The sequence below is a fragment of the Bicyclus anynana genome, chromosome 2 (assembly GCF_947172395.1).
Source record: "Bicyclus anynana chromosome 2, ilBicAnyn1.1, whole genome shotgun sequence".
Lineage (NCBI taxonomy): Eukaryota > Metazoa > Arthropoda > Insecta > Lepidoptera > Nymphalidae > Bicyclus > Bicyclus anynana.
This window is the reverse complement of record NC_069084.1, coordinates 11646976-11860447: the sequence shown is the minus strand read 5'-3', so window position 1 is coordinate 11860447 and position 213472 is coordinate 11646976. Positions and strand designations below refer to the sequence as shown.

Genomic DNA, 213472 nt, shown 5'->3' with positions numbered 1-213472 from the left:
AAAGCCTATATGTTGCCATGAACTTTGCTTAATCTATTTGTGAAATCCGCGTCAAAATCCGTTCAGCAGAACCAGAGAATAGCACGAACATACAGACAGAAGGACAGACAGACAGGCAGATAGACAGACAGACAGGCAAAAAAATAAAAAAATATATTTTTGTATTCTATTGCTCATTTCTAATCGCCCTAACTATATTTTAGTTAAATTTGGTCAAAGTACAGACACTCGATTTCTACTCTTTTATTATAGTATAGATAGATAGATAGATAGATATATGCTGTCGCGACATTTTTTGTAGAAAATGATGTGTGCTGCGAGTGAATGACGCTGCTGTATTTGCAACCCCTTGGCCTTTTGAATAGCAATGACAATGCTTGAGGGAATTAGCAGACTGTTGGGAAGGCGCCATGTACACCTTGGGTTACATTATTGGAGTTTTAGGAAGGATCCCTAATTTTTTTTTAAATAAAATATAGCCTATAGCCTTCCTCGATAAATGGGCTATCTATCACTGAAAGTATTTTTCAAATCGGACCAGTAGATCCTGAGATTAGCGCGTTCAATCAAACAAACAAACAAACAAACAAACAAACTCTTCCACTTTATAATATTAGTATAGATGTATACTGGAGGTGAATGCCCCGGACCGGAGTCGAACCCAAAACCTCCGAATTCGGAGGCAGACGTCATATCCACTGGGCTATCACGGCTGCTTCTAATACTAAAATATGAAACACTGCATATATTCTTTAAAAATTGGTCTAAATTCATCATCATTCATCATTATCAGACGATGGACGTTCACTGCTGGACATAAACCTCTTGCATGGACTTCTAAGCACGCTTGATATTGTCGGTCCACCTAGTGGGAGGGTCGACCAACACTGCGCTTTCCGGAGCGGGGTCGCCGTTCCAGCACCTTGGGATCCCAACGTCCATCGGCTCTTCGAACTATGTGGCCTGTCCATTACCACTTCAGCCTCGCGACTCGCTGAGCTATGTCAGTGACTTTGGTTCGTCTGGTGTTCTCCTCATTTTTGATTCGATCACGCAGATAAATATGGTATAGTATGGTCTAAATTAAACGAGTATATTCCATTAAAATAGAACCCTAAACTGGGTAAATAGCTGTTGTTGACCAAAATTCGTTGTTGACACAATCTATGAATACCTACTAACAATGAAACACTGTAAATATTAACATTATTAATTGCAAAGCGTGTATAAATATATACGAGTAGATAGATATTGACAAATGTCCAAATTACTTAGTAATTCGGACAGTCGAGTGATTCAATTAACTCTGCTAACAGTGGGCGAACAAGCCGATTTATTTCTCATTTGGGGTTATTCTTATAATGGTTTTGAAATTCGAGCCATAGTAATATACCTAAAAACCATATTACAAGGATTTAGTCAATATAACTTCAAGCAATGACATTTTATATTATCAGACATGTTACGTGCATACAAAATCATAGCAAAAAGTGAGTCGAATTTAGCTACTCCTCTTAGCGCATATACCTACATGCACAATTTGTGTTTAATTCCATTATATTATGTCTAAGTATACAGTTTTTAAAATTTCTAAACACACAACTCGATATTGTATTGGTATTATTTGTTTAAATAACTTTCGTTGTTTTCTATGCGACTCAATGAAATTAAGACAATTAGCCGCTTTTATTCGCCTCAGTTTTGATGCGCTCTAGTGACATATCTCTATTATAAAAATTTTGGCTCGAGGGTTATAGTTTTACTTTTTAGTATGGGTTACTTCAGACCACGATATTAGTTATAGTTTCAAGCCTAAATAGTCCACGGTTATGTTGGACTATCTAACGACATTGTCTGGAGGGCTTAGGTGACGTAATAGTCATGTTAAAATAATGGCTAAAAATGAATCTCTATATCCCTTTATTTTCTTTTTTTAGGTTTCTTGGGAATAATTAAACCCATTTCATTTAACTTTTTTACTTTTTGGTTTTAGGGGATACACATTAAAAAAAAAATCACAGAAAAAGAAAAAAACATAACAAAATTATGATGGCTGTTTGTTACATAAATGGGGTGGGACGGAATTTAGATCACAAAGATTTTATGTTGGGTTTTTTTCTAACTAAAGAACAGCCACAATAGGTACCTCGAAAAAATTGGACCTGTCGTTTTGGAAGTTGATAGTATTGCCTCAAAATTCTGCGCCATAAATATCGTTATAAAATTATAAGAAATAAAAAGACGATTAAATACAGTAAGCGAGGCATTTTTAAATTACGTATTCAAACGAAAATAATTAAATACTTTATTCGAACTCTCTTTACACTGCCAATAAATCATTTTAGCGCTATGGGTTGTGATTTAATATAATAATTATTGTACGCGTTGTCGCTACTTTAAGTTAAGTAGTTACTCTAATAACAAGTAGAGTATAAAAATAACACATCCAAGATCAATTATGCCGAAAATATACTACAATATATTCTTACTTTAAATGCCACTAGGAGTGTGGGCGTAACGTATCAATCTACTATGGAAAAATAAAATATTATTTCATCATATTTTATGCGTTAAAGTAACATTTATTTTGATGATGATTTAAAGCTATTTTGAGTTTGTGAACACTGAGGTCTCTGAATATTTATAATTTAGTATTACAAACGTCGTAACAGGTCAAAAGACAATGAAAATTACCATTCTTACGAGGCGAATCAATCGTCAGGTCTTTCGAATTAGTTCATTAACTATATCTATGACGCTTATCTTCACCTTCCCTCTACCAACAATACTTATACATATGTTTTCTGTGCCAACAACTCTCGCTTTGTAGACACATTTTCTAAATTCCTTTCACAACTATAATTATTAATTACTCCTATATTTATACACTCTTCATAATACTACGTCCTTCTACTGCATCATATACACTACTTTGAAATAACTACTTCCCAATTTATACTTGATTGAATCCTTGACACAGCGTACTGTCTGTACTGCGCTGTGCGGTTAAGTGGCAGACAAATCACTTGCCTGAGTGCAGATGATTTCTATACGGGCTTTCACATCGGCATTTTATGTGCTGGGGTATGAGGGAAAGGAACCAGGCGTATGGTAGATTGAATTTTAATATACCATAAAATTGACACCTGTTTTATTATCAGATTGAGATTTTGCTTTCATCTTCGAATTTTGTCTTTGTCGTCGAGCTGAGCCAATATAGAAAATATAAAGTCCTCAACTGTGCTAAGAATCGTGCTGGAAATCGAAGCCAAAAAAATTAAAATTTATAGTCTAAGAAAACTCAATAAACATTTACAATATTACAGCTTGACCAGAAAAATATAAAACATAGATTGGGCGCAAAGGCTGTGCTTAATCTTCAGAAAATGTAAGTTCCTTTTCTTACCGAGACATGGCGAGGTTAGCAATTTTTATGGGCAGATTAAATCTAATTAATATTAAATAGGTGAGATTGTAGTCAAGGGCTAACTTGTAAAGATTAAAAAAAAAATAATAAAAAAAAATCTACATAGAGGCAAGTACTTATACAATTATATATAGCAAAACATTTAGTAATGTACTCCCAAGTGTATAAATCGTTTTGATCATCCTCTACAATAAAAAAATGTGTAGATATTGTTCTTGTTTAATTATTTTACCTAAATGTTTTTAATAATTTTATTTACTATTGATTTTTATCTTTGGAGTGTATCCCGTAACCTTAACGTAAGCGTAAATGGTTATTTATTCGCATTCATCATCGCATCGAGTCATTTGAGCTTTATTATCTTCCATTATCATTATTTGATATTGTAGAGCATTGCCTTTCGTTATGAATTGGATCGTTATTGACTCTTGCTTAGCTGAACATTGGATATGATTTTTATATTGCTTCACTTTATTTGTTTCAAGTCACTTCTATAATAAAAAAGCAGCAGAATACGTAATTACAGAATTGGAATTCTATATTGTTCGACCTACTCGTAACAGCAATTTTTTTTACAAGTTTTGGATAGAAGCAGTTGTGTGATGGATAGATGCGGTTGTTCGTCATGAACACGGAAAGATCCATTTCATTATCTTTCATTCATTTCCCAACTCCAGGCTGCTATTAAGATTTTTCATACAAGAACAACCTTAATATCACGTGTCTCAAACGGTGAAGGAAAAACATCGTGAGGAAACCTGCATACCAGAGAATTTTCTTAATTCTCTGCGTGTGTGAAGTCTGCCAATCCGCGTTGGGCCAGCATAGTAGACTATTGGCCTAAATCCTCTCATACTGACAGTAGCCTCAGCTCAGCAGTGAGCCGTATGTTTTGATAATGATGACTCTAGCATCTAAACGTTACATAAAAGAGTCTCTCTCATCATCCGTGAACGCATTTGCTGGCTTTGAGGAATTTTATAACACTTAAAACCTTTTTTATTCCCTCAGCGATAAAAACCGTCAGGCCAACGAAAAACTGGTTTACGCTTTAACAAGGCGCGACCTCGCCGTTTATTGTTTTGTAAATTACATGATTGTTATCGGAATGAAAAATGGCGGCATTACTGAAACATGAAAGCATACAATGTATAGTTTGGTACTGAATTCATATTACACTTTCACACAAGTACGCACGGTGACGCATGTTTGTGAGACCGGGTAATTTTTAAAATTGGGATGATGACTAGGTTTGAATTTCGGGTAAATAAGTTCAATGTTAACTAATAAATACATAAAAAGCAAAGATTGACTGGATATTTGCAAAATAAATAAGATTACAAGATTTCAAGATCTATTAATTTTTTTTTATCGTAATTAGATGAAAATTCTTAATGTTTTAGCTTCCTTACATTAAAAGTGTCATGTTTTAATAAATGAACTATAAACATAAACGCACAAATAATGAAGATATTGGTAATTTTGTCTGACCGCCCACACAAATCTAACGATCATTATAGTACCTACGACGTCATTAGTTCGTACTACGTTTGGATCCCTGAAAAACGCCCCATATAAAATGTTGTATGGGGCGTTTTTCAAGGATCAGCGACAGCGCCGCAAATCTGACCCTTTAAATCCCTGTAGCTCCTAAAGTAATGATCGCAGATACCCTGTTACTTTTACAAAATTGCTTTACTATTAGCATACTCTCAATTTATATATTTACAATTAAAAATCTGTCATCATCCCTAATCGAATAACGATTTTTGGTGTGATTTCCCGTAGCTGCCGCATTACCATTCCACTATTATACAAGATTTCTTTCTCAAGTTAAAAAAAATCCCCCATAGTTCTACCTGCAAATTTGAGCCGGTCTGTGAGACCGGAATCACCGTTTACGTAAGTAAACTTTTCATAGTTGAAGTATCAAAATTTATGATTTTTTTTGTAAGTAGGATGTTACTATTTGTTTGTTTCATGTTTTTCGTTAATCTAAAAAATTAATTAGAAATATATTAATTATTGTGTGATTTAGATTTTTCAAAATGTTATTTGTAAAATCTTAATAATTTTACAGGTTTCAAGCGAAAATTTCAATAAACGAGCTGTGATTCATTAAATATCTTTGTTTGGTAGTTAAATCACTGAAACTAGATAAAAGTTGTCTATTAAATACTAAAACTTTACACACCAAAACGAACACTTGCACTTAAGAAAAACTAAGACTATCTAATTTCAACTTATACACAAGCCTTCTTTCTCATATAGCAGAGGTCTTGCAGCTTAGATCCACTATGCTGCTCTAATGTGGGGTGGCGGGCTTAGGATGATAATGTTCTCTCTATGACGATCGCTTATGACCGGACCCAAGGGCGTAAAGTGCACTTTGAGACACGGAAGTGTTATTATGCCGACAACCAACATCACCCAACATCGGAATGCTAGAAATTATTAGATGAAAGACAAAAATATAGGACCAGCGACTTGAACCCAGGACCTCGAGATCCGTAACCTGAAACTGAACTGGACTAAACAGACTAAAGAAGCCTCAATAGCTGAGCGGTAAAGGGGCTCATTACCGAGAGGCCGTGGTTCGATGCCCCCCACCGCAAGTCGTGCGTTAAAACTATGCTAATTAGCAAACCTGAGCTCAGTCGCCGCACTGTCATCGTCCCGTTGATAACGCCGCTGAAATAACTTTTGTTTGTTTGTTCTAAACATTGAATTTGGTTTATGTAACCTATCTAGGCTCTTTATTGTCAAACCACACATAACACAAAATATGGCCATATATTTAAAAATTCTTTATTTTTTTTAAAAGAGGCTTATTATATATAGGTGTGTTAGAAAAGGAAGGCATTTCGTCATCAGGGAATAATTTCGCAATCTATAGAAACCTTCGATCCACTTTATAATGTACTCCCAATTTGCAAGATTATCGAGGCACGGAGAAGATTAAACGACTAGGTATAAGTTTATGCAAAGCCTTTGATTGTGTTACAATTTCCATACTTTACCGCTCTTAATAGATTTCTGCGGTTTAACAAGGTGTTTACAAAATTAATGTTCCTATTATTTATTTTATATACAAGCAATTTCATTTAACATAAAATGACTCGAACCAATGATACTACATACAGGTAAAGTATAAAGTTGGTCAAAAACTCTAAATTTAAAATTTAGAATGCTTCTATTACATAGGCTTAGTTTACAAGCACTTTAAAAACGTCAAGGTTGACTATTTGTAAATACTTTACCACCAGTTCGGAAGGCAGGTTCTGCTGAGAAGAGCCGACAAGAAACTCAATAGTTTCTCTTTAAAAAAATGGAGTATTTAATTTAATTTTAATTTATTATAACATCGTTACAAATTTGTAATAGATAAAACAAGCAAAGATGCAAATTAATTTTCAGAAAGTGTATTGAAAGTGTGTTTCCAGGTCGTATGACATACGTGGGCTTTGATAATTACAGCCTCAGCTTCCTTGCTAGCCTTCTCTACTGCTCTACTCTTTTTCGCCTAAGTCTCGGGCTAGCAATATCGCCTCGGCTGTAATTTGAAATTTACTGCAGTAAAATCATAATGAACTATTACGACACTAACTTAATGTAATATTAATTTAGATCACTCACCATCCTAGTATCTAAATCTAAACCCGAAAAATTCTCCAAGACCCGAGCGAAACATTGTTAACTAAAGCTTGATTACAACTTAATAATACTAAATAGTTCAATACAAAAGTCTGTACCTATCGAATGTAATGAATAAAACATAGTATTTGGAGGCCCAAGCAAATAAGATTAGCATACAAAAAGACTATGTTAGCAGGGCCAACTTTGAAAGTTGAATAGGAACGAGTGCTTGATGCTATTTATTTGCATTTTCGCCTTAACGAATTTCCATAGTTTAAAAGTTCGTCTTTTTTAAGTAGGTACACAAAAGGATTTACCTATTATTTTCTACAGTGAAAAGAAAAGAAAGAATGAAATGTTATTTTTAGGTAGTGCCACATATTACAATATTAACCATTCGCTGCCCGCGAGTATTTTATCGAAAAGCCCGTCTGCGTTTAAGAAGCCGACAGTCAGGGAATGCGGTTTTAATCTACCGTTGTGAGCCATTTAAAAAATCTTTATATTCCTCTATCGCGCGGAGCATGATACTGTGCTCACCTATTGCCCTTAGTTTACTTTATATTTTTTTACATGTCACGTAACGGATACGACGGCGACCGGTCGTCCATTTAGTAGTCAAATGTCAAAATTCTTAATATATAGCTTATAGCCAGAGCAATAAAAGAAGAACGCCCTGCAACATGTGGCATAACCTAGAAAAAGGCCCCAAAACAGCATTATGCCACATACTTCCTATACAAAAAAAAAGTATGCAGCACTAATTTTCAGTTAGGACCCAGTTCAGGTGCCGCCACGTACACAGTGCACGGATGATGGTTGCTCAAGTTAGGACCATTCTATGTAGGTAGTTGTTATAATGTGTCCTAGCCACTCACTATAAGGTAAGCCTGCAGCGCTAATGGCTTGACGTCATGCACATCGCGATCAAGCCGTGAGTAGCTAGCATACGTTACCTAGGACCGCTGTGCTCTGCTCTCTCGGACATAATAGAATGTTTATGAAGGGAAAGGTTCGATGTCGAGCAGAAAAGTAAATAACTGCTTCGTTGGTTCGTTGGATAGCTTATGTGGCTTCTGGGTTCGCATCCTGCGTCGGGCTATGAAATAATGAGCTTTGGTAGAGCAAAACTCTTTATTTTTATTGAAGAAATGTCGTGGAACCGCATTGGAGACTGCGTGGTGGTTCTAAGCTTCATATCTCCTATCCTATTAGGTGAGCAAACTGACCCTGTAAGTTGGTCGTTGAAATAGACATTGATACTTTATATTTTTGCTTTTTTCTTGGAGTAATTTGGTCTTGTGTTTAACGTTTTGACAACTAATCAAGGTTCTATTAATGAGTGTTCTAGTCGGTAGAGCTAGGAGATGTACTAAGAAAAAGCTTTTAGTGTTAGTTAATTTCAATCTATGTCTGCAACCATTAGGCACATTGTGACATTACATTTGAGCTAGAGAAGTTGGAACCAAAAGTTAATAGTTCTGTTTATCTCACATTAGGCTCCACTCACACTGGCACAGAGTCAAAACGTCGCAAGCCTCATTAGTGCGTTGCGTTGTGACGACGCATCTCGACGCTTCAACGCTGCGTCCAGTGGTGTAACTACAGTATAGCATTGTTGACAAAATTTCACACTCCCATTACGGTAAGCTCAAAAGTATCTATAAAAAAAAAAACTTCTTTTAGCCCTTTCACCGTCAATTCGCCTCACCTGATTACAGTTTTCGTGAAGCATTTACTAGATTCCTGTCCAAATCAAGTGTGCGTAATGAAGTCTTACTTGAAAAGGTATAAATCCTGTCACAGCCCTCAATTACGAAACGCTAAGGCGGTTTTATAATGATTTATTTACTTTGCTATTATCCGCGAAAAGCCGACGAACCCATGCGACAACGTCACCCAGGTCCGACAAAATATTCTCTAAGTACGTAGAGTATTTTGTCGGACCTGGGTGACGATATCGCATGAAGCAGAAATTGAATTCCTGAATTCCTAGAATTGTAGAAGCAGGCGTTAATTTGCGGAAATTCATCATGATTATTTATAATGATTTATTTATTTTGCTATTCACCGCGAAAAACCGACAAACCCATGCGACAACGTCACCCAGGTCCGACAAAACACTCTATCCAATAGCTATGGTAGTTAACGCTGTTTGGGTATGTGTGAGTTGACCCTAATACTTAATTACGAGTTCCCGAGAGAAGGTTATTTTATCTCCAAGTATGGTAAAGTACACAAGACCGTAGTAATCTTACATGAAAAACAACATGTTTAAATACACGCCGCTTTAAAGGATTTTCTCGTATCTAACCGTGTGCCAGGGAGGGACAAAGGATTTACGGATTTCCATGTTTTTGTGTCGCATAAACCTGTTAAACACTCTAAGCTCTGAAGCTTATATTAGTTATTTGAAAGCTTTTTGATCCGAACTTACAGTACTGATCATACTGAAACTACACGTATAAATCAATTATTTAGTGAGCGTCGAGTAGGATGTTTTTAGAAAACTCAGCCTGTAAGTAATCTGATGATGATGATTAAAATTAGCTGAAAAAATCATTTTTTGCCAGTGCCAGTGAAAAATTCGGGATTGTCAAAAGCGGGACCTAGTAAAAAAACATATACCTATAATTCAAAAGTTTTTAAATATTTATCTTCTAATTTGAGTTCATTACGTTTACATGACAATAGATAGTAAAAATATCCGTAGAAAATGCTTTTTAATAAAAATATTATATAAAAAATCAAATCAAATAATGTCAGAAGTAATTTTACAAGTGGCATCTTTTAAAGTATCCTTTTTTTCATCAATAAACATGAAGAACTCATCATAGGATAGCTGTAGATTAAACTGGATGAATAATTTTGTTTCCATTCCGCGCTTTCTCAGTACGCTGCACGCACGGTTATTCCAGAGTTAGTCCCGAAAAATGGGGCATTCATTTTTTATTTTTATATTTTATTTAAAAATCGGGACGTCCGCCACAATCGGGACGTCTTGCAACGCTGATTAAAGTACAACAATTCACTATCCGGCATCATATAGTTAGAATATTTGTTTTATTATCTCACCTATTAGGGACGCTGCGGTCTATGATGGCAGCGGGCTCACTTGGATGAGTTAAAGGTTTATTCTTTCCATATCTCTGACGGTTTCTACGTGCCATTATACCCGACTGGTTAATCGCTTGGCGGTACATTTTAGTTTTTTTTTTTTTTTTTTTATTCTTTACAAGTTAGCCCTTGACTACAATCTCACCTGATGGTAAGTGATGATGCAGTCTAAGATGGAAGCGGGCTAACTTGTTAGGAAGAGGATGAAAATCCACACCCCTTTCGGTTTCTACACGGCATCGTATCGGAACGCTAAATCGCTTGGCGGTACGTCTTTGCCAGTAGGGTGGTAACTAGCCACGGCCGAAGCCTCCCACCAGCCAGACCTGGACAAATTAAGAAAATCTCAATCTGCCCAGCCGGGGATCGAACCCAGGACCTCCGTTTTGTAAATCCACCGCGCATACCACTGCGCCACGGAGGCCGTCAAAACAGACTAGACCAGAGCTAAGCCAATTTAGATAATGCTAAATTAAAATTTAAAAAAAATCGTTTATTTCAATTTCTAAAACTACATAAATACATGGGAGTTTGGAACCTTTTTTTAGGAGTAGTAAAAACTACCTCTGGATTAGAAGGCTCCATTTAAATAGACCACATCTGGAAATCAAAACCAGGGCCTCTCTGCGGCCGAAGGTCGTCGGATAGACGAAAATATCTCCCTTCTCACGTAGTCGGGTACTAAATTGTGGGTAGACCTTATCTTCTTCTAACCTTCTTCACGGTGTTAGGTGGATGATAAAGAACGTTCATTTAACTTTACAGACCAACCTGCTGTCGGTTTAATACACCTTACCACTAAATTCATACCAAACAGACTTGCAAAATTAGATGAACTATCTATATACTAAATCCATAATTAAAAAAAATACTAATATTACAATGAAGAAAGATTTGATTGTTTGTTTGCATTGACTCTAAAACTACTCTGTTACTACACTACCCCTGGCTATATTTTATCCCCGTATTCCTCCGGGAACGGGAACTACGCGGGAGGGGCGTGGCGAACCTCGTGGCGTCTGCTAGTACTAAAATAATTTCAGCGTGTCTTTCCAACCATGTATAAAGCAGTAAAGTAAAGATGCCCTTTTACCTTTACACTTGAACTCCCACTATTTGAAAACGCAATCTCTCATTTCGATAACGAGCACGTAATTTACGAAACAATAAACCGCGAGGTCACGGCCTGTGTAAGCCGTTCCACAGTGAGCAGAGGGCGCTTTTGAATGGGGAATAAAAATGGTTTTAAGGGCAATAAAGTTCCTCCAAGCTGGTAAATGGGAATCGATGTAGATGAAACGAATTGCTCTTTTACAGAGTTTTTATGTGGTACCGCTGATGGTGCTACGTGCTTCACGTCACTGTTAATGCTAAATGAATTAGAGCTTCTAAACATTTTACTTTACTACGGTACATACGTTGATGTAGATACAGAGCCGTAGCGAGGGTTTTCAACGCCCGCGACTGTCTGGATATTCGATGTTCACCTTTTTATTTTAGGTACTCTAAAATAAAAAGCGTGAGGATAAAAAAGCTTGAAGCCACACATGGGAAGAAATCTCGTATGAAACAATCGGAAGAAATGGTCAGCTGAGCGACCCCAACACTGTACTTACAGGCATTGAAAAGGCATATTTTTGTGCTACAATGTGCAGCTGTTTGATTGATGATTGATTTTCAGTTACCTACACGTTTATGAGGATGTATCTAATACAGTGGTGTAACGAGGGTTTGAACACCCGCGACTGTCTGGATATTCGACGTTCCTCTTTTTAATTTTTACATCGTTCAACTTATTGAAAATCAAAACAACCTTGAAGCCACACATGGGAAGAAATAGTCAGCTAAACGACCCCAACACTATACTTGCAGGCATTGAAAAGGCATATTTTTGTGCTACAATTTCAGCTGTTTAATTGATCACGATTTTTTCAGCTATCTACTCGTTTTATGAGGCACATGCATCTTTCAATATTTTTAATATTATGAATATCGTGGCGCCTTCTGCCGCCCCTTTTCATATGTGACCCGGGGCCATGGCATTGGATCGTGGTGTTTATGGTCGCACTCCTTCGAAACTGCTCGACCGGTCTTAAATCAATCGAGAAGTCGAGGAAACTCTTAAATAAAAAATGTCTATTAATCTTTCGTATGTAACATTAGCATGATTATCCAAAACATACATTGTAATGTACGCCTTGAAAAAGTTATTTAGATACTATGCATTTTTAAGAGTGCATTTCTCTTTTCATTAATAACTGCGTCTGTATTTCCGGGCTTTGTCCTACATTGTAGTGTCTTTATCTCCTCTAGTGGAGATGTATAGAGCTGTTGATACTTTTATTTAACTGTTTTTATTCATCGACTCGTTGCCTTTCATTCTCGTACATTGATGCATAAAATAAATTCAACCGGGCTTGTTTGTTATTATTAGTACGTTTTTAATTGCAACATAATTGATACAAAAATATATCATAGGGAATAGGGAACATAAGTATTTTGCTGTGCTTTTAACTAAGATAGTTTGGAAAGATGTAAGATTCTCTTATTCCAATTACTATAATAAATTTAATTATACTACAATCACAGTACACCGGTCATTATCTGTTTTATCGACTACAGTAAGGCTTTCGACTCCGTTGACTGGAACTCACTGTAGAGAGTGTCGGAAGAACTTGTCATGACAACCCATATTACGGCTCTGATTCAAATTCTATACTGCAATAGTCAAGGTGTAGTCGGAATTGAGAAAATGATGTCTTCCTCTTTCAAATTGGCAAAGGAGTGCATCAGGGCTGCATCCTTTATCCCATTTTATTTAAAGCTTATGGATAATAAATTATGATGCTAACCTGCGATCAAAGAGAGAGGCGCACGCATCGGTGGAAAGAAAATAAGCAACCTCCGCTATGCTGATGATACTACGCTTCTGGCTGCAGATGAAGCTGTAATGTGGACACTACCTATTGGAGAGAATGGAGCGAATCAGCAAAATTATGGTAATAGATAGAACAAATTCACTTTAGCTCACTGACCAACGCATCTATTCTTACCCAACTCAGAGCCCAAACTAGGCTCTCTACCATCTGTCTCAAGCGAATTCAGACATATTGCCAGGAAAGATGGAGATAATCTCAAGAAACTGATGGTCACTTGCAAAGTGGAAGTTAAGAGTCCGCGGGGCTGCAGACCGAAGCGTTGGTCTGATCAGACCACACTAGACTCGGTCTACAATGCTCTCTGGGGACCGAAGATAGAACACGATGGAGTGATACAATGGAACTGAAATTCAAGGGTGGAGGTGGTCACGACCCTGAGGAACACGGCTGAGGCTGCAAATTAGACTAACAAAGAATAATAGAATAGTCTAATAAAACCAACAAAAATAGCTACAGCTCTATATCAATATTTTATTATATGAAAAATTTTAGCCACATTTGCAGACGAAATAAAGTGTATCTAAATTACTTTATTTAAAATATTTTGTTACATTATTTGCGGTATTTTGCATAATACGAGTATTTTGCAGAATGTTTTTATAATTTATAGTTTTACTACGCTATTATTTGGATTTAAGTAAAATATAGTCAACTAATAACTAATATATAAAAATTAAAATTTTTAGTTGAGTAATATTTCACAAGGCATGCAACGCACACTTCCTACAAAGTGCTGTACTCTGTGTCCCTGAGCCGTACTCTATGTACCTGAGGCGTAGGCTTAAACCTCATGTGCCTATAGGAAACTAGTGAATGCCCGCGATTTCGTCCGCCCTTAGAGCTCTTTAATCCACCCCTATCGCAAAATCCGTTCTTAGTGGATACCTACTAACTATAAACTACCTCTCTGTCAAATTTCAGGTTTGTACATCAAGCGGCTTTCGAGATTTAGTGATTAATGTCCTTTCGCATTTATACATTAAGATTACGCCGACAGTCATGCCCTTCCCGTATGAAAATAATAAACCATACAAGTTCCATACAAAACATCATTATGTAGGTATACTATTGAGAACTAAAATAAAAAAAAAACACCAGCAGTCTTGCACAAAATGTTAAGCCAATTAAAATAAATACAAGTCTTAGAATTTCTTAAGCCGAGGATTATTTTTTTCAGTAAAATACTGAAAGTTACTTTTCGCAGAACTTATAGACTCTAAGCTAAACGTGGATTCAAAACAAGTTTTGCTAAGAAACTGCAGTAATCAAAGAGAAACTTCAACTTAATAGGTTTCTTAGCTCAACGCAATATCACCACACAACTTTAGACTGAAAATTAAACCGCTTAGTGGTATGCCTAGACCTAACTAGCTTTTTAGTACCTAAATTGAATAGCTTGATGAATTAGTACCTAACCCCAATAAATTACTAACTGTTTGTTTCTTTTTTTAAGAGTTCCGCAGTATACTAATATTATAAAGCTGAAGAGTTTGTTTGGTTGAACGCGGTAATCTCAGGAACTACTGGCATCAGTGAAGAATGCTTACAAAATCGGGGGATTTTGTAAGCATTCTTCACTGATTTTCTTATTGAGAGCTTACGCTGGTGGGAGGCTTCAGCCGTGGCTAGTAAAGACGTACCGCCAAGCGATTTAGCGTTCCGGTACGATGTCGTGTAGAAACCGATAGGAGCGTGGATTTTCATCCTCCTCCTAACAAGTTAGCCCACTTCCATCTTAGATTACATCATCATTTACCATCAGGCGAGATTGTAGTCAAGGGCTAACTTATAAACTAACTATATTCTAACTATAAACGGTTAAAGTTTCGCAAAATCATGTGTGTCAAAATTGTTCCCCTTTAAAAGGTCAAAAAAGTCCGCGACATTTCCCGCAGGATTTATAAAAAAAAGAAAACCACGCGGACGAAGTCGCAGGCGTCCGCTAGTTATTTATAGTTTCGCTATGTCGATATGTCAAAGTTGAAACAACTGTTCAAAAATATAAGTATTATAAAATCAACGCTGTGCTGAAAAACTACTTGTTTTTCAGCACATGGTATGGTTATACGGTATCGTATGAACGTAGGAATTTTTGTATTTTGTACAAAAATTAATATGACCTAAAATTTGTAAAATTTTGGCTAACATAATATATTGCGTTATTTAAGTAGGTCTATTTATCACCCTGTTGTTTAAAATAATTTAATAGCTTCCAAACAACGAACTACGAGTATTTGATTGGAAATAGAGAGAACAAGTTGTAACACTAAGCTACGAGTATCCACTGTAAGATCTTTGGATACTGTCAATCAAAATAGCGCCAGGAAGTGTTAGTTAACCCAAATTGCTGCTATCATGGATGATTGTTCACTTGAGGATGTTCGAATGACCAAGTAAACTCGTACGAGATAGTGTTGTAGGTAGTAACTCAAAGATCGTCACTGTCAGCCGTTTTTAACGACCCACTTCACAAAACAGAGGATCCACTATAGGACAGGGGATATGTAGTTTGGATCCACCACGCAGCTTCAATGCGAGTTGGTGGGTTTAAGGTAATGGTATAAGTTAGTAAGTAAGTAGGATTATTTAAACGCAAGCCTAGCCATACAAAAGCCAGCCAGCATTATCAACCTATGAAAACGACCCACAACAGAGTTAGGCATCACTCCTTATAGTAGATAGGATATGGAATGGAACTCAGGCCCACTACGCTCAGCGGCGTGCATAAGTTTATTTATCAGGGTATGCACTAGTAAGACAATTTAACCAAACCGGGAAAATATGCATTGTTTAAGTGTTAACAAAATATTTGTTAGGGTATGCAGTGCTTTAATGTTTGTATGAAGTGCACGTCACTGACCACGCTGTACCAATGCGGGTTGACAAGCTTAGTTTGATAATACTAAATTCATTAAAGAACACTCTTAGCTGTCAATGCCATTCATCGGAAACGACACCTTAACGTCTCTCCGAGGCACGGGTGTAACACCACCAACTTCCCAACTCCAAGCTGAGAATTTCAACTGAAACTTCTTAGAAGAAAGAAAATGTCAGTATATTCGCCCCAGGATTCAAACCCGAAACCAGTAGACCACTGGAGTAGTGGTAGCTGTGCGGCAGTTATTGTCAACTAAGGCATATGTAAGAGGAAGAAAGGTAATAATTTATTAACACTGCGAAAATAAGCTGGTTATGGATGACGTTCTTATTTGTGAACTAGCGGACGCCCGCGACTTCGTCCGCGTGGAATTCAGTTTTCACAAATCCTGCGGGAACCATGGATTTTTTCGAGATGAAAAGTAGCCTATGTGTTAATCCAGAGTAAAATCTATTTCCATTCCAAATTTCAGCCAATTCGCTTCACTAGCCGCAGCGTAAAAGAGGAACAAACATACTTACACACTTACACACAAACTTTCGCCTTTATAATATTAGTGTGATGTGATTAATGATAGTCTACGTAACGTACACTGCGTAATCAATTATGAATAACATGATTATTTCTGTAAGTATATGGTAGAATACTTCCTTTGAGTCTACATATCATTTTTTTGTTTTTATTCTTTACACGTTAGCCCTTGACTACAATCTCATCTACTGGTAAGTGATGATGCAATCTAAAATGGAAGCGGAAACTTATAAGTAGGAGGATGAAAATCACACCCCTTTCGGTTTTTACACAACATCGTACAGGAGCGCTAAATCGCTTGGCTATACGTCTTTTTCGGTAGGGTGGTAACTAGCCACGGCCGGAGCCTCCCACCAGCCAGACCTGGACCAATTAAGAAAACTTCATTCATTTCAGCCAGGGGTCGAATCTAGGACCTTCGTCTCGTAAATCCACCGCGCATACCACTGCGCCACGGAGGCCTTCAAATCAAGAACATGGACAAAATATTTATTAATTTCTTTTACATTTACTTCATTTGTGAAGATGGAAGCTGATCCAATGGGCTTCAAGCATCTCTATCATTAAGGAATTCATAAATTTTGTAGTAGCCTCGCATTAGTGCGAGGCTAAGTAGACTTTTTCACGGTGAAGTCTTTTCGGTTGCAAACAAAAATAACAACGCCTCATGGGGGATGGACACACACACGGTAACTCCAGAGGGATAAGTAAATGCATTTACCAGTTAGACCAACTCTAGATTATAAACTGCCGGTATAAGATGTAATTTATGCAAAATCTTTTCTAAGCATTAAAAATATTATAAAACGTCTAAGTTATAACAAACATTAAAATGTAATTTAGTTAGGTATAAATATGCCACTGGACAGGTGACTAAAATATACAGCCGGTTTTGAGTGTATTTTTGTATTAGTGTGAATAATGCATATTTTATGTAAACTTAGTTTTAGTATTTGTCAGTTATACCAAACTAAACGTACTTGCACCTTGGGTTTTGATTATTATAAAATCCCAGAGGATGTCACAGACTAACTATTAATTACCCTCCAGCTGTGTTGTGTTCATTTTCTAATATTAACAAATAAATGGATATTTAATTTCCTAAAATGCACACAACTGAAAAGGAAACCTGCATACCAGAGAATTTTCTTAATTCTCTTCGTGTGTGAAGTCTGCCAATTCTCGTTGGGCTAGTGTGGTGGACTATGGGCCTAACCCCTCTCATTCTAAGAGGACTCGTGCTCAGCCGTGAGCCAATTATGGGTGATGATGGCTGCTTTTCACTTGACATTAATCAGCTGGGCACTAACCGATTCTTCAAGCGTAATAACTCCGCACGAAGCGTACATTTGAATTCAGTCTTAAACTCGCATCGCCACACTATTGGCTCAAACAAGTTTGCAATCAGCTTCCAGTTTGACGTCTGTTTATATATAATCAACTCGCAATAATCGGCTTACATTTACAATAATTACCGCTCCTTATTATCACTGACTTTCAGCATCTCATTCACCATTAATTTACCGAGTAAATTCCATAACAAATATCATACCATTATCACGATTAAGTGACATTTAAAATTGTGCTCTGTATTGTTAATGATAAATTTCATATTCCAATAACAGTGGGTTCGTTTGTTTGTTAAAGTGCAAGTATATACTCGTAAGACGGTGTTAGAACGACAGTGTAGTGTGTTGTTTCTTTATATGATCTGTCTGCTGTAGCAATGGTGTTTACAATTACTAAAAACGTGAACATTACAGACGAAGATCGTGGTTGTGTTCTAAAACAGTATGCGTTATCTTTTATTGGTACGTTTTCTTTTTGTTTTTATTTTTCTTTTATTGTGATCAAAATGTGTTTTGTACATTACTATGACCTAAGTTAGACCTTAAGCCTTCTAATAAGGCCCACAGTTAGCTCACTAACTATTTGTATAGTGAACGTTGTTTTTATTTGTAGTTGATTTGCGTGCTTCCTGTGATTTGTTTCTCTATGACATTGAACTTGTAATTACGTTCGTACGTATTTCCAATCGAGTTGTAATAAAACTTTTTTCTTTTAATAAGGAAATTGAACTAATTTTGATTAGTAAAATTGTTGGTAATTTTTATACAATTTTCGATATATTTTTTATTAAACTTGCAAAATATATTAAGAAATATGTAGTTACATTATTTTCGATGACTTTTGTTGCCATGTCTAATGTCTATGACCATTATTATAAGGATATTTAAAAGGCTATGCAGTTTACGAAATATATTTGTTAATTTTTTTAAACCATCGTGATCATATTAATTTATATTGAAAAACGGCTAAAACTCACGTAATGCTAGTCAAAGTGTGCCCGACTAGTTTCGAACCCATCCGGGGCCCGTAGTCATGAGCTGGTTTTTAGTGCAACGCGGGGCGATCCAAACTGATAAATTGATATATTTATTAAGCTAACCTATACGGTTATAGAAGATAATAGGGATGATGACATTTTTTTAAATGGTATATAAATTAAGAGTAATGCAATTTTGTAAAAGTAACAGGAAATCTGCGATCATTACTTTCGGAGTTACAGAGATTTAAAGGGTTAGATTTGCGGCGCTGCCGCGGAACCCTGAAAAAAGGCTCCATACAAAATGGTACGATTTAATGACGTCGTAGGTACATAATGATCGTTATATTTGTATGGGCGTTCAAACAAAATTACTAATATCTTTGTTATTTGTGTGTTTATGTTTATAATACACACATTGAAAATGTCACATTTAATGTAAGGAAGCTAAAACTGTATGAATTTTCATCTAATTACGATAAAAGATTCTGAAATTTTATAATCTTACTAGCAGGTGCCCGCGACTTCGTCCGCGTGAAAATCTATGTACATTTTCGACGCCGTCGCCCCTTCTATTTATATTTTCGTATGTTTTATATATAAAAATTATAAAATCACAGCCCCGGCTGAAGGCCGGTGTACAATAATGTGCGCGTTTTTTGTGCTTGGGTAAAATGCAAAGTCGTAGCCATCGTCGGAGGCCCTATCCAGCCCCCGGCCTACGGCCGGCGTGCAATTAATTGTGTCTGCGTTAAGTGCCCAGCCGTAGCCACGGTCGAAGACCCTATCACAAACTCCCGGACGAAAGAGGGTGCACAACAAAGTACGTACTTTTTTGTGTCTGGGTAAAATGCCCAGCCGTAGCCACGGTCGGAGGCTGCATCACAAACTCCCGGCCGAAGGCCGGGCCACAATACAGTGCGCGGCCGAAGACCGCGCGTCCCGTATTTTGTGCTTGGGCAAAATGCCCAGCCGAAGTCACGATCGGAGGCTGTATTACAAACTCCCGGCCGAAGGCTGGGTTACAATACAGTGCGCGGCCGAAGGCTACGCGTTCCGTTTTTCGTGCTTGGGTCTACGCGTTCCGTTTTTCGTGCTTGGGTAAAATGCCCAGCCGTAGTCACGGTCGAAGGCTATATCATTAACTCCCGGCCGAAGGCCGGGCCACAATTCAGTGCGCGGCAGAAGGCTACGCGTTCCGTTTTTCGTGCTTAGGTAAAATGCCCAGCCGTAGTCACGGTCGAAGGCTGTATCATAAACTCCCGTTTTCTGTGCATCGGAAAAATGCCCAGCCGTAGCCACGATCAGAGGCCATATTACAAACCCCGGCCGAAGGCCGCGCTTTTTTTTTGCTTGGGTAAAATACCCAGCCGTAGTCAAGGTCGAAGGCTGTATCATACACTCCCGGCCGAAGGCCACGCGTTCCATTTTTTGTATTTGGCTAAAATGCCCAGCCGTAGTTACGGTCGAAAGCTGTATCACAAACTCCCGGCCGAAGGCCGGGCTACAACACGGTGAGCGGCCGAAGGCCGCGCGTTCCGTTTTCTGTGCATCGGAAAAATGCCCAGCCGTAGCCACGATCAGAGGCCATATTACTAACCCCGGCCGAAGGCCGCGCTTTTTTTTTGCTTGGGTAAAATACCCAGCCGTAGTCAAGGTCGAAGGCTGTATTATACACTCCCGGCCGAAGGCCACGCGTTCCATTTTTTGTGTTTGGGTAAAATGCCCAGCCGTAGTTACGGTCGAAGGCTGTATCACAAACTTCCGGCCAATATACAATACGGTGCGCGGCCGAAGGCCACGCGTTCCGTTTTTTGTGCATCGGAAAAATGCCCAGCCGTAGCCACGATCAGAGGCCATATTACAACCCCCCGACCGAAGGCCGCGCTTTTTTTTGTTTGGGTAAAATACCCAGCCGTAGTCACGGTCAAAGACCCTATCACAAACTCCCGGCCAAATGCCGGTCTATAATAAAGTTTACGTACAAACTTTCAACCCCGATTTCACCCCCTTCTGATTTTATTTTCGCTATAAAAAGTATTCTATAACCTGCCCCGTATTATGTTCTCAAACCGTGCTAAGTTTCATTTGAATTCATTCAGTAGTTTCAGTGTGATGCCCGGCCAGCAAAAAATAGGGACAGACAGACAAATAATCGAAAAAAAATGTTTTTGAATTCAGTATCGATTGTATAATGCCCTATGATAATTTTTTTTTTTTAATTTAATCAAAAAGTTCTGTAATTTGACCTGTTACAGTTTTATTATAAGTATATAGATAAGTATTTAATAGCTATTGCGCCAAATTCGTGCTCTTTTTATAGTAATAAATCTTGCATAACATTATACGATAAAAAAGTAGACAATGTGACTATTTAAACACAAAAAGGATTATTCAGTTTGAACCTGAACTTTTAAGTAGTTCCTGAGATTAGTTTCGCGCGTTCAACCAAATAAACAAACAAATTGGTCAGTTGAGTATAGAATATGTGCCTCAATATCGATATTACACAGTTTTAGTGGAAATCTCGTTTCTCCAAATAACGCCTGCAAATCAATTTGAGCAATCCGGTTTTTTCAAGATAACTTTTTTCTATCTGTCCGATTTTAATGAAACAAAGCCTATATGTTGCCCTGAACTTTGCTTAATCTATTTGTGAAATCCGCGTCAAAATCCGTTCAGCAGAACCAGAGAATAGCACGAACATACAGACAGAAGGACAGACAGACAGACAGATAGACAGACAGACAGGCAAAAAAATAAAAAAATATATTTTTGTATTCTATTGCTCATTTCTAATCGCCCTAACTTGATTTTAGTTAAATTTGGTCAAAGTACAGACACTCGATTTCTACTCTTTTATTATAGTATAGATAGATAGATTGATAGATATATGCTGTCGCGACATTTTTTGTAGAAAATGATGTGTGCTGCGAGTGAATGACGCTGCTGTATTTGCAACCCCTTGGCCTTTTGAATAGCAATGACAATGCTTGAGGGAATTTGCAGACTGTTGGGAAGGCGCCATGTACACCTTGGGTTACATTATTGGAGTTTTAGGAAGGATCCCTAATTTTTTTTAAATAAAATATAGCCTATAGCCTTCCTCGATAAATGGGCTATCTATCACTGAAAGTATTTTTCAAATCGGACCAGTAGATCCTGAGATTAGCGCGTTCAATCAAACAAACAAACAAACAAACAAACTCTTCCGCTTTATAATATTAGTATAGATTTATTTTGCAAATATTCAGAAAAAAAAATCTTATATTTTTTCATTGCAGTGAGTTTACCCTTCTTTACCCATGGCGTTGAAAGCATTAATCTCACTATCACGAGTCACTCGGGCCACTTCACATCGCCCGAAGTTATACCTTGGACGACTTTGGGACTACTGCTTGGATCTATCATCAGTGTACTTATGTATAGCTATGCTATTGACACTTGGGGAAGAAAGTTTGGGATTTTCATGATTGTTCTATTACAAGGGGTAAGTTATATACATACCTATAACCTACCAAACATATTTTTTAGATGTACATGGTTTTTTTGTCAGAGGATCTTGAGTTACTTTGGCCATATAGCCCGTCGCCTTCCCGATAACCTGGATAAAGTAATAGTGGTGGGCAAGGTGGAAGGGAAACGACCACGCGGCCGATCATCTACCCGCTGGTATGACCAGGTTAAGTCACTCACTGGACTCCCTGTAACAACAGCCATTAGAAAAGCTGAGGACCGGACTGTGTGGAGGGGAATCGTTAACAACGCATCGAAGCGACTGCAGTGCGGACACGACCTTGAGCAATGAAGAATGCGACCAAGAAGAGAGTTTTTTATTTTTATTCTTTACATGTTAGCCCTTGACTACAATCTCACCTGATAGTAAGTGATGACGCAATCTAAGATGGATGCGGGCTAACTTGTTGTTGAGGAGGATGAAAATCCACACCCCTTTCGGTTTCTACACGACATCGTACCGGTACGCTAAATCGCTTGTCGGTACTTCTTTGTCGGTAGGGTAGCCGAAGCTTCACACTAGCCAAACCTGGACCTTTTAAGGAAAACTCAATTGGCCCAGCCTAGGAACAAACGCAGGACCTCCGTAAATGGCCGTCAAAATATAAATAAATATATACTTGATAGATGATTAATACTATAGCTGACAGACTAATACTAAAGCGTTAGGTAGCACAATTAGGTATAACGTTATATGATCTGTGAGCTGTCCCGACATTCATTGTTCTGCCATATAAATTTCTTTCATACTATAAAAAACTAAAATCGCGAAAGAAATGAGTTGTAGGTACCTATTAAATAAACAAAAAAAACCATTTAAATCAATCCTTTGACAAATACACGAGATATTTTTTGATTTTTAATGTGATATAAACTCGCTAATATCAGGAATCAAATCTTTATCATCAATATGTAGTTAAACTATTAAGTACGAATAGGTACCTAGGTTTTTTTTAAACGAATTTTCTAAAAATAAACATGACACAGTTTCTAATGGAGATAAGAAAACATAGTACGTTGTTTGATTAAGAATAAGATGGGTTCCGCTCCAATTTAAAGGACCACATTATATGGGTTGAGTGAGTAAAATTATTATATTTAACAATTGAAAATAATGAGTAAGGTATGCAAAAATACATGCCCTAAAAAATCTAAGAATAGACTAAACTTTTTATCTTAGAATAAAATATAGGCTTTGTAAATAATATCATTAAAAGCATTCTAATTATTTTATTTAAATTTAACACAAAATTAATAACATTATGTTAAAACTAGTATTATTTAATTAAATAATCCATCGCCAATTAACATAAAATGACTTTCCAGCTGGCTTATTCATTATTTTGGTCTTTATTGTCAACCTATTAAAATAAACATCAGATCAATTGACAAAATGTCATCTTCATACATCATATCCACCAGTAAGCACCGGATGACATTGATCACATCGTATATGTCAACTACTATAAATAAATACGTCAAAGATAGTGAATTAGCCTGCAGTACAGATGGAATGACAATATACATAGTTTCCCTTAGTAAGAAATTATTTAATTTAATTTTAATTATATTTCACTCATTAATTAAGAAATGACTTTTAGAAGTTTTAACTTTATGGAAGGGAAATGGGAGAGGGAACTTCGTCTTAGACATAAGAAAGCTTGGGTATATTGGGTAGGTATCAAATCAGCTAATGACGTGGGAACCTGCTAGTAAATTATGTGTAGGTACAGTTTTCCATTTCGAGTTAAGGAACTCTAAAAAGATTAACAATAGAATAGTTACCGAAGATAACAAAACAAATATTACACATAATTTGGAAGAGCCTCGGGATGGTGATTCAGTCACGTATGAGATTACTAAATTATGCAAATATTTTTTTATTACAACTATGAGATAGGATAGATGAGGTACTATTATCCACTACCGTTTTGTTACTAATAAAACAATATTGTTTTACGGCCTTGTTTACATAGTTCTTTTATTTGTGACTCGGTAAGTGAGGTCAGTGCTCGTAACTCGTAAGTTTCCTCGATATCATTATCAACCCATATTTAGCTCACTGCTAAACTCGAGTCTCCTCTCAGAATGAGAGGGGTTAGGCCAATAGTCCACCACGCTGGCCCAATACGGATTGGCAGACTTCACACTCGTAGAGAATTAAGAAAATTATCTGATGTTTTCCTCACGATGTTTTCCTTCACCATTTGTGACACGTGATCTTTAATTTCTTAAAATGCACACAACTAAAAAGGTGAAGGTGCATGCCCCGGACCGGATTCGAACCTACGCCCTCTGGAATTGGAGGGAGAGGTCATATCCACTGGGCTAAAACGTCACGATTTTTAAATATATTCTAACGCAGCGGATGTACACAAGGGAGGATACCTTGCATTTTGTTGAGTACCTCCACCAAACTTAAGATCTAAATTAGTGGGTACCTTTAGGGCAAAAAACCGATTTCAAAAAAATTTGATAATAGCTAAAAAATGTATATTTCAAATGTCTGAGGATTTGCGGGTAACCATAATAAATGGCGAGCGATACCTAATTGCAATATAAAACCCTTGCATTTCTGTTCTCTGAAATAACTAAAAATATTTTCGGACGATGTAGGCATGTCAAAGACATGCCATCACATCATGACATCATCATTATCAACCGATTTTAATGTTCTGTAGTATGCCAAGCCTCCCTCCTTATAGGAGAGGAGATATGGAACTTAGACCCACCACGCTGCTCCAATGCGGCTTTGCGAGATTAGAGTTATTAAACATCACACATACAACCACTACCGGATGTTGAATAATGACCGGACCGACGAAGCCGATGTAAAGAAACCTACTTCTTCTCGGACCAAGGCGCGTTTGGAACCCTCGTAACTTTAATTTTAAGTTTTCGAGTGTTATTACCACCATTAGATTAAATTAAATTATGACATAATCCTGACTTTTCAAAAGTGTTTGTAAACTAAGCCCAATTGAAATAAATGAAATTCGTTTTTTTTTTTAATTTTTACATATCTATACTAAAATTATAAAGCTGGAGAGTTTGAATGTTTGTTTGTTTGATTGAACGCGCTAATCTCTGGAACTACTGGTCCGATTAGAAAAATTCTTTCAGTGTTAGATAGCCCATTTATCGATGAAGGCTATAGGCTATATATAATTCCTGTATTCCTACGGGAACGAGGACCACGCGGGTGAAACCGCACGGCGTCAGCTAGTTGAAAATAAATGTCTTTAGTTAATATTTTAACTTACTCAATCATTTATTATTTTTATTACAGGTGTCATGCATACCCCTTCTAATACAACCGAACGATGCAACCCTTATTGCTTTGCACGTCTTATCAGGTGTATCAACAACTGGCCTTTTCATATGCATACCAGTTTACATACGAGAAATATGCGATGAAAAGTTTCGAGCAGCAACTATGTCTTTCATGGTGATAATGACTTCGGCAGGCTATTTAATGAGACTGGCTCTTGATGCTGATAATAGGCTATATTTGGTGGCTGGGCTGGTTTTGGTGCAAATCGTCTCCTTGATATTGACTGTGGAGTCTCCTGCTTATTTGGTGAAAGTTGGGAAGTTTGAGGTAAGCTAATGATCTTTTTGACTTAATATTATACTGAGGAATTCCGAATTCGATTGTTAAACGCAAAAAATTAAACGATAAAAATCTAAAGTGATAATTATTTAGACGATAAAAGCTTGGTATTGAATTGTTTACTTACTCTTAGTTCTGGATGAATTTGTACAATGGTGATAAATAAAAAAATAAACCCTGGCTGAACTTGTTGTGGGCTCTTCTCAGACCAAGGCGCGATTGGAATCCTTCCGTAACTTTGATTTTAAGTTTTCGACCAATTATTATCACCATTATCTAATAATATTGTATTATATTACCTGACGTTTCGAAAGTTTTTGTAAACTAAGCCTTATTAAAATAAATGAACTTTAACTTTATTGAGAATAATACATACATACATGGGGGAAGAGCCGTGATAGTCCAGTGGATATTACCTTTGCTTTTTATTCAGAAGGCGTAGGTTCGAATCCGGCCCGAGGCATCCACCTCCAACTTTTCAGTTATCATGTACATTCATCACGAAGAAACTAAATTCACGTGTTTAAACGGTGACGGAAATAGCGTCGTAAGGTAACCTGAGAATTTTCCAAATTATCTAGGTGTGTGAAGTCTTCCAACCCGCACTGGGCCAGCGTGATAGACTAATTGCTCTAACCCCCTCAATCTGAGAAGAGATTCGTGCTCAACAGTGAGCTGAATATTGGAAGTTAATGATGAATACAAAACGAGACGTGTACCGTTGCTTAGCAACCACACACAGATGATAATAATTTAGAGAAAATAATATTTTGCAGTAAATGAAAAATTAAATAGAACTATATAAATGAATGAAATTGTTACTATTTTTATTATTAAAATAAAAAAAACATATAAATTCATTCGACCGTGACAGGACTCGAACCTGCAATCTTCGGATCCGAAGTCCGACGCCTTATCCATTAGGCCACACGGTCACATGGCTTTTGTGGCGAATTTACCAAATGGCTGACTTTGATAATTTTCCTTAGCTGCAACAGAGATTTTAGTGACTGAAAAAGATTTCCATCTTTGTGAAGTAATGAAAATTCACTAAGGACCCGCTTTGATTTTTTTAAATTGTTTAATTAGTGACGTTGCTTATCTGTTTCTGTATAGTTTTCCAAAAAATTGTTTACACATAAAAATAGTACACAAACAAATCCACTGTTGACCAATTTTATATTAAAATTACAATAGTAGTTATCAACCCATATTCGGCTCACTATTGAGCTCGAGTCTCCTCTCAGAATGAGAGGGGTTAGTGAAAATTCTCTGATGTGCAGGTTTCCTCACGATGTTTTCCTTCACCGTTTGTGACACGTGATATTTAATTTCTTAAAATGCACACAACTAAAACGTTGGAGGTAACGCGATCGTCACAGTATGAAATTGCCACTAGGCCCTCAGTTGTTTAACAGCGAGATTCGTCTGCGTATTTTATAACTCTATGACCTCTATCATGGTTTTCAGGCAGCAAAATCGTGTATGGGCAAGTTAAAATGCCTCTCTGTGAACGATACTCATGTCGTCAACCAAATCTCACTACTAAAAGAAGAGAGCGAGCGTGCCAAGCCAAACGGAACCCTGCGCTGGTATCAGATATGTAAGTGCGATTTTTGGTATTACGCTAAATCTCCGAGCATGATTTATTCATGGATAGGCTTTTAAAAGCTCCTTTGAGTCGGTGTCAGTCGCTTTGAGTAAAAACCAAGTCAATTTTACTTGAGGAAAACATTTTGGTAATCGTATGTTTACGTTTGGCTTAGTTTTCGGGGTTCATTAAACTAATTATGATTTTTTTTTCATAATTTTTAATCAGCTTCTCTGAAAGTCCGTAGGTGAAAAATAAGCTTCCTTAATATGACTTTTCTTTTGATGAAACGGCAAACGATATAATTTTTTTTCCTTAACGGTTAGTTTAGAATGTTTTATATGAATAACAATAAAGCTAACAGCGAAATAATCGACCAAAATGCTTAACAATGTTACGAGTATAAACAATTGGGATGATGACTAGGTTTGAATATATTGATTTTTAATAAATTATGGTAAATAAGGTCAATGTCAACTAATTTATACATAAAAAATCGGTTGTCTGTAAAGTTGGTTTACTGACGATAGTCAATTGTGACAACGTCATAAGAAAATACTGATGGTATGTCTGCATTAAAAAAAAAAAATGTTCGTTTTTCTAACATACTGTTTAATAATCTTCATAGACCAGAATATACTTTATTTCTTGTAAAAAAAGTTGGCAGCCCTAGAGCGAGATATACTTTATTTCTTGTAAAAAAAGTTGGCAGCCCTAGAGCGAGATATACTTTATTTCTTGTAAAAAAAGTTGGCAATCCTACAGCGAGGGAACGACGCATGACGTCATCTTTTTTCGAGTTTGCATCTGACTTCATCGAATTATAAGACGTTGTCACGTCAAAAGCAAAGATTGACTACATATTTGCAAAATAAATAAGATTATAAAATTTCAAAATCTATTCAAAATCTTTTATCATAATTATATGAAAATTCATATAGTTTTGGCATCCTTATACATGAACTATAAACATAAACGTACAAATAACAAAGATATTAGTAATTTTGTTTTAACGCCCGTACAAATTTAACGATCATTATGTACCTACAACGTCATTAATTCGTTCCATGTTATATGGGGCGTATTTCAGGGATCCGTGGCAGCGCCGCAAATCTGACCCTTTAAATCCCTGTAGCTCCGAAAGTAATGATCGCAGATACCCTGTTATTTTTACAAAATTGCTTAACTATGAGCATACTCTTAATTTATATACAATTTAAAAAACTGTCATCATTCCTATTCAAGTTTATAGGTGCTTAAAGAAAAGTTGCTTAAATTTAATTTATTCGGAATCTACTACTTAAACACGACTACACAAACCCGGAATTTTCTCAATTTAACTATGTTTTTGTGTCACAAAATTCAATAAACGCTAAATTTTCGACGTTGTTTGTCTGAATATCGCTTCAACGTCAGGTGTTTACTTCTTGCATACGAAATGATGTGGCGATAATAAAATTTTCCTGCGAGGAAAATTTCGTTAAAAATTTATGTACCTACATTTTGTAGTGGGATACAAAATTTACGTTCGAAAACTGAACCAGTTTTCATACATAACATACCTACTCTTTCGTACCTACATTTTCACTGATAACGAATAAAGAAAGTGTTTTATAAAAGTAGTTATACCAACGTTAATAAGTACTGTATTTCACAAGCCCTACTTACCTACAAAAATGCGGCTGTATAGATTATTGTGCATTTTCCGTGAACTGCAACGAATCATCAATAGAACTTTTGATATGAATCTGTGAACTGAACCAAACTGGTTGTGAAGTAGGTAGGTACCTAACCTATACTTATAGTGGTATCAGAAAATAATCGTTGTAAACACAAATTAAAGATCATACATAGTAAGTCTTTACAAGCAGCGTGGTGAAGGCGGTGAAACCCATAATAAAAACAAACGTCACGCGTCTCCTTGACATCCGCTTAAAGGTACAAACTTTTTTCATAATATGTATTTCAAAATTTAACTCTAACAACAATTACGTAAATTAATGAAATAAACAATAATTACCAATAAAAAAAACTCCATCTTATTTCATTAGTTTTTGTGAACAGGTTTTAAAATATTTTAAAACATAATACGTAATTTTTCTTGATATTGAAAGTTACTGATGCGACGCTTCGTATCGTACTGACTCGAGAATGTATTCGTTTTTGAATTTTGTATTTGGTACGGTTACGACACCGTCATGTTCCGTGCGCTCCATCGGCCTATTAATTTCACTTCTGAACAGAACTTCACTGACCCCGTTTTACTATAAAGTGGCTTTGGATTCAATTCTCTGCTCTGATTGATAAATTATTTTTTCTATCTTCTATACTATTATTATAACTCAAAAACTACTGGACCGATTTCAAAAACTGTTTCACTAATAGAAAGCCACATTTTATTCACGTAGTCCTACGGGAATGGCCACTACGTGGGTGAAATCGCGTGGTTATGCCAGTATTTAATAAATTGACTCAGAATTGGTTTGTTGATAACTAAAATCCTACTAATATTATAAACGTGAAAGTTTGTTTGTTTGAATTACCACTTTTCATACTGGAAACATACATGGTTCTCGTGGGAATTGTGGAAAACTGTGTTCCCCAATTCCCACGGGAACCATGTATGCGGACGAAGTCGTGGGCTAGTAACTAATAGGAGGCTACTTAAGGATACTAACCACCCTATAGCAAATCAGACGTAACGACAAGCAATGTAGCGTTTCGGTATTGATATTGCGAAGAAACCAGATTAATGGGTAAAAATATTTGTACCTATTCGTTTCACATAGTTTGAATAATCATCAAACATCAACAAGAGAAACAGACTCAATCAGATTAGTGCTTGGCCTAGAAGCTAGGAATAAGCAAATAATAATAATAAGCTTACATTTTCCTGAACTAGGCTCTTACAGAAAAGCTCTACAACGTACTACTTAAACTTTTCTGTAGCGTCTTTGACATAATAAACGCATTAAAGAATATAAAAAAAAATATTATTTTTGTTTAGATTAAATCAGCACTTGCTCGACCTAGAAATAAATAAGCCAGTATTGTTTTCCTGGAATATGATTGTACATAAAAGCTTTAATACGAAGTACGCGTTTATACAGGAAGATTTAGTACGGATATTTTTATTTTTGTAAACAAAATTTAATGATCACGTATTTTTTATTTTTTTATTCATAAATAACGAAGATATTGTTAGCTAAAGTTATTTACATTTAAACAGAATTTGAGATTCACCCTATCGCTATACTAGGTAATAGCACAGTGGTAATAGGTAACAACAAAATCAGCTGCTAGGTTAGCGAGCAAGGGCCGTTGACCTTTGTGAATTTTTTTTATGATCGTTCGATACCTATATACCTATCTATTATTTTTTATAATTAAAGGACGTCAGGAAGTGCCGCCAGTAGTTGCGTAGTTTGCTTGGTAATATGTGTGTCCATTATTTTGTTATTTTTGAGTCATAAATTTAGAAAAAAATATTACATAAAATGTACCGAATTGTTTGTAGATTTATGTTCTATTAATGATTTAGGACCACAAAAAAAATATGCGCACTAAAGACCGAATCACCCTGTATATCAAAGACGCATATAAAATTGTTTTGAACAAGGTATTCGCGTAGAATAAATGGCGCACTACCCGCTTGCTTAAGTTTTGTTTTTTTTTTTATTCTTTACAAGTTAGCCCTTGACTACAATCTCACCTGATGGTAAGTGATGATGCAGTCTAAGATGGAAGCGGGCTAACTTGTTAGGAGGAGGATGAAAATCCACACCCCTTTCGGTTTCTACACGGCATCGTACCGGAACGCTAAATCGCTTGGCGATACGTCTTTGCCGGTAGGGTGGTAACTAGCCACGGCCGAAGCCTCCCACCAGCCAAAAGTAGTTATTGTAAGGCGTTATAACAATCTTTTGTTCCAGTTAAGAATCAAATATGGCGGGACGAGATAAAAATAGGTTTAATGCTTTACACTACAATAACTCTCAGTGGATGCATCTTATTCCTTGACCAAGAGAAGATTTTGATACAGTTGAACACCTCTACGGACCCTGAGAAGATAATGGTGCCAATATGTTTGTTTGTTGGTGGGGTATTCTGCGTCATTCTAATAAGGATATTCGAAAGAAAAGTAAGTAAGTATTTTAATCCAAGAAACAACTTTCAAATATCTGTTTATTTAATGAAAAGAGTTGATACGAAACACTTTTTATCTAATAAAGATGTTAAATATTGTCTATACTAATATTATAAAGAAGAGTTTGTTTTTTTGTATGTTTGATTGAATGCGCTCAGGAACTAGGTACTAGTCCCATTAGAAAAATATTTTTGTGTAACATAGACTATTTTTTGAGGAAGGCTATATTATCCCCGTAGGAATACGGGAACGGGAACCACGCGAGGGAAACCGCGCAGCGTTAGCTACTTTTAAAATATTTTAACAGATGTACTCGTAGTTCAATATAGTACCAGCTATATAGAAGGTTTTTAGCAATATAAGGTCCTAAAATAATATCCTTATCTGGGGAAATAATGTCTTTGAAATACAAAGGATCAAAAGAGAAGTAATAATTCACTCTCATTTCATACCCTATTTCTACTATTTTGACTTGCTCTATGATCTTTCCAAGGTATAGTAGCAGCTATATAGAAGGTTTTTAGCAATATAAGGTCCTAAAATAATATCCTTATCTGGGAAAATAATGTCTTTGAAATACAAAGGATCAAAAGAGAAGTAATAATTCACTCTAATTTTCATACCTTATTTCAATTATTTTACTTGCTCTATGACGGTCCGCTGAATCCAAAACTTATTACTTCAGCACTTAGGAGTCAAAACAAATAATCAAGAAGAGTTCGTCATTAATTATAATATTAGTAAGAAATAAGAATACACTAAAGAGGTAAAGTTTGTGAGTTTGTAAGGTTGTAGGGGAGATCTACAGAACATACTTTGAAAATTCTTTTACCAACAGAAAATCACGTTATTTGAGTCTGGCATAGGCTATATACAGGTGTACCGTAAATATTACGCCATACTTTACAGGGTGATATCTGACATCAAGGCATACTAAAATAACGCAATATACTATACTAGCTGATGCCGCGCGGTTTCACCCGCGTAGTTCCCGTTCCCGTAGGAATACGGGGATAATATATAGCCTATAGCCTTCCTCGACAAATGGGCTATCTAACACTGAAATAATTTTTCAAATCGGACCAGTAGTTCCTGAGATTAGCGCGTTCAATCAATCAAACAAACAAACAAACTCTTCCGCTTTATAATATTAAGTATAGATTAGTCGAAATGTTTCGGTTTTTAATTAGTATTAATTAATTATTAGTAGGCTATCACCGGGTAAAGTAAGTCGCAATATTTACTGGACACCTGTATAATCTCCATATTCTTACGGAAACAGAAACTACGCACGTGGAACCTGGGCATTGGCTAGCATCTTAAATAGGAGTAAAGATTTCATATCTTTTTGGATAAACTTAGTCAAATTGCTTAGCAAACAACGGGGTTTTTATCGCTTTAATAATATTATGTATCTAGTCGACCAAATCCTTTCACAGAGGGTTGTCTGTAAAAGATTGCTTATAGATAATAAAATCACCCCCGCAAGCTTTTGTGAAGCTCCTTTCTTTTAGGCGTGTATTGTTTTCTTTCATTTTATGTTCATTATTGTGCAAATTAAGTAAAAATAGATATAAAGAGCTAATAATAGGTAGGCTTTATAACCTTGAGATTTTTGAGTCTAATTTTTAAGAAGTTTTTTTATTACTCATCAACGGATCTAAGAATGTAGCCGCTTTATTAACTACTTTATCAAAATAAACCATTGACCATTGTATTGGGTTATTTGTCTGCAATGCTGAAGTCCTTTGACATTCATAGCGATAACACGGTAGGTAGGTACTTACACTTTGTTATATAGTGCGATGATTCATTATCATTTTGGGTTATGAAGTCCTGGGTTCGAATATCGAGTTGGGCAATAAAATATATCTTCCTTTCATGATCTTTCATCGTTTTATGAAATATTCTTAGCAGGACTTTTTTTTATTATCTACAAGTTAGCCATAGACTACAATCTCACCTGAAGGTAAGTGATGATGCAGACTAAGATGAAAGCGGGCTAACTTGTTAGGAGGCTTCAGCCATGGCTAGTTACCATCCTACCGGCATAGAAGTACCGCCAAGAATTTAGCGTTCCGGTACGATGTCGTGTAGAAACCGAAAGAGGTGTGGATTTTCAACTTCCTCCGAACAAGTTAGCCCGGTTTCATCTTAGATTGCATCATCAGTTACAATCAGGTGAGATTGTAGTCAAGGGCTATTTTTTTAAGAAAACAGAGTAGGATGATCAACAATTGTTGTTGTTTGTGGTCACCAACGTAGGTACTTCAGAGAGGCAGTTTAAGCATTCGTGTCTGTCTCATTAACATTACGATAATCATTCATTAACGTTACGATAGTAGTCATTACATAGTCAAATATTATCGCCCTGGGCGGTCCTCAGTGGCGTGCATAAGGTTGTCGATCAAGGTAGTAAGAAAAATTAACCAATTTGGGCAAATCTTCACTTTATAAGCATTAAGAAGAACATCTCTTAGTGTATGCAGTACTTTAATGCATGTATGACGTGCACGCCACTGGCAGTCCTATAATAGGGATGATCGATATTAGAAAAACGTCGATGTTGAATCGACGTCACAAGTATCGATGTACGATAAACATCGATCGAAAGACATCGATATTTCTATAACATCGATGTTTTTGGAAACAAATAAAACATTATATTTATGAAAAGTTTTAATTATTAGATAAATGCACTCTTACTGAGTCACCTAGAAATCACAAAAATAATAAAAAAAAATTAGCATTTCCAGTATTTTTAGGGACACTTTGTAAAAAAAACTTTATATTTTGTAGAAACTAGTACACCTACCGCACGCTAGACCGCGCCCAAAAGAATAATTGTAAATTGACGTTTCGATATTTTATTCAGGTAACATCGATGTTTCGATGATATCGAAGTCAACCCATTGATGTCTAAACATCGATGTTTTATAGTTAAACATCGATGTTTATTCATGATGTGCATCGATGAATATCGATCATCCCTATCACACAAGGAGAGAGTCCCAATCTACCAGCGGGCTGATAATAATACATGGGCTGATATATGTAACTTTGTTTCAGTACCTTCTAACATTCGCCTTCTCAGTAATGGTTTTATCCATGGGTACACTAGCAGTGTTTACGCAGGCTGATCTGACAGTGACGTCATCAAGATGGCTGCCCGTGGCTGCGCTTGGAGTGCTCGTTTTTGGTTATGGTGTCGCGTGGGGTGTACCCACTATTATTATGGTGGAGATGCTGAATTTAGAGGTAAATAATTCAATGATTACGTTAATTCTTTAATTCATTGCAAGGAGCTATTACGGCCTTATTTATAATCATGGATCAGGATTGCAACCACAAATTTCTTCAATGTTAAGTGAACTTTAAACAGTAGTGATCAGGTCCATAGTACTTTGAAGACAATTGAGGTTTAAATCTCAATCTGTATTTATGAATATGGAGGTTAGAGATTTAGCTCGAATTAAGCAGATTTGTAAGTGATATTAACTTACTTCTATATTAAGTGTCAAACAGTTACTTGACAATTACACATTGCACATTACAGGTGCAATGATGTTTGACATGGAAGGTTGTAGAGGATCTCTGGATTTACTGAACCAATTTTGAAAATTATTTTACTAATAGAAAGCCACGTTATTTGTAATTGTCGTATGCTACATTTTATCTCCGTATTCCTACAGGAACAGATACTACTATAATTTCAGGATCTACTGGTCCGATTTGAAAAATTCTTTCAGTGTTAGATAGCCCATTTATTGAGGAAGGCTATAGGCTATATATTATCCCCGTATTCCTACAGGAATGGGAAACACGCGGGTGAAACCGCGCGGCGGTCAGCTAGTCATCAGATATACATCCTTGTAGATTATTGACATCTTACAATAAAACGAGTGAAATGTTCAACATTATCACAAAGTCAGAGATTAAAGTACTAAACGTCATTGTGGGCTTCTCACTTAGTTCCATTTCATTAATTTCCTCGTAATAACCTTAATAACCACAAGGCTTGATATTACGGGCACCGCACAAACCACATCGTCCAATTATTACGCCCAAACAGCCATTTCCCGAAACGACCTCGTTAGAAAGCTATCTTCCGTTAAACGTCTGCGTTCACGAACCTACATTAGTTCCTACGCCTACGGAATTGTCTTCGCAGACGTTCACTTCCTTCTCCTTGCGTCGTATTCCTTATTATTGAGTATCAACACCTAGTACAGTAGAACCCGTTTAATACGATTTCGCAGGAATCCAACTAAAAACGCGTCTTAGACGGGAAAGCTAATACGGGATATATGGGGGATAGTGAAAAATATACCTAACGTTAAGCGTTGTAAACATACATAGTTATAAAAATTAATGTAAAGACTACCTAATTATGCTAATTACAGTAATCGCTTATTCTGGTATGACAAAGATTTTGATATTGGATAGAAGCAGGCGTTACTTTGCGGAAGTTCATCACGATTATATAATGATTTATTTATTTTGCTATCATCCGCATTTATTGTTGACTCTACAACTGCAAATTGCAAATTGCAAATACAACTGCAAATTGTACAATTGCAAAGTTTTTGCAATTGCACGTTGTAGAGTCAACATCTCCTGAGGATGCTCCGGTTTCGGGGTGAAACGTACGTAGAGAGTATTTTGTCGGACCTGGGTGACGTTGTCGCATGGGTTTGCCGAATTTTCGCGGATGATAGCAAAATAAATAAATCATTATATGTATAAAGATTTTGATGTATTAGCAATTACGAAATTTTCAATTAAATTTTACTTCTGCAGTGCGTCTTCAAATTTAGTTCAGAATCGCATGTCTAGGGTAGTTTGCTGTCAGAGTCTTTCAGTTCTTTAAGATATCATGTATTAGTCTTGTCCTGAAACCTTCTTTAAGACCTTTTATGATGTCCTGATCTATCTGTTGTAATTTATTGGTTGCATTTGGAATTACACGCGTGTGACACGTAGGCGCATTAAACGGGATGATGAATCCTATTAAGCGTTAGGAAATGTATGAAAACGTATCTTAAGTTGTAGGGACTGGCATAAAATGACGTATTATGCGTGATCGTCTTAAGCGGGTTCTGCTGTACTAACAATTACTTGGTTTGAATGGTGTCGCGTGTTTTGACTCGGCTTCTAGTCTCGTCTCGTGAAACGGATTTGGTGTTATCAACGGACGCATCGGCCCATGTTTTCTTTTCTTCCACTTTGTCAGTGATCAGTAATTTTTATACGACTTCAAAGAAAGAAAGAGGTTCTCAATGCAACGCGTAATGTCCTTTTTTCATTTGTTCTTCAATTACTTTTGTAGTTGCAGTAATTTCTTTGATCTTGGCTATCGAGCTATGTAATTAAATATTTGTCATAGTTGCAACTCTAATCTGTAACCCCCTAAAATGATTTTTTTATTATTTTTAAGGACTATTAAGATTTTACTTTAATGGATTTTTGGACCTATCTCCTCTCATTGTGAGAGGAGACTCGTGTTCAGCAGTGTGCCGAAGATGGGTATTAATAAAATTAATATACATTGTTATAGATTATTTTTTTATTTACAGATCCGGACCACAGTTTTGGGAATTGTTTACACATATTCCCAAATATTAAGGCTTGCCCATGTTTCCACATTTAAATACATAGAAGACTACATGGGAATTTACACACTCCTATACATTTTTGCCTGCATCAACCTATTTGGTGCAGTGTACACAATTTCAAATGTGCCGTACATAAAGAACCAGAATGTTAGACAAATAGAAAAGCAATTGAAAAAGGTCCCTATTATAAAATAAATATATTATTAATTAACGGTTAATTTAAGTTGTTTTATTTTTTTTCGTAGTTATAAAAAATAGCCAAGATGATCAGCTGGTACCAATACTAATATAATAAATTAAATAATGCATCAAAAAATTATCTCCTTATATCATAAAATTTTTAGTTTAAATATTATGCGTGATCTAACACCATAGGTTATCCCCAATGAAAACGATATATCACTAAATAGTATAAAACGAAGTCGTATACATATAGGATATAGGAAAAAGGGATATAGGAACACCTATATCCCTTTGTATGCTTAAATCTTTAAAATTACGCAACGGATTTTGATGCGTTTTTTTAATAGATAGAATGGTTAAAGAGGAAGATTTATATGTATAACTAGCGACCCGCCCCGGCTTCGCTCGGGTGCAATGCTGATACTAAATACACCACAAAAAAATTGTGAACGTTGTGTATAAAAACATAGCCACTCGCTCCGGCTTCGCACGGGTATCACACTAATATTTTAAAGGCGAAAGTTTGTGTGTGTGTGTGTATGTATGTTTGTTACTCATTTACGCTGCGTCTACTGAATTTGGAAATAGATTTCACTCTGGATTAACACATAGGAGACTTTTCATCCCTGAAAAATCCATGGTTCCCATGGGAGTTGTGAAAAACTGAATTTCTCGTGGATGAAGTCGCGGGCGTCCGCTAGTATACTATATTACAAGAAGCTGATAAAATAATATTAATCAATGCCATTAATAGGTATACAATTTTTATTAAGGTTCATTTTCATTAAAGTACCAACCTAGAAATAAAGTAAATAGAAATTGTATTTTGTAAATAAGATGTAGATATCTTTGAAGTTAACGAACAGAACAAATACCTTAAGCTTGTTTTCCTACTAGTATACGACTTATAATATTACCTATTCGTTACGTAAGCCTACCCAAGAACATTGTATACTAAAGAAAACTGAAATAATATCCGTTCTGTTCAAGTAGGATTAAAAGTATCTAACGGCATCGTTTTCATTAATTAGACACTACGAGTCATGAGTTGGATTCGAGTCCTCGGTCGAGATTAAAGTGCTTTTAGCTACTACTGCGGAACAGTTTAAAGTTGGAAAATTGGTGGTGTAATACACCCCTGTGCTACACCATCCATCCATAGTAAATTACAGAGTCAAACATTAAGCTCACAAACCCACATTTGAGCGGCGTGGTGAGTCATAACTCCAAACAACCTCTCCTGAGAGAGGCGTGGCCCAGCAATATTAAAATAGAGCGCGTCCACTGTTGGACATAAACCTTTTGTAGGAATTTTCAAACATCACGATCCTGGGTCTATAGCCATGTGGCACGTGGATTCTCTTTCTACAATCGCAAACGCTTCGAAAATTTAAAAATGTTTGGGAATTACATTTGTTAATAGATCACGTGATCAAGTTATCGATAGCATAGCTCGTTCCATCGCCCGCTGTGTGACTCTGAACCTTCTAATGAGGCTAATAGGTACCGTACCTATTAAAAAAAATATTACATGTAAATAAATTACGTTGTGTAAATCTACTAAATTATTCATTACATCTCAAATTGCAGCGCTTTGCTTTATTTGCAATGTCGATGTCAAACATTTGCTTCCGAAGTCTGTACAAAGTTTGGCACAGAATAGAATAAACATGACTCTTCACTTAAGTGTTGTTCACGTAAATATTTTCATATTTTGTACATTATTTCGTAACTTTTTTTTATATAGATGTCCTGTAATAAATATTAATATCATTATTAATAGTTATAAGCAATTTAAATATATCTTGTTTAAATTGCTAGTGTAATATTTTGTTGAAGATAGAGCATTTATCAGTAAACTAGACATTTTTATTACACTACACTAGCTGACGCTGCGCAGCTTCACCCGCGAGGTTCCCGTTCCAGTAGGAATACAGGGATAAAATATATCCTTCCTCGATAAATGGGCTATATAACACTGTAAGAATTTTTCAAATCGGACCAGTAGTTCCTGAGATTAGTGTTCAACCAAACAAACAAACTCTTCAGCTTTATAATATTAGTATTATAATATTAGTATATTATATGTTAATTGTATGTAGATAAGCTTTATTTTTAAAATTTGATAGAATATTTTTATGATGAGCAAACGAAAAGGCACAGAACCCGGGGTATATTTCAAAGGTATGATGTTATATTACACATTTCATTGTATGATTAATATCGAAATTTTCGAAGAAAATCCAAAGGTCAAGATAAGGAAAATTTGCTAAATCGTTACTAATTCTCGATCATTTGGTACGTTTATGCGAATGTATCACGAAGGTGCTTTTGGTATACCAGTATCCGTACATAAACGAGTATTATATATGCAAAAGTGAGCTTGTGTGTTCATTTGTTAATCTTTCATGGCTAATTAACTAAAATTATTTTAAATTTAAATTTAAATATTTAAATTTAATATGTACTACTTGTCATTCATCAACATTCATTATTAACCCATATTCGGCTCACTGCTGAGCTGGAGTATGCGTTCAGAATGAGAGGCGTTAGGCTAATAGTCCACCATGCTGGCCCAATGCGGATTGGCAGACTTCACTCACGCAGATATTTAAGAAAATTCTCTGGTATAGCAGGTTTCCTCATGATCGGAGGCAGAGTTCATATACACTGGGTTATCATAAAACTACTAGTAACTAGTACGCAGGTAAAACTACAAGCTGTCCACTAGTATAGTATTATAATGTTACTAAATTTACTACACAAATTACTATTACAATTACAATCATGGTACAGCATGGTACAGTATAGACTCACCACCAATGCAGACAGAGAATGGTGGATTTTAGGGTTTCACGACTCACTTGATAACGCGCAAAAAATCGCGTTTCCTAACTTTTGAAGTAGGTAGGTAACTAGAGACAGCTCCCGTGTATTATCTGGTATTATAGACACGATTTCTATCAAAGGCCGTCATGGGTTTTTTAGGCACGATTTACGAGATTGCTGTTTCAGATTCCGTCCTTGGAATTTGCCGTATTATGCAGGATATCTTTTAGCATATTGAATTCTTGATGCGAGTGTGTGGGAGATTAACGTGAAAGTTTCACGTAGAATTCAAATTAGATTTAGGCGTGAAAGCTTGACAAAGTTGTACAGTAAACTAATTAAATAACGTCGGTTGGCAAACTTTGCATTGCCATCCCGGGACTCGGGTGAGACTTTAGCGAAATGCCTACTTTTAATTAACATTGGTTTGGTTAATGCTGATTTTTATATGTGCGAAAACGTGCGACTTTGGTCGTCAGCATTCGCACGAGAGTTTTTTAACAGACGTTAAAAAATCGTTCTAAAACAACAAATGCATTCTCAAGTATATGGTTACACGACGCCTTTTTTTCAATTTTGGGCGTTGGAAATAGACCTTCATATAACTTCATACTATATTTGAACGCTTTTTTATTTAACGTGTCTGTTAAAAACTCTCGTGCAAATGAGGGCTTATTTGTGGGAAAACATACGACTTTGGTCGACTAAGGCCTTATTCGCACGAGAGTTAAAAAAGCGATGCGTTAAATCCAGCGCCGGCGGGCGTAGCGTATTATATAAAATTGAATGAAGGTCTATTTCCAGCGACCAAAATTGAAAATGCAACAAACGCAGTCGTGTGAACATATACTTGAGAATGCATTTGTTGTATTTGATCCCTTTTTTAACGTACTTAATGACGTTACGTAACGACTTAATGTTACGTTGACTTACGCAAATGTGCTGATGCGGCCAGTCTAACGCATTCGAAAAAGTGTGTTCGAGTATTCTTGCTTAGCTTGCTTGCTACCTACCTATTGTGTTATACGATAGAAATAGGGTGTTTAAGTTAAAATTTTATTAAAAGTTACTAATAGTAATTCAATTTAGAGACATTAATAAACCACTTGGAAAAGCTATGCTAGATAATTTCGGATATGATTTTTATTAAATGCTAAATTAATCGTTCACCGATAAGATTATTAATTTATAACGTTTTTTTATTAATGCACTAGTGTATAGGTACTACAAATAAATTGCTTTAATCTGATTTGGTGAGTTACCTCTTTACAAAACTTTGTAACTCATTCAGACCTTAGAATATATGGCATTATGCTATATTGGAATAATTTATCAAAACGATGTAACAAGAAAATAAAACGCATTTATATGACTGTACGAAATTGTAGGCATCAACGTTTGGGAAGAAAGAACGTGACTGGAAATTCAAACTGATACAAATGTGACGAAATGTAGCAAAGTTTTCGTATAAATCGGCCATAAATATAGCGAAATTGCCGCATACACCCACGTTATTGTATACAAGCGTGTCATATCACATCGAAACAGATGGTAGATACAATATAAAGAGATCAGGAAGTCATTCAACGCAATCCTTATTAAGTTATCCTATGTATTGGTAATTTGTCGTGATGGCAAATGAAAATCGTTAGCTTTTAGCGTTGTCTGTTCTGCGGGCAAATGGCTCAACTACACAAATGACCATTATTAGTGTACCTTTAGACTAGTTTAAAGCATTTACAGCCTGTTCGTGTTATTGAAGATTGTAGTTGTATCTTACGAGTATCTTAATAGCAATAGCGATAGCTTCATGTCTAGCCAGCAGATAAGTCGTCCTACGATTTGTGATGAACTTACTGAAATTCTAAATAGTGTATAATGACGACATCTTATTAGCCGATGGACGTCCACTTCACAGGACATGTGTTTTTTATAGGGACTTCCTAACAACTGAGCCGCTTGCATCCAGCGAATCACTGCGTTTTCTAGTACGTTATCCCAGCACTTTGGGACCTCAACGTCAATCGGCTTTTCGAACTTACTCGTATGTGCTATATGTGCTTCTTAGCACATAATATGATTAGCAGTTTTTTGGCTGGTGGGCGGCTTCGGCCGTGGTTAGTTACCACCCTACCGACAAAAGACGTATTGCCAAGCGGTTTAGCTTTCCGGTACGATGTCGTGTAGAAACCGACAGGAGTGTGGATTTCATCCTACACCTAAAAAGTTAGCCTGCTTCTATCTTAGATTGCAACATCACTAACCATCAGGTGAGATTGTAGTCAAGGGCTAACCATGTAGAGATTAAAGAAAAAATAGCTCGTAGAGCTAGTCGCTGACTTTGGTATTTATTGACGTAACGGCCAAATATAAATTACTTTTTTTAGTTAATTAGATTGGTTCTCAATTTAATTAATTCCGTTTAAACTTCGATGTTAATTCGATCAGAATAATTTAAGCGGTAAAGAAAGTCAAAGAGAATTCAATTGTACGGTATTGGCCGGTTGAGAAGGGCATCTGTAACCCTTTAATTTATTCAGATTACCCTTTTGTTATTAGACCTTTATCTTAGAGATATCCTTTGTTACAGCATTATTGCATTATAATGACAAAGACACACATTTAAAATGAAAAGTTGGACTAATTTTGAAAAAAAAAATGTTTTACTCTGAAATTCAGATTTAAAACACCGAATGTTATTTTATATATTGATGGTATTCTAAAATATAATTCCTGAAAGTATGTCCAAAGTTCTGGTTTATTTTTGTCAACTTTTGCTGTAAGCAAGTAAACAGTTACTATAACATTAAACTCTTCATATATTTTATTGTGGGCTGTATTATGGGCTAATTAATCGAATTTTTATTTTTTATACTCTACAAGTCAGCCCTTGATTACAATATTACCTGATGGTAACTGATGATGCAATCTAAGATGGAAGCGGGCTAACTTGTTAGGAGGAGGATGAAAATTCACACCCCTATCGGTTTCTACACGACATCGTACCGGAACGCTAAATAGCTTGGCGGTACGTTTTTGTCGGTAGGGTGGTAACTAGCCACGGCCGAAGCCTCCCACCAGCCAGACCTGGACCAATTAAGAAAACCCCAATCGGCCCAACCGGGGATCGAATCCAGGACCTCCGTCTTGTAAATCCACCGGGCATGCCACTACGCAACGGAGGCCGTCGAATAAATTAAATACAAAACTCAAAATTTTATTGACAAATAACTCTTAAAATTGTTTGTTTTCATTAAACGCAAGACTCAAAAGGCCATTTTATGTAAAAGTACATTTCGTTGCCGCGAATATCCGCTTTACGATGTATCCACAAATACTTCCTCGTAAAAGTAGGTTAATGTTATTAGCAATAAACTGTTTATTTGAGTGCGACATGCCTTAGTGTCCTGAGATGTCATACGTATGCTATGTAATGGTGGTAAATGGTATTATAAAGTGGTAAAGTTATGAAAATAAAAATGAAAATTCCTTTGCCACTAGAAAGCCGACTGAGTGTCATAATCTATATTTTATCCCAAAATTCTTACGGAAACGAGAACTATGCGGGAGAAACCGTGGTGCGTCGGCTAGTACAAAATATAGCTTTGAAATATATCCTAAAATACATATATGAAGTTGAGGTAAAATTAATAAACTTAAAAACTGAAAATGCATGAGAGTGTGGTCAATAGTACTAGAGACTAACGCGAAAAGACGAATAAACAGTATAATCATATAAAAATATTTTGTTTTATATGTTATGTTTTTTACTCTCGTTGTAGGTATAACTCTATCGCAGTAGACAATAATGTTTATTTAAATAAAGATTTATATTTATATTTTATATTAGCCGGTGCCCTGCGTTTTCACACACGTAGTTACCGGGATAATACGGAAATAAAACTACACCTATGACACTTACAAATAATGTCGTCTTCCATTGTCAAAATAATTAACAAAATCGGTTCAGTACATCCGGAGATTACCCCCTACAATACCACAAACTTTACCTCTTAATCTATACTATTATTATAAAGCTGAAGAGTTTGTTTGTTTGATTGAACGCGATAATCTCAGGAACTACCGGTCCGATTTGAAAAATTCTTTCAGTGTTAGATAGCTCATTTATTGAGGAAGCCTATAGGCTATATACTATCCTCGTATTCCAATGGGAACGGGACCCACGCGGGTAAAACCGCGCGGCGTCAGCAAGTATTAGTATAGATTAAGGTCGTAGTATTTCGACCATTCGACGATCACAAGTTCCATAGTTAATACATATCATTATTACTTGCCCCCTAAATAATATGATTTCGCCTACGCATCAAGCTATGCAGTAAATTATTCTGGGCAGCGTCAGATAATCCAAAGCACATTATGTGCCGGCGTGCATCCCACTCGGGCTATTCAAGGTATATCCCTACATTCAACTCGGATGCGACTTTCCGGATAATAAATAGGGATCTCTGAGAACAGTGTCCGTTTACCATACAATAAATAACATCCTACAACGTAACCACAAGCTTAGAGCAGGGGGATTACATAATGAATAGAAGCAGGCGTTACTTTGTGGAAATACATAAAAGTCCGCTACGCACATTTCACCCTAGATCACCCAAACCGGGACATTCTCAAGAGATGATAACTCAACGACGTATATCGTGATAACTCGACGACATTACGAAACGAAGTCTTCGTTTTGACTGTCTAGTGCCTAGGTGACGTTGTCGCTTGGATTTTTCGGTTTTTTCGTCATCAACCCATATTCGGCTCACTGCTGAGCTCGAGTCTCCTCTCAGAGTGAGAGGGGTTAGGCCAATAGTCCACCACGCTGGCCCAATGGATTGGCAGACTTCACACACGCAGAGAATTAAGATAATTCTCTGGTATGCAGGTTTCCTCACGATGTTTTCCTTCACCGATTAAGACACGTGATGTTTAATTTCTTAAAATGCACACAACCGAAAAGTTGGAGGTGCATGCCCCGGACCGGATTCGAACCCACATCCTCCGGAATCGGAGGCAGAGGTCATATCCACAGGGCCATCACAGCTCGGTTTTTTACGGGTTAATAAGTACATAATAAAACCTACCTACTTATAATAAAATTGAATTCTGTACATTGAAGATATTTTGAAAATATTTATTGGAGAGCATGATTCAATCGGTACTGAAGCCAAAAATATTTCTTTTCGTTTTTTTGTTTTTTGTCTTTCTGTCTGTATTATTTTGACCGGGCATAACGAAAATAATTCAAATGAAACCAAGCATGAATTGAGGCCATAATACTACATAATCTTTCAGTCTTATTTATTTAAACGGTAAATAATTAAAACCCAATTACATGAAAACCTGATTCTAATATTATCATAATAATTAACGTAGATTTTGCTAACCGTTCAAAAAACTCACTCACTGAAAAGCTTAAGCACTGTAGATGTAGAAACGCAATGTTAAACATAACCCAAAAAGAAGTTTTTTATTGGATTTTCCCAGTAAAAATGGCGGGATTAAAACTTTTTTTAGCAATTGACAAAGGTAAAGTTAGTTACCATTACGTGAGCCCGTTGTTGAACATGTTAAATAGTAACTAAATCATAATACAAAGATTTTCTGTCGTTTCTCATTTAATATCTCTATTTTCCAAGCTGACTCGACGTTGTCTGGATGCAAATTCTTTATAAAGCATTCCACTTATTCTATTCATATTGAACCATCATTTTAAATATGCTGCATATTCAATAACAGAACCTTTTGAAATATCTGCTTTAAAGAAAGATGAAATATTTATTACTAAGTTATTTTTTTGTCTCGCTGGTTCTGTAGTGAGCCTGTGGACTTCCCTCCAGTTAGGTACTGAGAGGTTTAAGAGCTAGGCAAAACCATATTTTCCAGGGCTCAAACTATCGCCCTGGAAAAAACCTCGCTTAAACCCTATCAGTTCAGTCGATTCAGAACATTCAGAAGAGCCTGGGTGACGAAGGATTGTCATCCACTGTCTCATACATGACTCGAGAAAAGAGCATTGTCTTGCATCGACCTTGTTTGTACAACCGCATGACCTCCATGAGCCATGAATGAGGCAATTTTTTCTGTTTCGTCGATCAATATTATCATTCTGCTTAATTACTAGATTTTGGATGATATTGCTGTAATTTAAATGTAACTTGGAAGTAAATGGACATTCATGTGATCAGTATTAAGATCACTTCTGTATGAAAACTTACTCGTAAAGTTGACACGATTTAAGAAGTATTTAATAAAAGATGACGTTACAAGTTCATATAAAGTAAGAAACACGATTGCCCTAAATAAAAAAAATAAAAAAAATATTTATTATAATTACTACAATGCTAGCGTGGAATTTAGTTTTTCACAAATCCCTCGGCAATCATAGATTTTTCTGGGATAAAAAGTAGCCTATGTGTTAATCCAGGCTATAATATATCTTAATACCAAATTTCAGATAATTCGCTTCAGTAGTAGCGACGTCAAAGAGTAACAAACATCCAAACATACATCCAAACATCCATACAAACTTTCGCGTTTATAATATTAAGTAGGAATAGAATGAGGTGTTCCTTACTTTAATTTATTCATAGACTACATTCTCTATCTCCAGTGTATATAAAATGTGCAGATATTTGAGGGTACCCTTATCACACGTCAGATTGTTCGAGATTACCCGGAGTTTTGAGAACAATGTATATTATTCGTTTTTATTGAATTACATTTTAACGACTTTTACATTAGGTACCATTTCATTACCAGCCGAGCGAGGAAGATTAAGGGGTTAGGCTAATAGTCCTCCACGCTGGTACAATGCGGATTGGCTGACTTCAAAACCGTGGAGAATTAAGAAAATTCTCAGCTAATTAATTTAATTGCTATATTGCTCTCTTCACTTAGATTCTTAACAATTTGTTTAGTTGATGAATTACTCTTTGATTTCTGTTACAAGTTATTAAATTAAATTATTTATTTTATAATTATTCCGTTAATTACATAAATCATATTTTAATGTGTCGTCGTTATCAACCCATATTTGGCTCACTGCTGAGCTCGAGTATCCTCTCAAAATGAGAGGGGTTAGGCCAATAGTCCGCCATGCTGACCCAATGCGGGTTGGCAGACTTCACAAACGAAGAGAATTAAGAAAATGCTCCGGTATGCAGGTTTCCTTACGATGTTTTCCTTCACCGTTTGAGACACGTGATATTTAATTTCATATTAATGCACAGAACTGAAAATTTGGAGGTGCATGCCCGGCATGCATACCTACCTACATCTCCGGAATCGGAGGCAGAGGTCATATCCCAGTGGATATGACCTCTGCCTCCGATTCCGGCTATTACGGTTATATTTTTTTAATATGTTACAATTTCATAATTGTATTACGACAAAACAAAGATTACGTTAGAAATAACCTGTTATCATTTTGGTTATTACATGCCTTACTTTCATGCCGACTGTAATTTCGGCATAGGCATAATAACGGTAAAGGTTTACAGAAGTCTTTCAAATGTTAATGTTATACCGTACATTACCTAGAAAGCCTTCAATAAAACAAAAGGTTGGAGTGACAACAATATTAGATTTTTCACATAAACACTTCCAAAAGGTCACAAGGTTTCGTACACAGAGCTCATATTTTATTAAAATAAACCTTTGAAAATGAACGCCCATAGAAGGTACAGTAGCGGATATTTAGATGTTTGTATCAGTCAATGATAGATATGACCTCTGCCTTCGATTCGGACGGAGGGCGTAGGTTCGAATCCGGTCCGGGGCATGCAAATCCAACTTTTCAGTTGTGTGCATTTTAGAAAATTAAATATCATGTGTCTGTCATTATAGGAAATTAAATTATACGGTGAAGGAAAACATCGTGAGGAAACCTGCATACCTGAGAATTTTCATAATTGTCTTGGTGTGTAAAGTCTGCCAATCCGCATTGGGCCAGTATGGTGTGCTAGGACCACGCCTAACCCCTCTCATCTTGTGAGGAGACTCGCGCTCAGCAGTGAGCCGAATATTGGCTATCAAGGCTCTTTAAAGGAGGGAGGTTATAATAGAGGTTACAATAGATGTTAACGACGTTTGACGAACTATTCGAGGCATAGCTGGCTTATCATCGGTATGTAGATGACACTTTGTCAATTATTGATTTGATGTTTATTATACGTTGATACTAAAGGCCAAAATACGGGTCTTCATTATCTACGTATAATAAACATCAAATCAATTGACAAAGTGTCATCTACCTACTGGAGATCGATTCTTGTTCTTTATACTCGTCGATGTAATATTGGCCTACAAGTTTTAATACAATTTGAACTTTATTTTTATGGGATGCCAAAAATAAAATGTCAATAACAACGACGTTGCCATGGAAACGAGCGATGTCCCATCGCTGTAACTGTACAGAATGCAGGGGTTGATGATATCCGCTAGTAAGCAAGGAATGACATTTGTTACATAGAATCGCTGGATGCAGGCGGCTCAGTATCGTGATTTTTGGAAGTCCCTACAAAAGGCCTATGTCCTGCAGTGGACGTCCATCGGCTGATATGATGATGATGACGATGATGATGATGACATAGAATCTCCATTTCGTATATGTCAACTAGCATACGTCAAAAAAAGAGAATTAGCCTGCAGGAAACAAATACTTCCTAACTCCGGGTACTCTATACCGTCACCTCATATTACAAACGACTTCCTGTCTTTCCTTTGATGTCACATAACCATACCAGCATATTAGTGTGACACTAAAGAATATTTTTAACGTGACTGATGTCATCAGAGGCCATAATATATCTCGTAAAACGGGAGTTGTGTCTCGTAAACCTACTCGTATCGTAAACTGCCATCTTGTTATAGCGCTTACGATGTCTTCAGTGACAGACTAAATTCAGATGTAGTGCCCTTTATCTAGGAAACTTATTATATTAACTACTAAGAATACGGGGATAATATATAGAAAGTATTTTTTCAATCGAACCGGTTGTTCCTGAGATTAGCGCGTTCAATCAAACAAACTCTTCAGCTTTATAATATTATATTTAAATATTTAATTTTCTACTAGTACCCGTCCTTTGGTTTGACCCGCGTAGTTCCCGTTCCTGTAGGAATACGAGGATATTAATATAGCTTACTAGCCATCACCCGTGACAACTCCTCTCAGACCTCCTTAATCTGGTTCTCAGTGTAGTAACTATAAACTACCTCCCTGATAAAGGAGAAACCCATTCTCTATACCAGGGTTTCCCAAACTTTCGGCTCCACGGACCCCTGTTAAAATTTCCAAGAGACAGCGAACCCCTTACTAACTAATGAACCGCCCCCCAAATATACATTTGACTGTTGAAGAAAATAAAAAGGTAACACATAAAGTACCAAAAGAAATCTCTTTGTAATATTAATGGGATGGGTGTGATTATTTATTGTCGCAAATGGATTCAATGTTAGGAGTAATTTTGGATATTTTTAACCTTAATTCGGACTTGGTATCAGTTACGTAAAGCTTCTCGTGAACCCCTTGCCGTCAAATGGCGAACCCCTAACCCCCTAACCCCCTGGCGGGTTTGCGTACCCCACTTTGAGAAACCATGCTCTATAAAAACGCGGGCCCAAATTATACAAGTTTTCCACCAGCCAGCTGTTGAAGGTATTTTATTTAAATTTTAACTTGTATTTTAAAAAGAACCTAATGACTTTCGGTGGTATTAATAAACTAGCTGACGCCGCGCGGTTTCACCCGCGTGGTTTCCGTTCCCGTAGGAGTACGGGGATAATATATAGCCTATAAACTTCCTCGATAAATGGGCTATCTGTTACTGAAAGTATTTTTCAAATCGGACCTGTTTTTCTTGAGATTAGCGCGTTCAAACAAACAAACTTTATAATATTACTATAGATTATACAGTTCCGATAATATAATATGCATGTATATTGTAGAGACTCTCAAACGTTCGAGTTCAAAAGGACACAATATATTCATCGAACTCATGTATTATTAAAACTCTTCTCTGAAATTCAACGGCAGTGTTAAGCCGAGGCGGAAATCGGAAAGCATGTAAATACAGTACAAATGATGTAATTCTTCGAACTTGTTATTGCAAAGCGAACTTAATGGTCTGATATAGCTGTGAACTAATATTCTTTATGCATAAAAACACATTAATTTAATAAAGAACGAAAAGCAAGAAAAAGTAACAAAATTAAAAACAAAAAATTAAATTCAGTGACGTTAGGATGACATTTGAGAATAAAATACGTATTTGTTTTACTCGTATTGCAATATTTTTTACTTTATCTTAATAGTATATTATAGACTAGCGGACGCCCGCGACTTCGTCCGCCCTTAGACCTCATTAATCCAGCCATTACACTATTATCAAAAATGGAGTAACTCTCGCGTTTTCCCAACATTTCCCTTCACTGCTCTGCTCCTATTGATCGTAGCGTGATAAAAAGTACCTAAGTACTACCTGCCCAGGAGTATGAAGAATAATTGTACCAAGTTTGGTTAAAACCGTCGAGTAGTTTTGTTTCTGTAACGAACATACAGACAGACAGACAGACAGACGTTCTTTTTACAGAAATTTTACAGATTGCATTTTTGGTATTAGTATCGATCACTAATCACCCCCTGATAGTTATTTTGGAAATATATTTCATGTACATAATTGACCTCTCTACACATTTTTCATAAGTACCTATCGTCGTCATCAACCCATTTTCGGCTCACTGCTGAGCTCGAGCCTCCTCTCAGAATGAGAGGGATTAGGCCAATAGTCCACCACGCTGGCCCAATGCGGATTGGCAGACTTCACACACGCAGAGAATTAAGATAATTCTCTGGTATGCAGGTTTCCTCACGATGTTTTCCTTCACCGATTGAGACACGTGATATTTAATTTCTTAAAATGCACACAACTGAAAAGTTGGAGGTGCATGCCCCGGACCGGATTCAAACCCACACCCTCCGGAATCGGAGGCAGAGGTCATATCCACTGGGCTATCACAGCTCATTAAGTACCTATAGATAAATAATAATATGTGTACTATAGACTAATAGGTAGATCTTCTTAAATAGATACAATAACACATTGTCATAGTATTTCTCCAAAGTTTCAAAAGCAATTGTGACACCAAAGTTGCGGTCTCATGAGTGTCACTTATCAGAGAAGTTTAGCTGACACCTCAGACCAATTATTGTATAGGACCTGCCTCGCTAGACGTTACTTTTCTGTCAAAGTATATGATCAACGATCTAATGCGATTATAGAAACTGTCTCTATAGTATCGATGTTAAATAGTTGTAATCGTGTTCGTCGGTTAAAGAGCTCCGTAAAAATACCTTTTTGTGTAATTGAATTGTGTAAAAAACAAGCAAATACTTCTAGTTTAGTATAAGATATATACCAAATCTAAGCTCGTTTTCTTCAGAAAATGACAGACAATTTTGTTCGTGACTATGAGTGCGATACAGGTCCTTCTATAATTGGTCTGAGGCTGACACACTCCCTTTAACTTTAGCAGGCGTCAGTCAAACAACTTTTTTCGGCTTAAAGTTGACTTAAACATATCAAACTGGAAGAAAACAGTTTGTCAATTGTAACCCGAGGCACAGTATCTAAACTAAGGTCTCGAAGTCAGCTAAACAAAGAAAGTTATTTTTTTTTATTTTTAACCAAGGAGGAAGTAATCATTTCGATGTGTATGTATTTTTATATTATTTTGTTATTTCATAACTTTGTAATTTATAACCAACTGTATTTTATTTTTTTGTTTGAATAGGAAATCGATTCAGTAGTTTGGTTTTAAAATCAAAATAACAGAAATAAGCAAACGAAATTGCGAATTCAATTTTTTACAAATACCGCGGGAACTTTGAAATTTTTCAGATTAAAAAGTAGTATTTATGATGGTCCCATTAAAATCGGTCCAGTCGTTCAAAAGATTAGCCCGGACAAACAGACAGATAAAAATATATACAAACCTTGATTGTGTTTTCGTAAAATTATTTATATGTATTGATGTTTATTGGACCTCCTTAAATAAGGTTAAATAACATTACATGAATTTTTGAAGTAATATTAATGCCGACGGTTTCAAATTTATTATTATTTTATACTATACTAGCGGATGCCCGCGACTTCGTCCGCGTGAAACTCGATGTAAACTTTCAACTACCCCTACCCTACCCTACCCCTACCCTACCCCTACCCTACCCCTACCCTACCTCTACCCTACTCCTACCCTACCCCTACCCTACCCCTACTCTACCCCTACCCTACCCCTATCCTACCCCTACCCTACCCCTACCCTACCCCTACCCTACCCCTACCCTACCCCTACCCTACCCCTACCCTACTCCTACCCCGTTTTCTAATTATTATTAATATGAACTTTATACAATAACAACAAAGCTCAAATTGACTACGTTTTAGTTACAAATCATTTGTATGGGAAAAAGAAAAGGGCTATTTTCTAATTTTTCTCGCCGTAAAAACCATCCTTGAACTTCAACGAACATTTTAAAAAAAGATTTGGCCAAATTGGTCCAGGCGTTGTTGAGTTATGCGCTTACCAACACATTTTGCGATTCATTTTTATATTATAGATGAAAATCAAAAGTACGAGTATTTGGAAGCTTACCGTGGAAAGGTAAAATGATGGCTATTGACCGCAATTTTCACGAAATTGCCACCGCTATGAACGTAAGCCTACGATCACAGTGGAGACTTTTTGTCTAAAACTTTAGTAAAATTCAACTTTTATTTTGTTACACCTGATGGTAAGCGCTGATGCAAAGAAAGTTTGAAAATAATTTTTTTAATTTAATTTTTTTTATTTCATTCTTTACAAATTAGCCCTTGACTACAATCTCACCTGATGGTAAGTGATAATGCAGTCTAAAATGGAAGCGAGCTAATTTTTTAGGAGGAGGATGAAAATCCACACCACTTAAGGTTTCTACACGACATCATACCGGAACGCTAAATCGCTTGGCGGTATGTCTTTGTCGGTAAAGTGGTAACTAGCCACGGCCGAAGCCTGCCAGCCAAAAGCCTGTAGTCATGTTGCACGTCGATTCGAAAACTAAAAACTGTTATGAGAGAATGACAGATCGAATTGATAACTTGATTGACCTGTCGATAACGAATGTCATTCCCATACTTTTTTTTATTTTAGAAACGTTTGCGATTGTAGAAAAAGAATCGACTTGCCACATTTACAGGCCGAAACCCAGAAACTCGTGATCCGAAATCATATTGGCTAACAACAGGACCAACGAGGCAGATAAGATAATCATTAATTAAAGTAATTTAAATCAACAAATAACACATTAGCACAACATTGATCATCATCATTATCAGCCGATGGACGTCCACTGTTGGACATAGGCCTCTGGTAAGGATTTACCAGAGGCCTAATTCCATAACACCACTGCGCCGCAAGCATTCAGCGGCTTCATGGAGTCTGCCTAATGATGGTCCTAGTTAGGGGTCGACCTAATCTATACTAATATTATAAAGAGGTTAAGTTTGTAAAATTTTAGGGGTAAACTCTCGATCTTATAAGCCGAAATTGAAAATTCTTAAATAATTAGAAAGAAAGAAGAAAGAGAAACATTTTTATTTGGTCATTAAAAAAAAGATTTTATAAGAAAAAAAAGAAAAGCGGACTGACCAAATAGAGGACCCCCCACTCAGCGCTGATTTTCAGTGGAAGCCTTTAAAAAGGGTGACATAACGGAATTATGAACTCACGCTAGTTGTGTGTGTTGTAAGCTATATTATATTTTATGCCTGCATTCTCACGGGGTAAAACCGCGAGAGAGAGAGCAATAAAAGGAAGAAACACAAAATAATATCGGCAGTGTCTTTTAAGCACGACGTACATTCAGCTTACCTTTTTATAAGGAAAAACACTAATGTCCGCACACACGTACAACTTTTTCTTACGTGACGTGTCCCTAGTGTGATCTTAAGCCAATACCACACTACACTAATACTATAAATTGTACCTTTACGAGAATATTCGGGTCCGTAGATAGTATATATCTTCATTTGAACTAAAATGAGGATCTTACAAGCTCCTCTGTCAACATTGAATGACCTCAGCGGAAATTATACGGAAATTTATTTCCCGTGAGCCAGGGTCAGGTTGATGGTGCGAAAATTAGCAGGTGCTCAGAGAAAACTGTTTTATTAAAACTGTTTTCTACAATAGACTATCCTTGAATCTGGACTTACTCCTGGAATAAAAAAACTAAATTTAGAGGAAACTCTAGGCTAACTTTAGAATTTGAGATCATCATTATCAATAGCACCCTTTTTATTTATTTATTCAGGAAAATAAATTTTAATAGATAACTACATAAAGGAACATGGAACCTATATCCACCACGGTATACTTAGCGATAAAGCTGCCTTTTGTATCCTACTGCCTTCATTTTTATTTAATTATTTATACTTAAAAAAAAATTGCTTTTTCTTCCAGGCCACCTTGGGTTTAGGAAAATATATGGTCATATTATGTTTATTGTTTTTTTATTGTGATGTAACCACAGAATAGAGAATGAAATAAATAGCATAACCAAAGGTTTCAAATTAAGAATAGCGTTGTAACAATAACCCAAATTGTAATCAATATATCATGATTTATTTATTTTGCTATCATCCGCGAAAAGCGACGAATCCATGCGACAACGTCACCCGTCCGACAAAATACTCTCTATGTACGTTTCACCCCGAAACCGGAGCATCCTCAGGAGATGTTGACTCTACAACGTGCAATTGCAAAGTTGAACTTAAAAGTAACGCCTGCTTCTATCCAATATTTAAATCTTCTCATAATCGAAATTAATTCATAAAATTTTCACTTCAATTTAAAATATTGCTTTCTAGTTTGAGGTGTAATTTTTTGTGACCGAAAATATAACCGTGATCGTAAACATTATCATACTCGTAATTTCAGCGTGATCGTAAACATCATATACAGCTGCTTTATCCGAAATTTATAATGTAAAAACTCTTTTCGCTGGAGGGAGGCTTCGGCCGTGGCTAGTTATCACCCTACGTAAAAAGACGTAAAGCGATTTAGCGTTCCGGTACGATGTCGTGTAAAAACCGATCCTCCTCCTTCAAGTTAGCCCGCTTCCATTTTAGACTGCATCATCACTTGCTATCAGGTGAGATTGTAGTCAAGGGCTAACTTGTAAAAAAAAACTCTGCTGACATTTTATTCTATGGTTTCAAACCAAAGTAGGTACTAGCATTTTGTTCTCTTTTACTGCACAACATAATTTGTATGAAATTCATATTCAAAGCTCCCTCTACTTACTTAAAAAGTTTTCATACTGACTACAACACTCCCATTTTAATGTAATCAAGGAATTATGTAACTAAAGTTAACCTTACGTTTGTTATTTAAAATCTTCCTTGTTACCAAAACCTCACCCAGCCCATTTTTGCCGGTTTATTTCGGAAATGAATTGGTTTTAAGGTTCTATTTTACGATCTGAGTACGAAATACTAATGAAAAAAGCTGGAAAATCTTGAAAGTTAACGTTAATTGTACACTCATCAAGTTAAAGTACCTAACAATTTCTTAATAACAAAGGTTTCCCTAGAAAGTTTTACGCAATAATCATATTCTTAACATATTTAACCGACCTTAAAAAAAGGAGGATGTTTGTTGTTGTTACCTCAGAACATCGTCATTTCTTTACCAATTTTGATTTTTTTTTGTTTGAAAGTGTACACTTCTAAAGTGGTTCTATTGTCACCATATCAGGATCTGATGATGGGATCCTGGAGAAATCGATGGAATCTTTCAAAAATTGTAAGGACAACTATAGCGTTTTATATTTTTTCCATTAACCTTTTTATAGCACTACAATTTTATGAAGGTCTGGAGTCTATCTGATGATGAAGTCGAAACACACACGAGGGAACTCTTTAACGGATTACAACAGTTACCTTCTTTTCATTTTCGAAATATTCTTTTTCTGTACGCTTTACGAATATCTATATTTAATATTATAAAGCTGAAGAGTTTGTTTGATTGAACGCGCTAATCTCAGGAACTACTAGTCCGATTTCAAAAATTGTTTCAGTATTAGATAGCCCATTTATCGAGGAAGGCTATAGGCTATATATTATCTCCGCATTCCTACGGGAACAGGAACCACGCGGGTGAAACCGCGCGGCGTCAGCTAGTACATTATAATAGAGCATGATTAAAATTTCAGTACCTTCTACTCTTTAGATATGTAAATGACTTACCTTCTAATCCAAGCTTTGGGTAAGAACTAATTTATGTTGTTTGGTTAGTAGGTACATGTCTAAATTAAACAACGCCTTTCACTTACAATAATAGAGATATAGCTCGTGTTATTTTAAGCCAAAAGTAAAATATCCTTTGCATAAGCAAGCTTTGCACCTCTCTAGGACTTCGCTCTATGAAATTATTACGGAATAGCTTTTGCTAAGCCAAAGCTTTGCCGGCGTAAATTTCGAGGATTTCAGGCAAGCGCCTTTTAAGATAAGATTTTATATCTTACTGGCTGACACCGCGCGGCTTCACCCACGTGGTTCCCGTTCCCGTAGGAATACGGAATAATATATAGCCTATAGCTTTCCTCGATAGATGGGCTATCTAACACTGAAATATTTTTTCAAATAGGACTTAGTTCCTGAGATTAGCTGATTTATAATATTAGTATAGATATCCTTTCTTTAGTTCTAAGAAACTAATTAATTATCCATACAAATATTATGAATGTAAAAGTAAGTCGGGCTGGTACCATTACTTTTATTTTATTCAATGACAGGTCAGAATTTAAACTGTCGTGAGTGTTATTACCATATTAATCTTATATATATAAAAATGAATTACTGTTCGTTAGTCTCACTAAAACTCGAGAACGGCTGAACGGATTTATCTTATCTTGGTCTTGAAATGGTCGTGGAGGTATAGGGGAGGTTTAAAAGGTGAGAAAAATTAGAATAATTGCCGGGAAAACCATAAAAACAACCCTTTTCTATTTCCCATACAAACGTTTAAGAGTCAAGGGGTAGGGGTAGGGAAGAAGTGCGCATAAGTCAAAGCGAAGCTTGACTGGTTCCACTAGTTTATTATAAAACACGGCCAAATCTCACGGGTTACAACGTCGGAGTATGCCCGACTAGTTTCGGCGACGATCCAAATTTGGATCGTGCTGCGTTGCAAGAACGAGCATATGACTAAGAGGTCCGTATGGGTTCGAAACTAGTCAGGCATACTCCGATGTTTTATCACGTGAGTTTTAGCCGTGTTTTATAATAAATTAATGACAGGTTAACCCTTGACTGTGTTCTCACCAGATGTTAAGTGACGATACTGTCTAGAATAGAAGCGGGCGGACTTGGAAGAGATGTAAGGTTATTCTACCTATACCTCTGAAGGATACTACGCGGCATAGTAACGAAAGGCTTAATCGCTTGGAGTACAGTCAGTCGATGGACGTCCATTGCTGGATATATGACTCTAACATGGACTTCCAAACAAAGCGGTCTCGAGCCGCCAGGACATCAAGCGGGTTCAGAGAACCGCTGGCGGTTCTCTGAACCCGCTTGATGTCCTCGATCCACCTAGTGGAGGGTTGACCAACACTGCCGCGGTTTCCGGTGGGGGTCGCAATTCCAGCACCTTGGGACCCCAACGTCCATAGGCTCTTCGAACTTTGTGACCTGTAAATATAGATACTGTATTTTAATTAATAATTATTATTTATTTGAGTAGTTGCTGGAGGTCACACATTGGAGATGTGTGACCTCCTTGTGTCACTTAAATCATTTAACAACACGTTTGTCTGTCAGTACTACGTTCAAAGCAAAACGTCTTCCGAAAATAGAATATCTTTAGCTGAGAGTCTGCACAATGCTAATGCGATTATAATTTGCAATGTGCTTAAGTCGCGTAGTTTCAAATTGAAACTAAGAGATAATTTCTTAGTAATATGTGAAATATTACTAAGAAATACTACCGCAGGCTCCGTTTTCATACTAGAAAAAGGAGCCTGCGGTACCCTGACAACCCTCATTTTATAAAGGCCCAGGCTTATAAGACTGGGATCCCCATTTTCATTATATAATAAATAACAAGTACTGGAGAGAATTATAAATTTTGAAAAAAAAGCGGAGAGATTATTATTTTTTTTTCTCTCATGTGCTTATTAGGGTTCCGTAGTCCACAAGGAACCCTTGTAGTTTCATCATGTCCGTCCATCGTCCGTCCGCAGCTTAGCGCAGGGACTATTACTACTAGGAAGCTGTAAATTGACATGAATAATTATATCACATATAGTCTATCACAGTAAGTATTCATAATTTATAAAATAAATCAACCTTCTCACTGCAGTAGTACAATACGCGCCATCTCAAGAATCATGCCTTCTGTATCCAATCGATGATTCAGCATTTAAGCGAATACTCCTTAAGCTAATGGTCGAAACTTATATTATTATATTTATTTTATTTATTATTCTACAAAAAACACATTTCAATTAAGCCTTACCATAGTGCAACACAAACTATAGGCTAACAAATTTTTACCCTTCACATAATGTGGCATGTCTGGCTAACACAGACGATTAGTTCAAACATATAATATATTTAACAATACATGTCACACTATTCATCCGCTATGAACGCAATATCGACATTTTTTTTTTTTTTTTTATTTATATAAAGCACGCCAACAATACACATATTAAACGTTAAAACATAAAATAACATATTAAAGAATTCTGATAAGCATATAAACAATAGGCGCACATAATTTTTATATATAATTATATGTCAACACTTAACTAATTATAATATGTCAAACTTATAGGAAGGATTAAATGTCAAAATTAATTATTACCTAATTTAAAATTAATAAAATAGTATACAATTTTAAAACAATAGCTTAAAGAAGAAAACTTAACTTAATTAAATACAATTATTATATTAATTTACTAGGTAGGTAGATTGAAATTGTTGGATTCCTTTTGATAATATGTAATTGAACCTCCACGTTCAACGGTTAGGGTGGTCACAATATTATGTTTTAATATAAAATCTTAACTAAAGGGGTTATACAATAAATAGCTTAAAATGGACGATTATGAAAATCTTATACCGGTTTCGCTGGAAGCTAAAGGGTATCTTTTTTGTAAGTAATTCAGTACTTAGAAAGCTCTAATGCTGGCTAGAAAAATAAAATAATTAAAAAGGGGGCGTGATAGCCCAGGGTATATGACCTCTGCTTTCGATTCGGGCGCAGGTTCGAATCCGGTTCGGGGCGTGCACCTCCAACTTTTCAGTTATGGTAAATGAAAAACATCGTGAGGAGACCGGCATACCTGAGAATTTTCTCAATTCTCTACGTGTGTGAAGTCTGCCAATCCGCATTGGGCCAGAGTGGTGGACTATTGGCCTAACTGGAGTGAGACCCTTTTATTTGCCATTGGCCTAACTCGTGCTCAACAGTGAGGCGAAAATGGGCAGCTAATGATGATGAAGAATCTTTAAATTTTGCGGTTTTATCGTATTGTTCAAATGTAGAGATTTTCCGATTTTCCAAACTCTAAATTAGATTTTAGTTAAATTTAAGTTATCGATGAAACCTTCTATTAGATAATGAACAGAACAGGCGCTCCTTTGAAGTCTATTAAATATATTCTATGAACCGAAAATCTGATTTGATCAGATTGACTATTATCTATATCCGTATAGAGTTCTCAGTACTCAGGGAATCAGTGAATAAAGTTTTTGGTTCGGAGAATCTCGAGGAGTGTCAGCAAAGTGAGAACATGGTTTTTTAATTAATATCTGGCTAGGAATGGTTGCTAAGCAACGATTTGTTGGTAAGCAGGATTGATGTTACGCTCAGCTCTTTTCTCTCTTGAATTTAATCAAATCAGTGAATTAACTTTATGGTTCACTAGCAGACGCCCGCGACTTCGTCCGCGTGGAATTCAATTTTTCACAAATCCCTCGGGTACCATAGATTATTTTGGGCTGAAAAGAATCCATAATAGAGTAAAATATATTTCCATTCCAATCTTCAACCAAATCGCTTCAGTAGACACAGCGTAAAGGAGGAACAAACATACTCACTTACACACAAACTTTCGCCTTTATAATATTAGTGTGATTAGGTAAAACTGAGGGAGTGACAGCAAAGCAGAAACCTCATGTTACGTTTATAAATTATGATATATCTGTGAGTGGTTTCTAAGCATAAGCTTTTTTTTTAACTTAACCGAACGCAACGAAATTTAATCGTTTTCTTTTATATACTTATTTATTTATTATTCTACAAAAGACATATTAAATTGAAATTAATTTAAATCAGTGAATTAAGTTTATGGTTACTTAGCTTTCAGTTGTTCTAGTATAACTAAAAATGCTGTAAGTAATCATGCAGAAACTTTCATAAATTATAAAGAATAAGAAATTTGCTGCTACAACGAATAATAACAATCTCGAACAACGGGAAAACTATCAAGTTTGTGCAAAATTACTTAGACCAATGGCTTCCAAGCGCTCACTAAGCTAACACTGATGCGTATTGTATAATTTTAAAATATTTTAGGTACATTATCTTAGAGTTTTCTGAAGTTCATGTACTTAGTGTACGTATAGCGTTGCGTGCTACATTAAAATCCCCTGAACAAAGTGACATAAAAAAGTAAAAGTATTACAAAACTTCAAGTTAAAGTTAAATTACTAATTAGTCACATAGACAGGCTAGATCGTTATTCTATTGAGTACCAAATTGATATATTATAATCACGGATTAAAGAATAATAGGCAGATAGACACGAGTCGTGTCGTAGCCGTTCCAAATACAAAATTCTAAAACATTCTCGAGTCGAGTACGACACGAAGCGCCGAATAAGTAATTTTCAATATTATTGAAGAAGAATGGCGTCTTGTGTTTTAAACTATTTTAAAAACTGTTAACAAAAACTAAAGAAATAAGATGGAGTATTTATTATTAATCGATATATTAATTTACGTAATTGTTGTTAAATTTTGAAATACAAAGTGGATGTCAAGGAGACATGTAACGTTTGGGTTTAATGGCTGCTTGTAAAGACTCATTGTGGATCATTCTTTATTCTGTGATTACAATATAAAAAAAATATATCTTATATTAATAAAAACTAAATGCTCTTTCGCTGATCAACACTGGAGTTTGCCTCTCTCCACTCTCTCTCCAACCAATTCCAGCCAACCTAGAAACTTAGCAGGCCGCCCAGCTTGCCGAAGGCTTCATGGAGTGTTGCTGGGGAGCCAATGTGTGCTGAAGAAGATCCTATAAACCAAATTATGTCAATGTACGTATTGTAATGTACTAAATTTCAACTTGAGGAAAAAGGGTTTTCGTTTTACATTTTTCGCCCATAATATTACAAAGCGTAACATAGTTCGCGCGAAATTAGATTAACTAGACACCCTACAAAGGGTTGCGAAGTACTTACGTAACTCGGTTGGGATCACTCTGCCTGCCTTTCACTTTAGAGGCTGATAAGTCAATTTGACTCGAAGATTGGAAACGGTATCTATACTGCCTACCTGCATTTTTATTCATCTTTCAAAGTTCTGTTTATACATCAAAACTGCATTATGATATTTATGAATTTTATGCTTGGGTTATAATACAATCTCACCTGATGATAAGTGATGATGCAATCTTGATGGAAGCGGACCAACTTTTTAGAAAGCGGAAAAAAAACACACCCCTTTCGGTTTTTACACAATATCATAACGCGGGACGTTAAATCGCTTGGCGGTACGTCTTGTCGGTAGGGTGCTTACAAGCCACGGCCGAAGCCTCCCACCAGCCAAATTAATTACATCTTATAACCTATAATGTGTTTTAAACTATATAATTATGGTAGCTATTTATAATAGTCTATATCATATTTAGGTAAGTACCTGCCTTCCTTCGTCTAAATACCTACCTATTATGAAAATTTAAGATACTCGTAATAATTTGTAAGCACTTAAGATTACAAGTCTATCACGTCTTAATTTCCAAGAGCACTCGACGGAAAATTATGTTTTAAAATTCAAAACACTGTATTATATTCGATTCCTCGTAATTTAGACCGAAAAAGGTCTCAGTTCTGATAAATATTTATTTACAACATAATTTTTGTTTTTGATAGATTTGTTAATAACAAACCATCATCATCATCATCATGATCATCATCATTATCATCATCATCATCATCATATCAGCCGATGGACGTCCACTGCAGGACATAGGCCTTTTGTAGGGACTTCCAATTCCAGCGAATCCCTGCGACTCGCTTGATGTCGTCAGTCCTCCAGGTGGGGAGTCGACCAACACTGGGCTTTCCGGTGCGGGGTCGCCATTCCAGCACCTTGGGACCCCAACGTCCATCGGCTTTTCGAACTATGTGGCCTGCCCATTGGCACTTTAGCTTCGCGACTCGCTGAGCTATGTCAGTGACTTTGGTTCGTCTGCGGATCTCCTCATTCTTGATTCGATCACGCAGAGAAACTCCAAGCATAGCTCGCTTCATCACCCGCTGAGTGACTGAGCCTTCTATTGAGGCCTATAGTTAGTGACAAAGTCTCGGATCTCGGATTTTACGTCAAAAACATATGCCTCGAATAGACAACCTCTTCTTTTTTTTCAAGTCGGTTAAGAATAGGCTGATAAAGATATAGTAAATAATAATATTCTTGAGGTTTTCGTAAGCTAGTGGTAAAGTGTGTTATCTTATCCTTGGAAAAAGTTTGAAATATTTTTAAGTATCAGGTAGAATACTAGGTACCTTATAATTTTCAAACATGAATATTTTCACAGAAGGACTAGGTATATTACTAATATTTCTTATTACGTACGGAACCCTAAAACAACAACCTAAAAGTAAACGTGGATATGTGATGAAATTTAATTAATTGTGATGAGCTTCGGAAAAAGGAAGGGAAATATTAGTAGAGTGCTTGGGGCGTTAAAATATGAACACCTTAAATTATTATTAATTATAACAGTTCAAGTAATATAGGAGAGAAGATAGGCGTTTAGGTATAGGGACAGATAGAAGAATAAAGGAGAGAATAATAAATTTCACAATTTGTTTAAACTAGCGTACACACGCATATCCGGTCGCTTTAAATCCCGTGGGAACCATAGATTTTCCGGTATAAAAAGAAGCAATTGTTAATCGAGGGTTATAATTAATTAGGGTTATTATTAATGTTAGAATCTATATCAGCCAAATAAGCAACTAGTTGCAACTTGAGGGAATGACAAATATACTTGCAGACGTCTTTCGAGTTTTTATTATGAGTGTGACTTGAAAAATTATTTTGATTAATTTCGGTAAAAGAGACTTTGACCTATTAGGTCAAAGTCTCTTTTATGGGGACCATCTTGGGCACGGAATCTTACAGAAAAAAAAATATTATTCGTATTCCTTGTACGTACTCGACTCGAGTACAAACGCTGAGATATTTATACAACAAAAAGCTCTCTCAGACGAAAAACGTGGCAATATTCTTCTTGTATACTTTTATTTATATATATTATTACTCAATACAATAGAATGACGAATAAAATATAAAGATTAAAACTAAAAATTACACAGTATATTAAATTTAAATTTATAAATTCTTCTTGTATTGTTATTTGAGAATATATCAAATGGCTGCCTAAATGAATATTACTTCACGTTATGATCATATAATTAATTTAGTAAGGTCCTTTTAAAGCTTTCCCTCGTATTATATTCATGTAATATCATATTTATGGTGTATTCCGAGTATTCAGTCGCAGGAGGGGAGTTTATTAACTTAAATTCTTTACGGAATTCCTTGCCCTTATCACATTTCGTGTTTTAAAACTCTGTTTTCTATTTTCAAGGTTCTTTGGAATCTCAGGTGTCTGAGTAATTTTAATTTTAATTGGGATCAAACCGAATAAAATCAAGACTTTTTTACTTATAGATGGTGAGAAATGTTGTAATGTTACATAACATTGTGATATAAATGCGGTTATATTTAAGTTGAAAATTACAGCCGAAGCTGTATTGCTAGATCGAGTCGTACGCAAGAGCTATAGTAAGGAAGCAGAGGCTGTAATTATCAAAGCGCACGTATGTCATAAGACGTTTTATATCACATTTGCGAGGAAACACGTGTTGAACACACTTTCTGAATGAATTTTTTTAATAAACAGTTTTATTATAATTTTGGGTATTTTAGTGTTTTAGTAGTATCCTGCATTTCTACAGGATGTCATCGGCTTCTAAATCGTAAACAGTCCGTTGAGTGACTTTGAGTCTTTGGGATGTAGCAAATGCCCCAATCTTTCCTTTACGAGATTTACGATATGACTTTATAAGCAAGAGGTTTCTTTCAGAGCCGGTTGAAGTAAAATATTGCGAAACGTTGACGTCATTACAAATTGTATCTCAACATTAAATTCGGGTAACATGTAATGCAATACAAAAGTTATTATTTAAAATCTGATATTTCCTACATGATAAGTGTATCTGGCTGAAATCCAATTTTACCTTAATGGCACCATAATTCTCGGATGTCTATGTCGTCAGGTAGTTTATGGTTTTTGGGATTTATCTGTATAATTATGCCGGCAACACGTCCGTTGTTTTTGTTGTGTGCATTTTAATGCTAATTTTATTGAAGTGACGTGTAGGTAATGTTGAGTTGTGTTTACGTTATCTTTCAATTACAATTATAAGCTGTGACGTCACACGGGTCTCAGCTGAAAATCAGCGCCGTGTATTATACTTGTACGTAGTGCACGGCATATGCTGAGCTGTACACCCTTTCTTTTTAAGGGTTATAGACAGACATGCTGTCATAAGGATAGGGTAACTGTCTGTAACTTTTAGATTTGAATAAATTTATTTTCTTTCTTTCTTCTTTCTTTCTTTCTCTCAGAAGCGTTAGATTTAGCGGATTCTATGTTTTGTGATGCTAAAAATATTCAAAGGGAATTGAAGATATTGAAAGGGTTATACAGTTATGAGGTCAAAAAACTTCGTGCTTACTGCAACATAGGAAAGATTTTTTTTTTATTTTTACAAAGCTTAGCCCTTGACTACAATCTCACCTGATGATAACTGATGATGCAGTCTAAGACGGAAGCGGGCTAACTTATTAGGAGGAGGATGGAAATCCACACTCCTTTCGGTTTCTACACGGCATCGTACCGGAACGCTAAATCGCTTGGCGGTACGTCTTTGCCGGTAGGATGGTAACTAGCCCCGCCGAAGCCTCCCACCAGCCAGACCTGGACCAATTAAGAAAACCACAATCGGCCTACCCGGGGTTCGAACCCAGGACCTCCACCGCGCATACCACGCCACGGAGGCCGTCAAAAAGTAACCTATACGTTGCGGTATAAGTCTTCCAAACTTCTAAGTTGTCTTCCAAAGTCCCATTAAATACCGTTGAACCGTTCCAAAGACTAACTCGGACACGCAGGCAGACCTGCAAATACTTAAAAATCTTGTTTGTAATGAAATATGGCTAAAACTCACGTGATATTAAGTCGGAGTATGCCCGACTAGTTTCGAACCCATACGGGACCCTTAGTCATAAGCTGGTTCTTGCAACGCGGCACGATCCAAACATATTCACGATCTTGTTTGTATTTTGGTACCTACTTGAGAAAACGCAGTTATTATGAAATGACAGGTAGACTTTCTTTTTTTTAAATGGATTGAATTTATAAATAGGGACATAATTAGTTTCATTGATCAAGCCCTTTCAATCATTATCAATGATCTACAGTTTCTGTTTAAATTGGTTGATCTTTGGCTAGTAGGTATCGTCTAATGGAAAATCACTTAAGAAAGCTAAGAGAAAAGATTTTGCCATTATTTTCTTTAATTCCTTTGTTTAGAGTAGCAGCGGCCAAGTTTCTATACTTTGTTATTTGATCAAACATTCTCGCGTTGGCACATATTAGGGTCTGCCACCAACATATTAAGTCGGGAAGTGTACCTTCCTATTATATATGAAAAAACTTCGATACACGCACGTCCGCCTGTACTACGTCACTTTTAGTAAGAATTATGAAATGATCCAGACAAAGTAATAAAAAATTTGTTATCGCCGCGTTGCAAAGACTTGCGATATAAGGCGCCCGTCGTACGGACGGCTTCAGTTCAGTGTGCTCGTGGCGTTCGAGCCGTCCACATCTCTTGTTGTGTAATTCTTTATGGGTTACTTAGGATAGGCGGGGAGAGTGAATTGAGTCGAAAAGGGGAGTGTTTATTAACAGTCAAAGGTATATTTAACCCTACAAACAACTTTCACAAGTGCGTGACTTCACTCAAGGTCATTTTCTGCCATTCTAGGGTCTTATTTTGGTTACAGTTTGATTTGTCAATTAAGTTGTCCTGACAAATGTTGCGAATAAAATGTCGATATAAGGGACACAATTTAAGATCCATTTACAGGAGAAATATTATTCACTCCGAAAGTATGCTTTTTAGAGCACTTGTTCCTTAGACATTTTTAATTTTTTTTTTATAGAATATAACCCTAGAGTTATGTAAAATACTCCAAAGCAACCTGTACCTATAAGACTGTTTAAGATATGCACTAATTTGTAATTATCATAGTATCTACCAAAGAATGTTTTAACGGTCTCAACCTTTGTTCGACATTAGTTTTCTTATTTTGGTAATCACTTTTGAGACCGTTAAAACATTATTATATCACACCCTATTTATAGTAATCCAAATAATTCTGACTAACCATGTAACGCACGCCTTTATTGATCCTTGCATTTTCAAATAAGTAATCGTAGTGGTAAGAACTTAGAGACGAGACAACCCGCGCTTCACTAGTAAGCTACTTCATGATATTTATCAATAAATAATTTTGGCAAGGTTGCCAAAATGCAATGCCTTAAAGTTATGGGACATAATCCACAACACCCTGTAGGTATATAAGCAGCTAAAATCTCTGTCGCCGATAGCTTTCTTGTGATTATTTGTTTGCGTTCCGCTAGTTCTTATATTATAGGTTTAAAATCACGAAAACACGAGCTAACAAAGCTTAGTAGAAAAACAAAATGTTTGAATACCTTGTTTCTCGATCGATTTCTCGAAGGATTTCTCGTTCTACTTTCTCTTGTTTATTTTTCTCTCTCCTATTGTTATGCAGAAAATGAGATGCGAATTCTTTACTTATCATTTAAAAAGGATTTACCGTTGGTAGTTATTGCAACCCGGGACGTCTGTTTTGAAAGTTTTTTCGTTATATAATTTCAATTTATTACTAATTAATGTTTGGGTTAGAATAATTAAAATATAAAATTAAATGTACGGAAGATTATGATAGGTAAACATTTTTATATAGTGGTGCATAGCAATGAATTACATTTTGTAATTTAAAATATATATCAAGAAAAATATGAAGTTTAGAATTTTACGTATAAAGATAGCTATTATTATTAATATATTAAGAGCAAAGAACGGGGAGTGTTGATCGATCGTCAAGGAATTCCTTAACCCTACATCCTGTAGTCACAAGTTCAAGATTCTGCTCGGAGTTCTTCTCTCTACCACGCGATGGAACCGGCACCCGCACGGTGAATCCATGGAATGCTTAGATATTCGTCTCATATTTCTATTCATATTATTGCTAGTTAAAAGTATTGAAGAGTAAAGCATGGCGTCATTGACCCTCAACGCCTTTCCGGCTTCCCTTTTGGTAATGTACCTCCAAATCTATATTGAATGGGCTATTAGATGCCTAATTGCCTATTCAATTTAACCTATTAAGTTCTTTAGATTTAAATTCAGATATCAAATAGGTATAAGTTGCCATTTTTTAATTTAAATAGCAACTAAACCTCCCTGACCATTTCAAACCGTACATACCTGTAACATGTTAATAATATTATTTATATCACATTTGCTCGTAAAGTATCGTTTATTTCACCAATTTCAATATCGTAATGTATCATTGCGCACATGCGCCGTAATGTAATATAAAACGATTATCATCCGTCTAAAAACGAACGGTAGGTACTTTTTTAAATATCGGCAAAGAGTTTTTAAGTCAGAAAAGAAAATTTTGTATGGCAACGTTTACACTATGTGTTCTGACATGTCGTTATGGCTTCTGATGTGTCGCATACAAAATGTATGATACCGATTCTGTTAACGTGATCTCCGAAGCACGGAGTGTAACACCAACAACTTCCTGACACCAGAATATTGACTAAAAATTTCTTAAAAGAAAAATCAAGACAGATTCTCATTATAACTCCCTCATCATCGCCATCTCCTTACCCTTATCCCACTTAAATGGGGTCGGAAAAATATGTCAATCTGTACCATTCGTCTCTATTACTCGTCAACTCATCATCCACTCCTTTTACACACATGTCCTCTTTCACACAATCCAACTATCTCTTCTTTGGCCTTCCTCTCCTCGTATGTCCTTCCACTTGCACATTCAACATTTTTCTAGTAATATGACTTTCATATCCCTCAATGAGGTCTAATAATACTGAATTTAAATAACTATATTTTTTTTTAAAACGGAATTCAGTCAGTTGGCGCATTGTTTGTATTTAATTAATTCTTCAACCATAAAGACTGCGTTTTATAGTCAATGCATTCAGATGTTGATTGATTATGCCGAGTAATATTGCAGTGAAAATTTAAATGAAAACTGTGGAATCTCAAAGCACATGAGGGGATAAAAACAAATTGCTTCCAGTAAGTTATAAAGGAAACGAAAATAAACTAAATGTAGTTAGAACACAAACTAAATCTCAAATTCTAAGGCAAAAAGTTTCTTATACCCGTCTGCTTATTCCGCCTAGTTGTTCAACAAAATTTTAAATTCGTTCCATAATGTACAGAGTAGTCATTAATGTAGTTAGAACATATACTAAATTTGTTTCAAATTCTAAGGCAAAAAGTTTCAATCCTTCTGCTTATTCCGCCTAATTGTGCAACTAAATTTTAAATTCGTTCTATAATAATGTACGGAGAATTCAAGTTTTTAATGGCTTATAATGAGACGTGATAGCCCAGTGGATATGACCTCTGCCTTCGATTCGGATGGCATAGGTTCTAATCCCGTCCGGGGCATGCACCTCCAACTTTTTAGGTATGTGCATTTTAAGAAATTAAATATCACGTGTCTCAATCGGTGAAGAAAAAACATTGTGAACAAACCTGCATACCTGAGGTTTTTTTTTAATTTTCTACATGTGTGAAGTCAGCATTGGGCCAGCGTGATGGACTAAGGCCTAACCCTTCTCATTCTGAGTGCTCAACAGAGAGCCGAATATGGATTATTAATAAGAATTATGATGAGCTTAAACCACATACGGGTTGGCGAACTGAGGGCGATCATGTAAGACCACAGAACATGGGCTAAAGCTAACGTACACACGTGTCTTACACACAGTTAAGACACTGGTACGATCACTATTCCTATGTTATTGGTGTAGGCTCTGAGGCACGGAGATAATACACTATAATTTCCCAACTCTGGACTGAGACTGAAAATTTCTTGGAAGAAAAGTAAGCTTAATATTTCACAGCTATAGATATGTATGAAAACTTTTAAAAATAATATTTTAATTTATCATAGAGGTAAAGTTTGTGGTATTGTAGGGGGTTATCTCGGGATCTACAAAAGCGATTTTGAAAATTCTTCTACCAATAAAAAGTCACGTCATTTGTGAGTATCATAAGCTATATTGTATCTCCGTATTTTTACGGACAAGTGAACTACGCTGGTGAAACCGCGGGACGTTGGCTAGTAACTAATAAGTTGCAAGAGATCTACGATTAAAAGACCGCACTCAAGAGGTCACAAGTTCGATCCCCGTTCGTTGAACTAGTGTCGTATTCACTACAGTCTATACGATTAACTGAACGGAAGGTGAATGGTCATATTTAAATGTATGGCAAAACTATTCAAAACAAATAAATTGTGTTTAATTTCAAAACTTATATTGCTTTAGTATTCATCAGTGTATGTCCACTCCACAACAATCAACCTCTGACCACAAACAGAATTGAATCTGTGGTGTTTTTGTTTGAAACTGTTCACAAAAGTTGCGCTATGCACGTATCAACTTAATCGAAAGTTTATCGTTCGTGGTTATTCTCGGTAGTTCATGTAATATAATGTACTAGCTGACGCCGCGCGGTTTCACTCGCGTGGTTCCCGGTTCCGTAGGAATACGGGGATAATATAGCCTATAACCTTTCTCGATTAATGGGCTATCTAATAATGAAAGAATTTTTCAAATCGGACCAGTAGTTCCTGAGATTAGCGCGTTTAACCAAACAAACAAAGAAACTCTTCAACGTATACGTAGCAGCTTGTGACAGTCTTAGCTGCTATGTTCCCAGTGTCTCAGAATCCATGACCATTTTCACGGTAAAAGGTAACTCAGAGGAACATATTCGTGCTAGTTACAGTTTCAGCCTTTTCTGCAATATTTTACCCATTATTTGCACAAAATTATCATTTCATTAGGAATTGTTCTCTGTTATTAAAAATGCCTCAGTTAACAAATCTTTACGCGCCGTTTTGAAATCGCTGAATCGTATTCAAGCATTTGTAAGAGTTTCGGAATGATTGGGAACAAATCATCTTATAATGCCATTTAGCAAATTTTTATTTAGGTCTCTAAACCGCGCAGTCAGTTCAAAGACCTAATTAAACACTCTCTCTTTCTCTACAATTGGGTATTTTTATAACTAGGGAAGATGTTCGAATTTGTTTTTTTTTTTAAACTTCAACATAGGGTCCAAAATATAGGGGTTTATAAGTTGTACCAACGTATCTGCTTATTTTTCTGTGTACGTATCTATGGTGTTAAAGTTTCTAAACGAATCTACCGATTATGATACAATTTTTGTATTAGTACCATCATTATCAACTATATATACAATGTATATGATAAAGATACGATGAGATAATTTGAAGGTTTCGGCGTTTCTGAAAAGTCGTTGTTTTAGCTAAATTCATGAATGTTCGTAAATTTTGCCAAAATAACGTTTTCATCGTGATTTTAATATAGGTACTTTACTCACATATCATATTACAATAAACTACGAGGAATATATCAGTTCTAAAGTGTTAGAAAAAAAATATCACAATCAAAAAATGTTTTGATGATCTTTTTCTTAAGCTTTTGTCTTATTTTTGTCGTAGATTGCAACTTAACTTTAAAGCCGGTTTCTTAACACTGGGATGTGGTTCTATGCATCCCCTGGAAATATGGCCAAAACTGCGCTATTTCTTGGTAAATGGTTATGTGGGACCCCACGCATGATCTCACGGCGCAGTGTGATCTCCCCATTGATCGGCATCCACACTTTTTTTGAAAAATTCATAATATTTTTTTAGAAACTTTCTTTATTATTATTAGAACGTTAAACCATCTCGTAACATAGCAAGAACCTTATAGCCTTGTTTTTCTGAAAAAATATAAATGTTTAAAAATATATTGTTTATTTTGTTCAGTTTTTATTACAGAGGAAAATAATACAGAAGTGTTTAAAAATATGTTCATTTGGTTTTCACGGTTTTTTATTTACAGCGGAAAATAACACAGAAATACTTACTACAGAATTTCTAAGCGGATGAAGTAATTTTATAATGGCACGCCGACGTTACTCTCCCCTTGAGCTGCAAACTTCGCTTAGCATCACGTTCTTGTAAATAATAAATGCTCTTTCAAATAACAGATAAAAAATTTAATTATATTACTTTACTTGGGAGACAGAAAAATAAAATAATATTACTTAATTTAAAAATATTGTAATACAGAAAGTAATTGAAGAATCTATACTAATATTATAAAGCTGATAAAATTAATTTGTTACCCATACTAACACTATAAAGCTGAAGAGTTTCTTCGTTTGTTTTGTTGAATGAACGCGCTAACCTCAGGAACTACTGGTCCGATTTGAAAAATTCTTTCAGTGTTAGATAGCCCATTTATCGAGGAAGGCTATATTTTATCGTACCGTACCCGTACTCCTACGGGAACAGGAACTACGTGGGTGAAACCGCGGAAGCGTCTACTAGTTAATTAAATATACCTAAGTTATTAGAATCGTTTCGGTTGTTTAGCCTTCAAAAAGGTAAGGACTGACTGGCAAATTTACAAATAGTGAAGTGCCCAAGGTTTTTAACTACGTTACGCACTGCACTTACAAAGTGAAAGAGAAAATTCCTTCTCAAATCCTGGATCGTAATATTATATCCTAATGGTACCTCCGTGGCGCAGTGGTATAAGCGCGGGTTACAAAACAGAGGTCAAGAGTTCGATCCTTATTGGGCCGATTGAGGTTTTCTTAATTGGTCCAGCTCTGGCTGGTGGAAGGCTTCGGCCGTGGATAGTTACCAACCTACCGGCAAAGACGTAGCGTCAAGTGATTTAGCGTTCCGGTACGATGTCGCGTAGATACCGAAAGGGGTATGGATTTTCATCCTCCTTCAAACAAGTTAGCCCGCTTCGACCTTCATTGCATCATCACCCACCATCAGGTGGGATTGCAGTCAAGGGCTAACTTATAAGTAATTAAAAACAAATCTTCCTTATATGGAGTGCTTCTTCATATTATATTAATGATTTGGAATATAAAACAATGCAAAAATGTTCACCTATGAAATGAATTACTTTAATAATTTAGTGAAAGTTAGAAAGAGACGAATATCTTAGCAATCCATGGATTCGCCGTGCAGGTGCCGGGTCCATCGCGTGGCAGAGAGAAAAACTCCGAGCAAAGTCCAGGACTTGTGATCTGGATGTAGGGTTAAGAAATTCCTTGACGATCGATCAACACTCCCCTTCTCCGATCGTGTTGTTCTCCCTGCCTAGCCTAATTTGGTAAGATCCTATTAGAACAGCTTTAGATACACGTTCTAATATAGAACTAGCTGCAGTTCTAGAGAGGCCAAGGTCTTTAAGCAAGTTATAGAGAGATTTTGCTGGTAATCCTCTCGCACCTACTTCTACGGCGTAGTCTGTACGTCATTACGCTACATAGCCATTTTTATAGTTAGTTCATTTGTTAGGTTATAATATTGATTCACTTATATACTGTGGTTCTTCGGAATGTTAAGGACTACTGTATAAAAGTGAATAAATTTTATGACCTAACAAAGTTTTCAAAAACAAAGGAAGTATCAATCGATAGTTCAATCTGTAGCTGTAAAAGATGACTAAGTTTCAGGCAATATTGCTTCGACAGCCAAACGGTGAAAACTTTGAACATTTCGTACAATTATAAAACTTGTGCAATATAAACTTTAGTGTTAAAATTGTTTCTTACTACATAAATCACTTTTTCATAGATATAAATGTTGCCAGTGTTTTTTTATTAAATTAATAGTTACTTTGTATTTCATAACAACAAGGAATTGGGTTCTTCCAAAACATAAATACTAATTTTTCATTGAGTTTTTTCAAAGTCGAAGTCTAAATTCATTTATTTTAATTAGACTTATAGCTTATCAACTTCGTTCGTAACACTCCCGATGGTACGCACGGGCCGGGGGGCGTGTAGCGATGAATGACTAACCACGACTCATGCATCTCACTTCCCCGCACGCACGATTTCACACCCGCGCAGTCTTTTCCCCCGTCGCCCGCATATCATGCGAGTTTCATCAACGAACTTGCCTTTCTATATTTGTTAACAAGCACTTTTAAACCTCAGGTTTTATATAATTAGATAATGTATTCCAAACGAGCCCACAACAAACTCAGCCACCATTTTACCATTTTACATTATAAAACTTATTGTGAACGTAAAAATTCATAAAATGCATTTAATTTCGATACCGCTAAAGAAATTTTGACGTTTACAGAGAACACAAATGTTAAATACATAATAAAGAAAATTATAATATTACGTTAATATTATTTTATTAGTTTTGTCTTTTATTAACATTGTTAAAAATAAAAAAGGACAAATGATATGAGATAAAAATTTTAGCTAAAAGTGAATGATAGACTTGACGCTACAGAAAGTATACAGTTTCTGATTCAAACCCCTTATATTAACCCATGGGATACCACATACCACTACCAGTCCGTTATTTGCAACTACAATTACCATTTTAATCAATATTGGTTAATTATGACGTCACGACTACATGACACAAAGGCGTTAGCTTTGGCGTTTTCAATGATCTGCGTTGAAAACAATAAAGTATGAGAAATAATGGATCATTATCAACAACTAGATTAGATTAGACAATTCTGAGAACTAATAAAGCAGTTGCTGACAAAATGCTGTCATGCATTGTGAAAGCAAGCCACCTACACCACCACCACCTACACCACCACCACCTACACCACCACCACCTACACCACCACCACCTACACCACCAATACCAACACCTGCTAACCAACGAAAATAAATTCACAAATGTTTCCCAGTCGTAACATCAATATTTGATTTAACACGATTTTAAGAAAACAAAAAAAAATTACATAAATTGTTATATCTATGTCGTTGATTTAAGAGTAAAGTAATTTTTCACTATTCTTGCTCAAACACACTGTAACTTACATATTTTTCAACATTAATTGTTATTGTTGTCTTCATCTAGTGAGAATGGTGATCCTAATTTGGAGATGGATGAAATTTTCAATCTATTACCATCAAAGTCGAGACGCATTTACTTAAATACTTACCTACGAAAAATTTAATAAGTGGAGAAAACAACAACGAATGGATTCACTTACGAAAGGAGTTTTTTAAACTATTATCTCCCACGTTTACCTCACATACTCATTATTCATCGTCACAGTAGTCGGAAATTATGTTACCGGGTAAAAGCACCTCCCTTATTATCCAAGATTGTTGACTTTGTACATTTAATTTTCAATTAAAATAAATCATTGAATATTGTACTAAACTATTTTATTTTCTCGCAATCGTAGTAAAAAGCAGAGAGTAACACGTGGGGCTAAACCCATTATAAACTCGGTTTCTATTTAGCCTAAAAATACCTCGTATATAATGGGTCTTTTTAGCCCCTTGTATAACAATCTACTATATAAAGTGTAGTCAATGGTTAAATTGTTCCTATAGGTACCTATTAATTTCAGTCAATAATTTTATAAGAAAAAGCTTCGACTATCGATAGTGCGTAAGGAGGTTTTGAGGCACTTAAAAAACTCGAAAGAGAGCGGACAATTTATTTTTAATTAAATTTTTTAAATGTGCCCTTTTTCTTCTTTTTACTATCACACAAAATTGAGACATGAATCGAAAGTGGATTAAGATGTGAATCGTAAAACGCTACGGGCATTTTATTGGTCTGTCTATCTCCAAAAGTTTCAATACCTTAAATGAAAAGGGAACTTTAACATTTGAAATTTGACGAACAACAGCCAAGCTTATGACAAAAACACTCATAGCCGTTATTACCTTGACATTATAGATTGAGAGCCTCACCTACATTATTTTATACAAGCTGAAAGTTTTCTTGAAACTTTCAGCAACTGAGTAAATGATTTTTCATAGTAAACCGAAGAAAATATTTTAAAAAATCACTCAGATGATTGACAGTTTGTTGTTACCTAATAAGTACTAATAAAGCTTTTTTGCGACAAAGTTCATCAGGGTTTGATCGCCAAGCTCATTTATGTGACAACCAGCATAGTTTACCGCATAATATTGCGGTCGGTAGAGCATGGAAGCTGATGTAATAGGGATGATGAAAGGTTTCAATATATTGATTTTTATGAGACATTCTGGAAAATAAAGTGAATATTCACTAATAAATACATATGAAACTAAGATTTTCTATATGTTTATAAATAAACAAGATTATAAAATTTCAAAATAAATTAAAAATCTTTTTACGTAATTGGATGAAAATTGAAACATTTTTAGCTTCCTTATATTTAATGTGACATTTTTCATTGCTTGAAGAATAAACATAAACACACAAATAACAAAGATATTTGTACTTTTCTTTGAACGCACATCCAAATCTTACGTAATTTTTTTGTGGCATTTATAATGAAGGTTTATTTAGCATTCCATGGCAGAGGCACAAAATTAACCCTTTAAATACTTTTAGTTCTGAAAATAATGATCGCAGATACCCTGTTACTTCTACAAAATTATTTTTATAGGACGTGTTCCTTGCGTGCTATCAAATGGACCATCAATAAGGTTCGTTGAGTATTATTATAAGAATTAAACTTCATAGTTGCCTACCGTACTTTTTGGTTTGAGTATCTATAGGCTGAAAGTTCAGTTTTTTTTTTAAATATGACGAAGGCTTCATCATAAACGGCTCTGAGACTATGAGCTCGAGTATTTACCGCCTGTTACCGTCGATTCTGTTTTCAACATTCCATTTATTCATCGTTTGCCAATAAGTCCACATGACAAGAGCCTTTTTGTGAATCCTGAAAGGGTAAACAATGACAATATACAATAGCTGAGGTACGAAGTAAAAGAAATGGAAAAGAAAGGAAGCCTTTGTTAAATTTAGTCGGTAGCCATTATGTTTTTATTATTTTATAGTCTTTTCACTACCACCACTTTGATTATCAACATATTTTATATTTAAAACTAACCCAACATTTAAAGTTATCAACAGTTAAACTGTTCAATAAAATTAAAACAAAATAGGTACCTATTCGATTAAATAAATTTTAAAAACATTGTAATTAATAATGACTTAATTAATGAGTTGATCAACATACTATCCTCCTAATATTATAAACGCGAAAGTTTGTAAGGATGAATGCTTGTTTGGATGTTTGTTACTCTTTAACGCCGCTATTACTAAAGTGATTAGGCTGAAATTTGGAATAGAAATAGATTTTTATCCCGAAAAAATCCATGGTTCCCGAGGGATTTGTGAATAACTAAATTCCTCGCGGATGAAGCCGCGGGCGTCCGCTAGTAGGCTATATGTTATCCCCTTGTTATTTAGTAATGGAAACTACGTGGGTGAAATTGTGAGGTTCTACTAGTAAATAACTAACTTTGCTATAATACAGATTTACTGACATTCCAGAAAACGCTACATTATATAAACTAATTGACTGAATTTGAGACAATAACACCTATATAAACTGTTAATATTTCTACCTATGGCTGAATATTTGAATATTTCAGCCAAGAACTCTGTTACTATTTAATCTGTGGCGGAGCGTATTTCTGTCATGGCCGTACGCGAGCGCGCGAAATCAGTTCTTCACCGCTTACGCCTCGCAGTGCATGCCTGATGTGGAAGCGCGAACTGTTCGAATTCCGAACGCCGGAAAAGTTTTTAAATTTGGATCAATAAACTAGGAAGTGAATAAAAAAATATTATTGTCTATTATTAAATGAGAAAGTAATTTTTTATCTACATACCCACAGTTTATATAAGTTACATTTACGTTATTTTTTTTCGGAAGTTTCAGTTTTTGTGAGTGTTTGAACATCGATTTAGAAGTTTTGTATTTGTGAAAATTTCTGAACTTTTGCCAGAGCTGTTTGAAATGTAAGTAGCAATGCATATTTTTTATCGTCGCCGATCTTTACACAAATGAGTTTAATATTGTTTTTGTTGGTATACCGATTGTCGTAAATTAGCGAAGCAAACTTTGTTATTATCGAAGTTATCGCATTTTTTATTACATCGTAGGTATGTGCATAGAGTAAGATGTTTTTGAAACTACAAATTTTATAATTCGAATGCTTAGCGACTGCGTACCAGATTTACAATTGTAGTACCTAAATAAGTTTTAGTTTTCTTTAATTTAATCGGATTTAAGCTTATTGATTTTAGTTAGAATTATAAGTTAATATATAATATATGTACGCAGTGATAATTATTATAACTATTATTAGATATTGTTTGGTGTTAAAATTTTAATAGATTTTTCATATTTTTAAAAAAAAATTATGTATAGATTTCAAGCATTTCCGTTCTCGCTTTTGCGTGTGACAACCGAGATCTTTCCAATGTCCTCGAAACCGCAACATTTTTTTTTGATTAAAAAAAGTTGCCAAATAGGAAGGGCATTTATGCCAGAGCTCGTTCAGGGACGTATTATAATCAAGGGTAAGGTTGGTGGTATAATTTACAGGCAACGATTTTATACTGTTAGATATGTTACGTGCCTAAAAAAATCACCGCAAAAGTGATCCGAATTCCACTGAGCGGACACACTTACGTTATATATTTATGTAAGTACATATAGCTTTTACACTTTCTGAACACACAAATCCACAATTCAGACAATATTTAGGTATTATTTGTTTATATAAGTTTCGTTGTTTACTATGCGACTAAATTAAATTAAGACAATTATCCACCATTGTTCGCCACGGCTTCGACGCACTAGTGACATATCTAATAGTACAAGATCTTTGTTTACAGGCACATACAGCTCAACACTTGTGCTTCAGGTTGTAAAATACTACGACGCGATCTTAATAGGTCCTGCAAATTGTGACTTTCCGAAAAACTTTGATGTTTCCATAATGTTTAGGGAAAATAAAGAATACTATAATATCGATCGATTCATCATCATCATCATCATTAACAGCCGATGGACGTCCACTGCTGGACATAGGCCTCTTGCGTGGACTTCCAAACAAAACTGCGAGCATCCAGCTGCTTGATGTCCTCAGTCAACCTTGTGGGGGGTCGACCAACACTGCTTTCCGGTGTGGGGTCGCCATCGATCTAATATCGATAACATTTAGAAAAAAGACGATTTGTTTGACTAATGAAACCCTGTTTAACATAAATTTCTATACTAGTCGAAGTTACGAATTCCAAAAGTTTCACATGTTGAATTACGCGTGCCTATTGTTGTAAATTAATAAAGTAAAAAAATGTTACACTTTCTTGGTTAAAAATGTTACCATAGAACCTTTTTGGTAAAAAAGATATACGAGAACGTGATAACCCCTTCGACCCTTACTATCTCATATCTTTAGACCTATCACTCACATACTTTCATTTATAAGAGGGAAGGTCGTAGGGACATAGCTGGAAATAGTCAGTTAATGCTTTTTCATGAAATTGAAAACCTTTTTAGAGACTCTTGAAGACTGCGTGAAGTTATTTACTCGTATACACAAATTAATCAATAATATACAGATGGAGCGTACGGAATACGACGGTTCTCAAAAACTAAAGAAATAAGATGGAGTATTTTTTTATTGGTTATTATTGATTATTTATATTAATTTACGTAATTAATTAAATTATTTATTAAATAATTTAATTATGATTAAATGTATGTATATGTATGTATATGTATGTATATGACTGTCTACAAAATATATAATATTCGGAGTCATAGAAGCTTTCGCCTCGTCAAAAAATTTACATTATTGTTGTTAGTGTTAAATTTTGAAATACAAATTATGAAAAAAGTTTGTTTAAGCGGATGTCAAGGAGACGTGACTTTTGTTTTTTTATGGGTTGCACCGGCTTCAGCACGTTGTTTGTAAAGACTCTCTCTGTTTACTCTGTGCTCGTATATTCCAGATTCCTTTTTATCTACTTCTGCGAATTATAATATTGATAATTTTCAAACACAAACGTGATTGTCTACTCGCATACTTTACTAGCGAACTCTAAGGGCTTTCACCCTCTTAGTAACCTATGCCGCAGGAATACGGGGATAAAACACAGCTTTTGTTACGTGCAGACAATGTAGCTTTCCATTGGTGAAATAGTTTTTAAAAACGATCTAGTAATTTCATAGCCTTTTTACTAATAGCAAAGATTTTTATTCTACAGTTATTTTAATTAGTGTAGACTACTACAACAAAAGTCAAACCGTCTTCTGAAAATAGACGATAAATCGGATACGCGGCATCGTAGCAGCCAAATTTGAGGAAACGCCAGTATATTTTTACACGTAACAGTTAGGCCTATTTTAAACTCCTATATATCGTCATAATATTATATTATAAGTACCACATGTAAGGAATGAGTATATAAGAGGAAGTCTGAAGGTGGCGCCAGTGACAGAAAAATTGAGGAGTAGAAGGTTAGCTTGTTATGGACATGTAATGCGTAGAGAGGAAAGTCATATTACTAGAAAAATGTTGAATGTGCAAGTGGAAGGTCATAAGAGGAGAGGAAGGCCAAAGAAGAGATGGTTGGATTGTGTGAAAGAGGACATGTGTGTAAAACGAGTGTATGATGAGTTGACAAGTAATAGAGACGAATGGAAAAGATTGACATATTTTTCCGACCCCACTTAAGTGGGATAAGGGTAAGGAGATGATGATGATGAAGTACCACATGTACATTTGGCGTCGAGACACTAGGCCTGTGGGGCAGAAGCGCTCAGACTCTCCACAAGGAGATCAGCAAACGCCTCAGAGCGACAGGCGACCCTCGGGCGGGCAGCTTTCTCGCGCAACGAACTTCAATCGCAATTCAACGCGGGAATGCTGCCTGCGTGATGGGCACCCTACCAAGGGCGGCAAATTTTGATAAGTATTTTTAGGTATTAGTTTACTTAAGCTATATATATATAGTCCTTATATTTTATTTTTATAATAAGTTTAGCCTATTTAAGTATTATCTTCATGAATATAACCCATGTGTTATTAATTAAAAAAAACCATGTACATTAAAATAAATAATAAATAAATAAATAAAATCTTTATTAACCAAAAATAGATACAAAAACCAAGTTTTGTATCTATTTTTGATTGCCTGTGGTCTCCACACTAGATTGATCTGTATCGTGGAGACCATTCATGTCAAATTTAGACGTATAACCAAAATCATTCAGTACATACAACTACAAAGCATACCTACCCTTTGCAGCCTGCGTATTGACACAAAGACTGTGACGACTTCATGCTCGGACACGCTTGTGAATCTAGTGATACATTCTGATGCATTCGGACGATCTTGTGTTAATTCCAAATGTGTGCCAACACTGTTCAATATACAGCCTTTGTTGCTATCGCACTACGAGTAGGTTCTAGTTGTTTCAGTACCAGTAATAGCTCTTTGTAATGCCCGGTACACACGGCAATGATAAAACTGCACAAATAGAGTGCAAAGTCCGTTTGTGCAGATTTATCAAACACTAGCTGACGCCGTGCGGGTTCACTCGCGTGGTTCCCGTTCCCGTAAGAATACGGAGATAATATAGTCTATAGCCTTCCTCGATAAATGAGCTATTTAACACTGAAAGATTTTTTTAAATCGGACCAGAAGTTCCTGAAATTAGCGCGTTCAATCAAACAAACAAACTCTTCAGCTTTATAATATTAGTATAGATGTGTACGAACATTGGCGCAGATTTTTTCGGTATGTGTGTGAAGCGGTGTGAGCCATCTCCGGCCACGGCCTATCTTAACCACCCGCTAATTTACTTATATCTAAAAAAACATGATAACTCTGCTTTCATAATAAAAACATTATCCAAAAAAGTTTGCTATAATGGTTTACGACATTTTTAAATCATCTTTAATTTGTCCCCAACGGGGACAGCCAATGATAATTTTATACTATAGATCGGTTACATCCCAACAAAATCCACACAAAAAGTGATCCAAAATAGGCTACAAAACTGAGCACGCATGCACAATTTTGTCTTTAATTCCATTATTTATTTTATATATATATAACTTTACACTTCCATAACACACAACTCGACATTGTATACGATATTTAGGTATTATTTGTTTAAATAACGCCCGCTTAACCACAACTAATATTGAGATGTGGAAACTACCTCTTTTGAGCGCCTCATTTTTCATGACCTAGTAACACATCTAAACAGTATATAACATCATTGGGGACAGCCATAGATTATTGACATACAGCCTGCATACAGCCTTGAGTTTTATTACAATTATTGAAGATTTATGATTGGTTTGTTACGCTTGTTTGCGAATTTTTTTGGCAATCTAACAAATACAAGCGAAATATTTTTTTTAAAGTACATTTAGATTTTACCTCCCGAATGGGTGGGGGAATGTTGTTCCAACATTTTGTGGCAAGATATTTAAAACTGCCACAAAATGCTGCAGACCTGTGCTGTGGCATTATTAATAGTGGTACTATAGACCTCTTACCAAAGCTTAGTTTTTTTTTTTTTTTTATTCTTTACAAGTTAGCCCTTGACTACAATCTCACCTGATGGTAAGTGATGATGCAGTCTAAGATGGAAGCGGGCTAACTTGTTAGGAGGAGGATGAAAATCCACACTCCTTTCGGTTTCTACACGACATCGTACCGGAACGCTAAATCGCTTGGCGGTACGTCTTTGCCGGTAGGGTGGTAACTAGCCACGGCCGAAGCCTCCCGCCAGCAAAAGTTCCCGCCAAGCTAGCTTACTGTATAAATATAGAGGTTCTTTACAACAATTATCAACCTATTTTATCAGCCCTCAGAGAGCTTAGATCCACCACGCTTTAATATAATAATAAATATTACCTCGAACGAAGGCTTAACGTTTTCTCCAAGGCACGGGGGTGTAGCACTATTAATTTCTCAACTCTGGGCTGTTACTGATAATAATTATTAAAAGAAAAAGCTCCGTACTTCATAGCTCTATCAAGGACTCAAACCCTAGGATCTTGTGATGCGAAGCCACGTACAGAATAAAAAATCTATATCAATTTTTACATTAATGCGATAGTAAACTGCATAGATTTTATATTCTCGTTTATTCTATGGCTGTTGTCAAAATCAAAAATAAAATCAAAAATCATTTATTTCAAGTAGGCTCAGTTTACAAGCACTTTTGACACGTCAGTTGACTATTTGTAAAGATTCTACCACCGGTTCGGAAGGCAGGTTCTGCTGAGAAGATACCGGCAAGAAACTCAACAGTTGTTCTTTGGAATGAAAAAGTCATACAGTATTATAATTTACAATTGATAACAATTACAATTTCTTATAGTTTTACTTCCTGTGTGAAGGTGGAAGCTGATCCAACGGCCTCCAAGCATCTTTATCATTAAGGAACTCATCAATGTTGTAGTAACCTCGACTAAGTAAATGTTTTGCGAGTTGTTATTTGTGAGTCCGGTTTTAACGAAGTGGATAGAGAGTGCCGTTCGAAAGCTTTTTGTAGCGATCACTAGCTGAAAATCGAGTTACTGAAACATTTATCGATTACGGTATCCGTTTCAGAAATATTAAATTAAAAAAAAACCTAATTTTTAGAAAAGAGGAGGGTCCTCCACCACTGCTACGGCAAAAGATCACGGTTATAACGAAGTCAAAAGGAAGATTGATATAGCTTGGCAACTTCGTTCGTAACACTCCCGCGTGGGCCGGGGGGCGTGTAGCGATGAATGAAAATCCCCACGACTGATGCACCTCACTTCCTTTCTTTCCCCCCGTCATCAACCAACTTGCCAGACTATAGTATTCCTATTGACTTCGTTTAGTAGGGTTTCCAATTCGCTCCGCATTTGTGACATACTACATTGTACAACTATGGATGTTTTAGTTCATTCATTTTGACGGCCTCCGTGGTGAAGTGGTATGCGCAGATGATACATAGATTACAAGATGGAAGTCCTGGGTTCGAACCCCGGCTGGGCTGGGAACCCCGTTTGGTTTTTTCATGATTGGTCCAGGTCTGACTGGTGGGAGGCTTAGGCCGTTGCTAGTTACCACCCTTCTGGCATACTCTACAAAGACGTACCGATTTAGTGTTCCGGTACGATGTCGTGCAGAAACCGAAAGGGGTGTAGATTTTCATCCTAGTCCTAAAAAGTTAGCCCGCTTCCATCTTAGATTGCATCATCGCTTACCATAAGATTAGATTGTAATCCAGGGCTATCTTGTAAATAATAAAAAAAAAATCTATTCCATTTTTAAATAAAATTATACTCGTATAGCAATTATTTCAGTCATAGTAAAATCGTACTACTTAATGCAGTAAAGTGTAGGGTGAAAGGCAAGAACAGTCAGGATTTGTTAAATAGATTTGTCAAAGCGCCACGGCTTGGAGCTTTCAGCAAATTTTACAAGTCAGTTAAAATAGTGACGTCATTCACAAAAATAATAAAATAGTGATTCAATAAAAGAGACGTTATCCCAGTGGATACGACCTCTGCATTCTTACGGATCGATCGGAGTTGGATATGCATACGTCGGATCGAATACGATCCGGGGTATGCATATCCAACTTTTCAGTTTAAGCATTTTAAGAAATTAAATATCATGATTGTGTTTCGAACGTTAAAGGAAAAACATCGTGAGAAAAACTGCAAACCTAAGAATTTTCTTACATCTCTACGTGTATGAAGTCTGCCAACCCGCTTTGGGCCAGCGTGGTGTACTAAGGCCTAACCCCTCTCATTCTGAGTGGAGACTCGTGCTCAACAGTGAGCCGCATATGGGTTGTTAATGATGAATTCAAATCTTTTACTTAAATATCACGTGTCTCAATCGGTGAAGGATAACATCGTGAGGAAACCTGCATACCAGAGAATTATTTTAATTCTCTGCGTGTGTGAAGTCTGCCAATCCGCATTGGGCCAGCGTGGTGGACTATTGGCCTTACCGCTCTCATTCTGAGAGGAGACTCGAGCTCAGCGGTGAGCCGAATATGGGTTGATGACGACGAAACAGTACTCTTCAAGAAAGACTGTAGTATAGGTATATGTTACTAACAACAAGTGGGATATTAATAAACAATTTGTGTCCAAAATTTGTATGGCAAGTTATAAAGCATTTCATATTGTTGCAAACTGTTGCCATTTATTCGTGGCGGAGTTAGCAAACAGTTGATCAATTCAATATCAGCTGGTCTGAATTAATTAACCGCTACATGTTAATAATCTGACTGTAAGGTCAAAAGTCGTTGAGTTCCGTGGGAGGGCTTATTGATATAATGGTTCGGCCCAAGGAAGAAAATATTTGAGAGGCAAATGTATTTTACCTTTTTAATTAAAAAAAAAAACATCTTAAGTATTTCAGATTGTGTGTTATTGAATATTATTTTTTACATAAAGAAGTAAAAATAAATGTTACCAAAAATACCAATATTTTTCGTTATTTTCGGCCTCCGTGGCGCAGTGGTTTACAAGATAGAGGTTCTGGGTTCGATTAGACATGGACCAATTAAGAAAACCTCAATTGGCCGAATCAAATTTTCTTAATTGGTAGGCTGAGGGTGGATTTACAAAATGGAGGTCCAGGTCTGGCTGGTGGGCGGCTTCGGCCGTGTCTAGTTACCATATACAATAATATAAGGCCCATAGCAGATTAATAACGTAGTCCCTTCGCCCCTAAGAGTATTGAGAAGAATGGAAATAATTTCGGGGACATTTTTTCCTGTTTATTTACTGTTTGTGATTTATGTTTCGTCCAACAACCTAATTGGCGCACATATTTATTTCAATTAGCAGCCTTACTTCCTTCATTTGTATCATAATTATTTATTTCTTTACTTTTACCTAAATAATTATCGTCATCTGACTTAGATATTAAATTAATTGTGAATAATGAAATTAATTAAACATAGTCTTTTAAATAATTGTCTTCATTATAAGTATAGACTACTGTTTTACTGAAGACATTCTTATTTAATTCAGTAAAATTTCATAGAATAGAACGAATAACTTTCTATGTAATAGAACGACTAATATTATATCTAATGGAACGTCTAAATTTGTATCTAATAGAACAACTAACTTTCTATTTAATAGAATGACTAACTTTCAATCTTATAGAATTAGAGCCCGCTACAACCAGACATACCTCATTTTAGGAAGGCTGTATATCTGACTGCTTATGCTCTTACCATAAGTTGGTACGGTAGCCGATTTTGGAGTCTGGAAGGTGGTCGCTTTTAAAGGCAGAAGGTTTCAACGGTCTAGCGCCTCAATTGTCAATTTACAAAACGATTTTTTTTGACATTTTCTACCATATCTTGAGTTTTCATGAATCCAGTTGCCAGATCTGTGATTCGGGATAACCCTTCGCTAAAGTTCTCTCTTCTTCTTTAAAATCTTTATCGGTGATTTTCGAAGGGTTGCCGCGAAGCTAAAAAACTGGCGCCTGGAGACATTATTTCACATAATTATTAAGAGGAAAATATTAAAAACAATACCAAGCATTATACCTGACGCCTTGAAACGTTCCAAAGCCAACTCAATGTAAACTCTATTTGGGTATCGTACTTACAATATCGTAGAGGCATAAACAGCCAAGCAGTCAGCCATCCTATATCAGGAATGTCTGCCAATCGCAAACAGTTCATAACATTCATAAGAGATTATATCAAATCCAGATTGAAGCGAACGCAGCGTCAGCTGAAAATGGCACCTCGTCCCCATTTTCCATAATGAAAGTAACAAATCCGTTAGTAAACGCAATTCTGTTCACCGTGAGGTTAATTACTGCGTTACAATGGCTTAAGGAACAAAAGAGCTCGTTAACTCTAACCATGGAGGTTACACTTTAATGCAATTTATGCAACGAGGTACACAGGTTTGAAAGCAATACGCATTAAAACCTACTTGGTACCGTTTACATAATCCATCGATGATGAAAAATAAAACAGCCGCATTTTTCAATTTGTTGAAGGGGTGACTGTGACTTTAATCATACTTACGTATAGCAAACAACATATATTAGTGGTTTACCTGCAAAAAGATAATGAGACAGACAGACTAAATAGGCTTAAATTCGCATTTTTATACATATCTATTAGTACTGATACTGATCTCTTCCACACTACAACTTGTAGTACAACAGGTACCCGAATAAAGGACGACCTCCAGTCATTCTATCAAAGTTAGTAATATGTCAAATATATTGCCCATAAAAATTTCAGTCCATGATTTAATTATTTTATTTTAGGCACCCATTGGCAATATACTTATTGATATATTAGCGGAACCGGTCAAGCTTCACTTTGATATATGTACATTTCTTCCCTACCATACCCCTATCCTACCCTACCCCTACCTCTACTCTACCCTAGCCTACCCAACCCCTACCCTATACCTACTCTACCCCTACCCTAATCACTCTATGCCCATCTCCTGGTCCTAAGCTACCTCCCTATAAATTTTCAGCCGAAAGCCGGTTCAAATTGGTTCAGAAGTTTCGAAGCCTTTTCATTACATACAAACGAACAATCAATCAAATCATTCCTCTTTATAATATTAGTATAGATTAAATTGATATAAAAAACTTATCGTCCAATAAACAGGTCGATGAAGTTTGTCATATATGTTTAAGGTATATTAGAGCTAAAAATGTAGCATTATAAACAGAGGCGGATTATCCATAAGGCAAACTAGGCACGTGCCTAGGGGCGTGTAGACACAAGGGGCGCGCGAGCTCTTAAATAAATGAAGAAAATAACATATCGACTATTAAGAACTAAATGCTGATTTATACTCTAAATATCTAGTGATATATTCATAACACACCATCATCAGTCAACACACATAAGGCCTATTTCCCAGAACAGAGAGGAATCATGAATTTCAATGTTCGTTCTGTCGTCCCTCTTGATTTAAAAAACATCATATTTCATTTTTTCACAAAACATCATATTTCATTTGCGCATTAGAGTAAGTACATCCTGGTCTACTAAAGTCTAGGCTTTGATGATACAACGTCATCGTAAGATTGTGATGGCCATTTATGGCCGGTACAGGGGCGCCGCTAAAGTTGATTGCCTAGGGCGCTCTGAACCTTAATCCGCCACTGATTATAAATTATATGAGACGGGAAGTCGCAATAAAATAAATACATACACGGGAACACTTTATTGTTTATGAAGCCTATTAAGCTTTCAAACAAAGTTCTAACACATTTTTACCTCCCATGAGGTTTAAAGTTCACGCACGTCTACGAACGACCTTTCTAAATAAAATGTAATGGATCATCCTTACCCAAAGTGTTATAGAACAGAAACTTTTCCTGACATTATTTTCAACAATGGCTTGATATGTTACAAGTATGAAAGAAATTTCTTAACATAATAAAATCACGTTTTTGCCCGTGACTTTGTCCGAGTGAAACTGAATTTTATATTCAGACACAAATTACCAACAATTCTGGGACAAAATATATTTTTCAAATAAGTTTATTATTTAAAATGAAATTACCAATGAGAGAATATAAAAAGAATGAAACAAATACAAGTAAGCATCAGATTAAATAATTTTTCCGTTTGTTTTTCATGATATTTATCGATTATTAGGTATTTTTATGAAAAAACTATGTGTTTTAGATTACCTAAAACAAAATCAATTTTCTACTTCTTTGTTCACCTCACATATTCCCGTTACACGGGGTCTGATTTTCCAATCGATCGGCGTCACTTCGAACGCTGGTTTGCGTCTTCGTCAAAGAGTCCCAGTTCTTTCAGATCCTTTTCTACCATAGTCAACTAGTCAGCCAACAAGTCAAAGGTCTACCCCTACCTCTTTACCCGTGGCGAAGGAAAGACGTTTTTACACGCTTTATATTAGCTTCACTTGTAACTAAATGTATGTAAGAAAATCTTGGAATCTTAATTTGACCCATTTTCCGGTTTTTGATTAGGATGAAATTTTGCACACGCTCTGAGTTCTGATGACAATACATGACTAGCTAAGAAACGTCATTACAAATCCAATATGGCAGCCTCCCTAAGATGGCGGACTGGCTGTTAGAAATCCACCCCCATGATATGGATATCAAATGAAAGGGTTTGTTGTCAGCAATACAAAAAAACAGTCACGTGACTTAAATCCTATACTTATAACTTTTAGTGCGTGCTCAAGCGTGTTTTTTAGTTTTTTAAACTATTTAAAGTTAATTATTTACTAAATAGTCGTCGGGTCTACGTACGAAATGCCCATACTATCTTAGTCTACTTTCTTTTAAGATGTCGGATAGTAAAGGTTAAATCAATGGTCTCACAAATTAATTAAGTTTTACGAAAAGCAAAAACACAACCAAAAGTTCCTTTTTTGGGAGAAAAATGGATAGAAATTCACTTACAGTCTCTGACAGCTCGTGTTAAATACATTTATTTTTCAATTGATTCTATTTTGGGCACGGATTGTAGAGATGGTGGTATTTGATTGAATTTGTGTTTAACTTTTGTTCGCTTTCGGCATATTTTATTTGTTTTACGAACTCTACAGCGCAGCTTGAGTGCTACAATAAAACCAGGACATCGTGCATTCGTTTCTGTTATAGGTTTTTGTTTGTTTGTATGTTTTAGTGAAATGTTTTTTAGTCTGAAAGTGACTAGTGATATAAACATGGGGAGTAAAAGGCTTGGTATGAACATATAATGCGGAGGTATAGAAGTCATATTACCAGAAGAATAATAAAGTGGAAGAACGCGAGAGAATAGGAAGGCCAAAGAAGAAATGGTTGGAGTATGACGAAGAGGATATGTGATAAAAGAGGTAGAATGATAAGTTAACGAATAATAGAAGAGAATGGAAGAGATTGACATATTTTGCCTACCTTTTAGTAAGGAAAGGAAAAGGAGATAATGACGAAGAAAACATAAGGAGGACGAGATGATGACTCATGATGGTGAGTGAAATGTTGTAAGAGGGAAAACGAAAAGGTGGAACGAATAAATGTGCTACATATAGCTTCAAACATTTAAGATTTGAACATTTAAATTGTAAACTTTGAGTACACTTATTAAAGTCACCTTCTAGATGCTTTGCAACCTGCATTTTTGCACATCATCATCATTAACAGCCGATGGACGTTCACTGCTGGACATAGGCCTCTTGCACGGACTTCCAAGCAACACGGTCTTGAGCCGTCCATCGGCTCTTCAAACCATGTCCCTGTCCATTGCCACTTCAGCTTAACGACTCATTGAGCTATGTACGGATCTCCTCATTTCTGATTCGATCACGCAGAGAAACTCCTCATTTTTGCACAAAACGTTGAATTTTAAAGTTTATAAATGTATGCTAAAAACATAACTCTTCTTGCAGTCGGATAAAAACTGCTCGGCAAAGTGCATTTCTTTACGGATTTATTTGAAAAAAGATTCAAAGTCCCGTGCAAGACATAGCTTCATTCCAGTGTTGAAATATTTTAGGCTACTCATGTGTCTAGCGCATTTATATAAACTAGTAGACGGTGCATGGTTTCACCCGTGTGGCTCCAGTTCCCGTAGGAATACCGGGATAAAATATAGCCTATGGCCTTCCTCGATAAATGAGTTATCTAACCCTGAAGAATTTTTCAAATCAGAGCAGTAGTTTCTGGGATTAGCGCGTTAAATAAATAAACTCTTCAGCTTTATATTAGTATAGATAATTATGTATTAAAATATATGAAAACGTTTTTTGGTTAATTAGATTTGAATGTAGTGGAAATTGGTGATGGAAGTTTGTATTGGAGTATTTATTTATTCATATTTTTGTATATATACGTACCTATATATTCCGATGAAACTCCACGGAAAGGGTAAAGCGATCCGATAATATCGGATGATAGCTCTATAGTTATTGCAAGTTATAGCAAATTATTCGTCCAAAACATACCGCTATATTGAACGTAAATACGCTTCACGAACGAAAAACCTAGCGGTTTATCGTTCATGAAAACTGCATACTAATGCGCCATAAAGTTGACAAACTGCGGTTTTACGGGCTGAAATAAGATGGGACATATAAATAAGCTAAAATATCTCTGGACGATTTCAGTGCACTCTGTATGCAGTGGCGTGAACAGGGTTTCAAACTAGGGTAGGCATTAAACGGATATATTATACAATAAAGAAAATTCCTTTTCCAATACAGGTTCGCAATGAGTCCTCAGGGTAGGCAATGCATTATTACATCTACGAAGTGCTCGCCACTGACTTTATGCATTATTTACTAACTTTTTCCGTGGTTTTGCTCGCGTTTATTTAGATTTTATTACCTGACTGCCAAGAAGGGTTATGTTTTTCAACCGTTTCTAGTATGTAACTATGTATTATTCTTTATTACCATATATCTTCCAAACCGTGGAACGTATTTACGTATAGGATAGGATATTGTTAGATTAATCTTGATAACCCTTAAGTGTTCTTAGATAGGTAAAATTAAAAAAAAACTAAAAAAACGACTGTGAGAGCATATATACTCGAGATGAAACAAAAAAATCATTTTTGTGACAGGAAACTTTCTATCTAACCTTTTACTTTACAAACCGAGGCTGCTCCTGTGGTAGTCACTACTTAATGACAGACATGAATTTTCAAAAGAGCTTGTATGAAAGCCTTTTTGAATATTTGATTTTGTATTTTAAACTCTATAAAAAATAACGTTTCTTCTGTAGTCTTGACTACCATTCCTTAAGCAGTAAATGCCTGAAACTTCCCTTCCCCGTTCTCGTTCCAGTCGGAATACGATAAATATAATCGCCTCTATGTTACTCTCAAATAATATAGCTTTCCACTTGTAAGTTCAGTATAAATAATAAGTATAAGTAAGTATTGTTCAACAAACAAAAATTCTTTTCTTTTTATAAGTGTAGATTTCCTTTAATCTTACTTTATCCAGACAAAGGAATATTTTATTTTATCGATTCATCACAAGTGAGACGAAACGTCTGAATCTTAGGTATTGAAAAAGCTGTGGTTTATTTTAGTCACGCAAACACTTTTTGATATCTGACGTAATTTAAGGGTAGTTGTGTATAGTAGATGGGGTGGCTTACTAAGGTCCCTTCGAGTATTTGAGGTCGAGTTTCAACCTTTCTTTGACGCAATAAACATAGAGTTACCAGCATATATACCGCGGTTTCACCCACGTATTTTCCGTTCCCGTGGACATGTTTTAAAATTTAAAAAAGGATATAAATTAATAATTGAAACTTAATGTAATTAACGTTTATAAAACTCAGTAGATTTTAAAATGGCATCTAAATATACTCGTAGTATAAAATATCGATGATCCTGGTCCTTAAGCTAGGTAACCCCGAGCCTATTCTATATTTTTGTTTACGGGCAACCTATACGTTTTGTTACTCGGTAAAGATGTAGTTTTCTAATAGTGAAAGGGTTAATAAAATCGTTTAAGCATTTTTTGAGAAAAAACGTAACAAACATACAAAATTTCAAATTTTATATCTGTATATTATTAGTGTAGATTATTGGGAGCAAAAACGTGCTGGCATTACGTATTAGGATAGTATCTGATATTATTGATTATTGACTTGACTAAACAGCAATTCTCAGTTAATTGATTTAATTACTAGTCTATCTTATTACTGTAATAATTATATTACAGTAATAAGATAGTCTGTAATTAGTTTCACACCATTGTTTAAACTTGCTATAAGTAATTACGTAAAATTGTAATAAAAGATAACACTCTTGCTCATGTAAATTATTGTCTTATTGAATATATAATAAGACATTACATTTCAAAGTACAATGACAAAAAACTAACAAGAAATCTTTGAGATTTTTTTTAAATCTTTGATGCGTTCTCCTGAAAAGCTACTAAATAAAGCGATATTCTTTCCAGCAGGCTAATTCACCTACCCTACCGACGAAAACGTACCGCCAAGCGATTTAGCGTTCCGGTACGATGTCGTGAAGAAATCTAAAGGGGTGTGGATTTTCATCCTCTTCCTAACAAATTCCTACCTTGCTTCTTAGATTGCATCATCATTAGGTAATATTGTAGTCAAGGGTTATCTTGTAAAGATTAAAAAAAAATTAAAAAAAATATATTCTCAAAACCATTATTTACATACTCGTACGATGTTTATTGATACAGTATTTATACCTTTTACTACCACCCCTCAGAGGGACTTACCAAGGTGTTTGTCGTAATAAAGCCTAAAATTCTAAACTCGGATTTTGTTATCTAAATTCGACAACCCACTGAGTTACAGTTTAGCTCTTTATCCTTCTGTTAAATGAGGAATTTAGGATTAATTGGGCCGATGGCAATGATAATTTTATACTATAGATAGGTTACGTCTTTATAAAATCACCGCAAAAAGTAATCCGATTCATAAGGTTACAACACTGAGCGCACACATGCACAATTTTGTCTTTAATTCTATTTTATATTTATGCATATATAGTTTTTACACTTCCTAAACACGCAACTCGACATTGTAGACGATATTTAGGTATATCATTAATTATTGACCTCAACTAACGTTGAATTGACTTTTTTTTTTTTTTATTCTTTACAAGTTAGCCCTTGACTACAATCTCACCTGATGGTAAGTGATGATGTAATCTAAGATGGAAGCGGGCTAACTTATTAGGAGGAGGATGAAAATCCACACTCCTTTCGGTTTCTACACGACATCGTACCGGAACGCTAAATCGCTTGGCGGTACGTCTTTGTCGGTAGGGTGGTAACTAGCCACGGCCGAAGCCTCCCACCAGCTAATTGACTATAAATTTCCTGTTTTGAGCGCCTAATTTTTCATACGCTAGTAACACATCTAACAGTATTTAATATCATTGGCCGATGGTAAAGACGCGCCATAGGTTTCGTTTATTTTTTAAAACCAGCAATTTTCGGTGATTCGATTTTTTCGTAACGTACAGATTTTTCAATTAATCTCGTATACAGAATTATAATGAACTCTATTGTGCTCTTCGCTCTGCCGTCGTTCGTATCATGACAGATAACGATAACAGGATGTGACGTCATGACCATACAGTCAAAATACATAAATTTTAGTTAGAATACCGCTTCCTATGACAATGAGATGAGAATGAGACATGGTATGGACATAATTATTAGAGGTGTCCATTTTTTGACTAAAAAAAATATTTTTGGACAATACATACATCACTATCTAGTCCCAAAATAAACTTTCTTGTATTACAGGTAGGTGCTAAGTTAATTGACTGATTCTATATATTATATGTATACATTTATATACTACATAATAAAAACTTATATCTTAATAAACGAGTAGGTACATATAAATGCGCAAGGCCACACATAACGAAATCTCAAAACCATTTGACACATAAAGATGAAAGGCAGGGAAGTAGTTTACATTTAGTGGCCTAAGAACGGATTTTGCAAGAGGACCGGATTAAAGAGGTCTAAGGGCGGACGAGTCGTGGGCGCCCGCTAGTAATGTATTTACACCTTGACACTATCTCCTATGCCCATGATACAAATATTTTCCAGTTGTGGGAATTTAACCCATCGCCAAGGATATAAAAACAGGGTCACTACGTACTGAGCGACGCGTCTGTCATTTTAGAAAATTTTAAAATCATTTTCATTTATTTAATTTTTTTTTATTTCATTCTTTACAAATTAGCCCTTGACTACAATCTCACCTGATGGTAAGTGATGATGCAGTCCAAGATGGAAGCGGGCTAATTTGTTAGGAGGAGGATGAGAATCCACACCCCTTTTGATTTCTACACGACATCGTACCGGAACGCTAAATTGCTTGGCGGTACGTCTTTGTCGGTAGAGTGGTAACTAACCGCGGCTGAAGCCTCCCACCAGCCAGACCTGGACTAAATAAGAAAATCTCAATCGGCCCATCCGGGTATCGAACCCAGGGCCTCCATTTTGTAAATCCACCGCGCATACCTCTGCGCCACGGAGGCCGTCAGAATCAAACCATAGAAGCCAAAATAATTGTGGTCATTGATCACCTCCAGCTAATCTCCTGTTTACTTTCATCTCGATAAATATTAAATGTCAATAAATCTTTGAATCGTACCTACCTGTTGGATTGAAGCATCAAACGTTACAACAAATTGACTCAGAAATATGTTTACTCGGTGAAAACGTATTTTCTTGTACGAAACAATGTTTATTTAACAATTTCGATTTGTATGCGCAATGAATTCTGTTATTTTTTTATTTAAATCTTCTCCTTTTCTTAGAACTCCTTTGTTCAATGCAAGTAAATGTGATAAAGTTATAAATTTTATAGTATCATTGATTTCCAAATCAAAATTCATTTATTTCTAGTAAGCTTAGTTTACGAACGCTTTTCAAACGTGAACTTTAACAATTTGTAAAGATATAATAATTTATTTATTTTGTTATTATGAAAAGCCTACGAACCCATAAAAGTCGACTTTGCAATAGCACGTTGTAGAGTCAACATCTGAGGATGCTCCGGTTTCGGGGTGAAATGTACGTAGAGAGTATTTTGTCGGACCTGGGTGACGTTGTCGCATGGGTTCGTCGGCTTTTCGCGGATGATAGCAAAATAAATGAATCATTATGTAATCATGATGAACTTCCGCAAAGTAACGCCTACTTCTATCCAATATTATTTAGAACTATCAAACTTTTTTCACCTGCGTAGATTTCATCCAGATGGAAATACAAGGATCAAATAAAGCCCATGACACTTACAAATAAGGGTGATATCAGTTGTTATAAAAATCAAAATCGGTTTAGTAGACCAAAGGTTAATCCCCTACAACTTCACATACATCGCGTCTTTATAATTTACTAGCTGACACCGCGCGGTTTTACCCGCGTGGTTCCCGTTCCAGTAAGAAAACGGGGATAATATTTTGCATATAGCCTTTCTCGATAAATAGGCTATCTAACACTGAAATAATTTTTCAAATCGGACCAGTAGTTCCTGAGATAAGCGCGTTCAACCAAAAAAACCAAATTCTTCAGCTTTATATATTAGTACAGAAAGAAGTATAGATTACTTCATAAGTATTAGATTAAATAGTAAAATTCCGTAATCTTTCACACATCTTATAACTTGGAATACTTCAAATGCCAATATTATACCGGCCGTTTGATTTCCGCCGATCCGTCATTGTCACGTAAGCAATGTTCCGTAAACTATACCTTCATTGCTAGGCCGACGCTTGTTGGCATAACAACTTTTTCGGGTTGCTGACATATTCCCTTAGTGATTCGTGAAATATGATTCATCCCAAGAAATCTCTACCCACGTTTATTTTTTTTCTATTACAATAGAACATACATATTACTTTTTTTAATATTATAGTTTCAGCAAGGTTTCATAAGGATTAAAAAAAGATAAGAAAAGCAATGTCGAACAAAGGTTATGATTCACAATATTTGACTTACTAAACAAATCAAACTGTAACCAAAATAAGACCCTAGAAAAGCAGAGAATGACCTTGAGTGAAGTCACGCACTTGTGAACGCTGTGTGCAGGGTAAAGGATCCTTTGGCAATCGACTAATTCTCCCCTTTTCCACTCAAGTCACTCTCCCCGCCTATCCCAAGTAACCCATAAAGAATTGCACTGAAGCAGACCGTACAATGAGCGCCTTATATCACAAGTCGATCCCGCCAAACGATCGCTACCCTTCTCTAACTCCGCACGGAAACAAGTCTCGCCACCTAGCGTCGGCGCGAGCCAACACGAGATCGAGCGACGTCATATCCGTCTCAGACTACTATTTCCTACAAAATCTTTATTTATTAACATTTATACATTAAATATCTATACGACATTAAAACTAATTAAATAAACAACTTATAGACTAACTACCTACTCGTATATAAAACAAGAAACAATAAATATTATTAATTTAATCACTGTAAATGACCATGTTATTAAATAAAGATTGTCTTTGCACAAAGTTATTATTAATAACTCTAGTTCTACATACTTTATTTATTGTCACAACCACAAATTGTTTTTTTCACGTTAAACCGTTAATGATAGAATAAAATTCTCTTACCGTACAAGTACCTATATAAAGAGAGAACATTTCTAAACAACTCCAACTCTTTTAAACAGTCCCTTTAACTTTCTATACCTACTCGTCTAAAAACTTTAACGTAAAAGGCAAGTGGGTTATGTAAGGCTGAGTAATGTTGTGTATAAAGTTCAGAATGTAGGGTAGGTATTAAACTTTAAAGCGTCTTGACAAGCCACAGAGTTTTGTCAAGCGCTTACAGTTTCTAAGATAAAAACTGAAACTGGGAAATCATTCCTTGATACATTATGTTAAGATTCAAAATAGAATAACATATAAAGTAAATACAGACCAAATTATGACTCCCAAAGGGTGCCTGAAATGCGAAGTATAGCTATGCTGTCTGTAGATTAATGTAATTGTTAAATTAAATTAATCTACAGACAAGTTCGCTTTAATAAACCATTATTTATAAATTCTTTTTTTCTTTCATCACCCTTATTCACCCTTATTCAGCTTCCTATTGAGTGCGAGTCTCCTCTCAGAATGAGAGGGGTTGGGCTAATAGTCCACCATGCTGGCCCAATGCGGATTGGCAGACTTCACACCCAGAATTAAGAAAATTCTCAGATATACAGGTTCTCTCACGATGTTTTCCCTTCACCGTTTGAAAATCAACTCGATGATATTTAATTATTTTTAATGCACATAACTGAAGAAGTATGCACTGTAAACAGGTTTTCTCACGATGGTTTTCCTTCACCATTTGAGACACGTGATATTTAATTTCTTAAAATGCACACAACTGGAAAGTTGGAAGTGCATACCCCGGACTGGATTCTAACCCACACCCTCTGGAATCGCAGGCAGAGGTCATATCCACTGGGGTATCACGGTTATATTATACACTTCACATGCCCAAAATAACATAAACAGCAAAATATAAAGATACCAGTAGCATATTTGAATTTTATTATCAGAAACGTCCGAAACATTTGATTTGAACCAATCCTTTTCACGAACCACTGAACCTCGTAATAGTCACGTACGTTCTCACAAACAATCATATTTTCACGGAGTTGTGTGTTTAAAGTATTTTAAGGTTAAAGTGACATATTTATCGGCTATAAACATAAATACGTGCTATATCTGAAATATAATAATAGATATTGACCTAGGCTGAATGTAATCGATGAGTTTTGTTTACGGACAAAATGTTATGCGGTAAAGGCAATGATATTAAATACTGTTAGATGTGTTACTAGTGCATGAAAAATGAGGCGCTCAAAAGAGGAAACCCAATGTTAGTTGTGGTCAACAACTAACGTACTACAACAACAACTAAGTAGACCAACGGGGCGGGGACCGAACCACCATCCCTCGGTGATGAGTCCAACCGCTCTTACCGTTGAGCTATTGAGGCTATGATGGCTATGATATTAAGAATTGGTTTATCTATACTTCTATACAATCTCAAATCAAAAAATCTATCAATTTCGTATATTTCTTCTTCATATCTCCTCCACTTCGAAAAATTCCATATATGAGAGATTCCTTCATGTCACCAGCAGTTTCGAGTAAATAAATAAGGCCCTCGGATTGGAAGAAATTTATTTTTATTTCGATAAATTATATAAAAATATTGTAGGTACATTACACAACATAAACATTTTTCTGTATTTTAGATTATATCAGTAAAACAACCTCTTTAAGTTAATTCTTTCCTGAAATTAAGTTATTTCGTCTACACGAAGAAATCATGCCTTACATTTTATGGTAGGCGTCCACAGATCCGCAAAGTATTTATCGGATTATATTAGAGTATTTTTGGTATAGAAATTCATACAAGTGCGACTTCTAATCCGCATCGTACGGATCGCACAAACACAGTAAATAAAAAAAAAAAGTCGAAAACACTTAGGTATAAACCACGGCGTTTCCGTGAAAATAAGCTCATTTACCCTTCTTCAAAATTACTCCACAGTTCCGGCCCACGCAATAAAAATTTACAATAACCTACCAATCCATATACCTACTTAATGAGGAGAAAGATATTGCTTTTAAAAATAAATTAAGGGACTATCTGGTCGAAAAGTGCTATTACGCGGTAAATGACTAGGTACATGAATGATAAAGAAAACATAAAATAAAATCGGTCTCCCTGACCCTATCACTCACTCGACAAAAGGCTACGCCCAAACTGGGTATCCTTAACTTGCATTATATAATAAAATGTAACTTGTATAATTATTATTATTTTATATAATGTAATATGTGTGGTATTGCTTGATTATTAAATAAATAAATAAAACCGTGGCACAAATCTACCGTAAAATTAACAATCCGTTTATACCGATGCGTCCGATATGTACGATGCGAGTCTGTGGACGCACGCCTGCCTTTTTTCTTGTTAAAAATATTAAGTATTTAAGCCAAGCTGAGGCAAAGGCGTTAGGCATCATGTGTCCGTAATTCCGCCAGTAACCCTCAATACTCGTAAGTCCAAAAAGCTACTAGGTACAAAAAATAACAATAAATCACTTCGTCAAATGCTATACAAGAGATAGAAAGGTTTCGTAATGTACGAACTATTTTAAGCTCGAAATTAAAGTACCTTATAAACATTGGACAACGTGACATGACGATCCCGTTGAGAGCGAAATATATTACCATAGCATAGTGAATAGTGACCTCATAAAACTGAAAGTACTTACGCACTTGACTGAACTTCATTTTATGAGGTAAACACAATCGCGGTCAGGTTACGTAGGTAAGAGAGTGAGGTAGTTCCAAATACCGATGTCTATAAAACTGTGATCCATCTTTTATGCCTAAAACTGGTTCTATTGTGGTATAATCTATCGTTTTAAATGTTCACGCTTATTCTGTGATGGATGTAAAAGATTACAAAAATAAAAAAACTAATGTCGAACCGAGGTTATGATTCACAACATTTGTCATGACAACTTAATTAACAAATTAAACTGTGACCAAAATAAGACCCTAAAATAGCAGATAATGACCTTGAGTGAAGGCACGCACTTGTGAACGTTGTGTGTAGGGTTTAAGTCGCCTTTGACTGTTAACAAACACTGCCCTTTCCACTCAAGTCATTCTCCCCGCCTATCCTAAGTAACCCGTAAAGAATTACACAACAAGAGATGTGGACTCGAACGCCACGAGCAGCTCAGACTTCTTCGATGCGGGATGGCGGATAAATGTGGAAACTGTTGGTTTTGTACCCTGCTTACCGAGACACGGGGATATAACACCACCAACTTCCCAATTCTAGGCTCCTAATGAGAACTTCTCGGAAGATACTTACAACTCCCAAAATTTTCTCATTTCCCAATTGATAGCCTGATCTAGAACTCTACGTCTTAAATAAATTGCGACGACCCAGTTCTTATATAACAACAATACCAATTTTAGGTTATAGCGTTTCTTGTTGACTTCAACAACAAGTTGTGTATTTGACTTGACAAGGACAAAACTTACTCGTGACCTCAAAGTACCCAAGCAAACAAGAAATGGGAACATTGAAGTAAATATTTTCTGTACACTTGAACGGAAAAATTGTAAGTCTCATAAAGTTTTCAGTTTAAAAGCTAAAAGTCAATCGAAGTATATTAGAAGAATTTTAAGTTTAATATAACTAGTGAATATCTTTATTTGGGATTTGCGGCATAAATAAGCATCTAGTTAGGCCAATAGTCCACCACGCTGGCCCAATGCGGGTTGGCAGACTTCACACACGCAGAGAATTTATAAAATTCTCTGGTATGCAGGTTTAGGCTGGTGGCAGGCTTCGGCCGTGGCTAGTTACCACCCTACCGGCAAAGACGTCAAGCCATTTACCGTTTGAGTAAAATTCTTACACAAGATACTCAACTATACCTAATATTTAGGTAGATAATATTATCATCACATCTCATACCCGTAGACAGATACCACGTCCTTTCACTCACAACGAATAAGAATAAGAAATGATCATTTTAAATACTCAGTATATAATTACAATGACGTCCTGGCTCTTCTTCTCTTCTTGCCTATTTTCCTCGCAACTTTCATTCTCATAAATCCATCATCCATAGAAGTTCGTCAGTTTAGAGTAGAGTAGGTTACTCTTGACCTAGCCTTTATTGAAAATGTCCTAAATTTGGTCCTGAAATTAAAAAAATGTCCAGGAACACACGCTTTGACCTTCCCCTTCCAACAATTTCATTCACCCTTATTTTGTAAATTCCTTTTGTAAATCTCCTTCCATTCTCCACCAATCCGTTTCCTCCACCACCACCGTCCGTTTTCGTTTCGATTCCATTTTCCCCACCACCTTCAATAGGTATCTTCAAGTCAAGAGTGAATAGGCATCTTCTAGGCAAGCGGGTTTCACCATCGTCATCACTTACCATCAGGCGTGATTTCAGTTAAGCTCTTGCCTAAACATAATTATTAAATAAGTAAATATTAATTTGTTGGCAACTCTCTATCAAAGTTAGGTAGTAATTAATACACATTTAAACTCAGTATATCCCTTGACTATTCTGTATTTTATTAGGTATCCGCGTACGTAACCATTTAATTACTACTAATACTACTTCTTAATGCTTCGAGCTTAGTTTTAATTAAACCTAAGCTCGCAGTATCGTAATTGATCGTAGCGTTGAATTATTTATGACGTGATGTGATACTAATGCTGTTTACTTAATTATTGATTAAAATGTTTTGACACGGCTGTTTAAATATCTGTTTAATGGAATATAACCTTTAAAGCAAACCTTTATCTGGCGAAGGAAAGGCATTTGATAATGATCATCATAGTAATCATCATCGTTATCATTATTTTAAGCTTTTCTTGGTCGTATTAATCATTACTGAGTGTCATTTTGGACTGCTGTGCATCATCGTCATCTTTATTAGTTTATTTTAATCAAGGCATCACTTAACATCAGGTGAGATAGCAGTCGAGGGCTAACTTGTCATAGAATAAAGACCTCGAGTAACACAAAACTAGTCAAATAAAAATATTTTTAAGAATTTATTTTGCGACTTTTCTTTCTCACATCTGTAATGTACTTACTCATGCTAATTTACAGCTTTCTAGTAGTAATAGTTTCTGCACTAAGTCACGGACAGACGGACGGACAGACGGACATGGCAAAACTATAAGGGTTTTTGGACTACGGAACCCTAAGGTCAAAAACGCATAGCAACACAACACGTCACGTCAGATCGTAGGAATCCAATTTTGAGGCACAATTCGTGTTCACGTATTTACTGAGTGTGAAATGAACGATACATTTGGCGTCGGCTGAAATAAAATTTATTAGTTTTTCAACTCAACGCACATCGTATATATCTACTATACTTATAAACATTTTCTGCTCGAGTCCTACTTTTTAAGTATTGCAATTATAATGAGTATTCCGTGATATTAGAACCGTGATAGCCCAGTAGAAATGACTTCTGCCTCTATAAAGCTACATCCCCCTTTTAAGCCAAAAGGGCAGAATTAAAAAAACTCTTTAATGATAATTTTTAGTATTTTTTTAGTAGTACACATACCTACCAATTTTTTCAAATGTAACCTGAAAAATGAAGGATTTTACTTCCACTACCCTACTTCCTCTACCCTACCCCTACCCTGCCGCTACCTTACCCCTACTCTACCCCTTTATAGTCACAAATAGTCAGCATAGCAATTTTTAGCTTTCTACCTTAAAAATTGCGGAATACTCCACGCAAAGTTCCCCCTTCCCCCTTTTTGGGAAGTGGGGGGCTAGAAAGAGACAAAAAGTAGCCTATATCACTCTTCATCCTTTCAACTATTTCCATTTAAAAAATCACGTCAATTCGTCGCCCTGTTTTGCCGTGAAAGACGGACAAACAAATAAACAGACAGACACACATACTTTTCACATTTATAATATTAAAAAAGTATATTATGGATGTAAAGAATTTGACCTGATACAGTTTTATTATAAGTATAGATTTCGACTGACTTATAAGTCGTAAAAGTCATTCATGCACTAATTTGAATGAAGACACTCCATTACCATTGGTAGATAATAATAACATCCAAGATGATATTCATAAGAGATTTTACATTATCTCGATACACTACAGACGTTAGCAATATTGACGCAAACAGATCGTATCTCGTCTTACAGCGAGCTAACCCATGGCATGTTAAAGATATATCAAAGCATTTTCAAGGGGAAACAAACGCTTGCCTTGTCACATATAATCGTGGCAGGCCATCTGGATGGAATTTGCATGGGTTAGTGGTGTAACTTTGCGATAAACTGTTCTTTGATGTACGTAACAATGTGTTTGTTATCTGGTATATCTAAACTAATATTATAAAGAGGTAAAGTTTGTGGTATTGTAGGGGTAATCTCTGGATCTACTGAACCGATTTAGTAGAACTGAAAGGAGCGTAATAGCCTAGTGGATATAGCCTTTGCCTTCGCTTCGGAGGGTGTAGATTGCATTTTAAGAAATTAAAGGAAAAACATCGTAAGGAAACGTGCACATCCTAAAATTTTCTTAATTCGTGTGTGAAGTCTGCCAATCCGCATTAGGCCAGCGTTCTGGTTTAACCCCTCTCATTCTGGAGGAGACTCGTGCTCAACAGTGAGCCGGATATGGGTTGATGATAAAGGGAACTACGCGGGTTAAACCGTAAAGCGTCAGCTAGTTAGATATATTACTACTTACCACTATGTTCATTATCAGCCTACTTTAATAATCCACTACAGGGCCTACCAATAGGAGAGGGAATATGGAGTATAGACACACCACGCCGCTCCAGTGCGGGTTGGCGGGCTCAGGGTAATCATAATGAAGGGCATCACTCGTCGTCATCAACCCATATTCGGCTCACTGCTGAACTCGAGTCTCCTCTCAGAGTGAGAGGGGTTAGGCCAATAGTCCACCATGCTGGCCCAATGCGGATTGGCGGACTTCACACACGCAGAGAATGAAGATAATTCTCTGGTATGCCGGTTTCCTCACGATGTTTTCCTTCACCGATTGAGACACGTGATATATAATTTCTTAAAATGCACACAACTGAAAAGTTGGAGGTGCATGCCCCGGACCGGATTCGAACCCACACCCTCCGGAATCGGAGGCAGAGGTCATCACTATCAGCTGTAAATGATAATGTCAGACATAACATCTGATCCATTTTTAACCCCTAGTTAATTTTTTTACTGAGAATTTCTTAAAAAAAGAAAAGCGCAATACTTTGCAGCCCGAGGACTCGAATACAGAACTTTATGAGCCGAAACCACTACACTAACCACTGGACTAAGAGGCAGTTACTTAGCACTATAGCTTACCCTAATGTTTCTGGCGGGGACATAAATCACTTTAGCGCTAAGGATTTGAGCCTACGGCACGCATTGTGAATATTTTTCAGCAAAGAACATACTCAAAGATTTAAAAATAACCATATTCAGGACCTCAGTGGTCCTGAATATGGTTAATTTAAATCTTTTTTTAAAGCTGAAAAATCGCTGTTATATGTTGGTGTATATAATTGCGCATGCTAGAACCGATGGAGTGACGTATATTTTTTACCTGACGAAAAAACGGAGGATTTTTTCAATTTGACGAGTACTTTTTGGATGATTCTTTTTTTGCTCAGTATGTTTAAAGTTTGTCCTATTTAATTTTCATTGGAATTGGATTTTGGACTTCTGAGATATGTCTTAATATCATACAGGGATAATTTATAGTTAGTAGAATATTATTTTGTAGGTTTATGCCAGTCCATAACACGTGGTACCTACCTACATATTAGACCAAACTATGGTCAAAGGCTTTATAAACTAGACGTGAACTGCAAAGCAATGAAAGCACGGAAGTAATATTGTAAACTACTGATGTTTTCAAAATATTTTTTTCAATTTTTATTGTATCACAAATCAGCGTGATGGGGTGGATGAGAGACTTTTATTAATTTAGAGAACTTCGTTATTATTATTATTTAACTAGCGGACGCCCGTGGCTTCATCCGCGTGGAATTTAGTTTTTCACAAATCCCTCGGAAACCATGGATTTTTCCTGGATTAAAAGTAGTCTATGTGTTAATCCAGACTATAATCTATCTCTACTTCAAATTTCAGGTGATCCGGTTTAGTAGTCGCGGTGTGAAAGAGTAATAAACATTCATACCATCAAAATCATCATTTTTTTGCAAATCTCGGGAAACCATAAAAAATTTTGAGACAAAGAGTAGCCTATGTGTTAATCCAGAGTAAAATCTATTTCCATTCCAAATTTCAGCCAAATTGGTTCGGTAGTTGCGGCGATAAAGAGTAACAAACACCCAAACATACAAACTTTCGCTTTTATAATATTAAATAGGATTAATGCATTATTTCTTTAAAAACAAAAAAAAAATTTCTTAAAATTCACATAGCTGAATAGTTGGAGATGGATGCCCGGATACCGGATTCCAATCTACACCCTCCGAAGCGAAGGCAGAGGTCATATCCACTGGGATATCACGGCTCATTATATGTTGTACTTGTTGACGCCGCGAGGTTTCACCCGCGTGGTTCTCGTTCCCGTAGGAATACGGGAATAATATAAAGCCTATAGCCTTCCTCGATAAATGGGCTATCTAACACTGAAATAATTTTGCAAATTGGACCAGTAGTTCCTGAGATTAGCGCGTTCAATCAAACAAACAAACTCTTCAGCTTTACATATTATTTTTTGTAACATTCAAAGAAACCTAATTGAATACTATAAAAGCTAGACTGGATAGCATTTGATCTATGTCAGTAACCATCAAAGAATTCCTTTGAACTACACCAGTCAATAGATCGTATTGTAAATGGTTACTCGTTACGATATCAAGGATACGGAGAAATATATTGTAACTGAAAATATTTATCATTCTGAAATTTCACATGTCACAAGCAGCTCAATACAGCATGATATTTTTATCTAGTGAGATCATTGCTTTGTCATATTGTAACAATGAAGTGATAACTTGAAATCGTAGTAGAATTTTGTTTTTCTTTTTTTTTGTGCCAGAGATTTTCCGATGAAGTGTTAAAGTCCAGGATCCGAGGAGCATTTTTACAATTGATTACTATCAAGTTAACAGGAAACGCTCAACTTTTATATTTACTTTTAAATTCTTGATACTGGTAGCTAACAGGGATACTAGATAAAATTTCTGGACGTAGGAACGAGATAACGTACCACGCAATTTGTAGGACAATGTGGCTGTTAAGATAGATTACTATTAAATTAAGTACCAGTAAAAACAACAGCTGGTTAGTAACAACTTTTGAACAACTCCTTGTATTAATAATGAGGTCAGCTGTTTTTTACTGTTTCCTAGTTGCTAAATAATCCATACTAATATTATAAGTATGAAAATGTGTCTGTCTGCCTGTCTGTTTGTTTGTCCGTCTTTCACGGACCTAACCAGAGCGACGAAATGACGTGATTTTTTTAACTGGAGAAAGTTGAAAGGATGAAGAGTGACAAGGCTATTTTTTGTCTCTTTCTAACCCCTCTTGTTCCTTAAAATGGGAGGTGGAAGTTTGTATGGAGCATTCCGCAACTTTTAAGGTAGAAATCTAAAAATTGGTATGCAGACAATTTGTGACTAAAACAACCGAGCATAATTTTTTTTTTAATTCTTTCCCAGGTAGGGTAGAGCTAGGGTATGGATAGGGTACGTTGTCATGTTCCTACACTCAGAAGTTTTCATTACCTAATTACCCTGTTAGCTACCAGAATTAAGAATTTTCATAAATAAAACAGTTGAGCGTCTGATCAAGATAAAACTCACTCACGGAAAATTAAATTGATAGTAATCAATTGTAAATGTTGCAATTTTTGTATGTAATTATTTAAATGTCAAAATGCTCCCCGGATTCAGCCTGGACTATTACCGCCATGGTTATGTCTGTGGCATCTAAAAACCTACACTGACTCATAACTTTTAACGCGACCTCTGAATATGTCGGTTAACACTAACCTGAGATTTTCATGGGATTTCCACAAGAAGATTCATTTTATTTCAGTTTGGCGCAATATATTGCTTGATTGGATTATTAGTTATTGGAAGTTCATTGGAATAAACAAAGTTCTAGATCGATGAAGTCACGGATTGCCATTAGCTATTAAAAGAAAAAGATCTATGGACAGAGTTCTCATAAAATTGAATATCAAAATGTGGAATATTTCGCATAGGAAAAATCGTGACCGTACTTTAATGCGAATCCGTGCCTAAATGGATCTTGAATCAAAATTGCCGCACAATCTAGACGTGACTAACAGTGAAATATTTTTTCGAGCCGAGATATATTTCATTACGAAATCTATGTACGATAAGAAATCGGTATGTGTAAAGGTAGCCAGCCTTCCTTTCTTGGCGACCGAAACGCGCGACCGCGACGCGCGACCACGACGCGCGACCACGACGCGCGACCACGACGCGCGACCGCGCGTATATGGAATTATACTTACTTAATAGCACTTAAATCCCGAGACCGCGTCGCGCGACCACTTTTGTTTAGTGCTCCTAAACAATTCATACTAAGATATATAGATATACTTTATTTGCACACAACAAAGACAAATACAAGTGAAATAAAAACATATTAAGAAGTAATCAGCATATAAAAGGCGGCATTATCGCTAAGTAGCGATTTCTTCCAGGCAACCTTCGGTTTAGGAAAACTTAAGGACATCAGCAGGTGGCGTAAAACATAATAACCATAGTATTAGTCACATACATACAAATTATTTACATCCTAATACATAATCAATATTACACAAATATCTACAATAATATAATACATATCAAAATATACCAATAAATACATTATAAAGTCATATTGAAGAGAAATAATAGAAACAGATCTTTGTCTCGTCCTTACTGCAACAGATAATGAGTTTTTTACGGCGGCTAAGCAGTGGGTCGTGCGACCGTCGCGGTCGCAAGTCGCGGTCACCAAGATCGGAATGCTACCTTAAGCAATCCATGAATACCATTCGGATACCGTGTCCATCGCGTTGAAACTCAGACTAATTACTTATGGACCAGTAAAGCACCCAAATTCACGAATACGTTTTTTGAGCGGGGCGAGGTAAACTCACTCATCGAAAATAGTTAACACCAATAAATATATTTGTTTCCTTACACTATACGCTACCAAAAATTTGATTTGCAATGCACGCACATGTAATTTATGCACAGATTAACAAACACATCGCTTTTCGTTACATATAATATTCGATTACTTGATCGATGTTTTGCTATTCTGGCTGAAGAATCCATTATTTTTAGATATTGGTTTTGTTACAAATTTGATATAATTAACTTAGAAATACTTACAAATGATACTTAATTTATTATTTTAGTAAACTTGAAGTTGTAGAGCTTTTTTATTTCACTTAACTACACAAACCGGCATTTTAGGGATCACCTAACACAACGAAAATGACTACAAAAATGAAACATCGATTCTTTAAAAACAGTTTTGATAAACGCGAAGATTATTGATCGTTGACAGAGGGTAACTCTGTAAAAAATCAATGATTTTCGCGTTTAGCGAGGCAGGTCTCTATATAATTCGTCTGTGCGTGGGCGAGAAAAACTCCGATTACATATTATGACATGCCCTAAGGAAGAATTACTGCTGTGAAGTTCTTCATACTAATCGGTATTTTACCTTTGCTTACAATTTTTAATTGATATGTAATATTAGAATGAGTAAACGGCCTCGGCGGTTTAGTGGATCGCGGATCGCCTAGTGGGTTCAAGTCATGGAACGGGCGACAAAATATTAAATTAAAAAAAAAGATTTTTATCTTGTTTCAAAGTGTCAATGGCAGCTTGAAATGAAGTTATCTAAACACCCAAGACTGAGGGAGCACGTTAAGCTCCACTTCCAAACATTTCTATAAAATGGAAGGCATATCCCTGGTAGGCTAGACAATTATGCTTATTAATGAATAACAAACTAACTTTACCAATAACAGACCAAAATGAGAAGAACAAAACAGGCGTTCGTTAAAAATAGAACTACGCGCTGCAGTTGTCTACACGAGGGAGTGTATCCTCGCTACGGTATATCCCGACGCTTATTTTCGCCGAAATAACCGTGTTTTCTTTCGTCCGTTTCGCTATGTTTGTTGACATGCAGTCGCTTTGTTTCTGTTTGAAGGTACAAGGTTGTATTCATCGTTGTTAATTTATTTTAACGGCCCAGTACATGACCAGACCTCCCTCCTATTAGGAGTGGGTATATAGAACTTGGTACCACCACGTTGGACGAATAGCGGTTAGCCAGTTTCATTATTTTTAGCAGACTCAGAAGTGATTACAAAAATAAGAAACTAATGTCAAACAAAGGTTATGATTCACAACATTTGTCAGGACAACTTAATTAACAAATCAAAGTGTAACCAAAATAAGACCCTAGAATGGCAGAGAATGTCCTTGAGTGAAGTCACGCACTTGTAAACGTTGTGTGTAGGGTTAAAGGATCCTTTGTCTGTTAACAAACACTCCCCTTGGGGGGTGGGGGGGTTTGGACCCTACATCAAGTCTATTAATAAATTATTAAGGTAGCCCATAATCCTAGGCACAGAAATACTCAGAATTATAAAGTACCGAACTAGGCCTTGAACTCAGATCCTTCTTATCTGAAATCACAGATTCTAACCAAGGGACCAACAAGGTGATTGTAAAGATGATTGTGGCTAAATTGCAGGGACTGCTTGCTTTGACGTACTAGCGGACGCCCGCGACTTCGTCCGCATAGAACTCAGTTTTTCACAAATCCCTCGAAATGAAAAGTAGCCTATGTTAATCCAGAGTAAAATGTAATTCTATTCCGAATTTCAGCCAAATCGCTTCAGTAGCCGCAGCGTAAAGGAGGAACAAACATACACACTTATACACAAACTTTCGCCTTTATAATATTAGTATGATAAGAATGACTAGATTGTTAACACCCATCTCAAGCTTACGAATGCAAGACAACGTATTCCAGTGCACGTTGCATCGTACGTGATCCACATAGTAATTGCTTTGGATCCACACAGTAATGCTTTGTTAAGCAACTAACCGTCACCCCGCTTAGTTCCCGTTACCGTGAGAATACGGGGATACAATTTAACTCAAAACACTCACACTTAATGTGGCTTTCTAGAAGTAAAAGAATTTTCAAAATCTATTCAGTAGATCCAGTACTTCTTATCCTACAACCAAAGATGTTAGAAGAAAAAAGAGGTAGAAAGGAATAAACTATATTCCATGTTTACAACTGGTACACAAAAATTATTTCAGCGAAGTTGTCAACGGCGCGATGAAAGTGCGGCGATTGAGCTCAAGTTTGCTAATTAGCATAGTTTAAACGTGCCACTTGCGATCCGCGTATAACTTATCTATTGATTCTACATCATTGCCTACAACACTACAAACTTTACTTTACAACTATATTATAGTCAAGCTATTGTTCCTTTATCATTATAAATATATTCGTAAAAAATACTCGTAAATTTAAATCTGTGTTTTGTATATCTACATTATTATACTATAACTAAAGCTGGTACAATAAAATCAATCATAAGTTCCATCTTGTGAACAGAAATTTTATCTTGTGTGATACCCTATTCCGTATAGTCTCACTCTTTGCTAGTTGGTATAAGTTATCAACTGAAGCATGTTTATAGATTTCAATCATAGCTACTGCTGGTCTATTCACTGTTGTGGTGTTTATTATTAACCTATTAATATAAACATCAAGTCAATTGAGAAATGTCATCTGCCTACTGTATGGTATCCACCAGCAGGCACCGAATGACATTTGTTACATAGAATCTCAATTTCGTATATGTCAACTAGCATACGTCAAAAGCCTCCTGGAGATTTTGTATGGAAAAGCTCTCTTTGGAGGGCTGTTCATTGAACAACAAATATTACACTCTAATATTTTCCTAAATTTAAGGTTGCCTGAAAGAGATCGCTGTGAAGCAATAAGGCCGCCTTTTTGTATACTCCTTCTTATTTTCTTATTTCTTTGTTTTATGGTATAAATAGATAAACAATCAAAAATGTTCTTATTATCATGTCAGTTAATGTTTTGTGAACGAAATGTCCATACACAATAAGTGTGAGGAATTTCTTATGTATAATAATTATATTATAAGTACTATATAACTTAACAGAAAATATGATTTGTTAAAATACAAATCAAATCAAATTAAAATCAAAATCAAAATTCATTTATTTCAAGTAGGCTCAATTTACAAGCACTTTTGACACGTCAGTTGACTATTTGTAAAGATTCTACCACCGGTACAAGATACAAGAAGATTTACTTATTTATATTTATTACCACCATTGGTAATAATAGTGAATAGATAGATATAGATTATAGCGCAATAATATAATACCTTTATAATAACACAGAAACCATAACATATTTTTACATAACTTGTAGTTATTGTAATTCGAGATGAAGTCAAGTTTCTAACCCCTACCCCATCCATTCAAATTTGTACAGGGATAGAGTAGAACTTAAGGAAGAAAAAAGAAATTCACACAAATGCATGAAATCTAAAAACAATAGATAGATCAGCGCCGTGTATTATGTTTGTATATAGTACACGGCTTAAACTGAGCTGTACTTTTTAACCGACTTTAAAAAAAGGAGGAGGTTTGCAATTCGTCGGAATCTTTTTTTTTAAGAACTACAGACGGACATGCTGTCATAAGGATAGGGTACTGACTGTCTGTAACTTTTAGATATGAATAAATTTATTTTCTTTCTTTCTTTTCTTTTCCTACATACATTCCTTTTTTCGGTTGCCCACATTTGCCATTTAGATACATACAGGATTTCTCCCAATAAAATGACGAAAATGTAGCAAACTGTTGTCTATTTTGAATCAGATAAAATATATTTACAGTATTTTTTGTAAATTCGTAAAGCTGCTGTAACATGCACCAAACATTAATAACAACAATGCTCACAGGAAAATAGCGTCTGGATAAAAATGAATTCCGAGTCTTACCTTTATTTGGCATTATACAGATTCCCCAAAATCAAACGAATCTCGATTTTCATTTTATTTGTACCTTTCATTTCAATGGCCTATCCGATTTTTAATTACCGTCAAAATGATTGCATAATGCGATAGTAATTTGAATTTTCATTTCATTTATTTATTTAATTATTTGCGTTGTGAATACATTAACAAGTATTCAGCTATTTCTGGCTTAAACAATTTAAAATAATATTTTCTACATGCAATTTTATTCTTTCATTTATCGTGATAGGAGATAGCTGTCATCTGAGAACTTTAATGGAGGTATGAAGTCATTAGTTTGAGAAACGCTGGTCTAGTGGTTAATATTCGATTGCGTGTCATGGGATATAGGTTCCACTTTCCAGTTAAGATTTACCACAAATTATTAAATTAGATTTATAATAGGCTTGCCACTTTTGTAAACAGTGTTTAAACTGAATTATGGAAGTATTATAAGCTATATTTTATTTTGTCCCGTCAATAATAACAAGTAAAAAATTTAATATAAATGAAAAAATATCTACGTAAAATTTTTGCCGCCGAAACACAACACATTAGTAAGTGACTTTATTCATAGAGATAACAGCGTGATTGGCGTTTGCAGTGTTGTGATATATCACGTCACCGCAAGCTCCAATCAGAAACCGATGCCTTGTAGCGAATGACGTTACGTTATGATTGGCGTTTGCGGTGACGTGATAAAAATACAATTTTGTGTTATAAAAATATTACAACTACGAGATTATTTTCACAAATAAAAATGTGATTAGAGTTTCTAGGCATATAAACTGCCAATATGCAAAAAATCTTCTTGGTTTTGTACAGCAGGCGAGTAGCCTATTTGAGAAACGGGTTGTGTCTCGGAGGACATTAAGTCGTACATATCATTTTAAGTACGACATAACGTTCTTCGTTTTATAGACACAACACAAGCTTAGTGTGTATCTATAGGTATGTAGCATTTGGTGGATACCGTGGCGCAGTTGTATGCGCGGTGGATTAACAAGACGGAGGTCCTGGTTTCGATCACCGGCTGGGCCGATAAAGGTTTTCTTAATTGGTCCAGGTCTGTTGAGAGACTTCAGCTGTGGCTAGTTATCACCCTACCAAGACGTACCGCCAAGCGGTTTAGGTACAATGTCGTGTAAAACGAAAGGGGTTTGGATTTTCATCCTCCTCTAAACAAGTTAGCCCGCTTCCATCTTAGATTGCATCATCGCTGGTTGATGGACCAGGTGATTGCTGGCTAACTTGTAGTGAATAAAAAAAAATATTGAAATGTCAAATAAACATAATAAACATAATACAATTATACGCGTAACGCACTTGAAATGAATGAGGTGGAAATTACGGACAAAAAAATATGTACGGACTCCAGCAAGTCGCGACGTGCGTGATAGATGTTATCTTTTAGTAATTAATACAAAAATGTATGAAAACGTGCGTTATCAAAAAGTTGATTACGCATTTTTTTACTGAATCACAGTTATTCACGGTGTGCGTTGTGTTCGTGCGTATTAAGGTGCGTTTACACTGAACGAGTGAATGTTCATTCTATTTGTCTCTCCTTTAAATTATTTTAGTATAAACATACTCTTAGCAGAAGCTTCAAAAGTGGATTTAAAAAATATGAGAAGACCAATGTTGGACAAAGGTTTCACAACATATGTCAGGACAACTGATAAACAAATTAAACTGTAACCAAAATAAGACCCTGGAATGGCGGAGAATGCCTTTAATGAAGTCACGCACTTGTGAACGCTGTGTGTAGGGCTAAAGTATCCTTTAACAGTCGAAAAACACTCCTCTTTTCCACTCAAGTCACTCTCCCCACCTATCCCAAGTAACCCACAAAGACAACACAATAAGAAATGTGGCTCGAACGCCACGAGACTACTATTTCCTACAATACATAAAGCATTCTCTCGTCGGCGCTCACAATGATATTTTATGGAATAAATAACATATTATGAAAATATAATTGTGAGAAAATAGATATAATACCTAATCCAGAATTTCTGAAAATAAGGGTTTTGACTCAAAACATATTTTGCTTAAAGTTTATTTTGTATTCTTGTAACACCTCTTCAACTATAAATTGATTTCCCATTATTCTAAATTGTTAGGCGGTAGCTGAAAATGGTGTGCAATTAGCTCAAATTACACAATTGTCCCAATTTACGTATGATGTTTGTCGGAAAAGGAAATTATGCGCGTACCTGTACATTAACGTACAGAAAGTGGCAACACACCTTCGTCTTAAATGATTATTTGACATTTACATACGTACTAGAAGACGCCCGCGACTTCGTCCGCGTGGAATTTAGTTTTTCACAAATCCGTCGGGAACCATGGATGCTCCCGGAGTAAAAAGTAGAATATGTGTTAATCCAGACTATAAACTATCCCGAGGCGAGGCGTGAAAGAGTAAAAAACATTCATACCATCAAAATCAATAGGTTTTCGCAAATCTCGGGAATCCATAGATTTTTTGGGATAAAAAGAAGCATATGTGTTAATCCAGAGTAAAATCTATTTTCATTCCAAATTTCAGTCGTATCGGTTCAGTAGTAGTGGCGTTAAAGAGTAACAAACATCCAAACAAAGTACATACATCCATACAGACCTTTGGCGTTTATAATATTAACTAGCGGACGCTCGCGCTCGCTCTGCGTCCGCGTGGAATTCTGTGGCTTTGTTTTTTTTTGTTTTCCGCGTGGAAAACCATGGCTTTTTCCGGTATGGGAAGTAGCCTATGTGTTAATCCAGAGAAAAAAAATATTGTTAGTTTCAGTATCGATTGCCCCCAAAAAAAAAATTCAAAATAACTTCGATGTATAAAATGTACAGAATTTGACCTGTTACAGTTTTATTATAAGTTCTAGATGGCGCTAGTAATACGTTAGGCCACGATAACGTTTGGTGTTACAAATGGTACCTATAAGTAAAATCTCAAATTGCGAATTAATATATAGAATTTGACCAGATATTTTATAAGTATAGATATAGATAGATAATATAATTTTCATCACCATCAGCCTATTCATGTTCGACTACATAACCAGGCTTCTGTCCTTAAAGGAGAAGGGATTTAAAGCTTCGGCACACCACGTTACTCCAATACAGGATGAAAGCGAAACTTATTTTTAACTCCCGACGCAAAAAGAGGTGTTATAAGGTTGACGTGTCTGTCTGTCTGTGGCGTCATAGCTCCCGAACGGATAAAGCGATTTCAATTTAGTTTTTTTTTATATTAAAGGTTACATAAGTGCGAGTGTTTTTAGACATGTTTGATGAATATCGGTCGAGCCGTTTAGAACTTGTGGGGGTTGGAAGTGGGGAAGAATAACCGAATGTCTGCAAATATACTCGAGTGGGGTCTCAAATGAAAGCGCACTGATCGAGAGTGTAATTAATAATATCACGACATTCGGGGGTTTTTCAAATTTTTAATTTCATGTTATGTGAAATCTGACGTAAGAATAAAACCCTTTTAATACGAAACCAGATAGGTTAACAACTGAACCAACAAGGCATACTAATTATAGTTTACTTTAATTATCGTTACCCTGCATCGCAGTATACCCATCTACATTCCTCAATGCTCCAGAGTGTTACAAAACTGAATTACGTAACAAAATAACCTAAATTGAATCTAATACCTACTCCGTTCCGCTCCGTAACAAGCCGTAGTACCCTAAATGCTGCCAGCAGAGCCTATAAATGTACGAATTAATTCTTATTTCTTTAGCGGAAGTACTCGTAACTGCGAGTTTCAGGGTGCCTGGTAGTCTCTGTAACTATTCTATTAACTTTTATTAAACAAACTAAATAATTTACTCTAAATTTAATACTTACGTAAAGGAGATGGCCCATTTCAGGCCCACTCTTGTACCCCGTATCATTAAAATTTTAAAAATACGAGGACCTTATTAAAATTTATTAAATAAATGTAAGTAAATAAAAAGAAATAAATAAAATTAAAACCCAAGTTTTTTAGTTATACCAAGATGGCGCCCTTAAAGCAACTATGATATGACAATTGACAGCAAACGTCAAATCGATTAATGCATTAAAACGTCATCAATCGGCCATTATTACCCTTATTAGTGTTGCATTTCTGGGATGATATTGAATATTATTTCGAATTCGTAAATTCGTAGATTTGTATAATCAAAAATAGTTAAAAAAAAATTCTTTTATTTCCGCTAGAGTACAATGATTGGACCTGGGCTCCATACAATTTTGGACTATCTTCTTTAATATTATGATTTTTACTGCATTGTGCATCAAACTTGCCCGGTAACCCGGTTTTATTAGTGTAACTTAACACTTTACTTTTAGTTATTTAATATTTTAGGCGCCGTGATAGCTCAGTGGATATGACCTCAGCCTCCGATTCCAGAGGGTGTGGGTTCAAATCCGGTCCGGCATGTACCTTCAACTTTTCAGTTGTGTGCATTTTAGAAATTAAATATCACGTGTCTCAAACGGTGAAGGAAAAACATCGTGAGGAAATCTGCATAGCAGAGATTTTGTGTGTGAAGTCTACCAATCCGCTGCACTGGACCATCGTGGTGGACTATTGGCCTAACCCCTCTCATTCTGAGAGGAGACTCGGGCTCAGCAGTGAGCCGAATATGGGTTGATAATGATGAATGATAGTGAATTTCACTGTATTGTTTATCATTTATAGACCGGCGCCAGGCGCTCTCCAGAAACCTGGCACAACGGTCGCTTGTAGCAATTAATATCTATATATTATCAATTAATAGAGATAGAGCGTTGAAATAGTGCGAAAATTAATTAATTATATTATGCGGATTCGCGTGGTATACAATGTTAAATCACACTAATATTATAAAGGCGAATGTTTGTGTGAAAGTGTTTAAGTGTGTAAGTATGTTTGTTCTACCTTTACGCTGTGGCTACTGAAGCGATTTGGCTGAAATTTGGAATGGAAATAGATTCTACTCTTGGCTTTTTCTACATAGGCTGTTCATCCCGAAAAAATCCTTAGTTCCCGCGGGAATAGTGAAAAACTGAATTCCACGCGGACGAAGACGTGGGCGTCCGCTAGTTATACATAAAAGTGGTATAGAGTGTTAAACTAGGTTAAACTATGAGAAAAACCTTCGTATTGACTCATTCAATCTATTGATGAAAACAGCATTTAATACGATGTAAAGACGGCGGGTAGCAACTTTTTTCTAGTATGAATGTAAGTCATGAGTAAGCAAAGTTCTCACATTCCTCATGAACTACAAAACGAAAGAACACTCTAAAATACTTACCTACATGTATTCTGTAGTTCCTTTTTTACCATTTCAACATTCAATTTAATACATTTTAGCGCCTTGCAAATGGAACTTGCGGAAAATGTAGTAAGGTATTTTATTTCCCGATTCACGATTGCGAATCCGCGAAGGATAGACAGAAAATACCAGTGCGAAACACAATTTAGTTAGCGAGCTTTCAGTGATAAAGTTAAATTGTTTAACCACAGACGTTCAATGATTTAGTATGTTCAAAGTCAGTCCTCGGGCGATGGAGCAAGTTATGCTAGTAGTTTCTCTGCGTGATCGAATCACAAATCAGAAAATCCGCAGATGAACCAAAGTCACTGACATAGCTCAGTGAGTCGCGAAGCTGAAATGGCAAGGCCAGATAGTTCGAAGAACTGATTCACGTTGTCGGGTACTAGGTGGACCGAGGATATCAAGCGGGTTGCTGGACGCTGGCGACTCGAGACCGTTGTGTTTGAAAGTGCTCATACATGGGCGATACAAGTCCAAACGTCTGAGATATTCAGTTTTTGTATGACCCAGGACTGGAACCACGTAATAAAAAGCCACATAAACTAAACACTGGACCAACGGGGCAGTCAAACAAAATATGGCGTCTATATTTGACGTCGTTTTTGGATCACAAATTACGGTCCGGTTCTGTAGCTCCTGATATCGGGAAAATTTTCATATTGCAGGAAAGATCACACGAATACCATGGCAGAGCTAGTAAGCGCAGTGTTGGTCGACCCCTATCAGGTGGACTGACGACGTCGCAGGGATTCGCTGGATGCAGGCGGCTCAGTATCGTGATGTTTAGAAGTCCCTACAAAAGGCCTATTTCCTGCAGTGGACGTCCATCGGCATAAATGAATCCCATGGTATAATCTGGCAATGGAATATCTCTAAACTCTTTTCAACCAAACCACTTAGGGTACTTTTACAGATTTCATTTTAAGTTTATGTCCACTTCATAGTTGGAAAATATTAATAAAAAAGTGATTGAGAATTAAAAATTAACAATATCAAAACAACAACTCTCTCAAAACAAATTGAAACGATTCAATTAACAGAATTTGATTTGAATTTAATAAAATGTCCTAGGTTGTGTACCTATCTATAGCTTGTCTAAATAGTCTTTGATCCAAGAAATGTGAAAAGGTTCAAAAACTAATTTTAACTGCGTATTAAAAACGTCGGCGGCTGTTTAAGCATTCTTCTACGTATTTAAAAGGTTTTTAAAAAGCTTTTAACAACTTGTAATTTTGACGTTCCACTTTGTTTCAAGCGTTTTGAATTAAGCCTTAGGGGATTATTTGAACTTAATAATTAATACAATGAAATAAATTAAAAAGAAAAAATATAAAGGTACTGTACACATGCTCTAAAATAGCATGCTAAAAACATGATATTAAGTAAGTATGCTCCATACGAGCATGCTTAAAATTAGTTTAGATGTGCTAGCAATAAGCATGCTATATTTAAGTACGCTTCTGAATAAGCATGCTCAAAGCAAACATTCCAGTTACATATATATATATGCTAATGTGTATCTATCGTTCTCTGTCTATAGTATCGTGTTAGACAGGGAGAGATGATGTTGATTCTTGAGCAAGCTCGAAATAAGCATGCTCATTATTAGTAATGTTGCGATACACATGCCAATAAGTAGAAAATGCTCAATAGTAGCATGCTTTCGTGCTTGAAATGAGCATGTGTAACAGTAGCTTGACTATGACAGAAAATATATAAAAAAAAGCACGTCATTTGTCTATGTATTCTTATAGATAATTTAAGTCTTCCATTGTTATTTGTTGATGATACTATAATAAGCTGAGACTTGGTTGATAGGCTGAAACTGACTTCAGCGTCGCGTCAGCGCTGCAGGCATGTGAGGCAGGCATTGATCGTCAGTGGCTGACATTAGGCGCACAGCATGGGCAATGGTGACCCGAACCAATATTATTTTCCCCAAACAACGGGCGGCCAAAGAAGTTTTCACTTTAAAAACCTTTAATACGGTTAGTTTAAAAAGTCGTACTGTATTATTAGATTGTTTAACAATACCAGCATCTATATTTGTGCTCGTCAATCTTGTCCTGTATTGGACGGAAGATAACAATTTTCAATCGGATGGAACTGCAAACGAAAGCCGTGTCTAATTCAAAAGCAAGAGCATCCATTTCCGTTTGTTAGTCACTCAAAAGACAGTTCGACGTGTGATTGCTCCAATTACTTCCAGCTGCATGTCTACAAGTGTACCATACCATTCTGTTGTATGTCAGTTATGAGAGTCGATTGGATTTAGTAAGTCATTTACAGAGAGAGCCTACGATGGTCATTATTATCAACCTATTAAAATGAACATCAAATCAATTGACAAAATGTTATTCACATAATGTGTGATATCCGCCAGTAAGCACCGGATGACATTTTTACATCAAACAATTTCGTATATGTCAAAGATAGTGAATAATCCTGCTGAACTATGTCATTTTTGAACTCAAAGTTTGTCGAAGTCCAAATTAATTTACTTCTAGTAGGCTTAGTTTACAAGCACTTTTGAAACATTGAATCATCATCAATACATAAACACATAATATAATTAAAATTTAAGTATCTATCTGTGATTTCAAGAGTTTTGTTTTCTCAAGTTCTTTACACGATATCAAACCACACAGCCAACCACACAACCACAAAGCTTTTTTTAATTTTTTGTCTGTCTGTCTTTCTGTCTGTTTTCCAAAAAATCCATGTTTCTCGTGGGATTTGTAAAAAACTGAATTTCACGTGGAAGTCGTGGGCGTCCGCTAGTACATACATAGTAGGTCAATGGATAATCTATACTAATATTATAAAGCTGAGGAGATTGTTTGTTTGTTTGTACGCGCTAATCTCAGAAACTACTGGTCCGATTTGACTCATCCTCTTTAGGTTTACCTTTGAGCTGGACGGAAATTGACTTAAGGCTTGCAACTTTAGTGGCTTACTAAGTGAAACACTGTATAGAATTCATTTATCACCATGACAACATCTATACTAATATTATAAAGCTAAAGAGTTTGTTTGTTTGATTGAACGCGCTAATCTCTGGAACCACTGGTCCGATTTCAAAAATTCTTTCAGTGTTAGATAGCCCATTTATCGAGGAAAGCTATAGGCTATAATATACCGGGGATAATATACTCGTATATTATCCCCGGGTTGCTTCGGGAACGCGGCGTCAGCTAGTATGGTGACAAGTAAGTCTGTAAGTCAATGGTCATTGGTCATACGCATATTTGATGTTTTAAATTGCTCTAATTCTCGTTTTGCTCGTGATTTTGCCAAACCTTGTCATCATTAAGTAGTTATCTCAAACTATCGTATCTAGAGCCAACAATAGAGTTTGGGTTGGGAAACCTTTGTGGTTTGGGGAGTAGACTTCAGATAAGGTAGCCCTAAATTTTAGATTTAATTGACTGGACTAGATTTTCCTAGTAAAAGATAAATAATTGTGAATTATATTATAAAAATATTATTTTATAGTAAAAATCCTACTTTCTACTAATACTTGCTGACGTCTCACGGTTTCACCCGCGTGGTTCTCGTTCCCGTAGGAATACGGGAATAATATATAGCCTATAGCCTTCCTCGATAAATGGGCTATCTAACACTGAAAGAATTTTTCAAATCGGACCTGTAGTTGCTGAGATTCAATCAAACAAACTCTTAAGCTTTATATATTAGTATAGATATAGACTAGTATAGATTATTATAAACGTGAAAGTTTGTATGGATGTTTGTTACTCTTTAACGCCGCAACTACTAAACCCATTTGTCTGAAATTGTGAAAAGAAATAGAATTGACTGTGGTATAACACATAGGCTACTTATCATCCCGGAAAAAAATATGGTCCCCGAGGGATTTGTCAAAAACTAAATTTCACGCAGACAAAATCGGGCGTCCTAGGCTAGTCCTCAATATTTCCACGGTAAAGGTGACGATCTCAACACCGACAGTTCACGAGTTCAATCCACGTCCACTAGATTGCAGTACCCACTTTTAAGTTCTAACATAGTCTTTCCGACTAAAATGGTGGCAGTGAGAATATTGAGAAATATTATATTTATATAATCATTAGCAAACCATTTTCGGCTCACTGTTGAGCACGAGTCTCCTCTCAGAATGAAAGGGGTTAGGCCAATAGTTCACCACTCTGGCCCAACGCAGATTGGCAGACTTCACACACGTAGAGAATTGAGAAAAATCTCAGGTATGCAGGTTTCCTTACGATGTTCTTCCTTTACCGTTTGAGACAAAGAAAATTTGGAGGTGCATGCCCCGGACTGGATTGGTACCTACGCCCTCCGAATTAAAGGCAGAGGTCAAATGCACTTGGCTATCACGGCTCTTCTCTATAGATGCCTTTTGGTAAGTACTAGCAGCAACTACGTATCTTAATACTAGCTCATGCCGCGTGGTTTCACCCGCGTGGTGGCCGTTCCCGTAGCAATACGGGTATAATATATAGCCTATAGCCTTCCTCGATAAATAGGCTAACTAACACTAAAAGAATTTTTCAAATTGGACCAGTGGTTCCAGAGATTAGCGCGTTCAATCAAACAAACAAACTCTTTAGCTTTATAATATTAGTATAGATGTTGTGATGGTGATAAATGAATTCTTTATAGTGTTTCATTTAGTAAGCCACTAAAGTTGCAAGCCTTAAGTCAATTTCCGTCCAGCTCAAAGGTAAACCTAAAGAGGATGAGTCTCATTAGCGCTAAGTTAATAGGAAGTGATCTAGTGGTCTAGTGAGTAAGGATCACTTTCTATTGAACGCATCTAAATATAGTTATTTAGATGTGTTCCCAGATTCAGAGTGTTTTCAAGTTAGCACTTAACTGCAATCACACTTGGTGGTAAGTGATGATGCAATCTAAGATGCAATCGGGCTAACATGTTAGGCGTAGAATAAAAATCCACACCTATTTCTACACGATATCGTACCGGAACGCTAAATCGCTTGGCGATACCTCTTTGTCGGTACTTACTAACTAGCCACGGCCGATGCCTCCGAAACCAGACCTGAACCAATTAAGAAAACCCCAATCGGCTGAGCCGGGGATCGAACCCAAGTCCTCAGGGAGGAGGCCGTCCAAAACGAAATCAGAGTTTCGAGCGAGTTGATTGAACCACTAAGATAAACTTTATGTGTATTAAATCACTTTAGATAAATTATTCATCTTCGTCTACAGAACATATTATAAATTGTTCAATCAATTACTATTTTCTTTATTATATAAATAACTATATTTTTTTAATTATGAGAAATTTTCCTCTCCCATTCCAATTAGTCAAGACTATGTCAGGACCTATGGTCATACTCACTTCTGACTCAAGAGTGATTATGACCGTAGTCCAACGGGCCGGGATCAAACCTTTTGTTGTGGTAGTGAAAACATTTAAAAATTAAGTACGGAGAGGTATGGAATTCTTTCTATTTTTTACATTAATAAGTATCTACTTACCTTTCTAAACATAATCTAAATAACAGAGTTAGAGCGGGGGCACATGCGTTGCGGCGGCGGTGCGGTGCCGGAACGGTGTCGCTGCTTCGTCTTACATAGAAATATGTATGGTATATATCTATCTATCACACGATGCGCTCAAGCGCCGCGTCGGACTTGCAATCACCGGGGGAGGGGTGAATGCGTTCCGAAGTCGGAGCGGCACCGCTCAGTTGTTTATGCGTCACAACATTACTTTATTAACAGACTGTCCGACACTGCACCGCTGCGACATAACAACGTTGCGGCGCCGCACGGCTCGTTTGCCTGCTGATACAGTGAAATCTTTGCGATGCGGCGCCGCAACGCATCATGTAACCCCGCTCTTAGTTATTCCACGTCGGGGTCTCAAACAGATCATGTGGGTGTCTCCGCCACACGTTCTATTGTCTCGAAAATCTCGAATAAACTATTCCACAATCCGCACTGTAGGTGTCGTGTCTCGCTTTGTTCCAGATAACTAAGGAGAGGTATTAAAGTACTTTTGTGTTGAGCTTTAACCTACTTACTATTAATAGGTACATCTTACATGTATATTTTTAATTATTATAATGTTAGGAGAATTCTGAGACGACATCAAACTAGGGATAAATGGTGGTGGTAGTGCGCCGACAAGGCTATATTAGTCTTAACATTGTATGAAGTGTAACTCTACCCATTTAGGAAGCTATTTTATTCAATTGTTTTAAATAAAATAGCTTCCTAATTTTCCATCGACCGACCGACCGATTTACGTCCTATTTTCGGTTTTGTGATAATTTAATAAAAAATATTTCAACTAAATGTCTTGTCTTGTCTCTAAAACTAGTCTTGACTATGCCACTTAACAACAAGTGGTAAAACATGAATATTTCTACAAAATTACGTAAATGCGAGTACCAGTTTTTTGTTAAAATAAAGTTAATTCTTGCTACTTCCACTACTACTAATGTAAAATGAAGATAATTATGTAATGTCGTAAAAAAAATCGATGTTAGATATTTGCAAAATCGAAAATACGATGATAAACGAGGTAGTGTCTGATTATATGAATGATACACCGAGATACATAATAACCCTGCAGGCCAATACTTTGCGCAAAATATGAGCCAAACAAACCTTCTGGCACCAGTCGAGGCAATTAAGCGCGGCGAAATTTTTTTTTTATATTATTTATTTATTATTCTACAAAAAACATATTTAAATAAATCTTGACCATAATTAACATAATAAAATAACTATGACATTTTTTTTGCACTGAATAAGTATTGATTATAATTTTTGTATAGATTAAAATGCTAATACTACCAATATTATTAATACTTAAACAAAATATTCTTTGCTACGTTAATAATACGCAAAAAAAGGTTCACAAACCCATCAGTTCAAAATAATATTTCAACTTCCTTTTGTTATACCAAGTGCCTACCTATTTAGTTTCCTCTTCGTCATATAAAATGCAACCTTATGCAAAAATAATAATGTCTCTTTTATTACGTAGTCGAATTTCTTATCAGACCAGTAGCTGTTGCATGGTGAATTGGCTTATCGTAAATTGGATTGAGTCAGAAAAACAATGTTATCCTACTTGAGCAATATAAAAAACCGAATCGTCAACTCTTCCCGGACTATTTATCTTCACCATCATCATCATCATCATCATCAGCCGATAGACGTCCAATGCTGTACAAAGGCCTCTTGCATGGACCTCCAAGCACAACGGTCTCGAGCCGCTAGCATCCATCAGCTTCCTGTAATCCGCTTGATGTCCTCGGTCCACCTAGTGGGCGATCGACTAACACTGCGTTTTTCGGTGCGGGGTCACCATTCTAGCACCTTGGGACCTCAACGCCCATCGGCTCTTTGAACTATGTGGCTTGCCCATTGCCACTTCAGCTTCGCGACTCGCTGAGCTATGTCAGTGACTTTGGTTCTTCAGCGAATCTTCTCATTTCTAAATCGATCACCCAGAGAAACTCCAAGCATAGCTCACTCCATCTAATAAGCCAGCTAATAAGGTCCATGGTTGCATGCCGAATTGGCCCATAGTTAAATAGACCCGGACTTCTAACACTCCGTAAAGAACTCGGAAAAGTTCCAGCGAGTCGCAGAAAACAGGGAGCTCAGAATTATTTTATAGTCTTTAAAAAGACTTTTTTTTTATTTTCTACAAGTTAGCCCTTGACTACAATCTCACCTGATGGTAAGTGATGATGAAAGAAAGAAAGAAAAGAAAATTCAATCTAGACTAACTTGTTAGGAGAAGGATAAAATCCACACTCCTTTCGGGTTCTACACGACATCGTACCGGAACACTAAATCGTTTGGCGGTACGTATTTATCGATTTGACGGCCTCCGCGGCGCAGTGGTATGCGCGGTGAATTTACAAGACGGAGGTCCTGGGTTCGATCCCCGGCTGGGCAGATTGAGATTTTCTTAATTTGTCCAAGTCTGGCTGGTGGGAGGCTTCGGCCGTGGCTAGTTACCACCCTACCGGCAAAGACGTACCGCCAAGCGATTTAGCGTTCCGGTACGATGCCGTGTAGAAACCGAAAGGGGTGTGGATTTTCATCCTCCTCCTAACAAGTTAGTCCGCTTCCATCTTAGACTGCATCATCACTTACCATCAGGTGAGATTGTAGTCAAGGGCTAACTTGTAGAGAATAAAAAAAAAAAAAAAAAGATAGGGTGATAACTAGCCACAGCCGAACCATCAAAAAAGCCTACTCGTATGTCCAGACGTAATGGACGACATGATGATGATTCGCATACGTGCTGAAAACTCAGTTTGAGTTCAACTTTAATTTTTTAAGGTGCCATTTCGCCCATACCTATCTTTACACATTTCCTGTCACTTAGAAGACTTTTTTTTACTACTATACCATTACCTTTCCAATCAAATAAATATCTTTGCTACGAATCATTAATGAGACTAACTAGACCAGTTAAAGGGATGAGATTAAAACTAAATAGTTTCAGTCCAAGCGAACTGTGGTTTTATTCAGCTTGTTAAAGTTTAACGAATCCACAGCCGGCTCAAGTTAACGTATTCAAATGTATCTTAATAGAGTAGGAACAGTTAATGTATGTACTCGAACGTACTCGTTCAAACACTCCTGAGTTTGTAACTTTATAGCAGAAATACGTGATAGCCCAGTGGATTTAATATGAAAACTGCGAGAGTGGATATGAAAGCTGCTCTAATAGGGTCTAACCAAATTTGGATAGGTAGGGAGAACAACACGAGCAGAGAAGGGGAGTGTTGATCGATCGTAAAGGAATTCCTTAACCCTACATCCAGTAGTCACAAGTCCTGGACTTTGCTTGGTGTTTTTCTCTCTACCACGCGATGGACCCGGCACCTGCACGGTGAATCCATGGAATGCTAAGATATTCGCCTCAGTTCAGAGAACACAAAACGCAGAACTTTTATTTGCGTTCTCTAAACGTTTGTCATATTAAAACGATAAAACATAAAAGCATAGACAAAGTAGACGCTAGACGGTCGTTTTTTTTATCTGTACCTACTTTGCGGTGATAAGCAACAAATTAATGATTTAATTGTTTTTTTTGTGACATTAATCATTGTTCTAGATATTATAGTCTTGCAAGTACTTAAGCGATCACAATAATTGGAATACAGTGGGAATACAGCTAGGTTTCTCAAAAGGATATTTCTGATACATCATAATCTATTTTTTAGCTAACTAGCGGACGCCCGTGACTTTGTCCGCGGGGATTTCAGCTTTTCACAAATTCCGGGGGAACCATGAGTTACTATACATATAAACCTTCCTCTTCAATCACTCTATCTATTAAAAAAACCGCATCAATATCCGTTGGGTAGTTTAAAGATTTAAGCACACATAGGGACAAGGAAAGCGACTTTGTTTTATATTATGTTTGAAGTACTCAGAGTAAATCGTGAGAGCCGTGATAGCCTAGTGGATATGACCTCTGCCTCCGATTCCGGAGGGCGTAGGTTCGAATCCGATCCGGGGCATGCACCGCCAACTTTTCTGTTGTGTGCATTTTAAGAAATTAAATATCACGTGTCTCAAACGGTGAAGGAAAAACATCGTGAGGAAACCTGCATACCAGAGAATTAAGAGAATTCTCTGCATGTGTGAAGTTTGCCAATCCGCATTGGGCTGCATCCGCAGCGTGGTGGACTATTGGCCTAACCCCTCTCATTCTGAGAGGATACTCAAGCTCAGCAGTGAGCCGAATATGGGTTGATAATGAATGACATAGATACATCTACAGGATAATTAACAGGCTGTAACTTTATCGATTCGAAAACATGCTCTGGAGGTTTCAGTTGTGCATTTCCTGGAAGGGCTTCCATCTCATCTAACATTTCTAAGTCTTAATTAAACTCGGCAAATAACTAATTGCATTCTATGAAATTACTTGTATGTAGGTACATCTAAAGAGAACTCGTGTACCCTTCTTACAGTAGCAACATTGTTGAAATTTTGTACCTAATGTTTATTTTTTTTTCAAGAATGATAATCTTAAAATGTTGCATCAAGGGTCGGATACAGAAGGCATTGATTCATGAGACAGCGCGTACTGTGAAAAGGTTATGTATGCTCAAATGTCCCGAAACGGGAGGGGTTGAAAATTCTTTTATTAATTTGTGTTAACGTCATATTACATTTTGTATTTAAAAAGAAGTGTAAATAAATAAATTATAAGCTTAAATCTAAGATTGTACATTTTTTCAAGGTTATACTACTCCCATGAGAGGTACGAGTACAGACCCTATTCGACTCTGTTGGAAGTAGAAATCATCATCATCACCATATCAGCCGATGGATGTCCACTGCTGGACATGGGCTTTTTGCAGGGACTTCCACACATCACGATACTGAGGCATCTGCATCCAGCGAATCCCTGAGACTCGCTTGATGTCGTTAGTCCACCTGGTCGACCAACACTGCGCTTTCTAGTGCGGGATTGCCATTGCAGCACTTTGGGATCCTAATGTCCATCGGCTCTTCGAACTATGTGCCCCATCCATTGCCACTTCAGCTTCGCTATTCTTTGCGCTATGTCGGTGACTTTAGTTCTTCTGCGGATCTCCTCATTTCTGATTCGATCACGCAGAGTTACTCCTAATATAGCTCTTTCCATCGCCCGCTGTGTGACTCTGAATAGAAATACTCCTTAAAAACTAATTCCCTGTTTACACCCACACGCAAAGTACATCTCGATGTGAGAGTACGTAGGCGTAAGCACCTACGAAAGCTCAGTCTCCAAAAAGTTCTGGTCCCTTGTTCCTGATAATATTATATAACGCGTAGATAGCCTGTAATCCTCAGTTCTCATGAGATAGTCTGAAAAAACTCTTTTAATTCGAATTACTTGTTTCTAAGATTTGATAGTTCAACCAAATGAACTCTTTTGCATTTATAAAGCTTTTTGGACGGCCGTGTACGAGTAGACCTAGTTTTCTGCATCTATAATAAAATATGGAGCAGTAGCTGACCACGCGCGGTTTTACCCGCGTGGTTCCCGTTCCCGTAGCGTTGAGATTGTAGTCAAAGGCTAACTTGTAAAGAATAAAAAAAAAAATTCGAACATTTTCAAATATATCGAAAGCTTTTCAGTGTCCTGGCTTTGGCTATGGCTTTTCAATGACATCACCTTATTTGCTTATTGTACCAATAAATTTTCTGAAAGAGTAACTATGTATTTCAGAAATTCACGGAACCTATATACTGGTCTATTCAACATAACTGATTAGTTTCTTGCATGGTTTCATTTGACATATTACGAGTAAGTGTTCTGAAATAATTAGATTTCCGATAAATGAAATTAATTTCGATGTCATTTTTGCTACAATTGGTTTAAATACTTAAATACGTACCTTGTTCATAATTATTGTGTTATGTGTACTTTCTATTAAATAATTTCTATTCTAACTAATAGGTATACGTGATAACCTAGTGGATGTGACCTCCGATTTCGGGGGGCGTAAGTTCTAAAGCGGTCCGGGGCAAGCACTTTTAGCAAGCAAGAAATTAAATATCATGTGTCTCAAACGGTGAAGGAAAAACAACGTGAGGAATCATTATATACCTAAGAATATCCTTAATTCTCAACGTGTGCGAAATCTGCCAATCCGTATTAGGCCAGTGTGGTGAACCATTGGCCTAACCCCTCTTATTCAGAGAGTATCGATTATGCCCTCGAACAAAATATCTTCGTCGTCGTCGTCATCAACCCATATTCGGCTCACTGCTGAGCTCGAGTCTCCTCTCAGAATGAGAGGGGTTAGGCCAATAGTCCACCACGCTGGCCCAATGCGGGTTGGCAGACTTCACACACGCAAAGAATGAAGATAATTCTCTGGTATGCAGGTTTCCTCACGATGTTTTCCTTCACCGATTGAGACACGTGATATTAAATTTCTTAAAATGCACACAACTGAAAAGTTGGAGGTGCATGCCCGGGACCGGATTCGAACCCACACCCTCCGGAATCGGAGGCAGAGGTCATATCCACTAGGCTATCACTGCTCAAAAAAAAAAAAAAAATATATCTTCAATGTACAGAAATTTGACCTGTTACAGTTTTACTATATTTAGATTATTGATAGAAGCAGACATCGGGCATATAATGTTCCCCGTCCAATATCCAACTTTCTAAATTCCAATATATATTTCTAAATGAGAATGAGTCTGAGAATAACGAGTAGATAGGTATGACTAAACGGCAACCATGTAAACTACAGTCCCAACTTGATAGCTTAGTATTTTCGGTTTTACGTTTTCAACGACCTCCGTGGCGCAGTGGTGTGCGCGGTGGATTTACAAGATGAAAGTCCTGGGATCGATCCCCGGCTGGGCCGATTGAGGTTTTCTTAATTGGTCCAGGTTTGGCTGGTGGGAGGCTTCGACCGTGACTAGTTACCACCCTACAAAGACGTACTGCCAAGCGATTTAGCGTTCCGGTACGATATCGTGTAGAAACCGAAAGTAATGTGGATTTCATACTACTCCTATCAAGTTAGCTTCCATCTTAGATTGCATAATCACTTACCATCAGGTGAGATTGTAGTGAAGGCCTAACTTATAAAAAAAAAAAGTCTGAGAATAACGAGTAGATAGGTATCACTAAACTGCAATCATGTAAACTTCAGTCCCAAATTGATTGCTTAGTACTTTCGGCTCAAAATTCATTTATTTCAATTAGGCTTAGTTTACAAGAATATTATTTATTAAAGAATAAGTTTAGAATAAAAAAAAAAAAAAACAAGCACTTTTGAAATGTCAGGATTATGTCATAATTTAACTTAATCTAATGATGGTAATAATAGTCGAAAACTTAAAATTAAAGTTACGAGGGTTCCAAATGCGCCTGCGCCTTTACGTTGTATAATAGTCAGTCAGTCAATCCATTATCCTTTCACATGTTATAGAGTATTGAACCATAAACCCTTTCCTCTATATGTGGTCTCTCTGTACGTGTTTTATGTTTACACTTTCATTTTCGGAACAGACGTTTATTTGCTAAGAACCCCAAGTATCAATAGGAACGGATGGACCTTTGATCATTCGAAAAGACCTTTCGATTTCCACTTCACAATATAAAGTAATACCGCCTGATGTCTGATTGAAATATTAAAGGATTATATCGTATATGTTGAAGATTTACACATAATTTTTGAGTATTTATAAGTACCTACATAGTATAAACAAACTTGCTTTCTCTATCCCTATGTATGCTTAAATCTTTAAAACTACGCAACGGATTTTGATACGGCTTTTTTTAATAGTAGAGTGATTAAACAGGAAGATTTACATGTATAACAACATCCATGGTTCCCGCGGGCTTTATGAAATGTGAAATCAGTCATCATCTGAGGCACGTGGGTGTAATACTACCAAGTTCTGAACACCGGGCTTAAAGTCTCTATAGAAAATTTCATAAAATTCAAAATTTATTTCAATTAGGCTTAGTTTACAAGCACTTTTGAAACGTCAAGTTATGTCATGATTTAATTTTATGGTGGCAAGTAAAATAATTAAAGTTACGAGGGTTCCAAAGAAAGAAGAGCCCATCAACAAATACAGCCAAGGTTTTTTTTCTTTACCGCCATAGAATAAACAGAAGAAAAAAACCAAGCAAATCCAGAATTTTAACCCAGGATCTAGTGAAGTCACATGGGTTAGAAACTAATCTAACGAGACAGTTAAAATATACAATGGAAACTAATTTCACAAGACTAGCTTAGTAACGTCAACAAACGACGTAGTCAGCGCAGTTGGGAACTTCATCAAAGGCAGTAAAGGGCGACCAGAGGGTTCACTGTCGGTAACTAAACACAGTTGTATACCTAAGCTTGGTCAGCCACTCTCGATTTTAGATAATGTTTAGTTTTAGGGGACATAAACTTTTGCTATAGCTATTTAGAATATATATAGACCGCTCAACTTACGTAGATTTTGTGGGAAACTTTGAACTCACTTTATTATAATTATATTAGCTGACACCGCACGGCTTCACCAGCATGGTTCCCGTAGAAATACGGGGATAATATATAGCCTATAACCGTCCTCGAAAAATGGGCTATCTAACACTGAAAGAATTTTTCAAATCGGACCAGTAGTTACTGAGATTAGCGCGTTTAATAAAAAAAAAAACAAACAAACTCGTCAGCTTTATAATATTAGTATAGATTGTACCGTTTTATAGTCATTAAAAATGTTGAAAGAGGTACGACAACCCAGTGTCATATCTATATATAAATTTCTTTTTAATTTAATTTCTTAAAATTTCAATTTTTAAAATTCATTATATTGCAATACGAGTAATTGTAAGCCAACACGGTAACAATTTTTTAAACAATGAAAAATTCGCCTCAAAACATTTTTAGCAGTATTACGTATAAGGATAACTTACAGATAATAATTAAATACGTGCTGGAATTCTTCATCCTAAAATGTTCTGAGTTCTGACCGCGATAGGTAACTGATATGAGTAAGGCTATCTAATTTATGCTTACGATAATCACACTATCACATTAATATTATAAAAGCGAAAGTTTGTGTGTATGTGTGAAAGTATGTTTGTTCCTCTTTCATGCTGCGGTTACTAAAGCGATTTGGCTGAAATTTGGAACGAAAGTAGATTTTACTCTGAATTAACTTATAAACTACTTTTCATCCCGAAAAAAACCATGGTTCCCGCGGGATTTGTGAAAAACTGAATTCCACGTGAACGAAGTTGCGGGCGTCCGCTAGTTATTTATTAAAATTTACACATTCTCTATTATTTTCACAGCTAGTTTATTACGTATAATCAAAAAAAATTGTATTATGTTAATGACCAAAAAATAAAACGCAATAAATTATAACTATGGTATACGCCTCTAGTGTTATCTGCAACGCCTCTTCCATGTTATGATTAAAATATGCTAACTCCTGATTTTGGCAGTTTTAAAGAACTTTAGATAAACAAAGTCATTGATTTACCAATGATTTAATAAAGCAAAAGCATCTTCATATCACCAATAACTTAACGAAGTGACTATTCATACAGAAACTGTTGGAATAAATTTATTTTATTCACACGGTTACTGAATAAATTGCCTTTACTTAATGAAGTGGACATAAATCTGAAATTATGCAGTAATTCGATTTTTTTTCATTTATTTCAATTTTTGTGGAGTAATTCGATATTCAAAAAGTTCCTTTTAAAATATATGAATAAACGTGACGTAAATTTTAACAGGTACGAATTTTATTTGTTAAATTAAAATAATTACTTATTCGAAATACGTAATACACATAATGTGGCAAGGGCATAGATGATACATTATGGGCAAGGGTATCAATTGAATAATACCATCTGTCATAATAACCATTGTACATGTCCACCGCCCATTGTTTATAAGAACTAGATTTTTTTATCCATGCTTTTTTACCAAGTTTTAACCTATTTTAGAATTTAAACTGTCGGGAGTGTACTATTATTATACGGTTTTGTATTATTTTAAATCTTTTCTGAAAAGCAACAATGAATAATTCTGTCTGAAAAACCTTTCTATGTAATCTCTTAAGATATTCTTACATGGCTTGATTTAATACAACACCGGGTTAGCACCGCCTTTAAAGTTATCAGCAAGTAGAACGTAATATGATGTAATTTTTCGCTTTTTAGTTTAGTTGGTGCTTTTTATGTTTTTGAAGTCGGTTGTAATTTATTTATTATTTTTTTTTGTAACACTTATAATGTAGTGATTTAGTAGAGCTTGTTTGTGACAGAGCTCGTCCGGGGAAGTATTCCCCCAAATAACCTATTCCTGCCTCCAAATAATTGATAATAAAAATGGCGTAATTAAAGAGTAACATACATACATCCATACAAACTTTCGCGCTTATAATATTAGTAGGATATAAAAAAATAGGAAACATAAACTTTGGGAGGGAATTCCAGATACTAGCCACGTGTCTAAAAAAATAAGAAAACTACGTACGAGTTTCTAGGTTATATGAGCATTGAGAAAAGGAAATACAAATGAGATAACTCAGAAATGAGTTTTTTTATGTCGTTCTGTCGCTTACCTTCAAACGAGCGGTCATTTCAGAAATTGCGCCGACAAAAGTTTATTCTGCAAATTGTTTCGTATGAAAAATTTTATTCCCACCCGAGGTATTATACCGTTTGATGTTTTATTTAAATGTGAAACCGCATAATTTTAAAATTTATATATTTTTTTTATATTCTTCCACATGCAAGTTAGCCTTTGACTACAATCTCATCTGATGGTAAGTGATAATGATGATGATGGCTAACTTGGTAGAAGGAGGACGAAAATCCACACCCCTCTCGGGTTCTACACGACATCGTACCGGAACGCTGAATCGCTTTGGCGGTACGTCTTTGTCGGTAGGGTAGTAAATAGCCATGGCTGAAGCCTCCCACCTGCCAGACCTGAATCAATTAAAAAAACCTCAATCGACGAAGCCTAGTCATCAGGCGCCGAGTCGAAACACCTTATGGTTTAGTCGGTTTAAATCCAACATAACCTTCTTGCCTCCCCGTGGCAAGAAGGCGTCCATGAGGATTTCCCTACGTAAAAAAGGAACTACTGGGCCAATTATCAAAATTCTTTCATCAGTGGAAAGCTACATTGACATTTACAGGTAACAGAGACTTTCATTTAATCGTATTCTTACGGGGACGGGAACTTCCCGGGTAAAACCGCGAGCGGTCTGCTTTTTCTTTTAATTTCATAACCTTCGTAGCTTTTAAAATCATACAATGTACTAGCAGACGCCCGCGACTTCTCAATATAAAATTGCAACCACTTTTGGGGTTGAATTTTAAAAATTCTTGATTCACTTTATATTTCGTATTTTTGTTCATTATTTATGGACAATTTTTTGAAACTGTAACTTTAAAAATGAAGGACATTCCATACACACTTTCAACCCTATTTCACCCCTTTTTATTTTTATTTTAGGGTCAAAAAGTATCATATGTTTTGCGCCAAAATCCCATTTACCATTATACCAAAATTCATCTTGATCGTTTCAGCCGTTTAGCCATGAAAAGGTACCTAATAGATAGACAGGCAGATAGACAGACAGACAGACTTACTTTCGCATTTATGATATTACTATAGACTATACACATATATTGAAATAGTATCATGTCATTCATACTCGTAATTCAAAAATTGGTCTTTCTGAAGCGCGTATTTTATTTTAACATTTTTTGGAAAATATCCCCAATACCTATTACAGAAAACTGTAATTTTCACGGTTCGCTTAACTTTATTCTCTGGTCCCCAAAGTAAAAGTGAGACTAATTAATTACATTTCAGGGTAAAGTTCCAAAACATAATTACGTATACATTTTATTTGCAAAGTTGAAATTAATTAAATAAATTTCCATAGAAAGAACTAAATACGTTTCTTCTTATTATATTTCTCCAAAACTAATTATTTGACACTCGTATTGAAAGAAAGAAAGAAAAAAATTGCGTAGTTGTAGTGTTTTAATAAACTTGAGAATGGATGATTTGACTAAATTGTAGAAAATAAAAAATAATACGTGCCAAATTTTATATTATATCAAACACACTATTACCTATACTATTAGGGGTAACTATAAGTTTTTATACCTAGCACTTTTTTACCATGAGTATAATTAGTGCAAATACAATTTTATAAGTTACATGAAAATCGAATAAAAAATCGTTTTGATAAACAAATATTTTAAAATTTATTTTAAAAACCTAATATCCTACTCTACTCTAGACTATTATAATGTATGTTTTTTAAAAAATAGCAACTGTTGAGTTTCTTGAGAGTTTCATCTCTTCTCAGCAGAATCTGCCTTCCGAACCGGTGGTAAAGTCTTTTAAGCTTTGAGTGCAATAATAATTTTTTTGATGATGAGTCAAATGTTAAATATTAATTTAACATTTGACTCATCATCATCATCATCATCATTGTCAACCCGACTCACTGCTAAGCTCGAGTCTCCTCTCAGAATGAGAGGGGTTAGGCCAATAGTCCACTATGCGGGCCCAATGCGGATTGGCAGACTTCACACATGCAGAGAATTAAGACAATTCTCTGGTGTGCAGGTTTCCTCACGATGTTTTCCTTGACCGTTTGAGACACGTGATATTTAATTTCTTAAAATGCACACAACTGAAAAGTTGGAGGTGCATGCCGCGGACCGGATCCGAAATTACGCCCTCCGGAACGCACTGGACTGTCATGGCTTAATAACAATATTTGACTATTTGTCTTTAAATATTTTAAAGACTTGACGTCTCACTTCACTTTTCAAAAGTGCTTGTAAACTAAGCCTACTTGAAATAAATGAATTTTGATTTAAGCGTCGCGCTTCTAACATCAAACGCTGCCTTTAATTCGTGACATCGTGATCGTAAAGTGGATTGAACAGCTATGCCAACACAATTTTATAGGATTTCATACTACCTTACCCTAGTCACTGAATTAATGTTTCAAGAACGTATGTGTGAGGCTCTTGATAATATAAACTTGCATAAAATTTCGTGACATCGTTATTTTCTTTAATGTATAAGTAATTATATAACAATATTTCCTTACTGAGCATTTAATTACTAAGTTTTTCTTTCGTATAAGTAATTTTCAGTAAAAATTCTCAACCTGGAGTTAGGACGTTGGTGGTGTTACACGTTGGTCGACCCTGGTCATCATTATCATTAACATTTGATAAAGTTCATAAATAAGCTTACCCTACCCTACCCTACCATACGACTGCCAACCCGCAGTAAAAGACCGCAAAGGGTCTATACTCTATGTCCTGCCTTCCTATGAGGAAAAACTCTGTAAAGTTTTTCCTCAATTTTCCTATAAAGAAGGAGGGCTGACCATGTGGGCATTTACGATCATAATTTTTTCCTAAAGAGTTGTAAATAATTTTCCTAGTGTAAAAAAATCTAAGAGTAAAAAAATTATGCGAACAAGTACCTAAAATTGTAGTCTGTAAAATTAAATAAATTCAATAAAAAATATTTCATGTGTTCTTTTACGAATATCCGTACTAACCTTTAACACAGATACGCGTGTTAAAGTAAGGGTTAATGATATAAAAATGTTAAATAGAAGCTGTTTTAGAAAAGCATTTGCTAATCTAACAAAAGCTTATAGCACAATTCAGATTTCATCGCCTTTTATATGATAATGCGTGTAGTTAAGAAGGAAAAACTCGAAGAATTAAATGGAAATAAAAGAACTTGAATAGTATATCTACTACATAAACCACATAACTGTAAAAGTTGAGCATTAAATACTGCATTACTATTTAGCATTAATGTTATCTATACTAATAGTATAAAGCTGAAGAGTTTGTTTGTTTGCTTGAACGCGCTAATCTCAGAAGTCACAGGTCTGATTTCAAAATTCTTTCAGTGTTAGATAGCCAATTTATCCAGGAAGGCTATAGACCCTAACCACGTGGATAAAACCGCGCAGCGTCAGCTAGTTCTTCATAAAATCAACTGCTGCTATCGTATTCTAGTCGTAATATTCAGGTCAACTAGTACTTCTGTTTTTTTTTTTCTTATTTTTACTCAAGTTAGCGTCGGCTTGCATTTATTCTTTTCATGTTTAATTTCCATGTGATTTCCATCTTAAATAATATAAAATCCTTCGTGTCCTTCAGTGAAGATGTGCATCTACATAAAATAGTTCTAAACGATTTTTCCAAAAAAAAGAAAAACAGAATGAATGTGAGACATTTCCTCAGCAAAATCCACTTTCGCCCGCCCTAGTAGCATCGTAAGTCATTACAGATCGTTACGATAACCGAAAAATTGTAATCATAAAACGATCCAATGTTTGCAAACTGCAATTTAATTACAAAAGTTATGGCCCGTCGTAAACGTAACAACCCTTGCGTTTATATCCCTTTAAGTACGTAATCTAACAACAACAGACAGTTTTACTGCTGTATGGGTGTTTATTTAGACATAATGTTCTCGCAGGAATCTAATTAAAAAGATCATCAATATATATTTTTTTTTATTCTTTACAAGTTAACCCTTGACTACAATCTCGCCTGATGGTAAGTAATGATGCAAAAGATGGAAGCGGGCTAACTTGTTAGGAGCAGGATGAAAATCCACACCCCTTGTGGTTTCTAGACGACATTGAACCGGAGCGCTAAATCGCTTGGCAGTACGTATTTGCGAGTAGGGTGGTAACTAGCAAAAGCTACGGAGCCACATTATATCCGTCGATCCATGACGATGTCTATCACGACATTCAATCAGTATATTTGTAAAAAATACAACCATGATTGAGCAAAGTAAATAAACATATGCAAATCCGATATGGCCGTCATCAAAATTGCAGGATAAATATTTTCCACAAATGAATATAAACTTTAAAATAAAACAATTCAACAAAAAAGGTTTTCCCATTTTGCCAAATATTTCATTGCTGCTCCGATTATATTGGTTGTAGCGTGATGAAATTACTCTATAGCCTTTCTGGAAAAATGAAGTGTCCGAAACAAGATTTTTTCAAATTCGAATCAGTGGATATGTAATATCAGTAAAAATAACCGTTTATAGGATTTTCATCTACATTAGACATGTATATGTTTTAATCGAAAAAAAAGGAGGAAGTTCTAAATTCGACGCTAAACGCTGACGTGTGAACGTATATATAAATATATAAATTCACACGTCAGCGTTTTAAAAACGCGACGCTTTTTTTCGAGCTGTGTTGCATTTTCAATTTTGGAAATAGACCGTCATTTAACTGCATAATATATTTGAACGCTTTTTTAACGCCCTTTAAAAAACGCTTGTGCGAATGTTGGCTTAGAGCCTATTTGACATAACAATGTCTTCTTAAACAGTTTTCTAGTTGTTTCCTGTTCAATGGAATTCAACCATTCATAACTTCACAATTTTGTGAAATTATACAAAGTTTCTCTAGATTTGCAAACTTAACCTTCTTAACTATATATACTTTTTCTATATTTATAACTAACGTGTTGACATCTTCAAAGCAAAAATATTATAAAATACAAGCTTTTACCCACTAAAGAATTCCTGAAGTAGATAAAAAGTTAGAGTCGCTTCACAAATTGTACCTATACCTCGTTTTTCTTTCATTCTCCTTAGATGACTAGACTTGTAGATTGCACAAGCCTTGCAAGCAATTTCCAACAACCCCGATATATAAATATACACAAAAAAGGAAAAGTTTTTCATCGCCCATACCTATCTCTGCGGATCTTAAGAATTAAAATATTCAGTATAATAAAATGTTTATAAAATTCCAGATTAGCTTCGGAAATAATGCTGTTAGTAGTCACAGTATACCTATACGTATACTAGCGGACCCGGTGAAGCTTCGCTTTGTCTTGTATGCACTTCTTCACTATCCCTACCATACACTACCCTACTCCTACCCCTACCCTTCCCTACCCCACCCTACTCCTACCCTACCCTACCACTACCCTACCCCCACCCTCCTTTGACTTTACTTTTTGACGACCTCCGTGGCGCAGCGGTATGCGCGGTGGATTTACAAGATGAAGGTCCTGGGTTCGATCCCCGGCTGGGCCGATTGAGGTTTTCTTAATTGGTCTAGGTCTGGCTGGTGGGCCGGGGACCCTACCGACAAAGACGTACCGCCAAGCGATTTAGCATTCCGGTACGATGTCGTGTAGAAACCCAAAGGAGTGTGGATTTTCATCCTCCTCCTAACAAGTTAGCCCGTTTCCATCTTAGACTGCATCATCACTTACCATCAGGTGAGATTGTAGTCAAGGGCTAACATGTAAAGAATAAAAATAAAAAAAAACCCTACCCCTACCCTACCCCTACCCCTACACTACTCTACTCCTACCTAGAGTTACACATAGGCATCTTTTATCCCTCAAGAATCAATTCCCGCGACATTTGTGAAAAGCTAATGCTTATGATGTTGTTATGGACGATATGAATATTTGTTTCACGCAAAAACTATTGAATGGATTTGGCTCCACTATTAATTAATGGAAAACTTAATTTTACGCGGATAAAGTCGCGAGTATCAGCTAGTTTATTATATTCTCGTTATTTTTAATTAATTATATAAAAAAGTCACAGAATTTGGATAAATCTGTTGGCTTAGGACACATTTCAAATTGGTGCAATTATTACACCGAGGTCGAAAACATCAAAAGAGGGACGAAATAACAAATTAATTAAAAGTGTACCAAGCTGAATCATGAAATTACCTCTTTGAAGTGTTTTTATACGGATTTTTCGACAAATAGGAGAGATAAAATTACTTTGCAAACTGCGAAATAAAATCGGCTTCTCGGGAGAATCGATGCGGCGAAGGATAAATAGATCCTTGGCTTGGATATTTAGAAGAAAAATTTTCTTTTACAAAGTTTCTTAAAACGTATAAGCATTTTTGTAATATCTTACTATAAAATATCTTTATTTATAAATTGTTTCGTTGATCTAGAGGGTACAGGGCTCATGAGGGCTCTAGTTTTGAGGTTATGTACTCCTACAAGTAAAATTCTCCCCCGTTGCCTCACAGAGTGCTGTCCTCTTGACATCATCTGACAGACTCCTGATCATCACCTGATTTTCGCCACATGGGAACACCATATTGTATATTAAGGTCTATATTAACTTCTATAGAATAATAAAGGATACACTAGAATTCAAAAGTCATACTGTCGATTTGTAAGTAAGTACCTAATGGAAATGTAACTTTTATTTTTTATTGATTAAGTGAATAAATCAGTTGTAAATGAGTGTGTCTCTCACAAATAAAAAAACGTCTCTAAAGATAAATCAGTAAGCCGTTAAGGCTCTAGAACCTAAACTTCTTTAGAAATATACATACAAACATACATAATACATACTCTCGAAAAACAAAACCCTCCTTCGAGCGCAGTCGGATAATAACGAAAATCAAACAGAAACGTTCAACCAATTTAAACGGAGTTCCGTTTTTCTAAAAGTTTTGTCTAACTTTTCGTGGAGGCTAAAAACTTAATTGCGTAAACAAACATACAAAGAAAAGCCATTAGAGACAAAGTTTTGTGCTTGTTCGTAACTCAAAGTTTTAACTTTTAACACATAAAATGACCCACATGTTACGAAATATATATGAATTGTATATTTTTATCTTGTCCTAAAACATATTGAGACGAAATGTTTTACAGTACTGGTTTTCTTATTATTTTATTAACCCCCGACGCAAAAAGAGGGGTGTTATAAGTTGGACGTGTCTGTCTGTCTGTATGTCTGTCTGTCAGTCTGTCTGTAGCATCGTAGATCCCAATTTAAATTTAATTTTTTTGTATCAAAGGCGACTTACGGGCGAGTGTTCTTAGACATATTTGATGAAAATCGGTTGAGCCGTTAATAGTTGTGGGTGTTGAAAGTAAGGAAGAACAACCGAATGTGTGCTACTACTCGAGTGAGGTCTCAAATGAAAGCGCGTTGAAAGAGAATATTGAGGATCGAAAGTGTAATTAATAATTTCATGACATTTGAGGATTTTTCAAAAAATTTCAGTTTTATGTTATATTCTACATATTTATAAATACAGATGACTCATAATTATTGGATCAAACGTATACCTAAGTGGAAGATAAAGTCACTAACATTATTTTTTCGGATTTTTTAATTTTTTCTATCTTGAAGTATGTGTAAAGTTGTAGGTGATATTTGCTGTTTAGACTTCATGATCATGAATATCATAGTTAGTGTTGCATAAATACATAATATTTTATGTAGACTATGCCAAAGTGCGATCCTATTGAAGTCTGCGACCATAATGTTTCTTTTAACTTTTAAGACTGTTACGTAGGCCCTTAGGTATTGGCACGGCCCGATCGCGTTCCCAAAACTGATTAGGTAAGTGTTTACAAACTAGTAGTATTTACCATAATATTCCAAAGGACAAAAATTTAAGCCTGAACCTCTCGAATTAGGCCCCAAATTTATTGAGCGATTGGTTCATTAAGTTAACAAGAAAGATAATATTTTAAATAGAGTTAGATATTAGTTTTGTTGTTATAGTAAATAGGAACCTAAAAGGAACCTTAGCTTCTTGACTAAATATTCAGATATTCGGTAGGGTGTGCATACATTAATATGTAGGTAGGTACTTAGATATTCCGTTTCATAGGTTATGACATAACTTTATACAATACTAGCAGATGCCACGCGGATTCACCCGTAGTTTCCGTTCCCGTAGGAAAACGGGCATAAAATATAGCATTTAGCACTCGGGAATAATGTAGCTTCCCTACAGTATAATCATTTCTCAAATCGGTTCAGTAGTTTCAAAGCCTTCAATGCAAACGAACGAACGAACAAACAAAGAAACAATTAATCTATATAAATAAAAATCAATGCCACTTTTCGTTGTAATTTTATAACTCAAGAACGGGCTCACCTATCCAAATCAAATATTTAAGCTTTGTTCGGACTATTTAGTAGATGGTTTGAGTGAAGTTTGCACAAAATCGGTTAAGTGGTTCTTCATAATTTTTTGTAACAAATGGATTCAGAGGTAGGTTAGTGGTAGGATAGGGATAAGGTAAGGCTAGGGTAGGGTAGAGATTGTGACGTATGTGTACTTCACATAAGTCAAAGCGAAGCTGTAATATTAGGTATAAAAAATAAGAAAGAAAGTGTAATATAATAAAAAAAAATATTTTAATATACTTTTTCAATCTCGAACTTGAAATTGAAACGCAATCAGAGAGTACGAGCATAAGCGATTGTGCGATTATGTATAAAAAATGCTAGCGAGACATTATCCTGGTAAAATATGAGAGATTAAATCATGGACTTCGTTGATTCTGAGAATATCTTATGCGAAATAAAATCTATATAAAACTCAGTTGGGAAAGCAACTTTGAATGCGTTGTATCTAATAAATTTGCAACTTTAAGAGCGCGCTACATTATTAAGTTAGCATAAGTTGAAGCAATTACTCAAACTGGGTAGCTCTGTTTTATTTTGCTCTAGATATTATCTATAAGACGTTACCAAGTGTATTGAGAAAACGATGTTAGCTATGACAATTAAAATATTTCCTTTACTGATCATTACTTTACGATTATCAAAAAAAAAAACAGATGAAGTTTCTAAAATGACATGACAGCTGTTAATTATAATTTGTGTTATTATGGTCCTTGAAATGCAAAATAATTGAATTGACACTTTATTACGTACAAATATTCACTTTTTCACGAATTCAGTTTTTCACAAATCCCCCGGGAACCATGGATTTTTCCGGGGTGAAAAGGCCTATGTGTTAATCCAGAGTAAAATCTATTTCCATTCCAAATTTAAACCAAATCGCTTCAATAGCCGCTGCGTAAAAGAGGAACAAACATACTTACACACTTACACACTTTCACACTTACACACAAACTTTCGCCTTTATAATTATCAATCACTAAGGGACGCATGTGCATATTATGCAGAAGAACCAAAGTCACTAACATAGCTTAGCGGGTCGCGAAGCTGAAGCGAGTTCCAAGGTGCTGGAGGACCCCGCACAGGAAAGCGCAATGTTGGTCCACCCTCCACTAAGTGGACCGAGGACATCAAGCGGGTTGCAGGGAGCCGCTGGATGCTGGTGGCTCAAGACCGTGGTGTTTGAAAGTCTATGCTAGAGGTCTATGTCCAGCAGAGGCCGTCCACCGGCTGTTAAAGATGATAGGATACATTAGCTGCTCCATTGCTTGACAGGTCTGTTTTGGGTTAACCCACAACCGACCTAATTAATGTAAGGGGTTAGAATTAGTCATGACCAACTTTCTAATCAGGCTGCTACTTAACATTTCTTGTGAAATGAAGACAAAATAGTATCTTATAAGCCGACACAAAACTCGAATTTGGAATGTTGTTATTAATAGCCGCACAGGCTTATCACTGGACCACTAAAGCAGAAAGTTTCGTCATCATGATCATCATCATTATCAGATGCACTAGGCTAGGCCTTTGGGTAGAGCCCACACAAGCATAGGCCATGCTCCCTTTACCTGACTCCGGAAAATAAATTTACATTTTCTAAATATTAAACAATAGATATACTATATTAAGAGCTATGATAGCCCAGTAGATATGACCTCTGCCTCCGATTCCGGAGGGTCTGGGTTCGAATCCGGTCCGGGGCATGCACCTCCAACTTTTCAGTTGTGTGCATTTTAAGAAATTAAATATCCCGTGTCTCAATCGGTGAAGGAAAACATCGTGAGGAAACCTGCATACCAGAGAATTTTCTTAATTATCTGCGTGTGTGAAGTCTGCCAATCCGCATTGGGCCAGCGTGGTGGACTATTGACTTAACCCCCTCATTCTGAGAGGAGACTCGTGTTCAACAGTGAGCCGAATAGGGGTTGTTTAACTATAAATACTTGGTAAAGCTTTATAGTGTTGTTTTACAATATAATTACATATACAGAACAAATTATTACGTGTCAGATTAAAATATACATTTATCATTATTATCAGCCCACTAATTTGTTACACTGTGGGTTGGCGGGATTGGGATGATAATATAAAACTGTTTTACAGTCACCAAAGTCTGGCCGTTCAGAGATTACTTTTCTGACAGGTCGTGATCGAATGGGATAAACGATCAACCTATATTCGGCTCACTGCTGAGCTCGAGTCTCCTTAGCCCACACTGGCCCAATGCGAATTGGCTGACTTAACACACGCAGAAAATTAAGAAAATGATATGCAGGTTTCCTCACAATGTTTTTCCTTCACCGTTTGAGACACGTGAAAAGTTGGAGGTGCATGCCCCGAACTGGATTCGAACCCATGCCCTCCGAAATTGGTGGCAGAGATATCCACTGCTATCACGGCTCTCCAGGACAAACATATTCAAATTACAATTGCCTCGTTTATTGTCTCATCACTACAAAGAAAAACAGTTGGTAGACCCTGAAACTGCGCAGTTCACCAACCTTGTACGCCAGTTTGAAGTTACTTCGCACATTCGATCACAACCTGTCAAACCTCTGAGCGGCCGAACTTTATGTTAATGAGAATGACCGGAACCAACGGTTTATTTTACATTCGAGGCACGTTGATATAATAATATCAATTTCCCCACTCTGGGCTTCCTCACTTTGGGATTTTTCTGAAAGTATGTTGGAAGAAAGGGAAACTACAGCCATATGAATAATCACTGGACCAAAAGGGCAATTTTTTTAAAGAATGTTTGCCATATATTTTTTAAATATGACCAAGTCCAACGAGGCGGGGTTCCAATAATTCAGTCCAGCGGGGTGGATATCGAACCACCACCCCTCGGAAATAAATTCTTTCGTTTTACCGCTGAGCTATTGAGGCTCTAAATATAAATATACAATGTTCTTTAAAATATAATCCACATGACACTTAAATATAATATATAAATTTAATTCTCTTACCTTATAGCAGCATTTATCTTGGCTTACCTTTCTTTTTGTTTGACGGAGAAAATTTCCGCTAAAGATCCCGGATTTCCTGTGGGATAGATTAGATCTGTGATTACTACCCACTAATATCCCTTAGCGACCACTTGCAGAACTATACAATTGATGATATTCTTAATCTAATAAGAACTCTGCAATCCTAATTAGAACTGCGAGCTGTGATAGCCCAGTGGATATGATTTCTGCCTCCGATTCCGGAGGGTGTGGGTTCGAATCCGGTCCGGGGCATGCACCTCAAAATTTTCTGTGTGCATTTTAAGAAATATCACGTCTCAAACGGTGAAGGAAAACATCGTGAGGAAACCTGCATACCAGAGAATTTTCTTAATGCTCTATGGCTGTGAAGTCTGCCAATCCGCATTGGGCCAGCGTGGTGGACCGTTGGCCTAACCACTCTAATTCTGAAAGGAGATTCGAGCTCAGCAGTAAGCCGAATATGGGTTGATAACGAATAAGGACTGCTAAGATCTAAAAATGCCCTTCCGGCGTCTGCGTTCACTGACACGTATAATTTGAGCTCCTTCACGGTAAAAGTGAATAGACATCTTCTAGGCAAGCGTGCATCTTATCATTGCCTTCCATCAGGTATGATTGTAGTCAAGCGCAGAGCAATCTAAATATATAAAAGCGAAACATCACTCATCGTGAAATCTCGAAGACCGCTTTATGTAGAAAGATGAAATTTGGCAGATAGTAGTTAGTAGACCGCTTAGTAAGGATTTTACGACAGGGCCGAATTAAGAAGTCTAAGTCTTACAACATGACAAAAATAACAAAGTATCATTAAATCAATCGGCTGATTTCACACATTCAATTCAACACAAGATGACATAAATTTAAAGTTGTCTAATAAATGAAAAAGTATTAGCTTTTAAACCAACCACCAAGAACTGGTTGTCACAAGCTCTCGGTCTATAAGGGTTTGTTACGACAAGACCCTAACATTTCTTACACAAACGTCTGCGAGGTAAAATAATTGGGTAGAAATTTACCTGACAAATTTGTTGCATTTATTTCTTGGCATATTTTTTGTGGGTTCAAAATAACTACGCATTTCTCAGAAAAACGTCCTTGGGTGTTATAAGGAAATGAGGACTGCGGTCACATTAATCAGAGTAATAAGATGTTGTATATATTTATTATGTTTTCGTGAAAGAAGAAAGAAAGAAAAAACATTTATCCCATAAATTGTACCATACTTAACAACTTAATATCATAATTACTTAACAACTTAATTTTATATTTGGCACAACCTTGAAAAAGGATCCAGCTCAGCATTGTGCTTCATGTACTAAGCAGGACTCATAGCGCTGAGCTTCAGCTGAAGACTTTGATCCAGGTGACACCACGGAAATGCGTAGTCACATAGCGACATAACTAAAACTAATTATTATAGTAATAAGTATATTACATGATATGAGTAAAGTAAAACTAATTATTATTAACACAAAATTAAGCGACAAAATAAAAAAAATAATATAAAAAAGCCATATCTATCTATATGTTTAAAAATAAATCCATATATCCCTTAATCGCGCCACCACGCTTGAACGGCTGGACCGATTTCACTATTTTTTTTATGTGTTCGTTATCGTCAGGAGAAGGTTCTTATACAGAAAAAAATTTCAGGGGTAGGGGTAGTTGAAAGTTTACATCAAGTTTCATGTGGACAAAGTCACGTCCGCTAGTATAATATAACATTAAAATACAAAATTTGACAACTGGTCCTATGATCAAATACCTCTGATTTTAGTGTAAAGACTACAGAGTTATGCAAATGCACTCAGCAATGTTACCTTAGTATTCCGCTTATAATAACGGTTCAGCTCAGAATTTAAGCCGTGAACAGAGGCAAGTTCGCAACTAATTCCCACTGTAACCTAAAAACTTTAGTTACCTAATTCCTGGTACGCTTTACGAATGTGTAGTTACATTTTCAAAAGCTCCGTGTTGAATGCAATTGCTAAATCCGCGGAGCTTTCTTGAATATAAAACCAAGTCACGTTCTTAACATATTTTGAAGGCAACGCTAAATTTAAAATTTAACATACATAACTAACTTTTTAGGATTCGCAACTCAAAAGGAGTCTAGAGTCGAGAGTAGATAAAGTCTGCATATCTTTCTGGTACTGGACCCATTTCCTAAGTTTGATGTCAAGTTGTAAATTAATCTAAATATATTTTAAGCGAAAGGTAACATCACGATATCTCGGAAGCTTGTACTTGATGTACGAACTTGGAAATCACGATATCTCGAAAGCCGCTTGATGTACAAAGTTGGAATTAGGTAGAGACGTAGTTCATAGTTAGCAGACATCTGGTTTAGAATGGATTTTGCGACAAGTCCGGATTAAGGAGGTCTACGGGCGGGCGTCCGCTAGAATCAAATAATCAGGTCTGATCATCTGCTGCTTCGAATTCTGATCCCGAAATCCTAGGTTTGAATCTTTGGGCAATGAAGTTTCGAGCTTCTCTTTTTTCCAAAAGTTTCTCAAAAGACCTCAGACCAGAGTTGTAAAGTTGGTGGTGGTACACGTATCTAAGAGAGCACGTTACGACGTCGAATCCGTTTAATTATTATCATAAAATTCTAATAGTGATCGTTATAGTCGTTTCAGTAGGTATTAGTAGTATATATTTTACAAAAAACTTGAATTGTTAGTTTTTTTTAATTTTATTTTTACTAAATGGTTACATCAATTTTGGTTGAAACTACTTGCCGAGTAATAGGTATATACTTTACAAAGGACTTGAATTGTTAGTTCTTTTTTTAATTTTATTTTTACTAAATGGTTACATCAATTTTGGCTGAAACTACTTGTCCGGTAACCGGAAAAGTGAAATTATTATAATGCATATATAGTCACTTAGAATATATTTTGTACAGATATAAATCATTTCAGACTTTTTTAAATTCCGCCATGCCTTGCAATATTTTATCGACAGATATTCAGTAAAGGGCCGCACTATTTTGTTTTACACAAATAGCGAGGCGTGTGCTTTATTACTCACGCAGAATATATTATATTGAAGAGTGACCTCCAACGTTATATTACACCTTTGAACTAGACGTCTAGACAAGAGTTACTACTACATACTACTATAATACACTAAACTAGTAGACTTATGGACTCAAAATAAGACTATACGGGTATTGTTAAAAATCGGTAAATAAAGTAGATCGTGTATACTCTTCAGTATATTTTATCTACAAGAATATCTTGGCCTTGGCCATCATAGATGGCCCTTTACAACCTCACAAACTTTACCTCTTTATAATATTAGTATAGATTTTTATTTTTTTTTTATTCTTTACAAGTTAGCCCTTGACTACAATCTCACCTGATGGTAAGCGATGATGTAATCTAAGATGGAAGCGGGCTAACTTGTTAGGATGAGGATGAAAATCCACACTCCATTCGGTTTCTACACGACATCGTACCGGAACACTAAATCGCTTGGCGGTACGTCTTCGTCGGTTGGGTGGTAACTAGCCACGTCCAAAGCCTCCCACCAGCCGCCAAAGCCTCCCACCAGCCATATTACTATAGATGAATCTATGACACATTCGTTTTTAAACGTTCTACATAACTATAAAATTGAAATTTGTAAACATTTGAAAATGGATAGTATAGTTCCTTAATATAAAATTTATTTATTATTTCCTACTCTCTTTTTCATGAAACTTCAAACACAAATTTGTAAGGCTTCCTAAGATGAAATTACGGATAACTTCTTGTTAATACTAAACTGATTTAGTGTCGCCTCGGAATTTATTAGATTATAAATATTTAATGGGACATTGTTTACTTTGTAGTGTAAACATAAACTGACAGTTTTATAAAATACACTTTATGATAATTACATTGTATTTAGAACAAATCATAACTACCTAACATAAAATCCAGAAAGTTAAAAAATTTCATACTATAATTTAGCATTAATTGTATAATTTTGTTGTTCTAGCTAGTTTTACTATTGTTGTGAAATATTGTTGGTAAAAATATTCTCTATATTCTGTTAAAATATAATACAAGCTACCGATATTCTCATTTTATAAATGAGAGAAAATCGGGAGCTTCCAAGCAATTTTCAAACTCATCAAGCGAACTTAATCATAAACTCATCATGCGGCGAAGTAGAGATTGAAAAGAAACAACACCTCTAAGAGAAAATTAAAATTGTACGATAATCGAATTGCGTATTGTATTTAATCAACTATGTGTATAGTGATTTTGTAGATATGGACCAATGAACGGTCAGATGTTTGTCTCATATCTACGTAATCTTTTATATCTACAATAATCGTTTGATATTATTACTCAGATCCCCTACTTACATCCCATTAAATTTTCCCAAGCTCATTTTCCTTTAACAACTTTATCCTAATTTGTTAGACCAGATTGTGCTGACACTTTTCTTTCCCCAAAGTCCCGAAGTTTAAAAGTTAACGAAAGTTTTAAGCCATTCCGCGCTAAAGATTTTCAAACGCATTGGACTGTAATCCTCTAATCTTTTTAAACATTGTGCATGTTTGCAGCATTTTACAGGCATTAAAAGTTTCAAAGCTATTTTTTAACGCTGAGTTTCCTTTTTTACAGATTGCAACAGCAGCAAAACGGGGGAGGATTCAAAAATGTGATACATTCATACTTAATGATCAAAAAAATCTAGCACCATGACACTTAAGATCATTTTGACGGCAATTTCTATTTTTATTGTTTTTGTAAATGCCAAAGAAAATGTAAATATGATAACAAATTTGAACGAATACATTTTAAATGAGAGTATATTTGATACCAAGTACTTATTAGATGTAAGTAATGATGAAAGTTTAACAAACTTGTATAAAATACATTCTAGAGATAAAAGAAACACTGTAAATGCAACTGAAGATGACATTCCAACGCAGAGTCATAAACAGAAAAGCATGATTTCCAATGTAACAGAAGACAGAAATTCGATAAAAGTTTTGGAAGATAAAGACAAAGTTGTAGCTAACAGATCAAATGAAATTGATGAAAATGGAGTCACGGAATTTTTTGACCCTTACAATTTCACTGACGAATCTTGTGTGGGTGACCCGGATTATTGCAATATGACCGAAGAAGAATATTTTCAAATGTTAAATGATTATATCTATCCACAACCATATGAATGGGTGCTTATTGCAACACATGCAATTGTTTTTGTAATCGGATTAATTGGAAATGCGTTGGTTTGCATTGCAGTTTATAGAAATCATTCCATGAGAACTGTGACCAACTATTTCATAGTAAATCTTGCAGTTGCAGATTTTATGGTCATTTTAATATGTTTGCCTCCCACTGTGCTTTGGGATGTAACTGAAACTTGGTTCTTTGGGACTGCTATGTGTAGGATTGTCCTATATTTTCAGGTAAGTACAATTATTATTATACAAAAAAACATATATTTTTTTTTAGAATAGTTCAAAATCGAAACAACTTTATTTAATTGAAATTTAATACAAAATTTTTTACTGACTTGTTTTTTTAGACGCTACCCCTCTGTCAAGATATGTAAAGATCAACGAACTAACGCGTTTATAAAACCTGTTTCTATAAAATTAACGTTACGTTTTCGTCGTGTAAAAAGCTCCCTAAAAAGTTTGTGTAGTTGAATGGTTCAAAAAACGGTCAAAAACTTATAGTTTACTAAAATATTAACTTATGAAAAAAATCGCTTCTTCAGCGGTAACAGTAAATAATCGAATATTCTGTCTAACGAGACTAAGGAATGTGTTTGTTCTATTTGTTTAAAATGTGTGAAAATGGCACGTATGTATATTGCGATTAAAATTGATAGTTGTGTGTAGAGTACAAGGACACAAAATACATTTATTGGTATTAAATATTTTCTAAGCGTGAGTTTACCTTGTCACTCTCAAAAAAACTACAGAATTTTGATGGTAAATTTGGGTGCGATGCAACTCCAGGGTTAATTACTCTATGTCAGTTGCAGTTTATAGGCGATGTGTTTCTACTTACCATCAGATGGGCTATCCGGTACGTCAATTATTACAATAAAATAATCAATGAATGTTTTCAAACTTCGATTTTAACTAACATAGACTAATAATAGAATTAAGATTGTTCAAAAACAACCTAGGTGGTGAATAATAAATCAGCGGCCAAATTATATTAACTAGCTGACGCCACGCGGTTTCAGCCACGTGGTTCTCGTTACCGTAAGAACACGGGGATAATATATAGCCTATAGCCTTCCTCGATAAATGGGCTATCTAATACTGAAAGAATTTTTCAATTCGGGCCAGTAGTTCCCGAGATTAGCGCGTTCAATCAAGTACAGCTTCAGCTTTAAGTATATATTAGTATAGAAGTATAGATTAATAAAAATACAGAACGAACAGTAATAATACGAGAAAATAAAATACAAGTTATCCGCATTTCACTATAAAGCTGTAAAGTGCGTTATGAAGCTCATTATACCTAATGTTCTGAGCGCGCTTCCGTGTTAATAGGTATTGTATTTCACCGCTCTAGATTCTACAAATGGATGTAATAAAATCCGCTAAAAGCGGACTTTATGTGTTTGAATAGAAAATCCGTGTAAAATTTTATGAAATTTCAAAAGGAATTCACGAAAATAGCGTCTGTCGTTTGAGTAAAGCTGTAGAGTTGTTACAACTGAAGCATTTTGACCATAAGCTTACATTGTACCATTATGGATTCACGTACCGTTGGAGACTGATTGCCTTTGGAATTTTGAGAGGGTTGTTGATAGTCCTTAGTAATTATATGGTTTACAGGTTCAAGTATTTATTACGGAAACTGGAAAATTAGTTTAATTTACAGCCGGCGTAATATTTTAGTATGTAGAGCCGTTATAGCCCATTGGATATGAACTCTGCCTACGACTCGGAGGGCGTAAATTCAAATAAGGTCAGGGACATGCACCTCTAACTATTCAGTTATGTGCATTTTAAATATCAAGTGTCTCAAACGATGAAGGAAAAACATCGTGCGAAAACCTGCATACCTTGGTTTTTTTTTTAATTCTCTACGTGTATGAAGTCTGCCAATTCGCATTCGACCAACGTGGGGACTATTGGCCTAACCCTTCTCATTCTGAGGGTTTGTTTTGGTTACAGTTCGATTTCTTAATTAAGTTGTCCTGACATATATTGTGAATCATAACCTTCATTCGACATTAGTTTCTTATTTTTACTATCCATTTCTGAGTCTGCTAAAAATAGTAAAAATTTCCATAACCTTACAGAATATAACTTTTAAATTCAATATGGCGGGACGTTAGAATTGAATAAAACACCAAACAATAGAGACAGAATGAATACTTCATGCGAAAACAAATCGTACACCAGTTGCTTTGTTGTGAAATACTTTCGAACTACCGCATAAACGTTGTCATATTTACAGTACAGTACAGTGGAGTACATTGTAGTACAATTTCAATAAACGAGTTTTTTTATGTTTGGCGTTAGTCTCAATGCTTGCTTTAATGCTTTTACTTGGAAATAAGACGAATGTAGGCTATAGCATAATATATATTCCACAAATTAATAGCACATAAGTAATGGAGGCGGTGAAATAATAATATATAGTTATAAGTATAATTCAGGCTGTTTGGACATCAGCCGCTTGTGTGGAGAACTCAAATAGTAATGCTGGCCCGATTCTCCTCTGCGCACGTTCGGTGCGCAGCCAGGCAGAATCGTGTTCTAAATTCAAAACATGCGACGAGACAGCCAGTCTTATATAGAAGAAATGCTCTGCGGTTCCGTACTGACCGGCAGATACGAAAAAAAAAAAAAAGCCAGTCTTATGTAAAGTGAACTCCTTGGCTCGCCACATATGTAGTATAGGCTTACGCTTGACCACAATCATGCCTGATGGAAAGCAATGATGAGGTCTAAGATGAAGAGCGCTTGCCTAGAATATGCCTATTCACTCTTGCCTTGAACGTGCACAAAATATACGTGACAGGAAATACAGACGCTGGAAGGGCATTCCACATTTTGGCAGTTCTTATTAGGAACGTTGACGCAAAACGTTTCGTGCGGGTTGATTGGATGTTGACAACAAAAGGATGCCATTTTAAGGTAAACTACGGACAGAACAATAATATCAATATTTTTAAAAGAATTAACGATTACGTTATACAAATATTATTAACGCCCGCGACTTCGTCCGTGTGGAATTCAGCTTTGAGCTAACATTGGTAGGAAATTATGTGTCACCTGTTTATCGGTTAACAAGAACTTACTATAGTGAAAGCTCAGAAAAAGGAACCACAATCCCTTTGAGCTTTGGCATGATGATGTGGTTGACATCTTATTAACTCGTTTAAAATAATTTAGCCATGTTTCTTATGTAAGCACAAAACAAAGGTGTAGGTATTTTGCCGTCACTATTTCAAGTGTTTTTTTTTATTCTATGACAAGTTAGACCTTTACTGCGACGTTATCTAATGCTAAGTGACGATGCAGTCTAAGATAGAAGTAGGGTAAGTTGATCTTATTCTACTCATACCTCTGACGGTTTCTACGCGGCATCGTACCGGAACACTAAATCGCTTGGCCGTACGTCTTTGCCGATAGGGTGGTAACTAGCCACGGCCGAAGCCTACCACCAGACCTGAACCAATTAAAAAATCATAAACTGACCCGTGCTGGAAATCGAACTAGAGAGGTCGTCATAATATATAAGTATACATATTTACCATAAAGGCATGTTCTTAGACACTTTGTTAAGGTACCTCCAGATCATGTATCACATCGTTATCTAGGACCTTTTAGATCTGCATGCAATTCATCACTGCTGAGCTCGATTCTCCTCTCTCTCTCAGAATGAGCGTTAGGCCAATTGCCCACCACGCTAACCCAATGTGGATTCGCAGACTTCACACAAGCAGACAATTAAGAAAATTCTCTGGTATGCAGGTTTTCTCACGATGTGTTTCCTTCACAGTTTGAGACACATGATATTTAATTTCTTAAAATGCACACAACTGAAAAGTTGGAGGTGAATGCTAGGGACTGATTCGAACCCACACCCTCCGAAATCGGAGGCAGAGGTCATATCTACTGGGCTATCACGGCTCAGAGATCATGTATCACAACCTTATCTAGGACCTTTTAAATCTGCTTACCATTAGAATTCTATAAAGCTCAAAATAAATATATTCCATATAATATTTTTTGTTGAGATAAAGCCGCAACGCTGACCAAAGCTGTGAATTAGCAAAAGTCTGCTTAGAATAATAAATCACGGGGTATTTAACATGCAGCATTTGTACCAAAAATAATTAATATTCCAGCGGGACTTTGAACAGACTTTCATTCAAATAAAAGAGCACATTTTTAATAACTTTCGCATATTCTCATTTTTACCAGAACATACCGAAACTGAATCCACATCTAACAAGCAGAATATTAAAAAAAAACTTTATTATACGAGTAGGTATGATTAACTGCGGTCTTCATCATTTTAATAAAGTCTCATCTGAAGGTTCATTTTCATTGCATTGCACAGCACAAACATTTAACTTAAGATATTAAGGTACTTAGGTCCATAAAGCATTTACTCATGACCATACTGTGTATGAGCCGTGATCCCCTGCCTCTGATTCCGAAGGGTATGGGTTCGAATCCGGTCCGGGGCATGCACCTCCAACTTTTCAGTTGTGTGCATTTTAAGAAATAAAATATCACGTGTCTCTAACGGTGAAGGAAAAACATCGTGAGGAAACCTGCATAACAACGAATTTTCGTAATTCTCTGCGTGTGTGAAGTCTGCCAATCCGCATTGGGCCAGCGTGGAGTACTATTGGCCTAACCCCTCTCATTCTATATTATCTTTCAGATCTTAATCATGGTTTGTTTGTATATAATTTTGTCTCGCTATGATTTTTTTCGCTTGGCGGTACGTCTTTGCTGGTAGGGTGGTAACAAGCGACGGCCGAAGCCTCCCACAAACCATTAATATCACATACATAAAGTTTGAAAATATTATATTCCCGGACCAAGCACTAGCATGCACATGAAAGTACATTTTAAAATCCTTGATTTTTTAAAAAACGCTTAACATTTTATATGTAAACATCACTATAAACGTTTCGCAACACTATAAGCCGCGGCACCAGCGCGTCGCGCAACGCAATTAGGCAGTCGACCATAACGTCAAATAGCGAATGGACGCACTCGTGGTCGAGTGCCCTCATTACGTAATATTAGTAACAACCCCAGTTCTTTATTTGTAAAACATAAGTTTCTTTAATAAAGTGTATAAATAGATTACGTGTTTGAAATAGAAGTTCCTATAAAATCTAATAAAATACTCGTACATACGAGTGTAATGTCACTAGCAAACCGCAGACGGATGTAAGTGGCATTATAATTTTTCCACTAGTGACCACTTTCAGTAGATAAAAGCTTTCGATAAACAAATTAAGCGGAACGGTAAAATATAAAAATATCTCCAATATTATATTACAGCCTAAACTAATTTACTCGGTGGATCAAGACGTTTTCGCGTCATAAAAGTATTACTTGTAATACAATTTCCTACGCTTCGGCCGCCGTATCAGTTAAGTTTATTAAGCAAGCGTCTACTTTTATCTTAGCTGGTAGTTTTAGTTTACGGTTTAATTAACTTGATACATTTTCATATAAAATAATCAAAAGTTTGAATCTTTTCCGCTACATTGTTTTCCATCAAAATATTTCCTTGAACTTTTAAAATAATTATCACTTCAACGAACTTACACTTAACGAAGTATAATAATTTTCGTTGAAGTGATAATTATTTTAAAAGTTGTTTCCAACATGTTGAAAATTAGATAGATAAGAAAATTTTGACTGGTGGGATGCTTCGGCCGTGGCTAGTCCCTACCGATAAAGACGTACCGCCAAGCGATTTAGCGTTCCGGTACGATGTCGTGTAGAAACCGGAAGGGGTGTAGATTGCCATTCTCCTGCTAACAAGTTAGCCCGCTTTCATCTTAGATTGCATCATCACTTACCATCAGGTGAGATTGTAGTTAAGGGCTAACTTGTAAAGAATAAAACAAAATCTCTATTGCAACTAAATATATAAGATTACAATTTAACGACAAAAATGTTTTTAGTCGAAATCTAAAATTATAATTTAATTATTCAAACTCAACATCATCATCTCCTATCCTTGTGTAACATAAGTGGCGAAATTTTTTTTTCAAAAAATTTAAAAAAAAGTTTTACTCCATTCGCATCTATCATCGTAATTCATCATAAATCATAATTATCATCATCATAAATCGACTTCAAAAAAAGGAGAAGTTCTCAATTCAACGTGTATGTTTTTTTTAAATGTTTGTTTATAACATAACTTCTTATAACTTCGTCATTTATTAACCAATTTTGAAATTTCTTTTTCGTTTTAAAGAGTACTTCTCTACTTGCAGATTTGTTCCATTTCATTTTCATGTAAATCGGTTTAGTATTTTTGTGTTAAAATCAAAATAACTTAACTACGTCAGTTCCATTTTTGTGTCAAAAAGATTATTCGTACTATGTCAACTCGTCATCTTATTTACTTATCCTCCCACACTTTAAGCATCTCTTCTTTCCATCCTAGTCACATAAAATATCAAAAATCAAAATAAATTAACCTGTTTTTAATTTTATATGAATCTAGCATTCATTTAAATGGTAGATTCTAGAGATAAATCAGCAAACAAATAAAATTAGCTTAGCTTTCATCAGATTTATTTACACACAATTGTAAAAAAGAAAGAAATGAAAAAAAAATACACTTCATAAATATAGTGCAAAAAAACATACAATACAATAAACTGAAACAAACAAAAATACAAAAAAAAATGCACACCAAGCTACCTTATCGCTAACAAGCGATCTATCAATTATAAAAAATATATAAAGATATAGGGTTGTTAGGGTGTACAGAAGTAATAGAGAAAAGGAAATAAAACCACAAATATCACAAGAATAGAAAGAAAAATGTACAAAATACTAAGAAAAAAAATTTAATAAAAAGCTTCATGATAAAATAAGCCAACAATAATTAAGCCAGAATCCATCACAACAGGCATCGATAAATTACATCTGTAACGTGAACCAAAACATCCCTAAACTTATTAACAATATTGACAGGTGCTATAATCCCTGAATTTATCAATGCCATTTGTTTGACAGATATAAATAATTGAGTATTTTTCGTGTCAGCTGTTATTAACTTTGTCTTCACGTCTATTTGGATGGTTTTTCATCGTTTATTATACCTATTTAATGAATAGAATAAGGCGTTACTTTGTTATAGCGCGAAGGTCTGTCATGACTAGACCTTTCTCTTTGTCTAATAGATGAAAACTCCTATAATAATCTAAGTAAGGTAGACAACTTGATAAACTGTTGAAACTAATACATTAAAGATTTGTTCCTCATCCGTCATTCATGCCCTCTTTTAGTAAAAAAATAATATTAACTTTGGCGGTCAAATAACATCGAAACGAATGCCACTCACAATATTTTAGAAAAAATAAATTTTGGTTTTTCTCCTACATTACCTACCATTAATATCCTTAACAATATAATATATCATTATCATCATTATCAACCCATTTTCGGCTCACAAGCTAGAGTCTCATTTTAGAATGAGAGGGGTTAAGCCTACAGTCCACCACCCAATGAGGATTTGCAGTCTTCACACACGAAAATTAAGAAAATTCTTAGCTATGCACGTTTCCTCGTGATGTTTTTCTTTCACCGTTTGAGACACGTGATATTTAATTTCTTAAAATGCACATAACTGAAAAGTTGGAGGTGCATGCCCCGGACCGCATTCGAACCTACGCCCTCCTATCTATCTATCTACAATATAAATGGCTCAAAAAGTAATAACATAATATCATTGTCGCTTTCATATACGAGGCTTCAATATTAAATCAATTATGATTAAGTCTTTCACTTATTAAACATTTTGTGCCGGCATAATTATAATGAATATCTGAGAGTATAGCCTTCACAATATTTATTAAGTGTTTTGATATTATCTTCATCATCATCATCTTCATCATCATCATCATCATCATCATCATCATCATCATCATCATCATAATCATCATCATCATCATCATCATCTTTATACACTAAAAGTTGATGCAGCCAACCCTGATCTTAATTGGCAAACCATCATCAATATAAGCTTGAAGGGCCCACACGGACCTTGCTGACATTTATTAACCGACTTTAAAAAAAAGGAGGAGGTTCTCAATTACACCCGTATGTTTTTTTTTTAGTTCAATTAATCAGAAAATTCACGCGAATTGCTCAAATATGCGGACACACGTGATCATTGGTTTATTTGCAAACACACTGAAGTATTGATCGCCGCTCTGCATTCGTTGATCTAAGCATAAATTATTCAGCTCTCGCTGTCTTAATTTGCAAAATATGATAATAATATAACTTATATTTTAATTACAAATATATAGAAAGACATGCTTAGGAGCAGCGTTGGCAGTGATTGAATCAAATGAGCAGGATATTTACCTGTGTCATGTGTTTTATAATAGATAAATAGTTTTCTACATCAACCGTAGACTAAGAAATCAAAAAAAATCGGTTGTCTGTAAAGTTGGTTTACTGGCGATAGTTGAACGTGACAACGTCAGAAAATACTGATGTAATGGTTGCATTTTCAAAAGAAAATGTTATTTAGCATATTTGAAACAATAAATAAAAAAAACTTGAGAGGTGACAAGGGACATTCGGATGGTACGAAGTTCTTTTCGATTAATTAGTGATGGAATTGTAATATTTTAATGTTATATAAACTTAATAATCTTCATAAACCAGAATATATTTTATGTAAAAAAAGTTGGCAACCCTAGAGCGAGATATACTTTATTTCTTGTAAAAAGTTGGCAACACTATAGCTAGGGAACGATGCATGACGTCATCTTTTTTCGAGTTTGCATCTGGCTTTATCGAATTATAAGACGTTGTCACGTAAAAAACATACGCACCTACGCTCCGGTCAAAATATTATTTCCTGACAAAATTGCGTCTAAATATTTCTTATTTATTCAAATATTGAGGGTTCATGAAATGTTATTTAGTGGTTAGACTTTGCTTTCAACTACTTATTCGTCATTTTGGTGCGGCTTAATAGCTGTTTGTCGCGAACGCTTTCAGTTCTAATTAACAGTGTTCGAACTCGACGTTAGTTCGCAAAGTTGTAGTCTTAGTTTGCCTTTTATGTTATCACTCTACTACAGTAAAGTTTAGGTATGTGGATTTGTATTATAAGTTTTAGCAGACTCAGAAGTGGTTTACAAACAATAAGAAAACCAATGTCGAACAAAGGCTATGTTCACAATATTTGCCAGGACAACTTAATTAACAAATCTAACTGTAACCAATATAGAATGGCAGAGAATGACCTTGAAGATTCACGCAATTGTAAACGTTGTGTGTAGGGTTAAAGGATTCTTTGACAGTTAACAAATTCCACTCAATTCACTCTCCACGCTTATCCCAAGTAAGCCATAAAGAATTATACAACAAGAAATGTGGATGTGGAACATACTGAAGCTGACCGCACGACAAGCGCCATATATCGCAAGTCGTTCCCGCCAACCCGTCCGTACCCCTCTCTAACTCCCCACTCTTTACGGAAACAAGTCGCGCTACCTGACGTCATATCTGTTTCAGACTACTATTTCTTACAATAGTAAATTGCAAAAATTGGAGCAAGATTGCACGTCTGTAGGTTTTCAACAATTTATGTTTAGGGGGTAGTTCCGCTTTCAACCTTTTACCATAGGAAATTGGGTTACCTAGTACGTAACCCAAATGCCTTAACTACGTCCAAAGCATTTTGTTATCTCGGAGCCCACCCTGCTTATTTTAATATCATATAACTAAAGTAACTATAAATATTAACAGACGCTGAAAGAATATATTTGTATTTTAGTGCATTAATACTTAACTTTTTATTTAATTATACAGTCTAATAACCACAGATTTTCTCCTTTGTTGTGCAATTGGGCAAAAATCGTATTCAAAGTGTTCCTCTACAATTCGTTTCGTAGCACTCAAGTTATTTTCACGCGTCACGAGCACTTTTTATGAAAGCTTTTCTCATCTAATTCTGTGTGAACGACTTCTTATGACAGATTACCACGATAAGCCGTGAAAGCACAGTTTTTGTTAGTTGGCCGTGTTTTTGCCAACTGTGTTCTTTGATAAATATAATGACTTTCTTCTGTACTAATATTATAAAGAGGTAAAGTTTGTGGTGTATTAGGGGTTAGTTTGGTGTAAAACATAGCAAAACTGGATAGCAGTTCCATTTTCTATATTTTGTTTGGCCAACGATGGAAGGATCCATAACAAGGGCCCAGAGCTCATAATGAGAATTTTTTCAGGTTATTGACAGTGTGAACAGTGATATATCAAGATTACTACTATTTAATATTATGAGCTCTGATTATTTTTTATCTGGTGGGAGGTTTCGGCCGTGGCTAGTTAGCACCCTACCGACAAAGACGAACCGCCATGCGATTTAGCGTTCTGGTACGATGTCGTGTAGAAACCGAAAGGAGTGTGGATTTCATCCTACTCCTAACAAGTTGGCCAGCGTCCATCTTAGATTGCATCATCGCTTACCATCAGGTGAGGTTGTAGTCAAAGGCTAACTTGTAAAGAATAAAAAAAGAGCTATGTTAGAATATCACTGCGTGATCGAATCAAAATTGAGGAGATCCGCAGAAGAACCAAAGTCACCAACTGAAGTGGCAATGGGCGGGGCAAATAGTTCGAAGAGCCGATGGATCTTGGGGTCCCAAAGTGTTGGAATGGCGACCCCGCACTAGAAAGCGCAGTGTTGGTCGACCCCCCACCAGGTGGACTGACGACAACAAGCGAGTCGCAGGGATTCGCTGGATGCAGGTGCCTCAGTATCGTGATGTTTGGAAGTCCCTACAAAAGGCCTATGTCCTGCAGTGGACGTCCGTCGGCTGATATGATGATGATGACTATTTAATATTACAATTAATGATCATTAACTAATCAAAAACAACTTATGTATTTGAATAATGAAATACATAACGTCACTCAAATATTCAACGGCCTCCTAAATTACTGAGCAGCTACTAAACTGCAAATCCCTAACATCAAAAGCGTCTGTCAAATTTGATCATGTTCTACCACAGAATAGAGAATTATTCATTGATCTATGCGTTCTACATAATCTGTCTAATTTAAAACATAAGTTATAGTAACAGGGCCAGTAGCCATGGGGCACGTCGATTCTTTTTTTTACAAACGCTAACGCTAAGTAGATGGTTTATGAGAAGTTTGCACAAAATTGGTAGAGCGGTTCTTCATTAATCACATTTTTTGTAACAAATGAATTCAGGGGTAAGATAAGGGTAGGCTTGAGGTAGGGTGGGGATAGGGTAGGGGTAAGGTAGGGTAGGGTAGCATAATAAATATAAAAAAATAACAAATAAACAAACGAAAGTTCTAAAAAGTTTGCAGTATTGTAGGGGGTAATCTCTGGGTCCACTGGAAATTCTTTTACAACTAGAAAGTCACGTCATTTGTCAGTGCCGTATGCTATGTTTTATCCCCGTGAAACCGCGCGGCCTAAGCAAGTGTCCTTATAGAGGCACAGAACTATGACAAGTGACAAAGTCAGTGTCGTTATACAAATATAGACGATCCGTCCCCTCCATCAACGTCAATACTAATTAATCCACCCTCACAAGTGAACTTCAACCGCCGCGCCGTCGCAAGAAATAAGGGCCAATTTAGCCTAACAACCCGACTTTGGTCGTTCACTTTCACATTGCGGTGAATAACCCGAGTGTAAACCTTAAACTAATGTGAAAATGGAATCGATAAATGTTGAAAAGATTTCGCAGTTTTCGTTACAAAAATCCTGATTTATTAGTTACTGGTAAATCCTACTTAGCTGCATGAATATATGAAGTGACATTATGGACTAAAAGTCTGTCAAATGCCTTCGACTTATTATAAAAGCTTAAACTTTGACAGCTACTGATCCTACCCTAAGTAAGTACCTACATAAGTAAGAATACCATAAGCAAGGTAGGCATGAAAAAGTATCGGGCGTTTGGTGACGTATGATTTCACGAGTAAAGCCGAAGACGGCTGAATTTCTGGATCTTTGAACTCTTTAAAGTTGTTTTAAACTAGAACCGTTTTTCACATAATTCAAATACACAAAAAGGTATTTTTACAAAGCTCTTTAACAAACGAACACGATTACAATTATGACACATCGATTCTATAGAGGCAGTTTTTATAATCGCATTAGATCGTTGATCATATACCTTGTCAGAAAAGTAACATCTAGCGAGGAAAGTCCTAATTAGTCTTAGAGTTATTTACGCCCATACTACTGTGAATTGTTCCGATCGATGTTTTATTTGAATAGGTTGTTAATAACGCCCAAATTAGTAAAAAAAATCAATGTCTTTGTTTTTGTTACAGTCGGTATCAGTGACAGTATCAGTGCTGACACTGACCTTCATCTCCGTGGACCGCTGGTACGCCATCTGCTTCCCGCTCAAATTCAAGTCAACCACGAGCCGCGCCAAGACCGCCATACTTATCATTTGGGTGCTGTCTCTGTTGTTCAGTAAGTGACTCGTAATCCTAGCAATGTTCATCATCATCATCATAACTAGCTTATTTTACTGGTCCACTTTCTAAGCACTTCTTTCTACTCTATGGTGTATTTAGAGCTTGGTAGGTATACCATCATCATCACGTATATCATCACGTTGCTCAATTGCGGGTCGGTGGGCTAGCGATGTTTGATTCTGTAACAATCACTATCAGATGTTTTCCCCTTTGTATTACAGAGTACAATTCAAAATATAAACCACTACATCAACAATCAAGTAGCAGTGATAGTTAAGCCGATTGGAGAGAGAAATAATGAAAGGCTCGGTGTTGTAGTCAGAATGGAATTGAATCGAATATATTTCAGTCATATTGTATAATTATATTTACAATTTTACCTAATATTTATTACGTTTATTCGTAGCCACGAGCGGTCGTATGCTTCCGATTGTATGCATGGTGTGTGTCGAGGTATCATATGAACTTCACTACAATAGTATTCGTTTTTACGATCATCTTTCATGGTAATTTCACCGAAATAACATAACGATAACGCCTTTTCGTTTAAATATCATGATTAAATTGTGAAATTACTAAGCCAGATTAAAATTATCTGCCCGGAATTTGGTTTATATTAATTACGTTTGTGGTGACACACACCCGTGCCTCGGAGTAGCAGTCTGCCCAGACAATATAATTAACAGCTGATAGTAAAGCAGCGTCGTGGGTCTAAGCTACATATCTTCTCCTATAAGGCGGGAGACCTGACCGTGTAGAGAGCCGTTAAAATAGGCTGAAATCCTAAAAAGTACATTTTACTCACTAAGTTCGTCAACCTCAACTTGTAACGTTATTGGGTGTAAAGAATTTAATGATTCTTGGCTATCCGTTGAAACGGGTCTGACATATGACATAGTGATCGGAATCTCGGCTCTTGATATCCTTTTAATATTTATAAGAGTAAAATATTTGCCAATGCCTTTCAGATAAAATGTGATATTGACAATTTGTCAATGATCTTCTTAGACATAAGTAGCACATCCACCCAACTTTGCCCGAGTTAAATTTTCAGAAATTCTTATTCATATTCACTAAAACTTGCAGTTACTAAAGATGCTTTTGTAGTTATTAAAGCGTCATATGGACTGATTATAAACTTCTGGGCTCGCATTAGTTGGGCCCATTAGCTTGTGTGGTACCATATTGCGTTCTTTTAACCTTCTCCGAACAGCTCGAGCGCTCACAGATACTCCAAAGTCGTGAAGTTTGTTTAGTATCTCAATGCAGGTAAGGTGACGATTTCTCAAGCTGGTCGTCACGATGAATCGAGCCTGCCTTTCAGTTGTGTCCCGAGATCGTAGCCTTCCTTGGCGACGAACAAAGACGTCAGAAAATATTAGTTTGGGGATTAATTCCTTCAAATAATAAAGCCTTCGTTATCCCTAATAATGTTTGTGTTAGTTAGTTTGTTAACGTAAAACAACCAACTCAATTTTGGATTTACAATGTATTTAAGTCAAGCAAAAGTTTTCAAGCACTTTTAAACCAAGAAACAAACCATAAATCATTTCGGTACCAATCGTAAATCATTAATTATTCAAGTTAACTTAATCATATCGAATGACCGACGGAACTGAACTCATATTAAAAAAAAACCCTCATTCCTTTTTATTATAAAGAAAACTATATGACTATGATGTAGCGACTATTTACTTACAGACTACAAGCCATTGAATTAATTAATCATCGTAATTCATCATTTGTACCTGACAAATTCCATTCACTCGCGTACTCACCACTGTACCGCTCAGAAATGTCGGCATAGTGCTCAGAATTGTTTTCTGATATAGTAACAGCCTTATAATTATATTCACGTTGGTTCATTTCACAGGTAATTTTTGTTCAAGGGCTTGTAGTCTATTATCTTAACAGTGATTACTATCGTCACTGTGTTCGATAGCCACTCCACACTTTAACAAAGAATTTATTTACGCAAGGCCACTGAGTACGTCTGTCATCCTCCCTAGCGAATAGGATAAAACCATTATCCTTTTTTCCTTTTACGATATGCAGTAGAAAGCTATTTTAACGTTTGCTAGAGGGCCGTTAAAGTTAAATGGCTCTGATATAGGACCTTAGTGACGAACGACAGCGGACCTCTCCGATGAAATAACAGTAATGGAAGATAATAAATCTTCAGTCATACGTATAGCACCCTCTTCACGTTGGCCAGCATGTTGGCCAATACATTGGCGACTACTCTCTTTATCTTGGCCAACATAGTGGCGAATATTATGGTTGTTTCGAAACACCGCAATACATGATGGCCAGCGTATTGGTCAGCGTGTTAGCGAACGTATTGGCCATTTCGTCAGCGTGGACGTGACTTCGGACGTGGCTAGTTAACACCCTACCGACAAAGACGTACCGCTAAGCGATTTAGCGTTTCGATACGATGTCGTGTAGAAACCGAGTGTAGATTTTATCCTATTCCTAACAACTTAGCCCTCTTCTATCTTAGATTGCATCGCCACTTACCATCAAGTAAGATCGTAGTCAAGGGCTAACTAGTGTAGAGGATACAAAAAGAGCGGGCATTATTGCAAGTTCTAAGTATCAAAGCATCGTTTTCCGAACAAAGTCACATTTATGACTAGTTGGCTGTAGATTTCGCTAACAATGCCCATATATATTTTATATTGTAGTTGTTTTCCTATATATATATATATATCTATATAATTTTTAGAAAAATATTTTTAATTAATAAAAATACAAATATGTCAGTATTATGGCCGACTATTGGACCTCCCTCCTTATAGAAGAGGTGGTGGATGCTGAGACCCAACACGTTGCTTCAAAGTAGGTTTGCGGGTATAAAAATAACATTTTTTACCTGGGCGGTTGAGGGTCAGGGCCCTTAAAATCTTCTACGTGCTAAAGCCACGGTCCAAACTTCACAATTGTTGTCAGGGCCCTTACCAATTGTACTGAGCATGAGCAAACAAACTTTCAGCTTTTATAAAAAGTGGATGGTCTGGCCATTACAGGTCCATTATATTAAAAAAATAAAAGTTCATTTATTTCAATTAGGCTTAGTTTACAAGAACTTTTGAAAGGTCAAGATTATGTCATAATTTAATTTAATCTAATGGTGGTAATAATAGTCGGAAACTTAAAATTAAAGTTACGAGGGTTCCAACCGCGCCTTGGTCCAAAAAGAGCCCACAACAAACTCAGCCAAGGTTATTTTTTTTTGTTTACCACCATTTTACACATTTAATTAGAACTAAGCACACAGACGTATAATACAGCTTAACACCAAGATTTTTTTATCATTTATATACTCATTAACACTATAATAAGACTTTCCTAAAAGCTTGCGTTTAATAACAAACTTTGAACTTTTTGAGCGACATCCAGTAGCTTCATGTGGTAGTTTATTATAAAAACGTATGCAATTGTCCTTAAAAGAATTACAATTTTTTTGTAATCTAGTGTGGTGTGCCACAATTTTATTTATAGTAAATAACATATTCAACAGATGTGCCGGAATTCGTCGTCCTTCAGGTACAACACAGAGTGCCGCTGAGGTTCAACGCGCAGTATTTCATGCAGTGCACTTCCACGTGGTCGGACAAAAGCGATCTTAAGTGGCACATAATAAAGGCGCTTTTCCTTTACACGTAAGTGAACAATTTGATACTTTTTACATACATACGAGTACATATACGTCATCATCATCATCATTATCAACCCATTCGGCTCACTGTTGAGCTCGAGTCTCCTCTGATAATGAGAGGGGTTAGACCACTAATCCACCACGCTGGCCCGATGCGGATTGGCAGACTTCACACACGCAGAGATTTTTCTTAATTCTCTGGTGTGCAGGTTTCCTCATGATGTTTTCCTTCACCGTTTGAGACACGTGATATTTAATTTCTTAAATGCGTACATATACGTACACCTTACATATATGTGTACCATTTGTAGTTATAAAATTATATACAGTATAAAATCTTATTGATAAAAAAAATTCAACCGACTTCGAACCACAAAAATAAACTAAAAAGCGGAAAATAACATCATATGTGCTATTTTCTGATCACTTTAAAGGCGGTGCCAAGCCAGTGGCGTGTTAATTAAAGCCGTTTCTGAAAGAACCACGGGAAAGAACTTTTAAATGGCTTAACCGATTTTCATCAAACATGTCCAAGAACACTCGCACATACACCTTTAATACAAAAAAAATACTAAATTGAGAGCTATGGTGCCACGGACAGACTGACACAGACAGACAGATACGTCAAACTTACAACAGCCCTCTTTTTCCGTTGGAGGTTAATAAAGAGGTAAAGTTTACGTTGTTGTAGGGGGTAATCTCTGGATTTACTGAACCCATATGGAAAATTCTTTTACCACTAGAAAGCCACATTATTTGTGAGTGTATCCCCGTATTATCACGGGAACGGGATTTACGTGATCAAAACCGCCGGGTTCTGCTACTAGGCAATAAAGTTAGCCAATGTGAAAACCGTAACTTACGGTTATTTAGTGAGTATTTGAAATAATTGAAAAAGTTTACAACTGCTGCGGTCACATTCACAAGTTGTTTGAAAATTTTGAAGTAAAACCATAAGTAATTTGTAAGACTTTCAAATAGACCTCAGCGATTGAGGCAATCAAAAACTTTATCAATCATTACGTTCTGGGGTATACCCAAATCAATCATCGAGACCTCTGAAAGGAATGTAGGCACTTTGCAAATATTTGATGTTAGAAGTTTGAAGTGTTTAATACAGAAAGTAATTTGTTTAATCGTTGTTAAACAGTTCTACTATTACTTAGCTCTGTGGAAGTAAATTCATTTAAGGGTAAATAAATAATTTACCTGGAAGATAGGAATTTGGCAACTACCGTGGCTCGTCACGAACACGTGCCTTCGGTCCATTGTATTATCCAAACTATGTACTATAAAATTAAACTATTTTATAGTATAGCATACATCTCAGAGCTTCAGTAGATTTCACCTCTACCTTCGATTTGGAGGGTGTAGGTTCGAACCCGGTCCGGGGCATGGTCCTGCAACTTTTAAGTTAAAAATATCATGTGCCTCAAACGGTGAAGGAAAAACATTGTGAGGAAATACCTGAGAATTTTCTAAATTCTCTACATGTGTAAAGTCAGCCAATCCGCCAGACTTTGCACACGAAGGACGCCAGTTCGGTGGAAAATTAGCCTATCCCCTCTCGTTTTGAGATGAAAAATATATAGCAAGAGATAAAGAGCACATCCAAATTTTATGCCGAGGTCTAACCATCTAAATACGAGTATATTACAAAGTAATATAATACACATTGTACAATAGTAGTCTGAGACGGATACGACGTCGCTCGATTTCGTGTTGACTCGTGCCTACGCGACTTGTTTCCGTAAAAGAGGGAGTTAGTGTAGGGGAGCGATCGCACGAGAGCGAATGGCGGTATAAGGCGCTCGCCGTTGGCTTCAGTATTCTAGTGGCGTCCACATTTGTTGTTGTGTAATTCTTTATGGGTTACTTTGGGATAGGCGGGGAGTTTAACACAACACTCACCTTAACACCAATAACACTAAAACCTGCATTTGGAGTCACAAGCCTCTGGGACTGCTGAAGGTATTCTCTGCCACTTCATCATGTCAGCCGATGGACGTCCACTGCAGGACATAGGCCTTTTGTAGGGACTTCCAAACATCACGATACTGAGCCGCCTGCATTCAACGAATCCACCTGGTGGGAGGTCTACCAACACTGCTCTGCCACTTAAGTGTTATAATTATGTCCTGACAAATATTATTAAACATAACCATTGTTCAACATTGGGTTTCTTATTTTTAAAATCCACTTCTGAGTAGTTTGCTAACCATTTATTTTTTTGTCTAGATTCCCGCTGCTGCTGATGATGATAGCGTACTGTCAGATCGTGCGCGTTCTGTGGAGATCGGACAACATCCCCGGTCACACGGAGTCTCACCAGCTGTGTCCGCCGGCCAGTGGACAGACCAACTGTAAGATATATTTAACTATTAACAAGAATTAACGAGTTGCGAAGCTGAAATGGCAATGGGCGGAGCACATAGTTCGAAGAGCCGATGTACGTTGGGGTCCCAAAGTGCTGGAATAGCGACCCCGCACTAGTAAGCGCAGTGTTGGCCGACCCCTCACCAGGTGAACTGACGACATCAAGCAAGTCGCAGGGATTCGCTGGATGCAGGTGGCTCAGTATCGTGATGTTTGAAAGTCCCTACAAAAGGCCTATGTCCTGCAGTGGACGTCCATTGGCTGATATGATGATGATGATGATGATTAACAAGAAATTTTTACTCCGGGATCGCGTATTATTTTTCGAGGTTGATTTTCCGGGATTATATTTGAAACATTCGGGATTTCATATAATTTCATTTCTTAACATAGTTATATATAGAATAGTACACCATCCTGTCACTTACGGTACGTTTGCATAATAATCATCAATAAATATTAATAAAATTGGTGTGGTTGTCTGTATTGCGTTTTCACAAGTGCTAAAATTCTTTACACGATACCTAAACACAAACAAGATTTTTTAAAATTTTTGCCTGTCTCTGTTTTTTCGGGTTAATCTTTTGAACAGCTAAACCGACTTTAATGGCATTTTCACTGGAAGATAAAGAAGGTTATTGAGCATCGTATACTTAGTTTTATCCCGAAAAAATGCATGGTTCCCACGGGATTCGTGAAAATCTGAATTTCACGCGATTGTTAGTTACGGTTCGCTAGTTTTAAATATTTGTTAATAACCTGGTCAATTTTAATTTACCAGCTCTCATACTACAAGTATATACCTAACAAAGCATCGAAATTAATACTCCTTTATTGCCCATTAATAAATTATGTTTGCTTGGGAAAGTATCTGTGACGAAATTGCCTTGGCAACAAATTGCGCAATTACGGTATTAAGTAAAGCGATACCATTTTCCAGGCCAACACGAAAATAGCGATAGTTTTCATTTTCGTTATTTAAGCCGATGGTAAACATCGATTTAATGGAAACTCTTCCCACGCATAATTTAATATCAAGCTCAGTTGAGGCTTCAGCGGAATTTTCTTATAATTTTCTTTAAAATAGAGTCAGAACAGTCAACCTTCAGAGAGAGTGAACATATGGAATGAGTATATACTGCCCTTTCTATGTTTTATTACTCCATTAAGCGTTAAATGTTAGAACAGACCTTTTGAAGACATAAAACGTTTTTAATATTTTTGACATACCCATAATATTACACATTTACTTGTAAGATTTACCAATCATAATCATCATCATCATTCATTATCCATCTATATTCGGCGCACTGAGCTCGAGTTTCCTCTCAAAGTGAGACTCACACTGGCCCAATGCGGATTGGCAGACTTCACACACGCAGAGAATTGAGAAAATTCTCTGATATGCAGGTTTCCTTACGATATTTTTCCCGCACCGTTTGAGACACGTGATATTTAATTTCTTAAAATGCACACAACTGAAAAGTTGGAGGTGCATGCCCGGGACCGGATTCGAACCACACCCCTGCAAATCGGAGGCAGAGGTCATGTCCACTGGGCTATTACAGCTCTCTAAGGGTTTGATGCTCGCTCGAAACTATTCTATCGATTCCTACTGAGCTATGCCTAGGCTGACTAGTGTTTATAATGGCTAGTGGCTAAGCTTCGCTAGATTACAATTTTTTGTTCTCTCATTTATTTATTAGTTCTTTTTTTTTTAATTTTTAACAATGTCAATATAAATATAAAATACAAAACACTATTAAAAATTTATAAAAAAAAAATCAACTCTCCCGCTGCGGGACATTTGAGTGCCCAAGCAACCGGTGCTCAGGGCTCCAGAGTGAGGAACCTCCTCACAATAAGCGGCGTCTCAAGAATTACTGATTTTGTATCCGACTCTTGATCCAACAGTTAAGCGAAAGCTTCTTAAGGTGTTGGTCGAAGCTTTTCGCTATAAGACCATTGACTGAAACAACTATCGGAACAATAATAGTTGACTCAACATTTCACATGGCAGTAATCTCGTGAGCAAGGTCCAAGTATTTTGATACTTTTTCCTTTTTAAATTACAATAATTATTATTAGTCGTAAAAACCAGTCTTTATGAAGACTTTAGACAGTGGTTTAGACGAATAATCGGGGAGAAAAGGTTACATTGGTCATGTTTAAAAAAGACCGCATCGCTAAACAAGTCGAAGAACGTAATTCGGAGTGTATGAAAACCGTCATATATAATAAAGTATAAAGCTATTCGCAGGATAACAAAGTGCCCCAATTAGGGTGCTTGTAAACGTGATACGGATTTTAATTAAGGGCAGCACAGTGGTGTCCTTTTTTAATTAACGTTTTTCATTAAGTAGTAGATTATTAGCGTGTTTGCTTGCGTAATGTGTTTGTTTTTCTTGGTATCTTAAATTTCAATATCATTATCGTACTGTTAGGTCATAGCCGTGATAGCCCAGTGGATATGACCTCTGCCTCCGATTTCGGAGGGTATGGGTTCGAATCCGGTATATGCATCTCCAACTTTTCAGTTGTGTACATTTTAAGAAATTAAGTTTTACATGTTTCAAACGGTGAAGGAAAAACATCGTGAGGAAACCTGCATACCAGAGAATTTTCTTAATTCTCTGCGTGTGTGAAGTCTGTCAATCCGCATTGGGCCAGCTTGGTGGACTATTGAACTAACCCCTCTCATTCTAAGAGGTGACTCGAGCTAAGCAATGAGCCGAATATGGGTGTCATTCGTTCCTCGTACAATAATAATACATTTATTTATTGTAGGCCGAAGCATAGGCCGAAGGTCCCGCAGTATTGTTTCGCATCTGTAAAATTATCCAATTAACAAAGCTTGTATGATGTAAGAACCTTCTCACCCTATAAGCCGCAAATAAATTTATTGTTTTTCTTATTTAAAAAAAAATGTTAAAACTATAAACCTTAATAATATTTTTAATAAAAAATGTAAAAACTATTGATCGACCGTGACAGGACTCGAACCTGCAATCTTCGGATCCGAAGTCCGACGCCTTATCCATTAGGCCACACGGTCACATGGCAATGGGGACGAATTTTTATATTACTCGCTTTTAGTGCTATATACTCCTATAATATATACATATTATAGTTCGCTTATCGTTACCTAGGACTCGAACCCATGACCCGAAACCTCACAAGCTTTTGATCCACAGTCCTGAATTAGCCTATAAGCTGTTTAAGCAATTTCTTAGGGTATCCCGTCTAGGGGCACCAGAGATCAAGAAAAAAAAATTAAATCCCCGGGAAAGTCCAGAAATCCATAAATCATTAAGTGTAAACCCTATCTAGCATGGGCAGGAGGAACAAAACATACATATTCTACGTATGATACGTACCTACTAATACCAAGGTGTTTTTAATTAATTCTTTGTAACTACAATACGTTACCTTCGATTCGGAGGACGTAGGTTCGAATTCGCTCTGTGACATGCACCTCCAACTTTTCAGCTGTGTGCATTTTAAGAAATTAAATATTACGTGTCTCAAACAGTGAAGGATTAATAACATACTGCATACCAGAGAATTATCTTAATTTTCTGCGTGTGTGAAGTCTGCCAATCCGCATTGGGCCAGCATGGTGGACTGTTGGACGAACCCCACTCATTCTGACTTGAGCTCAGCAGTGAGCCGAATATGGGTTGATGATGATGATGATGATTAATTAATTCAAGAATAGAATGAACGTATTTCATTGATAAGAATAGATTTTATGTAAAACAAATTTTCAAAAGAAAAAGGTATAACTTTTCCTTCTTTGAAATTCGAACATAATAAGAGATTTCTTCGGGTAATTTGTTTTACGAGTAATTGTATACAATTAGAGGTATTAACTTTCCCGTTATCATTACCTCCTTTCAGTATTTAGCCAGAATATATTAAATTTCCATCACCTAGCCAATCTTCAAATTGCTTCGTGTTAGAAAATTTCTGTTTGTCAAAAGTATTTGCTTTGAGAACGCTCGTTATTCCAGAATTTGCTTAGGCCGTCCAATTAACACCATCGGTCGAAATTAACATCAATTTTCGCCTGTGAGTAATTGGGATCAAACGAAACAAATAGCATCATATAGTTAAATTTTATTATTCATATATCTACTTAAATCTATACTTATATTATAAACCTGAAGAGTTTGTTTGTTTGTTTGATTGAACGCGCTAATCTAAGGAACTTCTAATCCGATTTGGCTATAGCTATAGGCTATATATTATCCCCGTATTCCTACGGGAACGGGAACCACGCGGGTGAAACCGCGCGGCGTCAGTTAGTAAGCTTATAATATATTATTTATAGGGGAGCCCGGAATGCTAAATTTGCAGTTACTAAAGCATCATGGGAATCGATTAGATTTGGCAGATTAGATGTTAGAAAGGATAAATGGTTATATACTTTTATCACTTTCAGCGTTGGGGATTAAAACTACACTTACTGTACTTTAAAGACAATTATTATTACTTTGGCTTACTGAAATCATCAGAAAACATGATTCAGCAGATCATTTCATTCAAAATAAGTAAAAAATTAACCGCACTCGTGGCTCGAGAACATAAATATAAGGGTATTATTTTGTAAATTTGGAACACTCCCTTACGTTATTATATTACAAACATTCTAATGTACAAAAACTTGTTGAAATTATTTTAAATCACAATACTTATTTAATAGAAAACAAATTTAGTTAACATAATTTAGTTATAATGTTAGTATTCTAGTATTCCCAGGAATAATATTATAATCATATTAAAATTACTGTCTGACTTATATATATTATAAGTGGTATACTAATTGCTAGATACTCGTATATCAAGTTGTACATAAACATGACTAATTAAGGCAAAATTAGCTATTCAAATATAACTCTTTGACTAACATAACATTAAAATGTAGGCTGTGTTAGTTATTTAGGATTGAGGATCGCAAATGGCAGGTACTTTGAGCTAAGTCAGCGTAGTACCTACCAATAGATACTTATCAATAGTAATTGAGCCAAAAAAATTAAAACAGTTTTCCATGTTTTACTTGAAAAATTAAAGAGAAATTACAAATATTGTCGGAGTATTGCCGACTAGTTTCAAACCTATGCAAAGCTTAACCAATTCTTCTCTACTTTCTGTTGTGATCGTGACTACATGATCAGTCAGTTCAGAAAGTAGAGAAGTATAACCTAGATTGCTACGAGTAAGTACCTAGTGATAATCTTTCATCACTAAATATCGAAAACCGTTTCACTAGACGTCTGCTAAAAACGGATTTTGCAGCATGGTCGGATAAGGAGGCATAAGAGCAGACGAAGTCACGAATGTTCACTAGTATTATTAATGTCTTTGTCCCTGTGTAATTCAGTGTTCCAAAAATCCCGCGGGATTCTTTTTTCTGGACTTTTCTGCACTAAAACTTAACCAGGGTTGAACCAATCCCCAAATTATGGTCATCCAAATTGATTTAGTAGTTTCAGCAAGAGTACAACAAACAACTATCTATACATCCACACAAACTTTTGCGTTTATAATATTAGTGGGATTTTAATTGTTTATTTCATCCCTTAATGTAAATGGCTCTCTCGAACTATTTTTATGAAAAATTAAGTAAATAATAATAACAATTATAAAGTTAAATAAATGGAAAACAAAAGGCAAACATATCGCGTACCCAATAAAATTATGTGCTCCTATAAGTAGATTCAAAGTTAGTTACACTAAAGGCGAAAGTTTGTGTGTAAGTGTTTTTTTCTATGTTCCTCCTTTGCGCTGCAGTTACCGAAGCGATTTGACTGAAATTTAGTATAGAAATAGATATTACTCTGGATGAACACATAGGTTACTTTTTATCCCGGAAAAATCCATGGTTCTCGCGGGATTTGTGAAAAACTGATATCCACGCAGACGAAATCGCGAGCGTCCGCTAGTAGAAAAAAAAAATAAGTGATAGTGTAATCGTATAAAATGACATAGATAAATAAGAAGCAGTAACTTCTATTTATTTCTTGTGTCAGGGTTAGCAGCCAGTCGAAGGACTACACCATCGATCCACGCCAATGCGTCCACAGAAGGACAACTCCGATCCCGGCGCAAAGCGGCCAAGATGCTGGTGGCAGTGGTCATTATGTTTGCGGTTTGCTACTTCCCTGTTCATCTGTTATCAGTTCTGAGGTAAGTTAATCCAAATATACAGGATGCTCGGGAGTATTTGCCATTGCTCTAGGGTTATATGCTTTAAGGAAAATTAATTAAAAATGTCTAAAGAACATGTGTTCTAAAATGAATATTATCGGAGTAAAAAATATTTCTTTTGTAAATAGATCTTGTAAAGGAATTTATTTATTGTTTCTATAATTTTGTACAATTTAGTTTCTACAAGTGAAATCTTTCAATAACGTCCCATCATGGTGGAAGCGCTACTTGCCGATTATAATTTTTACATATAATCTATATACCGGAGTGGTGCTTTCAATAGTGCCCGGGATCGAACTCAGGATTCAATTTTTTTGTACCTTGCGTACATACCACTAGTCCAAATGACTACGTAATACTCGTTTGAAATTAATGTACGCTTAGTATCAAATAATATGACGTAAAATCGCTGGCCACTGAGTATTTAGGAGTACGTATCTATTCTATAGGTCCTAATGGCTCGTACTTCTAAATACTCGTGGAGCTAGTCTTTGGAGCGCGTCTCTCGGCGTACTCGTACTCGTAACACTCAGTACGCGTTTTAGCGAGTACGACTCACCTCTAATAGTGTCCCAACAAAGGTGGAAGCACTACTTACCACACTACTCTGTCTAATGGTAAGAGATTCGATGATCTTGAGACTTGAGTTGGCCGCCATATAGCCTTTCGCCGTGAGACAACCGATAGCGCGGGTCAGTCTACCATTAGCGCCATCTAGTTTTGGCGGAGTGAATTAATCTTGTTACAGTCTCCCCCTCTGTCTGTAAAGTCGGCTCGACGAGAGAGACAGCAAGAAGTCTAGTGTTGGGTCTTCAATTTAGATGGTCTTCCACTAGGACGCGGGAGAGCTTCCGTTACTGCGTTGGGCTGTTTACGAGGACGACCTCTCTTCCTAATAACATTGGTAGGTGGAGGCACAATATTGTTGTCTGCCTTATTAAATCTACGTAAAGCTGATGCATGATAGACGCCCACAGGAATATTGTTATCTGGTGTGACGAGTTCAAAAGAAGAGGGCCCTTTGCGTTGTTTAATTTCATAGGGACCGTCTCGTCTAGGTGCAAACTTCGAAGTGTACTTATGACTCGCTTTACTAAGCGTGTGGGAATTAACCAATACTAGATCTCCTGGTTCATAATTTGGGCAGGATTGTCGTTTCTTATCTACATATTCTTTTCTCTTTTCTTCTGTCATTTCTTGCACTTCACGAGCTCTTTTTAGCGTTTCAGTCATCATTAGTAATTTAGGCGTTATTTCATTTATGAAAGCTTCATTGTGTATTATGTCTCGTAGGTCGTGTTCAACGTCATCAACCGTGCGTAACTCCCGACCGTAAGTCAAAAATGCTGGAGTATAGCCGGTGGAGCTACATTTGGCTGTGTTCATAGCAAAACGCACACTGGGCAAAGTTTCTGACCAAGTAGTATGGTTATCCTCTACTAGAATGGCCAATTGTGTTTTAAGGTCACGATTTCGTCTCTCTACTGGATTACTCTCGGGGTGGTATACGGGAATCAGCCCATGTTTTATATTCAAACAATATGTTAACTGCTGGAGGACCCCGCTTACAAACTGAGATCCGTTGTCGCTTATAAAACGTCGTGGGGTTCCGTATCTTAAAATTATTTCATCAAGCAAGATTCTCGCGCATTCTTCTGCAGTAGCTTGAATCAAGGGAAATAGTTCAATCCAGCGCGTTGCAACATCTTCAACTATGAATATCCAAGTATAGTTCTTTTCTGTACGAGGTAAAGGTCCAAATAAATCAAAAGAAATGACCTCAAATCTCTGGTTACTAGGGGTAGTTTGTAATAAGCCAGCAGGCTTTTGGTTCGAGGGCTTATACTTTTGACAAACGAGACATTTTCCGATATAATCCTCTATCTGTTTTCTCATGCCTTGCCAATAATAGCGACGTGCAATTCTATCAATCGTTTTATCCACGCCATAGTGTCCAGCCGTAGCTTCATCATGGTAAACAGAGATCACTCTGCGTTGCTCGTGCTTAGGTACTACTAATTGTGGATTTTCAGCGTCTTCAACATAGTAGCGGTATAATAAACCTTTTTCCATTATGTATCCTTTCTGACTCCAATATCTAGCTTTTTCTTCATCATTTGCTTCTAAGCACTGTACTATTTTTAATAAATCTTCATCTTTGACCTGCTCCTCTCTTATTTCCTTTTCACTTTTCCTGGGCATATCTATGACTACTGTGCAGATTCCACAGTCTTTCTCTGTATCAGGTTCACAGTTTGGGCGCGATAAGGAATCGGCCACCACATTGGTCCTACCAGGAATATATTTAATAGTGATATCGTACGGCTGTAACTGGAGAGCCCATCGCGCTAATCGCCCAGTTGGTGATTTCAGTGTCATTAGCCATTTGAGTGCTTGATGATCACATAGGACAGTGATCTTGGTACCCTCAATGTATCCTCTATATTTATTGACAGCCCAAACAACTGCCAAAGCTTCTCGTTCAGTAGTAGAATAATTTCGTTCAGATTTTGTCAGCAGTCTGCTTGCGTATTCAACAGGATGTTCGTTATCACCCTCCCCCTGCACCAAAACTGCACCTATAGCGAAACTACTAGCGTCAGTCTTAATTACGTAAGGCTTCGTCTCATCAGCCTGTCTGAGCACAGGAGCCGTAGTGAGGAGTTCTCTTAGATTATTAAACGCGACTGACTGGTCTTCATCCCATGTCCATTCAGCGTTTTTCTTAGTCAGACGTGTCAGGGGTTCGGCGATTTTGACGAAATTGGGTATGAACCTTCTATACCAAGAACACATCTGAATAAATGACATCAAGTGCTTCAGATTTCGAGGACGAGGCATGTTCAATATAGCACTTACTTTATCAGGATCAACTTCTAGGCCATTCGGCACAATATAATGTCCTAAGTATTTCACACGAGAACAGCAAAAGTTGCTTTTATCTCGGTTAACAGTCAGATTATATTCTCTGAGTCGATTGAATACCTCTTGTAGATCTTTCAGATGTTGTTCAAACGACGTCGACATTACTATCATATCATCTAAGTACGCGAGAATTCGGATATGCCCTAGTGTTAAACGAAATCTATCCATCATCCGCTGAAATGTTGCGGGTGCATTCCGCAAGCCAAAAGGCATTCTTTTAAATCTGTACATCACGAATGAAGTGACAAATGCTGTTTTGTTCTGATCCTCTTTTCTAACCTGGATCTGCCAATATCCAGCGCGAAGATCTATAACACTCATGCAAGGTAAAGGTTTTGCGTTATGAAGTAAATCATCAATCCTTGGGAGTGGGTACGCGTCTGGCGTAGTGATAGCATTGAGTTGGCGATAATCAACACAAACTCTTTGTTCACCATTCTTTTTAGGAATCATAACGACTGGTGCTGACCAGGGAGATGAACAAGGCTCGATAATACCTTCTTGTAACATTTTATCGATTTCTTTTCTTAGAATAGCTGTTTTCATCGGTGACATTCTATATGGTGGTACTGAAATAGGGAAATGGTTTCCAGTGTCAATGATGTGCTCTACTTCAGTTGCCGGTTCACCATTAGGGTTGAAGACATCACGATTTTCCTCAAGGAAATTTTCAAGAGTTTCAATACTGAAGGAAAATATATCGGTGGTAGGTGCCTCATCATAATCTTTTAAGCTGTTTACTGCATCTTCAAAAAGAGCGTCTAGCACCGGTGAATAACCATCGAAAAGTTCAGTACGCTTTCTCTTCACTGGGCTTATTGTCAAAGGAATAAGCGGACCATAAGGTCGTTCAGAAAACGCATCTGTCTGAGCACTCTCAGGAAGTGAAGGCGAAGATAATGTGTTCATTCGAACAGAAGACACGGTGACATCAGAATGCTGTAGGAAGCTTTCCATATAGAGTTCAAAGATATTGTCTGGTTTTTCCAAAAACCACCAAGTGAATTGCGGTAAGTCAAGAACTATGTGCGCATCCTGAATGAAACCTACTCCTAACAGGGTACGGTTTTCACGTGACTCGGGAAGCACTAAAAAGGTTGTCAACACAGTGCGTTCGTTAACTTTAACTGGAGCTTTTGTAGTCAGGACCTTTTGTTTTTTGGATACACCATCAGCTAAGGTTACACCAACTTCCACAGTGGTGAATTTGTAACCTTTTCTTTTTAAGCAGCAATATAAATCATATGAAGCGATGCTACTTTTAGCGCATGTATCTATGAACGCTATTCCTGTTGTTCCATCGACTTCAATAGGTATAACAGGTCTATCTCTGGCATCGGTGCTAGTATCAACAGCACAAAATCCGATGTCTGTATTTTTGATACCTATAGATGGTTTGGCTCTGTGACAAGTGGTACAATTGCTTCGGACTACACCCGGTGTTCCGCAACCATAGCAACTAAATTTCGGTGTAGAGGGCGCTGCTTGAGAGTTAGAAGGCGCAGGATTAGTATTATTCACATATGTTGCATTCTGTCTTTCCTTTTTTCTACATTGTTCAATATCGTGCCCTAAATTTTTACAGAAACGGCAACGTTTCTTTATGTATTTCTGGCTTTTATTTGCAGCACTGGTTTGGGTTTCTTCCGAATGTGGGGTTATTTCTTCCTTTTTTTCACGAAGAAGCACCTCTGTTGCACGGGCTTCCTTTAAAAGATCATCGAAGTTTGAAATATTTGAGCGGGGTATCTTATCCCGGATCTTCAGCGACAATAGACCGTAGATCATGTCTAGCTGCTGAGTCTCTGGATGGCTTGGCTCAGGTACTTGACTGAATAACAGACGTTTCCGGCGTATAAAGTCTTCAGTTGCTTCAGTTGGATCTTGATGTTTTTGTAACTCAGTGTAAATAAGGTACGCCTCCTTCTTCGGTGAAAAGTTATCTCGCAAGCGTGTTTCGAATTCTTTCCAAGTTTTTACTGTCGTTTTAACACCTTGCCACCAGACACCCGCGTCGTCCTTCAGCAGAAGAGGGATTTGCTCTAAAGCTGTCTTGTCGCTTATGTTATCAGAGGATTTGAAGATGTTTATAGCAGACAGGAACGCTTCCACAACTTCTGAGCTTCTGTTACCGCTGTATGAGTATTTGCAAGTAGTGAAGCTTCCTTGTGTCGGCGGTGAGCTTGCAGTACCAATCTTAGCAAGCAGTTTCTCAAACTGGTCACTGCTGAGTTGGATTGCCATCGTTGGGGTTTTTGTCTTCGTAGTCGTTACTCGTCCAAATCTTGTTACAACGTAAGCTGGATTCGTTCGCCGTGTTGAAGTTCGCCGGTTGTAGGTATGGACGATACAAAACATATATAGATATTAAATCTATATATTGCAGTAATATCAAAATCTATATATCAAAACATTCGGCATCTATATATTTTCTGAAACACTATATTGCCGATGTGACTGAATCGGGCAAATCGTACATGAATCGGATTCAAACCATGTATTCGGCCAAACCCTATATTACAAGTCAAAATGAAACTTATGTCTCAAATCTTAAGGCACTAATTAATTCATTCCAAAAGCAAAACGCGATTCAGCAATTTTTTTAATACAAGTCAATATGAAACTTATGAGTCACTACATAAGGTACTAATTCAATCATTCCAAAACGCGATTCCGAAAAACACTATATTTTTTTAAATACAAGTCAATATAGTACTTATCATAAATACATAAGGTTTCAATTGTAGTACAACAAAATGAATGACATATTATGACATCGAAAAAAGAAGTACGTCAAAATAATGCAGGGTCTACTTATAGCAGGTATTTTCAATTTTCTACCATTATATTTACGAACTATTGTTTTAATACCCAAACAGATGGCATCACAATTCACATGTAAATATCATTCATTGTAGTTTATGTTTCTTTAAACAGATGGCGGAACGAAGAAAATAAAAGAATTATCTAATAAATTAATAATCTTTTATTAATTTATAAAAATAAAAACTAATATGATTTAAATTGTATATTATATTCATCCAATACAACAAAATGTATGCAAAGTTTAAATAAAACATGAAAAAAGAAGTATGTCGATTATTTTCTTAAACCATCGTTTTATTTAACTAAGAGTTAGATTACCCAAATACTCAAATAGATGGCATCGCATGTATCTTCATTATAGTTTATGTTGTTGTAAGCAGATATCCGAACGATTGAAGTTAAATAATTATATAGGTATTGTTGTGTTGTATTAATTTGTAATAATAAATTACCTACATACAAAAGGAAAAAAACCTATAACGTAATGCATTTTTTTTGCAAACCAAAACAAATGAACATGTTATTCACAGGATGGCGAAAAACAATAGGTTCCTTTGGCGCAAACACAGATGGCGCCAAGAAAAAAAAACAAAATTAAAATAAAAAGGGGAAATATAAACCTTTAAAAAAATTGACAATCGCCATAAAACTTGAAAAATGTAACCTCAAGTAAATTGTTATTGTATTGCCTCCGAATCAACTAAATCGAGCACATGCTACGTGAATTCGATTCGCTCTCGTACTATCTATTCGGCAAAACACTAGATTACAAGTTAATTTGGTACTTATTACAAACACCTGTAAATTGCTTATTATCTTTTGATTGATAAGTAGACAGGTATACCAAAAAAAAAGAAGTAGAGTTAGAACAACCGATTGTAATTTGTTTAAAATTACAATTATTTTAAAAGGAAATTAATTCTATAAAATAATGTTTTTATATTAAACAAACAACAAGTAAAATCAAGTAAATTTTATAGTACTTAATGTTGTGTAACCATCGCATCAAAAAAACAATAAAAATAATTGTGCGCACTCTTCACTCGAGGCGATAGCGCTATGAATGAACTGCGACTGTAGAGCCCGTTCGCAGGCTTCGCGGCTTGTTAATTATTTTCAAAGTCTTCCGTGAATTCGAAGACAACCGTATTGTATTCCATTTTTTTGACGGCCTCCGTGGCGCAGTGGTAGGCGTGGTGGATTTACAAGACAAGATTTTTCTTGGTCTTGGTCCAGGTCTGGCTGATGTGAGACTTCGGCCGTGGCTAGTTACCACCCTACCGGCAAAGACATACCGCCAAGCGAATTAGCGTTCCGGTACGATGTCGGATTTTCATCCTGCTCCTAAGAAGTTAACCCGCTTCCATCTAAGATTGCATCATTACTGGTGAGATTGTAGTCAAGGGCCTGTAGAGAAAAATAAAATCCTCCGATGTAACTGAATCGAGCAAATCTTACTTGAGTACGAGTACTTGAATCGGATTCGCTCTCAAACTATGTATTTTCGGCCAAACCCTATATTACAAGTCAATATGAAACTTAAATCTCATTACATAGAGCACTAATTAATTTATTCCAAAACGCGATTCAGCAAAACACTATATTTTTATCAATACAAGTCAATATGGTACTTATAACAGAGAAATAAGATTTAAATTGTAATACAACAAAATGTATGCAAAGGTAATGTCATCAAAAAAAGAGGTACGTCGAATTAATGCAGGGTCAACATTTATGAGATATTTTCAATTTATCACCATTATATTTACGAACTATTGTTTTAATACCCTAAAAGATGGCATCACAGGTAAATATCATTCATTGTAGTTTATGTTTCTTTAAACAGATGGCGCAACGAAGAAAATAAAGGAATTATATTATCAATTAAGTATTCTTGTAAATATAAATTACAATGTTAACATGTTATTAATAGATGGCGTTAATGGCGCGAACCAATTTGTTCCTTGGCGCAAACATAGATGGCGCAAAGAAAAAAAAACTTTAATTCGTAAATAAAGAAGTCGGTTAACTAAATAAATAAATATATAACAAATTAATTAAATAATCATTAAATAACTTAATATAAAAAAGGGGAAATATATAAACCCTTAAAAAACTTAACCTCAAGTACATAATCTGTGCCTCAAGTAAATTATAAATGTATTGCCATAATCTCACCAGAGCGATAAGGAAGTGACATGAATCCAGTAATACAAGATAGATTCAAACTAATGTATGTTTCAGAAAACATATAGTCTTAGAAAATATATAGTTTCAAAAATATATAGTTTCAGAATCCGATATTCAATATCAATATATAGTTTCGATTTGATACACCGAGAATCCGATATTACCCACACCTAGCCGGTTGTCGTCTTCGTCGATGTTTTGCATAGGAGTCGGAGGATGAAGTCTAGTCGGCCGGTAGATACTTGTGGACGTAAAGTCGGGCCACTAGTTGGAGCGCCAATTGTAAAGGAATTTATTTATTGTTTCTATAATTTTGTACAATTTAGTTTCTACAAGTGAAATCTTTCAATAACGTCCCATCATGGTGGAAGTAGACCTGTGTCGATCGCGATTGATCAAATCTCCGAGACCCGATCACTACTTGTGCGTGAGCAATCGGGTCGTGGACATTTAAAAGACCCGATCTTGTGTGACCCGTTTGGAGACCCGCCGGGTGCCGACTCGATCAAAAGATCGAAAGATTTTTGTTTACCATACTAAATTGAACTTTATGTCCATTACTATAACTCTCAAATCTGTAGTTCTCGTGAATAATCGGGTCGCGGACGTCTAAAACACCCGATCTTGTGGGACCCGTTTGGAGACCCGCCGGGTGCCGACTCGATCAAAAGATCGAAAGATTTTTGTTTACCATACTAAATTGAACTTTATGTCCATTACTATAACTCTCAAATCTGTAGTTCTCGTGAATAATCGGGTCGCGGACGTCTAAAACACCCGATCTTGTGGGACCCGTTTGGAGACCCGCCGGGTGCCGACTCGATCAAAAGATCGAAAGATTTTTGTTTACCATACTAAATTGAACTTTATGTTCATTACAATAACTCTCAAATCTGTAGTTCTCGTGAATAATCGGGTCGCGGACGTCTTAAACACCCGATCTTTTGGGACCCGTTTGGTTATCTATATATTAAACTCGATCACTCGACCCGACCACACTAAATTGAACTTTATTTTCATTACAATAACTCTCAAATCTGTAGTTCTCGTAAATAATCGGGTCGCGGTCTAAAACACTCGATCTGTCGACCCCATCACACTAAATTGAACTTTATTTTGATTGTATTAGTGTTACAATTATCAGGCTCAATTGCATTTGTATTTAGTAATTACAATCTGTAGTTGTCTCTTATATTCGTATGTAAAGGCAGATATGTATTACTCTGTCTGTTAAATGGTATACCTGGTATCTGTTAATTAGTGCATTTGTTTGGACTTTGGATCGCGAAAGAGGATGTTTTTGTAGTTTAGAGCAATCTATACCTATACTGTTGGCGAAACTAAAATAGTTATTTGATGCCGTATTTAAAGTTTTGCCCTGGATTTCTAAAAATGCCGTGTATATAATTTTTAAATAGTTTGCATAGATATTATGTTGTGTTCGTGTTGATTTACGAACTTTTTTATGCGTAAAATAGGACTCACAACTTGTATTTGAGGTTCTGTCAAGTGGTGAAATAAAAAATTTTTGTAACTGAAAATTTCCCACATTTTTTTTTTAATTCTTTACATGTTAGCCCTTGACTACAATCTCACCTGATGGTAAGTGATGATGCAGTCTAAGATGGAAGCGGGCTAACTTGTTAGGAGGAGGATGAAAATCCACACCCCTTTTAGGTTTCTACACGGCAATCGCTTGGCAGTACGTCTTATAATATAATATATCCGTATACATATTACTGTATACGGATATATTATATTGACAGTTTGAAAGCTACTAAGTACAGTTTAGCAATTCTTCAAAGGATTTTAATTTGGAACTATAAATGAATGAAATAGAATAGTCACAAGAAGTGACTTGGAGAGGCACATTATATAGCAATTGGTATTCTTTGGGTCATGCTATGGTCAACGGCATTATCTATCAGCCTATTAAAGGTGCACTACAGAACTAAGTCGCTCTACCCTTCTTATAGCAGAAAGAATTTCGGATGTAGAGCTTAAACCCACCACGCTGGTCCAAAGCGAATTTAAGGTGATGTTTTATTATAAATTAGTCACTACCAGATCTTAACAATAATGGCTGCGACCGACGTGCTCTCCGATTTTATAATTACTTTTATTATTATAATAAAATTTATAAACTACGCCATGAAATCATTGACAAGTCTCTCAATCAGCTCACGGTTTTTATTAAGCTCAAGCTTATAGAAAAATCTCATCATAATATAAATGATTACTGTATAATATGACATGATTATAAAAGACGAAAAACCTTGTGAATTACTTGCATTATATGACGGGGTACTTAGTTTTCGACAACATTGTGGAATGTCACAAAAATAAGGCGATACCCTGGCTGTGTTTTTGTAAGCTCTTCTCGGACCAAGGCGCCTTCAGAACTTTCGTAAGACTTTAGTTACACTATCATATTATAACAGCATAACCTGACGTTTCAAAAGTGCTTGTTATTAAACCTAATTCAAGTGAATTAATTTTGAATTTGAATTCTCCGAAGTACGGTGGTGTTACGACACGGTTATGAAGTACTTAAGTCTGCAGAACCGTTCCACTGTGTTATCCGTTGTACCAACGAGGCAGTCCACTTGGGGTGATAAGTGACATTTAAATTTATGTAAATTTAAATGTTTTTTTTTTTTGGTGATATGGCGATATGGCTTAGAAAATAGGTACTATTCCACACCCATTGTTTTTTTTTATTTCCGCTTATAGACCGAGAGCCTGTGATAGCCAGACGTACATAATTTTATGAAACTGGAAGATTGACAGACCATACTCTTACCATAGGTAAGCACGGAATCTCATTATGTATAATAAAATAATGTACTACAAATTTGCAGAACACATATTTTTTTACAAAAAGTGTCGCGACAGTATATGTCTAACTATAATAATAATCCAACCAGCTCTTGAATAAGGGCCCCGTATGGGTTCGAAACTAGTTGGGCATACTCCGACCTAATATCACGTGAATTTTAGCTGTGTTTCATAATCAATTAATATAATAATAATGACACAATAAGTGTTCTTTTATTTAAAAAAAAATAATGGAATTATTATAGTATTATTTTATTCAAAACTACGTTAAAGTTTCTTCAAATTCAAGACTGCTTCAATACCTTATTTTAACATTTTGAATTATTATTATATTATGCCAAGGAAAATATTTAATTAAAAATCTGCTATAAACTTGGATGGCTGAGGATATGGGCCCTTGAAACCTGCTACTTTCCTAAGCCATCACGGCCCATAGTTGGCTACCGTAATTAACTATGGTAGGAAAATAGGCTGACGAACTCTCAAGTTTTATAATATGAGGAATGTCTGACTGCCGTAGGCTCTTAGTTAATTGCTATTTTGTCAATACCCACTTGAGAAATTCTTAAAGCTTTATGGGCAAGTAAGAACTTAGCTATCCATAGAAATTCGAGTATAATTGCATTGCATTTCTAACTGCCGTTGCACTGTGACTGTAACTAAATTCGTTTTACTTACATTTAAGCTGTAATTTTATATATAAAATATGTTTTTATATTAATTTTCGAGAAAAGTTAATAAAAGTAGAAGTTTTTTAATTAATTAGTTTGTGTGTGTATTATAGTTATATAGTTATAGTTTTAAATTAAATAAGATTAATAGAATAATAATGTCGTATCTTGCAAAAAAAAGGAGTAATGTGTGGAAGCATTTTACTATAGTCAACAAAGACAAGGCAAAATGTGAGTACTGTTCCAAACTAATTAGTTACAGTGGTGGTGGTACCGGAAATTTAACAAGACATTTAAAAAAACTACATGGGACAGTAACGATAGAGGCTCCAATAAATCCAAGTTTTCATACGACCTTACAAGCACGTATAGAGCAAAATACCGCGGAATCTGTTGATTTAAGTAGTATTCCATTAACGTCAGAAGAAGGCTCTTCCTCTATTTCGACTGCGCCCCAAACAAGTAAACCATCTGAACACTCAAGGATTGATAGTTTTATGAACTCTACGAGACCATTACCCCTTAGTACGTCCAAGCAACTTGATCTCCAAATTGTTAAATTCATAGTAAAAGGTTATCATCCTTTTTCAATTGTGGAAGAAGAAGAATTTAAAAAAATGTACAAAATGATATTGCCGACATATAGATTACCCACTCGCAAAACTATATCATCTAGTTTAGTGCCTAAATTGTACCAGAGTACTAAAGAAAAGGTTTTAGAATTGACTGCCGAAGCTGAGGCTGTATGCCTTACTACTGATGGTTGGACATCTATTAATAACACAGCATTTATAGCCCTTACAGCTCATTTTATCAACAAAAACTCCCTGCTTAAATCAGTATTGTTAGGCTGTTCCCAATTAGACGAACGTCATACAGCACAAAATTTGTCAAACTTCTTAAAAAATGAAACGTCGAATTGGGGAATCACAAACAAAATAGCAGGGATTATAACAGATAACGCGGCAAATATTGTAGCGGCTGTTCATTTAACAACCTGGCGACACTTTCCATGTTTTGCCCACACAGTAAACCTTGTCGTCCAACATAGTTTGAACGCTATGAAACCACAGCTAGATAAAGTAAAAATGATAGTGGAGTATTTTAAGCACAGCTCTTCTGCAAACAGTCGGCTACAAGCTATGCAGACACAGATGGAATTACCACCCTTAAAGTTAAAACAGAGCGTTGTTACCAGATGGAACTCCACTTATGACATGTTGACACGTATATTAAAAATTAAAGATGCTGTAGTAAGTACTCTTGCTATCGAACAACCGCGCCTCAACACCTTATCACCTGAAGATTGGCTGCTGATAGAGCAGTGCATTAATATCTTGAAAATATTTTACGAAGTGACGGAAGAAATAAGTGCTGAAAAATCAGTTACAATATCAAAAGTTATGCTTTTGGTAAAAATAATGAAAAATCACGTGACAAAAAATCTGATTGAAAATGGTTCAGATCAATATCTTCAACTTTTAAACGATCTACAAGAACAATTAAATAGTCGGTTCCGTGACCTTGAAAATAACATATTAGTCACGGAGGCATCTTTTTTAGATCCAAGATTTAAAAAGCATGCATTTACTACCATGGAAAAATACGATACCTGTCTAAAAGGTATAAAAAGAAAACTTCGCTCTTTAGCCGCACAAGATTCAATACCATTGCTCGAAATTGCTCCGACTATGAATGAGGCGCAGGCGTCATCTTCTACGAGTAGCATGTGGGCTGATTTTGACAAAGAAGTTGAAAATGATATCATAAAAAATTCTACAGCCGCAAGTATTGTAGAACTTGACAAATATTTAAATGAGCCATTAATAAATAGGTCCGTATCGGTTCATCGTTTTTATTCATCATATTCTGTTTTTGTTAGTATGTTGAACAATAACAATTGTATAATTCCATTACTTTTCAGGTCCGATGATCCATTAAAGTGGTGGAATGATCGCAAAAATTTATATCCCCACTTATATACACTGATGAAAAGACGACTATGCGTGCCCGCAACATCTGTGCCATGCGAGAGAATATTTTCCAAGGCTGGCATGACAATAAGCAATAAAAGAAGTTCCTTAAAACCAAATAAAGCTTCTCAAATTTTATTTTTAAATCACAATTTAGAACAAGTTTAGAAACAAAAACTAATTGTGTGAAGGAGCGCTCACTCTTAAAAACATCGTTTGTCCGGAATAATATGAACTTTAAGTGCATAACAATAAGGACTTTAATATATAGATAATAATGATACGTATTTTATGTACAATACAGTGATAGTCATTTAAATAGGTATAAATGTATCTGAAAAATAATAAATAGTGAATACCAACAGACTTTACAGTTATACGATTAAGTGTTAACGCATAAGTAAAATAGGGTGTTTGACATTTTTCTATTGTATAATATATAGTACATATTTAATAATAGCAGAGCCATTTTGTAAAAGTAACTTTGCGGCTAAAGCGGACGGAGTTTTAGACGGAGCGTTTTTAATAATTTAAACGCTCCGTCTAAATACTTATAATGAAATATTTCATAATTACTATATAGGTAAATAATTATTTACGTTTACTTCAATTTCGTTTAAATTGCCTGTATCATAAAATCAGATTCTGTAATAAAGTTAAAAAAAAAGAACGCCCTCTTAATTTTATAATTATTATTTATTACATAATCTGTTTTTATGATTTTTTATTCTCGTTAAAATATATATTATTTTTAGCAATAGTTTATATATAATTAGTATAGTTTAGCATAGATAAAATTATATAAAATAATTAAAGTTAAACATAACACTACTTCTCAATTACTATAATTGAGATGTTGTGTTATGTTTAACTTTAATTTTTTTACATAATTTTATCTATGTTCATAAAAACATAAAATAAAATTTCCCACTATTCGGATATAAATTTAGAAGATGACAACATTAATAATTGTATCACCACGCAAAAGCGATACAATTACAAACCATAATATTTATTTAACTCATAGTAGGCATATCTTTGTTTTGAATCCGCCAGTCGATCAAACGATCGGGTCCCGGTTCGGGTCTTACGGGTGTTCAGTTCAAATACCTACCTACTTCAAGCCGCTTCGCAACGATACACAAAACCCGAACAACCCGTGACCCGAATGATCGAAATGATCGAATCTTTAAGACCCGATTACCATGAGAATGGGTCGCGATCGACCCGGGTTTTACGAAATGATCGAATTACACAGGTCTAGGTGGAAGCGCTACTTGCCGATTATAATTTTTACATATAATCTATATACCGGAGTGGTGCTTTCAATAGTGTCCCAACAAAGGTGGAAGCACTACTTACCACACTACTCTGTCTAATGGTAAGAGATTCGATGATCTTGAGACTTGAGTTGGCCGCCATATAGCCTTTCGCCGTGAGACAACCGATAGCGCGGGTCAGTCTACCATTAGCGCCATCTAGTTTTGGCGGAGTGAATTAATCTTGTTACAATCTTAAATTGTGTCCCTTATAATAATGACGTACCCAAGTTTTACGTATTTTATAATGTAAGGAAAAATAAAGGTGTGTGTTACATGCTCAGACCAATAAATGGTCAAAAGTTACATGGATAGTCAGAGTTATTTGAATTTTATTTTATGAAAACATAAAGAAAACATGAAAGTTTTTAGTTTTTAGTAAAAATATTAGTTATGCAATTCGGCTCCTATAAGTGGACCCGACAACACCTTGAAGTTATGGGGAATACTCCCGAGCACCCTGTATAATAATTATCATATCATGCTGATCTCACTGATATTAAAGGCGAAAGTTTGTGTGTGTGTAAGTAATTATGTTCCCCCTTTACACTGCGACTGCTAAACCGATTTGGTTGATGGAATGGAAATAGATTTCACTCTGGATTAACACATAGGCTACTTTTTATCCCGAATGAAATCATGGTTAACGGTCAACGGTTAGAGCGGTCGGACTCATCACGGCAGGGTGGTGGTTCGATCCCTGCCCCATTGGACTATTTTCGTAGCTACTCCTAACACAGTCTTTCCCGACTAGTTGGAGGGGAATGAGAATATTGGTCATATTGAAAAAGAAATGTGACAAATATTCTTTTTTTTAAATAAAAAAAAATCTCTGGATCTACTAAACCGATTTTGAAAATTATTTTACCAATAGAAAGCCACGTTTTTTGTGAGTGTCACATGATCATCGGATTCTCACAGAAACGGGAACTACGCAGATGAAACCGTACAGTATAGTAGTTACTGCGGCTAGTACAGTATAATTTCCAACACAATCTACTGATTAAAACGACGCGCAAACTTTAACAATATTTTACAATAATATATTTAACTTATTTGTAACCAAAGCAGTTGTTTTACTGTTTCTAAATAACTCTTTCAAGTTAAAATACTGTTGTAACAACTCAAAAAGTCACGTATATTTTAGCTGCTTTAATTTGCATAGCTAATCGAGATGGTTGAACTAAAACTCATAAGAAAAGCTCAAAGAGATCACAGAGGACGTATTATAAATACAAAGTTTGCAGATGATTAAAAACAATCTAAATAAACAACAAGTTACGCCAAGTATTCTGCGGTCTTAAACTTTGTGAGAGCACGATCTATTTTTTTTTTTTTATTTATTTTGTTAATTGTTGGTTAACTTACATTTCTTACAAGCTATATAATATTTTAATAACATAGGTAATAAAGCAAAATGTTTGGCCACTTATAGGTTAACACTACATGCTCTAAATAATAATTAAATTATCTTTATAATTATAAAACTAATTAAAGTTAAGCAGTTTTACAGCTATACATAGGTAAAAGAATATAGATACAAATTTCAAAGAAATAAAACCGCATGCATTGAAATACGAGTACATTTATATAAACAAAAAAAATATTAATTAAAATTAAATTAAAAACCTTGTAAGTAAGTGTTGCGAATCCTTCTTTTGTCGTATTTCTCACTATAGCAGACGCCCCACGGTTTCACCGCGTAGTTCCTGCTCCTGGGTAATACGGGAATAAAATAGCATAATATGACATTCACAAGTAAAGTGACTTTCTATAGCTAAAATATTTTTTTTAATCGATTCAGTTCATCCTGAGATTAACTTCTACAATTTCACAAACTTTACCTCTTTAAAATATTGCTATACATTTATTATTAGTAAGTGTGTGTGTAAGTATGTATGTTTGTTCCTTATTTGTCCAGCGCCTACTTAAGCGATTTGGCTGAAATTTGGAATGGAAATGGATTTCACTTATAGGCTACTTTTTATCTTGGAAATATCCATGGTTCCCGAGGGATTTGTGAAAAACTATATTCCAGGCGTCCGCTAGTTGTCTATAAATTGTAGATTATATTGAAACCTTTCTATGGCCATATATTGCGTTTGTAAACAAAACAGAAAAGGACCTATTTGTTTTATTTGTTACACAAAATGCATTCAACGGAAAATATGTAAGAGATGTAAAATTACGCTACTCTGATTTAAGTGTACCTACTCTTTTGTTTTATCAGAGTCGCCTTCGTGGTCCAGCAGACTGAAATAATGACGTGCATCGCTCTGATCTCTCACGTGATGTGCTACGCCAACTCCGCCGTCAATCCACTCATCTATAACTTTATGAGTGGTAAGTATAAAATAGCATTGTAATTTTTTTTTTCTTTATTCTTTCCCGTATGGAAAAGGCAAAGGTATTATACCGTACAGCCACGTCTTAAGTATTTACATTCTGGAATAGCATTGTAAGTTAAAAAAATAAAATCCGCTCTCATCACAGAATAAAGAATAAATCCAGACTGAGTCTTTACACGCAGCGTAAAAAAAACAAACGTCACGTGTCTCCTTGACATCCGCATATACAAACTTTTTTCATAATTTGTATTTCAAAATTTAACACAAACAACAAATATATAAATTAATACTAGCGGACTCGCTCAAGCTTCGCTTTGACTTATTAATTTATTTATTTGCACTTCTTCCCTATCCCTACCTTACACTACCATACTCCTACCCCTACCCCTACCCTACCCCTACCCTACCTCTACTCTACCCCTACCCTACCCTACCCTACAACTACCCTACCACTACCCTACCCCTACCCTATCCCTATACCATAAACCTACCCTGCCACTACCCTACCCTACCCCTACCCTACCCCTACCCTACCCCTACCCTACCCCTACCCTACCCTACCCCTACCCTACCCCTACCCTACCCCTACCCTACCGCTACCCTACCCCTACCCTATCCCTATACCATACCCCTACCCTACCACTACCCTATCCTAGGATTTAGGGGTTTGAAAAATAGATGTTGGCCGATTCTCAGACCTACTGAATATGCACAAAAAATTTCATCAAAATCGGTCGAGCCGTTTCGGAGGAGTTCAAGTTCGAACACCGCGACACGAGAATTTTATATATTAGATATTAATCAATAATTACCAATAAAAAACACTCCTTATTTCTTTATTTTTTGTAAATAATTTATAAAATATATATTTAAAAACATAAGACGCAATTTTTCTTCGACGCTTCATATCGTACTGACTCGAGAATGTATTCGTTTTAGAATTTTGTATTTGGAGCGGCTACGACGCCATCATCTATCTATTATATATATCTATTATATATATCTCTATCTATTTATACTGTGGTTCACATAAATATAGAGTTGATTCACTTTACCCGTATGTGAAAATTGCTTCGATCATCAGTTAGTTTACAGAGCTTAAACGTGTCGTCTTACTAGACTTCGCGTCACAAAAGAAGTCCCGCAGCAGAAACCTTACACAAATGATAATAAGACCGCCATTACCAAATGATAATGAGCGTCATTAAGACGTTAGCGCCGCGTCTACGGGACTTGTTTCAGGGCGCGGAGTATAATGCCTCTATTATGCCATCGACTATGACGGACGACCACAGAATATAGCATGATTTCCACTATCATTGCTCAGTACATAAGCTATCAAACCGTGGATCCTACACATTATCGATATTCATGTCCCGAAATTTCTTTGATATAAGGTATTAACAGTATTTATTTGTAGGCGAAATGAACCTACCAATTTTGTCTGACAACGTGTATTCATCTATCGCCAATCTATCTTCGCATGGTGATGGATAAGTTGTCTGTCTTGTTGTATTAATATCACCACTATTAGACTGGAATTAATAATCGTACAATTGTATTGAATACTATTCTCGAGAGCTAATATAACGAAGAAAGTTCATTTTACATTGTCCTCGTGTGTAATTTAAATTCAAACTTTCCATACAAATGACACGAACAAAATTCAAACGTTCATTCAGTGAGGATATTATTTTTTTAATCGTTAGGTCAAAAATTTTGTTGCTTATACGTTCAATATTAATTAATAACTGTGATAAGGATAGCCGTAAGTTTAACATTTGCTTTGCACAAGCATGTGCTTTTGTTGCTTTATAGTATTCTTAGCAGAAGCATCAAACGTGGATTTAAAAAATAAGAAAACCAATATTGAACAATATTTGTCAGGACAACTTAATTAAATCGAACTGTAACCAAAATAAGACCATAGAATGGCAGAGAATGACATTGAGTGGAGTCACGCATTTGTGAACGTTGTGTGTAGGGTTAAGGGCGCCCTTGGCAGATATCTAACACTCCTCTTTTCCACTTGAGTCACTCTCCCCGCCTATCCAAAACAACACATAAAGAATTACACAAACAAGAAATGTTAACGGCTCGAACGCCACAAGCACACTGAAACTGACCGTAGGACGAGTGGCTTATATCGCAAGTCGTTCCCGCCAACCGATCGCTACCCCTCTCTAACTCCCTACTATTTACGGAAAAAAAATCTCGCCACATAGCGTCGGAACGAGCCAACACGAGATCGATCGACGTCATATCCGTGTCAAGACTACTATTTCCTACTCGTATATAATAACCATGATAATTAATTCAATGTTTTAAGTATAAAATAATAGAATACGACGTCCTATCATTTATCGTAGACTGTTATTTTAATTTTAATTACCATAATAGTCAAAGTTTAATTTCTAGAGAAAGGCAGCTTTGGATTCTCATAAAAAATTAAAGTATTCCTTTGAAATTACTTTATTTTTGAAAAGAGTAAAGAGCCTGTCACTGTTATTAATTTTTAATTAGAGAATTAATATTTAATCATTGAAGTTGAACAGGTACTCCAAAATTAATTATTTATTCGAAATTATTCACGAATTTTATCATAAACCATAAAAGCGAATTCTGTTGTTTTTCATGTTCTAGACAAGCGCGCTTCATCTTACGAGTAGATCTAATTTCTATCCATCAGGCATGATTGTATACTCCGCGCTACGAAACAAGTCCCGTAGACACGGCGGCGCTAATGTCAATGGCACTCATTGTCATTTTGTCTTATTGTGTTTGTCTTATTGTAATTTATATAAGGCACTGTCAATTTTAGTTCAGGTTTAAGCTGCGGGACTTATTTCATGGCGCGGAGTCTAGTCAAGCGCAAGTAACATAAATAAAAACAAATATATTGGTAAGGAAGCTCATGACGCTAAATGGAGATTTGCTATAAAAGTCGGTAAATATATTTAGTAGATTAAATGATATCAGGAATAAATAATGTTTCCACTTTCATTGATGAGGATAACGTCTATATAATTTTTACTACTTCGGCTTGCATAAATTGGCAAGAACTTAAGTGTATTTATTTATTAATTCTGGCTTAAAAATAAAAAATCAGTTTCGCGACTCATGGATCTTAAAAAAACGGTTTTTTGACACATTCTCCTACTTTCAAGTTGTCAGATTTTCCAAATCTCATGTTTAACAAAGACGCAGGTATTAAAATATTATTAAAAAGTATTTTCCAATGTTTTTATTTATTGATCAGCATGAATTACCTCCAAAATACTGAGATGTAATGTAGATGAAAATTTAAAAACTTGATCATCTTGTACCTTAAGTAGAATACTGATAAACTCATAGACACAGTGTGTTGAGAAAAACTCATGGAATTTAGAACAAGAATAAGCAATATAGACAGAAACAATGTCTTATAGCTAAATAGAAATAAACAGAGCTGCTTCAACAGATTCTATACCCATATAGGTAATAGGTATGTATTATTAAATTTCGTCTCGAGTGGCATATTAATTAAATTAATTGCAGACTGTTGTGTAAGAGGGTATTAATTATAAGAAGTCAAGTTAATATTATACCTGTAAATTACTTGGTATGTTCAAGGAGAAACCCAATCTCCATACAGAGCTGAACTAAAGAGGCCAATTTTCAAAGAAATCTTTATTTGAAAAACCAGCTAGAAACTCGACAGCACTATAAATGTATTGACACAACTAACAATATATAAATACATTTAAATACATTGTTAACAGTTTAATCCAAATATTGTTAAACTTTTGTAGCATATTTCTATGAAAGTTTATTATTAAAACTTTCAAATAATATTACATTATATTCCTAACATTAATAGTATCTAATAAATATCTCACGACTCAAAAGTTCTAAGATTAAAATACTTCTTCGAGAAATTATTCTAATAAACTTCAGTACTAATGTTTTTGTCGACCGGTATACAATTGAAACAGAATGTAATGAGCACCTACCCATTGTTAAATTCAACATAATGAAATACCTTCTTGCAGACTAAAGAATGGCTAGAGATATTATACAAATTCCCATACAAATTATGTGAGTCCCAAAAATGCCAGATTAAAAACATATTCAGCATATCACACAAAAGAATTAGAACGAACAAGCAGGGAATTTAAATGTAACATGTTTTATCGCTTATTCAATATCTTAATCGCTGATGTTAATGTTTTTTTGGGGGCTTAGCAAAATGCGTTGAATCATAAAAACTTCAAACAAAAGTAATAGTGACCACAAAAATTATAGTTTCATTTAGGCAACTACTTATTTTTGTCTGAAAGACTTGAAGTTTCTAATTTGGTGTGTTTTTGCTAATGTTACTTTTTGTACTAATGTTACTTATTCGTAAAAGAAATACTATTCGTAGAAATTTATGTATACTTCTTTACGAAAGAAATATATCCCACTTCTGATATTAAAATACAGAAGTGGTGTTATAATAATTAAATGAACAACACGAGATTACATTAATTATCACCATATATTCATCAATCATATACCATTCATCAGAACAATTAAATAATTAACAAATTAAGAATCTATGACCGGCATTTTGAACACCATAGATCAGACTAACTATAACATTCTATGCTATAGTTAGTCTGATCTATGGTTTTTTGATCTTTTATGCATTCTATGCTATAGTTAGTCTGATCTATGGTATTTTGATCTCTTATGCATCAGTACACCCATGACAAACATTGTTATATTATTTAAATTTGATTAACATGTTAACCTAAGTTATTAGCCATTATTAATTTCGACATAGAAGTCATTATTTTTAATCATTCTTTCAATATACGTCACAGAAATATTTTGCTTGCAGGTTTCCCAGGGTTTTCAGGTTAGTGCATTCGGGCCCCCAAATGGTTTGATTTTGATTCTCAAAATACCTAGCTTTTAAAGATATTGTGTTTGATATTGGGAACCGCATGCATTTATTTTTGTTATGTATCAAAATTATTCCTTAATTTCACCTGCACGTGTACTTGTTTTTTAATCACATATCTAATAATTATATCGATGGAGCAACGTTAAATGTTTTAGGTTTATATAATATTCAACGGTGTTGGTTGATATTTATATCCCTTTCGATTTCGTTTTATTAATATAATTCTTACTGTAAATATTATATTGTTAAAAAAACAATATTATTTTTTTTTAATCCAAAAATATAAAAGGTTATCGATGCTTGCTTCTGCACCTTCTTCACACACATTAAAAGGGCATAAAATTCTCGCACATTTCGTGTTATTGCAATTCATGTACAAGTACCACCTACATTGATTGATTTGTAGCATAAAAATATGTAAAATATACGTAAACCACATAGGTACAATTTTTACCAAAATATGCTATTTTAGTGGCAAAATATAACCTCATCTCCATGGTTCATGGAGAAGATATGAGATGACATAATATTTTTTATGTTTTGAAAAATTTGAACGGATAGAAAACCATTGAGCTAATGATTGATATTGCGTCAATTTCGTACTGTAGGCTACAGGTTATCTTTTGTCTTTTGTTGCAGGTAAATTTCGCCGGGAATTTCACAGATCCTACTTCAAGTGCTTCTGCTGCTGCCTTGCATCTTCCGCTCCCGAGCAAAATGGAACATCTTTTGCTCCCATCGGCAGTTCCCGAGCAGGAACCACCAGAACTGTTGTTCGGAGAAATGATTCTTGTGTCAGTTACAGATTGACACATCTGTCTCCATCAAACCACAACAACATCCATCGAGATGTAGCCAGAAACAAAAATACATCTTTCATAGAGAATATGAATGGCAATCGAAAACTTAAAGTAAGGGATGACTCCGTAAGTGAATCAGCACGATTCACGTTAACCACTGATGTCAGAGATTGACAATTGGGCAGAGACCTTCTCGTGTACACAGATAGAAACCGCGATGGAATTGGCTATATAGCAAGAAGTACAAATAGCATTGACTGTAAGCCTTACTACGATTGTTTTAAAGGCCAAGGTTCGAGTGGATGTGGTGCTAAGAAAGTGAGCTTCGATAAAATAGAACTTGAAAGACATAGTGATACGTACGCTGACTACCGAGAGTGTGATAATGAACTGAAGGAACTTTTCACTGTCGACGAAACTAAAAACGGGTATAAATTTAAGTTTAATCGTAGTTTAAATAGTTGCCAGATAAAAGATAAGAGGAAAAACAAAACAGTGTTTTAAGTTTTTTATGTTTAATTTAACGGTTATTGTAAATAGACTCAACTTTTGTGATGAAAATCATATCGTCGTGTTTTCTTTCTAATCACATAATAACGAAGCCACCGATTACATATTGAAGACTCCTTTTTTTTGTAAATATTTAAATATTATTTTGAGATAATTTATGATTGAGCAATCAATGTAAAAATAATATAAATATTATATTATGCTATGTATAACATACCTAATATACTTGATTATTCGAGATTTGTGAATAAAAATAAAAAGAACAGTTTATCTATCGCAATTATTAAATATTTTTGGAGTTATATTATAATTATCATTTAAACCAGAAATCCGAGCTCTAATATTACTTTTTTTTTATTATTTTATTCTCTACAAGTTAGCCCTTGACTACAATCTCACCTGATGGTTAGTGATGATGTAATCTAAGATGGAAGTGGGCTAACTTGTAAGGAGTAGGATGAAATCCACAATCTTTTCGGTTTCTACATGACATCGTACCGGAACGCTAAATCGCTTGGCGGAACGTCTTCTATAGAAATATAATTGTCCTCAATGTCCCTAAACTAAGTATCCGATTTAGATGACGCAAATATTCCATGGCCCCTAAAAGCAGTCAAATTTTCCACGGCAATATGAAACATGGGAGGTATTAGCAAGTCAAAATAATAAAGTACAAAAAAATATATTACCAAGTTACATTACAATTATAAAAAAACTTGCTTTGTAGATTGAACAAATTGGACAGATAATCACGTAATTGGTACACAAGAAACGTCCTAGCTTCGTCGCCTTTGGCAATTAGTTAATCCGATTTGTGTTTTCCTATCCTAGTTGTCTTATTTTATCGGATTGCTTGATGAAACAAAAGCAATGAATATTGGATAAATATTTTCTGTTATACAAAGGACGGGATATTAACTTTTGTGATATTAATTTAGTGATTAAGATATTATATTTTGCCACTATATGATACTAGCTAAGGCTGCGCGGTTTCACCCGCGTTGTTTCCGTGCCCGTAGGTATACGGGGATAATATATAGCCTATAGCCTTCCTCGATAAATGGGCTATATAACAGTGAAAGAATTTTTCAAATCGGACTAGTAATTCCTAGGTCAAACAAACAAACTCTTCAGCTTTATAATATTAGTATAGATCTTGGAGGATCTAAGTCTAAATATATTGAAGAACCCTTTGTAATAAAAGTGAGGTAGTCAAGCCAAGCAGCATCTATCTCATGCCTCTGACGGTAAGAGGCAAATGAGGCTTAACACCGACGCCTAGTATGGTGGATTGTTAGGTGTGATACCTGCAAAGTGTTTTTAAATAAGCAATGGTTTACACATCATGTGGGATGGAATAAACACATCTCTGTTTGCTCAGTCAACTATTTCTAGTTAATTTCAAGCATTTACTATAGTTTCGACACAGTGGCGTAACGTGGGTTTTCACAGCGCAGGGCCAGCAAATATGCCTTTATATTTAATTCAACGGACCTTATATTTTATTCCACAATATAAATCAAGATAAACTACCGCTGCTTCAGAAGGAGCACACATCTACATATTTTAAATGGCCAACCGAGCAACCTCAACATTACTAATGACTTTGAAGAGGCATACTTTATACTGTCGAATGTTGTATATATTGAGTTTTATGAGGAGTGCCTGTGAACTGTTAGATTTCCTATTTTTTTCCATTTCAAATTGATAAAATCGTGGCGCTTGGTGTTACTCCCTTTCGTATGCCGCCCGCCTGGGGTCAAAGAGTATATAATCTGTGCGTTAAGGGGTCAAGGCCGCCGACCCCCCTATCGCTACGCCACTGTTTCGACAGTAAAGCTATCATAACTGTGTCGCGCCAACCATTTTATTAGTTTTGTAATAAAATAAAGTCAAAAATACACACAATATAAAACAGTTGCAACTGTTGGTTCTAAAAATAACTTTATACCGTTATATTGTACGCATGGGTGCCGACACCCAATACATTTTGTGTAAACAAGTCGTTTCCGGTGCTTGCCCTACTATGTTTACTAACAACACAATTATAACGTGTTATATCCTATCTGAGTCGTGACACCATTGTGGTTTAATAATGCCAGCCCCAAGTTCGATTTTTGGGTAAAAATAATCAAAACAAATAACGCTATATTATTTGGTAATCGCCACTTATTACTTAAGTCAAGGGTATTTTATAGATGTATTTTACAGTTGTATATACGGGGTGCTCGGAAGTATTTCCCATAACTCTAGGGTTATATTCTTTAACAGAAATTTCAAGAAACATGTGTTCTAAAATGAATATTTTCAGAGTAAATAAATAAATTAAATTTTGTAAATAGATCTTAAAATGTGTCCCATATACGCATCCTTATAATTATGACGTAGCTAAGTTTTATGTATTTTAAAATGCAAGGATAGATAAAGTGTTACATGAGTAATCTATACATTAGAATTATTTGAATTACTTTGTATGTAAAACATAAAATGTTTTTATTTTTTAGTTTAAAAAATATTAATAAAAAAAATTCAACCGACTTCAAAAACAAAACGTACCGACTAAACTAAAAAGTGAAAAATAACATCGTATTATGTTCTACCTACTGATCAGTTTGAAGACGGTGCTAATGCATGCTATGCAGTTCGGTTCAGTGGACTCGTCAAGCACCTTTAAGTTATGGGAAACACTTCCAAGCACCCTGTGTATTAGTTAAAACTACAATTTTATATAAATAGGTATCTATCCACATTACATTCTGTCTTGTAAAATAATAGATGTATATTTTGTGATATAAATACATAATTGTTTCTTAATTCGTGTAAGAAGCAGAGTTTGTTGGTTAGCGCAGTTTCAAATTCAAGTTATCTACCTTATTTTACCTAAGTATAACATAAAGTATATATAGATAAATAAACCTTGTACATAATCACTTAAATTATATAAAATATTATAATCTTGGTATCAAATTTAATAAAATTAAAAAAATTATATCTAATAATAATAGTATGAATGTCCTGTATATATTAACTTAACAATATTTTTTGTATAGTAGAGACATTGTAAATGTGATTATTTATTGAAAAAGATGTATAACGGTTTTTAAAATATAAGAATTTTGAAATAAACATGAAAAATAATATCTTTTTTTTATTTTGGTTTGATCCTTTTTACCAATTCAAAGAAATGAGGAATTAAGTAATTTTTCTAATTTCCGATTTATTTTGTGTCTCAATTTTTATTTTGTTCGCTAATTAGCCCTTGACAACGATCACACCTAATGAAGTGGGCATACTTGGAAGATAAATAATAAACTACAAAACACCCATACCTCTGACGTATACGTACGTATCGATGCGCTAAACCGTTAACTTAATCGATATGTCTTTACCGGTAGTGTGGTAACTAACCACGGCCTATGCCTACCACCACGCCAGACCTGAGACACAATATAAAATCCTAAATTGACCCGATTTGGGAACCGAATCCAGGACGTTCTCTATTAAGAACGTCAGCACTACCAACAGCGCCAGAGAGGTCAGGAGGCAAGCTTTAATTATATTATTTTTAGGATTTCAATTTTTGATATAAAGTAATAATTCCATCACGCAGAGACACTTTGAGCATAGCTCGTTCCATCGCCCAAGTTTCGGTAAGCATAGGTCATCACTGGCAACAGGCACTGTTCGAAGACATTAGTCTTCAAGCCCTGAGGAATTTCGGACGAAAATACATCGCGAAGTTTCCCGAATGCTGCCCAGTCGAGTAGAATTCGGCGGTCTCAAAGTGCTGGAACGGCGACCCCGCACTTGAAAGCGCTGTGGTGGTCGACACCCCACCAGGTGCACTGACGACATCAAGGGAGTTATAGGGATTCGCTGGATGCAGGAGGCCCGTAATTACCGAACAAATTTTGGAACCATATGTCATCACTGTCAATAAGCACTGTTCAAAGACTTTAGTCTTCAAGCACTGAGGAATTTCAGACGAAAATATATCGCGAAATTTCCTGAATGCTGCCCAGTCTAGTATCATTCGGCGGTCTCAAATTGTTGGAATGGCGACCCCGCACTTGAAGTCTTGAAAGCGCCTACAAAGTCCCTACAAAAGGCCTGTGTCCTGCAGTGGACATCTATCGGCTGATATGATGATGATAAAGTTAGAATACTTTCAATACAATATAAATAATAGTATACAGGTGGTTAATTTTTTCTTGCTTATAATCTGGTATTAAAGTAAGGATTAGCTACAAGAAATTAGCAGCAATATCCTAAACTAGCGGACGCCCGCGACTTTGTTTGTCCTTAGACCACCATAATCTCGAAAAATCAGTTCTTAGTGAATTTTCGCTTTTAAAATTAGATAGATCTTTTAATGTATAAACGAACAAAGTTCTTTAATTTATAATATTTAAATGGAGCATAGAAATAAGCACGGATGTAAAAAATTTACCGAAAATGGTAATGAAATTTATCTTCAAATCATCATGAAAATAAACTGCTTTTGACTGTAGCCTTTACTGTAAAGTTCATAAGTCCTATAATGCATTATAATACTTACTGTAATAAACTTAATGTACCAAGACATTTTGTCGATTCGGGTTATTTGGATAATTGAAAAAGTTTTCATTTCCTTCCGCAATTCATTTTAAGTAATGGATGTGAATTAAATTACGAATATGCCCTGATAATATTTTCTAATGTTTTTAATTAACAAATTTAACTCAAGAACCTTTCTTTTTTCGTGGGCAAAAAAACTTTTTGTATCACTACAATAGCGAACAATCGAGCATGCGGACGGACCATCATACGAGTAAATGTTTGATGCCATAAACACTTGCAAGTTACAGTACCGGAAAACTGCTAATATTCAGGTCCTTCGGTGGTTTGTTCAAACTTAAACTGATGGAATAGACGGCAGTAGTGAGTTTTTTTATTATTTGCCATATATTAAAAATATTACCAATAATCCCGTTCCCCTCCGTGAATAAGATTGTTGATCAGGGTATGCTCTATTAAGACAATTTAACCAAAGCGGTAAAATTTTCATGACTTAAGCATTAAACAAAGTATTTGTTAGGGTATGCAGTGCCTTAATGCTTGTATGAAGTGCACGCAACTATGGGTACGACATACGTGGGCGGGGATCGAACCACCACCTCTCGGTGATGAGTCCAGCCCACAGGTTGAGAATTATAATGGTCTAAGATCCTGCATTAGAAATATATACCCTCATCTGTTATTCATTAGTGCTATGAAATAAATGATGAATTTTTAAAACAATTTTAATAGGCAACCTATGTCAATGTGAATATTTTCTATCATTATTTTTCCTGATTCATTCCTGATTCGATCACGCAGAGAAACTCTATCGCCTGCTGAGTGACTTTGACCCTTCTATTAAGGCCCATAGTCAGCGACCAAGTCTCGAGTATATTTGCAGAAATTCGGTTATTCTTCCCCATTTTCAACCCCCAGAACTTTTAAACGGCTCAACCGATTTTCGTCAAACATGTCTAAGAACACTCGCACATTAGTTACCTTTTATAAAAAAAAAAATAAATTTAAATCGCTTCATCCGTTCGGGAGTCATGGTGCCACTGCCACAGATAGACGGACAGATAGACAGACAAGTTAAAATGAATGAATTAAATAACAGATGAGGTTATATATTTCTTATGTCGGATCTTGTACTATAAGGAAAAATTACTTACAAAAAAAACAATTAGCGAAAAGAATACCCGACCTCGTAATCCAAATCCAGATATGCTAACTATGTAAGCAACGAGACAAAGTAAAACAAAGTTTTAAAGGTTATTTATATAAGACTGAAATATCTATTCGTTTTTTACTACGCCTTACTTAGATTTATGGCTGTCTAGATTTAGCTGATTCACTACTCTATAATCTTTTACGGGTGAATTGTGAGCATTAACTGATCCATTGGTGTAATAGCCTCGTTGGAAGGTCAAATGACCATCATTTGACGTTGTACGTCATTGGATCACTCTAGCTGTCTTTTATTTCCGATAGTAAGTGCTCCGTTTTCCGTTTGCATGCTTATTAACCTATTATGCTATAATTTATGTTGACAGCAAAAATGGCCTTATAATTTTAACCCTCGACGCAAAAATAGGGGTGTTTTAAGTTTAACGCCATAGCTCCCAAACTCATGAAGCGATTTCAATTTAGCCTTTTTTGTATAAAAGGTGACTTATGTGCGAGTGTTCTTAGACATGTTTGATGAAAATCGTTTGGGCCGTTTAAAGGTTCTGGGGGTTGAAAATAAGGAAGAATAACCGAGTGTCTGCAAATATACTCGAGTGGGGTCTTAAATGAAAGCGCACTGAAAGAGAATATTAATGACTCGATCGAGGGTATTATAATAATATCATGACTATTCTTTTATTATATTATTCTATTCTATGTTATTATCTATTCTATGTTATTATACATAATCATTGTTCATCATTATCAACCCATATTCGGGTCACTGCTGAGCTTGAGTCTCCTCTCAGAATGATTACCAGCTTATTGTAATGGATCACATCAGAAACAGGCTAACAAGCCTAATAAGAGAGGGGATATGGAGCTTAGACCCACCACGTTGCTTTAATGCGGTTGGCGGAATATTAAATTCTATTTACGATAACTATCAGATTTAAATAATAACCACCGGTAACTACGGTAAGGTCTGTTTATAACTACAGACACGGTGGGTATAGAAGAATATTATTTTGTCTGCCACGGCACGTGTCTGGCACGCTGAATGTCTGTAGATATAAACGGACATTACGTGCTCTACGACCCATTTACACTTCACCACTGAGAATTTTACTGATTTCTTAGAAGAAAACTCAGTGTTTCACAGCTCGGCCCAGGACACGAACCAAGGACCGCATGATCCGAAACCACATAGTCTAACCACTGGACCAACGAGGCAACTTCTTTATGATCGTATTTTGCGTTTGACTACAATCAGGACTGATGGAAAACAATTATGTTCTCTTTAATAGTCAAACGACCTGGTTGCCTAAAAAGTGTATAATTTATACTGTATATTAGTCGAATGCCTTGAAGGTATCATTCGTGAATAAAATTATATGAATTAGGTCATTTTAAGCAGAATAAAATAAAATTGAATTAACTTGCAAAGTTATATTTCCCACTAACTTAGAAGCGGTCTATGAAGGATTGCTCAAAATGAGGATAATGATATTTTTCATTACGGTGCACGAAAATGATACAAATGTAGATCAAACCTTACGGCGTATCATAAAAGCGAACGACAAAGGGGCTATAATGATTAATAACGGCTATACGACCCCCAACAGGCACCGATAACGTGTGACACGCTGTAAATCTAGGATACGACGAAGTCAGGTGTTCCGGTAATATTCGGACTTAACTAAATCTATATTATATGAAACAGGTTGCAAGCATTCGATATGTGGGTTATTTTTTTTATTAAAAGCTTTTATTTCATTATTCGGGTGGAATTCTAAAGATATCTTTAACTAGTTGAGTTGATATTTTGTATATAAATTCAATTTGGATGACAATGCATGGTTAACTTTATGACGTCATTCTAAATACAACATGGCGGCATATCTATAATGTTATTTTTAAAGCATTTCTACAATATAGGTATCAAATGATGCTTGCTACGTATGTGTAGACTAATTACTTAGATTGTGTTGAAACTGGGCCGTTTCAGGTAGGTTTAAGTATAAGGATAGAACGATATTTTTATATGTCTTCGATGGATTTTATATTAATCTCTTTAAGATTGTCAAAACAAGCGACTGATCTTAAAAGGAAACCCCCGAACATGCCTTCTTTTTTATTTACTAAGGGGTTATGTGGGGTTATATTAACCCATTAAAACACCCTCAGTAAATACCTACAAAAATTGCTACCTTCAACCCAAAACCAAGAAAGTTGTTTGATGGCAGTAATAAATAAGCAAGGTAACTTTTACGATAAATCACTAAAATATTATGATAAATAAATAGCACGTAGGATTTTATATTGTTTAGGTAAAGAAGAGTCATATATACACATTAGGTACCTATATCCATTTTTCACTTTTAGAGAATATATATATCGTCTACAAAACAAAGAACAATAAATTAAATAAATGTATATGTAAATTTCATATTCAATTCTTATCTTTCAAAAAAATCCTTAGTATCAGTCCGGAGTCTGAAGTCGGTGGTGTATTCCCCCTACCCCCGTTCAATTCATATAAGAAACATGAGATAAGCCTTCAGTCCTTTATAGAGCCAAAGATTATCATCATCACCTCCAAATCCCATTGGCGGAAACCCTGTGGCGGATCTAAGTATCAAATCACCATAGCGTATATGGTTTCATGAAGAATCGTGATAGCCCAGTGAATATGACCTCTGCCTCCGATTCCGGAGGGCGTGGGTTCGAATTCGGTCCGGGGCATGCACCTCTAACTTTTCAGTTGTGTGCATTATAAGAAATTAAACATTGTGAGGAAACCGGCATGTCAAATAATTTTCTTAATTCTCTGCGTGTGTGACGTCTGCCAATCCGCATTGGACCAGCGTGGTGGACTATTGGCCTGACCCCTCTCATTGTGAGAGGAGACTCGAGGTCAGCAGTGAGCCGAATATGGGTTGAGAACGATGATTATGATAATAGCCTATGTGAAAGTGGACATTATAACAAGTTAACGATAGTGATATATGTCGTATGCATATAGAGCCGATAGTTTATATCATCTAAATTATTCAAAGCCCGTGAAAACTCTGTCAAAACTTGTTCAGCGGTTTCCGCGTGATGCCGCAACCAACAAAGGGTCAAACATTCTTAGACCGACCCTTGAAAGGTAATCAAATCTAATATATTTAAACGAGTAATTTTTGTTTACAATTAGGATATCTCAATACCAAGATAAACATTCACATCACATTTTATATTGTTTTTAATAAGACATGGGTGAAGTTTTCTTAGAATTAACATATTAAGACTTAAATACGATTTTGCCGTATATTATTGTTAGGTTCTGTTAAAGATGGCCACAAATCCCATAGTCGATACTCCGTAAATTTGGCAGCAGATAAATTAATTTAGCTATTCTCTTTCAACTATTTAAATGTGATTTGTTAGATTTTTAGACGTAAGTTTACTGTAATCAGCCAATAGCGTCGACGCAGAGAAACATTGACCAATCAGAGCAGAGAGAGTGACGTAGTGGGTCGATGAGTTGGAGGGAAAGGATATATGGTAGAGAGAGGACAAAAGAGAGATCGGTGTGAGGAAAAAGTCAATAATTATATGTAAAAGTGCATAAATACCCATGTATTATCATTGATTATTCTTATGTATTATAAATACAATAGATTATATGCGATAATTCTGGTGAAAAAGGCAGTTGTGTTTTTATTCCCGCTGACTCGGCTTATAGTTCAGTAGTGGGATAGTCGAGAAAATCTCATATTTTCTTGTCACGCCCTCAATTTGAAAAGAAAAGAAACGTAAGTAACGATTAATTACAAATTTAAGGCATTTACATTTACATTACATAATCTCACAGTTCATTAAATTATAAGTATTTAAAGTTTTATGCAATAAATTTTTCAAGCATGTTTTTTTTTCTAATTGGTTCCCAACGGGGATGGGCAAAGATCGTTGACCATACAGCCTGTTCAATGAAGACTTTCTTTTTTTTTCTCTCGTCAAGTTATAGAAAAGGTTTCATTCGTTGATTTTTGGTTTGCTAACAACTCGGTAGTTGGCAAATTGAAAATTTGTTTCATAACCAAGTATAACCTACCTGCCTCAACAAAAAAAAAGATTCACAATTTTATAAAGAATAGCATAATGAAATATATTCTGATTTCTGTCTATTCTATTATAGTTATTGTTTTTTTTATTGTTTTAAAATTTATTTTTGTCAATATTTTCATATAAATAACAATGGTCCATACTGATATGATACTTTATGGTTACCTTTCCTTAAACATTTAATTGTGTTTAGTAGTTCACTTTGTTTATTTCCACTATTGAAAAATATTTGTGTGATGATCATGGGTGTTTTTCAGTGTGTGGGGGTTTTGTTTATATACATATAATATAAGTATGTATATGTAGTATATAAATTTATAATTAATAGAATTAGCTATCACACAGGCTAAAAGCTTGCTTTGGGGGTAAGTAGTGATGTGTATATTGTTTAAGTATATTTATTATTATTTATAACTTTAAGTTAGGCTTATTAAGCTTTCTAAACCAAGTATAACAGGATCAAAATTATTTAAGTTATCTTCGTTACATTAATACATATTCAATTAGATTTACAAAAATTTTCGAGGTATAAATGAAGATCGACTCTCGATTTATTCATATTATAATGACTCCGGTCTTATAAGTTTTTACTCTTTAGTATAACAGGTGGATCAATACGATTATTATTAAACGCTTGTTACAAGCATTAGGCTATTACCAAGTAACTATAGCCCTAGCTTAGACTTTTTTTTGATTGTAAAATTTAAATTAAAAAAAAACATATTTATTATTCAAATAGAAATGTTATTGCTAAAATGGTAAAATGATTTCAACATTGATATTAAACAATGTAACAAAATATTGAACTGCTAACTGTCAGTTTCATAAAAGGCGATAATGGAAAGTATGCCCTTGGTGATGATTGTAAAAAAAAAAAAAACCCTAGGTGGAGGGTTGCGTCGAAGGAAAGTAACCCCAGGTGGGGGGTTACTTCCTAAGGATAAAATGGAAACCCTAGGTGGAGGGTATAAGGATAAAAAGGAAACCCTAGGTGGAGGGTCTAAGGATAAAATGGAAACCCTAGGTGGAGGGTATAAGGATAAAAAGGAAACCCTAGGTGGAGGGTCTAAGCAAAGGAATGAAACCCTAGGTGGAGGGTTGTTGCTTAGTGGGAGTAGGTCCAAGGATAGGATGAAAATCCTTGGTGGGGGGTCTAAGCAAAGGAATGAAACCCTAGGTGGAGGGTTGTTGCTTAGTGGGAGTAGGTCCAAGGATAGGATGAAAATCCTTGGTGGGGGTCTAAGCAAAGGAATGAAACCCTAGGTGGAGGGTTGTTGCTTAGTAGGAGTAGGTCCAAGGATAGGATGAAAATCCTTGGTGGGGGTCTAAGCAAAGGAATGAAACCCTAGGTGGAGGGTTGTTGCTTAGTAGGAGTAGGTCCAAGGATAGGATGAAAATCCTTGGTGGGGGTCTAAGCAAAGGAATGAAACCCTAGGTGGAGGGTTGTTGCTTAGTAGGAGTAGGTCCAAGGATAGGATGAAAATCCTTGGTGGGGGTCTAAGCAAAGGAATGAAACCCTAGGTGGAGGGTTGTTGCTTAGTAGGAGTAGGTCCAAGGATAGGATGAAAATCCTTGGTGGGGGTCTAAGCAAAGGAATGAAACCCTAGGTGGAGGGTTGTTGCTTAGTGGGAGTAGGTCCAAGGATAGGATGAAAATCCTTGGTGGGGGGTCTAAGCAAAGGAATGAAACCCTAAGTGGAGGGTTGTTGATTACTAGGAGTGAATCTAAGGAAATGAGTATAGTGGGAGATATGGCTGATCGGGATGAATATGAAACATACTCGGGACAAGCGTCGATACAAGGTGGTGTGAACAAAAGAGAACGTCTAAGTGAAAGAAAAAGGACAGGTCGATCAAAAGTACGAAAGCAACAGTATCTTTCATCGTCTGGTACCGAGGACGATTCGTCTTCACCACAACTTGAAAGGGACGAAAATTCACGGGAAAGATTTGGTATGGAAGGCTTACGAAAGAGAAAATGTGCGGCTTACAGTTCGTTAGAATCGAGAAGCAAGACACCATCTCCGAAAAGAGTAAAATCATCTAAATTTACAGAAGAAGGAAGGAATACAAGGCTTTATATATTTAAAAAAAAATAAGGTTTCGGATAGACCAAAACTAACATTCACACCGACGAATGTGGTACCAGAGTTCGACCCTGTATCAAAAGATCAAACAGTTTTAATATGGATCAACAAGGTGGAAGAATGAGCTAAAATTTATGGTTGGGAAGAAAGAGAGATTGTACAGTACTCTATGCCAAAATTAAGCGGTGTTGTCAAGATTTGGTATAAGGGTCTAACTTCGGTACTGTATACGTGGTCCGAATGGAAAAAAAAACTAGAATCTTTTCCGTGTAGGGAGGATTATGCTGAACTTTTAATCGAAATGCTAGGTAAAAAAAAAAAAAAAAAAGTTAAATATGGATAGTCATTAGAGCATTATTACTATGCGAAGATTAACTTACTAAATAGGTGTAGAATCATCCGAAAACAGGCCGTAAATTGTCTTCTGAATGGTGTAATGGTGTAATGGTGGAGAAACGTGCGATGAAAGTTGGCTTCCAAGCGGCTCTACTTCAGGACCCGGAACGGGTACTTAAATATTTCAAATCTATAAAAATAGGTCAAATCAGATATAACCCAGACAGCATGTGGAGAGGGAGATTTGGATGTCAAGTCGAGCCCAGTACATTTCGAGCTGATTGTTATAAATCAGGTGACGCCACCAATCCTTTAATTAGGTGCTACAACAGCCAGGAAATAGACCATCCCTTAAAGTGCCATAACTTGATGCGATAGGTCACCACAGTTCCAGTTGTGAAAAAAAAAAACTTATGACCGAATTGGACATCTTACTTATAACTGTTACCGGAACGCTGGAAGGCCGGTGACTTCAACAGGTAATGATCCAAAACAAAAACAGGTACCCGAAGTAGTCGCTGAAAACACTGGAATAGACAAATATGTAATGGACATAAAAGTAAACGGCTCCACAGTTTCCTGTCACGTAGATCTGGGAAGTCAATGTTCTCTTCAAGGTATGATCAAGGTAATTGCTGTCAAGTTTCTAGGCCTTTAAATGACTAAAGGAACAAATCTGCCGACCCTCAGGGGTATAGGTATCAGTATAGGAGCCAGTCTAGTAAGCCCTTTAGAAATAGTCGCTTAGTTTGCTTCTGTAGTGGCGCAAGGTGTAGCAAAAACGATTAATTTGTATATCGTGGAAGATTATGTACTGATGCATTCTGTACTTCTGGGGCATTCTTTCACAGAAAAACCTGATATACTGATAATCAAAACTCCAAACGCGATTACACATAAAAGATGCCTCCATTTAAAAATGAAGTTAGTTGCGGCATATGATTCCGAGATTCCCTGTAACACAAAGCGAGCAGTACAGGTTGTAACTGACATTCAAGTATTATACGGTGAAGTGCATATAAAAGGTACTATGCATGGCCCAAAAGGTAAAGAATATTATTTACTTCCCGGCCAATATGCGATTAAAGAAGGTCATAGTGCAATTTTGATTTATAATATTTCGGCAAAACCTATGAGCATCGTTAAAGGAAGACTGTTGACTAGGTCGTTGGAAAAGGAATCAGTCTTCAACAACTAACATCAAAAACTCGTTTAGTGTATTTTCCAATGATTTCTGTGAATTTTAACCTGAATTTAGACACAGAACTGCGAAAAGAACTCAAAGTTCTATTGACAAGGAATCCAGTCGTATATCGTCCATACCGTATGTCGCATGCCGAAAGTCTCATAATAATATGGTTCAAGAGATGTTACACAACAAAATAATAAGAGAGTCATCGTCACCTTACGCAAGTCCGATCGTTATGGTGCAGAACGGTTGACTTATTAATCCCATTAAAAACCTTCATGGAAGGGATATAACGATTGGGAGAAGTGTTACAATTGTTATAAAAGGTGGATTAACGTTGAAGCTAAAAAAGTTCCATTTCTTTCTGGATTGTATAGATTTTCTGGGAGTCGACGTTAGGTATAATAGCATTTGGACCCGGCAGTAGAAAAAGCGAAGCGGTTCCCGCGATCCAATAATCAACACGAGGAATGCTAATTTCTTAGTCTATCTGGTTTCTTCAGGCGTTTCATTGAATGTTACGCATTACTGCTCCGCTAACAACTTTTTTTTGAAAAAAAATGTCGAATGGTCTTTGAAAAACGAGCAAGAAATAGTGTTTGAGAAGATAAAAGAATTACTTACAAGCCGACCTTTAATCGCACTATATCCAAAGGGGTGAGTAGAACTGTATACAGGTGCCTGCAAAGAAGGTCTGGCGGGGATACTTTTCCAGGGACACTACAGCCAATCTCATAGTTTAGTCGTAAGATGTGATGAGTGGTGAACGGAAGTTACACTCTTAAGAATTAGAGACCCGAGAGTGAGGCGGTTATTGCCTCTCTAAGCGAGTTCAGAGTATACCTTATTGGAATACCATTTAAGATCTTAACAGACTGCAATACTCTCAGGGCAACGTTAGTCAAAAGAGACCTTACTCCCCGTACGCTGGTGGATACAGCTGCAGGAATACGACCGCACTATTGAATACCGACCAGGCGCACGAATGACTCGTGCAGATGCGCTCAGTAGGAATCCTGTGTACAATGCGGTAAGTGAACAGGAATTTAACCGGGATTGAAGCATATTCAACCCCAAGCTACCCCAAGGGCTAACGGCCAAGTTGAACGGTTCAATAGAACCATTTTAGACGCACCTTTCACGGCGGGGATGGAAATTCTTGGGACGACCATATCACAGATATACTGGTTGGTATCAATACTACAAAACACAAAACCACTCAAAAGAGTCCTTGAGAATTGCTGTTTGGAGTCAACATTATTAACAGGACATTATTAAGCTAAGCAAAGTTATTATAGATACACTAAACAGAATTCCAGTAGTAGAGTTGGACAATTTAAGGCAGGAAGATAGGGAGAAAATGAAAAAGAAAAACAACAAATAAAAGATACCATTAATTATAATAAGCACAGGAAGACGGCGACCCAATACCAACAAGGAGACCTAGTGCGAGTAGAAAGACAAGTAGCTCATGATGATAAATCACAGAAACTATGGAGGTTTTAAAATATAAAGGTCCCTACCGCATAGTAAAATTGCTCGATAATGACAGATTTTTGATTGAGGACACACCTCTTACTCGAAAATGAGGTCAAAGATACGAAGGTATTGTGGCTATAGACAAAATCCATCCTTGGATGAATTTCACTATAAAATTTGATTCTGAATCGTCTGAATATGATACCGAAGAAGAATAGATCTAGCTGTGTCCTCATTCAAATTTAGCCATAATTATGTATCTACTAAATGTACAGTGAGCTAGTTGCGTGCGAACAATATTCAGACTTATTTACTTGTATATTGTTTTTTTTTTTACATATGTTATAATGTAGTATGATTTATTATCCAAAGAAAATTTTATAAGTACTTTGGTAATCATAATAATAAAGTTATGGATGAATTAGC

The 213472-nt window shown here is 35.9% G+C and overlaps 2 protein-coding genes and 2 non-coding genes across 4 annotated transcripts; 2 read left to right on the top strand and 2 right to left on the bottom strand.

The window, feature by feature from the left end:
* The first annotated feature begins 17916 nt into the window (after nucleotides 1–17916).
* Nucleotides 17917–37554, top strand: LOC112056274 (probable metabolite transport protein CsbC). Its single transcript, XM_024096675.2, has 7 exons — nucleotides 17917–18339; nucleotides 22139–22344; nucleotides 25660–25971; nucleotides 27454–27586; nucleotides 31507–31715; nucleotides 34791–34979; nucleotides 37298–37554. Exons 1-7 carry the CDS (start codon nucleotides 18255–18257, stop codon nucleotides 37529–37531), a joined length of 1368 nt encoding a protein of 455 aa, XP_023952443.2. The 5' UTR covers nucleotides 17917–18254; the 3' UTR covers nucleotides 37532–37554.
* On the bottom strand, nucleotides 26846–26918 carry Trnar-ucg (transfer RNA arginine (anticodon UCG)). Its single transcript has one exon. It is a non-coding gene; the product is annotated as a tRNA-Arg (tRNA).
* A 40014-nt stretch (nucleotides 37555–77568) lies between the features above and the next one.
* LOC112054783 (orexin/Hypocretin receptor type 1) lies at nucleotides 77569–201261 on the top strand. Its single transcript, XM_052887228.1, has 8 exons — nucleotides 77569–77925; nucleotides 149491–150287; nucleotides 162411–162558; nucleotides 166087–166228; nucleotides 168463–168587; nucleotides 174633–174789; nucleotides 191783–191895; nucleotides 197470–201261. Exons 2-8 carry the CDS (start codon nucleotides 149568–149570, stop codon nucleotides 197802–197804), a joined length of 1740 nt encoding a protein of 579 aa, XP_052743188.1. The 5' UTR covers nucleotides 77569–77925; nucleotides 149491–149567; the 3' UTR covers nucleotides 197805–201261.
* Nucleotides 171583–171655, bottom strand: Trnar-ucg (transfer RNA arginine (anticodon UCG)). Its single transcript has one exon. It is a non-coding gene; the product is annotated as a tRNA-Arg (tRNA).
* Nucleotides 201262–213472: the final 12211 nt, after the last annotated feature.

Bases quoted from the DNA above. Each gene is read 5' to 3' on its own strand.
- LOC112056274 (XM_024096675.2), top strand. From the start codon at position 18,255: ATGGTGTTTACAATTACTAAAAACGTGAACATTACAGACGAAGATCGT. The intron at 22,345-25,659 runs GTAAGTTATATA...TTTTTATTACAG, and splicing joins TGATTGTTCTATTACAAGGG to GTGTCATGCATACCCCTTCT. The intron at 25,972-27,453 runs GTAAGCTAATGA...CATGGTTTTCAG, and splicing joins TGAAAGTTGGGAAGTTTGAG to GCAGCAAAATCGTGTATGGG.
- LOC112054783 (XM_052887228.1), top strand. From the start codon at position 149,568: ATGACACTTAAGATCATTTTGACGGCAATTTCTATTTTTATTGTTTTT. The intron at 168,588-174,632 runs GTAAGATATATT...TTCTTGTGTCAG, and splicing joins GGCCAGTGGACAGACCAACT to GGTTAGCAGCCAGTCGAAGG. The intron at 174,790-191,782 runs GTAAGTTAATCC...TTGTTTTATCAG, and splicing joins CATCTGTTATCAGTTCTGAG to AGTCGCCTTCGTGGTCCAGC.